The 288,358-nt window shown below is 46.8% G+C and overlaps 1 protein-coding gene across 7 annotated transcripts; it reads right to left on the reverse strand.

Annotated features, from left to right (window-relative positions):
* Nucleotides 1-1,745: 1,745 nt before the first annotated feature.
* PTK2 (protein tyrosine kinase 2) lies at nucleotides 1,746-237,434 on the reverse strand. Of its 7 annotated transcripts, XM_057735050.1 has the most exons (34): nucleotides 237,265-237,390; nucleotides 205,777-205,873; nucleotides 183,338-183,476; nucleotides 154,790-155,016; nucleotides 146,569-146,735; nucleotides 133,950-134,037; nucleotides 121,442-121,521; nucleotides 119,466-119,528; nucleotides 104,577-104,631; nucleotides 100,127-100,267; nucleotides 99,519-99,596; nucleotides 95,700-95,807; nucleotides 93,941-94,058; nucleotides 89,697-89,727; nucleotides 86,190-86,242; nucleotides 66,291-66,347; nucleotides 64,916-64,936; nucleotides 63,822-63,919; nucleotides 62,095-62,179; nucleotides 57,740-57,840; nucleotides 55,977-56,092; nucleotides 54,997-55,097; nucleotides 52,100-52,189; nucleotides 49,409-49,613; nucleotides 36,859-36,970; nucleotides 31,532-31,618; nucleotides 29,927-30,064; nucleotides 29,087-29,218; nucleotides 17,078-17,140; nucleotides 12,276-12,315; nucleotides 11,842-11,948; nucleotides 7,649-7,804; nucleotides 5,760-5,840; nucleotides 1,746-2,992 (listed from the first exon to the last, which is right to left on the reverse strand). In XM_057735050.1, exons 4-34 carry the CDS (start codon nucleotides 154,982-154,984, stop codon nucleotides 2,780-2,782), a joined length of 3,180 nt encoding a protein of 1,059 aa, XP_057591033.1. In that variant the 5' UTR covers nucleotides 154,985-155,016; nucleotides 183,338-183,476; nucleotides 205,777-205,873; nucleotides 237,265-237,390; the 3' UTR covers nucleotides 1,746-2,779. The 7 variants fall into 7 exon arrangements, with proteins under 7 accessions (XP_057591033.1, XP_057591034.1, XP_057591032.1 ...); XM_057735051.1 differs by lacking the exon at nucleotides 64,916-64,936; XM_057735049.1 differs by lacking the exon at nucleotides 64,916-64,936 and having other exon boundaries at nucleotides 28,997-29,218.
* Nucleotides 237,435-288,358: the final 50,924 nt, after the last annotated feature.

Here is a 288,358-nt window from a genome sequence, read left to right on the forward strand (position 1 = left end):
AAAGACGCTCAGTATCATGAACATTAAGAAACACAATTAAAATGACATGGAACACATATCTACTAGAAAGTCTAAAATTATAGTAAAAGACTGACCAAGCAATTACTGGTGAGAACACGGAGCAGCAGGCAGGCTTATGTGTTGCTGGCTGGAGTGTAAGATGGTATAGCTACATTGGAAAACAGTTTGGTGGTTCTTCATAAAGCTGAACACTTACCATAAGTTCCAGAAACTGTGCTCACAGCTGTCTGCCCTCGAGAAGCAGGAACACATGCATTTGCACATAAGTGTCCATGGCGGCTTCATTCACAATAACCAGGATGAAACAAACTCAGATGTCCCATCCACCAACAGGTGACAGGTGAACCGGCTGTGGCACGGTCAGACCACGGAGTATCATCAGAAATAAAGAAAGACAAACCCTGATGATGCAACAACACGGATATTCCAAAACATCACTGAGTGAAAGACCAGATCTATGGTGCGAGACCAGGCCAGCAGCTGCCTCGGTGCGCGTGGGGACCCACGGGGAGCGGGAGGTACACATCTGAGGAAAGTCACCCAGCTCTTCCTTCAGCGGGTCCTCACTGTGTGAATTACACCTCAGTGATGTTGATAAAAGGAAAGGAGGACTTCCGGGGTGCGGGTGCTGTCCTGTTTCTGAGTCTCAGTGTCAGTGACGTGGATGTATTCCTTTGTGAAAAGTTCAGTAAGCTCAATATCTATGTGCACCTTCCTCTATATAAATTACTCTTTAATTAAAATACGTTAAAAATACACACAGTTGGAGAAAGATAGAAGGTGAGGTTGCAAGCAGGCTCATATTTACTTTCTTTACTGTTTCTCCTGCCCAACGTGGACCGGTGTCAAATGCTGCGCACGGTCTGCCTCGTTAGGGCGCTGCTGTCTGAAGAGCGATGAGGCTGAGTCACGGGATGGCCCTCCCGACGGCCCCGGGGGCCAGAGAGCCAGCCTCCACCCGTCCTCACGGCCTGAATGGATTTCCTTTGGACTCACAGGACGTGTCGAGACTCACCTGCAGTTCCGGGTCCTCGAGGGAAAGTGAGATCATGAGGCAGAGGACGCGCGCTGAGGCCACGGCCCACAGCCCCGCCGCCGCACCCGAGAGCATGCGGAGCGCGTCACCGCTCACCCGGCTCGTTTCATTCACCCTCACGGTCACCATCTTAACAGATGAAGACGCGGAGACTCAAGGGCCTGAGAGAAACTGAGAAGGGCGACATCCTGACCGTCCTTCCAGATGAAGAGGACGCCACCTCCCTGAGGGGAGGGACCCTGCACACACAGGGATGTGCGTCTACCTGCAGACATTCCCGCGAGTCCCTCCACTGGGGGCGGGGCCCCAGCCCCTCTCCTTCAGGGTCCCCAACGCTGTAGACCCCAGCCCTGCGGCCCAGGGCCTCTAGCGAGATATGGTGGGTCTGGGGTCTGGCATGTGGACAGTCCCCTTGAGAGGGCGGGTCCCCGAGGCTGGGCGGGTGGCCGTGACACCGAGCCTGCGCAAGGAAGCCCTCCGGGCCGCGTGTCATGCTGGTGCGGTTTCTGCACTTAACTGTGAACTGCGACGGAAAGGGTAACTTATGCTGGGCTGTCCTTCTGAGCAGTGTCCTTGCCTTGTGGAGAAAACAAAGAACCGGTCCATTATTTTATCTGACTAATCACCTGAGAAGTTTTCAAAGGATCTGAGGGAACAGAACCAAAAGAAAGGATATTACACCAAGCACTTTACTGGTAACACCTTTTTAATAGGCCAAAGTAACTGTACAGTTCATTACATTCTTCCTGAGAATAATTTATATCCCCCAACAAACTAAAGGGAGGGCATATTTTTCAAAATTATTTAACAGACTGGATGGTAAAACTGGACACCCAAAAGGAAACCAAATCTCTGTTTTGCCCAATTCTCTCCTGGGAAGACAGACACAAGGAAGGGTTAGCTAACTCCAGTGGCTGTAAAATAGTCAACATGGCTTTAATCTTTCTTTATAAATTATATAAAAATGGAAAACAGGGATGGTTCCAGAACGTCTTCTCAATGCAGTTTGGAGGTGCTCTGGTACAAAGCATTTCTGCTTCCAAGAGAAATAACATCGCTACAAAAAACTGGCACATTATTCTGGTGAAAAAAGACAAAAGTTTTTAGTGTGTTCTACAGCTAGTTTCCAACCAAATGCTTCACATACCCACATGAAAGTAAAAGGCAGGAAAGACGAGAGGGGTGTAGTTTTTTTTTCTGAAATTACTCAAGTCTTCAAAATATAGCTTTTATATTCTTCCTTCGTAAAGTGGTATTAGCATATCGCGACTGAAGAGTGTTCTAACAACAAAAATTCCAGTCTGGATAGTAAGCCTGCAGTTGGCAAAGGAATTCTCAGCCCCTTGGGTTTCCTGGAAGCCTCCACTTCCTCCTCTCTTCTTCCAAAGCGCAGCCTGGCCAGTTCAGGAATCACCGCACCCCTGCCTTGGCCACTTCCACGAAAGCATATCCTGATGTGAACAAAATCTGTTCTTCATGATTTGTTAAAAGCTTCTCACGTACAATTTTTATTCTCAGAAAAATGCCACACTTTGGATCCCGGACTTCTCTGAACACCGTGATTAAAGAACCAAGACAGAAACAACCCAAATCAAAATGCGGTTAAACTTATGTGAGATTTTCAACCAGCTGTCAGTCAGAACGCTGGCGCCGTGAGCGCCGGCACCCGGCCGGGCAGAGCCTTGCTGCTGGTGGGGACAGGGCAGAGGGCAGGCCCCGCGTTCAGTGTGGCCTCGTCTGCCCCAGCGCCTTCAGTCTGGCCTGGTCGATGACATCCAGCAGGTTCTTGGCGTCCACGGCCAGGGCGTGCGCGGCCGTCAGCATCTGCTTCTTGTACTCCTGCTGCAGGCTGGTCATGACGTACTGCTGGGCCAGCTTCATCTTGTTGATGAGCTCCCCCAGGTCAGAGTTCAGCAGCTTCTGGGCCATTTCAATCTGCAAGGACAAGAGGGTCAGGAGAGCCGCCGGCAGCTAGCACTGGGGGCGGGCGTTCTTAGGTGCTTTTCCTAGGTGCCTCCAGGAGAAGAAACTTTCTTTCTTCCCCTTAAACAAGACAGCACCTGGTCTTCACTCGAGGCCCACACGCTTTCTACTGCATCTGCGCCAAGACCTTCCTTTGCTACACACGAGATGGTTCAAGGATTTCATGAGACACTCGCCCCACTTTGATGTAAACCCTAGACCCTTGCAAACGGATCAGAGGTGGGAAGTGGGGGCGGCGGTGGCGGAAGGAACCACAGGGTTAGAGAGCTCTCCTTGAAGGTGTCTCGTGATCCCTCTGACCTGTATATTCAACCAGCGATGATCTATCCACTTGCTCTTTAAACAATCAGTGAGCACTTACAAGGCCCTCGGAGTTGTGGACACAAGAATAGCCCAGACATGTCTGTGCTCAGTCTAGTGTGGGAGAAGCATACCACACACTGGAAAATCATGCCACAGAAATGGCCCTGGAGAGGAGCTGTTCACTCTTTGAGACGTGCAGAGAGACTCCACAGAGGAGAACTTGCCTGCATCTGGCCGAGACTGCATGAGCTGGCTGGCTTCCACCCGGAAGGCCACCCACGCTCACCTTGGTCCTGCTGAATGTGCAACAGGGAGGCCTAAGGGATTTTAGGAAGAGGAATAACATAACCTAGAGAGGGCGCTGGTGGCAGTGCCGAAGGCGCACGGGAGGGCGGGGAGAGCCCAGAGGCAGAGTGTGCAGTTGAGAGGCTGCTGTGATACCTCAGGGAAGAGGGCACGTGGTCGTGAGGATGGAGGAGCAGGGCCCTACATGAGGCCTGCGGGGGACATAGGCTGTCTGCACGTGTGTGCGTGCATGTGGGGCTCGTGCCGGGCAGGGTGGTGAGTGCACACTGGCCCTGCCAGCAGAATGCACTACAGTGGCAGACGTCCCGCAGAGAGCTGGTGCCCTGCACAGAGGGCGGGGGCCTCAAACATCTGGAGCTACGGGCGTGGGGAGGCCCGCCAAGGAGAACAGGCATCTGTAAAACACAAGTGGGGGCAGCAGAGAAGACCTGGGGGGTGGGGCGGGCGAGGCCACCAGGAGAGAGGCTCTGAAACTCCAGGGGTCTCGCCAAGGGGTCAGGACTTGGGGGGCGGGGGAATGGCCTCCGGGGACCCCTGGGCGGGTGCAGGAGAGAGCTGAGGGACAGCTGGAGCCGGAGGGTGGGAGGAGGAACAGGAGCACAGGAAGGAGCGCACTGTGTGCAGAGGAGCCAGGGACACAGAGCAGTCCTTTCAGGCTCACCTGCTAAAGTAGGAAGTTAGAAATGGTCCTGCCACAATATCCTTCCGTTAGGGCACCATTTACTTGCCTCTGGCACCTGGAGCTTCTTCACTTTGGGACAAAGTCCTTGCCCACCGTGGAAAACCCATGACATTTCTATTAAAGCAGATAAGCTAGCTAATGCCCTAACAAGAGAAATATAAAGTTACATGGTGACAAGAGTCAAAGGCATCTTCCAAGATGACTTCAGTGGTGTCGTGCAGGTGAACTGATGCCACTTACAGGAGACCAGCCGCGGGAGCCGTGCCCGACTGCCCCGCACATCCAGACACCCTGCTGGACGTGCTGCCCTCAGACGTGACCGCCCAAGAAGGACGGAGCATCACTGCAGAAGTGAAACCTCAGCCTGAGCGGGAGCAGGCGTGAGAATGCGCTTTTACAGAACATCCCTCAGCTCTGTGCCAGGGAGGCGCGGCAACACAGCGGGCCTACGCTCTGTCACGGAGGACAGCGAGGGGCTGAGGAGCTGTCCCAGGAGAGAGGCGCACAGACGCACCATGCGGTGCCAGGGGCCACGTGAGCCCTAGGCTGTCTCCAACCAGAGGGAGAAGCACTCCTGGGGCGACTGGGGAACCCAGCATACGACCTGCCGACCAGATGAGCATGCTGTCCAGTGTTATGTTCCAGGGCATGGTAACCGTGAAGAGGAAGAGAACAGCCCCGTTATTAGAAAACACAAGTGGAGATACTAAAAGTAAGAGGGCGTGAAATGCACAACCTGCTCCCAGGTGGTTCCGGGGAAGTAAATGTGCGTGCAGACAGAAAACGCAAACGTGGTCAAGTGGTCAAGGCAGTAAAACTGGGGTAAGGGTACGTGGAAATGCTTGGTGCTGTTCTCAAAACTTTTCTGTCAGTTTCAAATCATTTCAAAATGAAAACTAAGAAAACAAAAACAAACAGTGCCTGCCGCACTGAAGGACAGACCACACGCCCTGAGAGAGGAAGCAGAAGAGTGGACACGGGAGCTGGAGGGGGTGAGGCGGGGGACGAGAGCAGGGCTGGGTACAGACCCCGATGCTAAACCTATTTACTAGTTGAAAGGAATTTTTATATCGCTACTGTAAATGGAAAACCAGGGTCACTTACAAACTCACATTTTTCCAGAGGAACTCGAGGAAGGAGGGCAGGATCCCTCTCTCGGTGCATTTCTGCTGCCTCCGTCCTCACTCTGGGGGACTCCAAGGCAGCAGCAGCCCCTCACCTGTGCTCCCCACCCATCCTCACGGACGCCTGTCCTTCAGGCCAGGACCCCACACAGCGACACGGTGGCTGGCCGCTCCACGTGGCCCCTAAGATGAACGGCCGATCCCCAGAGTCCCCGACCCGGGGCCTGGCCGGAAGGTCACGCCCTGCAGAGTGGTCTCCGTGGCCCCCCACGTCCGCCCCACTGCCCTCTGGATGAGGCCCTACCTCTCGGTGGGTGCTGGCGGGCAGGACAGGGATGGTCTCATCCACGGTGGCCAGCAGCGTCCTCAGGGCCAGGCCGACTTCCTAACAGACAGGACCACAGCCAGTGTTAGGATGCACGTCAAGAAGTTTCACGCCAGCAGTGACAGTGTTTTCTTCCAGTTACATGATTTTTCATTTCCTTTTCACCACTTTAGGGAAAATTTCTTTTCTTTTCTTTTTTAAAGGAAAATTTTTGTATTTCTTTTTCACACTGCTGAGCCTGGTCTTGTTAAGTTATGAGGCGATCTCCCCCAGATTCAAATCTCTGAATACTCACTGCCCTGCTGCCCGAGGAACAGGGGAATGGAGGCTCATGTTAGAAAAGCTGGGGCTTCCTAGGTGGCGCAGTGGTTAAGAATCCGCCTGCCAATGCAGAGGTCACGGGTTCGATCCCTGCTCCAGGAAGATCCCACATGCCGCGGAGCAACTAAGCCCGTGTGCCACAAAAAAAAAAAAAAAAAAAAGAAAAAAAAAAGAAAAGCTGCGCAGACACCTGGGGAAGGCAGTGCTGGGCCACATGTGCTCCCTGACTCTCTTCTCTCCCCAGTGCTTTCCAAAGCCTCGCAGGGCCGCCGGAAAGGATACTAACGCTGCCACCCGTGGGAACACCAGGTGGCAGCCTGTGTGGAGGCCATTCTGACCCTGGGCCTTTGTCCACTGTGTACACAGAGCACAACAGCCCTCCCCTTGCCACCTGGAGCTTAAAGGGACCAACTGTGATTAAAAACGGTATGACGTTAGAGCTGAAATGTTTATCACTGTGGCTCTTACAGGTCACCTATGTGATGACTTAGGTGCAGTATGAATAAGACCACTAAGGACATGCCAGTTACCAACACTGGGTCAACAGACAAAAAGAGTGTCATTTTGCCAAAGCAATACAGTTAAAAAAGCAGCTTCTATATAATGACCATAAAAAAGTCTTATTGTGTACAAAATCCTGACTGCTTTTGCATATTGCTGAGTTTATTAGTACACTTTAAAAACCTGTCTGTGGTTCATGCAAATTCACCCTTAAGAACTTCAGTTATAACTGTTACAGGATTAAAGTCTAAAAAGTAAACCAGAGTGGATTAACTGTGCTTTCCACAAAACATCACAATTTCCAAGCCGCTATTTCACACTTATGGTTTAGAAGAAGCTGTCCTAGAGACTGCTAGTTGGTACACTAAAAAGGGTGTTCAACTCTGCAACTCAACTACAAAAAACCAAACAACACTATTAAAAAATGGATGAAGGACTTGAACAGACATTTCTGCAAAGAAGATACACAACTGGCCAACACACAAAAAGCACACGAAGAGATTTTCAGCCTCACCAATCGGCAGGGAAATGCAAATCAAAACCACAGTGAGATGCCACCTCACACACATTAGGATGGCTACTACCGAAAAACAAACAAAACAGAAAATAGCAAGTGTTAGTGAGGATGGAGAGAAACTAGAACCCTTGTGCACTGCTGGTGGGAATGTAAATTGATGCAGACACTGTGGAAACAGTATGCTGTGCCCTCCAAGAATGAGGAGTAGGACTACCGTACGGTTCAGCAGCTCCACTTCTCAGTAAACGCCCAACTGAAGCGAGAGCAGGGTCTCTAGGCGCCATCTGTCTTGGCGCTTTACCACCACAGCTATCTCCCCTAAGTCATCACAGCATCAGACTGCAAGTGTTCTTCTGCACAGATCGCACGTACGGGCAGTAGTTACTGACAGACTCTGTTGCCCAGGACATTCCAGGGTCAAGGTCGGGACCGCCAGTGGTCCCCGTGTGCGGCAGGCCCTCTGAAGCGTCAGGTCGGACCTGAGGGGCACGGGAACATCTCTCGCTGCACGCGACAGGGCTGCACTCACCTTTACCATGGGGACGTACTCCTCCGGCGGGGCTGGCTGGATCTTGCTGGACATCTCGATGACCGCTCTCACCAGGCCCGTCACGTTCTCGTACACCCTGTCATTGGACCGGTCCAGGTTGGCAGTGGGAGGGGGGCTGATTTCCTGGGGCTGAAGCTGCCAACACAGAAGCCGGTTATCTCTGTATCCTCCAGTAGGTGGTGGCATAGCACTGCAGCTTGGTTAGAAAGGGTCTTTAGAAGAGATCAAAGCACATCACAGACCTGACCTTGTCTTAGGGGACATGATTCAGTTTGAGGATGACAGTAAAGCAATTCATCCAACTGATAAATAAATAAGGCACATTTTTTTTCTAACTTTGAGCCCAGTTAAAGGAAATGAGATGGAATCACACACATCACACTGAGCCCCAGGTTCATTGAGAGAAGTGATTCACCATGCCCCCAAAATCATTCACCAAGGAGGAAGAATCCAGATGTTTTACGTCTCTCTGAGGACTTGGAGACGTCTGGCTAAGGGGCAAAGTGCTCTACGTGGAGACTAAAAATTCCCGTTTAGTGTGAATTTTGCAGTAAAACCTGTGTGGCTCAGCTTAGTGCCTTCAAACCTCCTAATGGAAACGTGTTCCTCTTATGACTATAAAAAGTGAACAAATGCAAGTCTTCTTTAAACAGACACCATCTGCGTGCAGAACGCTGCTGAAGTGGGGGCCGTGCGGGCGCTGCTGGGTGGGGGGGGGGGGCTGCTCCCTCACTCGCAGGTGCAATGGAGGCAAAACGAAGGAACATATGTAAAAGTGCCCATCCAGGGTCCGGGCACAGAGGGACTTCCACAACTGATATCCAAGACAACCTGAGCCCTGAAGGCTGCAGCAGTGCCTCTGGGGAGCCTTCAGTGTGTTTGAATTGGCCACCCTAGGCACAGAAAGGACAGTGCATGTCTACTCTGAGAAGACTAATGACAGCACCCAGTAGTTGCCATTCACGGACCTGCTGCCAGTGCTCAGGCTCAAATTCTAGGTGCCCATCTCTGAGCCCTGAGACAGAAAGGGATGGGAGCATTCCATCGCTGCAAAGATGTTCACGTCTCACTCTTGGGCAAATACAAACGCTGCCTTTGGTGACGAACCAAGCAAAAGCGCCCTCCCCAGGCTTCCCGATTCCTGGTCCAGAGTGGCATGCAGAGCGGGGTGTGATAGAGAGCTGGACAGACACACAGATACCATGTGCTTACCCTCCACGGCTATTGTCGAACGGAAGGTGAGGACAAGTTAAAGAAATTTATCAGAGAAAGGGAAAAAAGAAAAACAATATTAATAAAGGCAGCAGACAAAACCCCCATAAAAACACATGAGCAGAATGAGAGGAGCGAGTTTCTGCCTGTTGGCTCAGTTCGTGGGCCATCAAAGCGTAGCTGCTGGGCCGTCTGTTCAGGGCACCACGTACTCAGGAGGGGTCTGCCATGCACCATGCTAGTTTTCACGAATAAATGAGGAAAACAACATGCAAAGCCCGAGAAGGACAATCTGGCAGCCGTGCAAGAATCCAAAGAATCAGGGGTCTTTAAAAAGAAAGAAGGCATATCTACACTCGTATCCACAGAAAACTGCCCACTGGACTTCTGAGCGACTCAGGAGAAACTGCACACCCTCACTCCCTGGGCCTGGCCCCAACACCCAACATCCTTGGAAAATGGCCTTCGACCTCGCCGTCTTGCTGTGATAAAGATGCCTGGCTCAGGGGTGTGTTTAAAGACACCAGGAGCTTATTTTAAAGACTAAAACATAGAGCCCTTCATCTGAACCACTTCTTATGGTTGCGTTCCTTTACTTTAAACTTGAAATTTTCTTTAATGTTTTTTTCTCTACAGCTTAAACCAAGGCTATTCCACTGTAACATAATAGGCAAAGTTAACTGCGAGAAATATGGATTTCTTGACCTTTCCTTAGAATTGTCTGAAAAAAGTACACCCTTTGGTACAGAAGTTTAGCAGAATCCTAAATTCTGAGGTCCAGCCCTCCACACCGTATTTTCTGTGCACTAGAAAGAGGGAGCTTATTCAAAACAGCATCACTTCCAAGAGAAGACACGTCTGCATTTTGTTTTTTGCACTGAGACCCTGAACATGGCAGGAGGGCCAGTTCAAAGTGGATCAGTGGAACAGGCCAGGTTTCCTCAGGAGGTGTGGCAGCCGGGGCTCCATCAAGAAGAACAATTCTACACTCCAGGAGGTGAGGGCGGTTTGTTCTAACCTGTTCAAAGCCTCTGTTCTTTTGTATTCACCCTTTGCCCAATTCTTGCCACAGAAACACTGTCACGACACCTCCAGGGGCCATTCACAAGGACCCTCCCAAAGCACCAGCTCGGTGTGCGGAGATGGCTGCCACCGGTTCCCTATTTTCTGGAGCTTGACCACTTGGAGGCCCCTTGGTAGGCCGTTAGGACACAGCCAATCCCAACCACGTGGGGGGCCCTTAAAGACTGATAATTCAGAGCCAAAATGTAAAGCCACCAAGGAGAAACTGAGACTGATCTCTGGCTATGATCTGGATGAATTACTTCAGTTACACCCAGGTAAAGGTAAGCATTTCTGTGTTAGAAGAGGACTGTTCTTTCGGGCTGGATTTGACAACCTCTACCAAATAGATGGGTCATGAAGAAGTGGCAACATATACTTCACACTTACTCATTATGAAAAAGTTTTAACTGAGTGTATTTTAAGTAAGCATGCTCTTTCCATAAAGATTTCTACTTGCTCAATACCCTATTAACATGGGTATTTCCCAGTTACACTTACTCATGTGTAAAAAATGAATATAGGTCAGAATTCTCAGCTGGTATCTGATCCACTTTTAAAGTTGGCTTTTCACTGCGATACAAGCCATTTTGAAAGTTTCTTCTTTTGCTTATTAAAAATGAAAAAAGTTCATTAACCCAATTTCTCTTTCCTCTGAAAATGTGTGTCTAGAAACCACATTAGGAAGGCGTGTGTCCTCCTTTGCTCCTCTGCGGTGCTAGCAGAGTTGCAGGGAGGCTTCCCTGGGCCTGCAGGCCTGGGAGCTGGGGGAGCCAAGCCCCAGGCAGCCCCCCAGGACTAGCGCCCTGGTTTCCAGGAGCTGATGACCCAGCCCTCGGAGCAGGGGCGCCTCTGGCCCCATGGCACTGGTGCTAAGCCCACAGGGAGCAGACTGGTCCCAGACAATGCCAGCTGCGTCACTCCCGGTCACTGCCCTCCCAGACTTGCACCTGGAGATGACGTTTTCTCTGCCTGCAACAGCAACACACCTGCTTCTATCCAAGAATCAGTCCCTTGACTTTGGGGGTAAACAGAGCAGCAGCACATGACGTGTGTGGAAAGCCAGGTCTGCTACTAAATGCTGGTTCAGCTATGGGGAGGCCATAACCTTGAATGTGCCCTTTAACCTCTGGGAGCCGTGGCCGTCTCATGCAGCAGGTGGGAAAAAAAATAAAATCACTAATTCCGTGAGGCTGATGTGAGGATTTAAAATACATGGGGCAGGTTCTGCCACAGCAGTTGGCACTCAATAAAAGGTGGTTATTAGTGAAACAAAGCTTATCTGAACAGACCCCATAGCTACTGGATTCTAAGATGTACCTTTTTTTATGCACCACTAAGGAAAAAAATGCCAATTAAATGAACACACCATCTTGCTTTTAGAGACATTAAAATGTGAAGACAAAATATACCACTATTGAGAAGCAGGCTACGTACTGAGAGACAAGGGACCTAACGGAAAACAGAGTGTGCCCCTCTCCTTAAATGGGCACACGGAGGCGGTGGCTGCGGGCCCCAGCACGTGCTGCCTCACGCGTGCGCGCCCGCTAGGCCACACTGACAGAGCTGGAGACCCTGAGCCTACAGAAGGCCTCGCTTTCCCCACGCGTCCTGGTTTCATTCATTTGTAAAACCAGAAGCCACCCCAGCACTTTGTATTTCAAAGAAACGTTCTGTCTGATAAGAGGAAAACATCTATAGAAAGTCAGGATCAGACTGAGGCCCTGGAATCTATCACGTGAGAGAAAAACAGAGTTTTCCAGCAAAGTCTGTCCTGACCCAGAGAGGAGTCTAGAACCGACCAAGGAGCCCACCAATCCCACCAAGCCCTGACCCCTCTGCTTATCGCAGGGTCATCGCCTGGAGCAAAAGGGCTGCGCACAGGCTCAGGCGCTCACCTTGACACCCTCGTTGTAACTGTCCCCGGGGCTGCCGAGGCTGGCGAGGCTGCCCAGGTGCCCGGGGGCTCCGGGACGCGGTGGTTTCTTTGGTGGAGCTGTAGGATCTGGTAAAGGAATGCGTCCCATTAAGTAATGTAGGTTAATGGAAAGAATGGAAACTTCTCCCAAACACACACGGATTCATGTTGTTACAAGAGACGCTTATCTCGGAGAGGGCGCCCTACAGAGGCATTTCTGACGCATTAGCGCAATAGTTTGTTTTCCAACACGCTAGTCGTGGGCTGAATTGGGTAAACATCACGCCTGCTAAGGTCTGCAGGAGGAAAAGTGTTAACACACGATGAGGTTTCCCAAAGCTAAGAAACTGCGCATCACACCCCTCCCTCCAAATCACGCACATTTTGTGACACTCGACTCATGTCTTCATTTACCTGGTTTCCCCACAGGCTGGTATACGTGCTGGTTTCCAGTCTGTGGGACAAGAAAAAGCTGGGTCAGTGCAGCAGGCGCATAACAGGGTAGCAGCCTCCTCCTCCCACCCTTTCCACCCACCCCCTTGACACCTGTGCTAAATGCTGGGGTCCAAGGCCAATAAGACAGGGGAGGGGCCTGCCTTCAAGGCCTCAGATGGGGGTGGCGGATTAGGCTAAAAAGCAAATGATGGCAACAGGGCATGGGATAAGGGCTGCAAGAGAAGGAATCACTATGGGAACAGGTCAGGGTGGTCACTCCAATTTCAAATTTTCTGCAAAGAAATGATGCCCATGTTGGTTTGCAGTTCGGCTTCAGGAGTGTAAAATTTGTCTCCTGTGTCTGGAAACTCCCGCCCACCCCCCGCCCCTCTGATCACAAGAAGGGGTGCCGTCAGGGACAACGATGATGAGGTGTCCCAGCACAGGGATGTCTATGTTGTCACTGTCACCTGAAGGACCTGGTGTGACACCTCAGTTTTGGACAAGTCCAAAAAATAAATAAATAAATAAATAAAATTTATTTTATTAAAAAAAAAATGAACACACTGCAAACTTGCATATTATTTTGAAAATCCAAATAGTTTTTGTTTTTACTCTTTTTGTTTTAGTTTATTTTTTTTTGGCTGCGTTGGGTCTTCATTGCTGCAAGTGGGCTTTCTGTAGTTGCAGAGAGCAGGGGCGACGCTTTGTTGTGGTGCTCAGGCTTCTCATCATGGCGGCTTCTTTTGTTGTGGAGCACAGACTCTAGGCGCGTGGCTTCAGTGGTTGTGGCATGTGGGCTCAGCGGTTATGGCTCATGGGCTTACTTAGTTGCTCTGTGGCATGTGGGATCTTCCTGCACCAGGGGTTGAACCTGTGTCCCCTGCATTGGCAGGAGGATTCTTAACCCCTGCACCACCACGGAAGCCCTACTCTTTATGCACACAGATGGGATCCATTTCCACGAGGCAGTGACTAGTTTTATTAACTAGCTCAGACCTACTGACAGTCTACACTGCTTTCCAGCCAAACGCTTCTCCCTGAAACTGGGGGCCATTTTCAAAAGTGTTAAGTTGGAGCCCTCTGAGAAGAGGGTCACACCAAACAGTTATCTCAGCAAAGGAAAGACTGATAATTCAGTCTTCCTTTTCCCTCAGGGGAGGGAAAGCTGAGTAGTGTCCACTGTACAGACACCACAGCCTCTTCACCACTCATCTGGGGATGAGCACCTGGGTGCGTCCGTGTCTTGGCAATTATAAATAACGCAGCTATGAACACTGGGGTGCATGTATCTTTTCAAATTAATGTTTCTGGGTTTTTTTTTTTCTTCAGATATATGTCCAGGAGTGGGATTGCTGGATCATATGGTAGTTCTATTTTTAGTTTTTTGAGAAACCTTTATACTGTTTTCCACAGTGGCTGTACCCATTTACACTCCCACCACCGTACAGGGGTTCCCCTTTCTCCACGTCTTCACCAACATTTGTGTTCTTTGTGTGTGTGTGTGTGTGTGTGTGTGTGTGTGTTTTTGGGGGGCGATCTTTTTGATGACAGCCATTCTGACCAGCATGGGGTGATATCTCACTGTGCTTTTAATTTGCATTTCTCTGATTCGCCATATTGAGCATCTTTTCATGTGTCTGTTGGCCATCTGCATTTCCTCTTTGGCAAAATGTCTATTCAGGTTTTCTGCCCATTTTTTAATTGGGCTGTTTGTTTTTTTGTCATTGAGTTGTATGAGCTGTTTATATATTTTGTATATTAACCCCATATCCGTCATGTCATTTGCAAATATTTCCTCCCACTCAGTAGGCTGTCTTTTCATTTTGTCGATGGTTTCCTTTGCCGTGCAAAAGCTTTTACATTTAATTTGCTTCCATTTATTTACATTTGCTTTTATTTCCTTTGCTTTAGGTGATAGAGCAAAAAAATGTTGCTATGATTTATGACCAAGAGTGTTCTGCTTATGCTTTCCTCTAGGAGTTTTATGGTTTCTGGTCTTACATCTAGGCCTTTTAAAAATCTTAAAAAAATTTTTTTTTAGGTTTCCTTTTGATTCTGATCTTACATTTAAGTCTTTAATCCATTTTGAGTTTATTTTTGTATATGGTGCTGGAGAATGTTCTACTTCATTCTTTCACAGGTAGATTCCAGTTTTCTCGGCACCACTTATTGATGAGACTGTCTTTTCTCCACTGTATATTCTTGCCTCCTCTGCTGTAGATTAACCGATCATAAGTGTGTGGGTTTATTTCTGGGCTTTCTATCCTGTTCCACTGATCTATATTTCTGTTTTTGTGCCAGAACCTTACTGTTTGGACTACTACAGCTTTGTAGTATAGTCTAAAGTCAGTGATTCCTTCAGCTCTGTTCTTTCTCAAGATTGTTTTGGCTATTCAGTCTTTTATGTTTCCATACATATTTTAAGATCATTTATTCTTGTTCTGTAAAAAATGCCATTAGTAATTTGATAGGGATTGCACTGAATCTGTAGATTGCCGTGGGCAGTATGGTCATTTTAACAATGTTACTTCTTCCAATCCAAGAACACAGTATATCTTTCCATCTGTTTGTGTCTTCTTCAATTTCTTTCATCAGCATCTTATAGTTTTCTGAAAACAGGCCTTTTACTTCTTTAGGCAGGTTTATTCCTAGGTATCATTCTTTTTGATGCGATGGTAAATGGGATTGCTTCCTTAATTTCTCTGATAGTTCATTCTTAGTGTATAGAAATGTGACAGATTTCTGTATGTTAATTTTGTATCCTGTAACTTTACCAAATTCATTAAGGAGCTCTGGTAGTTTTCTGGTGGCCTCTTTAGAATCTTCTATGTATAGTATCATGTCATCTGCAGACAGTGACAGTCTTACTTCTTCCTTTTCAATTTGGATTCCTTTTATTTCTTTTTCTTATCTGATTGCTGTGGCCTGGACTTCCTAAACTATGTTGAATAAAAGTGATGGGAGTCAGTATCCTTGTCTTGTTCCTGATCTAAAAGGAAAATGCTTTCAGCTACATGTCATCTCTCCAATATAAGGAAGAAGCACCATGTGCAGAGATGTTAAATGGGGAATGGTGTGGTTTTGCACTTGCAGACTAAGGAGTGTCCAACACTCTGTCTGTAGCGCCCACTGTGCCAGCATATCTGATGGGAAATGCCAAACCTTTTTTTTTTTTTTTTCAAATTTTGCCTTTTTATTTTCTTTACAGTGTCTTTACAAGAGTTGAAGTTCTTTAATTTTGTTGATGAACAATGTATCAATATTGTCCTTTGTGGTTTATGCTTTGGTGTCCCTTTTCAGAAATCTTTGCCTAACTCTAGCCATGAATATTTTCCTATGTTTTCCTTTTTAAAATTTCATAGTTTAGCTTTTACATTGTTCTAGTTGTCTATTTCTGCATAACAAAACATACCACAATTTAGTGGCTTTGAACAACAACAATATTCATTTGGCTCACGAACCTGCAGTTTGAACCAAGCCTGGTGAGAATCACTATGTCTGCTCTACTCAGTGTCAGTTGGGGTAGCTGGAAGGCCAGGGCTGAAAATCATCGAAAGTTTCATTCACTCACATGCCTGGTGGTTTATACTGTCTATCAGTTTGAATCATAGCTGGGGTTATTGACCAGAACAATTACATGTGGCCTGGACTTCCTCACAATATGGTGGCTGGCTTCAAATAGCAACATGAACAAAAGGGCCAGAAAGAAGACATCACACATCTCATGACCCTGACTCAGAAGTCAGGCAGTCACCTACATTCTCTTCTTAAAGTAAGTTACTAAGGTTAGTCATACTCAAAACTGGCCTATATTCAAGAAGACAGCATTTTGAAGGAGATTAACTTCACAGAGGTATTTAAAACCACTATACTTTCAGGTACAGCTCCATTCTGAGTTTTGTTTGTTTGTTTGTTTGTTTTTGTTTTTAGTATAGTACAAAGTAAGAGGAAACGCCAAACCTTTACATGCTGGTGACTGAACACATCTTCTAGAGGCCAGATCTTAGGGGCAGCTGGATTTTATAGCACAGACTAGGGAAAACTATGCATCTCAGAGCTGGATGACGACTCAGTCTCATGTATACATGTAGGTATGTACGCATGCATGCATGTGTGTCTAGAAATGAAATGGCTTATTTCTATCCAGAAGCTTTATTAGGGTGGAGATTTAGCTCCCTAAATCCGTTACCTGGCAAGTGCAGATTTCTCTTTTTTACTGGGAATTTCTTTAAGTTTTAAAGAAGTCTGCATTTACTTTAACCAGATATCCGCTGATGGAAATCCTAACAAAACAAAATTTTAACTACTCTCTCCTGAAGACCAGGGAATAGTTCTAGTATGCTTTAAATATATTTGGAATAATAATAAACTAGGTCTTTAAAGAGAATTTCAGGCATTTCCCCCCATAACACTCAGAAGAAAAAATTCTTGCTTGAACAAGTTTTCTGTGACTGTGGAAACTTTTATAAAACATGAAACAAGAGTATAAAAATTTGGCAAATGACAACTTGTAGCAACAGTTAATGTGTGTACATACTTCTTTAGGACAGAGAGTTCAGCTTATTTTTGAAAAAAGTGTTTTAGTAACAGGGTATAAATTTCTCTAGCTGAATCTGCATGCTGCACTGTGTGCCGTAAGTTTTAATAATATTGGCTAAAACATTGACTTTAGTTACAGAATGAATCACTGTGTTCCACACAACAAATACTAGTAAGCCTGGGATACCCCAGGACACAAAGTGGTCCAGATCCTGATGAGAATGCAGGCAGCTGCTTACCGGGCCCTGAGGACCTCCATCCTCCCTGTCCACACTGCCTCGAGAGAGCCGCACGTCAGGTTTCTAGAGAAAGGAAAGCAAACCAAACAGTTTCATAACCACGGACATAGTTCTGTACTGTTTCTTCCTTTTGTACCACAATTGTCCTCTGAGTAAGAAGAGTTGAACGTTCCCCAGTTTCAGAAATATTCTCAAAACCCAGTGGTGACAAGCCCAGGTCAGCGGCCCCAGCAAAGCCCCTTTCTCTGCACACGTGCACAGCTAACAGGACTGGCATCCGTACCCTGGCCCCATAAGACACATAAAGATGTGCACTTCACCTCTCTTCCTAGCAGCAAAGCGACTCTTCTTCACTGAGAAAATCCCCACCCAGGAGGCACCAGCGCCTGCTTCCTGGCAGAGTGAAGCTTATATGCACTTGGCTGTCTTGCCAAAGCAGCAGATGGTCCAATGACAAGTTCCCCCCGCCAGAGTGCACCCAGAATACAGAAACCAAACAGAGAAATCCCGACTTAATATAAATAAGAGTAAATGAATTTCACTAACATAAGACTAAACAAAGTAGGCCACGTGCTTGGAGTTTGGTAGGTTTTCTCCTTATGAAAGTAACGTTGTGAGGTGGCCCCAGCCTGCCCAACAATGGCACAGATTTCATGGACCCCCAGGCAGTCACGCCAACTCCTACCCCCACCCCCACCAGGCACACTGGCCAAAGCCCTTCTCGGGGTCCGTTTCCCTTGTCCTCTCCAGGCTGACCTTAGTCATTTCTTAGTCTCTGCCAATCTACTGTATCTTAGAGAGACCCACTATTTGGCAGAGATCATGCAGTAACAACCTCCCTTGTTAGACAACATCTTGACGTCTGATTTGTTGCCCTTTCTACACCTGAGGAGGGCCTGGCACTGAGGACACCATCCATAAGCACCTGTTGTGATGGTGATGGAGAAACGAGCCTTGTCTCTCCCTCCTTTTAAATGTCTGTTCTCAAAAGTGAAACCATGCTGTATAATTTCATAACCTTCATATAACATTATACAGTGGAAACTGGTAAAAATGTTAAAATACTGCACAATGTTCCAGAGCATGAATGTTGTCTGTCATACACAGAGAAAGGTAGAAGCAGCCTGGACACTGGCCCCAGCCATCAGGGCTCGGCCAGGCTCCCACCATTTCAAGCTGTGTGACCCAGGCCTCAACTTCTTCATCTCTAAGATGGGGCGATAAAAGCTCCCACTGTGCACTACTCCAATCCTTGTTAGGATTAAACGAGTTAATATTGGCAAAGTACTGAGTCATTGCCATGTACGTGTCAAGTAATGCAAACTGTTCTCCTGCTGTCTGTTGAACGTTTGGGCCATGTCCAAAATTTCAGCTGTATAAACAGGCTGTGAATGAACACTTCTGTATACAAATTCTTGACTGAGTTCCTGATTAGTTCCTGGGGACAGATTCCTAAGAACTGAGTTACTGAGCCGCAGGGTTTAAACATTTGGAAAACTGAGCTGCCAGGCCGCTCCCGCCTCTATCCGTGATGCGCTGGCCCCCAGCACTGCTGGGCTTCACTTGAGACTTGTGGCCCATCGATAAACAGAAGGCCGCCTGTTGTAATCTGCCCCTCCCCCTTCCCTACGCAGCAGAAACTCTCTGCTTCCTCTCACTACACAGATGCTAAGCTGCCTTCCACAAAGGACTTCACCTCTCCAAACCCATTTCCTCACCCATACGGTTATTATAAGGACTAAACAAGTGCCTGGCATGGAAATGTGCACATATGAGATGCTTAGTAAATATGTGCGGAGGGAATGCATTAATAAAAACGCAAAGGAGAAAAAACTTCACAGAGGGGGAACGTGGAGCTTAGGAAGGCAGAACTGGTTGTCAGAGGCGACATGAGCTGGATTCAGTCAGGCAACAAACATTTAGTGAGTATCTTCTATGTGCAGAAAATACTTCATTTACTGTTTTACATAAACAAAAGCAGTTCATATCTACTGTTTGCTTACAGAGTAAGGTGCTGGATTTCATGTATTTACCTGAATTATCTACTTTTACTTTCATATAAAATACATGGAATGACTTACTTTTCTTTACGCACAATAATTCCCGTGTTACACTTCTCCAAAGACAGAGTTTCAATCTTAAACGAGGCCTATCTATATAAAGTCCACTTGCATTTCATGAATAGAAATACTTAAGCATTTTCCTCATATAGCCGACACAGCCTGTCTGAATAAAAGTGTCGAGTTGGGAATTAAAGAGCAATCTAGCCAAAGACAGCCTGTCAAAAAGAAGAGATTCTATTATTGCTTCTGCTACTGGGTGAAACTAAATTCTCCTATTTTCCCTGTACAGAGTATTCTAGATCTCTAGCCCTCTGGGTCCCCCAGCCAGGCCCAAGAGTAGCCTGGCAATAGCCCCGTGCCCCTCTGGGACTCACAGCCAGCCGCCCCAGGACCCGGCCCCTCCTATCAGCAGGCCAGCAGCCACTGCACAAGGCAGGACCAGGCAGCCAACAGGGCAGGACCAGCCACACCCACCAGCTGCCCACAGTAGCTGGCCCAGCCCCAACAGAAGGACCCATACAACTGACACATGGGACAGAAGCATACAGCTCTGGTGGCCAAGGGGGAGGGGCTGCCAGGTTCCGTGGGACACCTCTTACATAAGGTCACTTCTCCAAGACTGAAAAATGTAACTGACCTTCCTAATACATAGAAATAAACACAGAGAATTAGACAAAATGAGGAGACAGAAGAATTCAAAGTAAAAGAATAAGACAAAACCCCAGAAGAAGAAGTAAGCAAAGTGGAGATATGCAATCTACCAAACAAAGAGTCCAAGGTAATGACCATGAAGATGCCCCGCAAACTTGGGAGAAGAATGGGTGCACACAGTGAGAGTCTCACAGGGCTGAAGACTATAATAACTGAAATAAAAAGTACACTAGAAGGAATCAGCAGTAGATTAGATATAGAGGAATGGGGAATGGATCAGTGACCTGGAAGAAAGAGCAGTGGAAATCACCCAAGCTGAACGGAAAAAAGAAAAAAAAAAACAAAAAAAACAAAAGAGGAATACTACCAACTATAAAATAGATAGCTAGTGGGAAGTTGCTGTATAACAAAGGGAGATCAACTCGATGATGGATGGTCTTAGAGGACCAGGACAGGGAGGGTGGTAGGGAGTCACGGGAGGGAGGGGATATGGGGATATATGTACAAATACAGCTGATTCACTTTGGTGTACCTCAAAAACTGGTACAAGAGTGTAAAGCAATTATATTCAAATAAAGAGCTAAAAAAAGAAAAAAAAGAGAGGATAGTCTGAGACCTCTGGGACAACATCAAGCTTACTAACATTCAAATGTTAGGGGTCCCAGAAGGAGAAGAGAGAGAGAAAGGGGCAGAGACCTTATTTGAAAAAATTATAGCTGAAAATTTCCCTAACACCGGGAGGGAAACAGACACCCAAGTCTAAGTACAGAGCAGCCCACACAGGGTGAACCCAAAGAGGTTCACACCAGACACATTATAATTAAAATGGCAAAAACTAAAGATAAAGAGAGAATCTTAAAAAAGCAGTAAGAGAAAAGCAACTAGGTATCTACAGGAGAACTGCCATAAGACTATCAGTTGATTTTCAACAGAAACTTTGCAGGTCAGAAGAAGTGGAACTATATATTCAAAATAATGAAAGGAAAAAACCTACAACAAAGAATACTCTCTCTGCCCAGCAAGGCTATCATTCAGCTTTGAAGGACAGATAAAAAGTTTAACAGACAAGCAAGAGGTATAAGAGTTCAGCACCATAAAACTGGCTTTACAAGAAATGTTAAAGGGACTTCTCTAAGTGAAAAAGAAAAGACCATAACTAGAAATATAAAAATTATGAAAGGAAAAATCCATTGGTAAAGGCAGACATACAGTAAAGTTAGTAGATCAACCACTTATAAGGCAAGTAAGAAGGCTAAAAGACAAAAGTAAGAAAATAATCTAATCCACAATAAGTAGCTAAGGGATACACAAAACAAAAAGATGTAAAATATGTTAACAACATTAAATGTGGAGGTGGGGAGTGAAAATGCAGGATTGTTAGAATGCATTCAAACTTCAAAGAAAACCAATGTATATATATATATCATATATATGTATATGACCACATATATATATATGTTGTTTAATAGGAGTTTCATGAGAACTACAAACCAAAAGTCTATAGTAGGTACACACACACACACAGAGAAAGGAATCCAAACATAACACTAAAGATAGTCACCAAATCACAAGGGAAGAAAGTAAAAGAAACAAGGAAAAACAACAATAAAACCCTACAAAAACAACCAGAAAACCGAACAAAACTGCTAGTATGTAGTAAGTACATACTATCAATAATTATTTTACATATAAATGGACTAAATGCTCCAATTAAAAGACAGAGTGGCTGAATGATAAAACAAACAAACAAACAAGACCCATATAAATGCTGCCTATGAGAGACTCACTTCAGTCTTCAGACTCCCTGCCTTCAGAATGACTATACTGCAAAGCTACAGTCATCAAAACACTATAATACTGGCACAAAAACAGACACATAGATCAGTGGAACAGAACAGAGAGCCCAGAAATCAACCCAACTTACATCATCAATTACATGATGGCAAAGAAGGCAAGAGCATACAATGGTTGAAAAGACAGCCTCCTTAATAAATGGAGTTAGGAACACCAGGCAGCTACATGCAAAAGAATCAAACTGGACTACTGTCTCACACCATATACAAAACAAACTCAGGATGGATGTAACACCTGAAACCATAAAACTCCCAGAAGAAAACATACACGGTACGCTCTTTGACAATATCTTAGCAGTATTTTTTTGGATCTGTCTCCTCAAGCAAGGGAAACAAAAGCAAAAATAAACAAATAGGACTACTTCAAACTAAAAAGCTTTTGCATAGCAAAAAGAACTGTCAACAAAACAAAAAAGGCCGCCTACTGACTGGGAAAAGATATTTGCAAATCATATATATGTTAAGGAGTTAATACCCAAAATATATAAAAAGACCTCATACAACTTATCATTTAAAAAAAAAATACAAACAAGCCGATTAAAAATGGTCAGAGGACCTGAACAGACAGTTTTCCAAAGAAGACATGCAGATGGCCAATAGGCACACAGAAAGATGCTCAACATCACCAATCATCAGGGAAATGCAAATCAAAAGCACAATGAGATATTACCTCACACCCGTCAGAATGGCTATTATCAAAAAGACAACAAATCATGTGTTGGAGAGGATGTGGAGGAAAGGGAACCCTTGTGCACTGTTGGGAATGTAAATTGGTGCAGCCACTATGGAAAACAATGCGGAGGTTCCTCACAAGTTAAAAATAGAGCTACCACACAATCCAGCAATTCCAGTCCTGGGTATTTTTCTGAAGAAAATCAAAAACTAATTTGAAAAGATATACGCACCCCTATGTTCACTGCAGCATTATGTACAATAGCCAAGATATGGAAGCAACCTAAGTGCCCATTTATAGAGAAATGGAAAAGGAAGACGTGGTATATATACACAATGGAATATTAGCTGGAATAAAAAAAGAATGAAATCTTGCCATTTGCAGCAACATAGAGGGTATTATGCAAAGTGAAATAAGTCAGCTGGAGAAGACAAATACTGTATGGTTTCACTTATACACAGAATCTAAAAAAAAAACCCCAAAAGCAAAAACCAAATGAACAAACAAAACAGAAACGGACTCACAGACACAGAGAATAGGTGGCTGCCAGAGGGGAGGGGTGGGGGGATGAGTGAAGTAGGTGAGGGAGATGAGGAGGTACAAACTTCTAGTCATAAAATAAATAAGCCAGTGAGATAACATACAGTGTGGGGACGGACTACAGTGGCTACAACTATAGCACTTCTGTATGGTGACACATGTAACTAGACTTACACCATCTTGTGATCACCGTTTTGTGATCAACATTGAATCACTATCTTGTACACCTGAGACCAACAGTATTCTAAGTCAATTATACTTCAAAATAAAGTATTCTGGACCTGAAGGCAGTAATACTAAAGACAAAAATGAGGCAATTTCTATTTAAAAGCTTACACAAACGGATCGTAGACATAAAGAATGTCTGGGGCTATCTGATTATCTTCCCCATCAAGTACGCATTTTCTTCCTTTTTTTCAAATTTAGGTATAATTTCTATACAACAAAGCCCACAGATCTTAAGTGTAAAGGTCAGCACCCTTCCCAACACGCCACTCCGATCAAGACACAGAGCAGGTAACCTGGCAGGCTCCTGCAAACCGCTGCCCAGGGGAGACCCGCCTCCAGCCTGCCAAAGGGCCCACTCCCCTGACTTCCAGCCCAGGTGACTGTTTCTGAATTGCATACAAATGGGTCCTCTGTGTCTGGCATCTTTTGTGAACATCCACCCCAGTGGTTGTGTGTAGTGGTTTATCGTTTTTGTTGTTGTGCAGCATGCCCTTGTTGCATCCACTCTGCTGTTAACGGGCAGGCAGGTTATCCCCAGTTCGTTCCGTGCAGGCATGTGTATTCCCTTTTCTTAGGCAGGAGGTGGGAGCTGAAGGCACTGCTTTCAGTTCTGGGGACACAGAGGGCAACCGCTCAGGCTTAGAGTCTAGTCCCATGTTGCTTTCGCTCTAGAAAACTTCAAACCTAAGGCTTTCAACTCAAAGTCCTTTCCCCTTGCACTACACTGTCTTCAAATCTGGACCATGAAGACACATGGGAGGGATGTGGCCTAGCTGAGAGCAGAGTCCCCGTCTTGGACTCTCTGACCCCGTCCTGACGTTCATCTTTCATTCCCACTGACTGGCTCTGCTGCGAAAGGGAAAAACAGCTCAAACACTCATTTCCTTTCTCAGGACACAAAGCAGGCTTTATATACTCAAAACTGTCTCATTTTAAAATTAAAATCCTATCTTCAGCACAGCCCTGTATTAGAAAATGACTGTAAGCACAGCAATAAAAATAAACAAGTAACACAGTTACTCTCTCTTTAAGCAGCACCCAATAGCAAAGAAAGTCCTCTCAAAGGACTGAGGTTCTAGTCAAGGCTGCTGGCTCTCTCTGGCCAGTTTGCAAGAGAGCTTTTACAGCCGTGGATTCCCAGGCACAGAGCCGCCTCAAAAACCATTCGGGCTGCACTGAGATCAGAGAAGGGGGTGCGGACACCACAAAGACCCCGCGCCCTAGGTCACGGCTGTGCACCCCAGGGGTAAGAACCTGCTGTATGTGTGCCGATGGAGGGGTGTTTGTTATCTGCCGGATGCTCGACTCTCCAAAGTGCTGGATAAAAGTGACCTCACACAAGGACGTAAGTCCTAAGACAGGAGGCTTCAATAAGCAGCTGTTGATTCTGATCTATTAGAAAAAAATCTGGGAAGCGCTACTGACAAAGCAACTTTTATTTTTCAAATAAGAACATGACTCTTTCACCCACGTGCAAGCTGACCTCACGGAAGGGAGCGGCAGGGCTGCTCCCAGCACAGTCAGAGGACCAGGGCAGGTCAGGAATGATTTGTTGTTACCAGGTCATAACGAGACAGAAAAAGGGGATGAGCATCTTTAGAAATTTCTGGAGCAATCTGAAATAGTAACTTTCAGGGCTGTTGGAGCTCATAATAAAAGTTTGTATACCTTTTCAGAAATTTCCTTTTCTAGTAACTGCTTTAGGAAAAAAAATAGAAACAGGTCCTCCTTCACTGATAGCTTGGGAAGCCTGCACGGGGAAGCACCTCGGCCTAAAAGGCTGCATGTCCTGTGCACAGATTCTGCTTCCTTGGAAAAAGGAAGCAGACACAGTCAGGGCCTTGTTGGCCAGCTGCTAAAAATAACCTACTTACTGGAGCGCTAACAACAGCAAAAACGAATTAAGGTTCATGGGTAACAAACCAACCCCGCTCCTGTGTGGTGCCTGTGATGCTCCTTTGCAGAATGCCCCTGCAAGCGACTAAAATCTCTCACCCCATCTATCACTCTCGTCTTCTGTTGGGAGTGGCCTGAAGGTGTTCTGGGCGAGGTATACGATCTAGGATTCTAGACTCTCATAAACGCAGAGCTCACAGCTGCTACAGAGAACAAACTGAGCGATAAAAGCCCTTGGAAAAATTAATGGTGTATTCTTTACCCTCTCCACTGTTTACACGTTACACATTCAATCCCTATAGAAAAGTATACTCGCATTTTACGGAGGAAATTATAATTATTTTACAGTTTAGCAAATTACAGCATAAAGATGTTAAACAATTTACGTAGGGCCACAGGAACTAGGATGTTACATTCTTCTCTGGCTGACTCCAAAGTCTAGGCTCCTGCACTTGGTGCCCCCTTGCCCCAAAATGTTCTTCAGCTGCTCAGCCTGCCCTGACGGCCCTGCATGCTGGGCCTCCCCTGTGCTTCGTCCTCTCTGTCACAATCGGGGCTGACCTGGGGGGCTGGGCCTCAAGGACAGGAAGGATAGAGGGCCCCAGAAGGTCATCCTGTGGTGGCCACTGGCCGATTTTAAGTCAGAGAAGGACAGGATCAGATCCGAATTTTAGAAATATCATTGCGGCTGTGGCATGAAACACAGCCTGGACAGGAGAGGATTTCAGAGAGACTCCAGGTTAAAAGGGTGTGCTTGCTCTCAGCCCTCCACCTAACCAGCTACCTGACAAACCGCCAGGTCAGATGGGGCAGGGATTACTCAACTTCCGACATCAACAGTGTTTTGATCGTGAAACTATTAACAATGACAATAATAACTGTTCCTGTGTATGAACATCGATAGGAAATTCTAATAAAACATCACAAACAAAACACACCAGGACCTCAGAAGGATGATCAACCGCCACCCACGCCATCTCCTCTGGAACGTGGTTCCAGCACAAAACCAAGCAAAATGCTTCACATAATTCATCATGTGAAACCTTCTCAAAGGTTTGAAAAGTTATTTTTAAATATAGAGCCGACATTATACTTAATGGAGAAAACTATTATAGACGTCATCTTTAAAAATAAAATCAGGAAAAGCAGACAAGAACCAATGTAGTACAAAAGTTGGTAAGAGATGCTTCAGGGGCAACACGGGACACCTAACTGAAAATGAAGAAAAAATGTCTTTAAAAAGTGGCAACTGTGCATTCAGAAAATCCAAGGCAATCAGTCAGGAAAATCCCATGTGATAAATGCTATTATATACAAGATAATGCCTAAAAATCAGCAGCGTATGCATACACTGAAAAAGTTCACTGAAAATGGGACAGCATCACCAGTGATGGGAAGCTCTAAATGAATGGGTACTAATTTAATAAGGGAAGATACAGACTCAGAGAAAATTATAAAGCTAACATGGGAGAAATAAAGGGGTCAGGAACAAGCGGAAATGTCCTGAGCTGAGGAGACAGGCACACTGAGGCTGTCACAGGACACAGCACTGACTGGAACCCCTGCGGGGTATCTTACACGACCTCACTAATGAATTCTGAACATGGTCTGGAAGCTACTGGGAGTGACAGAAATGTTCCACGTACACGGACTTCTGCATGTGTGAAAACTCACCGAACTGCACACTTAAGACCTGTGCAGCCCACTGTATGTAAACTACCTCAATTAAAAGGAACAACCCCAACAGCTGACAAGCTGGCAGAGTCTCCAGCCTTTGATTCAGAATACCTGACCTCACCTGGAGCCCGGGCTCGGGCCAATTATCTTCCCCCCAGCAAGCTCTCCCCAAGGCCTGGGCATACTTTCTGAGCCTGTCTGCCTCACAAATTCCAATCCAGCTCCAGCCTGGGCACCAACGTCATCCTGACTCCGAGGAGCACCCCCAGGCTCCCCTCCTGCTCTCGCTGCTGGCTGGGCTCCGTCAGAGCAGCTCGCGGCCTTCCTCAACACTCAGGGGCAATTGAAAACCAGACACCAGTGCTTAAGTATGAAGAGTTTGTAACATTTACTTTTTAAAACACAAACTGATGCGGGAAAGTAGGCTATCCGGACAAAAGGTTTAAAATGTAGGGCTAGGGAACAGCAGTTGTGTTCGTGGAACTGATTCAATATCCACTACCTGTGGTTCACTCAGATTAGTAAAGTAATAACCAATTTTTGCTGCTTGCCTTATCATCTCAAGATACGCTTTAATTTAAATACCCAGTGACATTCCGGCATTTCGTGTGCGTCACAGTGAACGCATGTGCAGAAGAGCACTCGGCTGTGGGGCCCAGCACAGCTGGCAGAGCGGCTGGCACCACGGACCCCGGCTTGGCCAACACTCTCCGGCGGCCCCGGGCAACTCCCTCATCTCTAAAACGAGGGTGATAATGGGCACGGGCAGATTCCTTTATCCTTGTTTCCAAAACCTAAAATGCACTGAAGACTGCTAAGTTTGTTTTTTTAAGTTTGAAGGAAAAAACTAATTCGTGGCAAAACCTGAACTGATGTGGGGGGGCTGTCTTTACACCTGGTAATATGAACACCTGTGTTTTGCAGTAAGCATGTTGGTGCTTTTAACTCTATACTATTGGAATGTTTATATAATATACGGCATGTGCGTCATATTTCATTAAGTTTCTTCCTTCCTTCCTTTCTGGACACACAGCGTGGCTTGCAGGATCTTAGTTCCCTGACCAGGGACTGAACCCGGGCCCCAGCAGCAAAAGTGCTGAGGCCTAACCACTGGACTGCCAGGAAACTCCCTACATTAACTCTCTCAAGCAAAAAAATAGTGAAGCACATAGAACCCTCAAGAGTTTCGGATAAAATATCCTGGACCTGTCTCTTCCCCACAGGTGGTTATAAAGACTGAATGACTTTGTACATGAGAAATACATAGGATGGTGACTGACACGTGACAAGTGCTTTGTATTATCTTCACTGCTAAGCCGAGACCGGGGGTGGGGGTGGGGGTGGGGGGTGCGTTAGTCCTCTCTGGCAGTTAACTGAGCGTGGAGTGTGTGTGATATCTGCAGGCCTAAATTAAAAAAAAAAAAAGAAAAGAAAGTGAGAGCGTGTTTCTACCTCATGTGCTCTCCTCCCGCACCCCCCCCAGCGAGGGCACTGGCCACCCGATGGGTTAAAACGTGCTTCACCAATCCTGTGTGCAGTTTGCTTTGTTTAATTTGAAACTACAGTTTTCAAAAAGAAAGCCCCGTCTAAAGAATGACATTAGGATCACAGGTGATGAGCCGCTGTCTTGTGAAACCTCGGGTTGTTGACTTCCTGTTTCTGTGCCTGCAGGCCTCCCAGAGATTCACAAACAGGGCTATACCCCCCCGCACTGGAGTCTGGTCCCTCAGCACAGAAGGTGACACAGAGGTGGCCTCAGGGGATGCTTATGGCCAAAGCCTGAGGGACCAGCCGGGCACGGGCTCTGTGGAAGCACTCCACCCAGGCTCTGTCCAGCCATCCTTCTCTTCAGGCTGCTTTGGGAAGGCTGAAATAGCTGTGCAGGGTGACAGGGGAGTGGTCCTGAGGCGGAGGGCCACGTGACACACAGAGCCCACTCTGTCTCTGCTCCTCTGTCCCCAGGGACTTCTGAGGGACTGCTGACAAGAGCTGTCCCAGGAAGACATTTGCTGCCCGTAACCCCAGAGGCACGTGGCAGGAGGTCCGCGTCTCTCAGACCTCGAACAAGAGGAGCCCAGGATGGCAAGCCCGGGGCCCCGGGCTGTCTAGTCACGTGCCCTGCAGTAGCAAAAGGTAATGTCTTCTGTGCAAGCTGACACTTCAGTGGGAATTGTTTCTGTGTAAACGTGGCAGTAATGCAAAACGACAGAAACAGCACTACATCTGAGCCCATAATGCTACTACTGACATCCTAGAAATGTATCCTGAAGAAGTAACTCAAGAAAAGTGAACGACCCACTACTCCAAGTCTTAGGAAGCAGAGAGAAAACAAACGCTCCTCTTTGGAAAAGATGAGCTCTACCATCTTCTGCAGCACGGCAGGCTCCCAAGGGCTTACAGAGCGGAAGGACACCCTGAGACTGGTTACCAGAAACCTCTCCTCCTTCTCCAGCCAGCGCTGATCCTCCTCCATCTCCTGCTGCTGCCGCATCAGCCGCTCTTCCATCAGGTGGGCTGGCAGCACCGGCCCGATGCCGCGCAGGTCCAGAGCCGCGGCGTCCTGGGGAGGGGTTGGAAGGTCCACTCTCAGTAGTCGACGTGTGATACTCTTACTTTTTTTCCATGGGTCTTTCCAAAAAATTAACCAAAATAGCAAGGGTGGTGGAAACAGGGTCTCATACTCTGTTTGTGGGAGCAACTTTCATGAGGGTCATATTTCACGTTCATGTGTGTGAAACAGCTTTAAAAAGGATACAACTGTTCACTTGCAGGGACCTATTCTAAAGGAGCAATCCAAGGTATGTGCAAAGAACGCATCATTAGTTAGAGCAAAAAACTGGAAACAATCTGGGAGTAAAATAATGGCAGGAGGATTACGACACATACACACCAGGGAGTGTGAAGCACGTTTACTCCAAGGAGAGGAAAATGAACAGCAGACAACCACGGATGCTCTTGCATTCAAAGAAGTGATTTTTAACATTATAGGAGTGGTTCTTGGTTTTACCAGAAAAATTTAGTAAAAATTATAATGGTCTGCAGAGTTGAGGCTCTGTTCCTTGGCCTCATGTAGGGCTCTGCTTTTCAAATGAATGGGCTAATGATGGTAGCATCTCTCCATCTTTTAGTGAAAAAGATTCACAGACCCAGAGAGCATTTTATCTTAGAATTAGGACATCTAAATCGAGAAATCTTAGGATTTAGAAATCCTGTGCCTTGGGTACAGCCTCATCAGGTAACAAAGCAAAGCCAAAAACATCTAATTTACCTCCACGTTGGGCTGCCACATCGATATCTCCTGTGGTCTGTGATTCCAGGAATCTGTTTGGTCTAAAAGAGATGCCTGACCCGGGTAGATGCTGCCAGCCATGGCTGTGATTCCATGTGAAGCAGGGTAGCCAGAGACCTGCGGATGAGTGAAGGGGCCAGGTCACGTGCTGACACAGTACGACGTCTGCACAGTCCTGCTTTCCACGTGACGGAATTAACTAAGATTCCAGAGAACAACGTGGTAGCAGAATAACGGCTCCTCAAAGACGTCCGTGTCCTAATCCCTGGAACCTGTGAATACGGTGGCCCACATGGCAAAGGGACTATGCAGATGTGATCATAGATTAGGACTCCTGAGATGGGGGCTTACCCCGGATTATCTGGATGGACCCTACATGATCATAAGGGTCCCTATGTCATCAAAACGCAAGAGGGAAGCAGAAGGGAGAGAAAGGAGGGTGTGACTACTGAAGAACGGTCAGGGATGCCTGGGCTTTGAGTGGAGACAGGGGTTATGAGTGGAGGAACGCAGGTGCCCCTAGAGGCTGGGAAAGGCAAGGAAACGGACTCTCAACTGCAGCTTCAAGAAAGGTCACCTGTTATGGCCACGTTAGATAACTAATGCAAATAGACACTAGGAAACCAGAAATTCTTTACTTTGGAATTTTACACTTTTTATAATGCTGAGAGTAGACCATCTTTGGATGTAAAAGCAACAGGCCGTGAACACAGCTAAGCCATCGCTCTGCAAGTCTCCTTCCTGCCCAACTCACTACTACTCCACCAGCAAAGAACAGACAAAGCCCCCAAGTGCTTGTCCTCTAGTGAACCAGGGCGGATGGTGAGAGAAGGGAGGCCTTCACGGTCTAATGAAGATGACTAAGGCAGAGAAAAGACAGTGGGACATGGAGAAAAATTTCAAGGCAGAAGGAAAGTGAGAGGAGTTTCTTTACATGATTCTCCCTCAACTGAGAGAGAGAGAGGAATCTATATGTGTCTCCCTAACTCACTAGACTGTACCGGGCAGCCAGAGTTGCCAGCTACTTTTTACATGAGGTGAAGCACAGACAAATCTGTACTTCCAAACACCCTTCAACAACGATTCCGTACATGTGTCAGCTCTCTAGGCAATGATTTATACCAAAAATCCATACTGACAATACACAATTTCTGAACTTTCAAAAAGATGTACAGATAGTTCGCACAGTTTATTTGAATGAAAATATTTTAATAAAAATTCTACTAAATATAAAATGCTATATCAACTACTATTTTTGGTCAGAAGGGATATATTACTGCCAGATAACATTTAGGAATTTTCACAACAAAGAGATTTCGAGTTACCTAAGGTAGTTTTCTATATGACACCAGCCACGTGAAAGGATCAAAAGAGCATTTCAAGCTGAAAAGGCCTATAGGAAATGCTCTACAGCTGGTCTTATTTACAAGGCAAGGAAACGTAGGGCTTGGGAGAGAATCACTCATTTGTTTGATTAAAAAAAAAAGAATGTTTTAATTTATAAATATGTGCAATGTACCTCCCCACCCCCAAATGTGCTGAAGAATAAAATAACACATTTTATCACTGTTATGAATGGTATACCTGATAGTGATTGGTTTGTACCATGTGCTGTGGGCTGGGATAAAATCCTTCGCTGGACCTCGGACTAGGATAACCAGGTCTGCTGGGCTGTGAACAAATCAACAGAGCATCATATGAATAAGTATTCTGATTAGTTTGGTAAATCTGCATTTTATTAAAAAGAACAGAAAAAGATAATTTTCTATAAGAGCTTAGTTGGAAAGAATGATAAAGTGTGTGAAGACATTTCCATGAGGGTAACAATCTTTTCAACGAATAATGCTGGGACAACAGGATATCCACATGTGAAATATGAAGCTGGACCCCTTCCTTACAACATACCCAGAAATTAGGGACTTCCCTGGTGGCACAGTGGTTAAGAATCCTCCTGCCAATGCAGGGGACACAGGTTCGATCCCTGGTCCAGGAAGATCCCACATGCCACAGAGCAACTAAGCCTGTGTGCCACAACTACTGAAACTGATGCGCCTAGAGCCCGTGCTCTGCAACAAGAGAAGCCATTGTAATGCGAAGCCTGTGCAACCACAACAAAGAGTAGCCCCCGCTCACCGCAATTAGAGAAAGCCTGCAAGCAGCAATGAAGACCCAACACAGCCAATGAATGAATGAATAAATAAATAAATTTATTTTAAAAAATTAAAAAAAAAACATACACAGAAATTAATTCTCAATGGATCATATTTCTAAACGTAAGAGCTAAAACTAATACTCTTAGAAGAAAACACAGGAGTAGATCTTTGTGACCTTGAGTTAGGCAATGGTTTCTTAGATAGGACACCATCAAGAAAGTGAAAAGATAACACATGAATGGAACAAAGTATTTGCACAGCACCTATCTGATAAGATTCATATCTAGAATATAGAAAGAACTCTTACAACTCAACAATAAAAGGACAAATAATCTAAGTAAACAGTGGGCAAAAGATGTGAGTAGACCCAAAGAAGCTATACCAGCAGCCAATAAGCACATGAGAAGATGCTCGACACCACTCAGCACTGAGGCAACATGAATCTGGAGGCTGCCCTCTCCGCTACTCACTGGTGTGAGCACGTGGGACACCAGCCGGCTTCTGTTTCCTCATCTATAAAACTGGAGTTGACCTGGAGGAACTCTGAAGTCACTTCAAGCTCTAAACTTTTCATTCTGTTTGACACATGAATGTAAAGTTCAGAGCAAAAAGAAAGATTTAGTCTCAGATGGAAGATAAGTCAATAAAGTCTTCTCAACCTGAGGGATTTAACAAAGTGGGAACTCAGGGCTCTCCAGACAAAGAAAGATGAGAAATCACAGCAAAGAGCCCTGGGGCCCAGCAAGCCCAGGGGAGGAAGGAAGACGCCTCAGTGCCGGTGTCTCCTTCCTGTGGACACACATGGTCCCAGAGCAACACATGCTTTGCTTTAGTTAAGGTCTGAGTGAGTCTGAGTCTCTAAACAGTGTCATTCCTCCTCGGCCTGGAGTATGTCCTGCCTCCACCAGGGACCACTGACTGTCCTGAGTCTCCCCATGTCACATGCCCCTCTTGATCCGGAAGCACACTGCCCGCTCTCCTCCGACACGTGGACCGCAGCTGCCTCTGCACACGCTCCCGGCCTGCTGCACGGGCCTGTTAAGTCTCTTGAGGGCGGGAAAGGCTGCCTCACCCCTTTAGCCCTGTTGCATTTCAGTGCTCCAGGTGCAGCCTGCTCCAATCTTAACCGCGAGGACGGATCCCCAAGACCCCCTGAAACAGGAAAGGGCATGAAGGGGGACTCATGGGCTTTACCTGTGTGTCAGGGTGGCAGTTTCCAAAGTGTGCTCCATGAAGCCCTAGGGACTATCCTTTAGATTTATATTTTTAAACATTTCATCTGAACAAGTGGTTACACTGACATTTCATTGGCAACAATCGTTTTAAAGGTGTGTGCTAATATGTTTGCATTACAACAGCCGTGTGGCAAAGGCTTCCAGGAGTCCAAGCACAGGAGGGTGCAGACCCAGGAATCAGGACAGTATTCAGAGCTGTCTGATAGGTGGACACGTGTCTGCTGGCTTACACTTTGGAGGTGGCAGGTATGTAACACAGGCAAAAATAAAACTTTTCACTCAATGTGTCCTCCATGTAGAACTAGGTGCTATACGTATAATCTGATAATTCTGAGAGCAATGCTACAAAGCAGTATCATCGCCCCATTTTACAGAGGCTGCAGAGCTGGCAACGCCCGACTCCACAGCCCACTGCGCTGCGCTGCTGCCCTCCCTACGGCAAGCACACTGGGACTCACCGAATCAAAAGGGGATTACAAAAGGACCATCATGGAACGGCAGGATCTCCACAGAACACACTACGGTGGCTCAAATACTTACATGGGTAGCACACGGTAACACTTATAAGGTTCCATTCCAAAATGAAGGTAACATGAAAAGATGAAAACGTGTTTTACAGCAGATGAAACTACTGTGCCAAGAATACCACAAAATGGAATTTTGTTAGCCACCTGCTGTGGAGAGCAGGGACATACTGCTAACAGTTCTGCTTTCTTTCTAGACAAGTGCGGACTCAGCGTGCCGGTCAAGAGGGCAGGCTGGGAGAGGCCAGCATCTGGTCGGGACCACTCGCCCCCTGCGCCTCCACACCCTCCACAAGGACGTGGGGACAGGGCTGCCATGCAGATCAAACAAGCTAAGCTGGGATGAGGGCTTCGAGCAGACCACCACGTATGCTTCCAGAAGGCCACCTGCTACGAAGTGCAAGACTTAGCAGGGTCACTGCATCTCCTCCTCAGAGACAGAAACTGGGATTTTCACGAAGCAAACTATGGAGCTGGGGCAGCTTCTGTCCAAAGCTTCCCGAGTGAGGAGGAAGAGAAAGGAAAATATTCTCAGAAATTACTGAGGACTCCATGAGCCTCTGCTTATCTGGAATATATCTACTGACATTTACATGATTAGAAATTAGAACACCCAGCATCTGCATGTATATACACTAATGTAGGTGACTTTCTACCCATTAAATTTTTTATTTTTTTGGCTGCACCCTGCAGCTTGTGGGATCTTAGTCCCCGACCAGAGATTGACCCTGGGCCCTTGGCAGTGAAAGCGATGAGTCCTAACCACTGGACTGCCAGGGAGTTCCCTTTACCCATTAAGATTTTAATCTGGGGGCTGCCAACCTTTTAATTTGGGGATCAAAGAGTATATATTTTATTTTTTTTGGTCACACCAAGTAGCCTCTGGGGTCTTAGTTCCCTGACCAGGGATTGAACCCACACACTTGTCAGTGAAAGCGCCAAGTCGTAACCACTGGACAGCCAGGGAGTTCCCAAAGAGTCAATATTTTAATCTCTTTGAGCCACAATGCAACTGGACCACTCAAGTCCGTCTGCGAAGGGGGACCCAGCCACGGACAATACACAAGCCAAGGGGCCAGTTCACGCAATAAAGCGTTCATCAACAGAGACACGTAGTGGGTATAGTCTGCTGACCCATTTTAAAGGATAGAACCATCTCTGATTACAGAAAAGAGCCTCAAAATATGCACTTTGAAACCATCCTAAGGAAAGAAACGTGAGGATTTTTAAAAATTTAAGCAGAACTCACCTTTGTTCTGTAAAACAAAGAAGCATAACCACCTCCACCTCTGCTCATGAACTTAGTATCATAGCTTTCAAAACTCAGCCACGTGAAAATTATTAAAAATCATACAGATTGAGAGAGGCAATCACATTTAGATGGAAAAGCTTCTTTCATTCTGTGAGTTTTAGGGGAATGCTGCATCATCTGTGCTAATTCATCACCAACTGTGTAGAGCTCCTTACACTCTTGTGACTAAAAACAGAGCTATGAACGCATTATCTCATTTGGTCTTCATGACACCCTAAGAGGTGGGGAACACCGGTACCCTCACTTCACAGACGAGGAGAGTGAGGCTGGGAACCGGTAGGTACCCCGCCTGGTCATCAGAGCTGCCGGTGAGCAGATCTACTTGGTTTCCAGGACTGAGGAAGTAACTTCAAGGGTCTTCAGTACTGAGCCATTCCACAGCTGCTACTGAGTGAGGAAGCAGGCAGACCTGTGTGTACAAGGCGGAGGCCTGAGATGCTGGGGTTCAGAGCTTTTCGGGGGGTAACTAGGGACTTTGTTGTTGTTAAAATGAGGAGACACAGAGCAGTGTTCCGGTCTCATCACTAACTGGCTCAGAGTTAACACCCACAGAACAAAGCACATGGCCCTCCTCCTGCGGGCCTCAGTTTTCCCACTGGTGGAGGAAGCTAGACTACAGAACCCTTCACCGCTAAAATTCTGAAGAACTGGGTCACTCACCTGTGTTCACTTTCAATGCGTAATAACACTCAGTGTTATAAAGTTTAAAACAATGGCCAAGAAGACAGATTTCAGGCATCATGATAAAAAAAATGGGTACAATACTTAAACAGCACTTTGTGTGAACAGATTTCAGAACAGTTTTTAAAAAGAAAACAAAGTAAAAGAACTGTCAGAGTTCCTTTAATATATTTTTAGCTAATCAAATATCAAATAGCAAGGTAACTACTAACTGCAAAAAAGCCTATTATCTATTTACTGTCCAGAAAACGGTCTGAACTAGAAACGGTCTGAACTAGATTATTTACGGCAAGTAGGCCAGTGTGTGAAAATACCATCCTGTCAAAAGCAAAAAGAGAACAAAGAATCCTAATCTGAGGGGAGTATTTAAGGGCCAACTGGGTCCAGCCCCAGCCCAGCTGAGCCAGAGGGGAGGCTGGGAGGCTGGGAGGCTGGAGGGCAGGGCTGGGCAGCCCTCAGCGAGCAAATGCAACATGCTGCCTGCTTCCACACTGACAACCCAGCACCAGCCACAGATGAGAAAAGGCAGAAGATGTGCACCAGGTTCTCAGCAAAACAAAACCAAACCCAAAAGAACCAAACCCAAAAGGAACAGGGTCGGGTGGACATTGACTCCTTTCACAATAAAGGGAAATGTAAAGTGTTCGCGGCTTGGTGACACTCTATGTGGTCATCAGGAAGGTCCCAGACACCTCGCAGAGAGAAGCCTCCCCGAGCAGTGCTCACTTAAGTCTGACCAGGGGGGCAGGGAGGGGGATGGGACGATCACACTGAATCCAGTCACTCATGGCTTCAAAGAGCCCACAGCTGAAATGCACATTAGTGCCCAGGAGGGTGCTAGGCAGGGGCACAAACCAGAGACAAGAAACAGAAACAAAAGCTGCAGTGATTACTCTTAGAATAAATCCGCTATTTGGTTTTCTCCCCACAGATAGCAGCTGCCTACACCATAAACATCAAACGTTAGCAGCAGTGATGCCAAAGATGGGGTGGGGGCCTTTGCTACCTTGGGCGGCGCTTCATCGGACCCTCCGGAGTCCCAGGACACTGTGACCTGTCTTCTGGACTCCATCCTCATCCGTTCTTCTTGCTGGACCTTCTCTTCCTCCAGGATTGTGCTAGAGAGACAACACAGGGCGTAAGGCGAGCTGACACAGGAGAGGGTTCGCACACACCAGACCCCGCCCAGATGTTTCCAAGGAGCCCCAGCGGGCTGGCGGTAGATACCAGTGAAGAGAGGGAAAGAGGACGGGGTTTCTAACTTCACAGAAGGGTTCCAGAAGAGCCGTGATGCACAGGGCACAGCCTCCGGTAAGGGAGAGACAGCGGGCAAGACAAGAAGCTGGAGACCAAAGAGGAGCCAGCCTGGGCGCCAGTTTCCTTTAAGCAGGAAGCAGCTTCCCTGAGCCACCCGGAGTCACGCTCTACAGAGCACAGCCCCAGCCCCACAGTGTCACCACAGCAGCACACTGACCGACAACGCAGCCCCCCAGCCACACCCTCCCCAAACTGCTCACCACGACCCTCCTCCCGGCTTCCACTTTAACCAGTGCTCTGTCGCATCAGGACGAAAGGAAACGCAACAGTATTTACAAGCGCCTCGGAAACGTCCGCGGGCTTGAAAGCGGCTACTCACCCGCCGGGCTCAGGGCGCCGCAGCCGGGCTCTGCGCCATGGCAGGGGCGCCCGCCGCCCGGCCCGCGGGGACCTCGGTCCTCCAGCGGCAGACAGCGCCCGCCCGCCCGCCCGCAGCCCGCAGCCCGCAGCCGCGTAATGAGGCTCCTTCCCAGTCCCAGCCTCCTGGCAGAAGGCAGCAGAGAACCTCCCAGAGCCGCGCGTGAGAGAGTGAGGTCAGCTGCCCCAGAGCCTTCCTTTCTAATCTGGGAATCCGCTCGAATGTTTCCAGGAGACATTCCTGCTGCCTGCAGGCGAGGGCAGGCTGTTTCTCACGCAGCTGCACTCATGCGACTTAACAGCAGAAGACACGTAGAATTCACTCATAAGTGCCCTGAGTCAGCAAGCCCTTACTACAGACAAGAGGCTTTTTTTTTTTTTAAGGAAAGGGAATGTTTTCCTCAATGATCACATCAGCACTTCAAAGAATTTAGTCAAAAGATCCCACCTCCTCTTCGAAATATGGTTTGTTTTCTCTTCTCACTCCACCTAGTCGGTCACGGCTGAGAAAACAACGTGAAACCTTAGCAGCAGCGCGGGATCGGGCAGCACCCCTGGGGCCGGCCGGGTGCGCTGTCGGGGACCTGGCCCTGGACGCGCCGCGAACGCCTGTGTGCTTGGCTTTTGCCTCCGCTGGGCTGAGAGCCGCCCCTTCCCCCGTGCCCGGAACTAGCAAAGACCCTGGATCACAGATCACGGTGTGCCGTCGTGCTGACAGCAGAATGAAGCCACCACCCGCCGAGCACAGGCGCTGGCTGGGGAGGACAACCGGTGGCCACCTCCCTGTGCCTCACTGGGGACGGGTGCAGGCCCCAGGAGAGTCTGCTGCCGGAGCAGGGGTCCACATGGACCCCTGGCCTGAGAGGGGGACCACCTCCGACGAGGAGCTTTCCAGCGCCCTACTCTCCATCAGCTGACCCTCAAAGTAAATAACAGACTCCAAATAAGAATTTCCAAAAATTCTGTAGTTTTCAACAATTGAAAAGTCCACAAAAATCAAGAAAAAAATCAAGTAAAAAAAACTGTCCTTATTTCGAACTTCTTCAGATCATTAAAATAAAGGCAAGCTCTGAGAAGGCCAAGTGTGGCATATTCTTCAAGACAATGGGAACTCTACCGTAAATAGGTCTCATGAAGGCAATTTATTTCACATGGGCTGTTTTGTGAACTGGGCCACCCTGACCTGAAGGTTACTGCTTGCCACAGACACCTCCAAATAGGTCATGAGAGGGCGCCCGCCACAGGGGGACCCTCTCAGGCTCCACCTGCCCTGATCCTTCGCCCACACTCGCTGCGCCCCGTTCTCTGACCCGCTGACTCACTGCCTGAATCCTCCCTCCCGGCCCTTCATCACCTGCTACCACTGAACAGGGATGCAGGAGGAACCGGGAAGCAAGTTGCTTCAGTCTCATACCAAAAGTAACATGTCGAAATGCTCTGGAGAAACCATAATTTGTTGCTCAGAGTAGTCCGGAATATAAATAACTTGTAAAGTATCTGTTTACAACGGGGAGGCTCTTCCATAGATGGAGTAAGGGCGCCCATGCAGAGAGTTCTGAACTTCCCTCTTTACAGCTGCTGAGGAACCCAGAGCAAAAAACTGGAATGCGCAGAGTGTCAAGGAGGTCAAATTTAAACATATTTTCCCAAACTACAAGTATTTTTAGTAGCAATACATTGTGTTTGAAAGCTTTTAGCTGCCTAATGTGAACTGGCAATGAGCCCTCATGCTTCTTCCTGGGATGCTGGTTTCTAAGTCTCAAACTGGCCAAGAGACAAAACAATAAAAGCTAGTAAGACTTTTCATTAACAAACATCAGAACACGTGAGAACCATTCCTTGTTTATCCACGAGCCCCATCTAGGAAGAGAACTGGGAAGAGGGGAAAGGAGTATTTATTCAACGTTAGTTTTATTTTTTATCAGTGCTTCCCTCCCTTTAGGAGAAAAAGTCATCAAAGAAAATCACTTCAGAGTAACAACGTGTAAGCACTCTCTGACACTCCCCGCCTGTGGCGCCCCCGTGGAACCTGGTCCCCAGGTTCTGCAAGCTGGTGTGGAGAGGCCGCGTTACATTTCCGTTCTGAGCAACAAGATGTGATTTTATGTTTAAGGTATTTTCACGGAGAGCAAGAAAGTGGCCTAACAGCTTCTCCATTTCCAGTACCGAGCTAAGATTCAAACGCAAACCTCCAACAGAGACAAGCTTTAGAGTGGACAGGGGCGATCGGTCTGAGTGGGCGACCACCAGCTGTTCCTGCCGACCCAGCAGAAAGGGCACCAGCTGTGAGCTGCGCCTCCTGTCCTGTGAACGGTTGGGATGGAGAAATAAAGCAGGTGAAAAAAACCCAGTAAGACTTTTAAGGAAATGCCATTTAGTTCTGTACTTTCACCTGCCTTAGTTTTTAAAAATCTATTTAATTTCTGTAGCATTTTTCCTGAGTCTGATTATACTACTACTCTTTTCTTTGAAACTACATTTCCTCTATGCTTGAAAAACTTTAAAGAAAAAGACTGTACTTTGATCACCTAAACATAATAATTTTATGATGACATCACAAAATTAGCTTTGGACAGAAAATCAGTCTGGATTCACAGCTACTTAGGCTAATTTGGAAAACACCCAGAGAAAGAGCAGCAAGAAACTGGTTGAAAAAAAAAAAGGCCAAGAGGGAAATGGCTTGTTTTGGCAAGTTCATGGGAATGCCAGTTTTGAAACATGATCTCTTATAATTACCCAACATTGCCTCACCACAAAGGAATGGAATTGACCTTTCAACAAACCCCCCCTTGGTATCTTTGCAGAAAACAAGTCTGGAGGCTTGAGGCAAAGCTGGGACAGCGTCTCTGCAGCCGGCAGTAACCAGTACTAAAGCATGTGCCTCTCGCCTTCTCTTATAAACACGCACAGCAGATTGAACACCTCATTTCACAAATACACCAAAACTGCATTTCTCTCTTTACTTATTAGGTACCTCAAACTGCAGGAAACAACGTATTTTTGTTTGGTTACGGTGTTACACATCTCAAAATTATTTTAAAAAGTGGTTTCTACTAAAATCTTACTTTACAATGGTGACCTCTTTGTATACTTGCCAAGTTCGAGACGCTCCTACTTGACCAATCCTCTTGCAGAGAGCAACTATGGATGAGGACAGGGGAAACGACCCTGTGACAGCACGAAGCTGTTAGGCTCTGGAGGGAGCTGCCACAAGGAGGAAGGGAACAACAGTGGGTGAGTCCCTACTTCAACGGCTACTAGCCAGAAAGCTGGCCCCAGTCTTAATGGTTTGAAGAACCAGAGGACTGAGCTGGTGGAACGTGAGGAGGGAAATCCCAGGAAGGAGAGAGCCAGGGAGAGGGTACCTTAAATTCTGAGTATAAATTCTGCCTGAACCACTAGCTGACCCCTGTACCACGCACATATAGGGCAGGCTCCAGGAAGCCCAGCTGAGGCTGAACTCAGCAGAATCAAGATTGGAGATCACAGAAAGGAGAGAGTTTGCAGTGTGAGACCTGCCAAGTTAAGTTGACTGCTAAAACCAACCAACCGACCCACCAACTAACCCAACCACTCTTCAGAGAAATAATACTGAATGCAGAGTTTCTGCAACCTATCACTCACAATGTCCAGGACATAATCTAAAATCACTCGATATACAAATAAACATTAAAATGTAATCTACTCTCAGGAGGAAAAGAAATCTAAAGGAAGCTGATGCCAACAGTGACTCAGAAGTTAGAATTAGCAAGCAAGGACTTTAAAGAGCTATTATACTCAAGGACATAAAGGAGAATTTGGTCATAGTTACTGAGAAGATAGGAAATGTCAGCAGAGAAATAGAAGCTATAAAAAAGAGTCAGATAAAAATGCCACAATGAAAAATAAAACATCTGAAATAAAATCTCCACAGGATTGGATGATCAGGGTGGAGATGAGGGAAGAGTCAGGGAAACTGAAAATAAATCAATAAAAATTATCCAATTTGAAGAACTTAGAGAAAAAAGATTGGGGGAAAACAGAAAAAGAATAGAGCCCCTGGGACCTGAAGGACACTATCAAAAGATTTAACATAGGTAGAAATGGAGTTTCAGAAGAGAGAAAATGGAGCAGAAAAAATACCTGAAGAAACAACGGTCAATGACATGTATTTACAGATTAAAGAGGATCAGTGAAGCCCAAATATGATCAATTCAACAAAATCCACACCCAAGCACACCCCAGTTACAAACTGCCAGAACCAAGACAGAACTGTGGCAGCAGCCAGAAAAAAAGGGCACATCACATGCAGAAGAGTAATAATTTGAAAGGCTAGTGACTTCTCATTAGAAATAACAGAGGTCAGTAGGCAAAAGAAGAAAGCTTTAAGGTGCTGAAAGGGAAAAAAAGAAAAAAGAAAAATGCTGTCAACTCAGAGTTCTATACCCAGTGAAATGACGTTCAATTCATTTTCAGATTAAAAATAAAAACAACCCCAAACTAATCAACAGGCCCACACCACAAGAAATGCTAAAGAAGTTCTTCAGACAGATAGGAAAACCAAATGGAAGGAAGATCTTTAGGAAAGAATAAAGAGCAATGGTTATGGGCTTAAATACAAAAGAGTTTCCCCCTTACTTTACTTAAAATACTATTAAAAATACAAAGTGTAATCTTATTTTATGAGGTTACCAACATATATGAATATAATATATACAAAGGCTAGAGCAGAAAGGGCTGAAGGGGTGGTCAACGAAGCTTCCACATTTTAAGTGAAATACACTTATTAACTCTAAGTAGATGGTGAAAATCTAAGGGGTTAAGAGAGAGGAAAAGGTGCAGAAGGCAAGCCAGTGGCTTCTCAGCACCAAACCCTCTTCACTGAGAACCGGCCCGCTGCCACGGGGGCCGCCGCATCCTCCCACCTAAGCTCAGGTGCGCGAGGACTGGGACCGGCGGAGCCAGCGAGGCCCCACTCCTTGCCTCACCTCCCTGTCTCTGTGTGACCTGAAGAGGGAGGGGCCACCCAGAGCCGCGGGGCCTTCACTGGCCAGAGCGGGGGACAGACACTCACGTCTGCTCCGCTCCTGCCCATGCTTTAGGGGATAGACATCCTGGAGGCGAAATTCAGGGAAGGGGGGCTAAGAACAACTAGAGAGAGAAGGAAAATGGTGCCAGAAACAGGACTGAAGGAAAGGAGTCAGAGCAGCTACCGGGCGAGTCTGAGGCTTTCACATGGGTCCTAAGGGCGACCTTCAGATGGTGCACAGTAAACACGCGGACGACAGCTGAAGCGTGAACTTCATCCAACGTCCTCTCTCACAAATAGGACGAGGGAGCGGGCAGTGAACAGAGCATGGAGACGCACAGGGGGTGGGGGCAGCAGTGACCCGTTCTGTGGGGAGGGGCCACACGGTGGTGAAGGGACAAAGAAGGACAGCGGTCCTGGACTCAGGAGAAAAGGGCCCAGGGTCTTAGAGCCATCCTTTGTTAGCTGCGCGATCCGGGCACGTCGCAGGGTTTTTCTGAGCCTCAGGTTCCTTAAGTGAAAAGGGCAACAATAGCTCATCCTTAAGAATTACTGTGACATCAGTGAGGTAATCACGAGAAAATGATCTGTGAAGCCATGCAGGATTTACAAAGGGCTAATTTTTATGAAATATAAGTTTAAATCTCACCAGAAATTTGTTTACTTCACAGAAAACCAAACTGTGGAGGTGACGCTAAAGTAGAGACACACCTGTAAAGATCTGGACATGCGTGTATGTATGTGCGCGTGTGTGTCGGGGGGTCCAATGACGGGCAAGGGCCACCCACAGCTAAGGAACAGTTATGACATGATTTTTAGTGGAAACAATTTAAATTTTACATTACATTCCTATTAAATTTAGATTTACTATTTACTTTTTATTATTGGGAAGGCTAAGGTTCAAAACCAAACAAACTTTAAGATGTAAACACAGGGAAAACTGAGAAACAGGGTACTCTTCCAGATAATACGGAAACACAGCAGGACAGCAGTGAGAAGGAGAATGCCGACATGGTGACTAAGGAGGAATTCGGACACCACCCTGGAAAGGAATTGGGGAGTAGATACAAAACCACTTTAAAAACACAGCGAAGAAGCACAAGTAACCTCATGTTGTTAATCAAACCTAGAGTTTTTAATCTAGAGTTCACATTGTAGGATAAGTGAAGAATTGAAAAGGACTTTAAAAAAAACCTGTAGTAGATGTCCATAAGACATCTACAAAATGTCAAAAAGATGTGCCTTGAATTTTGGTATCTGGATAATAATAGCTACCACTTTTAAATCTGAATAATCATTTTTTTTAAAATAGTAACTGATCATTTTCTGTACCTAAGACCTCCAGGTCTCTGTGGATCTTCAGAAAAAGCTGTTTTTACTACTGCTACTAGAGCAGCTACCAGCCGTGTGTGCTCACCATGAGCATGAAGACTAAATGCATTTTAGATGATTTTATTTAATCCTGAAAACTAGAGTACAGGTAGGATTTGCGATTCCGCTCTTCCAGGGAGGCGAAGTCACTCGCCCAAGGGCAACTTAGGTCAAACAGACTGGTCAAGGGCCAGCTTGGTATGACAAAGTTAAGACGCAAGCATGACTATATCAAGTTATAATAACAGACAAACAACATCCACCACTCCCCCCAGGCCCAAGCTGGAGACAAGCTATGTGTTACGGGTACAGGGCAAGCACAGCAGGCACGTGCGGACTCTGCCACTGTGCACCGGCGTGGCTCGCCTCTAGCTGCCTCAAGTACCCCTGGAGAGACTCAGCCTCACCGAAAACTTCCGAAGCTGCTTGTCACTAACTCTGGGGTTACAGAGGGCCACAGCAGCCACACTCAAGATGTGACAGCAAAACAGTGATAACACAGGGAAACCATGTCCCCCTTCAAAGCCCTTGGGTGGGGGGCCTCTGTGCCTAAGCCAGAAAGGCTGCCATTCTTTTGGGGACTTTCTCTGCTTGACATTCAAGCAAATGTAAGAAAACCAGCTGCAGGAATTTCTTGGACTAGAGTGTTTTTATTCCCTTTTCTTTCTTCTTTTTCCTTTCTAGCTAAACAAGATTAACGACTTGCCTACTAGTATTCATAATCAGAGCACTTACTAAGGTCTGGCCACATCTCAAGTCAAAGTGTGGAGCATGACAGTCGACAGCTTGTGCCCTGGACACAGGTGGACTTGCCGTGAATCCCAGCTCTGCGACCACAGCTCAAGCGCCTAACCTCAGTTTCCGCTTCCTCATTCACAAGCTGGTGACGACAACACTAGCTACACCTCCCAGGACTGGGAGGGTTCTGATAAAGTAACATGTGGAAGTTCACGGCACGGCAGGGCCACAGGAGCTCTCAGTCAGTGTCAGTTTTCAGTGCTGTGATTTCTGAGGTTGACGGCAGAGGGTGGACACTGGCTCTCAGTGGACATGGTCTTGGTTTAAAGGGCCTCCTGAAGCGCTCGGGGCGGAGGGCCTTCCAAGGAGACACTTGCTAAGTCAGTGTTCTTTAGAATAGAAAAGCTCAGGGAAACTGTTTACACACCACTTACTTTTTTTTTTTTTTAACCTACCCTTCACGTGTGAAAATGGCATGCTTAGAAACAAGGATCAACTTCCAAAGGTTTTAAAAAAGCTATGGTTGGAGCAACAGGAGCTGGGGACACGGCACTGGTGCACCCACTCTGGAAAATAGGCACTATCAAGTACACAAAGCTAAAGCCGTGCACGCCCACGGACGCCTGAACAGATGCGCCCACCAGACCTTCTTATACACGTGCTCACCCAAAGACACTTCTGATGTCTCTAGTCTCTACAGCAGCAGTCTTGATAGCCCCACGATGGAACGTGTGTAAACTTCCACCAATAGTAGAAGGGATGAACTATGGTATACTCACAAGTGGGACACATACAGCACCGAGAATGAAGTACAGCTACATGAACACGGGGGATCTCAACCTAAATGCTGAGCAATATAAACCGTAAACAAAAAGGCACACGCTGAACAACAGCATGCACATAAAGCTCAAACCAGGCAGAACCAGTCTATGGTGCGTGGCTACCCCTCGAGGGGAACAGTAATTGGAAAGGGGCCTCTGGTGGGTTTCTGGGGTGCAGGCAGTGGTTTTCTTGTTCTGGATGCTGGCTACAGGAGTGGGCCCAATTTGTGAAAATTCAATGAGCTGTTTACTTCCTGGCATGTTTGTATGTTTACATCTTTGCATGTTAATCGAAACTACAAAAAAATTTGCTTTAAAAAAATACAAAAATTAGGGTGCAAAATTTAAACTGATAATTTTATTTATTAGCCTCACTGTCTAAATGGGATTTAAGAAGTCCCACATTAACTGAAAATGCTTCCCTGAGATAAAACTGACAATCGTTTCCTATAATGGCACAAAAACCCTGATCACGCAGAGCACTCTGGGAAACACTGTCTTTGAACATAAACTCCGAAGGGGTAAAAATTCAAGAGATTTATTGTGGTTTCCTTGGCACAGTATCTACCAAAGAATGAACTGAACTAGCTAGGGATTAAATGATTTTTTTCATGCAAAAACTATTTAGTACACTCTTATAACCTGTCAGTCACGCAGCACAAAATGCTGGAGGACACATTATGAGAACCTGGAAATTTCTTACACTTGCTAATAGGCTGCCCAGAGGTTCATCTCATTCTCTCCAATGAGGCACATGTATGAATAAGGACACAGGATGGAAGGAGGACAGGTCCTGTGGTCACAGAGACTGACCCGTCCCAGTACAACCCTCTTCCTAACAAGAGTCAACCAGGAGCCTCTTTTCTTAACTTAAAATATAGTAAAAACACGACGGGGTCCAGCCAAAGATGAGTGGAGCCCACAATACTCTGAGTCTACTTGCAGTGTTTTCTCTTACAACAGACGAGGAGAATGGGATTTGGGAATGTTTTTTAAGTGCCCTGGGTTAAGGGTTATCCAAAATGTATTTGTTAGACTCCTGGATATAATAAAAATCTTGAAAAACGCAATAAAAGAACCTATTTAATTATTTGTGATATACTGTTACTTTACAGAAGTCCAAGCAAGCTATTATATTATAAAGTTACATTTTATTTGGCTTATTTGGTAGCCATATTCTACACGTCCCAAATGCAAAGTTAAATTCCACTTCTAATAGAAAACAAATGGAATAAATTAATACTCAATAACCTGTGCTAATTGTTCACAAGAAAACACCTTTAAATAGGTACACGATGTTTTTATGTATGTATGTGTGTGTATAAAATAATTATATTTAGTTCTAAGACTTGGTCTGGGACAGTTTTTGGCGCTACTCCACCTTAACGCAGCACCCCTCCAGCCAGTGTCAGCGTGAGCTTGCGTGTGCTAAGCATGAACCCAGCAGCGGTCTGGTCCTCCCCGGGTCCAGCTCCTGGCCGGGGGTGTGGGCGACACCCAGGAGAGTATGACGATCCCTGTCCTCAAGGAGCTTCAGTCTAGTAGGGGATGAGACGTACTAGACTGTGAGCTCCTCGAGGGCAGGAAAAGTGTGTGGTCCTCTTGCCCAGTGACCAGCACCAGGCCCCGCTACGTGGTGCTCAGTGTCTGTGGAGCGGCCGGGACGGGGATGCTGCCGTCTGTGGCCCCCAGGGCGAGCACGGCCAGAAGAAGCAAGAGCTCTGCACAGCCCGTGGGCGGAGCAGGGGAAGAGGCCGAGGAGGACAGGAGGGCTGACTTCAGCAGGTGCAGGAGGAAGCCTTCCTGGAGGAGGCGTGGGGGTAGTTTGACCACAGTGTGAGGAGGAGGTGGAAAGTCACTGGCTGTAACTCAAGGAGCCTTAAATGCTCCCCTGGAAGCCTCTACCTCACACAGGAGGGTGTGTGTGTGTGGGGGGGGGAAGGTGGCAGGAACCCACTGAAAGTTGTCCTGAGCAAGGGAGTTCCTCTCCCACTGCGATGTTTTAGTAAGACTGACTGAGCAGGTATGCAGGAGGGGGCGGGAGCAGAGCTGCGAGGAGCGAGTGGGTCCCAAGATGCTGAGGCGAGGATTCTCCAGCCGCTCAGCTGACACGGGGGGCGAAGAGTTCCTGAGACTCCCAGATGCAGGTGGAGACAGAGGCCCCACTGTAACCCACACAAGCTGAGGGGCGAGAGCCAGGCCAGAGGCGACGGTAACGGTAACGGCTTTGCTTTAGGATAAACACGACGTCCCGCAACTGAAAACGCAGGTCTGGGGCTTGTAAGGAAAGGCAGCACCGACGCTAACGACCGACGGGGGTGGGAGCCAAGCCACGGCAACGGTGAAGACAAGCGACCGAGGAGAAGGCCTGAGGGCAGGGGAGGAGGCCGCGGAGAGGCGCGGGGTGGACACCCGGAGAGACGGGGACGAGCGTGCTGGGGCGGCGGGGGCGCTGCCAGGACTGAAGCCGTCCCACTCTGAGGAAAGCTCAAGGAGGACCAAAAAAATGTATGCACAAAACAGGAAGTAAAGCATGTTCGAAGACCAGCCCCAACAGGGACAGGACGTACAACTGAGCCGTATGAGGATTCAGACCCTGGAGCTTCGGCCCGAAGAAAGCTGTCCTGGAAGACCGCAGCGGCCGTCCCGTCACGGGGGAGGCCCCGGAAGCAGGACCGGAGGTGGGGAGCGCCGGGGGCGCCACTGCGCGGCCCACGACGCCGGCCCCGCCTCCGCGGCCGGCCCCGCCTCCCCGGCCGGCCCCCAGCGTCCGGGGCAGAACTGTGACTGCGCGCTGCTGGACCCACAGCTGCTGGAACCGCTGCTCGGAACCAAGGAGACACCTGGCAAGGCGGCTGCCGCCGCACGACTCTCTCCCACTCCTCACTAAGGCTCTGCTCCTTCCCGGAAACATGCTCCTTGGAGGAAACCTGTCCGCCGAGCAGGTGGAACTGCCTGAGGTGAGGTGAGGCTGCAGGTTTCAAGCACCGGGGTAAGAGGGGGCTACAGGAGCTGCCAGGGGCTTTTGGACCCTGACACTTGGTAATTTTTACGGAAAAAGATGAAAATACAGCAGATAAAAAAACTCACACAAAATCGAGAGAGCACCCCAAATGGGAAACGTGCCTCAGCACGTTAAACCACGGCACTGGCCGGGGGCGATGTACTATGTGAAAATACCCTGTTGATGAAAGCACTAAGCCTCGGCGTGGACGTTAGTTCAACAAGCGCGTCCTGAGTGCTGCCCCGGTGCTGGTCCCGAGCCCCGCCCCAGGGCGGCAGAAGTGAGCCGGGCCCACGGCAGGGCAGCTCTGCGCAGACCCTCCGGGGGGCTCAGCGCGTGAAGAATCCCCGTGCGTTCCTTCCAGGGGGCTGGGGGCTGGGGGCTGCTGGCGGCCCGCGTCTAACGGCGTGGGGCACAAAGCAGGGGCCACCGAACGGCCGCCGACCAGGGACGGGGATGCCGGAGCTCGGCGAACGGCCGCGCGGACCAGGCGCCGGGAGCGGGGCCGTCTGGTGGGGGCGGCGCCACGAGGGAGGCTTCCTGAAGGCGGCAGCCCCCGGGCTGGGCCCTGGAGACCGAAGCGGGGCGCCCGGGGCCCACCGGGGCGGGGGAGGCAAGGGCCTCAGCTGTGCGGCAGGGAGCAGCAGGCTGTGGCTGGGGGGAAGCCGCGGGAGCGGAGGGGAGCGGTGGCGCGAGGCGAGCGGGGACCAGACCACGACGGGGCCCTGCGCCGCACCACGTCCGTCAGCAGCCAGGGCAGAGCGTGGACCGCAGTGTGACTTTCGTTAAGACTTTAAGACACGACTTTCTTAAGGCTCTCACAAGGTGTAAGTAAACACGAATCAGTAAAGAAACAATGACGTTTGCCCAGGAAACAGGTTTGCCTCCGACGTACTGATAAGGGACCTGCGAGGGAGAAGCGGCGGAGGCCCGCCCCTACCTGAGCTGAGCTTTGAGCTCAGTGAAGCGGGGCCGCCGGCTGGGGTCGTAGGCCCAGCACTTGGTCATGAGGCTGTAGAGGGTGGGAGGGCAGTTCGGCGGCATGGGCAGCCTCTCCCCGTTCTCAATGCGGCCGATCACGTCGTTGTTCTTCACGCCTTGAAAGGGCTTCACGCCGAGCATCAGGATCTCCCACATGCACACACCTGTGAAGCCGGGACGAGAACAAGCTGTGAACTTGGCAGCAGGAGCGCGTGTGATTCCCACGCCTCAGGAATGACGTCACAGTTGGCACGGGAGAGCCAGCTGTGGGGTTTGGGGCACATCAGCCTAACAAAGCAGCATCCGGTCAGCTCTGTTACCAAGTAAGAACAGGAGCACTGATTTAGTATGATGTGAATAATGAAATGGTGTTATCAAGAAAAAACCCATAATTTTTCTAAGAGGTTTATTTCTCCAAAAAAAACCTACATGAGAAACTGGCCCAGCAGCGATAGCGATAGTTCACAGCGCGGCCTAGTGAGCTAATCTAGAAACAGCTGAATGGATTTTAGGTCTCCCTCCACTTTAGTCCAACCTGCTTGTGATCGCAGCAGTGGGCTTGAGGCCTAACCAAGAAAGCCCTGCAATTTTAGTCCTACGCTTTCAGATACTCAGACTCCCATCACATGGCACTTCCGCCACTCACACCTGCCCCCAAGCACACCCCTCCATGCCTTTGCTTGTGCTGATTCTAGATTCGAAGCCTTTCATTTTCTTCTCCACCAGTTCTCTCCTTCCAGGTAGGTCCCTTTGCATTGTGAGTTTCCTGCCCTGCCAGCCCCGCCCCCTGGGACGCTCCTGTCCACCCCACCACGAGGAGCCCTGTACACCTGGTCCTGGAGGCAGAGGGGATGTGACTGTCTTTTTGTATCTTCAGCAGCTAAGATGGTGTGTGCCTCAGAGGAGGAAGGCACATCATCACATCAGTGTGAGTCAGATCTGAAATCAGCCAAAAGTCCAACAATTTCAAAGTAAAGAGTACATGACAAAAATAATGCCTTAGTTCTGCTCTTCTCACCAGAAATTATGAGATCACTAGTAATAACGACACCAGGTATCATTTCCTGAGACCTCAATACATCTCTGGCACCTTTCCTTGAAATCTACGTCATCCTTAATTCTCACACCTTGCATTTCTTTAAGAACTGTATTTTATCAAATCTAAGATGCCACTGATTTATAAGATACACTGTTATTTTATACTACCAAAAAAGGGGGGAATATGCTGCCAACTAAATTATAATGTGATCCTTTGTTATCTCTTAGAACTATTTTATTCTTACCAAAGAGCACTTTTAAACTCATTCAGACAAGAAAGTAGCACCCATATAAACAAAATGAAGTCTGTACAAGTGCAGGCGAGTAGCCACATGAAACACACCCCCAACTAACACTAACTGTGAAATGCCACCGATGTGTGACAAATCCTAGTTCCAGAAATGTGAAAAAACATGCATCTTATTAGACTCTTAGAAATGTGAAATCCCCTTGAGAGGATAAGCAACCTGCTCTATGGGTCACAGAGCTGACAGGTGAGGTCTTGGGATCTGAAGCCAACTGGACTCCAGAGCCTTCTCCAATCATGTCACACTGCTTCCTGTTTTATTGAATTCCTTCCTTCACCTAATATCGGTTAGGGCACTAAATGGTCACTGAAAGTCAACAGCAAGGAAGCAGAAGAAAAAATGAGAACACATACTTCATGTATATAAAGTTATTTTTATTTATAGGAAAAAAAAGGTGCACAACTTAACAGGGCATCTCCTGGGAAGTAATTGTAGTTTAAAATCTGGCAGAGAAAATATGCACACAAGACTATTCACAAGATCTACGTGGAGTCTCGATAGAGACAGCAAGTGCAGGGAAAGCAGAGAAAGGGAGTCTATGTCTGGAGGGCACAGATGCTACAAAGGGCTTCCTGGAAGAGGGGACATTTCAGGTGAATGAAGAAATTCTTTCTAACCTCTTTCTGAAGAGTTTCAATTGGAGGAGAGGGTGTCAGGATGAGGTGTCCAGAAAGAAGGAGTAACACCAGGAAAGTGGGGTGGGGATGGGGTGTCACCCACACCAAAAAGGTGAGTAGTTTAAGAATCCAGGTGAGGTGGTGGGAGTCTGTACTGCAGAATGAGTGACAGCCACACTCCTGCACTACGGGCGGCTTTGCAAGAACAGCAGGATGACGACAGGGACAGACTCGGAGCAGGAAGGGGCAGACAGAGCAGACACCGAAGCAGCAGCAGCTACAGGACGCGAAGGCTCACGCTCTCTCCCTTTCAAGGGGCCAGATTCCAGGACAGAGACGAAGGGCAATCTCAGACATGCCGGATTTGGAGGCGGTCACAGAACCTCGTGGGCAGGGTAACCGTTTACGTCACTCACATAAGAGGAACACCTGAGGTGGCAGAGAGAGGCGAGAAGGGAGGACACAGCACCTCCCTGTGCGGGCGGAAGGCAGAGCGAGGAGGGGCCTCACCTGGGCGCACCTCAGTGCCCACATCAGAGGAGCCAAGGAGGGCGCGGGCACGTGACGAGGGAGGGCCACGCAAGGGAAGGCAAACCGACCTACAGACTCTGGCAACAGACAGTGCTAAGTTTATGGCGTAGAACATATGAACCATGATTTTAACCACAAAAGTTTTCCAGTACTCACCAAACATCCACACGTCACTAGCTGAGGTAAAACGTCGAAAATTGATTGACTCTGGAGCCATCCATTTAATAGGCAATTTTCCTTTGGAAGCTAGAAGATTAATTTTAGAAAGTAAACCTTCCCTGTTACCTGCTTAGGAATCCAACAGTCAGAGCCAGCTGAGATTTTTAGTGTCACAATCTTTGGAGAACTGCCTTTCACCTCCTGATGTTGGGTCATGTGGGGGTTACAGCGGAGAGGCAGGGAGGAGGGAGCCCGGATACCGGGCGCATACACTCACAGCGCAGTTATGCAGCTTCAGCCCCAGGCTGGAGGCCTGGCTCTAGAAACAGCCTGCTAGCAACACACAGCCAGTTCTCATTCAGGTAGTTACAACACTCTGTAACACTGAGCCAGTGCTCCCAGGAGAAACGTGTACAGATATATTCATACCTCACACAGACTATAACCTTCAATCCTAAAAACTTGCCCTAGTACGTTCTGACTTCTTTGGAAAATGAGGTATGGATGTGCTGGGGACCTGCCTGAGGCCGCCCCACGCACAGGAGCCAGAGCTGGGCTTCCAACTTGCCCGACTGGCCCAGAGCCAGAAGTGCCAGCACCGCATGGTGCTGCCCCTCCCCTCGCTGTCCACCAGCCCAAATGGACACTTTGTCACCGCCCCGAGCAAGCCACAGGTGAATAAGGACTCGAGAGTGTGGATTCAGGAAGTTACAAGTCTTAGCAAGCAGACGAATGTGCAAAAACAGAATCCAGAAAAAACGAGGGCGGGCTGTACCATCACCAGGATGTGGAGAGCGGGAGGGGCGACGGAACGAAAAAGATACCCTTAGGGAAGCCTGAAACTGGCCCTCTTTCGAGGCCTAAAAGCAGTCCTCTGTGCCACCTCCTTCAACATTCCTTCACCAGATTCCAGTCCTCAAGGAATTCTAGTTCCAAAAGGCAGAAACAGTTTCTCAAATACAGCGCGGCAGTAACAGAGATCCTGGACCCAGGCCGCATGCCTGCAGGTGAGAGGGTGCCGTGCGGGAGGGGCTGCAGACGCCAGGCAGGGAGCAGGGCGCAGTGCTCTGCAGTGTTGTCAGGGGCTGGGCTTCCTTCTAGAAGCGAGGGTGCCTCTCAAGACTTCTAATCAGAAGACAGTTACGTCTGTTTCATTGCTTTTCTTCCATTTAACTTCATGCACCTTCATGACAACTGAGATCAAAGCCTTCGATTCCCTCACAACAAACGACTCTCCAGCTGTGCTCAGGACGCAGAACCCCTAAATCCCGAGGAGATGTTCTCCTGAGGCCTGGCGGGGTCTAGATCTCCTGATCTCTCTGAGGTAACAGTGTGTGAGCGCGTCAGCTTCCACTTTAAGTGCTGTCTAGATGACGTGGCGTCGCGGCCACCATGCTGTTTGGAGTTTAGCCCTTTGGTGGAATTCTAGGGCTTGGACTAGTCAGGATGTGAGGTGAATATGAAATGTATTTTACAACAGTGGAAAGGTGACTTGGTCGTTTTTAAATTAAATGACTGCATAACCAAAATGAATAAGCAGCCAGATTTTCCCTTCCACGTAACAAAGGATCAGGCTGTTGTATACAGAAAGCATTTGGACAGAGAACAGTCATCAGCTGCAGTATAAAATGAAAAACACTAGTTTTGTATGTAAGATTTGGGCTCATTTTGCCACAATATAAAAATCAAACAAACTGGCCTTTGTAAAATGGTAGTAATAACTAGAACATATACTAAAAGCATAATATGGACTTATAATCCAAACCTTAGCTGAAGTACTAGCAATATGAAAATTAATAATAATTTGAAGAACCAAGTCAATCTGATTCCAAGATCGGCAACATTAAAGAAAAAATTGCATCAGCTAGATTTCAGCTCCAGAACTAAAGGGTCAAAGTCTCTGGAGTCAGCAGACTGCAGGTTTGTGAGTCGGGCGCCCGCCCCTCTGCTGGGAGGTAGCTAGCTGTGTCTACTAGGTGGAGGGCATCTGGGCTAATTCCAGCTTTCGGCTGCTAGAAACAGAGCTGCAATGAAGAAAAACCAGTTTTGTGTAAAGGTGAGCTTTCGTTTCTCTGGGAGAAATGCCTAGGTGCGTAACAGCTGGTTCATATGGTAGTTGCATGCTTAGCTTTTTAAGCACCTGCAAGACTCTTTTCCAGAATGGCTGTGCCCATTTACATCCTCATGTGTCTGCTGTCAACTGCTGCTACCATTACCATCATGCTACCACCCTGACAGGTGTGCAGGACACCACCCCGTGGGCTCAGTCTGCACTTCCCTGGTGGGTAACGTCTTACGGGTCACCTGGACGCCCCTGCAGAGGAATCTTTCCTCATATCTTTTGCCTGTTTTCTATCTGTATTCTTTCATTTTCTACTGCCGAGCTTTGGGAGTTCTTCCTGTAGTTGAGATACTAGTCCTTGGCTGGATATGTGGTTGGCAAAGATTTCCTCCCACTCGGAGGTCTGTGTTCTCAGCCTTCTGCCTGGGTCTTTTGCAGAACAAAAAATTTTTAATTCTGATGAGGAACAAGCTATCAATTTTTCCCTTTTATGTATGTTTTTGGTGTCAAGTCTAAGGACTCTTTGCCTGGCCCTAGATCCAAAAGACTTACTTCTATGTTTTTTCCTGTAAGTCTTATAGTTTTATGTCTTGTAATAAAGTCTATGATCTGCGTGAGTTAATGGGGAGTGAGCTTGGGTTGCGGGTGGTTTCTTGCCCGGGGATGACCAACTGCTCCAGCACCTTTGCTGAGAAGGCTGTCCTTCCTCCGCGGACCTGACTGTACACCTCTGTCAAAAACTCAGCTGAGCACATGAGAGTGTACCTTTTAAAGAATTAAAAATCATTAAAGATCCTGAGCCTATTTCTTATTTATTGCTCTGATTTCTTACCTTTGTAGTAAGTACTGTCTTCCATATATCGGGATAATCCAAAGTCTCCTAGTTTTACACAATCATTTGAGGACACCAGAACATTCCGAGCAGCAATATCCCTGATAAGGAAGGATTTGGGACAATAAATTTTAACACAAGGGAAAAGCCCCCAGACAGATGTTATATAAAGACATGCAGGTACTTCTGAAAGAGCTCATATACAACACAGAGAGGGGCTTTCCTGTGCACTGAAAAAGATACTTTTACTATATTTTACTTCAAATATCTTCCTTTTGGCAGATATTTATGCATGAACATGGTGACTGGTATTTTGAATGATGGTGAAGAATATCCTCAAATAATGAAACTGCTTATTACTTTTTTTAAAAAAACATTATCAGGTTCTTTCTTCTCACTCATTACTTTTCACACAATCACTCTGCCAGCTGCATTAGCTGACAGCACACACGACTGGCGTGTGTAACCCTACCGTCACTAGCGAGTCTCACTGTAAGTGAGATGACCTTCGAAACACTTATAAACATCTTGCTGACGCTGGGTAACAAAACTCTTAACACGATACTAGCCAGATAAATTGTGAGGGCTCTCATGCGTACTCAAACGAGAGACCCAGATTACGGACAGAAATTCTGCAGAAGGCCAACATACGTCACTCCTGATGCTATGGTGACCTGGGAAGTCCCAGGACAATATCTGTTTTAGGTCCACAGTGCCACGTAGAGGCTGTCAGTAGTATGTGTAGAAGGAAAAATGGACTTGTTTCAAACTCCACGCGAGGAAAATCCCTCAAATACACGTGTTCCCATGACAGGGCACCACACTCGGCTGGGATACACACAGCAGGACATCTAGTGCCATCCGTGTGTGAGAGGAGAGAGGAACAAAGGGTCTCAGCGCACAGTGAGAACCTCTCCCCTACCCCCCCACCCCCCCACCCCTCTCAGAGGCAGCTCACCAGCCTCACGCCTGGGTCTCACCTGTGCACAAATCTTTTGCTCTCTAGATACGCAAGGGCTGTGCTAAGCTGATAGGCATAGAGGATCAGAGATGCTAGATCCAAACTGTATTTCCTTACTTGCAGAAATGACCTCAGCTTTTTGAACAGTGACCAAAAGAAAAAAGAAAAAGAATTAGTGTCAGAGACTAAAAATCAATAGCAGAAGAGCTACATTCAACAATGATAATCATTTCTAAATGCATTTTCATGAGAAAGGTTTCAACTCTACCCTAATAAAAAAAAAAGCATAATGAAACATATCAGCTCAGAAATTATGGCTAATCATTCTTTACTTGAGATCCAATTGCAAAATTGGAATTGTCATGATTATAGACACATTTCTGTAAAATTACAGAAAGATGCTTTCAGGGAATGACTAAAGGCATAGTATAAAATACTGCCAGACAATGAGAGACAAAAAGATCTAGTTACTGTTCAAACAAGCCTCCTCCACACCATGGTCAGTCCACGTCCCCCAGAGTCCCCAAACCCCAGGCAGACCTGAGCACAAGGGGATGAAGAGGAAGGGGAGGCAAGAGGTTCTCCCTCTGCCCCCAGGAAGGTCTGCGTGAAGACGGGCAAAACGGTCATGTGGTGGGTATTTACGCACTAGGCTTACTGGTCCTGACTACCACTATCGTGACTAATCCAGCTAAAGGCTAATATAGCAAAGGTGGCAGATGAATTTAACACTCCAATCCTACAAAATCTCCTACATGAAGGAGAAATATTAACGACTTAAGCCAGAAGAATTAGCAAATTATCCAAAAATAAAAGCAGAAAAATAATGTGAACAAAAAAATATGTAAACAATCCACTTTATTTGCAAAGGTGCGGTAGAGGAAGAAGAGACATTGTAGAGGCCTTAAAATATTTCATTCACTAAACTGTTATCAAAGCTGAAGAAGAAAAACGACAAAAAAAAAAAAAAAAAAAAAAAAGCTGAAGAGGAGAGCAGTGAGAGACACCAGTGCCCTGTCCATGGAAGGCAGGCTGACGCCATCACAAAGAGGAGAATGGACCCAAACCACCCTTTGGTTCCTGGTAACTGAAAACCCCAATTCTCATTAAAAGCAAAACTTGGTGTCCTTCAAAAGAGAAGTAATGTGTATAATGTGTTAGAAGGTGAAACTACCAGATTTCAGCACCACAAAGTCACGTGTGCACATCCGGAAAGTCGCCATGTTTACCCCAAGCAGGGAGGGCCACAGAGCCACCTGGGGACAAGGACAGAGGGCAGGGCCCAGGTCTGCTTGCCCTCCTATGACTCAGCAGGCCTGGGTGGGCCCAGCAACCAGGTGGTGCTAATACAATGACTCTCCGGAGAAAGTCAATAAGGACATCTGCCCACACTCTGTTACGTTTTAAAAAGAAACGGTGACTAACATTAGTTGGTCTGAAACACACTGCAAGGTGAATTCCCAGAAAGGTGAAGCAACTGTTCTGATTTACCTAAACGCACCATTAACTCCACTAACACCACTTCTTTCACTCTCAAATCGCTGGGCTTGTTCTTTAGGCAAGAGCAGCAGAGAGGGAAAAGAACCACTCGGTCACCTGCTGCTTCCAGTCCTGACAGATCTGTCGGGGGTGGGGAGGCACTGCCTTAGGGCTGTCTGACTTCGGGGTTACTTGGGAAGCTAATGATGAAGATGCACACTCATGTTCCCGAGGCTGCGCGTCACACACCTCCCGCGGGCGCGAGCGCGGGTGTGGAGGGAGCGGGCAGGAGGGGGCAGGTACCTCTCCCAGCGTGCACAGCTCCATGATGATCCACACGGGGTTCTCCGTGATGACTCCAATCAGCTTCACGATGTGAGGGTGGTCAAACTGACGCATCGTCACTGGGGAGAAACAGTTGTCCACAGTCATTTCCTTTGAAAAGCTTTCAGTTTCCTGAAGACTAGTGCAATTAAGACTCAAGGCTGGGGCTTCCTAGGTGGCACAGTGGTTAAGAATCTGCCTGCCAGTGCAGGCGACACGGGTTCAATCCCTGCTCCAGGAAGATCCCACGTGCTGCGGAGCAACTAAGCCTGTGCGCCACAACTACTGAGCCTACGCTTTAGAGCCGGTGAGCCACCACTATTGAGCCCATGTACCTGCAACTACTGAAGCCCATGTGCCTAGAGCCCGTGCTCTGCAACAAGAGAAGCCACGGCAATGAGGAGCCCGCACACCACAGCAAAGTAGTAGCCCCCGCTCACTGCAACTAGAGAAAGTCCATGTGCAGCAACGAAGACCCAACACAGCCAATAAACAAATAAATAATTAATTTAAAGAAAAAGAAAAGACTCAAGGCTAATGGGGAATTCCTGGCAGTCCAGTGGTTAGGACTCAGCACTTTCACTGCCAGGGCCCAGGTTCAATCCCTGGTTGGGGAACTAAGATTGTGCAAGCTGTGTGGCGTAGCCAAAAAAACAAAAATAAAAACCCCTTGAGGCTAGAGACGTGGAAACTGGGAATTCAATTCCATTGGTCAGGCCAGCTCACATATGGCCATAAAATGTCACAAAAAAGCACACCATGTGAAGCACAAGATGCCACTGCAGTGAACTCGTGAGCAACCTCACAGGGGGCATACTGTGAGCAAAGGTTTTCTTAACCTCCTCTTCTTTTCCACGAACAAATCTGACCTGGGGCTAACTTTCTAGGATTTTTGCTGGAAATCTGATGAAGTTGGAATTCTGTGATTCATTTTCTAAGCAATACCCTTCATGGTAAAAACTACCCCTGATTGGTAAATTGCTGATGGGGTAGCAGGAGCTTCCCTGAGTGGGGGTGTGGCTGGGTGTCCCCTGCAGGGCCTTGGAGCCCATGCCAACGGGTTTGCGAGGACTTCTACTTTGGACCTGAGTGGCTCCTGAGTCCACCATCAGAGCCTCATCACCTCGCAGTACCTGATCGCTGTTAGGGCTAATAAAAATCCAGTTTCTGGACTGCTATGAGGACTTCCCCACAGGAGAAATACTGGCCTGCTGTTTCCAGTCCTGTACCCCTCTCAAAGAAAGTTTGATGCCAGATATGGCCTGTGGCCATCACGTGAGTTTGACCACCTCACTGAGCCCAAGATGACCAAGAGGGCCCTGCACATATACGCACATACCTATGTGTGGGTATCTATTTTTAAGTGTGTATACATTTCTAATTTCTAATATCAGGGCTAAGGAGGTCACACCTGTGCAGTATACTGACTAGGATTAGAGACGCAGGACAATCTTCACAGAACTACAGAACCTCAAAACTGGAAGTGACTTTACAGGTGACGTAGTGCAGTGGTCCCCCCCAAAGCACCTGCGTTTCATAGACTACTGAAATGAAAAAACATTTTTTTAATTTGGGGGATCAATACAGGGTTGATCTATATGATGCTAAGCAAGGACATCAAAATCACAGCAGGAGCAAGCATCTTTCAGTATCCACTTTAGTAAGGAGCCCAGTGTGGACCACAACTCTGCACTGGCTATGTCTGGAGTAGACCTCTCACTGTCTTCACTCTGGACACCACCAGCTGTCCCTCAGTATCCACAGGTGCGTGGTTCCAGGACCCCGGGGGGGAAACCAAAATCTATGGATGCTCAAGTCCTTCTAAAAAATGGCAGAATATTTGCATGTAACCTACGCATATCCTCTGTACACTTTAATCATCTCTAGATTACCTGTAATACCTAATAAGATGTAAACACTACATAAATAGATGTCAGAGTACACCAAAGTCAAGTTTTGCTTTTTGGAACTTTCTGGAATTTCTGAATATTTTCAATCTGCAGTTGGTTGCAGAACTCGTGGATGCGGAGGACTGTATATCCTACCAATGCACCCGAGGATCACACTGGCTCCTTGCAAAGTCACCTCGCCCTCACTCGAGAAGTCAAACCCCTTAAGGTATTTTCCCCCCTCAATTTTTCCTACTATTCCAAGAATAGGACCCGGTGGTTAAAATAAAACAAACGGGCAAACAACCCCCCTACAAAAACACCGAGTGCAAAATCCAAAATGTATCACTGAATTGCATCTTCTCAATACAGTTTATCACTTAAGTACACTGTGATTCTTTGGATACACATTCAGAAACCTAGTATATTTACTCTTATTTTCAACTGACTTACCACCATTTTTGGTTTTAAGTTACCCTTAACAGAAGTAATTATTAAAAATACTACACAGTGCAGGGCTAAGAGGAGAATCTTGTGGTCACTAGGAAATTCTATCCCTGCTAACCTAAAACCCAACAGGTGTAGTAGTTTGGCTTGTAATTCATTCACCTGGGGCAGGGAACACAGGCCACGGCGGCTGCCTGCTTCCACAAACTAAGTTTCACTGGAACACAGTCTTGCTCTACCCTCTATGTGTTGTCTGTGGCTCTTTCACACTCTAATGGCAGAGCTGAGCAGTTGTGACAGAGGCCATCTGACCTGCAGAGCCTAAGATATTTACTATATGGTCCTTTATAGAAAAAGTTTAATTACCTCTGATCTAGGCCATACTTGCCCTCTTACGCATAGAGCCTGTCAAAGCCCTACAGGATTTTAGGCATACTACATCTATCATGTTTCTCTGAAGTAACAGCCTTTCAAAAAGAAAACAAGGTTAATTTGACCTGACTATGCCTATAAAATGCTAAAACTGATTTCTGTAATGATGATTCCAAAGTCCCACAAAAATCACAATAACTATTCATTAAAAATTTTAGGGACTTCCTAGGTGGCACAGTGGTTAAGAATCCGCCTGCCAATGCAGGGGACACGGGTTCGATCCCTGCTCAGGAAGATCCCACATGCCGCAGAGCAACTAAGCCAGTGTGCCACAACTATTGAGCCCGTGTGCCCAGAGCCTGTGCTCTGCAACAAGAGCAGCCACCGCAATGAGGAGCCCACCCACCACAATGAAGAGTAGCCCCGGCTCGCTGCAACTAGAGAAAGCTCGTGTGCAGCAACAAAGACCCAACACAGCCAATAAACAAACAAAATAAATACATAAAATTTTAGAGAAAGATAAGCAATTATAAAAAAGTGCATTTTCAAAAATATATAATGCACTTTACCACTAAAGGTAAGCAAATAGGCTGTTAGGTAATGATGACTGATAAATATTCTGTGTTTTCTTGGCCTAGACACCCTGAAGAAATAAACTAGTTGAGACAAAAGTCATCACCAGGCCTTGTCTTGTACTTAAGTCAAAGATCCAGGAACAGGATTAGGATTTGCTTTGACTTAACTCATGAAGTTACAATATGATTTACTCCAACATTTATTACTTATTGGACTGTTGGGTGGTAAATGTTTATTGAAATTCAAGGTACGTGTGATGAAGGACACCAAGATTCACTCACACGGCCAGTGGCTACTGGGTGCCTTCAATGACTTAAGCCCTGTGCTGGCTCTGGGTCTGAGTGGTGAGCAGAACAGACACAGTCTTTGTCCCCACTGAGACTTAAAGTCTAGAGGGAGAGAGAGACACTAATAACTTCTAAACAACGTATGTTTTACTATGGATACTTAGGAAGGGAAAGAGCAGGGTCCTGTGCCAAAGCCTCCTAAGAAGAGGCCATTTAAGTATGCGGTCAGGAGGGACAAGCCAAACGGAAGTGGGAAGACAACCCAGCTTGAGGGCAGGTGGGAAAGCCCTGAGGCGTGCACACGGGCAGCACAAGACCCTGGCTCTCCGAGGGCCTGAACTCAGGAGAGAGAACCCGTCACACATGACTCTCCAGGGCAGCCCCTTGGGGTGGGCAGGGTCCCTGCTCCCTCATTCAGCCGCGGGCTCCATCCCGCAGGGGCTGTGTCTGTCCCGCTCACCCCCAACTCCAGGGCCTGCTGGCACCTCTACATCCACCCAGTTCCAGTGTGAAGATGGCTATGGTACAAGGTACCGGAGGATGAAGGGACAGTAAATCAATCTGCCTTTAACACCTCAAACTCAATGGCTGACCTGGAAAACTCTGTAGACACAAGCCTCTACAAATACAGATAATTAAATGCAAGGCAAGATAATAAATGTAGTTGTCTTGTAAAAGTCAGAATGTTATTTTTCTTACTTCTCCTGAGACAGTCTGGATTTCACAGATAGAAAGTCAAATGGAGAGAAATTTCTAAACTTACAGGCTTCTTGAAGGAACTTCTCTCTCACGCTGTCCGAAGTACAGTTTTTACATGTTTTAATTGCAACCGCCAACGCTGGATTCTCCTGTGACGGGGACACAAGCAACAAGAGGGTCTCTGTGTTAATCAGCGGGTGTGCTGAGGAAAGGCTGTCTGTTCTGCAGCCCTGTGGATTCCGCACCAGGCCGACACAGGCTACCACATGGATGAACCTGACAACGTTATGCTCATGGAGAGAAACCAACTGCACAGGTGCACATACTATATGATTTCACTTATGTGAAATGTCCACAACAGGCAGATCCAGAGGAAGAGAAAGCAAATAGGTGATTGTCAAGGGCTGGGGAGAGGGTGGAATGGAAGTAACTGCTAACGGGTACGGGGCAGCTTTTGTCTTTTCTTTCTTTTAAACTGAAGTCTAGTTGACTTACAATATGATATTGGTTTCAGATGTACAACAGTGATTCAAGATTTTTATAGATTATATGCCATGTAGAGTTATCATAAAGAAGGTACCATAAAATACTGACGATACTCCCTGTGCTATACAACACATTCTTGCTGTTTGTTTGTTTCATACACAGCAGTCTGTGCCTCTCAGTCCCATACCCAGCTGCCCTTCCCTCATCCTCCTTCCCCACTCGTAACCACTAGTTTGTTTTCAATGCCTACGAGTCTGTTTCTATTTTGCTATATTGGTTCATTTCTTTTATGTTTTAGAGTCCACATGTAAGTGATAACATAACAGTATTTGTCTTTCTCTGTTTGACTTATTTCACTAAGCCTAATACCCTTCAGGTCCATCCACAGTGTTGCAAACGGTAAAATTTCATCCTTTTTTAGGGCCGAGTAATATTCCATTGTGTACATACACATAGCACAGCTTCTCTATCCATTCATCTGTTGATGGACACTCAGGCTGCTTCCATGTCTTGGCTATGGCAAATAATGCTACTGTGAACACTGTGGTGCATGTATCTTTTCAAATTAGTGTTTTTGTTTTCTTTGGATACATACCCAGGAGTGGAACTGCTGGACCATATGGTAGTTCTATTTTCACTTTTTTGAAGAACCTCCACACTGTTTTCTACAGTGCCTGCCCCAATTTATACTCCCACCATCAGTGTACAAGGCTTCCCTCTTTTTCACATCCTCGCCAAGGTATGGGGTTTCTTTTTGAGGTAAAGAAAATGTTCCAAAATTGACCATGGTGATGGCTGCACAACTCTGTGAATATATACTAAAAAACCACTGAATTGTGCACTTTAACAGTGAATTTTATAGTAGGCAAACTATATCTCAATGAGATGATTATTAAATAAACAATTAAAAAAACTCACTGATCTCTTTTGGAGGGCAATTTGGGGCAAATTAATATTCTTTTCTTGAAAAGGCGGGTGAGTGGGAATACTCGCTAACTGCTATTGACTTTGCATCTGTCTGTCACCTATTTGTCAGTTCTACCCAAGGAACAATCATCTATGGAATCTATTACTGATGACACAGGCTGAATGAAAGATTGGAATGAATAAAAGACAGACCCAGCTCTCAGGAGCTAATTTTGCCAGTTTTCAGTTTCTGAATACACCAAGTGAGGGGACATACATGATAAGCTTTATAAAGGACAACTGCAAATACCCTGAAGAACTAAGGACTCAGGAAGACAAACAGGCAGTTCACACGTAAGCAGTAAAGGCACAGGTTGCTGGCTGGCTGAGGGGACTCACCGGGCTCGTGTAAGCACCTTGGTGCACGTCTCCAAACTGGCCCTCTCCAATGCACCGTCCAAGTTCTATTCTTTCTCTCTGAATCTCGTAGTCCCTGGCTGCAAAACATGATCCACACACCAGAAGATACTTGAGTGAAACATCCCCAATGTAGAAAACACTTGACACATTTCATTTCATCATCAGCCATGAGTAAAAATTTCACTGGTGTCACATCATTCTATGAAAATGCTTTAAGGAGAGTGGAATTCTCTTAAACAGTATTTTTAAAGGAATTTATGTAACTGTTACAGCACCACTTGAATTACCAAAATGATGAGTTTTATACAAGGTAGATTTTTTTCATATTTTTGAATGTTTGATTTAGTTGATTATCTATTTGATAGCTTTTGAAATAATTGCTCCAAGTTTATATATGCTTAATTAAAATGTGCTATTAGTTCTGGTATTAATACATGAGGGCTAAAAAACAGTTATTTAAAGCAATTATTTTACTAGTAACTAAAGTTTGTATACATGGAGGGAACAAAAAATTGTGTCATAAGTAACTTTATGTTTTAAGTTTAAGAGTTTTCCACTTTATTATAATCCTATCTATATTATTCACGGAGCTAAAAGAGTTTAAAGAGGTAGCTTCTAAAAACTAATTTCAAAATCACATGACTTAGAATCAAGGTTGAATGTATCACATAATAAATTATGAGTATTTTATATTTTTGAGAGCATTTGCCTCAAATTAATGTATTAAATTATTATGATTTATACAGAACCAATTATTTAGCAAGCTGTTGAGGCACATGGAAAGAAAATACCCACTAGGAACCTATTTGATGATTCTAATCCGATAAACTACTTGGTATTTTGGTTTCTTCTAATTTGTCAAATTATAAATCATACAGAAAATTTAACCCAAATTTTAGATGGTCATTTTCCTCTTTAAAATCACTTTAGCTAGTAGTTCCATTGATTTAACAGCATGAGTAAACCAATGAAAAAATTTAAAAATAAAAGTTAACTGAAAACTGAAACATCCCATATCATTCCATGGGTTGCAATTGCAAGCAAATGCAGTTATTTTAAAGGAATCCTGTTACCTTCATCTATTCCATAGCTTTCTGTATTGCAATTAAGAGAGAAAAAAATTGAAGACCTTGCTTAGAAATAGCTAACAGCAATCAGGTTAACAACAACAAACTCGGAGAGTACATTTCAGTGTTCACTTTGTTAAATAGTCTGACTACCAACAGGGATCAAAAAAGAGGATCAAACATGAGGAACAACACAAGGAACACCCTCAAGTTAACTCGACGTGATATACAATGCTCTACATTTCTATCCCATCAATCCCTATATAACCCATTTTTGTGGGGTTTGGATAAAAGTTAGCCGTGTTGGACATTTACAACTCAACTATGAATGGTGTCCAAATAGAAATTTGGATGCTCTGCAGGAATGCATAAATGACTAAATGGCTAGCCAAAACTTTAAACCTGAATTTAAACATTTTTCCAAATTACTACTGCAAGTCAAAGTGAACACATTTAAGTTTCAGCTCTTGCCTCTGTTTCAAGTCACTGACCCGGGAGCTCTTGAAAGAAGGTTCAGGGGCCCACCCAGATAATGTGTGCCTGAGAGGGCTGGGCTGTTTCTCTTTATTTTGGTAACTCCCCTCAATGTATACAGTAGATTTATTGAGAACAAATTTTTAAATATTTACACAACAGGGTAAAGCATCTGAAACATTTATTTTACAAATATACAGAGTTCCACGGAAACCAGGACATCATACGCTGAATTATTAGACCTCTGAGGCTGTCAGGTGGGCTCCTAATTGAGCCTCTTTAAGAGGCAGGTTAACTTTTTTTTTTAATGTGAATGAAATTTCAAGGCTGTCTCCAGCTCAAGAGCTGGGACTCCCACACTCTTCTCACCAACAAGCTGCACAGCAGAGCGAAGCAAAGGGTGACACTGCTAGGCTACTGGGGGTCAGTGAAGAGTCATTCTCTCCCCACGCCTCCCACTTGCAGCTGGACGGGCTGGACATGGGACACTCTTGGTAACTGCTTAGTCAAGGGCAATAAAACTTCAAAGGGGAAGTGCAATTCATTAAAAGTGTATATTCAAAGAACTATACAGTCTGTGTATACATATATTAAACTTTAAATACTAATTTCCTACAGAGAGGAAATGCACTAGTGATCAGAGGTTACACTATCACAGAGCCACAACACAAGATTACAAAATCCCATAACTGAACTGACTGATTACAGACACTGGAGTGTCAGGCTTCTGACCTGGCGGTGGCATACACAACACAAAGTTCTAAAGGCTGAGAAGAATATGTCTGTTATGAACTCAACAAGGTCTTAAACGTAGTTCTACAAGGAAATATCAATACCTAAAACGTTTAAACGCGAGATATTTACAAGCTGCAAATCTGAACGCGAACCCAGTCGGGTGTCTACTCACTCGAGGGCATGGTGTAGGTGTCTTCTTCGTCTATAATCTCGGCATAATCATCTGTTTCTGCAGGAAAGGAAACAGATGTGCTGGATGAGGTTGAATACTCAACGCCTGGCCTTTAACACAATTTGAAAAGGCAAAATGATCCGCCTGGACCCCCTACCATGCTGACATATTCTTAAAGCACCATCACTCAATTTTTGCTCACACATGAGTCATTTATGGAAATAGAAGTGACATCATGGTCCAACATGTCATAATACACAGACTTGTTCCTCAGAGAGCAAGCAGACTAACACAGAAAGCCCTTGTGGAAAACAGAGACATGAAACAACTGTGTACATGATTCAAATCCACCAAGCGGTGCTGACTGCAAAGCTCTCCCTCACCTACACCAAACACACGTTTAAACCCACACTGCTGTGTGCTGGCATTCCTCCAGATGAGACCAGGCCTCAGGAACACAGCCTAGACCTCACTCACAGCTAGGCTCCAAGGCACGTCTTGGGTGTCCGTTCTCCTTGAGAAAACGGAAGGCAGGCTGACTTCCGAGGAGAGTCACTGGGCTAACTCACTTCATTTATTCAGTGTGAAAGCAAGCCAGGAATTTCTCTCTTGTAACTTTTCACGCAGATATTTGAATAGTATACATTAATGTCAAAATGGTAAAAGATGTGCCAAAAAGAATAAAATCACAATAGCATATTAATGGGGGGGAACCTCTCATGAAGAAAACACCCACTCACTTGGATACCAATTACGCTGAAAACCCACTCAGGTCTTGTCTGTTCTTCTCTTTCTGGAGAGAGCAAAACCTTTAGTAGCTCTATGCACAAGGGTTTAAGCTACCGGGCCAGGAAAGGAGAGGCAGTACTTCCTGAATTCTCATTTGAAGAGAGATCACTTTCAAAATTCAACGCTAGAGAAACTAAAAGCTAAAAACGATTTCAACTGTTCCATATACTGCTACGATAACAACCGAGATCAAATCTAAGAAGAGTAATTGGAAGAATTCATTCCTTAGTTTGTAATCATCATTAAAAGTGGTTAAAGTAAAAACAAATTCAACTGGCAGAATGTAAAGTCAATACATCGGTTCTCCTTTAGACATGTAGCAAATGTGACCTATCTGTAACTCCTGTGTGACAGGTGGATAATTTACATTACTCTTACATGTTTGTAAATAATACTACCTTCAGGATTAGAGAAGAAAATTGCTTAATCTACCCCGACCCTTACACGCGTACATTCCTACATATCTCCCTCTTGCCCTGTCCTCAGTGAACACCAGGAAGACAGAGTGACGGTTTCTAGGCCCGGAGCCTTGCTTTCGTGTAAGGTGGCTGAGCGAAAACTGTGAAATGAAATTTGGGGACGGGGGTGCTGCTAAGGCAGGGGTAAGGCAAAGGACTCTGGAGAACATGTCGGGGCTAAGGTCCCACGGGTGGACAGCCAGCACCCACTCGGTATGCAGCCTGACGAGCTCCCCTCACGCCCCTCCCCCAGAGCGCATGCAACTAAGGCTCCGTTTCCTGCAACCACAGACCCACCTGTGCTGCCCACGTTCACACACAGCACACACCCTTAGAGGCAGAACATGTCAGCTGACCCCGAGGGGCCGGATTCTGGCAGTAAGGCTGCCCAGCTCTCTTGCCTCTGCCGCCCTTCCCCCAGCCGCCCTGTCACCAGAACTGCTCTGGAACCCTCGACACCCCTGCACCTGGCCCTCAGCTCTAGCAGGAGAAACAGGACTCGTCGCCTGCATGGGCACCGACGCATCCCAAGGCTGTTGGGGTCACTGCCCGCCTGTCCTTCCTTCTCCGTGGGTAATGGCGTCTGCCGCCTGAGTGTCACCTGTTCAGAGACCCCTCCTCACCCCATCACTCTTGATCACGCTGCCTGACGTATACTGCTCAGGGCCCATCACCAGCAACCCTCTGACAGTCCTCTGGTTCCTTGTCAGCTGTCTGCCCCCTCGAGAGCAGAGCCCTGCTGCACGCATCTTGTTAACTGCCGTGTTCTCAGCATCTAAACCAGGGTCGGCTCAGGCGAGGTGCCCAGTAAATACTTCTGAACAGAAAGGAGCAGGAGTGCCCTTCAACAATGCAGGCGGGACCCTGTCTCCCTGAGACCCTGAGGTGAGGAAGCCAGGCCAGGGCAGAGCAGCTCACGCAGGCTGGCCACGCGCCAGGGTAGCTGCTCTACCCCAGAAGCCGCTGCACCTGTCTGTGTTTCAGCGGTGTCCTCATGTGTCAAATAAGAATATGTCCGCCTGGTGGGGTTGTCATGAGGATTAAGGAGATGCGTGTAAAGTTGCGGTGTGGCCCTGCACATGACAGGTGACCAAGAAGTGGGAACCCCTTGTTTCCCTGCTTCTGAGGCCTCTCTGGAAGGAGCCTTCCTGGTGAGACTGCCTGGTGAGGCTTCCAGGACTGCCTCTTTCAATAAAACCCTCAGCAGAGATGCCAAGCTGGGGACTGGCTCTCAAGGAGGAAGAATCTATCAGGTTAACACGCAACACTGACTCGGGAAACGCCAAGCCGCATATACATCCATCAATTCACGCCATCACGAGAAAGAGCCTGCAGTTTTTTTCTTTTGGTGCTATGTGAATTCTACAAAAAAACTTTGGAATTATCCAGACTCCCTGGGTGTTACTCGTGATGACACGCAGGTGTGGCTAAGGGCATGGTGGCATCATGTGAACAGAGAACCTGTGCTGCTGTGCCCTTCTCGAGCTGGTTCTTACGCAGAGGGCCAACACTGCTGAAGGCATGTGGACCTGCACAGGTGTCACCGTAACCTTCTACACAGGGCTCTTCAGTGGGAATACCTGGCAGAGTTCTCTAAGAATTCTTGATACTGATTTGGTTCTATTTTCTATTTTTCTTTGCTGGATTTTAGCATTATGGGAGAGTATGACACTGATATAAGAGGTACTTTTATATATGCAAGGGCCCCTGAAAAACTGAAGTCCTCCCTGAAATTGCCTGGCCCCCCAAATAATGGCCTAATAGAAGGAAGATGTGGAGGAACAGGAACCAGGTTCTAAGATCTAGGCAGAGGTAAAGAAAAGCAGCTCTGCATCCTCCCCTTGACCACGGCGATAACAAACGGCGCGCTCCCCACGTGCCAGACGCCGCCAGGAACCACCACACACGTGGCCACTTGGCTCTCAGAAAAGTCGTGCATGGCGGCACTGTCAGGCACCCCGTTCCCCACGCAGGAGGCTGAGCACCCAGAGGCGTCTAGGCGTCTCACGGTCCCAAGCCACGGGAGCCGCACTCCGGGCTCCCTTCTTTATCTCCCACAATGTTTCTGGGGCTTTCATTTGTGAGGCCGGACACATGATGCTTTGAAACCTCGCAGTGTTCCCCTAAGGATGTTCTGGGACTTCACCCTCTACATGGGCAGAGTTTTGCTCCTGAGATGCTTCAGGAACGCTTATCTGGGCCTGTGCACTTGGGAGACAATTTTAGGACCATGACAAACATTTCAAAGTAAACATTTTGAAAAATGGATGGAGACCCGTGAAACCTTGAATAACAGTGTAATTTGAAAGGTTTGGTAACATTATGTGGTAAAATAAAGATGAGGGGAAGACATGTTAAAAGGACAGAAACAGACAGCTCAGAAATGAGGAGAGAAGAGAAAAAAGTTCTTTTAAAACAAGGTAAAAGAGACCTAGTAAAGTCACTGTTGAAACGATCAGCACACAAGCGTGTCGTGCTCTGTCATGTAAAGAGCCTGAAGCCTCTGCAGTCACCTGAAGGGGTCAGTTTGGAGTCAGGGAGGGACAGGGCAGTGGAGACTTGGCTGTAAATAAAAGGAACTACACCAGAGCCTGCAGGCCCACAAAGCTCTCAGGTGCCCACAACCACTCTCTTCCTCACGTGGGGAAGAGGGGCTGGCGGCTCGATTCTGCCTCCACCTCCTCCAACCTGCTGGTGCCAGGCCTGACACCGCAGTTCTGACCATGAGCTCTGGCTGGCACCCTGCTGCCCTCAGGGGGCCTGACGAGTCACCACCCCCAGAGCAACACATGCACAGCGACTGGATTACTCAGCATTCACAGCTTCTCACCCAGCCTGCACATGTGAGCCTGCCGCCGGCCCTGGAAGCGGGGCGGGGGGGCAGGGGGAAGCCAGGAAGGGCCCACTTTGCTGTGACCTGCACCAGGGCCAGCAAACTTTTTCTGCAAAAGGTCAGACAATACATATTTTAGACTTCACTGGTCACAGTCTCCCCTGCAACCACTTAACTCTGCTGTCCAGATTGCAGGGGTGAGCAGACACGTCATGAGTGCACACGTGACTACATTCCAATAAAACTTCACTGATGGACACAGAAATCTGAATGTCACATAGGTTTGATGCCACAGATACAATTCTCGGATTTCTCCCCCCCCCAACCATTAAAAAATGTAATAATCATTCTTAGCTCAAGGAGCAGTATGAAGACAGGGGTGAGCCGTATTTGGCCCACGGACCTTAGCTGGTGGATCTCTGACTTAGTGATTAAACCCTTACAGCTCAGCTTACTCACCTGTAAAATGGGGATAATACTTACCCTGATTCATAGTATTGGGAAATTCAAATGTGGGGAAAAAGCACAATGCTTTCTTTAGATAAACAGTGTGGTAATAACCACTTGTTTACACACATTTGTTTACATTTTTATGCTTCCACAGTAACCCTCACAACCACCACCGAGGCCTTTTACAGACAAAGACTCCAGAGGCGAAGTGCTTTGCTCAAGGTCACCCACTGGCCAGCTGGTGACAGGATGGGGCAAGGCTGGAGTCTGGGACCTGACCGCTCACCCAGCAGCTCTGGACTGGTCAGTCTCTCAACCCTCTGGTCACCAGTTTCCTCACCCGCACGACAGTGAGGACAACACCCAATCGTGTTCTGCATCCCTGCCGGGCGCCTCGGGAGTCACACTAGTAAAGGGCACGCACACGGGGCCCTCCACGTGCAGGAGCTGCCAGCTAGCTACTACCAAGGAGTCAGCTTGGAACTGAAGCCCAGAGCTTCTGGCTGCAAGTCCCAGGAGGCAGAGGCACCTTCCAAGTCACGGTTACTTCAGACCTTTCACTGCAAGCACTTTGCTCAGGATGTTCAAGTCATCAACCAGACACACACACGAGCACAGATGGAATCTGCTGTGAAAGTATCCTTTCATTTAATGGTTGAGGAAAAATGCAACCCCCCTTAATTTTAGTTTATAAATCTTACTCATTTACATAAAAGAATACAAATCTTCATGCAGGCAGTACACAAAGGAAATGGAAAACAAGACACTACATGGGACTTTTAAATTTCTAGTTTATGACGTGATATCCTCAGCTGCCTGGAAACTCATTATCACTCCTGCTGATAGTCTGCTAATTATTTTAGTCTGCGTGACTCTTAACAATCACTTTTCCTTCTTTCCTTCCCACTACCTCCCTCCCAAACTAAAAATTACTATGTACATATGTGGGAAAGAGCGTATGAATCTCTCCCATTTACTGCTGAATGATACCAATTTTGACAATTTTTCTTCACCTCTAAAGTTTTAATAATGAAACCTCTAAAATTTGCTATGAACATATACAACTTGAATTTACCACTGAGAGGTGGTAAAGAAACTGACAGTCATCCTTCCCATGTCAAAGCCCTAAACAATTCTGAAGAGCTCACTGGCTCACACCATCATTTTCTCATACATGTTTTGTTGGATCGAAGTCACATTTTGCCTTTCATTAAATACTGAATGATATTTATATCCATAAGTAATTAGCTCATATATTAGTAACACAAATGTGAAAATAAATATTACCGTCCCCACTAATTTCATCTGCAGATCCGGGTGGCATGCAAAGAAAGGGGGAGGAGGGGAGAGGGGAGGGGGGCGGGGGAGAGAGGGGCAGGGGAGAGAGGGGCGGGGAGAGAGGGGCGGGGAGAGAGGGAAAACACTATTAAAATGACAAGCAAATCAAAGTGTAAGGAAAACACAAAAATTACCGACGTCCCCCCCCAGTCTAATTCAAAGATAAAAGAGACTGTAGGAGTAAGCACGTTGACTTGGCGTACAAGCATCAACACGAGTTTTAAGCGGTCCCCACATTACCCCAAGTGAATAGCAGTTTCAGTGCGTTTCCGCAACATTAAGCAAAACTAATTTGATTGCCTCTCACGCTTTAATGTTAAAAATGACTCTACTTTCCTCAAAAGGAATTTGTATCCTCTTGGGTATGAAAACGATGGGTCATTCATGTGTACCCTACACAATAAGCAGGGAACAGACCTCAGCGTGCCTCCTCCAGGGAGCCCCCGGGATTCCAGCTCCACAGAAGCTGTAAGTATAGCACCTAAGGCTCTGCTGACGAGCTTCCATTTACATTTATACAGTGTTTGCAGAAATTACTGTTCCAATTGTTACAAATAATCTTCCTTTTCCTAGAAAACTCTCCTGGTGGCCTGGCTGCCTCTACTCTGCAGCCTCCCTGAATATCTGCCCCTGGGGTCACCCGGACCACCTCCTTCATCAGTCGCATGCCATGTGAGGAAATCCACGAGGCAAAAGCACCTGCCGGCCCCTCTGGTAAAACACTAAGATCCCACAAGGGAAACCAGGAAGCGACTTCTTGACCTGTCATGCATTTAAAAACCAGCAAACAGGTAAACAAAGAGTCACTGTGAACCCTGGCCCACAGTACCACTGCCAGGCAGCGGACAGCACTACACTGACCCCCAATACACACACACCCGCTTAGGACAATCTACAAGCATCTGGTTAGGCTGCTGCCTGGGGCAATGCGGTTAATAAGAGTCTGTGCAAAGATGAGTGCAGTACCCGCAGAAGGAGGTTCGTGGGAACAGAAGACCAAAGGGAGAAAGCGCCTAGCTTTCTTAACTTTATGTTGGCAGTGACTGACTCCTTTATAAAGAGGCAGGGGGAGGAAAGAGAAAAACAGAAACATATTATTTTAATACAAGAGAAAACTTACATTACATTTTAAGGCATATCTATAAAAACAAATACAAAATTGCAATGCTTTTATGTGACTACTGACACACTTGATTTCTTAATATAATTGACTTGAGTTTTAAAAAACATATTAATATTTTAAAATGCAATTTTCCCTCTTAGGAAAGATTAGCACTAGATACAGAAACTTTTAGCAAAACACAGAGTCGGCCAGCTCCACAAAGCCAGCCAAGTAAAGGCACAGATACCTTTACAAATAACAAAACTGAAACAAAATGAAGTAAGATAAACAACAAAGACCAATAAATAATTCAAGATTCTTGTGAACATCCAACATTCAACCACAAAGAAAAAGTTGCAGAAAACTAGCAGACTTGATTTGTGAAAGAGCTTTATGAGCAATTTCCCCCAAATCATCAGCAAACACAGACCTTAAGTGTACACCTTAAATAAACGGCCTTAACATAAAAAACTGGCGAAAAGGATACCTGAATACACAGGTTGCAAAGCCCCCCACCTACCAGCATCCTTTATTCAATCATTCTCATTCACGTACTGAAAACTCAGTTGAAAGTCAACTCTCTCTATAAGAGGTACCTGCTAGATGAACAAGCACCCAGGACAGCAGAACAGAGAAGAAACAACTGCACTTCAGTAAGGGCAACAGCGGACAAGTCAAAGTGGAGTCAAAACAAGGGAGGTACAACCCTTTAAAATGCAGCGGTGACACACCATGTGACAGCTGGCATGCACAATTTAACTGCAGATCCAGCAAGAAAGGTAAGGACTCCAGGTGCGGGTGCAGGGCGCGCAGGGGTCAGGATGAAGACCGCAACTCACGGCCATCAGTTAGGAGTGGCAATGAGAAGAACTGAGACAGACGACTCGGTCACGTTTCCACAGGGTGTGCCGCTATCCCAACAGTGTGCACTGTTCCATCTTCCTCCCTCAGCACACAACGTCCTGTGTGATGACTCCGGCGGGCAGCTCCCTGCGTTTTATCAGCTAAGAAAGTGAGAGGAGAGGGCCCTGTGCCAGGTGGGATGGAAGTCTGGATGGGGCGAGGGCAACACCACAGGGGACACTGAGGTGAAATAAGAACACGAACGGCGGGCGAGACAAGAGCGTTCCAGCAGCATCAGATTCTCTGGGTTTGGTAATGACACTGTGACTGCCTACGAGGATGTCCTTGGTCTTAGGAAACACACGCTGAAACACTGGTAAGTGAAGGGGCACACCATGCCTGCAACTTGCTTTCAAACGTTTCAAAAGAAAAAAAAAAAAGGAAGACATACAAATGGCCAACAGGCACATGAAAAGGTGCTCAATATTGCTAATTACTAGAGAAATGCAAATCAAAACTACAATGAGGTATGCTACCTCACACTGGCCAGAAAGACCATCACCAGAAAGTCTATAAAGAATAAATAGTGGAGAGGGTGTGGAGAAAAAGGAACCCTCCTATACTGTTGGTGGGAATGTAAACTGGTGTAGCCACTAAGGAAAATAGTATGGAGGTTCCTTAAAAAAATAAAATATTTTTATTACCATATGATCCAGGAATCCCACTCCTGGGCATATACCTGGAGAAAACTCTAATGCAAGAAGATACATGCACCCCCAATGTTCACAGCTGCACTATTTACAACAGCCAATACATGGCGGCAACCTAAATGTCCATCAACCAGAGGAATGGATAAAGAAGATATACAATGGACGTTTACTCAACCATAAAAAAAGAATGAAATAATGCCACTGCGGCACCAGGGATGGACCTAGAGATTATCATACCACATGAAGTGAGTCAGACAGAGAAAGACAAATGTTATATATATCACTTATACGTGGGATCTAAAAAATAATACAAATGAATCTATTTACAAAACAAACAGGATCACAGACACAGAAAACAAACTTAATGGTTATCAAAGGGGGAATGAGGGGGGAGGGATAAATTAGGAGTATGGGATTAACAGATACACACTACTATACATAAAATAGCTAAGCAACAAGGATTTACTGTATAACACAGGAAACTATATTCAATTATTTTGTAACAACCTATAATGGAAAATAGCCTGAAAAAAAAAAAAAACCCAAGAACAAAAAACAAACCTGAATCACTTTACACCTGAAACTAACACAATACGTAAATCAAGTGTACTTCAATCTAAAAAATGAAAGAAAAAAAAAATACAGGGGAAGGATAAAACAAGTGGGCCAAAACACAGACACAGTGAATCTGAGTAAAGAGTATGAGACTCCACGTTACTATTCTTACAACCATCCGCTATGTGGGAAATTATGGAAAAATAAAATACACAAAAAGTCTCTATTTGGATTCAGAATCTGCCTCCACCACTCACTCCCTGACCTTGGAAAAACCACCCGGCTTCTGCTTCTGTTTCCTGTTTGTAAAGGGAGGCAGCAGCAGACGCTTCCTCAAGTAAAGAAACACAGAGAGGAGCCCACGGATTGCCGGGGCACCTGGCACGGGCAACCACCCCACAAGTGCCAGCTACTCCTACCTCTCAGTCATTTATCTTGCTTCTAAACTAAGCTGAATACTCTTTATATTAACTTAAAAAGCAAATAATTTTTTAAAAATGTAAGCATAACTTCTCTTGAGTAATTACAATATCATCCACATCACAAAAAAAAGTGTCTGGACCCTTCTTTTATTTTATCCAAGATGATGCCTTTAATGATGCCTGCTGAGCACCTGCAATGAGCTAAGAGTGCACTGTGCAGGCGCCAGGGCTGCCGCAGTGAGATGGGCCCACACTCTCACCTTGCTGAGCTCATGCTCTGGGTTGGGGAGGAGAAGATGAAGGGAGCAAACTGCGTGATACACCGACGTGTAAGCGCCACGGAGAAAACACAGAGCGGGCGCAGGACAGGGAGTGTCCTCCTGAGGGGCTGCACCTCTAAATATGGAAGAAGTCATTTGCTAAAAGCTCTCCAGGAGCAGAGGTGAGCATGGGGCACTGGCTGAGCAGCAGCACGGAGGTGGGCAGGGGACAGAGAGATGTACTCAGGGACACAGCAGGCCTGGAGCCCACGGTCTGGGCTCTGGCTTTTATTCTGAGTGATGTCAGGAGTGAAGGGAGCTTCCAGGGGAGCAGGGCGAACCGCAGGGCTGTGGTGACGGTCCAGGTGGAGAGTGACGTGAACGTGAACACGGGCAGCTGCAAGGAGAGCTGGACCGTGAAGGGATCAGGGGGACTGAGCCAGTTAGGATTTGCCAATGGACCGGATATGAGAGGAGAAGAGTAACTCTGAAGGTTGTGGGTCTGTTCCCCCAGAAAGGAGGACCTGCCAATCACTGAGAGAAGCACACGTGGTGGGAGGACCAGGAGCTCCGACTCCAATGTAAGAAGCCTGAGGTGCCTATCAGACATCGTGACATGGCGAGGAGGCAGCTGGCTGCAGGAGTCTGGAAGGATCTGGGATTGTGACAACTCGGGAGTTGCCAGCATAACTGAGGCATGAAACACAGCGAGGTCCCGAGGGGTGACTGTGGCAGGCGGGGAAGAGGCCGGTGGGCTGAGAGAGAGCAGTGGGGGCTGACAGGTGGGGGGGCAGAAACCGGAAGGGTGGGGCCTGGAAGTGAGGGCAGGGACAGCGTGCAGGATGAGGACACCTGCACAGCAACAGCTCCTGCGGACAGTTCTCTGTAAGGGGGCCCATGAGGGGTCAGCTCGGAGGGGGCTTCCAGGGTGGGGCAACCACCGTATGTGATGTGCTGACGGAAAGATCTGGAAAAGGAAGAAAACCCCGACAGCAGGAGGGCAGGGAAGATCCCCAAGTAGTGACGGGACCTGGGTTGGCGGGACGGTCCGGGCACCACGCGACCCAGGTGGGCAGGGGCTCCAGCTGAACGTAAGGACGAGGCAAGCGGGTGGGGACGACACGCAAGAGGCAGCACCAGGCTCCCCTGAGGTGTGTGGCCAGGGTTCAGAGAGAGACCAAAGCACAGCGGCTGTGTCCTTGCCATCGAGGTTCAGCTGCGCTGAAGCAGACCTAGAACACAGAGATCTGGGTTTTGCCAAATAAGCGACGGAAGAGCAGGCCCAGGTGACGGGGGTGAACAGCAGGCCTTTGGGCTGAGGAGTCGGACGGAGGGGTGCGCTAGAAGGACCGGCAAGGGGGCAGGGGATGAGGTCCCGCTGACTCAGAGGGTGTGGGAGCCGAGTCCCGCAGGGGACAAGCTAGGCAGCACGGGAGGGCACGGCCAGGGAGGCCACGGCCAGGGAGGGCACGGCCAGGGAGGGCCTGCAGGTGCTGCGGGGGCAGGCGGGCGGCCGGGAGAGCCGAGGGCCAGGTGAGGGGGACCGTCCACGACCAACAGTGAAACCGTCCAGGACCAGGAGGAGGGCGGCCGGAGAGGGACAGTGACTGGGCGCTTGGAACTCTGGGGGAGGCAGGAGGCTCACAGCTGGGGCTTCTGAGGGAGAGGAGTCTGGAAAGGCAATGAGAAGCGAAGGCGCTCAGCCTCCTGTCCTAGTGCTGGCACGGCTCTGAGAGAAGTCATGGCTGCAAGGGTGAGGGCAGCAGCGCCCTCAGGGCACGGGAGGTGCCGGGCAGGAGGGGAAGACAGAAGTGGGGGCGTGCAGAGGGACGGCGGCGACACCGGGGTGAACGGCACTGAGGGCACAGGCTGGTCGAGGGCATCGGGGCTCCGCTTTCCAGCTTTCCTTACACTCGTAAAGCAACGTTTCCCTTCAACCACCCCTCAGTTCTGCTCCTTTCTTCCATGTTATGGTTTAATGTTGACAACACAGACCTTCCCCTGGGCCCTGTGTTCTGGGAAAAGTCCTTCAGGTAAACCATCAGGGAAGCCCCCTGCCGCCAACAACATTAAAAACACACGAATTCATAATGACGCTCAAACGAGAAAACCCCACAGAACAGCAGCAGCATCTGGCTAGGGGGGCAATCATTATTTTAAAACCTGGTAAATAGAAGGAAACAGTAAGACAGTTTTCTCGTCTTTCCCGAAGGAATCACCCCTCAGGGTAACAACCGCTGACGAGGGAGGGTTCTCTTCAGAAACATAACAGCTACATAAACCGAGATGACGCGGACGCACCCGCTGCTGTGCTGTGGCCCTGAATGAAATCCAAGTGGGGACACCAGCAGCTGCCAGAGCCCCGAGGTGAATGCAGACTCTCTGAGCCTACCGATCAGCTTAACGTCACAGAGACAGCAGCCGCATGTTACGACGTCACCTGTGCGTACAGCGTCTGAGCCCGACTCTGACCAAACGCCTCTGAATCCTAACGACCAGCTTGTAGGAGAGTCAGGAATACAGGGGCCCGCTCAACACAGCATCTCGGAGCTGCACTCGACCAGACCCAAAGTGTGGGCGCACAGCGTAAGGGATACGACTCCTCAACAGACAAGCTGCAATCAAGAAAAAAAGAAAAAAGGGGGGGTGGGGGGGGGGATGCAGCGCACAGAGACAAGAGGAGACAGGAGACACAGCCAAGTGCACCCAGCACTGCCCGTCTGACCCCAGGCTGGAGGACACCGAGGGTGAAATGCCTTAACCAGGGAATCTGAACGCTGACCGGACAGTTGGTCATGAGGAATTACTGTTAACTTTCTTATATAATAACATTGTTTTTTAAAAAGCCTCTATCTTTTAGAAATATTTATAGAGGAATATGCCTTAGAGGTGCTTTAAGACAATCTGTGGGGAGTGTGTGTCCGTGTAAGTGGGTGGAGGCGAGGTGAGACATGACTGGTTTTAGCTACTGCAGTTGGGAGATGCACCAGGGGACCATTATACAATTCTACTCTCTCTACTTCTGTGCATGTTTGGAATTTCCCATGATAAAAAGAGTTAAAAAGCTAAAAATTCAAAAGCATTGACAATATCCATTCATTCACATGGTCTCTGGCTTGTAAAAATATCAAATACATTTTTTTTTTTTTTTGGGCACACGGGCTTAGTTGCTCCGTGGCATGTGGGATCCTCCTGGAGCTGGGATCGAACCCGTGACCTCTGAATTGGCAGGCAGATTCTTAACCACTGCGCCACCTAGGAAGCCCCTCAAATACATTTTATCTTGACTCATGCAGTTTGATTCTAATAAAGGCCATAATTATGATACAGTCATGACATGCTACGAGAAAGCCGTGAGGTCAAATTCCAGAATTTGTATTTTAAAAAGTTTCAAGCCTTCCTTCAAATTTTTTCTCTCTGAAAGAAAAAAACAAAAACACAAACAAAAAAAACATAGGTCTTTGGATGTCAGCAATATCTGTTTTTTATATTTAACAAGATGATACTTGGGCTTCCTGTAATAAATTTTAAGAACATTATTAAAGTTGATTCATTATTGTGTTAATAAGTTCAGCGAGGAGATTAAGATGGTTCATCAGCCAAATAAACCCAAACACTGGCCCTCGCGAAGCACACTCCACGCAGACAAAGACGCGCTGTCGCTCCAAGTGCTCTCGCGAAGGTAGCACCACACAGGCCCTTGCCACGCAGAGGCGACCAGGGAGAGGGCAGGCACTCTCTACTCTGCACACTAGGTTCACAGGTCTGTGTGGCCTGGCGAGAGCTGACAGAAGTAAATAACCTCTTCATATTTCTGTTGTCCTCATGATTGCTCCGATCTCGTTTGGGCTCTTTGTCATCTGGAAGTGTCTCAGGCTACTCCCCACTGGGGGTCCTACAAGTGTCTGCTGGCCTCCAGGCCAGCAGCTGAGAGCTTCAGTCCAATTCCAGGGTGAGGAGCAGGAAGCCAGCCTGGCTCCGGGTCCTTCCTGGGTGTTACTCTTCAACATGACAGATATTTTGGTACCCATGTGAAATGGGTATTCTTCTCAACTCCTTTAGAAGCCAGAGAGGAGAGGGACGAGATCAAGTAGCACCCTCAAATTTCAAGAGGCAAAGACAGCTCAGATGCTGTAACAACAGTGGGAGAAGAGGGGCAGGAGGAAGGAGGCAGCATGGGCAGCGGGGGTGTATTTTCATCATCACCTCCTTGTTACGTACAACACAACCAGCCTCCCTGCCCCTACCTGGTCAGAGATGGCTAAACATCTCTCCTAATGCCAGACTGACCACAGAACTCTAGTTGTGACTGCTGGAATGAGAAGAATTTCCAGTAAGCCAGGTACTATGAACATGTCAGACCCCCAATACTTACCACTTGGTGCACATACAAATCATTAGCAGCATTAATTCGATTAAATTATGTCATAAAGCAAGTAATTTACAAAAATTAACTTCACATGTACCAGGTGACAATACTCTAAATTAGGGAACTTAAAATTCCTAAAAGCTTTCATTTAAATCAAGCTTTCAGCACAGACAGAAACTACCTTCTAAATCACTGTTATCAAAAGTGAAACTAGGATGTAAACCAGACAGAAACTCTTTCAAACTTGAATACAGGGCAGACTTTTGGGTTCCAAAACAACAGTCAGAAATGAGTCAGGACTATGCTATTCCTGATAAATGGGAGAAAAACTACCCTGAAATCAGACTCAGACTCTTCCCAAACCACTCCTCCCTCCCACACACGAACATTTCAAGCTTTGCAATGACTTGGTGTGGTCCAATGGAAAGGCGATGGGTTTGGAGCCCAGATCTGGGTTTCCATCAGCCTCTCTGCCACTGCAAGCTACGTGAGCCAGGCCTCGCCACCTCAACTCATCTGTACAGTGGAAATACGAGGAGGACTGCCCTGAGGTTCAAACAAGACAGTGCTTGTGAATATGCCAGGCAAATCTCTGAGCCTCACTCATATGCAAATAACTGCCAGCACTCATATTTACAAAGCAGTGGCAGAGCAATGAATGAATAACAGACCTACTGTTTCGGAGACTGTGAGAAAAAAAGGAGAGGGAAAAAAGCAAATATTATGGACTATACACATACCATCTGACATTTCACAGAACTTCACAGTTTACAAACTACTTTTGCATGTCTAAAGTAACCACTTTAGAATTTGTAATAGGCAGCTTAACGCAAATAACATGTATTTTGTTAAGCTTATTTTAGTTTAGAATAATTTTTAGTCACTAACTTGAGAAACCTAAAGGTCATCTTAAATAACTGGAATGATGTTGCATGATTAACAACTAAACCAGAAGAATCTGTTACAAAGTAAAAAAAAAAAAAAAAAAAAATTTTTAAATTTATCATAAATACTGAAAAAGTATCATCACCGAGTGATGCACCTGTTCATCACCAAGGGCTCAGCAGAGGCGACGGACCCAAACACTCCTAACAAAAGGAAAAGGCCAGTGCAGCGGCGGTCACGACACACACAGGAGAGAGGAAACCACTCTCTGATCTCTGCCCCTTCGCTATGATGCAGACCAGAACCGCACGCACAGTGCAGCGGCGGTCACACGCTACCTGCGTTTCTGTCACACTTCAGGTCTTACTGCCCGATGAAGGGCGTGGTTATTAAAAACAACAAAACAGAGCCCTGAAACATAAAAACCAAAGTTTACACCTTTGAAATACTTAAAATTCGGCTTTATTCACCGACTTTCCTCAGAAACACCTATGTTCCTGGGGAATCTTCACCCTCCCAAATGTTGCTCCAGCTCTCCCCACCACCCCCAATCCAGGCACCACTCTCTCTGACCACCTACAGACCCCTTAATACAAGCAACCGCTTCTCCACTGTAGTTCTACCTGAGCTTCAGAATAAGCACGTTTCCTAAAAACTTATACTCAGGCTAAAAAAATTACTCTAGGCCCTCAGGGAAATGTGCCCAAGGAAATGCACTATTCTGCTAGGTATTTTTGTAAGTCTGTTCATCTTTTTTTTAGAACTTTTATTGAGATATAATTGACATACAATAAACTGCATATATTTAAAGTGTACAATTTGATATATTTTCTTATTAGTAATGTATATATGGCAATCCCAATCTCCCAATTCATCCCTCCCCAAGCTATACTTATTTTTATAGAGAAACTGTGTCTAGATTTCGGAGATAAACTCTGCACATATTCAACATCGACTGTAACTGTGCCCCTACTGGAGATGACCTGAGACCTACGCGTCCTCGCAATGAGATATGAAGGAGGGCCTGGTACCCCATCATCACGAGCTAAGAACTGTCTGAAGGCATCTACACCCCCATTCTTCCTGCTCGCTGGCCTCCATGCCCCTTGCCCAAAACCGCCTCCAAGTGCGTCCAGAACAGTTCACAGTGACCAGCTCACAGGGAGTGTCTGAGAGTCCAGCAACGCTTAAGGTTACTGTTCGACCTGAGCGTCCTGCCTTTTGTCCTCCTGTTCTCGTGCGTGGAGCGCATTCCTCCAAGTCCCAGCACCTCTCCGTACCTTGCTCAGGCACCCTATTCATTTAAAAACAATCACTAAGCACTATGTCCCAGACAATAAATGACAAATAGAACATATCTTTGCCTATGATGGGGTCACGGTCTAGTGGACAAGAAGGTTTCTAAAATCATTACATTTATTTAAAGACTACCCACAACAGTGAGATGTATGGTGGGCTAGAGAACTCTGAGGAAGAAGAGTCCTGGAGTAGCCAGGGAAGGCTTGTAGGAGGTGACGGCATCTGAAGCCAGCCTTGAAGATCAGGTAAGAACTTTTCAGTTATGGATGTAAACAGGGGAATCAGACAAGTCTCACTTTCTCCATCTTTCCAAGGGATTCTTCATCTGCACTTGGGGTAATCTCCCTTAAATTGCTACTGAAGGGCAATACAGCCTAGAGGGCAATGAGGACCTGAGTTCAGTCCTAGCTCCATCGTTTTCAAGTTGTGGGACACTGACCAAGCTTGTTCACCTCTCCAAATTTCTTTCCTCATATCTGTGACATGGGGAGACAACAAAGACCTCGTGAGGTCGTCGCTGGGGTCAACAAGATAACATCTACTGCTGTGCACAGCACACTGAGCACCTAACAGAAACAGGCCTGTCACCTCTTGGCTGTGTGTCAGCTCGCCTGCCCTGCCAAGGCATCCCCGAGCCCTCTGCCCTGCTCTCCGCCACCCCGGCTAGTGTCGGGTTTGCCAAGCTCCTGCTTCAGGGCCTGGTGCTCGCTGTCCCACAATGTTTGTAGATCCCAGCTCTCACTGTGTTCAGCCACCTGCTCAGAGAGACTTTTCTTGACCGTAACTTGAAAGAACCCCCATCCCTCGCTCTCCATTTGCCTGCTTTCATTCAGTGTCTGTCTGTCTCCTCCACAGAGCGTCAGCTCCCCAAGGGGAGGGACCTGGCTGTGTTCACTACTGCACTCCAGCATCTGAACAGTCTGGCACACAGCAGGCACTCAGAAGTATTTGCTGACTGAATTAATATAAAGTGGGAAATGTAAAACTGGAGTACCATCCACCTGGTAGGGTTTGCTGGGGTCAAACGAGATGGACCACGACAGAAAAGCACACAGCGAGACTGAGCCTCAGTCACCACCCCCAGCCTGGAGGCGGAGCAGCTCGCAGCGGGGCGAGCAGACCTGGAGCTCCGCAGGGCCCGGGGGGGACTGCGCTCCCCTCGCTGTCAGCACTACACCCACGGGGTGCCGGGTTTCCAGGCTGCGAGGTAAGGAAGAACCTCAGGGTTTAGCAACCGTACTGGCTTTCTAGATGTCAACTTAATAATAGCTTACGGGCTAAGTGCAGGGCACAGCTCCTGGCTGGCTGGCTGGTAAGATGTTACTCTACAGTCTCTGTGGAAGACACAAAGCACACTGTGAGTCCACTTCCACAGAAGGGAGCAAGCCGTAGGCGGGATGACAAAGGGTCAACAGGAATCTAAGAAGTGAGCCTCATCACTGAACATCCACGGGACGCTGAGCCTTCTTCTCGGCCGGTGTCAGTGAACCGACAAAGTGGTGGTCGCAGGGGACACAGTGTCACTGACTCTGAAGGTCAGAAAGACTGTGACATGTGACAATGAAAGGGACGTGCTGGCCGGTGGGAGAGCTCGAGCAGAACCACAGAGGGAGGAGGTGGGCAGAGAAGCTCGGCGCCCGTCTTTACCTGGCTGAAAAACAATGTGTGCGCTGCAAGGAAGGATGGAGAGGCAGGTCTCTGGGGGCTGAACTAAGGAGCCGAAACTTCACCTGATGGATTGTAGGTTATTCCTGAAAGCTTCTGCCCAGGAAGTTGCCTGTAGAAACTCAGTAAAGGAGGCAGCAGTCAAGGAGCCACTACAGAGAAGGGGCCGGAGCAGGAACTTCTAGTCAAGGGACGACCAGGGAGAAACAAGGAAGGCGGACTCAGAAAGGAGGGTTGGCTGGGAGGTCAACCTGCAGGTGCCATGAGGGTCAGCTGTGAAGAAACTCTGAGGTCCGGGAAAAACTCTGAGGACAGCAGGAAATGGAAGGAACAAGACCCAAAGCTTCCGTGAGGCCTGCTGTATCTCATCACTAGCTGGCGTCGCGATGCACCCAGCCGGGCGTCAGCTCCGCGACACGCGGAGCGGCTGGGGAGCACGCGTGCGACGGCCACCAGTGCCTCCCGGCTTCACACCCAAGCCTGCTTCCAGTCCGGCAAGGAGAGGACCAGAGCACTTAAGAATTCCTCAGCGCTGTCTCCATCTCGCCTCTTCCAGGAACCATGCCACAGACCATCCTTTGATGCCCAGCGAAGGACAGAGTTCTTCCCCCCCTCGCCACTCTGGCACGTGGTGGCCCTTCTCACGCCAACCAGGTTAGAGCCCCCAGAGGGCCTGCTCCACGTCTGCTCAATCACTCGTTCCCGCCACAGACCGGAGTGCTGAGCGCCCTCCGCTTAGCACCTCCCGCCACTGCGGGGGTCAGGAGAGCCCAGTGGAGACGGCGTGCGGGCCGGCAACGCTGCAGCCTGCCAGGCGTCTGGCACCCCCCCCAGCAGCACGCGCTCCGGCACCTGATACTCCTCTCACCCCCATCAGTTAGGGGCCGACTTCCTGAGCTGCGGGACTCCGTCCCACACACGCCTGCCCCACGTGGCTCATCACTAGCGCGTCTCCGCTGAACATAGGAACACGAGCACAAATGTTTCTTGAGAAGGGAGTTGTGGGACGTTTGTGGACAATAAAATAATAAGCAATTACAATTATACACTAAAAAATAATTCAGTCTTCAACTAGGCAAAAGCACAAAACAGGAATTAGATTTCTTCTGAGTCAGACTGTCAGATACTAGAATTTTAGGAAGCTATTTTTTAGAAATGTGACATATATGAGAACATATTATATGTGTGTGTACAGATATACATGTATACACATACATAATATATATATATATACATGTATACATACGTATTTTAAGATACCAAACCTGAGTCTATAGAAAATGCTTCTTGCCACCTTTCCTCTATTTTCCACATTTTTAAATGGGGAAAAAAGACATGTATTTTGAAAACATATCAAGGAAAGCACATCACACTCATCACACCAGCAAATAGTTAAGATAATGCTTGTGTCAATATCTTAACTATATTTTTTTAAAAAGCAATATTCAAACACCATTTTATGTTCATTGTGAAAGACAAAAGCTGTTTAAAAACGTTTCACATCTCCTGAATTTCAAACAGTAACTATACAAAGACTATTTTGTTAATTTTTTGCTGAATTGCAAAGATAAATTATAATGGCAGATTCAAAAATAAAAAATTTCACTCTAAATATAATTAACATAGCATTAAAACTGAAAAATAACTTGGAATTATATATAATCTTGTGAGTAATAGGGTATTATACACGTCTCATCTAAAAAAAAATCAGTGAGTCATATTTGAACCTTTTCATGATGGTAAAATTATGCAAAATTTAAAGCTATTTTTAATTTTCAAAATAATTTTAACTTTTAATGTTGAATTTTTATATGCTATTCTAGAAAGAAGTAATCCTAATAAAAATGAGCAGACATCTAACACACGGCGATCTTCTACCACAACCGCAGGCACCTCTGCTTGTTGCTGCAGGGCCTCTTACCTGACACGGAGACCGCGTGGGTCCGCACGCCCTGCTTCTCGCTGTTGGCCAGCCTGGAACAAAGATGGAAAGTCGTGAGTGCCACGCTCTTCAGACCACACCACCAGCGTTCATTCAAACCGCGAGCTTCCCAGAATCAGGACGACTGTGCTGTTCCCCAGCAAGTCTAGAGGGGTGATTTTGTAAGATACTGGATTCTACCACCCGAGGCCCTTTCAGTCACCTGACTGCTTGAATGTTTTAAAGGCCAGAAATTAAGACAGACAAGGGAAGGAACGCTGAACTACAACGCCACTGAACATGCTACACGTGGCTTAGATTAATTTAGACACTGGACTGCAAGCGAGTGCCTGAGGTTATACCACAGAGAGAACAAGGCCTGGGGCTGAGATGTGCTCTGGAAAGCAGAATGTGGAACACTTACACGACTGGCCCTGCTTCAATTTAGAGCACATCCAAGAGCAGACAGTACACTGACGTATACTGTCATTATTTACGGACTGAAACAAGGTAAGTTTAACGCATCTGGTTGTTTCATGAAATAGCTCAACGTTAGTGTTTTACATACATACCCACATAAAATAACATTTTGGCCAAAGGTTTTAGTGACATTTTAAAAAATCCAAGTACAGTTCAGTTTAAAATTTCTGGAAAAGCATGAAACACAGAGAAAAAGTTACTTTGCTCTTTTTATAAAAGAGCGCTTTTTCCTGATACATAAGCATTTACTCTAGAAGTACTGAACAGGAACTTTTCCTAGCATACAGAATTTGCATTAGGGAATACTGGAGCTTAAAATAGTATATCCCTTTTGAGAACTAGAAATACTCAATATGCAACTGCATAACCTCTGTAATTAAGGATTATAGCACAAAGCTGTAGACTTGAGTTCCTTTTATTGAATTCTCCTAAGATGTGAAATGGTATCTCTATTATAAAAGTTTAATCGAAGTTGCTTTCTAACAAATCACCAGCTCCTCTTCCACTGCAGCGCCATGACTGCAGTTACCAGGAGGTTACAGGTGCAAATTACGTCATCTGCCTCCATAGCCTGTTGCCAGGACACCGGTGTTTTCCTTTGCTGTGGGTTGGGATGCTCTTTCGAACTAACTTACAACTGCAGGGGTTCCACCGCTTCTCTGATCAGCAGCAGTAACAGGTCTGCTGCTCTAATTTGTGGAAATTCTGCTCTTGGAATTGGGAGTTCAAGGAAGTTTGCTTTGGGACTTCCCTGGTGGCACAGTGCTTAAGGCTCCACACTCCCAATGCAGGGGGCCCAGGTTCAATCCCTGGTCAGGGAACTAGATCCCATATGCATGCCGCAACTAAGAGTTCGCATGCTACAACCAAGGAGCCAGCGAGCCACGACTAAGACCTGGTGCAACTAAATAAATAAATACGTTATAAAAGTAAAGTTTATTTGTTCAGTTTTTCTAGTATCTGTTGGCACTTCTAACCTACTCCCCTCTTCCTTGCTTTTATATCTCTGTTTATGATTCCCGTGTGTTTTAATCCTCAGAGTCATCTCTTAAAGACTTTCCACAATTGAAGATACTGTGGGCACTAGTTCCTTGCCTATGTGGGACACTGATAAATACTGGGTAGGCCAAAAAAGTTCATTCAGGTTTTTCCATAACATCCTATGGAAAATCCTGAAAGAACCTTTTGGCCCACGCAATGTCTAGTAAATATTATTGAGTTTGTGAAACACATGTCCTAAAAGCTAAGAGAAAGCTGGTCTCGCCCATCCCTCCTCCACCTGCCTGCCCAGCTACTGTGCACCTACTGTGTGCCAGACAACTGCCCCGTGTCAGGTCTACCCCATCACGTGAGCGAGGCCACAGGGTGTTTCATGTAAGATAAGTCACGGGAAAACACACAGGGCTGCTCCTGGGACTGGGGCAGTGGGAGGTTTCCCGAGGAAGGGATGCAGGATGAGACGTCAGCAGGGCCCTGCTGAGGACAAGGCTGGAGGGAAAGAAGGACAGTGGACTCCAGGAACCAGAGGAAATTCAACGTGGCTGAAGAGTGAGCATGACTGCGGGAAGAGCCGGCAGGGACCGTCGGGCAGCTTCCTGCCAGCTGGCTGAACGACGTGGGCCTGCATCTAAGAGCAGCAGCAGTCACGCAAGGGGTCAAGAGGAAGGCTCCCTCCCACTGTTGTAGAGAATGGATGGAACGGTAGGCAAAAGGGGACAGAAGCGATGGGCAGGAGTGCAGAAAAATGGGAGGCCAGAGGCCCAAGACAGCCACCCTTCAAGGCAGGCCCTCGGCTGGTGTTTAGGAGGGCCGCACCATCCCCAAACTGATCTGATAAGGGCGGTTCGCTGTGCTCAGACTGTTCGTACAAATACCATGGTTCATGCTGAACTCCCGACTTCCTCTCGGGAGTCTGGAATTTGGGGGCACGCCAAGCAGAGTGTGCGCACACGGCCAGGTCCCCGTCAAAGCCGGGGCACCGAGTCTCTCACGAGCCCTCCTGCTCGACAACACTCCACGCCGTCACAGCTCATTCCCGAGGAGCAGGTGGGTCCCGCCCGAGTCCCTGGGAGAGGGCGTGAGCGGCTGCCCCGGATTGCTCTGGACATCACGCCATCTCCCTCTCCCAGGCCGTTTTGCTTTGCAGTCCGTGGCTGCCACACCTCACAGCCGAGAGTGCGACTGATTAGGCACTGAGTCCTGGGAGTTCTCTCTAAAGAATCTGACCGGGATGGTCTTGGGGACCCTGACACAGGAATCTACTGGAGGAGCCCAGATGGGTGACAACAGCTAAAAACCAGGGAGGGACGGTGGGAAGGTAAAGTGGATGGATCTGACAGGAAGCAGAAAGGAAGGAACTGGAGGTGGACCGGCGATGGAGGAGAGAGAGTGACAGGACAGAGCTGAAGCCCAGGTTCTACCCTCTTTATCCCTACATGCAGTGGCCTCTCAGGTGATTCTGCATTCTCTGCAGATGTCTTGGGATCCTCTTCAAATCTCTCTCTGAGTGCTCAGCACACAGCTGTAATTGTTTATTTACCTGTATGTCTGAATGTGCAGACTGTAACTTTGTTTGGTCCCCAATCCCTAGCACACTGGCTGAGAACAGAGACGTTTTGGCATTCTTTTACAGGTTAAAACACCTACTATGAAATTCATGATATAAATTTAAAAATTAACATGGATTACATATCTTTAATTTTCTCACTTGTAAAATACCCAGAATGGTACCTATTTTCAGGTTCTCATAAAGATTGTTGCCAACTATAAAGGCACTCCCTCACACTATCACCACTGTTCTTGAGCTCCCCACTGAACTCAAGGGGAAAATTCATGTTACACTCTTGATTAAACCTAAATACATAACATCATTTACAGCTGATCTGATTTCTTTCTGGAAATGTATATTTTCTAGTTTCCTGATCATATACGTAGAAATCTGATTACTCAGGCAAGTGGATAATAAGCCTAGTGATTTCCTCCCAGTTTCTAATGCAACAGAGTAATATGACACAACGCAGTACTTACTTTGGTATCGATGGCAAAGCCCGTTCACCTTCTGGGGAAAAAAAGGAAAGAGAGAGATGAGATTCTTTGTATTCCTTTTGAAAAGATTATAAGTAGAAATCAGAGAAAGAAGATGAGTTCTATTCTAGAATTTTAGCAGTAACCCTTCAAACAAAAATGCTATACTGCCTAACTTAGGTGTCCATGGCTTTGCTTTCAGTATTCATGACATACACTGTCTGCAGGTGCAGACCATATAAAAGGTACTGCCCATCAAAACCAAGTGCTAACGGATAAACTGATGAAAGATGTTCTTCCCAGGAGACTCTAGAAGATGAAGAATTTCTCTTAATCAAAGCCAACATTCTTTACCAAAGACTGAACATACTGCGGCAACATCAAACCTGTGCAGGGAACACACAGAAATCCCAAGGAAACAAACCCACAGGCTGTGTAGCTGCCAGAGGAACCGGGACACCAGGGCAGCCAAGGGGCCCAGTGGCCTCAGAGCCGTAGCCCCCACGATGGTGGCCGACTCCCCCGTGACGGCTGGGCTCCAGCCAGCGCATCACAAGGAAGCTCAGGACTCTGCTCAGTGGCTGGGGAGACACGCCCCCCACCCCTGTGTTAGTGAACCAGGAAGCACAGAGGCCCCTGGCTTAATCTCTTATCTGAACGAATCTGGTGGTGAACCCGTCCCACCAGTCCCCTCGCTCCCCAGGCCACAGGTTACCCTTGTCTGGGTCTCCCGTCCCCTCTCCTGGTCCCGTGAGACTGCCTGCTGTATGGCCCCGAACTTAGCACGATGCCTTCACACTTTCCATCCCTTGAAAGATGCTCCTCCTTCCAGCGGAAGTACCATCCCTCAACCTTTGAAAGCTCAGTTCAAGCTCAGCCTCCTCAAAGAAGCCCTTCCTGGAACACCCCGAGTGGCCCTGGATGGCCCTCCTGTGCTGCTGCTGCTTTAACAGAGCGATTGCCACGTACCAGACGACTCTGAAGGTCAGACTCTACCCACCCACAGGCTGCTCCCCACCCCTGCCCCGCAGAGGACCTGGCACTCAGAAGGCTCTCAGACCACGACTTGTAAATGAAGAACTAAATCAGCCTTGGACCCCAAGTGAGAAACGTTCTGAACTGCTGTTTATTCACCTATAAAACAGAGATCATCACGCCTGACTTGTAGGGAGAGCTGTGAGGCTTAAATAACACAGATTATGCACATAGCCACTGCATGATACCCAACACATCGCAGAAACTTCATCCAAATTTCCTCAATTTCAAGCAAAATAATCACATTATACCATGAAGACCAAACTTACAATTATTGGAAAATTCTATGTGTAGTTGATTACCCCATGAATGCTACCACCACCATCTTACCCACACTTACAATACTGTCAATCATATGGACTTTCAAATGACATGTCAGTGTGATTTCTAGCTGCCTTACACTCTCTGTTGAAATTTCTACTTCCTTGGAGAGGAAAAGGAACCAGATTATGAAATATTTGGTTAAGACAGCCTTCATAAGAAGCTGGGTAGGAGTAGGAAGAAGGCGGAAAACGAGGTGATTAACAACTGCAGGAGCTTAGCGAGTGAATCTTCAGGAAGCAAGAAAGTAAGAGAATACCGAGGAAAACGGCCACGGCCACTCTGAGCAGCAGCACCGTGAAACCCCTCGATACTCATTAGCTAAAATGCCCAACTCGAGCAGCTGATTTTTGACGTTGCTTTACTGTAAGGTGAATGAATAACAAGCTTTCTCGTGCCATTCATGTGGTCTCTTACTTCTCTGAATAAACTCCTTAGGAATAAGCATGCATCTTTGTATTAACCCACATTTTGGTAAATTAGGATGAAATTAAAAAAATATTTACTAAAAAAGCAGACGGGCAACATGGCACACGTAACATTTTCCACAGGATACTATATGTGAGGCAACTTCCCCAAAGCGCCCAGTGATAAGGGCTAAAGGTCACACAGTGACTCTGGTGGAACCTGGTTCAGGGCGCTGGATTTGCGACTTAGTTTTCCGCCCCAACAATACCACCTTTAAAAGCACTTTCTAAATTCAAAGTAATTGTGGATCCCAGAGCTAAAAAAGCATGCCCAGGCACAGCAGGCCTCACGTGGAGAACTTCCGCATCACTTAGAACAGTTACACTCACAAACACATAAAAGTTCCTTACCACTAAGCAGTTTCTAGTCTAGAGCGGACAGGTGGGTGCATATGTAATTGTTAAAGTATGTATCAGGAAAACAGTATATTAGAGTTGTAGAAACAATGTTTTATTTGAAATTTAAAAAAAACTAAAACATGCATATGTGCTCTCGTCCAAGTATTTCCGATTACGATCCTTAAAAAACATCTGACTTAAAATATTTCAATCAGGCAACATCACTTCACTTCAGGTACCTATTATAAAACAGTCATGTAATAAATACATATGCTGAGATTTAGAATAATGTAAAGAAATCATCAGGCTTAATTAACTCTATAAAGACAACATAAAATTAGTAACAACCAATGCCCCACTAGGTTTTTATGAGAAGCATTTTCATTTATGCTGTTTTCATATGAATGAAGAATTTAATGCATCTCATTTCATGAGATTTGATATCAAAATGTTTCTCCCTAGAGGGGAAAAAAAAAATCAATTAACAACCAACACAGGAAGACGTTAAAGCTTCAAGCATTTAATGTCTAATGTCTGAATGTTACTGTTTTGTTTACCAACAAATTGATGGAGAACATTTTTGTAAATTAGGATGAAATAAAAAGTATTTACGAAAAAGCAGACAGCCGATGTGGCACGTGTAACATTTTTCATAGAATACTGTATGTGAAGCAACTTTCCCAAAACATTTGAATAATGCTTGAAAGGTATATATACCCCCATTTAAAGCACAGAATGAAAACTCAAGAGCTCATGGATGCAAAAATTTTAACTGGAAGTAGCCTTTAGATTTATCTAAAAGCAACTTCATTAGTATATTTCACATAAAGAAAGCTATGATAAATACTATATTTTAGGAAAAAAAATAAATGAATAGGCTTTACTGGTCTGATCATAGTGAGAAAACATTTTTGCTAGGTTATCCACGTCCTGGAATTCATGCACTTCCTGGTCTTTTGGCTCACAGCTTTAGATACTGTTTTCGGAGTACAACATCCTGACACTAAGTTTTAAACAGAGGTTCCAGTGATGGCTCCACTCTCCACCCCCACCTGCTGTGAGAGCTGAACACTCAAGCGCTAGGCAGCCAGGGCTCTCTGCTGTGTCTACACTAGGGCTTCAGGGCTTTGTCATCTGCTTCTCTTGTCTCCACGTCTGCTTTACCACTCGCACATCTCTCAATCTCCCCAACTCCCTCCTCTGATCGTCCTTCCCACAGAGGGGAGTGCTGGCGGGGTCCTGTGTCTATCTGCTGTGAGCTGGCTGCCTGATAGGGACCACACTACAAAGCAGGGACCATTCTTCTTTTACGGACGAGGGGTCTCCAAGCCAGGGCTCATCCAGGCTACCAAGATCACCATGAAACTAGCAGCAGCATTGAAATAGCAACACAAGTCTGTGACACTGTACGTGCCAGCACAGCCCTGCGCCACCGACACACATGAGGCCACCCCCTCTCCCAACACACACACAGAAGACAGGTACCCCTCTTCGTGCCTTACGGGGTAGAACTGAGGCACAGAAAGTTAAGTACTTTGCAGATGGCATGCACTCATGATTTGAACCCCATACAATTCCAAAGCCCAGCTGTCTCCTGCTTTATTTCAGAAATCCAAATCCTCTGAAACACCCCATCTTACTGCCTTGCAAACGGAGGAAGAGACACAGCCCTGCTCCCATTAGGCAGCCAGCCCCATCACGCTTAGACTAAGCTTGTTCTCTGATTGCTCTAAGCTTTTGAGATCTATAAGAAAAAAGAGGAGACTTTATTTATCATGAGTTACAGGGACTTTTTAAAAAACCCAGAACCTAATCCCAAAAGTTTATTTAAAAATACTAATGGTAACCTAGAAAACTGTAAGTATGTTGCTCAAAACACAAGGGTCTAAACACAAACCAGTTTTCTTTAAGCTCTGTCCAAGGCCAGCTCTGAGGCTGTGAGCTGGATCACTCCCCCAGATTCACTGGGCTGAACGATTCGTTCACTCTTCACTTTCACAGAGGGGTGGAAAAGGAGGACTACAGGCCATGGGGGTGAGCTCGGCTGACGACTCAGAGGGAGCACTGGGACAGAGGAGAGCTCACCTTTCTGGGGCCTGATGATGAAAGAGTGCGTGGCCCCGTGCACCAGCCGGCAGTAGCCGTCTATCAGGTCGGCCATATTCTCGGCGATGGTCAGGGACGGTGCCGTCACCGTCAGAGGCTGGATAGGGGAGAAGACCCAGAAAGAGCCGTTATTGTTCTTTCCAATAATCAAAGGGACAGCTGCGCTATGACATCAGATCTCTAGATACACTTGAACACAGAGAAGAGTGGGAGCGAGACAAGATTTGTCATAAGGTTTGAGTGAAAAAGGAAGTCTGATATTTAAGGATGTTATTCCTAGAATATGTGACAGAAGGCAAACCCAGACAAAAAAAGAAGTCACTTAAACCGAGACTCACTTTCTAGAACAAAAAGAGGTAAAAAACACTTTCTTTCAGAATGTCTGGTCCCTTAGGCACACTCTAATTAAGAAAGGAATTTAGAAAATTAGTAAGTTGAAGTATGGCTTATTTTAGAAACTAGATAAATGTGGAGTAAATTTTTATCAACCATCAATCATAATTTTTCTAACAGTAAAGAAAATTAGTGGAATTTCATTATTTTGAGCATGCATAGCATATTCTGCCTAAGCGTTTAGAAACCACTCTTTTCGATGTAAAATATACAATTATGATAAATTTCCTAACGCTTATCATTAAATGTTACCCAGGAGATAATCAAAGCTGTATTTTACTCATGTAGTCTTCATAACCTCCTTCTAGAAGAACGACTTATCTCACCTGAGTTATCCTAAGTATGATTTGGGGGTAGCAAACAGAAAGGAGGACAGCCTGAAAATCATGGTGCAAACAAGAAATCACTGAGATATTGTCAGGAAATTTCAATTTGCAATACAGTTTCAGTATTTCAGGGCATCGTTAGTTTAATTCTGAGACTCAAATGCACTGCCTAGAGCCTAAAAATGCCATGATCCTCAGGCAGTAGCAGCAAGAACACATAAGGCGCACCAAAAACAAACCACCTCGGCAGGCGCTGCAGCAGAGCAGAGCCCAGGTGTGCGTGGGGGACCAGCTGAGCTCCTGGAACGGGCTTCACCCATGAGCAAATCTGCGTGCCGCCAGGTTGTGCAGACTCTTCAGTGTGTGCGTATTCTCTGTCCGGCTTTTGGAACAGTCCTCTTGTGCCGTATTTGCCAAGTGTCCCTTTCTTGCGCCAGGCCTGCCTCTACCTTCCCACCACGTGCTCATTAGGAACAGGCTCTGGGACTGCCCGGGATGAACTCCACCGCTACCAGCTACTAGGGCCGTGGCCGCCATCCTGTGCTCGGTTCCCTCAGCTACAGGCTGGGGAAAACCGAGGTATCTCACAGGGCCTCGTCCGCCGGCTTCTGGGTTAAGGGTCGGATGGTGGGCGACACATGTGGCAGAAAGGATCGGCTGCTGTGGCTGTGGCTGTCGTCCTAATTATCACCCCCAGAGAACGTCACAGACAACTCAGGCTGGGAGACAACACAGTAACAGAGTTTATAGGATTTACACAATCCTAAGAGGCTGATTTCCTTAGTAACTCATGACAGCCTTCCAGCACCCGCACAATAAGGCTCCATTGACTTCTGAACCTGTTTCCTGTTCCTAAGGGCATTCGATCAGTGTGATTTGTAACGTACCGCGTATGACGTAGGAGAAAGCTGTGATTCTGCAGACCCTTGAAACCTCGCCTGCACCCTGAAACAACCGCCACCTCTAACACGGCGCTTTCCTGCCGCTTTCCCGGCATGATGCACGTGAGCCCTCCCTACCTCGGGCGCTCCTGCGATCTTCAGCTGCAGCGTCCCTTTCCTGTCCTTGTCTTCGCTGTTTGAATACTGGATGGTCTGCACTTGATTGAAGTCAGCCAGGTGTGTAGGCTTTGGGAAGAAAAGGCAAACACTCTGGACCACGGATGCAAGACTCATGTGAACTATTCTGTACAGTCCTAAGGGTCCCAACCCCACCCATCCTCCTGAGGATGGCTCCCTGGACGGGGTGTCTGGAGAAGACCCAGGGGCCCTTTCTCCCTCTGAGAAGCCGTTGTGGACCTTCATGGTCAGGGATGTGTCTGCTCTCTGCACTCCTGACAGCTGAGGGGCACTCCATCCGCAGGAGCTGCAGGAGTGGTCACCAGGCCCATGGAGTGAAAACACAGGACAGAGAAAGGACAAAGGCAGTCCCTGACCCGACTCACCCGCTGGCCTGGGGGGGGAGGCGTGTGAAATTCTTGCTCTAAGGGAACATCCTGCTCTGCTTCTCAGAGAGACAGACCTGCACCCACTCCCAAGGCACCCTGGGCTAGAACAAGTCTCGGAGGCCTTTTGAAGTTCCAGCGTGTGACGGCGCTAGGGAGACGGCAGGCATCTGAAGGACCCTTCCCACACACACAGGCCATGAGAGACGGTTCCTGTTCCCAAGAGGATAAGCCCTTTTTCTTAAGCAGACAAGATACGCCCACCTGGCTTTCATCCTCGAGGATTTCATGACAGCCATCAGTCTGCATGCGACGATTCCTACACATTTACCCAAAACAATCGACCTGGTTTGGGCCTCTTTCTCTTAGACCCTCACGGGTGTCAGCCTCTCCCTGCCGACTGCCCCGCTCAGCAGATTCGGCCACTGGGACCGAGCCGGAATTACGGTTCAGAAAGTGACTCCCACTCTGCTCCCCTGCACAGGTAAACATCCCTGAAGCACTGCTCTCAGGCTCAGGTGTGCTCTGACAGGCCCTTCTGCCTCCACATGGGACGCCCACAGGCAGTCCTCCATCCTCTGGGCAGCACGCAGCATGGCCCCCACACCGGGTCTCCTCTTGGCCTCTGCCTTCATGGGGTTTCCTCCTCCCTCCCTGGCTATCTTTCCTTTTCCTGGCTTCTCCCCTACTCAACCCACAAAACATTCAAATACCACAGGCCTCTGTGCTGGGCCCTGTTCTTCTGTCCAGCTGTGCACAGCATGCTGGGCAAACAAACACTGTCCAGTCCTGTGGCACAAGTACCATCTCCAGCCCTGAGCTTGGACTCCAATATCCAACTCTCTACGTAACATCCCCATGTGGACGTCGGGGAGAGACCACACACCCAACACAGTCACAGGGACCCCCCTCAAAACACCCCCTCCCCCCAGTCTTCCTCACTTCAGCCACAGCATCACCATGCAACCTCGTTCCTGAGTGGAAATATGAAGGTGTGATTACTGACTCCTCCTCCTCCCCCTCCCCCACAGCCAGCCCAGCTCCCAACACCCGGAATCCGTGTGTTTTCCCTCCACCCCCACGGCCACCACTCCAGCACAAGCCACCGTCTCACATGGTGCTCAGAATCCGTCCTGCACCTGTTCCCACCCAGTGTCCCTTCCCCCATGTTTGTCCTCCTACACAGAAGCCAGGGAGGTGCTTTAAAATGTAAATCTGGTCCTATTACATCCCCTGTGAGAAAGGTACCATGCCGGCCAAAAGGAAACAAACAGCCACCTGATCTGACCTCCGCCTGCCTCTCTGACCTAATTCCCCACCAGGGCTCGTCTTGATGGGATGCGCTCTGGTCTCACTGGGGCAGGGCCATTCCCTGGGGGTTGTTTTCACCTGACCACAGAATGAGGGACAAGAATGAGGACCAGGGCTGCGAGAAGCCATGTAATGGCAGGAAATTCCCACACTGAAAACCTGTCCTGCGTCCTGAATGGCTTTCAAATGTCCTGGTGTTTATTCATATGGGTGAAAAATCTGATTCCAGAACCCAAATCTATTTTAAAACACAAAGTATGTCTTGTGTGGAACCTTCTAGGAACGCAACTTAGGTGTAATGCAGGGAATACTGCACTTTGCCATCTTTGGAACGTTACTGTGAGCTGCTCACCATTTGGGGAAAGGACATCACCGAGGGTGATGCTAGTCTGGTATCTGAACTGCTGGCACAAGGTACACACATGTCACAGAGGAGGCCTGAGGCTCCTTCTAATACACTGGGGACTAAGTGCCATTAAGTCGGTCGTGACACATGAAATGAGAAATACCTCCATTAGTTTCAGTAAATGGTTGTATTAAAATATTTCCATTACTGCCATCTTATAAATTAAAAAAATTTCCAAAGCACAGTAAGAAAGCTGAGTCATGGAAATTATTATATGTAACTTATTTTTTATTTCTTTTTTTAACCCACTGTTTTTCTGCCTCATTCTGACATTATCCCTCAAGGTCGGCCACATAACAAGAATAAATTGTAAAGAAGTACTTAAAGGGAACAGCAGAAGAAAAGGTTAAAAATAACCAAAAAATATTAGAAAAAGAAAATCCGTGAAGATAAAAACAGAAATTAATGAAGATGAAGAGATTAATGCTATAACCCTAATCTCTAACTTTGTCCTTCAAAAACAGCTGAAATAAATAAACCCTTTGCAAATCTATAAAGAAGAGACAAATGCAAACAGACAAGCTTAGGGACTTCCCTGGTGTACAGTGGATAAAACTCTGCACTCCCAATGCAGGGGGCCCGGGTTCGATCCCTGGTTGGAGAACTAGGTCCCACATGCATGCCACAGCTAAGAGCCCACATGCCACAACTAAGAAGCCTGTGTGCTGCAACTAAGACCCACTGCACACTTAGCACCAACTTAATTCTCCTACCACCCCTCTTAGGTAGTTGTAATTATTATTGCCATTGTGCTAATGACGAAACACAAGACGGCTTGTGAAGAAATGGACTCAAAGTCGCAAGGCCAGCACAAGCATGACCCACTGGGAACCCCAGCCGCACACTCCAGAGCCCATCCTCCAGACACGCCACAGGCCCCACCTTGACTCTGCTCTCCTGAGGAAGCTAGGTGGATATTGCCACCTTGTACCATACACGACACTCCACATGGGTCAAGTGTAAAAGGACAAAGAAAACCTTGCAAGAATATGTAAGAGGCTACAAATCAAAGAGAAGACAGATAACGTCACAGAGCTTTCTGAAGAGGTTGTGCCACTTTATACTCTCAGAGTGTATGGAAGGCCCAGCTGTCCCACATGCCTGTCAACACCTGGAATTCAGGTGTTTTTCATCTCAGCCATCCTGGTAGATGTGTAACAGCACCACACTGTGCATTATCTGATGACTCTGAGACTGAACACCTTTTCACCTGTGTTGACTACTTGGATATCCTTTATTGGGTTGGCTGCCCTTTTCTTAGTGATTTGCTGTCATTTTTCATCCTGGAAAGAGCCAGAAGCAGCTGTTTCAAAGGACATGGTGCAAGTATAAACATACTTAAATCAGATGTAGAACTGCACGAAGAAATGAGTACCTAAAACTTCTCCAGGTAAACTGTAACAACCCCATTCAGATCTCACCAACATGTGTGCAAACTGTGTGATTCCCCTCCTTCCCGACTAAAGAATTTCAAAAATTTCAACAGGTCCTAGAGCGCCTCTTCCTTCCATCCCCCAAGCAGTAAACGTGGGGAAATGGCAAAGCTTCACTGCAGAACCACGTCTTCCCCACGAGCACGCACACGTCCTTGCTGGGGCTCCCCTCTGCCCACAGTCCAGCCCAAAAGGAGGCGAGTCCCGCCCAGGCCGCACCTTAGACTTGGCCAAGCACACTTACATTGCAGCCCTTGTCTGTGAGGTAACTGATTCCTTCTTCGGGGCCAATCGCCAGCTCCACTGAAATAATCCAGCTTGACTTGAAGGCGAAACAGGTGATGGCAAAGGTACCAGAAGGAAAAAGAGAGATTTTAGATAAAGAGCAATGGACACACTGAAAGACCAAAGAGGGGTTGGACTAGCTTGCTGCTAGCCTATGTAACCAAACAATACAAAATATTTACAACTTCATGGTGCAGTATCTGCTCAGCCAAAGCCGAGACAGACAGACTGTGCTCGTTCCAGTGGGTCTCAAGTCAATGGTTTCTTTGAAGAGATTATCTGAATAGGTAAACTAGCCCTTTGAGAACAGTTAATCAATGAATCACCGGGCTGGAATTAAAAAAAAAAATCCAATTATGAATATAGGTATGCTATTAAAAAAGGATGGTTTTAGTCTCAGGCTGACACTTTTTTTTGTATTTTTCCCACTGTAAAATGATAAAGTATTCTCAGGTTGTTAAAAATGTGACAAATCAGATTTCAATCACAAATTTAGATATACATGGATAAGAGAAAGCAAAAGAAATCACAGCTAGTCCCCCCCTACTTCCAAGTCCCCATACTTACACCAAGGGCACACTTGAAGCATTCTTTATCAAATCTGTACACTGGGGAGAGGATCTCAAAGAATTTCAAAATACTTTCTTCTCTATTAAGGTTGGCAAACTGTCTAAATGTTTGTTGGATCAATTTTCGTAGTGTTTTGGCCTGCATGATAAAATTACAAACATCTTTTTAGAGTCAACAATGAGTAAAGACTGCAGCAATGATAGCCCACACCAAGGAACATTTCTTCCCCAGCCACCACTTAATACCACCTACGTTCACCAAATATCATATTTACCAGAGCTTTGTTTCTTTTTTTAAAAAAAAAGAGAATTATAGTAAAATACACATAAAATATACCATCTTAACCATTTTAAAGAATACAGTTCAGTGGTACCGAGCTTTATTTCTTAAACATAAACTGGTAAAGCAGTAACTGGCTTATCAGAACATGTGATAATCAGTGAGGCATTAAAAATATAAATGCTCTATTCACGTGTGACCTGGAGTCGGCACAGGGAAGTCGACACACCCTTTCTGAAGGCAATTTGGCAACAGAAACCAAAAACCTTAAAACCACAACCTTTGAGAAACTATTCTTTAGGAATGATGAAAGAACTATGCAAAGAGCCAGCAACAAGGAGGTTCAGTGCAAAAGTGTGTAGAGCACCCTACAATGGGTCACACACACTGCGGTGCGTCTGCTGCCCAATGTTCTAAGACTGCTGTGTGCGTCCCATTTACTGACCTGAAAATCCGTATCACAGTGCTACATGAAAAAACAAGACGAAGCAATCTGTTGTAGTGTAGATGCCTTTAAAAGGAGAGCAAAGAAGACAGGCTCACACTGGCAGGCACGAGCACCAACGCACAAAGACGACCAACCAGCCACGCCTCTCCTCCCTGTGAAGGGAGAGCACAGGCTATCTCTGGTCCCTTTCTGCTCATCTGAGTTTTCTATTTATACACTACGAGCACTTGGATGGAGGAGGGCAACAACCCCACAGTCCACGGTGTGTCAGAGAGAGGAGTGTGGCCTGAGGAGGCCCGCAGGCAAAGGACGTGTGTGGATGGGGTCTAGGGGAGAGGGCTAGAGGATGCAGGCCACGGGAAGCACTCGGGTCCACCCTAGTGAGATGCAAGGACTCGAGTGGCCTGGAGCAGAAATATCATGATCCGATACAGGTTTTAACAAGGATACTCGGGCCGCTGTGCTGTGAACAGTATGAAAGGAGCAGGAGAGACCCAGTAAGATGCCACCAATATAATCCAGGCAAGAAGTGATGGGATCTAGGCACCACTGCACAAGTGTAGAAGCAGAAAGGAGTGAGAAGTAGCCAGATTTCAGATTTATCTTGAAAACATAACCAACAGGATGTACTGACAGGTAAGAGTTACCACTGAACTGAAACGGCCAAGACCGGGAGAAGCAAGGCGGAGGCGGGGTCTTAGAAAATCCGGGGGCCGCCTGAGCCCCGGCGTGAGACACACACAGACAGAAGCAAGGAGGCTGGAGACAGGACCTGGGCTGCTAATCTCAGCAGGTCGGGGGGTGGGGAGCAGGTAAACCAGGAGGGGGCGGCACACTTTGGTGGGTCAGGGCAGGGACAGCCTGCCCGGAGAGGTCTGAAGGTGCCAGTGCCGTCAAAGGATTACTGGGTCTGGGAAACCGCAGTGTCCACAGTCACAGAGGGGCTGCAGTCACTGGAGATGAAGACCAGGGCGGGAGATGAAGACCAGGGCGGGAGATGGCGCAGGCCCAGGTGACCTAGGGACAATGACTTTTATTTCAAAAGCTGGCTCTGCGCCTGCACAGAGAAGGTGTGGAGGAGGGGGAGAACAGAAGCAGAAGGACCAGCCAGACTCGAGCAGCACCCGTGAGCCGCCTGGATGATCCTTGGGATGGTAGGAAAAGCGGGAAATTGACACGACTGAGTTCTGGGGGGAGTACGTGGGCCAACAGAAGGGGCGGGCTCAGTGAAGGTAAGGTCACGTTAATTCTGAACGTGCCTGGGACCCGCAAGTCTCCCGACCTGAACCACTGAGCAGAAAGCTGGATACAGACCCAAGCTCAGGAGGCAGCAGGGCTGGGTCAGAACGTCGCGGTCTTCAGCCGACGTAACTACAGGCACAGGGCCGGATGGCTCCCGCAAGTAAAGTGGCCACAGGAGAGAAGTGTGGGCCAAAGCCTGCACGGCAGGCCAGCAGCTGGTTTTAACCAGGGCTGGGTGCTGACAGGTGAGCCAACTGTGGAACGACAAGCGATCTGAAGAGAATCAGTTATGGTTTTAGATCACAGAAACTAAACTGAGGAGAAGCAAAATGGGTTTAAGCGCAGCAAGGCTTACCTATCAGATATTACCCAGAACGTGAGTGGTCAGCCTTGGATGCTATGTAAATAAAAGTCTGGGAAGCATGGTTTGGGGAAGACCCATCCAAGCACGCGTCCAGGGGCTGAAAAAGGCCACTCCCCACGGCGGAGATGGCATTGAACAGCTGTTCTGACAACAGGCCTGGCTAACACTCTCTGACTCCTGAGCATCAGACCCACACACCTGCACTCACCCACCTGAGCTTTCCAGCTGGATTCCCCAGACATCTGAAACCTGACCACCAAGAGAACCTGTGACTTTCCTCCAAGGCTGTTCTTCCTCATCTCAGCAAATCTCCCAGCTGCTTAGAGACAGAAAGCTAGGTGGTGACCTTGACCTCTCTCGCCCACCTCTCAAAACCCACTGAGCTGCCACATCCTGTAAGTGCTTTTCCAAAAGCCGTGTTCTTTTGTCTAAGCTTCCCACGTACCAGCCCCACTCCTGCTTTGATTTCTGTGATGGTCTCCTGTGGATACAAAATTCTGGTAGAAGAGAGTCTAGTGACAAAAAAGGACATGGAAACATCTGTGATGTGACCCTTACGTGTAGCTAGTTCTTTATTAGGTGTGTGGACATAACTCACACGTAGCAGGTAAATACGCGTATGTGTGAAAATGAAATGCAACACCTCCTGGTCCCTGCGGACCCGCACTCTCCTACCGACCCCTGCCCACAGCGGCTCCCGGCTCCGCTTCTCCTTCCCTCGCGGCTGTCCCCCGACCCCAGCACCCGTGGAATGGGTGTGCATGGGGTCAACTAAACGGCACACCTGACCACTGAACCTGCTGGAAAATTTCTGAGTAAACTGCGTAAATATTTGAAAATAATAACTATGCAGTGTTAGCAGACAGTCTGAGCCACAGCTTTACGTATGTGTCAGCCAGCTGAGTCTGGGGAAACGTGCCAGTCTTCTGCTTGCTGCCCTGCCTGGCCCTCTCCTGGGTTTTACACGTCCCCAGGCTAAGACGCAGGAAGTCACAGTGATGAGCAGCAGCTGCAGGAGCTGCAGGAGGGATCGTATCCATTCCAGGCCAGCGTCCTAGGCACACAGGGTCACGCCCCAGCTCCCCGCCCACCAAGAGCAGGCGCCTGGCCGCAGTGAGTGGCTGAGCTTTCTCGGGTATCTGCTTCAATGTGGCCACCCAGGAGGGCTGAGAGATCCGGCCTGCAGCACCCAGTGCTGGGCACGAACTAGAGAATCCTCGCTGTCTGCGAAGCGCCCCATATTTGCTAAGAAGGATGCCTCAGAAAGCATCCTCAGTTCTTTCCTCCTTTCTCAGTAAGGAAAACATTCCATAAAATCTGACTTCCTAGAATCTCTTGATATTAACCAATACGCTTCCCTGTTTATAGGGTTTCAATATCCACTTTGTGTTTGCCCAGATTAGGAAACAAGGCATCTATCAATGAATGCTAGTTAATTTTAAACCAATTCACACACAGAGAGAAAACTACTCAAAATGAGGCAGTATTACTATGATGAATCATCAGAAACTGCTGCTACTCAACCTTCTGAACCACAAAAATAATTTCAAGTGGCTCTTAAACTTATTCATCCATTTTTTCACTTAAGTAAGATTTACTGAATGTTTCTGTGTGCTTGGGGTTATGCCAAACACAGGGTTTAGAGCAGAGAACGCAGCAGATGTTATCTTTGTCCTCATGGATCTTAAAATACGGTGGAAGCAGGCAGACAAAATGCAAACAGGTAAACATCTATGTAATTAAAATCTGAGAAAGTAAAATTAAAAATTAAGCTCCTGAGCAGCACCCTAAGGAACAGAACGTTCCCGCACGCCCCCTCAGGGAAGCGAGGAGTCTGCGCTGGGAGGAGGCCGAGGCAGAGCTCCAGGAGCGCCGGCCATGGGGACCTCCCGAGGGTCTTCGCACCTTGGCTACACTTACAGCACACACAACCGAGAACTGAAACCATGGTTTTCTGGGAGAAAGCTACACCTTTAAAAACCAAAACCTCCTCACCATCAGGATGACTAGAATAACTGTCAGCTTTACATATGACAACTTTTACACGTAAGGGAGAAAACCTCATACCATGGCTAACACGGTCATCTGAGGACGAGAAAGCAGGCTCTAATTACCTTGACTGAATCCAGTAAACTCCTAGGAAAAAATCGCTTCAAACCAACATCTTTTCTGAAATATAAAAAGAAGTGTATTAACAAATAAAACAATGACATTGTTGCAAGAACACAAAAGCAGTTTTAATCATTTACCCTTTCACACATTGTTCTAAAAGGAAGTAAGTATAATAAAGCTGCAATTTACCAGTAGTCATGGAACAGGTGGGACTTTTCTCTACATCTGTGCAGAAAACATTGATACAAGCTGGTTTAGGTAGATAACCCTTACTGTAAGCAAACTGTACTTTTTCGAACATTGAAGGTTAGCCTTATAAACCTCGATTCCAGCTGGGTAATGCTGCATTTGTATAGAAAGTAGACTGGCCTGATTAGGAAAAGATTTGGGATATACTAGGGAAGTTTAAATATCTTAGATTAATCCTAAAAGTTGACTGTTTTTAAAAATAAACTTTTTAATTAACATTAACCAATGTTTATAATCTCAGTTTCACAGGAGAAACAAAACAAAAAGAGAAATTAAGTAACTGGCCTAAGATCAAAAAGCTGAATGGGTGGAAACATTGGAAATTCCAGTGATTTTCTTTAGATCAAGCTACAAAATCAATCACTAATAACAAGAGCCTCAAAGCATTCTGGCTGAGAAGACAGATGGAAAGAATGGTTCATTCTTATTTCCTACTTTAGGGCTTTGGGTACTAAGCGAGCCAGGCTTTGGGCCACTAGAGGGCAATCGTACGCTAGTAAGATGAAGCCCACAGACCTGAACGATTATCACCAGACTCGTGCAAGGTATAGAAGGAGCAAGAAAGACAAAAGCGATATCTTTTCAGGATTACATAAAAAATAAAACGAATATGAGATATACACAATAAAGCAGGTATGACTTCTTCACCCATAACTATAAGTTGGCAGGCATTACAAATAAAACCATAGGAGACATGTCAGAGTCTATATGGTTGACTCTGTGTCCAAACGCTACAATCCCCTATGCTGTACCCTACTTGTTAGTACCCAAACCCACCACCAACGAAGCCCCCGCCAGCCCTGGCCTCAGCCCTCACTCTCTTCCTCGCGCCGTGGCGATGATGCCCACCACACCTGTACTCACTCCCGCTTCAGCTCCCACGACGTGCTGTTTTCTGGTTTTACTCACCAGCAAGTCCACGTGGCTCCTGGCTTTCCCTTCATTTTCCTAACCCCTTCTGTGTATAACTTCCCTTCCTTATCTTTTTCAGATATGAACAAGAAAAAGTGTCCACCCAAGTCCTTCCACTTCTCACTGCCTCCTAAAAAGACAGGAACTCCACATCTTAAGGGTCTGGGTGCTGACCACCACGGGAAGGAGCAAAACAAGCACATAAAAGATAAACCAACACCTAGAATGTGAGGGGCATCCTTTCTGAGCATTTTCTTCCCAATTTTCCTTTCCAGGCTACCATTTTTATACAGAGAGTCTGCACTGGAACCCTGGCTCTGCCCTAGGATGGATCTGGCTTGACTTAATGCCTGCCAACCACAGGTGACCTACGTGTAACATGCGGATGCTAATTCCTGCTGCAAACAGTGGTGCTGAGGAGGAAACAAGAAGGTGTCCCGTCCCTAGAACTCTAAGGGGGTAGCCTCCCTTCCTCTGTCTGTTGAGTCTGGTCTACACGCCTGACTAGCCGCTGTCGTGAGCAGGGGAGGGTGTGGCCTGCTGTTGCCACGAGAGGAATATGCTGGGGCGGGGGGCAGGTGGGGGGAGGCCCTTCCGGGGCCCGAATCTGAAGTGACAAGGGAAGGATGAGGCACCAGGAAGGGGAAGGCCGGGGGCCTCGGGGGCCTCCCAGGACCTCTGTTTCAGACAAGGAGCCGGAACAGGGCGCATGAGACCTCCTGGTGCGGATCTCTAGGAGGTGGATGGCCACGGAAGTCTCTGAACGGGGGGTGGAGAGACCAGGGCCAGGGATGGCCTCTCCCCCACGGTGAGGCCATCAGCCACCCTTACACAACGCCACTCCACACCCATGTTTCTTAGAGTCAAGTGGAAAGTAGAGAATTTTTCTTTGTGAAAATAAAGCCTATTACTAGGTGTTGCTTTTACTTCCAAGGTGAGGACAACTCCATTTGGGGGGGGGATGGGGGAGCTAAGGCCAGCTAATGTTTAGCAAGTATGCAGCTTAGTTTTTCCAACTACTTTTGAGTCATGAGTTTGTAACATCTGCCCATATGTTAGAACCCTTTAAAATGGGACACATGGCAAGTGAGAAAATAAAAGTGAGGCTGCAGCACACAAAAATCACTGGAAAAATTCCACTCCACCATCACCACCCTCTATACATTTTAATTCTACCAAGAAGCCAGTCTACTAGGCTTGGTAGTGGAGGACGCTGGGAAGCACCTCAGGCTCACGGTTTTAGGGAGAGAGAAGACATCTAGATTCGAGCCCTGTCCAGGAAACCTGGCAAGGCCACGCAGGCTGTCCCACCTTACTCTGAGCCGTGTCGGGCACGGGCTTATGATGAGCTCTCTGATGGGCAGTAGGCTAGCTTTCAGCTTTGTGTGGCATAAACTCACTCGAGCCCAAAGTCTACATAACCGCGAGGTAATATGAACAAAACATTAAACACTACTGATGTACGATAAATAAAATAAAATTACTGGCCTTTATAAATGAGGCAATTCTTTTTTTAAAAAAATTAATTTATTGGCTGCATTTGGGTCTTCGTTGCTACACACAGGCTTTCTCTAGCTGTGGTGAGCAGGGGCTACTCTTCATTGTGGTGCGCGGGCTCCTCATTGTGGTGGCTTTTCTTTTTGCAGAGCACGGGCTCTAGGTGCATGGGCTTCAGTAGTTGCAGCACACGGGCTCAACAGTGGTGGTCCACAGGCTCTAGAGCGCAGGCTCAATAGTTGTGGCACATGGGCTTAGTTGCTCCACGGCATGTGGGATCTTCCTGGACCAGGGCTCAAACCTGTGACCCCTGCATTGGCAGGTGGATTCTTAGCCACTGCGCCACTTAGGAAGTCCTGGCAATTCTTTGCTATATAAATAATTATCAAAGAGTAGATCCTAAATGCACGTAAACTCATTTGACAAAAAACTAGCTTTCCTGAAACACTTCGAATACGGCCAACCTGCAATTCCCAAACCCCAGCATTAGGTTGTCCGATTTCCCAAGTGAACTCAAAGAAACCTTCTTAACCCACGCACAGCTAAGGAGATATTAGCACCAGCTGAGAATGTAGTGTCCACAACAGTAGCCACATGAAGCTACCGACACTTAAATTAGCTAAAATTCAGTTAACAGGCTAGTTCCCAGTTGCAGTGGCTCCACTTCAGATGTTCAGGAGCCCCGGGGGCTAAGGGCCCCCGCACTGGCCGAGCGGACAGGACACTTCACCGCCGAGGAAGCTGCGACAGCAGTGCGAGTTGGCTCCCCAGGGCTTCTCGGGGAGGGTGGTGGGCCCGGCCGCACAGCCCCATGGGGACAACCACAACCGCCCGTGGCTCCCGGTCCGCTCAGCAGCACTACGGATCCTGCAGGAGGGAGCGCAGGGTCAGCCGTGAGCCTGGGCTGCGGCTGCCAGTGCACGGGGAGCAGGCGCGCCTGAATAACTCTCCCTCCGACTCTTCTCTAAGAGACAAATCACTCTGATTTGAAGCTTCAAAGAAAGCAAGCCTGTACTCCGCCACGCCCCACACTTGGCACCACCTTATATACCAGGGGAAGGTCACCGCCCCACGGGCCCTTCCTCGGGTGAGACACCGACAAGACCAGCTGTGCGAGCGCATGACCAGCACCATCAGACAGCACGCCCTCAGAGCCCAGGAATTTACTCACTGAGATGTGAGGTGTCTGGGGCTTAAACTGTACTTGTGACCCATTTTAAGCCAGAATTTTCTTCATTAGTGTTGAACTTACCTCTGTCCATCTAATGAAATGTTCAGTCCCCTGCTGGCTCATGAGGCCGTCCTGCTCTTTCCTGTTAAGCCTCAGAGCTCTGCCTTCCCTCCACGACTGCGTGGTCCTCCTGCTCCCCTCTCACCACGCTCGCCTCGGATGGTCCAGGCAGCAGGAGCTGCTCCCCACGCCGGGGGGAGGAGGCGCCCACCCAGCGGTCCCACCGCCCGCACCAGCTCCCCAATGACCTCTCCAGAGCGCACTCAGGTCCCGCCTTGCTACCCCCAGCCTGCAGCCGTGTCCTGCACACGTGCATTCATGCCCACAAACTCATGACACAGCAGGCTTTGGGAAGCCCAAGGCTAGAATAGCTTTATTTACACATATTAAGCGTATTATCAGCGAATTCTTAGATCAAGGATAAATATGTTTCTCCTTCGGTTCTACTACTGAGAAGATTCAGACCTTGTCTGTTGACTTTAATTAATATTGGGTGGGCCAAAAATTCCTTCCGTTTTTAAGTGAAAATAAAAGACGCATTTTTCATTTCCACCAAGAACTTTATTGAACAACATATTCACTGTTTTGTTCCACTACCTTCCACCATTTCTCAGGCAACTTCATAATTCCATCTTCCGAAAACTTTTTACGTTTTTGAGCTAAGAACTGTACCAGGTGCCTTTTACAGTCTTCCAGGGACTTGGAATTTTTTCCATTAAGAGAATTTTGTAAAGACCAAAATAAATGAAAATCCAAAGGTGCAATGTTTGGTGAATATGGCGGATGAATCAGAACTTCCCAGCCCAGCCGTAACCACAGTTTTTGCCTGGTCATCAAAGAAACATGTGGTCTTGCGTTATCGTGATGGAAGATTATGCACTTTCTTTTGACTAATTCTGGGTGCTTTTCATCAAGTACTGCTTTCAGTTTGTTCTAACAGGGAGCAGTACTTGTTGGAATTGTTTGGTTTTCTGGAAGGAGCTTATGACAGAGGACTCCCTTCCAATCCCACCATATACACATCACCTTCTTTGGATGAAGACTAGCCTTTGATGTGGTTGGTGGTGCTTCATTTCACTTGCCCCACCATGTTTTCTGTTCCATATTATTGTACAGTATACACTTTTCATTGCTTGTCACAATTTGTTTCAAAAATCAGAATGTTTCCTTTATGTTTAAGTAGAGAATCGCATGTGGAAATACGGTCAAGAAGGTTTTTTTCCTTTAACTCATGTGGAACCCAAACATCAAAGCGATTAACATAACCAAGCTGGTGCAAATGATTTTCAGTGCTTGATTTGGATATTCTGAGTACGTCAGCTATCTCCCACATGGCATAATGCTGACTGTTCTCAATTAATGTCTCCGTTTGATCGCTATCAACCTCAACTGGTCTGCCCAGGCGGGGCATCATCCAGCGAGAAACCGCCAGCACGAAACTTCACAAACCACTTCTGACACATCCGGTCAGTCACAGCACCTTCTCCATACACTACACAAATCCTTTTTTGCGTTTCATTTGTATTTTTGCCTTCCTTGAAATAATAAAGCATAATATGCCGAAATGCTGCTTTTTTCCTTCCATCTTCAATATTAAAATGGCTACACAAAAATTCACCAATTTTGATAAGTTTTTTTTTAATGCACGCTATGACAACTGTCACAATCAATCTCACAAAATGGTTTCAAATGAAGTTGAAGACAACGAAGTGCTACTAGAGAAAACCTTATGGAGAAAATCGAACGAACTTTTTGGGCAACCCAATGCTCTGTGGACATGACTCCTCATAGATTTAAAGCCCAGGCAAAAAAGCAACCAAAAACAACTTTAAAATAAAACTATAATGCACGTTTTCATACAGTATCCCTATCTTATCCTCGCCCCCCAAACTCTCAAGAATTGAGTATCATTAAGAATATCACTGAGGTCCTTTAACTTCTAAAATGACACCACGGGGGGGAGAAGGGGAAGCTGGGACAAAGTGAGAGAGTGGCATCGACGTATATACACTACCACATGTAAAATATATAGGGAAGCTGCTGCATAACACAGGGAGATCAACTCGATGATGGGTGATGACTTAGAGGGCCGGGACAGGGAGGGTGGGAAGGAGTCACAGGAAGGAGGGGATATGCTGATATAAGCATAAATACAGCTGATTCACTTTGTTGTACAGCAAAAACCGGCACAACAGTGTAAAACAATTATATTCCAATCAAGAGCTTAAAAAAAAATGACACCTTAAGCCTCTTAAAATAAAAGTTAAAATTCTCTATTTTAATGGAAATTGATGTTTGCTTCTCAATGATCCTCTCCTGCATCCTCAGTAATGAGAAGTTGTCTTCTGGCCAGGTACACCAGGTGATGCTGCCTTCCTCTCCTGGAGCCAGGTGTGGTCACGTGACAGTGTTTCAGGCACTGTCTCTCTCAGGGAAAACACTACCTCCACATGTGTGTCCTTAAAGGGGCTTGGGAGAGAGAGAAAACATCCATCTCTTCCCCCTTGTGACAGGGTAAGGTAGCCCAGCCATCCTAGGCTACCAGGTGGCATCTACGGGTGATGGGTGGCAAGATTCAAGGGGCCTGGCACCCTGGTGATGGGGAACACTGATGGTCTAGCACTTGCTCTGTATGAAAGAGAAATTAGCTTCTATCTTAGTTAAGCCACTGTCAATCAATTCATGCCAAGTCTGTGAGCACCCCCTTCACTGATATATTATTATAGGCAGCTAAAGAAAACACTGGATTATTATTGACACGAAAGACAATTAAAAAATGAAATGAAAACAATGCACAATTAGAATTAACCTCAGGTAATTTTAAATCACAAATTTATTCACTAAAGAAGTATCAATGGAAGACCTAATAAACATCAGCCACTTTGCTAAGTGCTGGAAATACCAGGAGGTCCCTACATCTATACAGCTTACTCTGGTAGAGAAGAGACAGTTACACAAACTACAGTGAAATACATTCAATGCAAAGATGATTAAAAATGAATTTCTGAAAAAAGCAAACCACTTAATAAGGAAATGAGCAGAACTGAAAATTTTGTGATTTATTTAGAGTAATCTCACAGCACAATTCTGCACTTTGCAGAAGAACCACAGTACATAAGACTCTTCCTTCTACAGTGCACATCAGGGACCACAGTTTTAATGCTGTCGTATTAGCTAATTTTGGTTTCATTTGTCATTGCCAGCGATGCAGCTTTTAAGCTTGATAACAAGACATTCTTCTTAACACATCCCATCTGACCCCTGCCTCTGATTTACAGAGACGCTCTTTTAAGCCACCCAAGTGCACTCCAGAGTGCGCCCTGCAGTGTGAGACCCCAGGAGGCCACCTTCCAGGCTGCGGGGCGGCTAGGGATAGGGATTCACTGCCCCGCGTGCTTCCCCTCTGCCTACAGAAAGGGTGCCTTGGTTCTACCAGGGTTGGAAAGACAGAGAAAAAAAAGAATGATTAACTAGAGTTGGTTTAAAGAAAAAATGCAAAAGCTTTTAGATCGTGCTTTTCCCACGCTCCAAAGTTGGGCCTGATTACTTTTTGCAAAATTGAAGATAGTTATTTTGAGATGTGGTAAAGTTGAAGGAGTTTTCTTCAGTACATTATAAATTACAGAGATTGTCCATAAATTTTCTGGTGAAACTGAGCAACTATACGGACTATTGCACAGCTTTTCTCCTTATCAGCAAGGAAAAGCAGAACCCTAAATTGGACTAACAAGGAACAAGTAATATTCTGCATTCATGTATAATTCGTTTCCATACTGAGGAAACATGTACACTTCTAAGTGGCTCTAGGCCACTAGCAAAAACCAGCAGGAAAGGGCAATGCTGAGCCCCAACCCTGGAGACTCTGGCTGCCAGGTCCGGGGGGACGGCTCAGTGTGCTCGGAGCACCACCTCCCAGCCACATCTCGTCCCAGCCCTGGGTGGGCCTCTTCAACAGCTGCAGTGGAAGACAGAACCCAGGAAACAGCACCAAGAAAATATCACGATTAAACTAGAATTGTTAAGGAATGAAGCTACCTTTCAAGAACAAGGTGAAATAAAGAAAATTACAAGGTGACAAAAGCAGAATTTTACCACCAAACATGCATATGAAAGAATTTCTAAATAATATACTCTAAGAAAAAGGGAACTGCTATCAGAAGACAGGCTGAGCTACAACAAAGAATGTTTAACCAACACATCAATACACAAGTAGGTCTACAAGACCCCACCCAACACACCCAAAGTGCTAGAGGTGAAGAGGGCTGACCCGACGCCGCCCACAGGTGGGGATGCTGAGCCTGGACTGAGCCCAGACCTGAGGGAGGCCGAGTTGTGCCATTCACTCCTTGGCTCTTGTCAGATGCCCCCTAGAGCCCCGCTCAGCAGTCTTGGGCCACCAGGCTCTGATTCGAGCCACTTGGGAGTTTCAGTAAGTCAGAGGAACAGCAGACTGAGACAGCCAGCACCCCTAGTCAGTGTCAGATACAGAACACAAAACAGCTGGCATGAAAAGCTTGAAGAAATAAACAGCACAATCACATATGTGAGCAACGGAGGTTACCAGGAATGAAGAGCAGATTACATCACAGGAAATAGAATTTCTGGAAGTGAAAAAATAAGTGGTGAAGTGAAAAACCAAATGGACAGGTTATATCAAGAAGACATTGCTTAAAAGGGAATTAAGAATTTAGAAGTCAAATGTAAAGAAATCACACACAAACTGCCACAAGAGAGAAAAAGAAATGAAAAATACGAAAGATGCTGAGATATAAAGGCTGAAAAAATATCTAGTTGACAATTAAAGGCATAATGGCACATATTTTCCCGATGAAAAACATGGATCCACAGAGTCAGGAAGCACACCTTGTTCCGAGCTGGGCTTAGAACAAGAACCCAAGCCTACGACATGCTGAAGCTAGAAAAGACCAAAAATAAGGAGGTTCTTCAACTTTCTGTACGTTTGAAATTTCTTCATAATAAATGACTGGAGAAAAATGATCTTACACTAGTCCACACAGAAAGCCTCAACAAAAGCCAGAAAAGCTCTTGTCCCAGAGGCCGTACTCTCTGATCATAACACAATTAAGCTAAAAGTTAACTTTAAAAAGTCAAAAAAATCCACACATTTGGAAATGTAAAAATAGAAATAAATCCACAAAACTTTTAGAACAAACATTAGGTCTTGAAACTCAAAACCCCAAAATGAAAATAACTGACAGATTTTACTATGTTAAAAAAGAAAAACTTCTGTATGATGAAAAGCTACATAATCATAGTTAAAAAGACAAATTGGGAGAGAATATATAGAACGAGTATTACAAACCATGGTTTAATATGACAAAGATCTCTTAATATTAATAAGAAAAAAACAAAATAACAGAAAACAGATGAAAAGCACAATTTACAAAAGGAATATAAAATGGCCCCCAAAGGGGAAGGTGTTTAATGTCAATACTAATCAAACTAATGTAAATTTAAAAAGTCATTATTTGTTTATCTGACGGGCAAAAACAAACAAAAAATGGTGACATTGCCTTATATTGCTATTAACTGAATGTCTGCCATTAGGTGGCTCGTTAAATGTAATTTTACACAGTGATTTGAATAATATCCTAATATGTATTTATATTTAGTCACATGGAAACATCTTTTCAACACAATGTTACATAAAAAAGCGGGCTGTGTGTACAGCATCATTAGTCTTGTACTAAACTAGGTACTGCATCGTGCACACGTAAGACTGTGAAGGTGATAACACTGGCTGATAGGGTTTGAGGATATTTTCCCCCATCTGACTGTGTCATTTCAGTTTCCTCCAGCTATAATGTATTACCTTTGTAAACAAATAAATTAAAAAACATTTTAAAAGGGCTTAAAATTAACAGGTGACCTCTGACATTCTTTGATTTTGTTCTTGGTAATGCGCTGATAAAAACTCTACAGGTTGGGCTTCCTAGGTGGCGCAGTGGTTGAGAATCCGCCTGCCAATGCAGGGGACCCAGGTTCGATCCCTGCTCCAGGAAGATCCCCAGGAAGATCCCACATGCCGTGGAGCATCTAAGCCCGTGCGCCACAGCTGCTGAGCCTGCGCTTTAGAGCTCATGAGCCACAACCATTGAGCCCATGTGCTGTAACTACTGAAGCCCATGCGCCTAAAGCCCATGCTCTGCAACAAGAAGCCACGGCAATGAGGAGCCCACACACCACAATGAAGAGTAGCCCCCACTCACCGCAACTAAAAGAAAAGCCCACGCACAGCAAAAAAGACTCAACACAGCCAATAAAATAAATTAATTAATTAAAAAAAAAACAAAAAAAAACTCTACAGGCTGGTTTTAATCCTCACCGACATCACGCTCTCCTCTGGATAAGGATCTTGATGGTAAGGTTACTCAGGGGCAACGTTTACCCAGTGCCGGGCTCCTGATGTGGATTCTCTCTCTTAACCTCCCACATCAACCCAGTATGTAGGGAGGTATCACCACGGTCCCTATTTTACCGATTTGGAAACAGACACCCAGGGCTTTACTGATCCAAGGACAGGAAGTGGAAGAGCCAGCCGTCCCACTTCTCACACTGAGACGGGGTAGTGAATTCACACAGCTGAACGAAGAATCCCTATGGCTAGGCAAGAGCAGAGGAATTCAGAAAGAAGGTTCAGAAAATCAGCACAGTAATATCCGGGAGCTGGAGGTCTCTCATACTGCCTCTTCTTCTCCTTAACCATCATGTTTACTTAAATATCTTACATACATAACTAATACAAAGCAGCCATTTCTAAATTACAGATAATTCCATTTTTTACCAAGATCACGCGGCACTGCTTTGTTCTGTTCGCAGGTGGCAATAGTCACTGGCCTAATACACGTACGGTGATTTCCACACCCTCCATGTCACTGACCCCACGGACACTGAAGTTCTGGAGGCAATGATTAATACTCCAGTAGGCGCTCGTCTACGTGTCTATTCTCCTGCCGCCTCGATTTCTGTAGTTTTTAGAAATAAGCCAATTCACACCAACTGTAATGCAATTTTCAATTCCCATTTCAAATGAATGTTGAACTTAACACGCCTCTCTCCAAATGTACCATCCACCACTTGCCCATGATGGATACCTGCATCTTCATTTTCTTTCTTTTAATTGACTTTTCCTGTGGCTAAAAACATGCAAATGTATTATCCACGGCGATCTCCCCCAGGCACCTGTTCTCTTCACTTCCGTGACACCTCTGGCTCTCATCCAGCCACCCAGGCCTCTCACAGAGACAGGCTGGGACACAGTCCACATCACAGTGGCCCTGAGGACAACCCTCTGATGGCTGGGGGTGCTAAAATCCAAGCCACTGACCTGGACCTCATTCTCCAACTTCACACTATGATTCACCTTTTTAGATTATCTCTAACTATCTGCTGGCTCTTTCCTCTTCAATTCTTTTTCTTTTTTTTGTTTTAAGAAATGGAGAATTTTATTTGAGCCAAATTGAAGGATTATAACCCAGGAAGAGCATCTCAGAAAGCTTTGAGAATGGTGCCCAAGAGAAACTTTTTATTTTAGAACAGTTTTAGAGAAAAGTTACAAAGATGGCCCAGAGTAGCCCACACCCGGCTTTTGCTTGTATTACAATGCACGCCGGTCACAACTAGGATGTGGGTTCACTACTGAGGAACCCTGCACTCAGTCCAACCCCCTCGGTGTTTTCCCCAAGGTCATTTTTCTGTTTCACAGGATCCAATTTAATCATCACATCTCCTTACGTTCCTCTTGGCTTGTGTCAGTTTCCCAGACTTTCCTTGTTTTTGAAGATCTTCATGGTTTTGAGTAGTCCTGACTTGGTAAGTTGTAAAACGTCTCTCCACGGAGAATGACCTGTTTTTCACAAGTTTGGATTGGGGTTTTAGGTTTTCAGGAGGCAGACCACAGAGATGAAGTGTCATTCTCAACAGATCACACCAAGGGTACACATACCATCAACACGACTGTCCGTGTCGATGCCCACCTTGACTACCTGGCTGAGGTGGCACCTGCCAGATGGCTCCATGGCAGCTTACTTTCACACCCTTCCACACTGTACTCTTCAGACACATCACCAAGCAGAACCCACACTGCAGGGTGGGACTTTATGATCTGCCTCCTCAGGCTGTGTCTGTATAAATTATTTGGAATTCTTCCCTGTGGAAGATTTGTCACTTCTCCATAGATTTATTTATCCTATTATTTATATTCATATAAGCCCATGGATATTTATTTCATACTCTGGGCTGTAACCTAAAACTAGGTCATTCACTGTTGCCCAGCTGCCCTACCATTGGTCACTGGGACTCCAATTTGATGCTCTGACAGAGCCCCACTACCTGCTCTCCCGAGCACTTCCTACTTCGCGGCTCTGCACGATGCCCTAGGCTCATCGTACATCTCTCCCCCACCCCCGCCCCCGAATCAGGAGTCCTGCTTCCTTTCACTGAAGAATGATATTAGAAACCAAGATCTAGGCATTGGGTACCATCAGAGATTTTTTAAGCTGTGGTTTTAGTGATTTTGTAACATAGAAAATAAAGAAACATTTCTGTTTCCCTTTTCATTTAAATAACACAAATGTTCCCTCAGAACTAAAAGTCAACATGCCCCAATCAACATATCCTCTTTCCCTTCAAACATGAAACTCTTTCTGTGACTGACATGCCCCCTGGCCCAGGACAGAAAAACCGAGAGTCTCCAGATGCCCCCTTGGCCTTCTTCACCCCAATCCAAGCAGGCTGCCAGTCGTCAGACCCTGACTCTGGTAACCTCCGCCTCCACTGCTCCCACTACGGAGTCCATGTCAGAGCCTCATTCTTTCTCCAGGGAAAAGGAAAGATGCAGTAGCTTCTTGGTCCCCTGCTTCCATTTTCAACTTTCTTTAATAACATCCCAACTGAGGAGTGTGGAATTCTCAACCACAAAGCTCCTCGTGTCACTGTCCTGCTTATTAAGACGGTCCAATGAGTCAGCACAGCTCAGGACCGAGTCCGCTGGAGACACGTCAGAAGGCACGAAGCTGTTAAGACCTCAGCACACACCCCCACCCTCCTCCACGGGCAAGGTGTCTACCCGCAGTGAGCTGACGGCCACGTTTCTGCGCCTTCGCAAACGCTGCGCTCTCCCTGGACTGGCTCAGTCCTGGGCGGCAGCCCCCGCTGCCCACACTCCTTCTCCACCACTCAGGCTCAACATCTCCCCCCCGCAGACATCAGACATCTACTACCACCCCACACACCCCCTAGAAGCTTCTACTTCAGTTCCTACTATATTATTTTACAACTCCACTTACTGTCTGAGGGTCTCCCTTTCAGCTGTAAGCTTCCTGAGGGTGAAAACTTTGGATTATCCATTTCTGAGTCTCAACACTTAGCTGCCAAGGAATCAGTAGATACTCAATAATGTTTGTTAAATGAGAGAATAAAGGAAGAAACAAACGGATAAAGGAATGGATAATCAACCGGATAACCAAACGGGGGAACCTAGTCCTATTTTTCATAAACTCCATTTGAAATGAGAATAAACCTAGCATTAATCTGAGACAAGACCTTCAATGATTCCTCTGATTCTGGTAATTTGTATTTTAAGCAGTAGGAACAGTCTTTCAAGGCTAAAAAAGGTGGGAATTTTAAACAAAAACCTAAACCACAGTGAATGTTAGTTTTTTTTGGTAGTGGTGTTGTTTTAATGTTATTAAAGGTATTGTTGCTTCCATGCCATCAACTGAAGAGCAGGGAAAATTCTACTTAAAATAATTCTGCCCACTAAGATATTCTGGTTGATCTCTAAAATTTTTCATTCAACTCCAAACTACTCCGTTTTTTGTCCTTATTTAATCTGTTAAGAGGCACAACATATGTGACGGATGTGTTCGTAAATACACAACCTCAAATATTTAGTGAGTGCCTTATAGGCTGCACACCGTCATGAACCTTACACTATACATTAGGTTCAGAAATCAAGTGATGAATTCGCACCAAAACGAGACAGACTGTTCAGGGTGCTAACTGACTCGTCACAACTGGCACAAAGTGTAATTGCAAAAATAACTATCATATCTACCACCAGTTATTATTTCAAGTGGCTGGACCTCCTTCGTAATTAATTCCCCCAAATATCTACTTCTACTTTTATTTTTAAATGACCACACCTCCCCTGTAAAATCTTGTTTTCAAAATGGTGGATATTATACTTTCACAGTGTGATAGCAGTTGGGCTGACCTGAAAATCCCAATAAAATCCAAAGCCATGTCAAGTCTCTATTATCACAGAGTACTTAAGCACAACCTTTTACTTCACTGTAGTAACATTTTCCAAATAGCACAAGAATTTCAGTAATAACAGGACCAGAAAAAGTGTTGGCAAGAAGTTGTATCATCACTAATAAAAATAAAACTGGAAATAACAAATATCAATGATTTTTTGCTGAATTAATTATCAACAGATAAAGCACAGAACTTTCAGCCTCCCAAGACATAAGCCCCATGCTGTCTTATATGCATTTTTAAATAATCTAATCTAATGGTATAACGCCCATTAGTTTCACTATTGGAAAAATGTTCAGTTATCCTAAATTTTCTGATACATGAGAAATAATATAACTCCCATATTCTCACTTTTTTTAACTAAGGGAAAAAACCTTAATAAACTTGAGAATATAAATAATAACAATTCTATAGTTCAAATTTTAAATTAGAAGTGAAACCCCATCCCAATATGACTACATTCACAGAGACAGAAAAGTGTTACTTCTGTGTTAACATGCCAAAGACCATTAGCCTCCAGACACTTATCAACAAATTTGTTTGCTAACACAATGTCACCAAGAATTCTTTTCTTAATAAAACTTTCTTCTTCCAGATATAAAAGTTTTAGAAACAGTAGTGTTTCAGATTTAATATTAACTTTCAAGTAAAGGTACCTAGAGTCTGAAAAATGACTTAGTTCTGAATACTTGCAGACAGAGGCTGGACATGCCGTACTTACTCTAATACTTCATAGTTAGACTTCTTTTCCAGAGCGTTGCCCCGCATCTCCCAGTACGATCTCCTGAAAGCAGAGAAGATACATACACTCAGATCTGTATTGGGAATATCCACAAAGCTACATGATTAAAAACTGTGCAGAGGCGACCTCAGCCACAAACACTCTGATGGACCACGAATAAAGAACACATCTGATTCGCAGCATTATTGCTACATCCTAATGCAGCATAAAGCAATGAGCACAGGCCATATCTCTACGGAACAATCGCACCTTCCCTCTTGAGGTGAAGCAGGTCTGGTTCTTTGCGAAATGAGAAACCAGATTCCAGCTACATTCGCTATTTGTACACTGTTCCTTCAAGCAACAGTGCCAGGGACCCCAGGCTGCCTCTGTGGCCAGTGCGCACCCCACCTGCTCCTGGGGAGGCCCACAGTTACTAAGGAAACGGTATGGGATCCGCGACAGAATCATCACAGTGCCAGTCCAGGACACAGGCACCAGGCTCTGCGGAAGAGTGCTGCCTGTCTCTCTGAGCGTTCACAGTCTGAGTTTGACCCCTTATTCCAAGTTACACGTTCAAGCAAGTTCAGGTCTTACCGGAACCAAGTCCCCTTTCTCTACAAAACCTGCCTCAAGTGGGTGGGACTCCCTGCATGCACACAGTTCTCTCACAAGGGAGAAGGTCTAGCCTGGACTGCTTTGGAATACACAGATATTACAAATCATCTGAAGTAATTTCCCAGGAGAATGTGTAATCAACAAGATTCTGTTTCAAACTTGTCTGTAATAACATGAATACTGATCTTGCTTTTTAAATTTCTTCAACTTTTTCTTTGGCCTACTAAAAATCCAAAGTACTAGATTTCAATGAAAAATTTTAAAGGGCCCAAAAGGATCACTTTTGTTCTGTTTTCTATTCACGTGGGGGATGAGTTTGGGAGGGGCAACCGGAGGGGTGACTATTTTGTCAACTTTTTCCTTCAGAGTTCAAAACTCAGTGACATGGAACAGGGGAGAGGGATAAACGAAACATGGAGAGGCCAGAGCGGGAGGGCAACCCAGAGAGGTACAAATGCCATTCACGTAGAGCGAATGCTTTCAGACTCCCTTTGCAGGGAATATATCGCAGCATTGCAGGAAGGAAAGAGTGTCCAAGTTTGCTTTCCAAGCAGAAACTGTAAAGGACAAAAATGGGAAGAGGCCAATGAAAGATGGCTTTTTTTTTAAACTGGGATATATAATTAAGGTTGAAAACAAATTTTAATGAAGAGTTGAGAGTTATACCTAATGATCTTTGGGTCCTTGTAGGAACTGTTATTTAATAGCCTCATATAATATAAAAAAGTGATCTTTTGGGAAAATTATCACTAACTGCTTTGAGTATACATAATCAAATTTTAGCTAATTTAACCTATGTACCTTAAACTAGCAGCCCAGGGTAAATTCAATTAAAATTGTAACTGACAAAAGTTGAACATTATTTTATTCAAAGCTTAAAATTTTGGCACAGAATATAGGATAAAGGGTGACAAATGTTATCAGAAATAAGAAATACATTCTCAGTTTCCCATCCCCCGTAACGGCAGCCATCAGACACATGTGGCCATTTATGTTCCCACTCAAACCGCGCTGCACATCTGAGCACTGGGTGTGCACCTCAGCTCGCAGCCGGCACGTGGGGCCTCACAACACTGAACGTGTCCTTCATCACATAAGGTTGTGTTGGGGAGCTCAGCCTTAGACGTGCTTACATACTTGTACTCTAACAAACCATTCCATTCTAAATATAATGAAATATCATTATAAAAGATTCTAAAATTAGGAATGTCAATCTAATTCAGAATATTCTCAAATTTTACTCGAGTTTTATTCAGTATTTTTTTGATAATCTTTATGAGGAAAAGGAAAATACCTAGAAAAAAAAATAATGGAAAACACTGTTGAATAAAGACCTCACTGTCTAGTTATCCCCTTACCGTATTTCTAGACAACCCAACTTCAGAGCAATGTCCTGGTCCACTTGATCAGCGATCTCTAACATATAATCGCTCTTCACCTGCAGTAAAAAGGAATGGGTAAAATGATGTTGCTGTAAGAGACTATGTTTTAGACTTAGGCATTCAGTAAATGTTTACTGGGTGCCGTTTACATACTTTACACACACTGTGTCAATAATTACACTAGATGCTGGGTATAAAATGAGTTAACACCGAAGAACAGTTAAACAGTCGAACCATCTTCCTTTATGAAGAACTTATATAATCTATGAGCACTTACACATTATCTGAATCACAATAACATCAAGCTGCTTTCTACTCTCCCATGTTGTCAAAGGAAAAATAAGAAGGGAGATCTCCATTTCCAGGCAAATATGCAGTGGCTATATTTTCTGAACTCAAACTACAGTCCCAGCAGCAGTTTTTGGACCTCAATGCAAGGGCAAAAAAAACTGACATTATTTCAAAATCCGTTTAACCCTGCAACTGACATGCTTCCACCTAACCATCGACTATAAGTGATTAATTTGCAAAGTGACAACATGCTTGAAGTGTGATATAAAGAAATGGATCTAACAGAATACTACAAATGCCTTCTAAGCAATGACTGTGCAGGGCTAATATCAGTATCTGAGAGCACTTATCAGTGTCAAGGTATTTGCAAAGATGAAATATGTAAAATCTCACAGCTCAACATCAAGAGATCAACATCTCCAAGTGATTTTTTTTTAAATAATATAAATCTATTTATTTATTATTTATTTATTTTATTGGCTGCATTGGGTCTTTGTTGCTGCACAAGGGCTTTCTCTAGTTGATGCGAGTGGGGGCTACTCTTTGTTGTGGTGCGCGGGCTCCTCATTGCCGTGGCTTCTCTTATTGCAGAGCACGGGCTCTAGGTGCGTGGGCGTCAAGTTGCGGCACATGGGCTCAATAGTTGTGGCTCATGGGCTCTAGAGCACAGGCTCAATAGTCATGGCACACGGGCTTAGCTGCTCCATGGCATGTAGGATCTTCCTGGAGCAGGGACCCATGTCCCCTGCATTGGCAGAGAGATCCTTAGCCACTGCGCCACCTAGGATGTCCTGCAAGTGATTTTGATGACAGGGAGCACTCATTCTGAACCTCAATGAAATGAAATTTACTCCTCCCCCAAAAAGGAACTGCATTCTTCTCATTAGTAGACCTGTATACAAGAAACTGCACTCAATTATTATATGAGGAATTTCACCAAAACTCCATGGAAATCTGTCTTGTCTTTTGTTATATAAGTATTTCATAATCCCCTCCATTTGGCTTCTTGATCCTCAACCCTAAACTATTTACTCTCTGGTCCTTCACAGAAAAAGTGTGTTGACCTCTGCCCGAGGAAAAATCCCAAAGATGCTGTTCTTCAACTACTGCTACCTAGCCTGTCAGTTTACTTGCTCAAAAGATTTCTAGTCCCCAGCTAACTACTTTGTTCACCTTATAGTAATAGTTCATCATTACAACTTCCCTTGAAAAGACCCCCAACCCCCAATCTCCCTCTTCCCTTTTTCCTGGCAAGACCAACAAATACTGAAACCAACCCACCTCCTTCTCCACACTTATTGCTGAGCAACTGGAGAAAACTCTGGTATATGCTTTGCTTTAAATTCATGACGACAAACCTCAAATGGTCACCTGAAACTGCTTGCAAATGCAGCGATGCCTGCCTGGGAAGCTTGGCAACACACTAATTCACACTTTCTCCAGTCAACCACCCATGTCTCTTTCTTACAGAGAAAATAAAAGTGTTCAGACGGGAACGCCCTCTTTAATGTACTAGAGCCTATAGCCTGAGGGGCACGTGGGCTCACCTACTCACTCCTCTCAGGACAGGAGCGATGCCCGCTCAGCCAGCAGTGGACAGCCACCTATTTCTGATCTAAACACCATTTCCTCTGAAACCTCTGCTCTGTTTTCTGCATTAGCACCTACACCCAGGTGGTCCATAACACTGACTGCCTGAAGAGTGAGCAAATGAATGAAAGAATAAAGTCATCAGACTGGGGTTTGGATACCTCCATGTGTAAATGTTATTTTCCATATAAGAGTTACAAGCAACAGTAATTTCTATTCCTTAAACTTAGTAGGCATTTAAGACTGATTCAATAGAACTGAATTATTCAACCCACTACATTAAGTAAAAAGCTTTGATTCTAGAATCACTGTTTACACTTCATTGGCTCATTCTCTCCTACAGCCAAAAATAAACCCAAATTTTAAAACTAACTTTTTTACATCGTAAGTAAGCATTCAGTGGATCTTAGTTTATGGTTTGGTGCAGACTTTGAAGCACCACAGCAGGATATCAATTACATGTTGAGGAAAATGCACCATTACAAAACTATCTTAAGATTAATTACTATAATTTTTAATCACTATTCAAAGGTGGAAAAATGTAATCACATGCTTTATCAAAACCAAATTCATATTAGTTGCAAAAGTGAAAAAAAGAGAAAATTAACAATCGTTTATGGAAAATCCCTTTACTTATGAACACAACTTAAAAGTTCTGAGAGTTGTTTTTCTCACAGCGACAATCTACCACTCCCGACTCAGAGCTGTGTGACCATGGCTGTGTGCGGTGGTCCTTGTTTTCCGCCGAGCGTGCTGACCACGAAGGAAGCAGCCACCTCAGCAGACCCCCTCCCCTCCCCCTTACCAGCCCTGCAGCAGCTGGCCTCCATGTGGACAGAGGACAACCCCTCCGGAGGTCCCTGTCACCCAGGCTCCAGAGGGGGTGTTCTCCAAACCACTGTGCACAACACGTCCTGATGTTATGCTCACGCAATTTTCTTCAAGATGTAGGACTTTTAATACTCAGTGTTCATTCCTTTATAAAACATTTCTTAACTAATTTTCATGCTTTCACTTGTGAAACAAATGCAATTTATTGAACATTTAAGTGTGTGTATATATAGCTATATAGTTGCTTAGAGTAAATATACTCATTGCCACGCCATACAGATTTATACATAACTCTCATTTAACTCTCATTAGAGCCTTAGACAGAACCTAAAAAGAATGAAGATGATAGCAGAGGAACTACTTATTGTTTCAGGGGCTAGGTATTATGCTGCTTTAGATACATTATTTATAGTCTATACAATAACTCTTCAAGATAGGTTTTAGTCCCATTTTATACCTAAAAATCAGAAAGCTTAATTACTCAAAATTAATGTACTCAAGGTCACATAGCAAGCGTTAAAGTTAAAACTCCCATCCACTGACCCCCACAACTCAAGCTCCAGTGTGTATCTACACCTTCTGGTGAACTCTTGAAAGTGAAGACACTGTCCACTAGAAGGAAGATTAATGACCGGTGAGGACCACAACTCATCACCCCGGTAGGCCCAAGGCCTAACATGATGGCTTCACGTGCATCTCCTGGTTTGTTTCACCACCGGCACTGTGTTGTATTCTCTTTTTATATCATGGATTACTACTGTTTACTAACTCCACATCCAACAAATTTCCAAGTCTTTCAAGCAAAGGTCTCTGAATGCTGTTCCTTGTTTTATTAAATTACTTGTTTCCATGCTGACGTCAATCTCCTACTTAAAAAATTGGATGTATCTGGACTTCCGTCTGTGGGCAATATCATTTACATTCATGAGTTTTTTCATCTTATTCTGCAATAGAATTAAAGCACAGGTTTTAATATAAAAACCAAAAAGTACTGATCCTAAATTACCCCATAATTTATTCCATGTGCCAAGTCAGTGCTCTGGCTACCACATGAGATCTTTTGTCTTGTTTTGGTCTCTTCTGAATATTTTGTCAGCTACATGAATTTATCAACTAGACCTCCAAGTCCTCAGGAGTGTGTGTAAAGAAAATGGGGCTGAGGGCAAACAGACATGTATATACCATTCATATCATGTACCCCTTAGTGGTTCAAGGCGGCCAGCCAAGTTGTCTCAACGGTCGGATCACAGAGCGGAGTGTCTGTAAGCAGAAGGCGCTCGATGGCAATTCTCAATTAAAACAAACACCTTGATTTTTCTAGTATACGTGTAAGCTATGAAAATATATAAGTTGAAGAATTATGCTACCTTACTGAGTCAAAGGCTTTTTTCACAACTCAGTAAGTCATTTAACATCGCATTTAACAGATATTCATTCAAGAAATATTTACTGAATGCCTACCGTGTGCCAAGATGCAGCAGTGAATTAAACTTGTATATGGAACTTACAGTGGCATAATGGTGGGTACGTTTTGATGTGAAAAGGACTGCTCTGGATGTTATGTTGAGAACAGACTATAAAAGAAGATGACCAAAGTGAGAAGACCTATATGACAAGAGTGTTACCATTGTTTCTTTTTTCTTGTCCGTTTATAATGGAAAAGTAACGACAAATATGCTAGAGGTACTTGAAGAATCATATCAATTTTTAAAAAGAAGACCTAATGCTGAGTGTACGCATGTGAGCACACCCCTTCCCGACCCCCCACCCCCGCCATCTGAGGTCTCCAATTCCAAAAGCATACAGTTCCTTTGTTTCTTGGGGTTTATGACATCTTCTAATAAATCTCATCCAAATTTTTGAACGTCAGGGCATTAGCACTGAAACTCAATCATCACTAAGAAGTCACTGGAGAGAATCCATTAGGCACCTAAAATCCATGTCTTACTGTGTCGTGGACACAACGGTGAAGACTCACTGAACACACACCCTGTTGGTGGGGAAAACAGACAGTAACAGTGAACAGACCCGAGACCACCAGGGGTCAGGGGAGGGGGATGATGTGACCAAAAAGCAACAGGGAGTTTCTCTGTATTGGTGAGACAGCTCTGAGTCTTCATCACAGTGGTAGTCACATGCACCTGAACCTACGATAAAACTACAGAGAACTGCACACACACTCTTATACACAAACACAGCACATGTAAAAACTGGTGAAATCTGAACATGACCTGTAGTCTACTTGGTGGCACTGTGCCAACGTCAATTTCCCTGTTTTTATACTGCACTGTATCACAATTGCAATGCAAACTGCTTGACTACACACATCTGCCAGAACTCACTCATCTGTACACTGAAAGTGGGGATTCTTATTGTATGTAAAATTATACCTCAGAAAAACTAATTTTAAAATATTTAAAAAATAGTATGTTATATGAGAAATATACAGGTGTCATGGAAAGCTCTACACAGAAAACACCACTTAAAATTAAGAGTTAATCACATACATAGAAAACAATCTTATGGTTACCAAAGGGGAAAGGGAGCAGGGGAGGCATAAACTAGGCATCTGGGATTAGCAGATACAAACTACTATTCACAAAACAGATAAACAACAAGGTCCTACTGTAGAGCACAGGGAACCATATTCAACATCCTGTGATAAATCACAATGGAAAGGAAAATGGAGTATGAAAAAGTGAATCACTTCACTGTACACCAGAAACAAACACAGCACCGTAAATCCACTATACTGCAATTCTTTTAAAAAAGAGTTCCTGAATGAATAGAAATGATCTAAGCCCAGGAAAGGAAAGGGGAGTCATGCAGAAAAATGTCAACCCAGCAGGCCGGGGATGCTCAAACCCTACACGCTCCCAAGACATGGCTGGCTCTTGGCCTCCTGGAACCTGCACTCTGGGAGGTGCTGAAATGCTCCGATAAGAGGGCCTTTGCTGACCTGAAGGCTCAGGCCACACCGCACCACTCTGACTGGAGAATTTATGTGAGCAATGTGATTATGATGAACACCTGCTTCCTTCCTGGGGCCTGAAGCCTGCCTGAGGTCACACAGGTGTTGTACACCCAGAGACGGAGCCTGATAAAGCCGTCAATGCCCAAGTTCTGTGGGGTCCCAGCGGGTGAACCTCTGCACGTGCTGTCACACATCGCGTGCTGCCCCACGGGCCTCCCCTGGGAGGGACCAGGAAAGTGTCCGCTTAGCTTCCTCTGGACGCCATGCCACACACCCCTTCCCTTTGCTGCCTTTCCTCTGTATCCTTCTGCTATAATAAACTCAAACCAGAAATACAACCACCTCTGAGTCCTGTAAGTCCTTCTGATGAATGACTGAGCTTGAGGGTGGTGTTGGGGACCCTGAGACAGCAGCATTCCTCCCAAGGAAAGAGTCCGTCCAAGGCCCGGAGGTGGACTAAAGGCAAATTTAAAACAGCAGTGGGGAAGAGTAGCTGTGAGAAAATGACCATTTCTGCTTCCCATCTCTAAAGTCTTTTATAGAGAAGGATGGACAAAAAACTATGGGTTGAACAGTGTACATATGACACAATCTACCTAAGTCCTCAATAACCATACAACTTTTTGAATCACCAAAACCATTCAGGAGTAGAAAAGGAGGGGAAAAATGTACATTATTAAATCTGTTAAAGTAGTACAGAAAATATATCTTCTCATGAGTCAGACTTAGACCTATATTTAATTTTAACTTCTTTCTGGAAAAGGACAGCTGATAATTCGCACATTGAAAATGTCAGGTTTTAAACTAAACTTTCCCACTTGGAGCTGCCATTTCCAAATGTTTTAACTGACAGAAAGCTTTACAGCCAAGAAAATACAGTGAAAGAAATCATTTCTGATAATTATCTGAATAAAAAGGCATAAAAATAAAAAATTGGAGTAAAAATAACAGAAATATTGACCAACAAAATGTAAGTGTGCCCTGGCCCCTCACACATCTCTGCAGTTGAGGTTCCAAACCATAAAGTTGGGGTTCTGGACGGTGTCTTCTTCAGCTTCCCACTGGAACTTTTTGTCAAACCACAAATTATGTGACAGTTAATGTTTTTTAAGAGCAAATATACTCATTTTAAATCTTAATATATTTATAGGAGTAAATGACCACCTCATGTCAGACACAGGCATCTCAGAAGCTGAAAATGTCAGTGGTGCCAAATGGGTCCTACATAAGCTCAGTATCATCGATGCACATTTAGTTAACATGATAAATTCTTGACAAGACAGGGACAGAGCACTTCAAACTAACAGCCACCACTATTTGCAGAAGACTGCCAATCAAATACGCCTTTAACAAATCAGAGAGAGAAAGGAGAATAAAAGGTTACAAAGCAAAGAAAAACTCCGCTTCAAGGCAAAACATACTTCTCTTACTTTATAACAAGCCATTAGCTTTGGCATCAAAAATTATTTTTTTAGACTCCTGCTCTACAGTGAATACGGTTATAACAAGATTCTAGTTTATTTTTAGATGGTGCTGATTAATATCTTTCAGAATATTCTAAAATGGGTCAAAAACATTCAGTCCATCATTTGTGACATGTCCCACTGGTAGTCACACTTAGGACATCTCTAAATGGAACTCTGTGTGTCCACAGAGCAATCTCCCACCAGGAGCCCCACACTCCATATGTCCACTGACAGGCTGTTCCCCTCACGACTCCATCCAAAACAAAGGCATGACGAGTAGTGGGCTTGGGTGAAATTTCAAAATAAGGAATAATAAAATTAAGGTAGGTTATTTTAAGTTTTCTTTCTCTTTCATGGGATGGAAGTGGTATAGAGGAAATCTAAACATAGTTCTTTTATTTCTATCCTGATAAAAGAACCAAAATAATAAAAATAGTGATTCTTGTAAAACAGAAATAACAGGTAACAGTCAGGAGTGTTCACTATTACCAATGTAGATCCTCAAGATTCCCACACATGAAGTTCAACAAAATGCTAGGTTCATAGCAAACATGCAAGAAAACACAGCACTGAATAAGAGTCACCACAGGACACCACCAACAGCTGTAAAAGCCCACGGTCTCCAGGTATTACAATTCGGATTCAGAATAGAGACATTAACCCCACTGGAAATGATTGAAAAAAAAAAGGCAGAAAAATTAGTAAATAATAAGGGCCATAAAAGATGGCCTGGCAGACTGAAAAACAGGGGGGAGGATAAAACTTTAAAGGAAAAAAAAATCCAACAAATGCACTAGACCCCAAATTGGCCACAGCTCAGGAGGGTTGGTGATCTGAGTCTAGACCTCGGGGAGACAGGAGTTGAGAACAAGAAAGAGGAGTCAATAGCTACAGTCTGAGAAGTTCTGATGGACATCTCAACTGAAATCTCAGGAGGAGTAACTGAGAAGGGAGAAAAGGCAACACCTGAGCAGACACCAACGAAGACATCTCCAGGGCTGATGAAAACCACAGGAACCCAAAGGTCCTGGCCGCACGACACAGACCAAGCAGGAAAAATAAGTGGGAATCCACACCGAGTTTGTAATAAAACTGCAAATCACTGAGGACAAGTAATGGTCTTGAAGCCGCCCAGAGAGAGAAGACAGATGACCTACAAAATAGACCATGACGTCTGGCTCCTCAACAGCAGCCACAGGAATCACACATAGCAGAGACCACCACCCAAGTTCTGAGGGAGAACAACTCCTGCGCGGTTCCGAAGCAGAACTGCGGTTCTCCCAGCAGCACTATATCCCTCAAGCAGGAAGAGAGGACAGAGACGCAGGAGACGTGAGAGCACAGTGAACCAGCTCAAGCTGACGGGAACCTACCAGGCGCCCTGCACAGCCAGAGGAGACACGTCCACTCAGGCAAAACTGCACCCTGGCAACATCTCAACATGCAAGATGATGACACAAGTCCCAACAAAGTCTGAACAAACTAGTTCAAATGAACCGCAGTCTCTAACCATAATGCAAACTATTGTAGAAATGAACCAAAAGGGACAGAATTTTAAAGCCCGGTGTGATCACTTTCCTTTCTACCAACACAGTGGACCCAATATCCTGGCCACTGTGCTCACTGCAAACAACTAAAAATGCTGAATAAAATGTTTTTTAAAGTCTTCTGGAAAGTTTCTATGAGCTAGATAACAAATGAAGAAAACTGAACCAAAAATCCTCAGACTAATGATGGAATGCAGAGGGCTCGGGGAAAACTAGGGTCAGCTTCTATCCTCAGGCCAGAACTGAAACATGAACACGTACACTGTAAAACAGGACAGCCAGCAAACAGTAAGTAAGAGGATGATAAACACACCATTTGGGACCATGGCTCTCTGCCTGGAGTGAAGGGCCTGGGACAGGGGGTATCACAGGGACATGGGGCCAGGAAATGTCAAGCATGTTCTCTTCCTCTAGGCAGCAGGGTCAGAGGTATTCATTTTATTATCAAGTATTACACCTTACAAAAGAACACATGTATCGAAGTTACAGAATTTAAACAATTAAAAAGAATCAATGTCATCAAAACCTGAGCCCCTTAAAAGCTAAAGATCGATTCAGCTTGGAATTCAGTGAAAATATATGCATGCATATGTGTGTCCATCTCAACATATCTGTGTCAAATCTTTAGAGTAAAAGAATGGGTGTCATCAAATTCTGAGGTCCTTATAAAATAATTTCTCTCAGAATTCGGTGAAAATTTCCACACACAAGTTCTTACAGATATTTCAGCTGCATTCTCAGTTCAAAAAGACTTCGGCTAGAAATAGCTGAAGGGCCGATTTTTTATTTACTTTTTTTTTTTTTTTGGCATGTTTGTTTACATAGGAGGAAGTTCTGAATTCCTAACTGATATTTCAACACTGAAATTAAATCTGCTCCAAATTGGGTACTGCCTGTGTAGGATAACGTATGGATGATACTCTAATAGCTCTAGAAATAAATAAATAAATTCTAGTTCTAGAATTTCCACGCAAGGACCAGGATAGACTCTGCACTGAAAGATTATCACAAGAAGTCAAATCAATATACAATTACTTGCCAAAGCAGCAATGCAAAAATCATACTATTTCTAAAACTTTGTGAGATGAGGGTAAAATTAAAATGTATACTTTTTTTTTTCACATAAATGGAACTATATTACACATTTTATTTTATATGTGGCCTGTTTTAAACAGTAGCATCTAACATGGCAACTTCCACGCCAGTGAACGGAGCTGCAGCTCACTAGCTCCAGGCCTGGAGAAGCAGTAACGCAGCAACCAGCACAGGAAGGAGGCATCTCTACACCCACACATCTTCTGTTTCCTCTAAATTACAGGTGCTTGGTAGGATATTATAAAAGCATACACAACAGGAAAGTAATTGTTAGGAGAGAGATCATTTAAGTGATGTCTTAGAAAATTTTCTGGACTTCCCAAAACTGTACCATAAGATTTAACAGTTTTTAAAAATGTAAAAGGGGATAGGCTGAAGAACAGAAACTCCAGTAACAGATGGAAGCAGAGGGTGGGTGGAGGGCTGGAAGGTTTGCGCACAGAACACAGGGGAAGGGAGGGACGTGTCCCATTCCCAGTGTGCAGCCCACACCTGTATCGAGACACATAAGTAGAACTGCTGAATCCTCAAACACCTGGTACCGTCTACAGACTGAAATTCTAGGCGTATACAGAATACCTGGGCACGTATATGCCGGACAATCGTACTTCATTTAATCCACATGAAGCGGTGTTATGAGGGAGGTGTTATATACCCACCTGCGACGACACTCAGGGAGGCACCTGGAGTCACAGAGCTGTGAGATGCAGAGCAGGCACAGTACGCAGGCTCATGACACCACACACCTCTTGGGCTTTACAGAGACCACGCACCTGAATCACAGACTGCAGTAAGATACATCCTATAGGTAAGAGAGAATGTGGGATACACTGGTATGTGTGCTAGCTTTTAATCATGTACACAGAAGCAAGGTCTTCCGGAAAGAAAAACTAGGACAACCTAGTAACAGCACGAAAGGAACAAGAAAGTTGCCGACTTTTAGGTTAGCCTAGAAATTATAAAAGGAATAACTGTGAGCTATTTAGGCCTGCCTCACGCATCCTGGAAATCAATGTCAGTAAAGGAGTCACAGACATCCTTTGTGGGTGGATTTTTTTCAAAGAAATGACACCAAATCATCTACAAGAGAGAATACAATAAAAATATGTCACCTCCTTTCCCGAAACACAAAGCTCAGCAGACAGCTAGAGGATGAGCTGTAGTAAGGTACAGGAGAGGCAGCCTGTAAACTGGAAATCACTGGGTAATGAGCAGACCTCCCACACGCTCAGCTGGAATCGAAACAGTTATATTTGTGAACCTAACTCCCTCTCCCTTTCAACACAGTAGTATTATCGTAAATCTTGGAAAGTGCCCACAAGTGCCTCACCTAACACCTTACACTTCCTATGTGACTTCTACTTCACAGACAAGAAAACATCCCGAGAGCTGGACGCTGCCCTCAGTATGGATCTTATGAGCAGGGAAATGAAACCATCCACGCTGCCCCCTCTTTCTGAACCCCAGCCACCTTTCCTCTTTCCTGACACCAGGTGCCTCTTGCTTCTGCGTTTCATGCTCCAGTCCGTCCAGGCTCTAGTCCTATCACACCCATCCACTACTTCACGTACTCCCACACCAGTTATACCCTCCAGCTTTCCAACTTCTCGCCTAAATGGCTGAAGAGCCCCCAACTTCCTTGAAGCCTTTTTGAGACCCAATCCATCCTCAGTACTGCCATCACATCGAATGGTCTTATTAAAAAATAAAAAAAAATTCTGAGCACAACATTCGCTAATTAAATTCTTTAAATGCTCCCAATAATCTGCAGGAGAAAACCTAAAACCATCTCTTTACAGGATGTGGTCCCATCTCTCTCTCCCGTTTCCTTCCAAACCATTTTAGCTCAGACTTAAATGCACCATGTTTTCTAAAGTACATCTCTTCCTCACCTACAAAGGCGGCCTCTCCTTGAACGATGCTTTGTAGGGGACTCCAAACCTCCCGGTGTTACCACCCCTCCCAGCAGGGTCACACCATGTGTGCTGACAAACAGCACAGGACTGAACGTAAAGCAGCTGTTTACAGGAAATCCACTAGATTGAGGAATTCAGAAGGGCAGATGATGTCATTGATTTCTACATTCTTGACCCAGAGTGGACACTTACTGACTACTTTTAGTAAAATAAAAGTTACCCAGTGTGTTTACTCGCAACACTGTATGTACACATCTCACTGATATTCATTAGGCTTTTTGTGAACTCTTCACAAATACCTACAAGTAACACTTATTTGATTGGAAAACTGTTTTGGTTCTTCTATGTCACATGTATTTATTGTCTAATATCTTACAGGGTGAAAAGAAAGCTCCTTTTAGTGTAAAAAAGTCAATTCTGCTTTGTTATGCAAAATGCTATTGAGATTATATAATTATATGGGTATAGTTGGCTCCGAATAAACATCTGAAATTTGTTGATATTCAGGCATGATAATTATATTTGAATTAAAGACAGAACAACAGTTGTATCACTTCGGACTTACTATCTCTACTTAAAAGAACGATCTTTTAAGATTTGCCCAGGCATACAAAAATTCAGTGTCAACAATTTACGATTTCTTACTAATCTGCCATCCAGTGACAAATTTATATTCTCCCAAATGTCAGGCTTATCTAATTCTAAAATAAAACTGTGAAATAAATAGGATTCAAAGAAACAAAGCAAAAAGAGTATTAAAGCATCCTTCTATACCTGCTGATAGAAGAAATTCAAAGTTGGCTTGTCTTCAGTAAACTGGTTTAGAAATCCTTTTGGCAAATAACGAATTCTCAATTCGTATCTAAAAAATAATTAACAAAATAAAACAATTAGAAATAAGTCATTTTCTCAATTCACAGTCTACAGTATTATTTTGAATATGGCATTGCCAATTACTCTGAAACATTATTTTAAAAATAAGTTAAAATATAACCAGTTAATCTGTAAATGTAAATGTTTTCTTTTTCAGCAAAAATATGTGCGTGTGGGTGTGGTACAGCTCGAGGATTCTGCAGGAGACAGAGCGGGATAAGAAGCCCAGAGGGCACCAGGCAGTCCCTCCAGCCCCATGGCCGGGGCAGCACCACCCTGCACTCTGAAGGTGAGCTCTGCAAGCCTGGAGTCACACAGGATGCACCCTCGTGGCTTCTTTCAGTCACCAACATGCCTGTGAGATTCCTCCCTACAGAGTAAGTGTAGCTGCTCAGAGCTGAGCCCTGCGCCGTAGGACAGACCACAGTTATTTGCCCACATTACCACAATGGCCGTTTGAGTAGTCTCCCCCTGGGGGCTATCGGGAATAATGCTATGAACACGCTTTATCTTCCTCTTAAAAAGTCATTTTGCTCCAGAAGCCAAACTTCAAGAAGGGTCAAAACAAACGAATTTCACCAGAATGCCCTCTCTGTGCCTCATTCTGCATGTGTGTGTGTCCACCCATGTGAACACACGCGTGCATGCCTTTTGGTGAACACAGGCACACACTTCTGCTGGGTGTGCACCAGGAGACGCATCACTGGATCATAATGAACACACGCATTAGCCAGAGCAGAGGTTCCCACCCGGCAAACTGCAAAGCTGCACCCACGTGCACTCCCACGCCGCACGGCTGTTCTGGCTCCATGGCTCCTTACCTCTCTTTGGGATTTCTAACCTTTTCATTTTCATCACTCTGACACTTACTGCAAGAGTACACAGCGGTTTTAATTAGTACTTCCTTAATAAATACCACAAATGGGAACGTCTTCATTTGGTAACTGGCCATTCTGGTTATCTTCTTTTGTGACGTGTCTGGTAAAGCTTTTGTCCTTTTTCCTACTGAGTTGTCTGTGCCCCCCCCCCCCCCCCCCCCCACTGATCTGTAGGTATTCTTTACATATTCTGGACGTGAGGCCTTTGTTAGATTTAGTGAATACCCTCTCCCACTCTATGGCTTGCCTTTCACTATTTTAATGGTACCTTTTAAAAATTATGTTTTAAATCTTTTTATTTTAATGGTATCTTTTGAGGAAGAAAGTTTGTAACTTTTTTGCAGTCCTACTTATTCTTTTTCTTTTCAGTAAATTCTTTTACTGTTTTGTTTATAAAATATTTGCCTAGACAAATGTTACAAAAGATATGAATTTTTTCCCAAAAGCTTCACAAATTGATTTTTTAACATTCCATTAGGCTCACAAGGAAAATACTGCAAAGTAATCAATACAATTCTTTTGATTCAATTAAGCGTGGAAAAAATGCAAGATACACATACACAAGTTCCGCTGAGATTTTAAAGTATCCATCTGATTAAAATATACAACTGCCAAACAATTATACTTTTACTCTAAGAAGGGGTTTAAGAACTTACCGCAGACATTCTACATTGGGTAATTATTTACAGAAGCACAACAGATGTCATTTATTTTGAGTTTAGGACTTACCAGGCACCTTACATGCACCATTTCTCTTAACATAATAATCAGAGAACAGAGTGTAATTGCTGATGCTCAGCAGACTAGGAGAACAGTGCTCGGCGAGAGCAAGCAACCAGCTCTAAGGCTGGATCTCTGGGACCCAAAAGGCCGCAGGGGGCTTCGGTATTCACGTCACCCCATTTCAATAATTAAAAAAAAATTAGTCCAGAAGTCAAACATTTGGTGGCCTGGCTCCACATCCCGGCTCTTAACATCCAGCATCGAATGCTTAGAGACTACTCAGGCAGGATATGACAGCAACTGTGATAAGCATTTAACCAGATGACACTGCTTCATCAGCAGCAACCCCATGAGAAGCAGAAAGAACACGGGCTCTGGATCAAGACCGCCTGCACCTGAATCCTGGCTCCATCACTTGCCTGCTATCTGCCATCACCTCTCTGCGCCTCCATCTCCTCATCAGGACACACATCATCACAACCATCTCGACGGTTCGCCCACCACAGTAGTCACTACGCAACTAAGATTTACTCAGCACCAATCATCTACAGGACAATCCGAGAGGCTGGGAAGACATTCGTGAATAAAACAGGCACAAAGTACCAGCCTTCGTAAAGTTTCTATTTTTGCGGTGGAAGGCAGACAGCAAAAACATAAAAATCTGTGAGATGGTAGGTAATGTGACAAAGACAAATAAGCAAAGTAAGTGGAGTAACAAATGATGAAGTACTATTTTATAAAGGGAGTCAGTGAAGGATACTCTGACTCAGTGATGCTTGAGTGAAGGTCTAAAGGAAGTAAGGAAGGGAGTTATGAGCAGGGAGAATGTGTAAAGGCCCTGGGGTCAGAGGGTGCTTGGGGGGGCGACTGCAGCTCCAGCCCACTGAGGAGGGGGTGAGTAAAGAGCTGCAGGGAGAGGTGGATCAGGAGCTGGCAGAGCGCACAGTCGGGATGGTGGGGCGCGTCCCGGCGAGAAAGGAAGCCCCAGGAGCACTGTGGCCGGACCAGCAACATCGCGTTCCTGAGGCCTCGCTGGGCGGGCCTACGCAGAGCAGACAACAGGGGCCAAACCAAGGCCAGGAGGGGGCTGGCCAGAAATAGCCACCAGGTTACTATTCCACCCTGTCTTCACAGATGAGGGAGAAAAGAATTTTAGGGAATTAGGCAATTTCACCAAGGTCCCACAGCTACGAAGAGGCAGACCCAGTTCCACTTCAGCAGGAACATGTCTGAAGGCCCAGAGTCGAAATGAAACTAAGAGAAGGCACCGGTGCTTAGACACAGAGAGGAAGCTGATCTTGCTCGTGGGGGTGGGAAAGGTCTTTGGATCGTGTAAGGGTTCTGGTCCCTGCTGCAAGCCACTACAGTCTAGCACAGTCTCCCCCGCTTCACAGCCCTACGGAAACTCTGCTCAGGGTCTCCCAATTTACTTCCAGTCCAATCACCTCACCGCAGGCCTTAAACCACAGCACCTGACGCCTACGGCCTGCAGGCCCCGGAGACTCACCATTTTCCTCATATTTCCGCTACTCTTCTAAGAGCCTGGCTACAGCCTGACATAGGTTTCCACGTCTCTGCTCCAGGCCACTCGGTGGATTTCTGAGCAGCAGCTCACTACAGCATGCCCCAATACACCATCCTCTGCTTCTGCTCCCAAGTAACAGAGTAACATTAAGGCCACCGACATCTAACTTCCTCAGTCTTACCTCCAACTATGAGCACCAAGACACCCACAAGCTAATGAGCTAACGATGGGGCGGAGTAGGAAACAAAGCTGGGGCGGATGAAGATTCTGATAACCCTGAGACTGAGAAGGATTAGCTAGCCAGACAGTGAGTAGTGAGAGAAAAAGTACAATTTCACAAAACTACACAGATGACCCTCGTAATCAATGTGGCATGCACAGCTCTTTCTTGCAGCAGACTTCCAATTTTAAAACCTAGAAGGAAGGACAGGAATAAAAATTCATCATTTGGCAAAAATCACAGTAACGAATACTGCATAAAAGAATCACCAATGATGCTGAGGTTAGTGGGTGAAAATACGAGAAACAGTATCTGCAGTCTCTGTATTTCCCCAGAAGATATTACTTAATTACAGAGGGGAAAATAATAACTTTATAGCAGAGAAACCTGGCCACCACCTTAAATCAGAGGATCCAAGTTAAAGCCACCAGTAAAATGAGTCATAGCCTCACCAAAGACTTCCTGCTAAAATGCAATGAGAAAATCAACACCTTGACTGTGGTGCTCTTCCCCAGATGTATCAGCTCAATATAATCACGAAAACAAAGATAACACCAAACCCAAATTGAGGAACACCGTACAAACAACCAGCCAGTGTTCTCCAAAAGGGTCAAGGTCATGAAGGACAAAGACAGCCTGAGGACCTGTCCCAGATTAGAGAAGACCCAAGGCAACAGGACACTGAGGCACGTGATGCTCTGATCTGGATCCTGGGCCGGAGGAGGGACAACTATGAAATGTGATGACATCTGTAGATTAGTTAATAGCACTGTATCCATCGATTTTAACATTTAGGGGAGCTGGCTGAAGGGCACGCAGAATTTCTGTGTACTATTTTTGCAACTTTTGATACATACTAAGAATAAAAACAAATTCTCACATACCTAAGACTGACTATTCTGTAGCTGTGGTGACAAATAACCACTAGAACTAGTTTTAAACTAGCCTGGTCAATAAACATCAGTTTTGTGTAGACACAGACCAGCCAGAAATCTGTTCATCTTTGTGCTGTCACTGTCTGGTGCAGAAGCATCCAATAAATGTTTAATTAATCAGCAAATTCGGAAGTCCATCCTGTTTTATAATACTGTCACTTCCAAACTTGTCAGAACATCCCTCTATTTACTGTCTTACTGCTTTAAATCTTCTAAAGAACTCTTGTGGAATTCAGTGCTATAATGAAAGACTAGCTTTTCAAATTGAGGTATATGCACACGGAATGTTGCTTCAAGATAACATAGAAAACTATCAAAATACAATCTAAAACTTCCTAAGCTATCATTAGTCATTTTCTTTTGTCATCTTTGAAAAGGGACACCTTTCCTCTATATAAAAGACTTTTTTTCTCCTGCAAAGGTCTGGGAAAAAAAAAAAAGAAATATTCTTTTTGCAGAGTGAGGAGCTGTTCAACAGCTGTGAGCAGGAGAATGTGAACCACATCTGATAACAATGAAAAGGACTTTCTTTTTCACTTGTTCTGCAGAAGCCCCACAATTCCCCCTCAAATGCTATAAGAAAGCCTCTTCTCAGACCTGGCTTTCAAAGCCCTGAATCCTGCACCAAAAGGACTGGGCCACTTATACCTGATTAACCTGCTCAGAAGTCAGACCACTCCATGTAGGTGATTCCAGACAACCAAAATTTAGTTAGCAAAATTTAATTAACTAGAATTTAATTATCTAGGTGCAAAACTTTAAATCTGTTTGGTGGAAATCTCTCAAAACTGCATAACATTTTTTGCTACCCTATAAACTAGGTACGGCATGGTAATTCAAACTTTTTTGGCTGACTCAAGTTCCTAGCAAACACCACCTACTTAGCCTGCAACCCCCAGGACCCCAGGGACAGGGGAGCAGGCGCCTGCCCTCTGACAAAGTGGGAAGGAAGCAGGGCCCGTGCGTGCGGGTGCGGGCTCGGCCTCAGGACCCCGAGGGTTCCGCACAAGTCCCTGAGAGCCCTTATGGGGCCGGGAGCGAGCAGGGTGCTCTCCCTGCAGAGGCTCTAGACCATCTCCCCCTGACCCTTTATTTACATGCTCCATATTGTCACCCATCTGATGCACTGACAATATTCTTTTATGTTTATTTTGCTTTTAACTTTGTAAAAGTATATCATGCTGTATGTCATCTTCTGGGACTTTTTGTTTTTTAACTAAGGTAAAATTCACATAAAAAGTAACCATTTTAGGGAATTCCCTGGTTTCCCTGTGGTTAGGACTCCAGGCTTTTACCACCCCAGGGAGCTAAGATCCTGCAAGCCCCACCCCCAGCATCCCTGGTAAAGTGTGCAATTCAATGGTGTTGCTATTGAGTGCATTCACAACGCTACCCACGGACTGCCTTTTGTCACACAATATTATCCAAGATTCATCCATACTGTTGCAAGTCCCGATACTTCATTCATTTTGACTTGTGTAACATTTCACTGTGAATATTCCGCAAATGACTTGCCCACCACTGGCTATTCTATGAATGTTCTTGGGTCTCCATCCTAGTACTGAAATGCAAGTCTCTTGAGGACAGAACTTGAAGTGGAACAGCAGGACTGTAGGGCACGTCATGATGACGCTAAGCCATTTCCCCACACGGCTTTACCGACTTACATTCTCCCCAGCTGTGCGGGCAAGATCCTGTCAGATCCACAACCTCTCCTGCTATTCATAGTGTCCAACAACTTACTTTCGGCCAACCAGATAGTGTAAGATGGAACCTAAGGGCCTAGATTCACACCTTCCTGAGCACTAGGAAGCTGACAGTGTCCTCCTGTGATTACCGGTCAAACCTGTCTCCTCTCTGACGAAAACAGCTTCACGTTTCTTCCCCACGTACTGAGTGGTTTACGATCCTCACACTGATCAGTGGACGAACACCTGACACTGTCTTTTGTCAGCTACTCAAGCTGCAAGTATCTCCTACTAGTTGCAACTCGTTTCCGCACTTTTTTTCTTGGCTGTGCCACACAGCTTGCGGGATCTCAGTTCCCCCACCAAGCACTGAACCCTCGCCCTCAGCGGTGAAAGCGTCGAGTCCGAACCACAGGATGGCCAGGGAATTCCTGTTTCGGCACTTTTTAAAATACATCGTTTGATAAACAGAATGTTTTCTTCTCTAATTAAAGTCAAATCTGTTATTCTCGTCTGTTAGAGTGAACGTTTTTGGGGTATTAAGGAAACCTTCCTACTCTAGGGCCAAAGACACATTCAACTATATTTCCCATTAAACTTTTTTTTTTCTTTTTAAAAATATTTATTTATTTACTTATTGGTTGTGTTGGGTCTTTGTTGCTGTGCACAGGCTTTCTCTAGTTGCAGAGAGTGGGGGCTAATCTTCATTGCGGTGCGCAGGCTTCTCATTGCAGTGGCTTCGCTTGTTGCAGGGCACGGGCTTCAGTAGTTGTGGTACATGAGCTCAATAGTCGTGGCTCTTGGGCTCTGGAGCACATCCTCAGTAGTTGTGGCACACGGGCTTAGCTGCTCCACAGCACGTGGGATCTTCCTGGACCAGGGCTCGAACCCGTGTCCCCTGCATTGGCAGGTGGATTCTTAACCACTGTGCCACCAGGGAAGCCCCCCCCCCCTTTTTTTTTTTGGGAAATTGATCCATCTCAGGTGGATTCTGTATATTGTTCCAGGTATGATCTAATTTTGTTATTCTTTCTATGAGGATAGCCATTTATCAAACCTGCCCTTCCTTTCCCCAATGACACATCATGACATCTCTGTAAGGCCATCCTACCTGAGACAGTTATAACCAAATGTGTGTGCTACAGCTGCTTACTGAAGCATCTGAAGAACGGAAGACTCAATTAAACAAGTTTAGATCTCAGGTTTATTTAACAATATGAATAAATACTATAGAAGATAGTGTGAAAAAGAAAAATCTATGTTCAAAACCTTCATAGGAATGGAAACTAATATCCAATTATTCTGATGAGTCTTGGCACTTTCACTTAAATATTAACATCCTACTTCTCAGAACTAAAGCCAGAGCTGCAGGTGCCCTCACACGCCCACCCATGAACTGAGAGAGGAGGTCTCAATGTTCTGTTTTTTTTTTTTCTTTTATTTTTATTGGAGCACAGTTGATTTACAATGCTGTGTTAGTTTCAGGTGTACAGCAAATTGTCAATGCTGTGATTCTTGTAGTCACATACCTAATATAGGAGTAGAGAAGAAAGAGCTGGTGCATGGACCTAGTTTCCACTCTCCCACCCATTTAAGCTGTGTGACCGCGGGCAGGTTATCAAGTCTCTCATGCAATGTCTGACACACAATAAGCATATGTTACTATGAGAAGATTGTTACTAACATAAACTAGTCCTGTTCATTTCCTAGTTGATAATTTCATTATCACTGATTCAACCTGCACTTAAAATATTTTTCACTGGGTGTCAACTATATACCAGGCATGCCCAGAACCCAGCAGTGGAGCAGTGAATACGACAGAGTCCCTGAGGGAGAAAGACGGCACCAGGAGGGCAGGGGGCTCTGTAGACAGAAAGGCTGGAAAAGGCCCTGGGGAGGAGGTGACAGCGGAGCACCTGCCCTAATGAAGGGAGGTCCCAGCCAGGCCGGAAATGGCAGAGAAGTACACACAAGAGTTGAGCATCAAGTTCAAAGGCACTAGGAACAATCCGCTTGGTTTGTTCAAGAGCCAGTAAGAGCACCAGTGTGGCCAAGGTCAAGCAACTGAAAAAGTGGAAACGATAAAGGCAAAAAGAGAAGTGAGATGTAGGACTATTCTATTCAACAAGCAAGAAGGCAGCAACAGAGAAGGGACCATCAAATGAGACCCCACCCTGAGTACCCATGAGAACAGAAAATTGAAATTTCAAGCGACCGGAGTTGTTCGAGTGGAGGAAGGGGAGGAGCAGCAGATGCAGACGAGGAACAAGAGGTAATCACAGACTTGGAGGGGGCTCCATGTGTGACGGGGGCTCCTGGAAGTTTCTGAGCGGGGATGATCTACACATTTCCTCGGATGTTCACATTTTAAAAGATTTGTCAGCAAATTCTGTGAGCTCTACCTTAAAATATATCTCAGTACAGCTGCTTCTCGCTCCTTCCAGTACTACTCCCCCCCATCCATCATCTTCTGTGACTTTTTCCTGGGTTATTGCAATAACCTGTCCTTTGGTTTCTTGCATTTATCCAATTAAAGTGTGAATTTAATGCCAAAGGCAGGTCTAGGGAGGGTAGAAAGAGGAGAAGAAGTCACTGGAGCAGCCCCAAACATCAAGGCTAAGCAAGAGAAGACAGACTGTGAACGGTCAGTAAAGCTGAAGGAAAACCTTCACCAGAAGAGCATCTGGTATCCAGGAGGCTATGTGAAGAAAGTTCACTCGGTATCCACAGGGGAACTGTTCCAGGACCCCCGCAGACACCAAAATCCAGGATGCTCACGTAAAATGGCATGGTCTGTGCATGTACACTGTGCACACCCTCTCCTGTACTTGAAAGCATCGCTAGATCACTTATAATAATACATTATATAACATAAATGCTATGTAAATAGATGCTGGCACAGCATTTTGCTTTTTGGAACTTTCTGGAATTCCCCCCCCCACCCCCAGAATTTGGGATCAGCAATTGGTTGAATCCATGGCTGCAGAACCAGGGAACCCTCAGATGCTGAGGGCCAGATGTATTTAGACAGGAGGAAATGACTGTGGCCGTGAGCTGCTGCAGAGAGGGGACTGAGTGGCGAAAGGGCAGAGCCTGTCAAAGCCAGGCCCACAGCAGGCTGGGCCTTCTCCTCTGAACTATAAATTATTTAGAGACATGCTTTTAAATTGCTTAATACGCTGCTGTGCACAGGATCCTGTATTTCTACATTAGTTAGATACATAATTTTAAAACTATTGTTTACTTACTGTTTGTGTACTCCCTTTTAATTTCAGGAGAGGTAAGTTTTATTTAATACTAGTTTTGCTTTATACATTCTGAGGAATGTCTAGGAATTTATAAATTTAAGAGTTATATTTATTTCTATACTTATTAAATTCTTGGTGAAATGGGCCTTTTATTGTTATGTAGCTGCCCTCTACATCCATAATAATGCTTGTTTGCCTGAAAAATTTCTTTCACAGGATATTAACAGCACAATACTAATCTTTTTTTTTTTTCCTGGTTATTATCTACCTGGTATATCAGGACTCATTAGTAGGCAGGAAAATTCTTTTTACTTTGTATTTATTAATTTATTTTACTGAAATAGAACAAAACAGAATGACATTGAAGAGAAAACCTTTAGACTTTAGTGTAAATAATAAGGCCGAGTATGTTTTGTGAAATACGTAAGTTCATCATATATAAACAGCTCTGAGATATACAAACAGGTATACGTGCACTAGATCTCAAGGCAAAATACATTTCTTCCTGTAAATCAAAGAAAAATGTTTGAACATCACTGTTTTGGATACAGCCTATAGACAGCAGACATCTGGAATGTATTTTTTAATCACACTCTAATAAGCTCTGACCATTCACAATTAGTACACTTGCATCTTACCTGAGGTTTCTATTTATCCTGTTTCCCCACACTTTTTCTCTATTTCTTTCCTTCTTTTTGATCCCTACATTTCTCTAAATCCTACTTACCCAGCTACTGTGTAAGTCACGTTCCTAACATCTGAGCTGCTGCCCTCGTATTTAGCTGACAAAGCTTTGCATGCTGACTGCCTCCCTTCCAACATGCATCCAGTACTGAGCTCTACTTTTTTAATATTAAAAAATCCGTTATAAAAAAAAATCTGTCATCATTAGTTTTGTTTCATGGAGCCGATGCGTACTGATCTGTTTGTGGGTAATTTAACCATGCAAACCAATAAAGGCTGCCAGTTACGTTTTCTCACCACTTTGAACACATTATCCCACCATTTTCTTGGCATCAGTGATGCTGTGAGAAGTCTGAATTTTTCTCTGCCTGCTCTTAACGTCCTCTTTCTTTTCTAGAGCACTATTTTACTATATTCTGCCAAAGTATGCATTTAGTTTTCTTTATCCTGTCTGAGATTTTTTTGTTAATCCTGCATTTAAGGACTCATGTCACTCATTGATTCTAGAAAGTTCTCAGCTCTCTTCTCTTAGGATTATTCCCTCTTCCTCATTCTTTTTATTCTCTTCTTCAGAGTTCCTGTTAGAAAAGGGTAGACCTTCTCACTCTTCGTGTTATATAAACCTGCTTTCATAATTTCCATCTGTTCATCTCTGTGCTATGTTTTGGGCACATTTTCTCAGATCCACCTTCTTGTTTACTAATTTTTCAGCTATGTCTAATCTGCTGCTTTATCTACCCAATGATTTCCGGAACTTCTGTTTTGTTCTTTTTCAAATCTGCTAGGTTATTTTAACAGCCTCCTATTCCCCACTGACACTTTAGAACAACCTGTATTAACCCTCACACTCTTGAAGGTACCACACATGTATCAACCGTATCTCTAATAACATTTTCTTCTTTCATCGCCCCTACTGACGACCCACGCATCTTCACTCATCTCATAAGCTACACTCTCAGAATTTCAAAGATCACGTTATTCCCATTGAGACAGGCATGTTGATTTAAAAAACCCATACTATGAAGTCAGATAGCTAAATCCAAATCAAAACTGTATCACAAACTATCTATGCGAATGCAACTTAAATCAATTCTGTTGTGCCTCTGTTTTCATCTGTAAAGTAAGGATAACAAGTCTTTACCTCCTAGGCTTTGGGTAAATGAAATATATAGTTTACAAATTATAAATATACAAATTACACATAGCACATAGCTGGCACAGTGCCCAGCTCTTAACAGCCACCTGGCGACAGGAACGCATCCTCTTCACCACTCAGCAGCAGCAGCTTCATCACCCTTCATTCCAGGAGGGTCAGCCAAATTCTCCTTGCTTTTAAGGATCCAGGCTCCACTAAATAAAATAGTCTACTCAATTTTACTTGAGATTAGGTAAAATAAGTTGGCTTAAAAGAAGAAACACAAAGCTGGTATACACAGGTATCTACATTCAACACTTTACTGAGCACTAAACTACGGCCACAGTGAAGGCTGCCTCTGACATGCCTGCCTAAATTCAGAAGGTGACAAAACTGTGTTAATTAAAAGTATTTTGAGGTATTTTCAAGTAACTTTCAGACGTTCTTAGTTTTTAAACAATTATTTAATCAGTTGACCAAATAGATGGAGGTCAAATTTTTGCTAGCCATTGATGAAAAGTAACCAAACTATATATTCTCACAGACTATTTTGTTAGCTTGGTTCCAGCTATTTGATAAATTTGAAAATACAACTATATTTCTTTGATAATCTGTAACTGGGACAAGATTTTATTCAACTGAAGAGTTACTCACCCAAACATCTTTGTTTTTCTTTTAAGTGTCTAATCTTAACGCCTTAGATCCTTGAGCTGAAAGTTACTGACATCTGAATGCCCTCTTCACTCTATAACCATCTTTATTTCTGCACCATTTTCTATAAAAACGGGGGACCTCTGTGGAAGAACCCCATTTACAAGTTATACTGCTCTCAAACGTGTTTTAGATGTACAATTTCCTACAAATCTCTTGGTTTACTTAAAAGTGAAAAAAATTATTAGGAGAGAACCAGGGAAAGGACAATTTACAGGGAATTCTTTTAACTGACCTTGAAAGACTTTAGTTTCCTTATGGTCAGCGTGACTCACTAAGAGATCACTTCCTAATTTCAATGTTGTATGTGAATACCCACTAGGTGAGCTGTGGATTACTGTACTGGGCACAGTAAAGCGAGCTCTGCGGCCCAGAAGTACGGTAATTAGGTGTGGTCGCCTCCAGGCACAGGGATCCCGCTGCACAAAAGGATACCAGCAGAACAGGAAGTAAAAGTCCTAGGGCTTGAGTCCTACTCAGAGCAGCGGCCGGACAGAGCAGCACTGACAAGAGACGTGTGAGGAGCAAAGGACCATCACAAAAGAATGGAATCAATCAGATGGCTCAAGCAAGTCTAGGTCAGCGGTGCCCACAGACAGACTGCACGGAAGTGTAGAAGAGATCACTAGTTAACAGTTACCAGCCAGCTCTATGTACACAAGCGTCCCAGTGACAATCAGTGCGAGAATTAAGCATAATCACCCTCTTGGGCACGCTTCTCATATGCAAAACAAATTAGTCCGAGTCACCCCAAAGTAGGTTTGTAATCTTACTTCCACTCCTCTGGTGGGTGTGCAAGTTCATACTTCTCCCTCACATTGGAGACACCCATATCCAAATGGAGCCAGTGAACCTCCTCTGACCGCAGGTGACTGAGGCGGAATCCATAGCAGGCCACGTGCTTTACTTTGTGACTGTCCACTATCTTCTGAATGATGCCCTAAAACATACCCCCCACAAAAACGACTGTTATAAACAAAAAACTGCAGGCTAACAAGTAATGTAACGTTCATTTCTTTAGTTAATTATCAGAAATCTTTGGTAAGAGTATCAATTTAAGTAAATCAATTTTACTTAGGAAAAAAGTATTTTTATGAACAAAGAAAAGTTTTTTAAAAACCACAAAAAGAGGCACTTTCCCTTTCTTTATTGATTTCTGCAGCTCCACCTCCGCACCACCCCAACTCATCAGGCACACTGGCCACCCCTCCGGTGGCTTCCTAAGAATGAGACCTGTGCAGGGTTATACTTTCTGAACCAACAATATTGTTGAGAACAGACTGTAACCTTAATATCATTTTTTAAAAACACACATTTAGGAACATATAATTAAGGCCATGTTTCTGATGGTACTGATGACATATGAAAAGCTACTTAAAGTTGGGCCTAGCCATCTGCTCCTTGCTCTCTATAGGTTAATATGCAGCAATTCACAACAGCCCCAAACTAACTTTTCTAACACGTGTGCCCCACGAGTTCAGGGGACGTGAAGGCAACCTCTGAAGCAGGGCATCAGGGAAGGCTCCCTAGAGAAGGTGGCGTTTATCCCGGGGCTGTGGAAAGGAAAGTGTTAGAACTGGGTCTTGCCCTTCCCCGCACAGATGTCTGTAAATGGGCCACATCCGTGGAAGAAGCCTCGGGAGTATGCTGGAAACCATCTGCCACCCTTACGTGAGGCTGGGCTAGTCACAACCACAGCAATCTTCTCAACCCTTTAGGCCGTGAATAAGGCTTTTCTTTAAATGATGCTGACACTGACATGAAAGTGTCTAGTCAGGAAAATCAGAACTGTACTAGAGAAGAAACATCACTGGTTTTTAAAAATTAGCAATTAACTGAAGCGAACATATAACTTGTAATGTAAGACACACCTTCAAAGTTCAGCACACACTAAGTATGTCTCCATCACGGCACAACGCTGTTGATAATACCACTAAGGATATTCCCAGCCCTATGCACGAGAACAGACATATAATAACATGTACTATATTCAAAACCTGTCTAGGACCCAGGGATCCACGCCACAGGCAGGATGTGTGCCACGCTCCCGTAGCTGCACATGCCAAGCAGCCCTCCAGATGCCTCAATCCCCAGGACAAGGCTGTGCATTGAGTCCAGGAGTGTTGGGGGCAGAGGGGATGGTACTGGGATGAGCATAAAACACTCTTTTTGGCTTCCGGCCTCGAGACCTGGACTTTCTAACCAGGCCGCCGTGAAGGACACTGCAGGCTGAGCACCACCCAATGGCATCCTGCCAGGGGCCAGTAGGGGACCCAGATCCAGCCCCAAGCTCGCCTGCAAATCTGGTGCTCTGGGGTGCGGGACCTGCCTACAGGAAGGGACATCTTTTTCTGCTAATTCTCTGAAAGGAGACGTGTGCAGTTTCTCCTCGCCAACCTCCAAATCCCTGGGCTGCAGAGGACAGGAGCTGGCGCCTCTTTCACTCTCCAGCAGACGCGCCTTTGTCTCGCGTCCCCGCTCTGCCAGCTCACTCCCGGGAGCTCACAGACTCTAGTTACGCTGCTTGTCTCCCCCAACCCCACACCACCCCAGCTGCGACGGACCCAGAGCAGCCCTGTCCCTGTCAGGGCTACACGTCAGGCACACCTGTCCTCCCAGCCTCTGTGTCTTCACTCTCGGCCCGGCCACGCCCCCGCGCCCAGGTGTAGCGCGTAAGGAGGGCACAGGCCACTCCCTCTGCTTGTATTTCTCGTTAACACCCCCTGAGAAACCCCACCTCCTCTGGGCGCCTGCCCTGGTGACCCCTCGTGCAGCACAGGGGACCCTCATGTCCTCTGACTTGCGGGCACACACGGGGGCCCACCTGCAGAGAAGCAGTACCAGCTAAAGGAGCTTAGTCCAAACACATGGTGCTGATTGGGGAAAGCAGGTTCCTAGCCTTGAAGTCTCGTGGAGGAGACAGAGTTTTAGTCAGTTCACTTGATCGCACTGCCAGAAGACACTGGTATAATTTCGAGTCTGGGTTTGCGTAACCAGAGTCCCAAACTGTAGGACCTGGTACTTAAACCAGGTTTCAATTTCACCCTCCACTAAAAAAAATTAAGCAATAAACATACAGCCATTTCCCTTTGCTTCACTTTTTGCTTTTCCGTGATGCTTCCCTACTAAGTCCCGTCCTCTTCTCATCCTCCAACACGCTCATAAATTGCCACTTTTGACTCAGTCTGGATAGCAGCCAAAATTATGGGTAGACGAGGTGCTTAAATATTTGACGCTAAATGTACATAAGGACTCAGTAACGAGTTATTCTGAGAACCAACTATTTGGTTCTGGATAACTGAACGAGAACTAAATATTTAGTGAGAAATGCACACTCAACACTACCACATGGAAACACTACCATTTCCATACAACACACACACACTGGTCTAGGCGGCATTGTTTCTGGAATAAGTACATTTAGAAAAGTGACTGACTGTCTCTAGGGAGCTAACAGGACAGGGGTTTATAATATGCCACTAATAATATGCAAGTCAAATTTAGATTTCTCATCCTGGCTTTGAAGGCTCACGACAATCTAGTCCTACAATACACAAAGCAATATTTAGCTACTCTGAAATCTCCGTTTATTCATTTATATCACAGCCCAGGCCTTGGAAATAGACATTTTTCCTGATTAAATTCTCATGTTAGATATTCACAGTAAAGGATTCTTCTCAAAGTTGAAAATGAAAGAAGCCAGTGTCTGCATCGTGCCTGTAGATCACCAGGAACATAGCAATTCGGCCATTTTACTGCTGGGAGTTATTTTCCTTTCTTTCCTTGTTTTGGGGGAGAGGGAGGTTGAAGTGAAGCAACCCTGCCACAAGCACCCTTCCAGACGTTGTCCTGCATATGCACAGCACTGCTCGGAAACAGACATGCTGGGACACTGTGACAAGTGCAGCCAAACTGTGCACCAACAAACCTACACCAATTGCACTTGACACATAACGTGACAGGCTGTCCCTCATCCCATACCAATAATGGATAAAATCAATCTTAAAACATTTCTCAATGTGATGGACTAAATGGTGGGGGGGGGGTTGCTGTTAAAATTTACATTTCCCTGATTACTAACTAGTGAGATGAGGCTGTAATTTTGTTTGTTTCTAAAAGTTCTTGTTATGATTTTGCTTGGTTCAACTTGGCCACTTATCTTTTAGACAGCACTTTGAAAAGAAGTGACCTTCTCCACAGGTAGAGAGAACTGAGCAGCCCTGTCCTTACGTCGGTTCATTCATGAATGTGTGCCCCTCATTCGTTCAGCAACCACCTAAAGGCCCACTGCACGCCTGCTGCCAGAGACCCAGTAACGATGAGGTGTGATCCTGACCCTGAAAGGTCTCAGAGCCGAGCAAGAGGAGCAGTGGCAACGCAAGCCCTCAAGGAGAGCAATCCGTCTGCGGGGACGGTGAGGCAGGGACAAGGTTAAAAGGGATATTTCATATTTCTAGCTCTCTCCTCACAGGTAATTTGCAACATTTCTCCACTTGTTACGAGAGGAGATATCTGAGGCCACACAGTTCATCTCTCTACTTCCTCCTAAGAATCACCAAGTACACTCATCAGTACTGATTTACTTTCACTATGTCCAGGCGTTACTGTGCTCAGCGTGCTCTCTTCACATAACTCCTCACATTTAGGAACCCACGGGTCCCTACCATTCTTCTCGCACCTGTACAGGTAGGAGCCTATCATCATTTGGTTACCAAAACAAGATGCAGAAACCCAATCCTGCTCTCCAACAGCCAGCGCATCTCCTGCCCTCGGTTCAGCAGCAGACTAGCGGCCCTCCTATCGGTCCTCAAGACAAAGCATGCACTTTTGTCTCAGTGATCTAGTCACTCATAGCCCCTCACTGCTACTGAGACAAATGACCACAAACTTAGGGGCTTAAAATAACACAAACGTGTGCCTTTCTAGTTATGTAGATCACAAGTCTGAAAACGGGTATGTATCACTGGGCTAAAGTAAAGGCGTCAGCAAGGAAGTGCTGCCTTCTGGAAGCTCAGGATGGGTAACAAGGAGCCAGGTCCCGTAGATCCTTGTGGGCCACGGAGGAATGTGGCTTTTCTCTGAGAGAAAGGGGAGCTACTGGAGGTTTTGAGCAAATTACTGATTATAAGACCAGCATGTTAGAGAAACAGCCCAGGAAGCAGAAAGTAAAAGTGGGTGACCGGTAGGACAGAAAGTCACAGGGCATGACGGGGAGAGGAGTGGGCTAGGGGCTCCTGAAGGACTTGAATGTTCACTCCAGACAGGAAGGTGCTGGAAAGTTCCAAGTAGAGGAGTGATGTGCTCTGGTGCTCATGTTAACAGGACTGCTCTGGCTGCTGGGTTGTGACGTCAGTTAGGAGACCACTTGGCTCCAAGAAAGGTCCTAGGAGGTGGGAGGTTCCAGGTACATTCTGAAGACAATGTGGACGGGATTAGCCAATGTAGTGGATGCAGGGTGTAAGCAGAAGGAGTAAAAGATATCGCCACGGGACCTACTTAACTAGAAGGGGAAACCCTTCGTCTGAAGCACTGATGGTTCTTTTGCAGAAAGAAAGGTAAAGACAGAGAAGAGAGGTACAGACACAGCTGGGTGGCATCAGGTCTTAAACTGAGAATGAGACCAATCAGAACAGCGTACAGGTGTGGACTCGGCAGAGCAAGGGATTAAACCACAGCCACGGCTTTAAGAGCCTCTGAAGACATAAGAGGCCAGCAAGGGAGCCAGCTTCTCACACCTCCCTACAGTGCTCCCGTCCAGGGCCACGCTTCGTGCTCCATTAGGTCATCTAGTTGTGGTTTCAAAGAAAGCCCACGGTATGAATGTCTACACCTTAACTTCTCTGCAGATACCCTCACTCTGCACTGCTGTGACTGATCATGCGTCTGCCGAGGCTCCAGAGGCACAAGCTGTTCCCCAGAGCCTCTGAGGACACTGCGCCAATGCTACCCTGCATCCAGCAGCGGCGATGAAAGTCTGACGTGAGTGTAGCTCTTCTTCCCAAGTAGGCGACTCCTCTGGTAGAATCTGGATCTCCTCTGTACCCTTATTATTCTGAAGCATCACTACACCGTTTCTAGATGACAAATCTTACTGAGTATTGTCCAGCAGGGGTTACTCCTGGCTCTTCTGCACGGACCCCACACCTATCTCCAGAGCAGCCTAGAGCTGGTACTGACCCTCGGCTATGGCCATGATAAGTGATCTCTGCAACCATGCGCTACTGATTATTTGGGGGCAGGAAATACCAGCCTGCACTACTGTGTAGTAATCCTAACTGGATTTCCGACACACGCCTGATTTTGGTGGCACCTGGGCAGTTATGCAGGGCGAGACTGGTTACAGGGATGGGACCTGCCTATGTTGTCTATCTCACAGATCCCACCATAAAGAGGCCTTAGCCCTCCTCACATCCAGGTGCTGCACACACGGCCAGTGATGGCTGGGAGCATCCAAGGCCACGAGGCCTACGCCTGAGATGTCCAGAGCCCTTCAATAAGTACCATGTTTCTACTGCCACTGCTCTGCACACTCTACCTGTTGCCAGTGGAGTCCTATGAAGCCTTTCAGCAACCACTATACAACTGACATATAATTAGCACATATATGTAACAGGAGTGAAATCTGTTAATTAAAGCATGAGAAATAAAACCTGTGTAATGAATTATAACAAGAATCCACATTTTTCCTGGTGAAAATAAACCCTTCAACTCCTCCAAAGGTTTTGGTTCTTCTCAGTCAAGCAGTCTCTCAAATAATTACTTTCTATAGAGCACAGCTGTCCAGCAGAAATATGCAAGCCACATATATTTTTTAAAAATTTCTAGGAGACATTAAAAAAGCGTAAAAGAAACAGGTGAATTCAATTTTAATGATATATTTTCTTTAACCTAGTATGCCAAGGACAAAATTGTAACAAATTATTGATGAGATATCTTACATTCTTCTTTCACACTAAATCTCCGAAATCTAGTTGTATTTTTACACTTACAAAACGTCAGTTCACACTAGCTACATTCATGTACTCAGTAGCTGCACACGGCTACCACGTCGAGTGGGGCAGCAACAGAGTCTGAGACTCAACCTAATTATTCAGCAACTCTGGATAACAGTAAGCTACCTCCTCTCAGAAAACGGTTGATTTTTAGATCTGTCCATTAATTAATTTACATAAAAATCCTGCATTTTCAAGTCTCACAGCAGTAGGTGGAAGTGGGTTACGAATAATGCCCACCTGCCATCACAGCAACCCAACACCACGTGGATCTCATGCTATTCCAGGAGAGGGCTGGGGTCAATCGATGCCAATCAAGGTTTCTCTGCCTCATGTTGAAAATCAATCATCAACTATTCAGATTCGCTCAATTTCAAACATTTATCAATTACTGTGAAATAAAGCAGCTCACTCTTTGGCCACACAGGTTTGCTCATAATGATCTTCATAAAAGTTGGACAAATACGCTCCCATAACCTGTGCGATGTATCTGGTTTAAGTTTTTCTTCACAGTATGAATGTTGTGATGTCTGATAAGCGTTTAGCACTGGCTGAAGGCTGGTGGGTTCTCTCTGCGGTATAATTCCTCTCATGTGCAGTATGTATGACGCTAAAACCACAGCACATCTGTCACAGAGTCTTTCCAAGGTGAAATTTCTGATATAACTTCTGAACATTTGCTAAATGTCTTGTCAAACTCATAATCTTTGAAAGGCTCCCCTCCTGCACAAATGCTCTGTAGTTTATTAAGGCTGGCACAATGGTTTAAAGAATTTCCTCTCTCACCGTATCTGAAATTTACAAAAACTAGAACATACCCTAACAGTCTTCCCATAAAGGTTACCTTTACAAGGTTTCTCTCCAGTGACTGTGTTTATAAGATTAAATATAAAATAGAACTATAGAAAAACTAGAAAAAGCCAGCAAGCTTCATAAAAAGCTTGTAAAAAGAGACTACTATATTTCAAATAGAGCACGTGGATAGGTACTAACATGTTTCAACCCTGAGTGAGTGATTCTCCTTTTAACAATCCGCCCATCTGAACAGTCAGTGTGACAGTGCCACAGAGGTGCCAGAATGTTATACATAATTCATATGGGAAACGCAGCCCTAAACGTAGGCTCTACCAATCCCCTTACTGTACTTAAAAATAAAGGCACGTAAGTTAGGGTACAAATTCGTTTCTTTAGCACTGGAAGCAGGGGAGATATATGTGATGGTCCCACTCCCTGGACACTTATACTCCTTGAAGATGAACAGGGCCTGCGTGGAGGAGCAGGAAGGAGGAGGGGGTTCTTCGACACTCCCTCAAAGTAAGCACTGTGAGCCCCGCGTCCCGAGTTCACGGTGCTCACGCCTCGCTCCCGGCGACCTCTGCCCACGCTGCGCTGCCCCCCAGTCCTCTACTGCCCACTCCATCAGTGCCTGGAGGACAGCCTGCCCAGCCACTGCGCACACTAACACGAAGCGACACCCCCGCAGGCCCTCGCCATCGGGAACACCCTGGGAAGCACAGTCTGCACCTCACTGCAACGAAGGCTACGGGTGTCTCGTCCTCAACAGACTGGAAGCTGTATGACCAGGACCTCTTCTATTCCCAGAACCTTGCCAAGTATCTGGTATATAGAAGATATATATATTTTTTTAAGAATCTATCCTATCTGAGGTCATGCAAATACCTTCAAAATTATACTTCCTAGAAAATAATTTATTTCAACATTAGAGGCTCTTTTAATTGCTAGGTTTCCTTGTATACTTCAAAGAATTTTTTTAAAAACAGGAGAGAAAAAGAAGTCAATACATTATATGAGGAATATGATGCAGTTATTTTTCTAAGAAATTGTACATAAATTAAAACTCTGGTCAGTCACATATTAACTCAATAAGTACTGCAGAGAAAAGGTAAGATCTCTGAACTATGGCAATAAAAATCATTACTCTGCGCCACGAACATTTCACCTGAACGCACGCTGAGGCTGTCTTCCAGGAACACATACTTACCCTGACATCAGTGGCATCTCCATGCCTGATAATACTCGCCCAAGTGGTTGGCTCACTGTTGCTTTCAAAATAGTGAAAGACCTTTAATACTCGCTCCATGGCCCCGGGAGAACGTTCCACACCGGTACCGAGGTGAGTCTTGGTACTTGAATTAGGTGTGTGATTCAAGTTTGGGTCAAGGTAAGCAGCTGCCATTATTTTGCTAGATGCTAGGTATCTGTCATATTCTGTGAAAGGAAAAAAACCTTTTTCAGCGTACAATATTTGAAATCTACTGAATAAAGCGTGTTTTGGTGATAATGACATAACAACACTGTCCTTCATTCTCTCCCTGTTGTGTTACATATAGAAGGTGAGCCTGAGAAGAAGTGGGACCTAACCTACCAAGATAATCACTGTATCCCGCCTCCCCCTGCCTCCGCCACCCCTGGACGCAGAGCAGTACCAATTCATGGTAGAATAATAAATATTGGTTAAGCAAATTATTAAAAGGCCAGGACCCTATCTCAGCTCCATCAAAAATCACTGCACTACCTATAAACAACGTACTTTAACACCACCCCCCTTTTAAATCACAGCCTTTAAATGTTAGACAATCTCACTGTAGAGCCAAATATGTTAATTTTGCCACCTACTTTTGAAAACTTTTATGTAAAACACAAGTTCTTTCTTCATATAACGAAAATCCAGTGAGTAGTCACTACATATACTTGGCACCAGCGATGAAAAAACTGTAATTAAAACGAGGTCCTCCCGCTTAGTCAGTCACTTTGCAGAACAGTCAGAGAGGTCACAATCGAAAACAAAACAAAACCAACAAGCACATATGACTAAGTTTTTAGCGTGTGATAAGAGGACGTCCATTTGAATGTGAGGGCATAGCCTGGACACTCCACAACTCCCACTGAGAAAACTCAGAGAAGCCAGATTGGAAAACAATCCAGATGTGTGGAGCCTGAGACACTAGGAGGTGACACAGATGAAGACGGAAGAGGTCCTCAACAGCTGCCTCTCCCCAAAGGGCATTTGCAAATTCTGGGCCTTCAAGACCCTGAAGAGTTAAGGAAAAGGCAGAAACGCAAAAGGAACCAGCAGAGCTCTGGGCAGTGAGAGACCAAACTGTGACTGCAGGGGCCTGGGATTCTGGTGAGAAAACACACACACACACACACACACACACACACACACAGTGCTATCTGTCCCTTGATGACAGTCACCAGTCCTGAAACCAAGCCAAGTGGGAGCCTCCAAGAGCAGAGCGGACGAGGGGCACAGCTGATTACAGACAGCCTCCGACCCTCTGGCAGCAGGCAGATGACCCGAAGCATGATTAACCAACGATCTAACTGACACACAATACACTGCACCCAATGGCAACTCATCTTTGCACGTGAAATATTTACTAAAACTGACCATGTGCTGGGTGAAAGCACAAGATTCAATAAATATCAAAGGACTAGAATTACTGACAGCATGCTCTGTGTTGTGTCTAGCATTAAGCTGGACACCAACAAAAAGATAACTAGAAAATTCCCAATTGTCTGGAAATTAAGCAACGTATTTCAAGTACCTCATTAAAAATACTTTGAGTTCCTTTTTGGCTAATGATACAATAAAAAGAAACAGCAAAACCAGATCCAAATAGAGTTATGCTTAGATTTAAATCTATACTTTTGAATGCATATATCAGAAATGAAGATTGGAAATCAATGATATAAACATCCATATCTAAAAGTACAACTTAGGGACTTCCCTGGTGGTGCAGTGGTTAAGAATCCACCTGCCAATGCAGGGGACACGGGTTCAAGCCCTGGTCCAGGAGGACCCCACATGCCACAGAGCAACTAAACCTGTGCACCACAACTACTGAGGCCTGCACGCCTAGAGCCCGTGCTCCACAAGAGAAGCCACCACAATGAGAAGCCTACACACTACAACGAAGCGTAGCCCCCCACTCATCGCAACTAGAGAAGGCCTGTGCATAGCAACAAAGGCCCAACACAGCCAATAAAAATAAATGAATACGTTTATTTTTAAAAATAAATTATAAAAATAAAAGTACAATTTAGAAGCTGAACAAAATCAAGTCATTTTGCAACTGACAGACCTCTAGCAAGACTAATCAAGGGGGAAAAAGAGAGAAACCAAACACTTGCAATACCAAGGATGAAGGAGAAAAGAGAATAAAAAGATTAATAAGACAATGTTATGAACAACTTTATGCCAATGGATGTGAAAATTTAGATGCGTCCACGATTCCCTGTGAAATACAACTCTCCAAAACTGAAACAAGAAATGTAAACTCTTAACTAAACCTATTCTATTAAAAACAGTCAATTTGTAATCAAATTCCCACAAAGGAATATTTGAATTCTCCCATCAATTTAAGGAATAAACAACATTACTCTTACAGAAATTCTTCTAGAGAACAAACAGGGAACATTTCCCAACTTGTTTTATGAGACCAGCAAAACAATGATACAAAACTTGACAACAATTTGAGAAAGGGCACAAAACAATCTTTCTTAGAAGTACAGATGCAAGAATCAATATCTAATCAGGCAATATTTAAAAAGAATAATATATTATGACCAAGAGGAGTTTATTCAAGGAATGCAAAGGTGATTAAACATTCAAAAAACAACCAACATTTACAAAGCTTTGCGCGTAACTGCCAAAAACTCAGAGGCAACCAAGATGTCCCTTCAGCAGGTGAATGGATAAACTACAGTATATGCAGACAATGCAATATTATTCATTGCTAAAAAGAAATGAGCTATCAAGCCATGAAAAGACTTGGAGGAACCTTAAATGCATATTACTAAGGAAAAGAAGTCAATCTGAAAAGGCTACCTAGTGTATGATTCCAACTATATGACATTCTGCAAAAGGCAAAACCACAGAGACAGTAAAAATCTCAATGAACTCAGAGGTGGAGGGAGGCAGGAATGAACAGGCAAGGCACAGAGGGTTTTTAGGGCCCTGAAAATAATCTGTATCTCACTATAATGATGGGTATAGGTCATTATACACTTGTCCACACCCACCGAAAGGGAACCACAACGTGCACGATGGACTTTGGGTGATTAAGACGCATCATGACAGACTCGGCTGTAACAAAGGCACCACTCTGACGGGCGATGCCAGTGATGGGGCAGGCTGGGCCTGCACTGGAGCAGGAGGTACACAGGAAACCTCTGTCCTGTCCCCTGAAGTCTGCTGCGAACTGAGAACTGCTTTAGAAAAAATAGTCTTAATTTAGAAAAAGCAATCCATGTAATTCACCATATTTTCAGAAAGGAGAACCATAGTTATCTTAATATATGCAGAAAAAGCATCTGATAAAGTTTACCAAACATTCATAATAAACACTCTTAGCAAAGTAAAATAGGAAGCTATTTCCTTAATCTAATGAAAGTATCTACATCAAACTTAAATTAAATACTGATGGAAAAAGAGTCCCTCCCCTGCCCCCCAAGACTGGGAAGAAGGCCAGGATGCCCAGCACTACTATCTCTCATTTGACAGTGTTCTAGAAGTCTCAGCCAGGTTCCACAGGCAAAAAAGGGAGGTAAAACATAGAGCAGGAAGGAGAGAATAAAACCATCATTATTCACAGACTACATGACTACGTATGAAGAAAATCTGTAAGAATCTACAGCTAAACGAATGGAATTAATAAATGAATTTAATTAGCAAGGTTGCTGGATCATAACAAAATCAACTATACTTCTGATCATTTCAGCGATCTCTTTCGCTCCCCAAATTAGAGCTAAGGAGGAAGAAATATAGTATCAATTGCTTCCTGAAAAGAAACACTCCATCTCCAAAGTGGTCAGAAGAAATGATATACTAGTGATGAAGTGATGGAAAATCACTACAGTTGACCCTTTAACAACACAGGTGTGAACTGCCCAGGTCTACTTATACGCAGATTTTTTCCAATAGTAAATAAACACTACAGTACCACACAATCCCTGGTTGGCTGAATCCCCAGAAGCGGAACCGCAGACACAGAGGAACGCTTACAGAGGGGGCTAACCACAAGCTAGACGTGGGTTTTCAACTGCGCGGAGGGCTGGCACCCTAAGCCCCATGCTACTCAAGGGTCAGCAGGACACATAATGGTGAGCGTGTCAAGGGAGGAGCTAAACCAAACACACAACCAGACACACACCTGTGCCTTCACAAACTCTCAAAACGTAGGCCTAAACATTTTTTACAAGATAAACCATTGTTTTGATGTTACCAGAGCGAAGCAGTTTTCCATAATAGAATGGGATTCTACTTTCACTTGTTTGTCAAAATCCAATTTATGGTATGAATTCTCAAACAGGCAACATCTCCACCATCAAGCCTGCCCTGACCTTCTGGACGGCTCCGTGTGGGGGTCTGTTCACCACTACCCACTCCCCAGGTGTTGGCGTTCCTGTCTGTCTTTATGTTGGGCTTGAGGATTCTGAGAGCCTGGCATCTGGGTCACAAAACCAGTTTGTGGGATGGTTCCCACTACAGAATGAGAAGTCCCAAGCACTGCTCTCTGCTACACTAACTATTCTGTTTCCAAACAATTAACAGAATTCTCTGTTGTTTGTTGGTTCTGTTTTGTTGTTGTTGTTGTTGTTGTTTTATAAATTTATTTATTTATTTATTTTATTGGCTGTGTTGGGTCTTTTCTGCTGTGCGCGGGCTTTCTTTTAGTTGCAGTGAGTGGGGGCTACTCTTCGTTCTGGTGTGCAGGCTCCTAATTGCTGTGGCTTCTCTTGTTGCGGAGCACGGGCCCTAGGTGCGTGGGCTTCAGTAGTTGAAGCACATGGGCTCAACAGTTGTGGCTCACGGGCTCTAAAGCGCAGGCTCAATAGTTGTGGCACACGGGCTTAGTTGCTCCGTGGCATGTGGGATCTTCCTGGAGCAGGGATCGAACCCGTGTCCCCTGCATTGGCGGGCAGATTCTTAACCACTGCGCCACCTAGGAAGCCCTCTCTATTTGTTTTTGACCCATGGCTACAGTTGTACTATCGGGGCTGCCAACTCTCTGAGTGAGACACGCCCTTCCTCCCTCCTTTACCAGAGAGGTAGGCTTTTATAGGATTTTGTCATTGTAGCCCTCTGCAATCTGTGGCCAGCTGTATTTTTTAGAACTTTTCAAGATTAACCAGCCATAGGCATCGGCTACTTATGCATACTACAGAATATCTTTTCCAAAAAACTATCAAATAAGTGGAAATGAAGAGATTTTTTAAGTTGGCTTATACACGTGGTTTAGACCACCCACCCTTCAAACTACCTGTGGTAAAGGACCAGTTTTGTTTTAATCTCCAACTTGTCACAGACCAATACTTACGTAAAATAAAGAGGAATTTCTAGAAAAATGAAATTTCAAAATAAAAGCATACAAAAACCAAGCTGATAACTTCTATCGTCAGAGTCAATGAACATAAAATTACTGCAAGTTGCTATAAAGGTTTCTAGATGCTTAGATCAAATTCTACCCTTCCTTTGCCCTACACTGTTAACAGTTCCAGCACCAACCCTTGTCTGCTGGCTACAGCTGGCCAAGTTCCAGCTTGGGCACCAGGCTGCGTGGTGCAACAAGAGGCCACGCTCACTGGACTGCCAAGTGGGAAAGCGGATGGCCTGGCAGTGGTTGGTAGTCACTGACCTTCCAGCTTCAGGTCACATACTAACTTCACATTCACATACTAACGGGCGGTCCCAAGGCAGGTGTGAGGAAACAGTACTGACAAACCCAGGCACTGACTCCGAGGCTCAGCCCAGAATCCCACAATGCTCCATAAAGCAGCATGCAGAAGAGGGAGGAGAGCACCAGGTCCGCAGCAAGCATCTTACTCCAGAGCTGCCTTGTGTATACTCGCTGTACACACTGAGATGCCACCAGGACAGTAACCTCATTGCGCCTGAAATAAGCTGGCCATTTAATAAAACTTGAGATGCTTGCCAGGATATAAGAGAAGAAACAAAGAATGCAAATTGATACAGTTAAGTTTTTTGAAAATTAAGATACCAACAGGTTTGAAGAGTTTTTAAGAATTTGATAATGATCCTAAAGTAAATTCTTAAACCAGACTAGTGTAAGTTTTCTTCTCCTTAATTTTGTTCTTTTACACAAGATTTGGGTTTATTTTCTCATAAAATGTCTACTTTGAATGATTTTACTAGACAGAGAAGCTAACTTTAAATTACTTAAATGTTGAATATTATAATAGCAACGTGTGGCTGTTTATATTTTCCAAACTCTCCCATTCCCAATTCCTTCCTTCCAGTGTGACTATGATACTCCTTTCAAGAGGCAGAGTCTACGTTCCTTCCCCTTGAATCTGGGTGGGCTTCAGAATAGGCTAACATACATCCTAAGTGAAGTCATAAAAGGGAACACCAGAAGAAAGGAAGAAACAAACAAAGAAAGCAAGAAAGAAAGAGAGAGAGAGAGAGAGAGAAAGAAAGAAAGAAAGAAAAGAGAAAGAAAGAAAGAAAGAAAGAAAGAAAGAAAGAAAGAAAGAAAGAAAGAAAGAAAGAAAGAAAGAAAGAGAGAGAGAAAGAAAGAGAAAGAGAGAAAGAAAGAGGAGAGGAGAGGAGAGGAGAGGAACCTAGGTTCCCATGGTGCTCTTGGGATGCTCACTCACAAACTCAGCTTGTACCATGCTGTACAAGCAACCCAAGAAGATCTGAGCTCCAAGAACCGCAGCCTAAGCTGAGCTTTCCGCTGATGGGCAACATCAACTTTCAAGCCCTGTGACAGAGCCACCTTGAGAGCAGACCCACTAGCTCCCAGCTGTGCTGCCCCAGCCAACACCACATGAGAAAGAGATGAGCTGTCCCTGTTGAGCCCTGCCCAGATTGCAGATGTGAGCAAAATGGATAACTCCTGTCATTTGAACCCATTAAGTATTGGGATGACTAGTTTTCAGCAACAGACAACTGATAGAGCGTATGGTCAACTAACGTGAGCAGAGGTGGTCCTCGCTTCACGTGGGAGTGTGGGACATAAAATGACTACCAAAAGCCGTTTGAACAATGCTTACCTTCCTCTCATTGTAAAACTAAAGATACAGAGTGAGCATCTTTTCAATGCCTTGACAAAACGTCACAGTCCTTCCTAAGTGTGGGGCACCTTCGTTTTACATTTTATCCTTCGTACTTCCAATGTCATGAAATATTACCGAGATATGAAATATCTCCAAGACACAAACTTTCGCTATGTCACTTCTTCAGTGACATCTTTTTTTGGTCACAACTATTTTCTTCATTTATGTCAATAAGATCACCTTTACTAAGTTCTTTTGGCTGCACATCTAGAATGTCTGGCTCAACAGCAAAGTCAGCATTCCTAGGGTCGGCTATTGTTTTCTGTAACTCCATTTACGTTCAATTAGAATCCTGAAGTTATTTCCACAGTGTACTAAAAGTTTCTGCCATACTGCACACCTATCACACTCTGTTACTTCCTGCCACGATGCCTGAATTTTTTCAGTTGCTCAGTCTCCAACTGTAACATTAACAGTCTGCCCAAAGTCTGTCTATAGGCTTTAAAAGCTGAAACAAGTCCTTGGTCCGTTGGCTGAATAATGAGATTACAGTTGCTGTTTGACCCCACAGCTCCTTACACACCTACGCCCTCTCGGCTCATTCTGTTACACAGTTACCATCTTACTAACAATATTTTCAAATCTTCACTTACAAGCAGTTTTACTTCCAGCGTTTTCACTTTTTGTTTCAATTCTGTATTTCATCTTTGTTGGCCAATTTCCTCCTTTGATTATCTATTTTTGTAAAATGTCACATGGATTCACGACTGGCAAACAAGGAGGCAACACAACTACACACTCTGCTGTCTGTGTATAAACTGAACAAGAGACGCACGCTGACCAGTCACCAATAGATTTTGAAAGAAGTGACGTGACTGGTCACAGATTACAATTCATATCTGTTACTTATGTAGTCATTTGTAAAATGGGTTTGTACTTTAAGCAATTACTCATAGTTCATATATGTGGTAACTAAACTCCTAATAGTTCTGTTGAGGGACTGGTATTTTTAACTAAACCACAGGGACTGAAATGTGTGCATATTGGAACTACACAAAACACAGACCACCTGTATAACAATTCAACTAAAATCTTTACAGAAAATATTGTTTTCTTCATTTCAGATAATATGACAATTATGTAAACAAGCATTTACTTCATGTGAAGTAGCACCAAAATCCTTAATGTTACATTCCTGACAACAGTCAACATGAGTCTTTAACGTCAGCCTTAATTTCCAACATCCCTAATTAACACTGAGACCTTAAAAGTCATTGGGGAGTAATTTCTGGAGACTTAAAGTCCTAAGGAAATCAGGAATTGCAAGCTATGACATATTTATTCTATATAAATCCCAAATTAATATAATGCTGGTAAGATAAATGTATTTCAAATTGAAAGTTAAGAGCATTCAGAGTACCATAAAACCTACTTGTGTATATTTAAACTCAGCACATCACACACACTCACCCATGGGTAACTGAAGCTGCCTTTGCTGACAGTCATGTGCTCTAAGGCAAACAGTGATAAATCACAACAAATCAACCAGAGGTCACGTTAAAACACAAATGTAAAGATGATACGTAATAATTTCCATCTTCTCTATTCGACAGAACAATAACATTCAGTAATAGAATGCATAAACAAAATGTGGCACCTCCATACAATAGGACAGAATAGTATTCAGCCATAAAAAGGGATGAAGGACTGACAACGCCATTGATACAACACGGATGAACCCTGAACACATCATGCTCAGTGAAAGAAGCCATACTAGAAGACCACATGTTGTATGATTCCATTTACATGAGAAGTCCAGAACAGGTAAATCCAGAGAGACAGGAAGAGGGTTAAGTGGTTGCCAGAGGCTGGGGGAAGGGAGTAGGGGAGTGACTGGGAGCAAGTACAAGGTTTCTTTTCGGGGTGATGGAGCTGAAGAGAGGTGATGGTTGCACAAACTTGTGTATACAGTTGCCCACTGAACAACGAGGGGACTGGAGCACCAGCCCCCTGCATAGCTGAATACGCATGTATAACTTCTGACTCCCCTAAACCCTAAACAGTCCCTGCTGAGTAGACTTACAGATAACACAAACAACACATATTTTATATGTTACATATATATCTACATATAGTTTATACATTTGTGACATACCTTTTTCATAATTTTTTCAATATTTCTAGGCTGCAGAATTCATCTGTGAATTTTTTCAAATTGTCACAAAACTCCAAAAAAATTTTCCAATAAATTTACTGAAAAAATTTCACGTGTATGTGGACCTGCACAGTTCAAACCAGTGTTGTTCAAGGTCAACTGTAAACTTAAAACCACCAAACGGTACACTCCAAAACAGTAAAATTTCTCGATTTTTAAAACTGATTTTTTTTTTTCAAAGTGCATTTCTCCATGGCTCCAAATTTTTAAAAACCAATGCTGCTAACCGTTGGCAATGGTGTGGAAAAACCTAGAGCTCTGATACAACTGCCGGCGGGGGGTGATGTGGCACAGGCATTCTGGGAAGCTGTTTCTGCTGCAGCTTGAAGAGGTGCACAGAGCATGACAGGCATTCCACTTTTATGTATATGCCAAAGAGACACACACACATGTCCACCAAAACACACATGCAATATTCATGGCAGCATATTCATAATAGCTCAAAACTGGAAAAACCCACACAGCCATCAATAAAATAAACTATGGTGTAATCTTAAATGGAAAACCACACAGCAATGACACAGGATAAGTTACGTACTAAGTAAGTACTATGTGCAACAGCACAAATGACCCTCACAGACCTTACGATGGGCAAAAGAACACACAAAATTCACTTTGCAAAACTGATTCATGGTGATAGAAATCAACTCTGTATACTTTTCTGGGGATACAGACTGCAAGGAGCAGGGAGGGAGACTGCTGGGAGCTGGTAACATTGTAAACACTGACATGCAAGATGGCAGCAAAAACTGCACCAGGCTATATACGAATTGTGCACTTCAGGGTATGGATGTTATACCTCAATTATACATCTTGAAGACTCTTATTCAACAACTGACCAAAAGCAAAATGCAATGCCAAAGCGCACTGGCTAAAATTAATCGCCTGAGCCACAGTCACAAATCCAGCAAAGAAGCAATTCACATGGGCACATTTTATAAACACCAACCGTTCTTGATTTTTGCTTTTCTGCCTCTGCCGCTCTTTTAATCACACATGCAAGTGCTATTCTGCAAAATGAGTAAAATGTGTGATGCCTGTAAATACAAAGTTACTATTCATTTACCAACTTCTATGAAAGTTCTTAACTGCATTTATGACATACCGACATACATATGCACATGTATGCATCCTGATGACAGACACCTTTAAGAATCTATTGAAAAATATTAGACTTCCTAGGTGGTGCAGTGGTTAAGAATCTGCCTGCCAATGCAGGGGACACAGGTTCGAGCCCTGCTCCAGGAAGATCCCACATGCTACAGAGCAACTAAGCCCATGAGCCACAACTATTGAGCCCATGTGCAGCAACTACTGAAGCCCACGTGCCTAGAACCCGTGCTCCCCAATAAGAGAAGCTACCACAAAGAAGAGGAGCCCCTGCTCACCACAACTAGAGAAAGCCCATGTGCAGCAAGACCCAATGCAGCCAATAAATAAATATTTAAAAGTTATTCATTAAACAAAAAAAACTATTGAAAATATGGAATTTCCTCCAGAAAATACAAAGACATTAACAAGCACAAATTTTTGTATATAACTGAAAAGTTTATTTTCCCCTAAAACTCATACATGGACCCCAGCTCTAAGATCAACAGTCCAGCCAGTACCAATATTCATTACACATAACTAAAATTGCCACTTATTGAGTGGCTCTACATGCAGGGCACAAACATACATTATCTCATTTCATTCCATTTTCACCACGACTGTTAGAGGTGGGTGGTACTAGCTCCGTTACACAGGTATAAAAGTCTAAGATGAAAGACACCCTATATTTCAGGTTGGGTTGTGACTGAGAGAGACTGAAGCTCTGAAAAACTCTTTCAGTCCAGGTACAATGTACATCTTAAACACTAAGGAGCCCATCAAGTCCAGCCTAACAATGTTCTCTGCCCCTAAAATCCTAAAGCTCAGTGAAGCAGTCCATTTTCTCAGCATCCATGCACACATACACAGGACTGCTCACCATGGCAGTCCCAACAACACTAGCAAGCACTAAATGTATACGATGGATAAATGAAAGAAAGGAAGAACGCTGTCTAAAGCAGACACCACTCCTGTGCAGGGAATCTCAGGGAGAAAGCTTGTGGATCTACCACATCTTGTTACGGATACTTCATCTGCAACTTCTCTGGAGCTGACTGGCCATGGGTAGAGTCACATGATAGGAGGAAGGCTATTTCCCTATCATTCCTGGTGGTGTCATTCAATAAGCAGCTCCTATGATGAAAAAGAATGGATGGCAGTGTGGCTGGATGGAATGCTGGATGGAATGGGTGCCTGGGTGAACCTGGGTCACATGACACAACCCCCCACAGGTCTCCTGGGACTGGCAACACTAAGGACTGTCTCCCTGGAGCCAGGGTGACTCCTAATTACTACTGAACTTGTCAATCATGAGACTTTCCCAAACAGTTCTGTTACTAATTGTATCAATAAATCCCCCAGATGAAGGAAACATGGTTAAAATATTTTTCTGTAACATTATTTTATAATTACATTAAATATTTAAAGATGTAAATTAAAATAGAATTTCTCAAAGCAGATGTTCAAAATCAACGTAGAAAACCTACACTAAATAATTTCTTCAGCACTTTAGTGTTTCTAAGTTTATGTACCACATACAGCATCAAAAAGATCTGCTTATTTAGGAAGAGACTACGTCAAGAGGAGTCCTTCAAACAGTAGGAGAGCCATGGCACTCTGATGGTTCCACCCACTCATCTGACTCATCTCATCTACACAGCAACCCTACTCGGTAGGTCCCATTAGTCACCTCATTTACACATGTGGACACTGAGGCACTGAGAGGTTAGGCAACTGCGCCAGACCACACAGCTGCAAGTCTGCAAGTTCACTTCCACACCAGATACTTGCCAGTCCAAGGATGAGCCACAGACCCACAGCACAGCACCACTGGGAGTGTGCGAGCCCCAGCACAAATCTACCCAACCCCCACCAACACCACCGCATGAACCCTATGCAAGTTTAGTCTGGTAGGGTACCTGCATCAAAACTACCAAGCTATATTATAATTTTCTTTAGTATATCATTTACTTTCCACCTACTAATTCAACCTTCCCCAACCCCCAAGTGTATTAGAGTAGACTAGGTATAAGGCATTCTCCCAGGCAATCAGGACACATTGATAGCAGGTCCTCATGAGAAAAGCCACCACAGACAAGTGCACTGAGAACACAGTGCTGGGGGGAGGCCGGGGAAAGAAAAGGTCCAGCTCAGCTCGGGGCATGGTCAGGGTTCCTACATGAGGTGAGTTTCAAGCTGGGATCCTGAGAATGGGTATCAAAACTTACACCCAACAAAAAATAAGGTCCCTGGTGTAGGCAAGAGTGCTCCAGGGAGTCAATGCAAAGGCCAACGTGCCTTTAAGTCCATTGTCAGGGAAGCAGGACAAGGCCCAGCTGTAGAGACAGGTTCAGAGCCCAACTGGTGTTAGGATATGCGTCTGGGCAGCAATTCAGCCCATTCAGACCAATCAGAAGGCTTCTGTTATAATCCAGACAGGACTAACTACGGCCTGAGAAGAAGAAAGATTTGAAAGCTATAAAAAAATCCAAGAGGACAGGACTGATCAAATTGCATCTGTAAGATTAAAGGAGAGAGTCGGCAGCCACTTTTCTGGCTTGGGCTGCTAAGCAGGAAAGTGACACCATTCTATGGGGATAAGGAAAACAAGGGGGCGGACGCTGCTTGTTGGTGGAAGGGGGATGGGCAGGAACTAGAAGGATCAATTCAGTCTGGTATTTGTTACCGGGAACAACTCAGGTCTGAATGCCTGCATTCAGGAGGAGGGGAGGCTGGGAGCCCTGACTCCTGAACGCTTACTCTGGAAAGGGAGTAAGCCTTGGGCCGCCACAGCTGCTCTCAGGCTGGGGATGGGAGGGGGCGGGCACGACACACATGACTGCCATGTTGATCTGGGTTCTCTGAAGCCTTTTAAAGTACGTATATAATTTCTCGGCTACAACTGAATCTTTGTACTCCTAAGGAATCCACCTTTAGGAAAATGCTCCCACTGGTGCTCTTCTAGGGGGCGGTGGGGGGGGGGGCACACTGTGCAAGATCAGAACAGCATGATGGCAAGGATTCCCAATGTGGAGTTAAACTGCTATGCATAAAAAAAAGGGTGATTTTCCTAATATGCAGAGATTGATCTGGACTGTCTGATTTGGAACTCATTATTGTAAAGGCCACTCATGAGACAGGAAGGTATGAATTAGACCAGGGGCTCACAGATGCTTAGTTAAATAATTGAAGATTCAAGCAGCATTTGCCATGCCAGGACTGTTCTAAGCATTTAAAAATAAAACCATTTAATCCTCATAATAACCTTATTTTCCCCACTTTCCAGATGTGGGAAGAGAGATGCGACTTGCCCAGGGCCACAGGCCTAGCGCGCAGGCCTCAGGCAGGCAGGGGAGCTGCAGAGGCCACGCCCCTGCTCCGTAAGCCCTGCTGCCCCGGTTTGCCGTCACTAGCGGGCTGCACCCCTGCACAGCAACACTGGCAACACATACGGCCAAGCGGCCATGCTCTCCCGTGCTCGCAGTTGCCACCGTGCTGTCCCGGCTCAGCCGAGAGCCAGGTGCAAGGTGCTGCAACTGCTGGCGGCTCTTTCACAGCCAGCCAGCCAGCCAGCCAGCCAGCCAGCCAGCCAGCCAGCCTCCTCCACTTGTTCACGCCTGTGTCCTGCAGGCCACACCTCCCTTAGAGTAATTAATTCTAAAAACATTTATTGAGCCAACTACTAGTGTGGATTAAAAAGGTATAATCCCAGCCTGAAGAGCGTTCAGCCTAGTTAGGAGAGCTACATATACACACATACTTTCACACATGTGATTATTTAATTACAACAGTAACAAGTGCTGTTTAAAAATTACAATTAGAGTAAGAGCTGTAAAGAAAAAGCCCCAAATCATCACACAAGTATTACATCACAGCAGCAGCTTGTGCTGTGCCGGGCTGAAAAAGTCCACTGCAGCGCTGGTAGGCGCAGGGTGGCCCAAAAGGTAGCCCCAGGGACGGGCTGCAACGTGTGGGAAGCGTCAATCCAGAAACCCTGTCCTTTGGTTCATAAAATGTTCTTGCATCATCTCTTTGATGATTTTACCCTCTTCTCTTTCTGCAGCTTCTACTATTTGGACACTGACCCTCCTGATTTCATCACCCCACTTTCTTTCTTTTCACTCCCATTTGTCCTTCCACGTTGAGAGACCTTCCACATGACTTCCCAATGCTTTCACTGAGTTTATTTCTGCTTTCTTACTTTTAATTTTGTTCTTGAACGTACTTTCTGTTTGTCTTTCAAAGAGGCAACATCTCCTCTTAGTACTCTGGAAACCTGACGCTGAGACGTAAATGTTTTTTTCTTAATTTTATATTTATTTATTTATTTATTTAGGCTGCATCGGGTCTTAGTTAAAGCACACTGGATCTTTTAGTTGCAGCATTCAGACTTCTAGTTGTGGCATGCTGACTCTTAGCTGCAGCATGTGGACTTCTTAGTTGCAGCATGTGGGATCTAGTTCCCTGATAAGGGATCAAACCTGGGCCGCCTGCATTGGGAGCATGGAGTCTTAACCACTGGGCCACCAGAGAAGTGCCTGAGACTTAAATTTTTTATGGTGTTCTTTCAGCCTCTTGCTGTTTCATCTTTGTAAACTGCTTTCTGCTTGTTTCCCAGTTTTGGTCTCCCATCTTGAAAGCAGAGGCTGTCTTCAAATACCTGGCTGTCTGTCAGGAACCCTGTGGTGACCAGGGAAGCAGCCGCTGGGCTAGAGGTCCCCGAAGGTCAGGACCTGCTCCTCCCTTAGACCAACCTCCCCAGAAAGGAACGTTTCCACCTCCTGACAGGATTCCGGGAAGCAAGGAAAAAGAAAGCATGCCAAGTCGCACTTAATCCCCAGTTTTGAGTATAAGAATACATTCAACGTACTATGTTTGACCAGAAATTTTCCACAGTAAAGTTTTTAAAACTATACATGTAGAAGATGGCCCACACGGGGAGAAGAAATTATGACAACAGCCCTGCAGCAGCGATGGCTGTGGAGACCTGCCCTCAGACTGTTCACCCATTTTCTATGGGCAAGGCTCCCTGCAGACTACAGGACGACTGAAACGTCACCTAAGCTGCACAAACAAACCTTTAAAAGAAGAAGCCCACATAATCTCAGGGCTGTGAGTGGACTCCAACAGAAGACGCTCGTCTCAGGGAAGGGTTTAGGCAGCGACCTCTCGGCAAGATGCTGATGCAGGGGCAGCACGTGCCGCCTGGCGAGGCAAGGACAGGAGCCCGCCCACAGCTCTGTGGCTCTGAGTCACGCCAGCCTCCTCGCCTGTGACGTGGGTGGCGACGAGAAGCACGAGGTGCTCGGCAAGACGCACAAGCCCCAGGCGCACTCGGCAGGCGACAGCTGCTCCAGAATGAGAGCTCTGAGCCGGACTGCTCTCTAGGGGAAACCCTGTAAGGCCCTCCCGCTTAACTCATACTTCAAAAGTCCCGTCTCAGCCCCCAGTCAGCATCGTTCCTGTTCCTAGGGGTCCACACTGCTGCATGGCCGCACACGGCTTTATGAATCCTTGCCAAAAAAGCAAATAACAAATTGCCATTCTTACCATGATCATAGCTGGTATATCTGAAGTGTATTGTTAAATCCAATAACCAAATTAAGCACAGTGTTGTTTTAGAGTTTTCCCCTAAACTTTGTCCTACAAAAAAAACTACGCATCTTTTACACTGAAAACATCATATACCATTGTGAACTTACACAAAAGCTGAAACAAGAATAGTCAGCAGTTCAAGACTATTATCTTCTTGATGAAATCCTATCAACTTTACAAAGCAATAAGATTTTCACAGCAAAAAATTAATATTAACGTATGATATTCTGGCAGTATTTTGTTTCTCTTTAAAAAAAAAAAGTTAACAAAACAGACCTTGGGGAAGATCAACACGCTGGCCTCACCCTGGTTAACAGATCCTGTGTTTGTCCCTTGGTTTTCTCAGTGAGACAGACTGCACACATCTTTCAATACAGTATTTTTCTGGCTGTGTTGTTTATCATACAAACGGACGCATAAGAGAACACTTTCTAACTTGCTTTATGAGAACTTTGATAAGAAAAACTGACAAAAAGATGACAAGAAAAAAAAAATTACAGACTGATGTCCCGCACGAAAACGGACACAATACCCTAAACAGAATACTGCATCCTCAATCTCGCAATGTATAAACAGGGTAACGGAAAACCCATCACCATCAGGCGAGATCATCTTACGATGCAAAGTCAGTTTAACAATCAAAACACAACTCATACTGTCACGTCAACAAATACAGAAAAAGTGCTTGACAAAATTCAACACCCTCTAATCATTTAAAAAAAATAACAACTCTCAGAGAAGCAGGAATTAAAATGAACGTTTTTTAATTTAATAAAGGATATCTTAAAAATAAAGAAGACAAAAGTGAGCTAAATCATATTAACACTGAGTACTTTCTTCTTAAGGTTGGAACAAGACCGGGGCATCCATCCTTGCCATTTCTACTCAACTCGGGGACGAAGGTCAGAGTCGAGGTAGGCAAAAAGGTAGGACAAAGAAATAAAAAGTATCAAGATTGAAAAGAAAAATAGTTTATTTTCAGATTACATGATTACAGTTTCTCTGCAGTGTCTACTTGCATAAATAAACCACCAGAACTAATAAGTGAATTTACAGGAAGACCACAAGACAAGCTAATAAGATAATCTATTGTAATTTGTACATATTAGGCCAAGAACTGAAAAATGAAACTTAAAAATCAAATAGCATCCAAAAAGTCCAGACCTTCACACTAACATCTGCTACACACTGCTAAGAAACACTAAAGAAAAGCTATGATGTGGATAGATACACCAGAAATCCCAATACTGGTCACAGGTCATTCTCCCAAATTGATCTATAGCTTCAGCACAGCCCCATTAAAACAGAACAGAAAAAAAGTAAAAAGAAAAGAAAAAAAAATCAATTCCAAAAACTGCTGTAACTGGTAAAACTTCCTAACCATAAGCCTGCAAATTCAACTGAATGCCGGGGTAACAGGCAAAAAAACAAAAAAACAAAAAAATTTGCCAACATCTATGAGAATAAGAACACAAAAAAATGAACCAAAACTACATGAACCACATAATAAACCAGGGTTTGTCTTTTTACTCAAAGAAAAAATTCACTGCCATTGGTTTCTTTTCAACAAATTCCTATAAAATACTTAATATATGACAATGTATACAACCTTTCAGGAAGAAAGGTATAAAAACATAAATGTACATAATCTAAAGAAGTTAAAGACAATAATACATATATGCCTAATCATAAACCTAAATTATGTGAGCTACATGTCATTAATATTATAAGATTTACATAATTACTTAAATGTAAAAGAAAAATATTCAGTGATAATTATTTTAATGCTAGCTTTTTCCTTTAACTGAAAACTGAGGAAGTTACGAAATATAGAAAACTGTTGAATTTATAATAAATTCCTTACAGTTTAAACAATTCAGATGAATGTGACATTAAAGATTTGCGAATACTATTTTTAAAAATCAGTGTCACTAACCATTAAAGCACTCATCAGCTTCCAGCGACTTAGACCTCTGTTGCAGCAGGCAGACAAAATGATGCACTCCATTAAGGCGTTCATCTGCTCACAACCGCAGTCTGCAGAGCACAAGGCTCTGGATGCAGTAGTGAGCAGCGCACACGTGTTGCTTGCCTCCTAGGTGTGCACTCACTGCAGGTGAGCAAGCCAGCCAACCAGGTGAACCACAGACAGCACGTGCGCTGGTGAGGAGCGCAGCAGAGAAGGAGGAGCAGAGGGGCGGGGGGATGGAGGTGGCAGGAGGAGGGTCCCATTTCACACAGGGCGGTCAAGGAGGACACATTCATGTAACTTATTGTCCAAACCAGGAGACCTGGCGGGGGGGATGGGTGGTGAGTGTTAGACGGATAAACTGGGACACATACTTTCCCTGCCTTGCTGAGAAGGGCACACCTGAGCAAAAACCCCATGTCCAACTAAAGCTCTAGAACCATGTATGGAGAGAACCCTGGGGAGAACTAGCGGCCTCTTCCCCAAATACAAGGAGGACAAGTGAAAGAATCAGAGAGAAAGCGATCTGAATCCCAGTGTACCGGCTCTGCAGGTGAGGGAACCCATGCTAATAAGATTCCAAATAGGAGCGAAAGGGGAGGCAACCCCACACACCCAGCTGCTCTCCTTATCTCATTCAAGCTGCTGCCTAACCATCCCCTCCCCTCCCTTCCCTCTCTGCAGCGACAGAGACACCTGTGACTTTCACAGTCTTGATTTCTCACAAACTCAGGTACTCGATACACCTGCTCCATGCAGGGGATACAAACACACAGCACTACATTTACACGGTTAACTCACTATGAAGTGAGGAAAGGATCAGCACCACAAGGAGATAATTAAGAAATCTGAGCCAGAGTGGCTGGAGGCTCACTGTGACAGCAAAGAGGTGTCCCAGGTGGAGGGGAAAGCATCCACCACCCGAAGAAGAGTTCAAGGAACTGACAGATGACAGCAAGAGGCAGACAAGGCGTGCATCCCGTGGGGCGGGCGAGGCTCGTAGGGAGAGGGAGGACAATGCCAAGTCAGGGAATGGGGGCTGACGAGGCCTCGGACGCAGCCGGGGCGCCCCGATATTCAGAGGCAGGCAGAGGCTTAGGAATAAGAGCCCACCCCTAGGCCTCGAAGAAACGGGGTGGAGGGCAAGGCCTCCCCACCCACCGCTTTCCAGTGGCCTTAAAGCAGCTCAAACTGCAATCAGTGGAAAAGCCCACATTCTCCCGAACACGCCAACATCTTCATGTCTCAGTGCCTTCGTGTGCAGAATTCCTACAGCACAGAGTACCCTCCCCACCCTCTCTGCCTGAGTCAAACTTGCCCCAGACTCTACCAATTCAGACTTCTTTTTCACTCAGCAAACAAGTACTGAGTGCTGTTAATGTGTCCGACCATAGAGAATCAAAAGGTAGTAAGACCTGAACCTGGCCTGCAAGAAGCTTACAACCAGGTAACAGGAGACAAGCAAGTAAGCAGAGCTGAGTGAGTCACCAGCTACGCCAGCGTGTGCAGGGCCCAGCCCCGCGGGCCGGTGAGAGACAAAGGGCCACGCGTGCAGCGGAGTCCTGAAGGCTTCCCGTGTAAAGAAGGAAAGTTCCACGCAGGAGCAGCAAAGCATGAGGGGCAGGCGAGGCACAGCCCAGGAGGGTCCTCTCAGAAAGCTAAGTGCGCGCAGAGCTGAGAGGCTGCAGCCTGTAGAACCTGGGGAGGGGAGAGAGGACGGAGGAGGGCGGGCAGTGCCTCAGGGCACCACTGCAGCATCAAGGCAGATGGAGGGTGGACAGGAACTCAGCTCACCGTTTTCCGAGGGCCTGCTATGTGGAGGCACTCACAAAACTCAGTCACTCCTCTGGAAAGCGTTTGATTTCTTTTACTGTAAATTTACAGGTATCTAGACAGTTACAGACATATAACCATAAAGTGTTTATATACTTACACAAAAATGTATTTTTGATCTGTCTCCCCCATGAGTCAATTAGCTCCTCAAGCTGTCAGACCGGATGGCCACGATCCCACAGGCATGGCAGAGGACCAGGAGGTAATTCCCAGGGCAGCCATCAGACCCTGGGAACCCGACCCAGACCCATCTGTTGACACAACTATAATGTAGCACGTGTGCTGCTACAGACAGAAACTCAAAGACCAATTCACTGCCTTTGTTGAGTAATTTTTAAGGCATGTGGATTAGCTAACTCTATATAGACTCTGTTCATTCATTAGGTAATATTTATTTATGCCAATTACTTGTCAAACAGAAGAAAACCTGACATAATCCCTGACTGTGTTAAGTTTACCATCTAGCAAAGAAGAGATCCAACAAGTGCAATATACCATGATCAACAACAGTAAATGCTGTGCAAGACAAAGAGAAGGCTCAAGGAAGGAACATCTGAGAAAAACTGCTTTAGCTGAGGCCTAAAGGTAGGCAGGAGTCAGCTGGGCAGAGAAAGGATAGAAGAGGCAACTGCAGGTGCAGAAGGCCTGAAACGAAAGACTTTGGGTGTTCCGGGTGCTGCAAAGTCAAAATGAACCAGAGGCCAGTGGCCCGACGCTGGAGACTCCCGGCAGAAGCCAGATCAGGTGAAGCCCTGCAGGCCCTGTTAAGGATTTGCAAATTCCATCCGATTCTAATGAGAAGCCACTGGAGAGGTTTTAAAAGAATAACATCAGATTTATGTTTTTACAAAATCACTCCAGCATGTGTGTGAAGGATGAACATGTGAGGAAACAGGAAGAGCAACAGGAAGCAACTCCCACAGCCTGGCGGGGAGAGGAGGTGAGGAATTCAAGACCTTGTCCTTTGGAGACAGAATCATCAGGATAAAAAGATGGATTCCTTACACGTGGGAGGAGGCATCAAGGAGGCATCCTGGGTCTGTGGCATGAACAACTGAGTGGATGGGGGTCCGACATGTCTATTAAGACAGAGAATCTGGGGAGGAACCGATTTAACAGGAGCAACAATCAAGAGGCTCCTCTCTGGCTGGTATCAGAGGCTCACGAAAAATACAAACATAGGTATCAAGAGGCAGCTGACCCCTGAAGTCTGAGACACAGAAGGGAAGAGGGGCTATCCACAGAGATGGATGGACGGATAGATGGACGGATGGATGGACGGATGGATGGATGGATGGATGGAAGGATGGATGCATGGATGCAGTTTAAAACAGTGATACAGAAAAAGCATGACTTCAATCACAGGATCCAGAATCACATAAGTGAACTATCAATAGTATATTCAATCTCAATCTACCACTGAAATACACAGGAAAAAAATCAACAACACATTTATTCCTAACAACCAAATCTGACACCTCTCGGTCCTTCCCAGTCTTTCAAAAAGATGAAGCAAACAATGCACATACTAACATAATCAAAGAATTTTCCAAGCAGGGCTTTCTGCACTTAGTAGCCTTGCAGCCAATTACACAGCACTTTAAACATATACACTTACTTCAGAACTCTGAATTAAAACTGTCTTTAAGCCTAGGAAATTGTGATACAGTTGAAAACAATTTGTAACAAAGTCCTCTTAAATATGTTAAAATACAATCTTTGGCAGGTGGAATCTAAGGTGGGGTCTTTAAACTAAATTAATAAGTATAATAAACTTTACTAGAGAGAAGACTCCAGAGTGTTTTACGGGTAAAGGTTTCAGTTCAAAGTACACAAATATAGGTCTGTTTTATTATTTTTAGCCTGTTCTAGTAAGTATTTTACATGTCTTCTTAAATTGGGCCACGGCTGTTTTTTGAGGTTAACGTGACTGATAAAATCAAATGTGAGGTTTAGGATGTCTAACTGCAAATAGAGATTTGGGTATACATCCTTTGGATTTGAGCTTTTTACTTTGTCTCTATCTAAAAGCAGAAATTTTATACTTTAAAATAACCAATTCAGCCAACTCCTGTACAGCAACATCTTTGTCTTTATCACACAGCAAAAATTAATCAGGATAAACAGCTAACAGCAAGAGAGTAAGCGGAGAAGCCAGAGGGGACCTGTCCTGAGACAGTGCCTGTGCACTCACAGGGCCGTGGGCTCGGCCGCAGAAGGGGACGGGGCACGAGCTCCCCAGCGTTGTCAGAACCTGCTCCTGAAAGATCCACCTGAGGAGACAGCCTGTTCCAGCCACACACGCAGACTGACTGACCTTGACACCATCCCTACCTTTTCCCTCTTCTACACATGTGAGCTCTGCCCTCGTGCCCAAGCCCCACCTCTATCAAAATGATATTTCAGTTAAAAACGCCTCTACTTATTTGCTCTGCAGTCAGCAAACATAACGGAAAAATAAGGGGCTTCAATCGATGGTTTTAGGACGAACAAAAACACTACAATCTCTCTTTCAAAGCTCACAGTTCTAAAGTCACTTTGAATTTTTTAAAAACTTAGCAGCTGATTATCTAATATTGCCACTGGATTCACGGATCTTGGATCTAGCCTTGACGTTGTTAGTGAAATCAGAGCCTTATGTTGAGGATCAGTGCTAACAAAGAGCTATCACTCACTTTCACACAATGCATGTGGCATTATATAAATGAATCCCAGCAAGTCTAGGAAAAGACCAAAATTTTCAACAGGTAAAGAACTCTACCTCTGAGCACTGATCATACTCGGTTACAGTATACAGTCCTGAGGTAAAAAACGGCAATGTAGAAAGGTTCCCAAACCCAACGTCCTTTAAAACTCAAGAGTTTGAATTAACTGCAAGATCTTTATTCTGCATATCTAATCACATAATAAAATGACAAAGCCTTTGTTCAGATAGTAACATGTTAAAGGATTCTAATAACACATTTTGAATGTTGAAAACCCCAGGAAAGAATTAATAGATAGTGACCACAAACAAAAACCAGTTTAACTCTGCGCTGGCACATCCGTATCTGGGGCCACAGTTTCTATCCCAAACACTAAATTTAATCCGTCTGAAGCTTTACCTGTAATATTGCAGCTCTTTACCCAGTGCAGATTCCTCCTTTTAAAAATCTTTGCTAAGCGGAGTAAGGTGATGTTTAAATATATTTTTAATAATAAATATTTTTATTAAATTCTTCATTAAGGACTTTATTCCCGAGGTTAAATATTCACTACTATTTTAAGCAAAGCAGCCTACCTGTTTGGTCTTACTCGTACATGAATTATATGGCATTTTTAACTTCTAAACATGCTCCCCAAATACCGTCTTGAGTGTTACAATGAAATGCTATATTTTATATTTTTATTTTTATATAACTAAAACCCCTAACAACACTACAGTGGAAAACTGTTTATTCACAGCATTGCTGACCCTTGGTAATAAGCCCACCTTACAATAACAAGGAGTTTCCAATTAAATATACAGTCTTTACAGTGAGTAAAGGAAACCAATTTTTAAATAAGAAAATCTATGTTATTCCTTTTTCCTACAGTCCTATTTAAGCTAAAATTAGTCTCTTTATTCTTTAAAAACTTCTACATCACAGAATGGATAAGGACATCTTGATTAAAACTCAAAACATACAACTTTAAGAGCCATAGGACAAAGCATTAAAAAACAGTTTACTCATTTAAATGCATTTCCATAAAAATAATTTTATTTACTATTTGAAATGCTCTCTAATTGCTTTTATTCAGTAGTTGCAAACCATACCACATAATTTCCATTTTTCCTTAAATTTAATTGTAAATCTACCCGAGATAAATTCTGACAAACTCTTATCCACCTTCTTAAGTGCAAACGCATGAATCTAAATAAAATTTAAACCGAACAGATTTTTAAGTTATTTATACCTTCAGCCCAGCACACTGGAAACGGACTACAGCCGCTCTTCTCCATACAGACAGCACCTGCGGGTCCCAGGGCCCCTCGGCCCGCCACTTCCAACAACATAAACTCAGTCCTAGGAATACCAAGCCAGGAATCCGCACACCAAGTCCCCGTTCATTGCTCCCACAGGATGTGCTTCGATCCACAAGCAAGACTAAGCTTCCCCTCTGCGCTCCTGTTTTCAGAGCTTGAAACAAAATTTGGGAGGTGTTCGTTCTGTAATATTTTCCAGCAGCGTGAAGAATGCCTCTGAGTTATAGAATCTTCTCAAGCTTCCGCAACCTGAAACACAGACTGTCCTGGCCAGACTAAGCTACCGAACAGAAAGAAACTGGCAAGTAACATAACCCCAAGGGCCTGTGTTCCTAGATTCATTCAGGGAAGGAGAGCGAGAGGGAGGGGAAGGAGGGGCAGAGGGAGGAGGAAAAGGCGGGGTAGCCAGCACCTTATTAACATGCTAATCTCACCCTTCTGTTCAGTTCATCTGGCAGACCTCTGTTTACAAAACTGACAGGTGACTCTAAAACTGGGTAAGCTGCAAATCAAGTCTGACCCAGATCATGTCTGTAGGTCCTGCTCAAACCATTTTTGTTCTCAAAGTCGTGCTTTTGGCATTTTACCAGCCTAATTCTGACCTTAGAGTTAAAATAATTACCCTGATGAGCTAAGAATAACTTTGTAAATAAAATCCTAATGAACACTAAAAACAAATCTAAAAAAATATGTCCATAGGAACTCAAATATTTTTGAGGTAAAATATTTTTCCAGATTGATAGCTGAAGTTTGTAAATTTATAGAAACTATCTAGAAAATACATAAAAACAAGAATTTGAGGTCGCCAGATACTTTCAAAATTAGCTTTAGGGAATACTGAGGGATCCAAGATGCCTTCCTTTTTATAGCTTCAAAATATAAGTGAAAAATAAACCCACACTGAAGAAAGAGAGAAAAATAGTAATCTGTACTAGTAACTTTCTTTAAAACTGCAAAGCTACTAAAAACAAAAGCAAACAAAAAACTGCAAAGCTACTTATTTTCTCCATTCAAACTGAGAGATAATCAAGGTCATCTAAAAAATTCAGCTATCTGAACACATTCCACATTTATTATCTTAGCAGTAAGATAGTAAGTAACTAGGCTCCTGGAGCCTTTGTCTGAGCAGTTTAGCCCTTCTAATATGTGGTGATTTTGTTAGTAGTAAATCCCATAAGCTAATAAAAAAGCAAGTACTTTACTTAACTGTGAATACGGTGTTATGAATTCACTAACTTCTGAAAACAAGAGCTGAACAAAGGCCGTGTCCAGTGGCGCCTCAGGGCAGGGTGTTCGTGTCTAGCAGCTCCCCTAGATTTGTCTGCAGGCTTTACCTTCAGGCTCCTAATTGCAGGCAGAGCTCAAGTGACCCCTCATATGCCCCAGTGAAAACACATCCTTCACCACAGAGAACTCTGACCTCAGGCAACACTGAAGAGAAGGGGGGCTCCAGAAAACACAAGCAAGCAAGCCAGAAAAAGAACAGAAGAAACAAGCAGACAGACCCCGGAGAATTCATGAAAACCACCCCAGCGTCTCCCATGACTGAGGAGAGCCCAGGACAGAAAGGCCACTGCCAGTAAGGGAAGCATCAGAGCACACACGGGTGGGCAAGTCTGCTCTCTGGTTCAGCCCATGACAACGGCTTGGGCTTAAGCTGAACCATCAACTAACAGACTGTACAAACAACCCAAGCAAACTGTGAGCCTCTCTTGGAACCTAAGACTCTCAAAAATTAAAACAATCAGAGCTACCTTTACTTGTCACCAACCATATTCTACACACCAGATACAGACTGCATCTCATTTTCACATCTCCTAAGCAGAATCAGTACCACCACATCTCTGAAAGATGAGTAGGGCTATTCAACCAGGTAGAGGCACAGGGTCACCGAGCACCCCCCACCCACCGCCCCCATTATCCAGGAAGCCAGAGGCCGCAGCAGCAGCTGTGCAGAAAAGCAAGGGGGGTGGAGAGTGTGGGGACTGGAGCTGCTGCAGGGCTGTGGAAGTGGGGACGAGGGGCAAACGGGGAGCTTTTCAGGATGGAGAAAGTGAGCAGGGGGAGAAGCCCAGTCTCCAGTGGACGGCAGCTTTCTCTCCCATCCGCCAAGCTAATTTATATTTTATTTCAATATCCAAACGTCACCTCCTGGTGTGCGAGGTCCTGAGGGTCTGAAAGCTGGAAAGACACAGAGAAGCATAAACTTCTCCAGGACACGGGGAACAGTGGCTGCCTGACGAAGCAGAGCCCAAATGGAAGCAGCAGCTACAAGAAAGTTAAGAACCACTGTGGCCACTGAAAAGAAAGAGCAGGAGAGGATGCAGGTGCCCTGTGAACAACAGAAAAGCACCTGCAAACCAGCACTGTGCCAGGTGCCTTCACACGTAAAACAACTGAGTTTAATCCTTTACACAGTCCCAACAAAGCACTTCCTTCCCTATTTCTACAGAAGAGGAGCCTGAGGGTCAGAGGTGGAACGACCTACCTCAGGCTGAAGAGCTGAAAAATTACCAAGTACTGGCCAGTGTGGTGATGTCACTACTTCCATTTTCTTTTTGCTAAATATTAAAACACCTTATGCTTTTAAATTCCCAATCCAGTGACATCTTGAAAAGAATGGGAATAGCCTACAGTGAACGGCAACACAAGTGAAAAAAGCAATCCCTTTATGCCCTGATTCATTACGTTAATATAAATTCTATACGTTAATATAAAAAGCTCTTTGACGTTTAGAACAACCTCTGTATAGCATCAGTCTAGCTACGAGCAACTCTGGTAAGTCCCACTTAACAAGCAGACTCAGTTAAAATTTACCAGAAAGATGACTGTTTGCTCAGGCCCCAAGCCGTCATCACTCCTGACTCCTCTCTGTGTCTCTCTCTCTCAGATCAAAGCAACCCATCAGCAAAATCCATCATCCCTGCCTGGAAACGATACCTAGGGCGTGACTTCTCCCCTGCCCGCTACCCTATGTTTGCTGCCATCTCGCACCCAGGCTGCAGCCACAGGCCTCCCCTCCCACTCCCCACCCCCCGCTCCACATTCCACTCTCAACCCAGTAGCTGCAACTGATCCTTCCTTTCAAAACATCAATCGCACCATTTCACTCCTTTGCTAAAACTCACCAAACGCTCCCCAACTACCCTGAACAGCTGACCTGCGCACCGAGCACGGTCTGCAAGCCCCTCAGCCAGGAGGCCCCCCTCCCGACTACACCCTCATCTCTTCACCTTCCCTCCTGGGCTTTCACAGCTCCAATCACACTGACCTCCCTTGCTGCCCTCTGCCCACACGAGGTAGGCGGGACACTCTTGCCCCAGGTAACCACAAGGCTCTCTCCCTTTCCTCCGAGTCTCTGCTCAACTGTCATTTACTCCACGGGGCCCATCCTAACCGCCATGTCTGAAGTTGCACGGCCCATGCCCCTAACCCAGCTTCACCTTCCCCAGGGCACCAGCACTTTCTAAAACACCACGTGACTTATTCTTGCCCCTCGTCCACTGCCCGGCTGCCCCACCACAATGCACTCTCCACAGCGGGGAACATGTCGGCGGTTCTGCACACTGTCTCCAGGGCCTCATTGCTAGAATGGTTAGTAAAATGGGCTGGCCGTATTCAACACATGCTTCTGTCCCCTGTAGGTAATGAGGAGATGGCAGAGGGAAATTCTATTTTAGTTTAGCGGCCACAACCACAGTGAAGGCATCAGAGGTTCTAGGCATCAGGACCTGACACTAAGCTCTGTGACAGCGAGGCCTGCCTGGGTCTCGGGCACTGCTTCACCTCCAAGCCCCAGCACAGGCGCTTGACCAACATTTACCGCGTGAATACATGAAGTACACGTGTAGCAAGCCTGCTTTCCTTCCCCATAAGAATGGAAAAAGAAAAAGTGATATAAATTCCAGGAAAACCATGTGTCCTTCCCCATCCCACATAAAAAATAAATTACACAACTGTAGTATCCTGATACTCCATCAGAACTTCCACTGCAGATTTTAGTAGTGTGAAAATGAAACTAGTGTGTGAGATGAGATAAAAATCATTAGGAGGCTAGCAAATAATGCCATAAGCAAGACCAGCGAGCAGGAAAATCCTTCATACACTGTATAATTTTGTCCAATCTGGCTTCCCTAGAGAAACCTGGTCTTAAATAAGAAAGTCACTGGGAAAGAACTATTAAGAAACTGCTTATAAACGTCACAAAAGCAGCTCACAAAGATACAACTCTGACTTGCACAGTTCTCACACAGGTATCAAGGTTTTGTCTGCCTTGAGTTAGTACCAAAGACTTCGGGCAGTGCTTCTTAGAAGAGTAAAGCACTGCTAGAGGCTTTTACATCAACCAGCAGGAGGAATGCAAAAGAGAACCATAACTCACATGATGCACACACGATTAAATTTATCTTCATTAATCCAAAGCTACAGACTGAAATGAAGTCAGCACTTTCACAAGATGGCAGCTCCATCAGCAGCGGATAGCTGCAACATCCCCCAGCTGCCGCAGTAGGGTATCCCGCTCTAAGCTTACTTCCAGGAAGACTCACAGAACTACCATTCCTATGTCACTGTGTCTCACTGTTTCCACCACAAACACAGAAAAAAATTTTCTAAAAATTTTAGCATCAATAAAAATTATGACTTGCTAAGTGCTAAAGAAATTTAGGCTTAATAATGGCTATAATCACCTTCTGAAGACAAACAGACAACAGGTCTTAAAACAAAACATACTCTGAAAGGTGAGAGTATTGGTATTACTTGCCTCCCCTGCCAAGTTTCATAGCAAATACCATACCTCCCTTCCGTTACTCCGGAGGACTCTGAGGAACTGAGGAAGGCACTGAATTTGCACCTGGAAGACGCAGAGGAGGCCCAGTTCTACCGGTGAGACAAAGAAAGAATCATTTCTCCATCCTGAACCTCAGTCTGTTCACCTGTAAAACAGGGACAATGACAATACCTATCACTTATTGAACAGTGATGACACATCAGTCACAAAACAGCAGCAGAGCAACACCAATAATAACGAAAATATAATGAATAATGATAACAATGGTGCCAAGTTAATGCTTACTACGCACCAAGCCCTATTCCAAATACTTTGAAAATATTGACTTATTTAGTTATTGAAAACCAATCCCATGAGGCAGACTCTACTACCCTCACTGCACAGATGAAGACATTGGGGCACAGAGAGATAACCTCTTCCAGGTCACAGAGCTTCTGAGAAGCAAAGCTGGAAATCAAACTCAGCTGCCAGGCTCCACAGTCTGTGTTCCTCACCAATCTGCTAAGTGCTTTACACCTATTTTCTTAATTAGTACTTACAACAGCCAATAAGGGAGGTGCTGTATCCCACATGTGACATGTGAACAAACTGAGGAGCAGAGAAGGTGAGTAACACACCTAACATTGAGCGAGCCGGTCAGCAGTGGAGCTGGAATATGCACGGGTACTCAGACGCCAGCCAGGCCACACATTTCAACCAGCGCCTGCGGTGATGCCACCTGCAGAGGCTGCAACACTCTCCAGAAAGTCGGGACGCAGGCCCCACCTGGCCTGCAGATGACTGAGTCACACTGAGGACCTAAGGGACAAAAGGAAGACAAGAAACATGCCCACAGAAAGAACACGAGACAGGCCACTCTCTCCCCTACACAGCACCCCATGACAGTCCCTGGTGTCAGCACTCCTGCCCAGAACAAAGTCAGATAAGGTGCTGGACACGCGGCTGGTAGGTGAGAGACGCATCAGAACCACGCAGAGATAAACACACCCCGGGATGAAGCCACACTGAGAAAGATGAAACAGGAAAAGGCCTTCTAAAAAGGCAAGGAATGCTGAACCTATCGTCAATCTAACTGAACTAGAGTTATTTCCAGAGACACTAATTCATGGCCATGTCTAGCTCATTTTGCCATATAAAAGATCAGAGCTAAATTCCAGGTTTAGAAACTGCTGGGAGGTTATTCGCCATTAAGTTTAAGAGGGGGAAAAAGGGTCCTGAAAAGTGTAGGAAGAATGCTGCTTTAGTTTTTCAGGTATAGTGAGTGGTAGACGTATAGTAACATAGGATGGGACGAGAAACTCACCAAAATTTTCACCCTAACTATATAGGTTATAAAGTAGAGAGGTTTTTTGTTTATATTGACCAAAACTAGACAGATATCAAAAGGCAATCAAGTAGTTACTTATTTTAATGTTACAACTGCTCAAACCACCTTTGAAACTTTCACTGTATTGGACGTGCGTACAGACATCCACCTTAACTCAGCATTTCCTCCCTGTACATTCCACAGTCTGGCCACTCAGCTTATTCAGCAAACAGCGACAGGATCGAAGGCCTGGCTCCCGAATCGGGTAACCAGGTAACCAAACTGAGACACCCTCTGGGGAAGGTTAGAAACCAGGCCCTGTGGCTGCAGGCTGCAAGCCCACATCTGCAGCTGAAGGGGCGCTGGTGCCAAGGGGGGCCCCTGGTGGTGAATGCGTCTCTTCTACAACCTACATGCCTCAGCTATAAAGAGGGAGACACCAACCACCTACACTTTAAATTACCCCTCGCTGTGGCCGGGAAAAGGGAAGTGTTTCTATACTGTGACTCCATACTCTGTTTTTGAGAAACACCAGAAGCATCCTGGATGGATCCAGTCCTTTTAAGTCCTATTCTGAATAAGAGGCACAAATAAGATGGCTTCTCTTTCCAAACACAGCTGCGTAGTGGTTGGCTTTCTTTGTCAATCTGCCTCTTCCAGGATTTTGCTCTTGCCACACTGATATCAACAGACATTATTCTAACTCAGTAAGAAATTTATGGAGTCACTTTTCCAATTCTACCTAAAAATTTTTATCATTAAAAAAACTCATTAAACTCAGCAATAAAAAAAGAATGAAAGAATGCCATTTGCAGCAACATGGATACAACTAGAGATGATCATATTAAGTGAAATAAGTCAGAAAGAGAAAGACAAATACCATACATATGGTATCGCTTACATGTAGAATCTAAAATATGACACAAATGAACCTATCTACGAAACAGAAACAGACTCAGAGACATAGAGAAGAGACTTGGGGCTGCCAAGGGGGAAGGGGAGAGGGAGAGGGACAGACTGGGAGCTTGGGGTTGGTAGATGCAAACTACTACATCTAGAATGGATAAACAGCAAGGTCCTACTGCAGACCACAGGAAACTATATTCAATATCCTGCTGTAAACCATAATGGAAAAGAACAGTTAAAAAATAATGTATATAATGTGTATAACTGAATGACTTTGCTATACAGCAGAGATTGGCACAACAATGTAAATCAACTATACTTCAATTTTAAAAAGTTATTAAGGGACTTCTCTGGTGGTGCAGTGGTTAAGAATCTGCCTGCCAATGTAGGGGACATGGGTTCAAGCCCCGGTCCGGGAAGATCCCACATGCCACAGAGCAACTAACCCCATGTGCCGCAACTACTGAAGCCCATACACCTAGAGCCCGTGCTCCACAACAAGAGAAGCCACTGCAATGAGAAGCCCGCGCACTGCAACAAAGACCCAACGCAGCCAAAAATTAAAAAAAAAAAAAAAAAAAGTTATTAAAACCAACCTCACCCCTATTAGGATGATAACTATTTTTTTAAAAAATATGAAAATAAGTGTTGGCGAAGATGTGGAGCAACTGGAACCCTTGCGCACCACTGGTGGGAAAGTAAAATGGGACAACTGCTATAGAAAGGACTCTGGAGCTTCCTCAAAAAAATCAAAACCAGAACTACCATGTGATCCAGCAATTCCACTTTGGCAATTCCATACCCAAAAGAACTGAAAGCAGGGTCTTGAAGAGATTTGCACACCTATGTTCACAGCAATTATTCACAACAGTCAAGAAGCGGAAGCAACCCAAGTGTTTGCCGATGGCTGAGTGGAGACGTAAAATGGGTATATATTACAGTGGGATATTATTCTGACTTTGAAAGTAAGGAAATCCTGTCACATGAAATAAGCACAAATACTGTATGATTCACTTATTTGAGGCATCTGAAGTAGTAAAGCTCACGGAAACAGAAAGCAGAACAGTGGCTACCAGGAGCTGGGGAGAAGGGAAAAGGGGGTACAGAGTTTCAGATTTGCAAGATGAGCCCTAGAGATCTGTTTCACAATGAAGTGAATACACTTAACACCACTGACCTGCACACTTAAGAACAGCTAAGATGGTAACTTTTATGTTCTGTGTTTTCTATCTATACCAATAAAAAAAACTTTTTAAAATGTTAAAACCACTTTAAAAGAGTGAATCCATCCTACACTTTAAAACAAATCTGGAAATATGATACAATTATGTCTACTTTTACACAGGAGGCAGAAAGCCTTGAGACATCAGAACAAGCCCAAAGCGCAAGAGGCAGGAAAGAGACAATAACCAGTCCTCGACTAGGCTGGATACTGGCTCAGCACTGGACAAGGGGGCTTGATGTGTCTTAAAAAAATTAATCTCCTAGAAAACTTTGAGATATTTACTTTATCACCATTTTCAAGAGAAAGGAAACAGGCTTAGAGAGGCAAAGGACTTGGGATAAGATCAGGCTGTGTAAAACTCAAAGCCACATGTGATTCCAAAGCCCAAATCATTTCATCTTTTCCACCCCCTGAAGCCTGAAAGCCCAATGTTGTCCATTCAGTTTATTTCAAATATTCCCTGAATCCGAATCCTGCCACACAGTAGATATGTGACCTGGGGCACTTTTCTTTTTAACCTCTCTCTGACTTGGTTTTTTCATCAATCGAAGGAAGTTTAAAATGGCATCTACAGTTCACAGTAGAGTTAAATCTCACAACACACAGGGCTTTGAGAGTACAGCATTATTTGGTGCATTACTGTGCATCTTCCGTGCTGGCGCAGTGACTTAAGCACCAGGGGTCCAAAAATAACTGGGACAGAGCCTGGGCCACTGAGGAGTTCAGAGCTCACAAGAGGACAAGCACGTAAGTGCCAGCACCTACAGCTCCTGCTCCTCATAGACTGGTCTAAGAAACCCCCAGTAAATCTCCTGTACGGTTTGAGGCTGAAATGATTCATGTTTATTTGCAACACTGAAAAACTGGGAACATGTTCAAAAGAAGGGAAATGAGCAAATAAAGTTTGGAACATCAAAATGAGTGACTATACAAGCATTAAAAAATAGTGTTTGCTGAAAATCCTTCATTGATTCTGGAAAATACTCATTAATGGAAAAAAAGCAACATGTACTATAAAGAGTTAAGGCAACTCCCAGTCCTAAAATGCAAGGATTTTCAAGATATATATTTTAAGTAATAAAAAAAAAAGATATAGAGGAGTATGTAGAATGTGATATCTTGGTATAAAGCAAAAGAAAGATCTGTGCACATGCACTTCCTTGTACACACAGAGAGCACCTGTGGGTGGTTATGCAAGCGGGAACTGTGAGTCATGGAGAGAGAGAGTTAGGATTCACTTCACACCAATCTGAATTTTGTACCATGTATATCTTGGTTCAAAATAAGAAATGAACATAAAAAATAACTATTTTAAAGAACTGATATCTAGTACAGTTCCCAATATTTAGCAAGTAAACAATCCTTTCTAAATAACACACAAAGGAGAAACTGAGAAAATGTTCAGAACAGTATGATAAATAAAAACAGAATATCAAAATTTTTAGAATGCAGCTAAAAGAGTACTGGGTACTTACAGGGAATTTTTTAATTTAAGCACTTATATTTAAAAGGTAAAAACATGAGTTTTCCATGTTTTTACCTTGAGAAATAAGAAAAACATCAGCAAATTAAACCCAAAGTTAAGAAGTCAAGAGAGAACAAGGAACAGCACTGGGGCAAAAGGAAAAATGATTAATAATGATCCTGTCTTCATTTAAAAGTTTGCTATCATCCAACATAGATTTTTTGCATTAACACGACTTTTAAAAATACCACATTAAACTATTACTTACCCTGATTACTGAGATTTTGGGGGTCCCTGAGAAATGCCTCACTGGAGTCCTGCCCACACATAGCCATTCCCACACTTCACTTCCTCCCACTGGCCCCATCTACCTCAGCCCCAAGGCTCCCCATGCTCAGGGCATATCACCTAGGGCGTTTGTGAAACTAGAAACATTTCTGCCCAAGGCATGTTAAATACAGTCACTCAATTTTAAAAGTTCCCTTCTGAGAACAATGAAGGTATTTAACACTTCTTTTTAAGGACCAGAATCACAGTAACGAAACTCAAAGCATATCTAGTTTACTTGACACAGCTGCATTGCATGTTTTACACTGGACCAGCAAACTCCTGAATTCCTAAATGTCTGACCTTAAATGAGGGAGGCAAGCCCTAAAAATGTGTGAGCAACTTCCATGCTTGATTATGGCTATTTGCACTTCCTATGACAGCAGAAATCCTTCTTATTCTAGTCCAAAGATCCAGAGTAACAGCAGCAATGGCTCAAATCCACAAGCCACACAGGCAGGGCAGGGCATGGCGGCTAAAGAAGAGGAGAGTTTGTAAATAGCTAATTTACTCAAAAAGTCCTCCTTCCCCCTTTTGTGAGATTTCTGAATCCAAGGCAGATGCAACAATGGGCAGTAGAACAGCATTTCCTTCTAGAAAAACAGGAAAAGTGGATAAAATATAAGCAGAGAGCTGCTAGGGCAATGAGAACATCTAGAGGGGCTAAGACTTCAGAGCATGAAGAACCACAAAGCTGGGCTGATCTCCTGCAGCTACTTTGCACTTTGGTATTTAATTGCCAATCCTGCAAACAAGAAGGAGGCTGAGAACCCGGGCTCAGCATCCACAGAAAACTGCTGCCAGAGGAGAGGGTTTTTGCTAAAAACCTAAAAGTAGGGCTTCCCTGGTGGCACAGTGGTTTAAGAATTCACCTGTCAATGCAAGGGACATGGGTTCAATCCCTGGTCCAGGACGATCCCACATGCCACGGAGCAACTAAGCCCCATAACTACTGAGCCTGTGCTCTAGAGCCCATGAGCCACAACTATTGAGCCCCTGTGCCGCAACTACTGAAGCCCATGTGCCTACAGCCTGTGCTCCGCAACAAGAGAACCCACCGCAATGAGAAGCCCACGCACGGCAAGGAAGAGTAGTCCCCGCTCTCTGCAACTACAGAAAGCCCGTGTGCAGTAATGAAGACCCAATGCAGCCAATAAATAAATAAATAAATTTAAAAAAAATAAAAATAAATGAATATCATATTTAAAAAAAAAACAACTAAAAGCAAATGTAGTATATTTCCTGCCCAACATTACTCAGCAATAAAAGGAAGGATACTGACACAGGCTACAACATGGATGAAACCTGAAAACATTATGCTAAGTGAAAGAACCCCAACACAAAAGTATTTAATATATATATTAAACACTATATAAAATATTCAACCTAAATCCCACAAAAGTTCTAAAAAATTACCTTTACCTACAGCTCTTCAATCCATTTAGGTAGAAGATATTCCACAGAACAACATTTTTTAAAAACTTCCTAGAAAGATAATCTTTTAGGGAAAAAACTTCTTTCAGTTAATTAAATAAAGCCATTATACGGACTGTTGCTCTCTGGGGACATGGCCTCTGCATGCATCTTTAACTAATAAAGTTGTTCATTCAAAACCAGAAAACTAAACATCAAAAACAGATGAAAAGGTAACTAACAAGAACAACTGAAAACATTCAAATTCTGACTCTAGGGGAAAAAAAACAAGATCTAATTACAAAACATAGCAACATGGACCTCCTATAATACAGGAGTTACTTAAAATATACATACCTAATTTGCACATTTTTAAAAAATCTATTTTACTTCCCATTATGTGATTGGGAGGAAAAGAGCCAAGAATCTGCAAAAATACTCTGAAGTATTTAAATGTTCTTTTTTTAATCATTATTGCATACTTTTATAGTTATTTCCTGGGGAAATTGTAATTTATTTCAGCTGTGGCTTTAAAATCTCCAAATCTGATTTTGCTGAAAATAAAGTTATGAAATGAATGTGTCTGTATAAAATGCATTTAAATTACTTATGAGAGAATGTACGTTTATTTTTTGCTATAAATACATGTAACAGTCTGGATATAATTACAGGTGGCTTAAAGCATACTCCTTTCATTGGCATCCTTGAATTATCACCTAAGAACTACCTTTGAGTATAGGAATTTCCTTCCTAATTTCTATTTCCCAAGCTTTTTATGGAAATCAAATATTATCTAAGTGAACAATAGAAACGTGAATTAATCCAACAAGAATAAAAGAGAACACAAAAATAACATCATTACCACCTGCAGTGTTTCCTGTAAAATGTAACTACACGTTCCTAGTCCCAAAATATACCAAGTACATTTACAGCTGTTTCCATGTGACCTCAAAGGTACAATCTATACTTACTACAATATGCTCTTTCCATACAGCAGTTGACTGAAATTATTTCTTCTTTTGAAAACTATACTCAGGACAATCTCATTCCTAATATCCTCAACTTGGCTCCACCTCATTCTAACAGTTATCTAAGAGACAGAATACACTCTCCTCTCTGTGTACATCTATTCATAATCTAGAGTAAATCCGTTTTTTTGTCTCCCTTACAGAGTCAGGCACTACAAAAAAAAGGCCCCATCACTAAGTCTGCTGCTGCAGCTAAGGAAACAACTCTGCTCCGCACTGCCATTTGGGAAAATTCCTGACAGCAGCCACAGTGTGTCCTAGAATAAAAACAGCCATCATGATTATTGTGTAAATGCCACGCAAACATTTGACCATGCTTTTTATCCTCTTCCAGATAAAATCCGCTTATGAACTGAGTCCATTTTCATAATTAGAATATTTTGCATGAAAAGCTACACCCCACCCTTTTCCCTATCTTCTTACCTGAATAAAAGTAAGGTGGGAGAAAAAGATGGGGTTTGGGAGCAAAGAGAAAGGAGGATACATTTTCTTTAACCTTCCAGAAGTATGCACCACACAGAAAATTCTCTTCAGTGTCTAATAAATACAAGTCTATCCTGACCTTTACAGCTAAAGATTTACTCTAAAGATTAAGTCAGACTCAAGAGAACCAATACATTTTTAGTAATTAAAAATATCTTTTATATATTCACTAATTCAAAATTTTTCATTCAAGAAATTTATAACAGAAATTATGACAAAATTAAGCACACAAGTGAGCAAAGATTTCACAAATACACCCCTGCTACTGACATATGTACGATGCAGTAAAGTTCAGCTCTGAACAGTGAAAATTCAGCTCCAAGACTGACCCAGGCTCATCTGCCCTCAGGCCACCAAAACAGGGGAAATTTAGGGTTGACAGTTTCCATATAAACACAACAGACAGCCTTCATCAACACTGTAGGTCCAGAACAAAACTATCATTTGAGGACACCCAAATCTTTCCCATTTAGTTCTTAAGAACCAGTCTGGCCATGGTGCCTAAAAGTCACATTCACCCCTGGTTCTAGGGTATGTCCTAACCTATGTCATACAGAGGTTATGAGCAAATGTCATACACACACCCAAACACCATTATTCTACCAGGCTCTTGTATTTCAAAGCAGTCACTTCACTAAGGCTTACATAATGAAAAATTACTTTAATACTTACCCTGCAGTAACTATTCATCTCAATTTCACAAATTAACAGAGATTTTTTTTAAAGGGAGAGACTAAGTTATTAAAATGTACATCAAAAACTAGAAGAAGAGCCAAAAGTGATTCCCAATCTCCAACCAATCATCTGCAAGATGAGAGGGAGAACCTGACCTTCAGCAGTGCCGAGCAGAGGGTGGGGTCTCGGCAGGCTTCGGCAATGTGCCCACCAACAAATAAGCCCTCGGGCACCTCCCTTCTACTCACGCTCACCCAGCAGGCCCCACGCCACCTGCTGCTCACCACACTAACACATCACTGACGCGTGGGCAAGTGACCATAAGAAAACGACCTCTGCTTGAAGGAGCTGGGGTTAACATTTGTATTTATGACAACCCAGCATTTGGTAAGCCAGCCAAGAAATGCTACTTTGCATTAAACACAGTGAAGAATAAACCAAATATCTTACGTCAGTATAACAACAAACTGAAATGAAAGTTTTGCCAAAAGAAAATAGGCTTCCCTCTGTCAAAATGGAAATAACGAGATTTTGTAGACAGTAAAATCAGCAGCTAAGGTAATATTAAAACAAGTACAATTTTACCATATTATTTTCCAGAAAATTTAGAAGGACAGCACATGAGCTGTGTGCCATGAAAAGGCACTGATGCAGGGATGTCTACTTCAGCCAGGAAGGGATAACTAGTATGGAAAATGCCCTCCCAAGGTAAACACGTGGAAAAATGGACAAAATCCAGGAAACAGCTTCTTTCAGATCTTGAGACAACAGGCAAGGCAGGCCTTGTGATCCCCACCGTCCCCGCCTCTGTCTGGCTGGAGGCACCCCTGGACAACGGTATAGGAAGGGGAATCCAAGCAGAGCACAGCAGCTTCAGGAAGCTGAGAAAATTTCAAGTCTGGGGAAGCTGAGTGAGCTGACATTTGCAAGGCAGAGTATCGGAGATGAAAAGTTATAGAAAATAAGTTTCAAAAATCTGCACGATGAGCGAGAGGGCCACGTGGGACAACATGTTTAGCAGCAAGTGTCAACCCAGAACTCTATACCCAGAGAAACTTCCTCAAAATGAAGGTGTTTATCGAGAATGGACAGACAAGACATGGTAGACTCATAGAATGAAACACTACTGAGCAATGAAAAGGAACACAACAACACAGATGAGTTTCAACTCTACCCTGCTAAAAGAAACACCTTACACAGTCATATATACTGCTGACGTGAAATCCTGGAAGAGACAAAACTGATCTGAGGTGGAAGAAAAACAGCAGTTGTCTCAGGTGTGGGGGGATGGGTTGGGACAAGGACTGTGAGCATGAAGGAACTTTCTGGGGCCCTCTTGGGTACAAAAGCCTTTCTGTACCCCCCACTTCTTGTTTGTAGGAAAAAGGTTTCAGCCTCCTAGACCTTCCCTGAGTTCCAAAGGGCAGATTCAACAATTACTAACTAGAGGGGTGAGGGAATGCAGAAACAGAGGAGCAGTCAAGCAACAACAGTGCAGCCTTAAAGCAGGGTTCTGCTTCCTCCTCCAGGGGCATATGTAACAATCTGATACAGGTCTCCAGTCCTACAGGGACTAAGGGCCCCACCCAGGTGGGGGATGTTAACTTCAGGCTGAGCAGAAGCATGTGGACCCCAGACTGGTTAGAAGCAGAAGACTGATGATTGAGATTCCTTGAACACCACCCGGTTACCTACCCTTCCACCAACCAATCAGAGGATGGTCACACACCCTGAAGCCCTACCCACCCACCCCCCCGCCCCCAAATTTTACCTATAACAACTCTTCCTCAAGAACCATCAGGGAGTTCAGGTCTTTTGAGCACCAGCCACCCATCTGTGCTCCCTGCTGAGTCCTGCAATAGCTTCTCTCCTTCAAATCCCAATATTTTGGTTTGTCTGGCCTCACTGTGCATTGGGCACACAAACTTGGGCTCAACAACAAAATGAAAATGGTCTATATTTTGATAATTTTGGGTTGCAAAAGCAATGTTAAACTTTGTAAATCTGATAATTATATGAATTATATCACAGTCATATTGTTCTTAGCACACACTCACTGAAGTATTTAAGGGGGTAAAGGGCATGATGGCTGCAACCTACTCTCAAAGGCCTTGGTAAAAATTAAACATATGTGTGTATATGTGCACATATATATACATGGGGGGACAGAGAGAGGACAGGGATGGAGGGAGAGGGAGAGAACAGGAAAACAGGGATGGGGTAGGGATGGCAGGCAGGCAAATGCAACAAAGTGTTCATTTAGCATTTGGTGAATCTAGGTGAAGTGGGGTTTTTGGGAGTTCCCTATACTAGGTCTTACAACTTTTCCATAAAAGAAAAAAAATTTTTTATTAAAAAAAAACAAAACATGCTATACACCACAAACATTGTAAAGTAACTATACTTCAATCTAAAAACACTGAAAAAGAACTTCCCTGGTGGTCTAGTGGTTGACAGTCCGCCTTCCAATGCAGGAGATGCAGGTTCGATCCCTGGTCAGGGAACTAAGATCCCACATGTGGTGGGGCAACTAAGCCCACATGCTGCAACTAATGAGCCAGAGGAGACCACACACCACAACTACAGAGAAGCCCACGCCCTGCAACTAGAGAAACCCACGTGCCACAACTAAGACCCAATGCACCCAAATAAATAAATATCTAAAATAAATAAATAAATATAAATGTAAATCTTACTAGAAAAAAATATAAAAATTAAAAATATTAAAAAACATAAAACAAAACAAGGAGCAGCAAACCAGAAAGGGTGCTGGATGGGGTTTCAGAGGCACCAACCCAGTGGTCTGATATTGACAAAAAAAGGCAAAAGTTGTGTTATCGCATGCTGAAATTGACAAGTGTTTGCAGTGCAGCAGATCCCAAGTCACCCAGGAAAGCTAAAACTGAATTTAATGTCTTTTAGTACATTTTGCTTAATATCTGTTAAGTATCCTTTTGAAAAATACAAGAAAATGAATATGGTTACGTATTTTCTCAGCGTACGCTCCACTGTTTTTTTCCTATTCTGCACATACACAGTGAGTCACACTGAAACCTCTTGGAAGACAGTGTACATGGCAGCTACACTCAACACGTGTGGTACAGCAACAACACACACCGGGGTCAGCACCCCGCAAAGCGCTCTCCCGAGTCCATGCAACTGGACCGCTGACAGCACCCGGAAATGCCGTCAACTGTAAGAAGCAACCCAGTCCTCTTCTCAGCCTTCAGAACCAGGGTTACGTTAATGCAGATTCCAGAGATAAACACAGGGATGGAGCCACACAACAAAATGTAAGCAGAACAATTCCAATCTCTCTTCTGTTCCTCAATATGCCGTCAAGGAGGCTACTGGCAGATCTTCTGCAACTGCTCCCCATACAAAGGATGGCAGGCGGGGCTGTGGTGAGCAGGTCTGGGCACAGGGTGGTTTACATCTCCAGGGGAGAGTAAGGTGTGCCTCAAACACAGAGGGGCACATGCAATAAAGGAATAGAAACCAGCCTCATTTTATCACTGATTCTATTATAAGCACACAGAGGAGTATCCTCCCACCATAAAATCACAAAAAGCTCATCATTTAGAATAGCAGCCTTCTCATATTCTAAAGTCAAATTTTGATTTTTAAATAAAAATTAAAACACACACACACACACACACACACACACAACTTTCCATTTCAACTTCCCTCCCTGCTCTATACAAGCCTTTCCTAAACAACAGCTTACTGGGAAAAAACGCTAAATAAACTGCTCTGAAGGACATCAAAAGACACCACAAAGTAATAACAAGCAACTCTCTTGCATACTTTTAAGAAACTATATTTACAATCACAATTAAGTCTTACGTTCAGTGAAGCTAACGTATTATTTTCTGTATACGTCTTGTTATTTCTAGCAGTGTAAAATATAACTGCACCCTACAATTATAGCTGACTAAACAGAAGAGCTGAAGACTGCATAATTAAATTTGTCTCATTAATCAGAGAAAACATTTTTTATTAATATTTAAGGCTAGAAAACTATTTTTCTCCACAGCTAGAATAGCTTGCAAAACATGGAAGGAATCCTAAAATAATTTAACTTTTAAAACATCTTTTACTTATGTTAATTACATGACATCTGTAATATACTATCATATTGTACAAAGACATACCACATCATAAAGCCTTTGGAGGTCATGAATAAATAAGCAGACAAAAATCAGCCAAAGACTTCAAGGTTATGTGTTTTCAGAAGCAGTGTCTATGCTAAAATCTATTTCACTTAAACTTCCACGATACCTCATCCAGAAAAATAAAATGTAAGCCAGCTTGAAAGAAAAGCTGAGCTCGTGTGTGCAATATCTGTGTGTATATACACAGGAGTCACTTATTTTGTCTGTCTGTTTTGTTTTTAAGTTTGGTGTACAATTTCCATACAGAAAAGCCTCCAGTTCAGTGAGTTCTGACGAACATCCTCAGTTGCATGGCCATCGCCATACGGAAGACACGGCCTCTTTCCATCACTCCGAGAAGTGCTCTCATGCCCTTCTGTTCACAGGTCTCTCCTACCCTCAGCCCTAGGCAACCACTCACCAAACTTCTATTCTCAGAGCTCTGCCTTAACCAAAATGTTATATGAAAGGAATCATAGTTATATTCGCATTTCGTGTTCTCAGTTGGTAGAGTGCTCTGGCGATTCACCCATTTTACTGCCCATGTCAGCAGTTAATTCCTTCCTATTGCTGAATGCGATTCCACTGTAGGGGTGGACCACAATCTGCCCACCCACTTACCAGCTGATTGGGTATTTGAGGTGTTCTCCATTTGAAATGATTATGAGTAAAGCTGCTATAAACATTCATATATATGGACATGAATTTTCATTTCTCTTGGGTAAATACCTCCAAGGAGGATTACTGGATTATATATCCAACTTTATAAGAAACTGCCAAATTGTCTTCCAACATGGTTATCACACGTTGCATTCCCACCAGCAAAGCAAGAGAGTTCTGTTTCACATCTCTGTCACTGGGCACTGTCACCCCGTGTTGCCTTATTTTGTTTTGATGTTCGCCATGCTAACAGGGCTGCAATGGCATCCCAGGGCGGCTGTCATCCGCATGGCCCTGATGATGAATGATGCTGAGCACCCTTCCGTGTGCTTACTCTTCTCCATACGAAAAGGATGAACTGCCTGCTCAAACCTTTGGGTCATTTTTTAACTGAAATGTTTACTGACACTTCTTTTTTAATTTAGTATGGTTGCTGTACAGTATTACATAAGTTACAGGTGCACAATATAGTGACTCAGTTTGTAAAGCTTGTCCTCCACTTACAGTTATTATAAAACACTGGCTATATTCCCCGTGTCGGACAGTATCTCCCTGTAGCGTATTCTATACCTGATAGTTTGTACCTCTTACTCCCCTACCCCTGTAGTACCCCTCCCCAGGCCCCTCCCCATTGGTAACCACCAGTTTGTTCTCTGTATCAGTGGGTCTGCTTTTTGCTGTTGCTGTTATACTCACTAGTTTGTTGTATTTTTCTAGGCTCCACATGTAAGTGATATCATACAGTATTTGTATTTCTCTGTCGGACTTATTTCACTTAGCATAACACCCTCCAAGTCCATCCACACTGCTGCAAATGGCAAAGTTTTGGTCTTTTTAAAGAGACATCTATCCTTTTTAACAGAGAGTTAAAGAAGAAATGCTGAAAAGCTTGTATATTTGATAAGCCACTTAGAAGTCATGAGGAAGAGACAAGAGTCTGAAACGCTTCCTTACCAGCCCAGTGCCCAACACCCTACTGCCCCCCGCCAAAAAAACCTATGATATGTCAGGACTGGTAGAAAGAAAAAAAACTCCCTCCCTCCTCTCCTTACTCTGAATGTAAAAACCACAGGAAAAGTTGTCTCCCTACTTCTAGGGGCAGGAATGGACTGATTTCCCTATTTTTACAAGTATTTGCTGAAACTACATTCCTTCCTCAGTATGAGCCAGGAACACCTGAACGGGAACTACCTGCAGAGCTCGGCAGGTACAGTGATGACGCAGGGCAGCACGGGCAACACGCACGCCCTGAATACAGGCATCATGGTTGATGGACACAGCCCACGGCATCAAAAGGAAGCGCAGCCCTGAGGGAAGGGTCCGCACGCACGACCCACACGCAGGAGCACCAGGGCTAAGACTTACTGGAAAGGAACCTGAAAACTTGACAACCACCATACGAAACCTTGAGCAAGTTTCTTAACACCTCTAAGCCCACTTTCTCGTCCATAAAATGGGAGTAGTAATGCTACCTTACCGAATTACTATAAAAAGGTAAATAATACCCTAACTCGCATCACCACACAGGAATGGCAGCTATCGTGATAGTGACCATCACCTTCGCCCGATGTGAGACTGGGAAGATAAAGACGTGCTCTTCACAGAGCCGAGTGTGAAACTGAGGCCTCACACAGCAGGCAACGTGCACACACGGGCCACGGAACCAAGCGCAGGGGCCCGACCGCACAGGAGAGCTGCCAGGCGTTTACGTGCGAGGCGCCCTGGAGCTGGCGATCATGGGTCCTTGCGCACCTTACTTTTTACGACCTTGCCTCAGCATTTCAAATGCAGTGACACTTCTTTTCCAAAGGATCCAGTCTAACCACCCTTGGCCTCGTGCGACCTCGTCACGAATGGCTTACTTTCCTCCAGGATGCTAAGCCATACAGATGAGACTGTGCTGACACAACTCAGTGACATTTTCCAACCCCTATGCCTGCCACGTCCCCAACAGAGTCACACATGGGGCGGCTTCTTCATGCCCCGTTCTTGCCTAATAGCCGGAGCAGGGCTTCCGCACAGTCTGGCACCAATGATTGGTCTGGCCCGCCAGATGCCAATTTTATTAAGTTTTTGTGACAGGTGTTCTACAAGGATTTTTTTCCATGAATCCATACATGAAATCAACAGTTCAAGATTATCACTTGGATTCAAGTGTCCTGCTATCTCCTACACTCAGGTTTTAGGACAACATTAAAAATTTACGACTGATGTTTAACAATGTCATGTTTCCCATGTAAACCTGTTTAAACCTCTGAAGGGTCGAGTCTGTAACTAAGGTAATAGGCACAGTCTCTGTACAATCTAAGTCCATCTCTGGGCTTATTCCTGCACTTCCTCTTCCCGCAACGCCCTTCCCCAGCTGCAGCCAGGCCTTCTTATTTTTCCCTGCAGGCTCCCCAAGGAAGACAGTCTCCCCTCCCACTGAACTTCCCACTACACTTTCTCAGTTGGCGTTTCTACCTTGTCTCCCTGCTCCCACCCCACCTGCCCGATGTTCCTCAACCCTGGCACTCGTTCCCAGCAGACGGGAGGAGCATCTATCCAGAAGACGCAGGGAAAAGGCGGATGTGCCCAGGGTGAGACAGAATTAAAATACTTGATCAGCCTTACTTACATAGCCTGTAGAGAAGGGAGAACTCTTAGCCAGACTTAAGAATATTAAGCAAACAGGAAAAAATGTGGCGATTATAAGTCTAAGAAAGCAGGAAAACAGAAAGTTGAACAAGAAAGGAAACACAGTCACACTGCATAAACTGGCTCAGCAGCGGGCAATGTTTACGAAAATCAAAAACAAAACTAAAATATGGGCTAAACAAAAATTGCGATTTAACCATAGAGTGAAGTTGAAAATGCAACTTTTTCTAAAACTGATACATCAATGACTCCTGACTAGTACACAAATATCACTAGGAAACACAGATACAAATGCTAAAAGAAAGGCTAGAGCAGAGGCTTCCAGGTGCCTGGGGGAGGCGGGGGCAAGGGCAGGATGGGAGGCTGCTTGAAACTGTCGGCACTGTGTGACTTCTGAACCATGTACATGTACCACCCTTTGACAGAGTCAAATGTCTAATTAAGAAAAAAAAAGGAATCTCTGATAATAAACATTTCAAGTGGTACACAAGCCTTTTCCTAGAACTCTGAAATCATATGATCTCTTCCCTTCTTTTAAACCTCTTGGGGAATCAAGGGCAGGGTCCACTGCACGCCCACCTCCCCTCTCTCAGGAGGCAGAGCAGCGGGTTGGGGGACCTGACCTGAGTCCTAGCTCTAACGCCGGCCAGCTATGTACTCTTGAGAAAGTGGCTTTCACCTCTGAGCCTTAGTTTTCTCATCTGCAAAACGGAAGTAATACCACTGACCTTACCCACCTTACCCGGTTGGGCTGCGGAACTGGAACAAGCCCTGGGTGATGGTGGCAACTCCAGCTTCAGAGCCGAGCCACCCACACGCAGCCTCCGTTCTCACTGCTTTCTTCCTACTCCAAATCATCGTTCAGTCAGGATTTCATTCTTACACTCTCCCAAAACTGCTCTCAACACCACCAAAATGCCCTCCAAGTTGTTAAATCCAACGGTCACACCTCCATCCTCACCCTGACTTTCATACCGTACGTGAGGTTTGAGCACAGGACCAGGAGCCTTAGCCCAGAGCTCACAGTGGAGGAGGGCGCAGGGGAGGCGGAGACAACGCGGTGAACCTGGGCGCGTGGTGTGCTGCAGGCAACATAAGGGTGGGGGTGAAGGCACACGTGCGTGCAGGACCAAGGCCATCAGCCCCAGATCTCCCTCACCAGCAGGTCCTCATGTAACCCAGCATTCACCCCCAGATTCAACAAAATCCCCACAGGCATTTCTCCAAAAACAGAAAGCCAAGGCGGTGGGCATGCATGCTGACACGCTGAGAGCAAACCCCTCCTCGCTTTGCTTTTCAGGACCCAGAGTTTAGAAGCCCTCAGAAGCAAAGCACCCCAGTTCTGAATCCATCCAGGGAACAGACCCAACTCAGACAAGGAGCTGGTCCTTGTTTATTATTTAGTTACAGACAACCACGGATCGCCAGACATGCAAGGAATAGCACCACCTGTAAGAGAAAACATGACCTTGGAAAAAAGAGCTAAGTTGGGGAAGCTGAAGGAAACCCACACAAACCAGTAAAAATGCTCTAAGCACACCTGGAAAGGTTTGGAAACCTTAAGGCAAGAACAGGTTCTTGGACTTCCCTAGTGGCGCAGTGCTTGAGAATTCGCCTGCCAATGCAGGGCACACGGGTTCAATCCCTGCTCCAGGAAGATCCCACATGCCAAGGAGCAACTAAGCCCGTGGGTCACAACTATTGAGCCTGTGTGTTGCAACTACTGAAGCCCACGCACCTAGAGCCCATGCTCCGCAACGAGAAGCCACCACAGTGAGAACTCCGCGTACCACAGTGAAGAATAGCCCCTGCTCACAACTAGAGAAAGCCTGTGTGCAGCAATGAAGACCCAAAGCAACCAATAAGTAAATAAATTTGTTTTTTTTAAAAAAGAACAGGTTCTTTTGAAAAAGGGACCCAGAATAACAAAACCATTCCTACAATTAAAAACAAAAAACTTGATTTTGAACTTTTAGAGTTCAACCCACAAACTGCCCCCAGAACACTTGGTTGGGGTTGCAGATAGAATGCAAGTGTGAAAACCCTTACAATGTAGAAGTAATGACAAAAACATACAAGTATGACAAAGGACAGAGAGACACGTGGGAACTAGAAGGGAATAGCCAATATCTGAGGCATTTCCATCTTTAACTCACAAACAAGAGTCAAGGTACTGACAAAAATTGATGACCAAAGGATATTACTGAAATTACAACAGAAGAACATTTACACACACACACAATCCCACAACGAGAGACACAGGGACAGATACAGGGAACGATACTACTAGGCTCCGTCCTCACATCCCAAATTATCCAGCTCAATATCAAAAAAACAAGCAACCCAATAAAAAAATGGGCAGAAGACCTACACAGGCATTTCTCCAAAGACGACATACAGATGGCCAAGAGGCACATGAAAAGCTGCTCAACATCACTAATTATTAGAGAAATGCAAATCAGAACAACAATGAGGTATCACCTCACACCCGTCAGAATGGGCATCATCAGAAAATCTACAAACAGTAAATGCTGGAGAGGGTGTGGAGAAAAGGGAACGCTCTTGCACTGCTGGTGGGAATGTAAATTGATACAGCCACTGTGGAGAACAGCATGGAGGTTCCTTGCAAAACTAAAAATAGAGTTACCATATGACCCAGCAACCCCACTGCTGGGCATATACCCAGAGAACAGCATAATTCAAAAAGACACGTGCACTCCAATGTTCATGGCAGCACTATTTACAATAGCCAGGACATGGAAGCAACCTAAATGTCCATCAACAGATGAATGGGTAAAGAAGGTGTGGTACATATATACAATGGAATATTACTCAGCTGTAAAAAGCAAGGAAACTGGGACATTTCTAGAGACATGGATGGACTTGGAGACTGTCATACAGAGTGAAGTGAGTCAGAAAGAGAAAAACAAATATCGTATATTAACACATGTATGTGGACTATAGAAAAATGGTACAAATCAACTGGTTTGCAAGGCGGAAATAGAGACACAGATGTAGAGAACAAACATATGGACACCAAGTGGGGAAAGCGGGGAGGGTTGGGGGGGAATGAATTGGGAGATTGGGATACCAAATTGTACGCTCTAAATATATGCAGTTTATTGTCTGTTAACTGTATCTCAATAAAAGTTCTAAAAAATAAAAAATCAACAAATCATCTAAAACTGAAGTCACAAATGACACGGTTTAACATGGACTACGGTGCTGGGAGGTACTTTTCAGAACATCCAAGATGGAAGACAGCTACAGAGGACAACGATGTGGAGCAGAACTGGGGGTGGGGAGGCTGGAAAATCACTGCTTTCCATCAGCATCTCATCTATTCCACCTAACTTGATTTTTAAGTACATAAGTTAATAAAAATCCACCCTTGAGTCCTTCCCCACTCCCCTCAGCATAAAGCACAGGCTCCTTACCAGGGTTTCACAAACCCCTTCATAATCAGGCCGCTGACTACCCTCTAGCTTGGCGTGCAAACACTTTCCCCCACCTTGCAATCACTGCTCTAAGTAAAAGTAAGCTACATTCAAATATCGCCAAACACCAAGCTTTCTTGCCTCTGAGCCTTAGCGTGTGACGTTCCGTCGGCCTCAAACACTTCCTTCCTTGAACTCCCGTGCACCAGGCCAGTGCGTGCTCATGCTTCAGGGGTCAATGTCGGCACCGCGGCCCCTGGGAAGCTTGTGCTGACCACGCTGGCCCCGGGCCCTGTGAGCACTCCCAAGGCAGTGTGCACACGGTCTCCCCATGGCAGATGTCAGGCAGTCTAGTACCCTCTTGTACTCTGAGAACTCCACATCGTATGAGAACGTGAACCACGTCCACCTTGCTCAGCACCTAGGAAAGTCTCAGCACCCGGGACAACACCTGGAATTCCAGACACTAAAAAATACATTTTTTGAGTAAACAATCCAGGACCTCAGAGTCCCATCTATCTCAGCTCTAGTCAGCTGCCCTGATGCTTAAGATATTTCTTTATTCACAAAATGGGGGTCTCCAGAGGGTCTCAAGGCAGCCTTCTTTTCTGTCTGCCATCTTCCCACAAATCGTTAACCCTGAAAATGACCTCCACACATATCTCAGAAACGCGGCTCCTCCAAAACTCTGCTTTGCTTTCCTAGAATTACGGTTGTAAAACACCTCCATCCCAAGTTTCTGCCTTCTAACCCAACACCCCAAAACAGAGCAAGAATCAAGAACCAACTCTGGCAAAGCAGCTTCAGGAGGAGAGCCATTCTGCAGGGGCTCAGGTGGGCCAGGGGCCTGGATCTCAGCACCACAGCTCTAGCTTCACTTTGGGGGAGGCCAGACTTACTCATGTGGTCTGACCATTTGTCTGAAGCTGGGGGAAACAATTACAGGAACACTGGTTAGAAGAGTATTTTCCTGGGCTTATATATTTTCAAATACTGGAAAAAAGAAAAAAAAAAAAAAAGGAGCAAAAGCAGAATCAGGAGATTATGTCCTAGTGCAAAAAGCTCCAAGGAGCTGGGAAACAGGCTCTTGATGCATCAGGAGTTGGCCTGTCATCTCACCACCCTCCCATCAGGCTTTTCTTGACTGCACATTATATCAAGAAGAAAAATTCTGAGTAACTTCTACTAAATATTGCTCCTTCATGTAACCATCTTGTGCCATACCAAGATGAGATATTTTTAAGCACTACTGCTGAAAAGCTAACTTGATATTCTGCCTCTTGTTTGGCTCTAGTAAGAGAATTTATTTTGTGGCAAACATTAAACATTCCTTCGTTCAGCGCTAAGTGAAAACCACCTATGGGTCAAGCAGAAAAGACGCAGAGATGAAATAAAATCTTTTTTATTTCAAAGACTCTCAGAGATTTGCACCCAAATAAAGGTGACAGTTAGAGGAAGAAACATATCATCTGGACCTGGAGGGGGGAACGAAACAAGGCTGTAACCTCATGACGTGCGACATAATCACACCTGGCACAGCCACGCAGAACAGGCTCCTCTTGCAGCCAGTAAAGAGCAGGGGGAGTTGGAAAAGCAGGAGTAAGTCTTCCAGGCCTTGCTAGGAAATTGAAACGGCATGACATAATTTCCTTTCCCTAATACCTGGCCTCTGCAGAGACAGAAGTGGCTTGGGGAGAAAGAGAACAAAGGAGGAAAGTGAGCTGACCCTCAGAAGGAAATGGAAAAACAACCAGGGCCCTGCTTGGCCAAAGTGAAATTTGACACAGTTATAAACTGTCATGAATTCTGAATCCATGAAGTCCAAGTTCATGAGGCTTTTACCCACACAACATATCGATACAACAAAGTGCTTACCAATGCCAATACCCCAGGAGAGATGTATGAATCCTCTACCAGCTGCCTGTCCTCGATTTACCACTAGACTTACCAGAAAGAGCAGTCTTTGGAAATGACAAACTGGGAGAGAATCTCGATTCTACAACTTCCCAGCTGTGGAACATGAAACAAATTCCAAAGTTACAAATTAACAAATTACAAAGAGCCCAGTCTCTCTGGCCCTTTCTTCCTTTCCTTAAAATGGGCAAACTCCCATGGAATGATAACTGCTAACACCTGTGAGTGCTGAGTACCTGACACACCTCTCCCCACCCTGGGAGGTGCAATCACAACAGCCTCTGCTGGATCCGAAAGCTAGGTTTAGGTAGCTGGTAAAGGGTCAGTAAGTAGCTAAGCTGCCAACGGAATCCAGAGCCCACAAGAATCAGACACCAGAGCAAAGGGCACAAGCTCTGAACCAGCCTGAGTTTGAATCCCAGCTTTGCATTTGCTAACCTGGTGACCTTTAACCTCTCTGTTCTTATACAAACATTCACACAACCGTGAAAGAGGGGAGAGGAGTGGCCGCGCTCACCGGGTTATGGTAAGGACCCATCAGCAGCCGTAACTTGGCGTTTATCAAGTACCAGGCACTATCCTAAAGCCTGCAACGCTAGTGTAATAATAATGCTTGAGGACAACACCTCAGCAAAAATATACACAAAGTATCTGCACAGAGAAGGTACTAAATAACTTCTATTTTTTCTCTTAACATACTCTGCAAAATTTTGTTTGTTTCTACTGTGTGTCAAAGAAACCCTAAGAGAGGGGAAAGAAAAATCAAAACAAAACAAAAAACCAAGACCCAAGTGTAGCAAGAGAATCAGACTCACAGTTTAGAAGGCCTCCATAACTCTGTGAGGAAGTCAAACGATGATTTACAAATACTCCTAGTTTCCCTTTCCTCTTCCCACAGCAGTCAGAGAGGACCTGACGAGAAAAGACAACATGCACTTATAAAACCACCTTCTCCACCACCTTTTCCAAGCTCTACCGTGTTCACCCCCTCACAGTCAGCATCACTACCCGCCACGCACGCCATGCCAGACCTGGAATGATGGATACAAATGTGTTATCAAGTCCCTGTCTTCAAACCTACATTCCAGTTAAGAAAATGCACGTGAAAAACTGAAAACTATTAAAACATATCCACAGGCACACATTAACACGGCACAAAGTTAGCAAACAAGTTCAGGGTAAGATCACCAACAGTAATATACATCTATTCCATCCTCTCCCACTGAAATTACACTGAAGAGATGTAAAAAATTTTAAAAACAAAACAGCTCAGGCAGAACTGAAAGGAGAAAAAGGAAGAGAATTCCGGAAGCTGTGAGAAAAGCATCTCACATGGAAGAAAAAGACCAAAACAAATAGGAAAAAAGAAGAAAAGAAACTTGGAGGAAACAGAAACGATGAAAGATTGGAAGCATAGTACACGACTCAGCAGGCCAAGAAAGCCAGATCCTAAGCCAGCAGTGGGAAAAACTAAGACCCAATTCCACTTCCACAGCAGCTCCCAGAAGGCTCAGAACTGGCAGCACCAGCGCAGACAGCTCGGGGCAAGGAAGGTGGAGGCCTAAACACAGAGGAGCAGGTGAGGCTGCTTAAGCCACAGCCAGAACCTCAACACCAGGCGTCCCTGCACTGCCCTGTCTCTGACACAGACTGGACAGTCACTCCCTGGGAAAAGCAGAGCGTCTCTGGACTGAGGTCCCCCTGCCCAGCTATACTAAACACAGGCGGCCCTAATCTCCGTACATAGCTCAACCGTGGATGCTCCCGCTTCCCACCCACCCCCCCACCCAGCCCCCAGAATCCTGTAGTCAGAATTCTACAGGAAAGAGACTGCAGAATATTCTTGAGGAATCTGATTAGCCCAAGGAGAAAGACCTAAAGATACACAGGGGATTCCCCAACAAATGGCCCACCCAAAATATCCTGATGTAAAAGTCAAAAGGCCCCACCCAGGGCAGACAGAAGAAAGGGAGTGGAAGGGTGGGAGGGAGGGAAGCAAGGAAGGAAACAACTTGAAAGAAACAGAAACTGTAACCCTGCAGATAACCTAGCAATAAGAAGACACTGAAACTCATGAACAAAAATAGGATGCTCTTTTAAAAGAACAAAAAAAGAGCTCTTGGATATTAAAGAATCTGAACACAGAAATAGAAAACTAAAGAAGGTGAAGTCAAATTGCAGACAGCTGCCTGAAAGCAGAATAAGAAAGGAGGGAGGGAGGGAGAGTATACTGGGGTGAAAGTAGAAGAAAATCACAGAACTTGTCTGCGACAGCCCAGCTGTAGATAACAAGACTTCCAGAAAGACATAACAAGGAAAAAGAAGGGAGAAAATCTTCAGCACAATAACTTGAAAAATTTTTCTCAGAACTGAGGAACAGAAGTTACCAGAATGAAGATCCCCACTAAATAAGCAGAACAATAGATGAGAAGAGACCCATACATCATGACATTTGAAAAGACTTGGACAAATTTTTTACTTCCTACAAGCTTCTAAAGATGGGAGGGAAAAAAGTTACATACGAAGAATAAGAAATTAGAATACGCTTCTGAACTGAAAACCAGTAACACGGAGCACAGGAGGCAATGCAGCACTGCCACACCACCAACCACCTTCTCCATCGCGCCCACTCCCACATTTTCTGCCTCTTAAGATGCTACCTCAGGAAGCCACTGGAGAAAGTCCTCCACCAAAATGTGAGCATAACAAAGTAGGAGGACGTCGTCAAGGGAAAACATGAGCTTCGATGAAGAGATGAGGGCGTCTCCAGGATGACGGTGCAGGGAGATTCTGGAAGAGGAGCTGTGCACCAGGCAAGGACAGTCGGAGCAGTGTGGCTCACGAGAAGGCGACGTGGAAGGCTGCCTCGCCTGCCCAGGGACACCCGACCATCTCTCTAAAGTGGTTCACCTCTGGATGGTGTGCTCCACCAAAATGAAGAAGTCAGTCAACAAAGACAAACACAAGCGATACCACAAACACAAGACTCAACTCTGGAGAAAAACCAAAGGAACACCCAGGGGCAACACCAAAGGAAAAGATGTAAGGAGCAACCAGCTTAGAAAAGAACAGAACAGAGATCTCCAGGAAATCGTATCCCAGAGAGAGAATGTGAAGAGTCTATGTGGCTGACCTGGTGGAAGACTTACTAAAAGGCCATCGCAAAGTACGGGGAAAACAAGCAGCAAGTATAAAAAGAACTAAGAACACGGGACCGAGCATTCAAAGGACAGTGGCTATCCATCACACTACCCTGTGCATCTCTCTACCAGGCACTCACCCACTGTCCCATCACCAGTGACTTGCTTCTCGTGCCCCTCGCTCTCCTGGAGACCTAGTGAAGGCCCATTTCTCAGCGACCACTTTCCAGAACCCAGTATAATGCTTGCTACAACAGTGCACATGAGAGCAAAGGTTTTTTTGCATTTATTCACGTACTGAGTAGCTACTCTACATACCTGGCATTCTTCTAGGGAACTAGAAGTCAAAGACATACAGACTTTGCTTGTCCTTCAAGAGTTTAAACTATTTTTACTCCTGAGAAAGCAAATATTTATTCTATATCCTCATCTTCCTCAAAGGATGACAAATTCACCAACGGCTTACAGAATCTCAATAGGCCAGTTATTACTAATGGATTGCGGTCCTGAGACACGACGATGCTTTCTCACATGGTGTGCACTATGTAATATGAAAAGTGCCAGCCTGGGCGTTAGCGAACCTGGCTTCCTGTACGTTATGACCTGAGGCCCTTACTGATCAAGCCCAGTCTAACCCTCCAGAGTCTTAACATCTCTCAACATGTCTCCTACAAATCCTACACTCCAGCAAAGTTAAACTACTTCCAGTTTACAGAACACATGTGCCCTCCCTCACACCGCTATGCCACTTGCGGGTCCCTCCACCTGGATCTTCCTGCCCTGGCTAAACCGGATGCACACCTGGAGGGAGCCACGTCCCTCTCTCCTGCATTCCCCCAGCATCACTCAGCAGAAGGACCTCTGGAGTGACTGACAGATGCCATGCATGGTACCAGCACTGCAATGCACATCAGTCAACAGGAGAGACAGGGCCCTGCCCTCAAGGACCCTTGTGGTGTAGCTTCTGGCATAACACACTTACTAGAGTGGATGTTAAATCCGACCCAATCTGTCAGCCTCTCCCTCCACCCAAACAGCAAGATTCCAGGGACAATGGCAGCCTCTTTCAGTTCTGCAGCCTCAGGACCTATACACTATTAAATGAAACAAAAGAAGGTCAAAAAAACTCCAGTTAGTTGCAGGAGGTAAGTAAGATGTGTTTTTTAAAGGCCCTCTGCCTTTATTCTTTTTTTTTTTTTTTTTTTTTGGCCTCTTTTCTATCAGAGGAATGCAAACCTGAAAACATCATTTATTGAAATGCAAGCTCTTGCAACTGGCTTTCTTCTTGATGTGAAAGGCAAAACACCACAGTTACTTCCCAGGTCTGGTTTTTGTTCACCACTACATATCCAATAGTATACACTGTATCAAACACCTAGAGCATTTAATCAGTAAACACACACTTGATGCATGAGTGACAACGCATGAATAAATGAATGGATACACTGCTTTTGAATGCCTTATCACTGCTCTTTGCTTCGTAGTATATTTTAAGGAGAATTCAAGCAAGCAACAACACTCCACTCTATCAACAGAAGGCCTGCTCGTTTGCCGTGTCAGCAGTGGGTGACTCCAGTGCATGCTGTGTTCCAGCACTATCCCATGAGCCAATCTATCTTTATTAAGAACATGAGAGACTTCCCTGGTGGTGCAGTGGTTAAGAATCCTCCTGCCAATGCAGAAGACACAGGTTCCAGCCCTGGTCCAGGAAGATCCCACATGCAGTGGAGCAACTAAGCCCATGCACCACAACTACTGAGCCCGTGAGCCACAACTACTGAGCCCACATGCCACATCTACTGAAGCCCGTGCACCTAGAGCTTGTGCTCCGCAAGAAGAGAAGCCACTGCAATGGGAAGCCCGTGCACTGCCATGGAGAGTAGCCCCAACTCACCACAACTAGAGAAAGCCCATCAGCAGCAACAAAGACCCAATGCAGCCAAAAAATAAATAAAATTTAAAAAACAAATGAAGCTATGCATTTCAACTACAAAACTGATAAAATACACTCATACAAACTTGAACTAGTTCAAATAGAGCAGAAAACTAGATGTTTCCCAAACTGTATAATTAAAATGAATAAATAAAATCTTTTGCTCCAGAGAGACAAAAAGAAACTAAACTTGTCTCACTATACAATGAAATATACTGCCAGATCCCTGAAGATATTTCTAAGATGGATACACTCTACCTTTCTGGCATGAATGGGTGTGTTTTATGATGGGTAAAAATAGACACCTGGGCTGTTCTGAACCCCTTTCTCTTTTTAACATGCAAACTAAAATTTCCCAGCAGTTACTCACTCTAAATCTGTGTTTCATTAATAGGTAAAATAGTTCCTTGCATCACCTTGCTTACAGTGTTCTCATTTCAATGCAGGATCCAACTTGGCCAGCTTTCCAACATCCATCTAGAGGTCTTAACAACAATCCTAACCATCACACACCGACAGCCTTTCTCCTAAGTGCTTTACAAGCGCTAGCTCCTCACTGCCCTGACTGGTTACTATTAGGTGTTCCCATTTTAAACATAAGAAAGCTAAGTCTTAAAGAAATTAAGAAACTTTCAAGATCACATAGCAAGCAAGGGAGAGATTAGGGATTCACACACTAGCTTAACAGCACTCTTAAAATCATGATGCTATTCCAGTTTCCCAAATTAACCAGATAATATTATGGTTAAAACAATGAACGTGATCTGGGCTTTCCAAAGCAAGCACAACAGAAAAACTCTTCCTAAAGCTGAGTAACACTCAACATGACACACTGACAAGTCATAAGATATTTGGCTCAAATTAAGCATGCAGGCTGAACCCCAGAAGAAGAATTGGTCTGTTTGATGCTAACTGGTAAATAAGGCCCAAACCCATTATTTCTTTATCCACAACATCGTAACAATTTAAGTTAACTGTATGTCCAAAATATACAACCATTTCACATAGGCTGCCCTTCCTCTAAACTCAGTCTACCAATAGTTTCACAGTTATACAAGCTGCAACCTGTATTCTAAAAAAAGTTAGGTCAGAAGTAACCTTCTGAAAAACCAAAAATATATAAAGAATGTGAATATGATTATGAAAATCACCTGGGCAAACAGAAGCTTCTTTATGCTTCAAGATAATTTTCTAGCCAAAAACGTTCTAATACTCGACTGTGGCGCTGCTCACGAGTGGGGATGCAGTGTCTCAGGCATCTCTGTGCCAGGGCTTGGTACAGGGTGTGCCATCCACCTGGTACTGAGCTACTGACTAACCGAATACATTAAGAAGAAAGAAGAGGTAAGGTAGAAAGAAGAGGTAAGGTAACTAAATTCTGAAAAACCAATATTAACAATACTAATAACAGATTGCCTACTATGTCTGCAGCGTAAATGATGAATATAAACTGCCTTCCAGTTCTTAGAGAAACTGATCAAACTAAATTGGGGAATGATTAAGATTTGCCTTCAAATTCCCACATTGTTAGAAACTTTATTTGTTGAAAATCAGGTTGATTCCTTCCTAAAAAGTAAGTTTTTAATTATTTATATCACTAGCCACGTACCATGTTATACCACATTTTAAAAAGTGTTATGATAATCTCTATTTAACAGGTGAGAAAATAAAATTGGCGCAGTGATTAAGAATCCACCTGCCAATGCAGGGGACACAGGTTCGATCCCCAAGCCGGGAAGATCCCACATACCTCGGAGCAACTAAGCCCATGCACCACAACTACTGAGCCTGCACTCTAGAGCCCAAGAGCTGCATCTACTGAGCCCATGTGCTGCAACTACTGAAGCCTGAACACCTAGAGCCTGTGCTCCACAACAAGAGAAGCCACGCAATGAGAAGCCCACACACCACAATGAAGAGTAGCCCACGCTCTCAGCAACTAGAGAAAGCCCGCGTGCAGCAATGAAGACCCAACACAGCCAATAAATAAATAAATAAATAAATAAGTAGAAAACAAAATTAGAGTTTAAGCAACCTGGTCGCCATGACACAGGAGTAAAGATCAGATCTGAGATTCAAAGTAAAATCTGTGCAAAGTCCATGCTTAACCACTGCTCTATTTTGCACTGTAAATAACATTCCCAGAAAATTCTACTGTGAAAAAGGCTTAAAAATATTAACAAAACACTATTCTACTCAAATTAATTAATAGGCACAGTTAATATATTCAAGACAAGGCAACCTTTCAATCATACTCAAAAGAACTAATGACTATTACAGTATGTCTAGGGGTCATTTTGTCTACCTGAGAGAGACTCCAAAAGAAGGACCTATGAACCAAATTCAAGAAGTAATTAGGGGCTTCCCTGGTGGCAGAGTGGTTAAGAATCTGCCTGACAATGCAGGGGACACAGGTTCGAGCCCTGGTCCAGGAAGATCCCACATGCCACAGGGCAACTAAGCCCATGTGCCACAACTACTGAGCCCACGAGCTGCAGCTACTGAAGCCCGAGGGCCTAAAGCCTGTGCTCCATAAGAGAAGCCACTGCAATGGGAAGCCCGTGCACTGCCATGAAGAATAGCCCCTGCTCTCCGCAACGAGAGAAAGCCCGCGTGCAGGAAAATAAAATAAATTTATTAAAAAAAAAAAAAAAGAATTAGAAGGAGCATCTCCTATGAGGACTGGGAGAGGTAACTGATCAAGGGACACAGTCATTTGGACATTAATGTCCCAGCTGAAACCAGAGACCATCATTACTTGGGCAATGGAAGCAGTTTGAAAGTGCAGGGTCCCGGGTCTAGGTAAGGAAGAGTAAAGCATACTCCATCCTGTCTTTCCTGGAGATGGCAAAGTAAACCTGGATGGAGTAACTGCAGAAGCTATTTAATGAAAAGTACACAGCAGCAGGAGAATTAGGAAAGGAGACTGGAATTCAAACCACCACCAAATTAGCAGACTTAAATATAAGAAAGAGCCCCTAACATAAGATCCTAAATATGGAGGGTACGCTCCAAATGTATTCGGCATAGGAAGAACCAGGTACACTTTGATTCCCACGGGAAAAGAAAATCAAGGTAAGTCAATACTGAGATGAAATAAGTGTTAGAATTAGCCCACGAAGCCTTTAAAGCAGCTATTATACAAATAACCCTATAAACGAGCACACACACAATATACTCGATATTACAGATTCTTTTTCTCTCTTAAACCCTCTGGCTTTGGCCCCCACCACTCCACAGAAACTTCTCTATCCAAGATCACCAATAATGTCCAACCTGCTCCATCCCCTGACCTTTCGCAGCAACTGACAAGAGCCGATTACTTCCTCTCCCCTGCTCTTGGCTCCCAGGATGCCATCTTCCCTGGCTTTCTTCTCAGCTCACAGGTGCCTCCTCCTCTCTCTAACCAGTCAATTCTAGAGCCCCCAAGGCTCTGTCTTTTCTCCTCCTAGCCATGCTTACCTCCCAGGCAAGCTCACTTCGAATGTTGTCTCCTGATAACAACTCTAATGTGTGTCTCTAGTTCAGACCCACTGCCCAGCTACTGTCCTGGACTGACTGCTGTCAACTCTGCATCGCAGCCACCACCTCCCACCTTCTCCCTTGCATCACAGAGGAGAAGCCAGAACTGCATTTCCCAAAACCCCCTCCTGCCATGATTCAGGGCTGGAGGTAACTAACAAGAGGCACTTGTGCAAAACTATTAAGATGAAAGAGAAAAGTACTCTCCGGAGGCAGTTGTGGACAGAAGCACAGTTGCAGCTCAATGCACAGGAAGAAAAAAGAATTCACTAATTTTGGCAGCTAAGACCTAGAATGGCTTCCATGGAGAACTCCCAGGGGCCCCAGAGAGAGACCTAGGAACCACCTGCTTCAACCACTGAGATCAGCAGCAGCGGCTCCAACTGCCCAGATCACTGTTGATTCCAGATGAGCTACTGGGACACACTCAGTGTAATGGCTGCTTCCTTGACCTTCAACCCTGCCAGCCCCTCCAAAAGAAGAGACGGATTCTAATCCCTGTATTGAAAAGACGTCTAGAGTGGCTTCTGTTTTCCTGACCAAACCCTGATGGATATACACTGTATGCTGGGACCAGCTGCTAGCCTGCGCAGAGAAGTGAAACATCGCCAAGAAGAATGGTGTAATATGCCTAACAGACCTCTCAAAGCTCAGGCATGATCTTCTGTCATGAACCTTCTGTACACAGTCCTCTCTGTTTATGAGAACCCCTCCTTCCAACCGCTGAGGCCACAAACCACGGATGTCATCCCTGACTCTTCCTCCCACGCTCCCCACCCAATCTTGTCGGCTTTTCTTGCAAAACATGCCCAGAAACTGCCCATGGTGTCACGTCCACCAGCACCATGCTGACCTGAGCCGCCATCACACTCACCCAGATGACGGCAGCAGCCACGGAGCACAGGCCTCCCAGCTCCTGCCCTGGCCGCCCCAGTGCCTGTTCCCAACACAGCACATGACTCGGAACCTCAATCAGACGCACTACTTCTCCACTCAACATCCTAGATGGTCCCTCAGTTTACACGGATGTCTGCACGGCCAAGGAACAGCTGCTCACAGAGCTGAGAACATGGTTAACAACATCAATAATCAATTAAAGAACACGGCAAATGGTTCTGGGTGGCCTTCCTTAGCTGTTGATGAGTCAACAGATGTTACCCCCACAGCGCGGCTATTTATTCAAGAAGTCAGTGGTACTGAGGAACTGGCCTCCAAGAATTGCGTATGTGGAAATACAGGTGAGAATATTTTCAAAGAACTAGAGAAAAAACTAACTTAGCGCAACCTGAAGTGGAATACAAATGATGACAGTAAAAATACATGGGGAGGGACTTCCCCTGGCAGTCCAGTGGCTAAGACTCTGCACTACCGACGCAGGGGGCCCGAGTTCAATCCCTGCTCGGGGAACTAGATCTCACATGCATGCCACAACTAAGAGTTCACATGCCACAACTAAAGATCCTGCACACAGCAACGAAGATCTCATGTGCCACAACTAAGACCTGGCGCAGTCAAATAAATAAATAAATAAATATTTTTTAAAATATACGGGGAGCAGAAAAAGGGTTGGCTGAACAAATTTACAAAGACTATGAAAATGAAAACTGTTTAAAGCTTTTAAGCATGGTTATTGTAAACTCCGGTCGTTCACTGCGTTCATCAGCACATGCTCTGCGCAGGTGTTGTCATCTGGCTTGTTACTGAACCAGCAGCAGCTGCAGACGTCACTGAAATATCCTGACATCCTCCCACACGGCAGGTTCATGGTCTGGGGTAGGTTTCGTTGTGACCTGTTGACCTCAGAGCCATGACTGAAATCTTTCTGAAAAAGACCCTCCTTCAATTATCACTATAATCAAACACTGTACTCAATGAAATTAGCTTTTGCTAAAAACTTCATCATGTTTCTTACTGAATTCAACCTAAAGTGACCAGGCACAACAGTGCTTACATGAGAGACTTCTACTGCAGTAGTCACTTCAATAACAGCCAACGTGTGAATCACAAGTAACACCACGCTTCTTTACAAACTCCCTGTGCTATCAAAAGTTACAAGAAGCGAGATTTCCATTCCCACGCAAATTCACAGCAGATATATTTTGAGTTTAAGCTACAGTTGCAGCAGCATTTTTTGAACGTTGATGCAAGTATAATGAAAATTTACATACTTCAAAATCCATTTCACTATGCAGTGGAGGCCCCCCTCTAACCATCCACTGGAAGTGATTAATCTGCAATGTAACGACACGCTAAAAGGCAAACATCAAGAACCTAAAAGACTTCTATAAATGCCTTCCAAGCAATGAATGTGCTCGATTAAATGATACACTCCTGCACTGGAGTCAGGACCCGAGAGTGCCTATGGGCACAAAGACATTTTCAAAGATGAAACACATCAGACTTCCTTGGCAGGTCAACCTTAAGAGATGGACATTTGTAACTGACTCTGGTGACAGAGAACACTATATTTTAAAACTCCATTAAGAAAAGTGTTATCTCCTTCCACCCCCAAAAGAGAATTCCATTCTTCTCATTAGTGGACCTGTATCATAAAAAAATTATACGCATCTCACTGACAAACTGCTGCAAGAAGTGATCAAAATTTAATTTCCAGGTCGTTAATAATTTGGTAAAGGGAGAAAAATTCAATTTTTTTTAAAAAAAGGTAAAATGCTTCATTTTATTAAAAATAGCAAACTATATGAAGATAAACTCTTTCACTTTACATTTCTATAAATACATCTTCCAAATAAATGTTTTTTAAGAAGAAAAAAAAAAATTATACTCGGACGTTCCTGGTGGTCCAGTGCTTAGGCCTAGGCACTTTCAGTGCAGGGGGCACGGGTTCGATCCCTGGTCAAGGAGGTTCCACATGCCTTGTGTTGCAGCCAAAAAAGCTGATGGGATGTGTATTAAGAAATAAACTTAAAAAAAAAAAAAAAAAAAGCCCGGAAAGTGTTGTGGAAAAAAAAAATTGTACTCACTTATACTTCGAATTCTGTCCATGAAAAATTTGTAGAAATTCTGTGTTCTCTCTTGTTATAGAGTATTTACATAATATCCTTGATTTTGCCTATTAGTCTGAAAAATGTAAAATATTTCCCAGGTGCCCCTTTACAGAAATGTTTGACAATCCCTGTTTTAGTTAACGAAGCCCCGCTTCTGCACACAGGTACAGTTAAGATATATTTCACTCACCTTCAACTTTCTCAGTTGATTTTTCTTTTTGATTTAAGTCTGCCATTTTACATTTATCCCTAATAAATTTTAATTTTATCTTATTGATTTTAGCATTTCATTACAACCTGTCAAAATATTTTAAAATTCTGATTCTAAAATTCAGCTGTCTCCCAGCATGACTCCTGATCTTTATTCAAGTTCCTTATAAAAACATTAGGACAGGTGTCAAGGATGACACACTTCTGGAGACATCTTCACTTTGGTGTAGAAATTCTGATTTTTGTGGTAAATTATACTGCATGGGGTTGCAACGTACATTTTCTATCTAAAAGCAATAATTTCTTAAACTCCCTAGTAATGACAGAAATAATAATAAACTTCCCTAGGTCTCCCACAGTAAAGGATGAACCTTGCCCAGGGAAAGGTCTTGCCTGTATGCAGATCCTGGGAAGTCACCTCTGAGCCCTTGGAACCTCCTGCCTGATTAGGCTGCCTTAGTTTAGTTACACATTCCTAGGAAGGAACTACACTCATTTTTGGTGCTGCCAAATCCTACCTAAAAGTGACACCTGTCCATCTCTCACAGCCACATGACTATTAAGAGATGCCTAACAGTATGTAAACGTCAGCTCTAACGTACAATAACATGTTGAAAACATTCCATGCCCATTGGAGTCCCACACACCTGGCCAGCCTCTATGTACCAATAATGTGTCTTGGTTTGCCTCTGGAGGGGAGGAGAGGCGGGGGAAATGTTTTAATTGCCGGTTGACACAGTTCCACTTAGGAGGAGCTGCATATGTTTGGGGTTTACCTGGCAGTTTGGGATGTATCACATTAAAGGTAAAACCGGGAACGTCCCTGGTGGTCCAGCGGTTAAAAGTCTGCACTCCCAAAGCAGGGGACTCAGGTTCAATCCCTGGTTAGGGAACGAGATCCCACAAGCCGCAACTAAGAGTCTGCATGCCACAACTGAAGATCTCCCATGCTACAACTAAGACCTGGCACAGCCAAATAAATAAATAAATATTTTTTAAAAATAAATAAAGTAAAATCCCTGTGGGACTTCCCTGGCAGTCCAGTGGTTAGGACTTCGCCTTCCAACGCAGGGGGTGCAGGTTCCATCCCTGGCTGGGGAGCTAAGATCCCACATGCCTCAAGGCCAAAAAAACCAAAAAACATAAAACAGAAGCAATATTGTAACAAATTCAATAAAGACGTTAAAAATGGTTCACATCAAAAAAATCTTTAAAAAAAAAAAAAAAAAGTAACACGCCTGTGATCTGGATGACTTAGCCTAACCCCTCGCAGAGCACCAGCTGCACACAACCTAACAACAGGAGCGCTCCCCCCACCCCGGGGGCGGGGCTCCTTTCAGCAATCCAATGAGAGCCCCCGAGCTCTCTCCCCAGGGCAAAGCAACTCACATTCACACACAGTTCTTTCACAACTTAATTTCTGGGGCTCAGGGACCTAGGAAAGAAGGTTTCCTCCTCAAAGCAGCTGTGATCCCTAGTAACCACAAGAGCAAACAGAGCTTTAGGAACTCGTCACCCCAGGAGAAATCTGGGCGCCATCCCGGAGTTACCCTAGACCCCTCTCCCGGCCCTGCGGCGTCACTTGCGGGGTCTGGGCCTGGAGATTAACTCAGAAACAGGCTTCAAATCATCCATTTCTCTCCAGTTATTTGTACAACATGATTATATGATTAAAAGAACGCAAGCTGTGAAAGCGGACCATCTGAATTCTGCCGGTCACTTTACCAGCGAGTGACAGCGGGTAGCCACTTCCTGAGTGACAAAACGTTTGCTTCCTCCCCCTTCTGCGCTGCTTTACTGCAATGCCCCTGCGCCAACCCAGTCCACACCGCCTCCCACCCTGCAAACCTGTCCTATATCAGAATCAAGTACAAACTGCTTCAATCCTGCCTGTGACACCAACTTCACCTCCTTCTCCACCCGACCCATTCTGTACTCCAGATGTGACAGACACATTCAGCTCCACAAACCCCGGCCCCTCAGCCCGCCACAGCTTTGCACAGGACAGGTCCTGTCCTGAAGGCCCTTCTGGCTTCCCATTTTCTACTGAACTCCTACAGATCCTTTCAGTTAGAACCTGCAGAAGCCGCTGCAAGTAGTCCACAGTCAGTTTTTGTATGGTTCCTGAGCTAAGAATGTTTTTTACCTTTGTAAAGGGTTACAGAGGAAAAAGGAAAAAAAAAATGTGACAGGCCATAAGTGGCCCACAAAGCCTGAAGTGTTCACTGTCTGATCTTTAACAGAGAAAGTATGCCAACACTGAGGCTTGACCATCACTGGGGACATGCCCTCCGGTTCTCCGAGCACCTGCTGTGACACAGCCACTGACCTGGACCAGTCCCACTCCCACCTCCTCTGTACCACCAGGGCTTAATACTGTATAAGGCACAAGACAAGTGTTTAATAAATGCTGAAAAAATAAATGAACTGACCAGACCAGCTCAAGAACAAATCAGGGAAACACATAAGTGGAAAAGACTGAGGTATTAGTAGTAAAACACTACCTAAGTATGGCAAAGATTCTGATCCTAGCACCTCACATTTGTCTACACTTTAGACAGTAGCTGCACACACACCCTCAACGGCTGAGATTATAGATACTAGACTTTACAGATAAGGACACTGAGACTCACAGAAACTAGACAACTTGTCAAAAATCACATGACAGCGTCTTCCCTAGTGGAGGAGTGGTTAAGAATCCGCCTGACAATGCAGGGGACACAGGTTCAAGCCCTGGTCTGGGAATATCCCACATGCCGTAGAGCAACTAAGCCCGTGCACCACAACTACTGAGCCTGTGCGCTAGAGCCCAAAAGCAACAACTACTGAGCCTGTGAGCCACAACTACTGAAGCCCATGCTCCACAACAAGAGAAGCCACCTCAATGAGAGGTGCGCACGCACCGCAATGAAGAGCAGCCCTCGCTCACAACTAGAGAAAGCCTGAGCACAGCAACAAAGACCCAATGCAGCCAATACATAAATAAATTTATTTAAAAACAAAAAAGGTCACATAACAAAAGGAAACGAGGCAATATTTGAACCCAGTTCTTCTGCTTCCCAGATGAGATGCTCTTTCTGTTAAAAAGACCTGCCTCTGCACACAGACCACGATGCCCAGGCCTCTTCAATTACCAATACCTGAGACGTTAGGGAAGGGATAAAATTTAATTTCTGACTCGTTTAATTTTGATAAGTTTTCAAGGCCAATGTTACCTTTTGTAAAACAAAACAAAAATGAAAGGGATACCCAAAATAAGCAGTAGGCTAAAAGACCTTGGTATAACCACAAACTAAAATTTTCTTTCTTTCCTTTTCTTCAAGCAGTCCTTGAGAAAGTAAAATTAAACAGCTTAATTAATAAATGCCACTGAAAGGAAGCAGCTGCAGGCACAGCATGAACCCCTGCCCATCGGCTACACTGAAGCAAGCTGGCAGTGGAGGCAGTCACCTGTCCTCAAGCTTCAGCTTGGGCAGAACAGAGTCCAAGAGCTGAAAACATATATTAACACCTCAAGTTCAGGTGGGAAATAAAACAAGTGTCTCCAGAGGCAGAAATGAAATACAAGAAACTCTATTAACCAAAAAAATTTAGTCTAATCTATTAATCTAATCTTTTTGCATAACCAAGGTATAAATTATGCATAGCTGGGATTCAAGTAGCTAGCTGCCCAGAAGTTCCTGAGTCAGGACCAAGATGTAGCCAAACTGAGCCAGGACGGGTCTATTAAAGGTTACATTAATTTCAAAGAAGTGGTTCCATACAGAACACATTTTCTTAATACATTCCCATCTTAGAAACATCACAACAAGGTACATCAAAAAAAATCCATTCATTTCGAATTTATCAAACAGCAAAATAAATCATGAGTCATCAAAGGAATCTTAATGAAAATTAAAAAATACGTATAGAGAATTCCCTGGCTGTCCAGTGGTTAGGACTCTGCACTTTCACTGCCGAGGGCCTAGGTTCAATCCCTGGCTGGGGAACTAACATCCCACAAGGCACACGGTATAGCCAAAAAAAAAAGAAAGAGAAGAGAAGAGATGGGGAGGGGAGGGGAGGGGAGGGAAGGAACCTAAATACTGAACATATTTACTGAATGGAACAATAAATATTTTATGAATAAATAATAAAAATATCTCACATCAAATTGTAGCCCTTGGATAAAGAAAGATTCCTCATATGAGACTAAAAAAAAAAAATGATACTAATCATAAAGAAAAAGACTGATAAAGTCAGCGACATTAAAATTAAGAACTTTAGTTCCAAGACACCTCAAAAGTAAGAAGACAAATCACAAACTGGAAAATACTCACAACTTATCAAGACAAAGGACAGTAATCCACACATAGAAAGAACAGCTACAAGTCAACAAGAAAAACATAAAAAGAAAATTAGGCCAATGTTTTCACAGGTCCTTCATAGAAGAGAGAAGAGGTATGACCAATATATTAAGAGTATCAATGTAATTAGTAAGAAGAGAAACAATTTAAAGCCACAAACAGATACTATTACATAACCACCAGAATGGCAAAACTGAAACAGACAGACAAAATAAACTCCTGGCAAGGATGCAGAGCAACCAGGAGTCCTTCTTCCTTATGCAGTGGGATGTAAACCCACAGCGCTCCTCTGAAAGCAACCTGGCAGCAAGCAGTCATGCTGACGGCTGGCCAGCCCAGAACCGGCATCACACTCCCACGTGGGCAGGCAGGACACGTCCACGCACGTGGGCAGCAGCCAGGCTGGAAACAACCCAAATGCCCATCAACTGGAGCCCAGGTTACACAACAGTGAAAGAGAAACACTGACCATGTACGGCACCTCCGAGGGGTCTAATCGCAGTGCTGAGTGGGAAAAGGCAAGTCATGTAAAAACACATGTAGTGTGATTCCCTAACAGAAAGTCCAACACAGACAAAACTGGCACAAAGGTAAGAACTGATAAACACAGTCTTCATCCAGTGACCACTGTTATAAATGCTGGGGATACAGCAGTGGACAGTCTGCTCTCAGACTTTCTGTCACAGCCAAGCGACAAAGAAAATAAAAGTAACATACAAATCATATCAGGGCTTGAAGAAGGAGGTGACAGCTAAGGGGGCTGAGGGGAGGCTGGCTATGCAGGCCTCACGATGATGGGGGGGTCCGCAGTGGGGAGCAGACAGGCCTTCAGGGTGGGGATGCTCCTGTTCCAGCTGGGCCGGGGGTGCCCGCTTGCTTTGTTCTTCTCTACACCAGGGTGGCCCCTTCGCCTGTTTTTGTACAGCCCATGAGCTAAGCATATGATTAAAGAAATTATTTAAAGAATAATAACATTTCATTGCATGTGAAATTACATGAAATTCAAATTTCAGGGTCCAGACATAAAATTGTATTGGAACACAGACAATTCATTCCTTTACCTACAGGCCAGGTGCTTTTGCGCCAGAATGGCAGGGCTGAGTACTGGGGACAGAAGCCGTAGGGGGCCGGCAGAGCCCAAATGTTTCCTGTCTGGGCCTCTATGAGGAAGCTGACTCAGGTACCTTCCCCTGGGAGATCAGAGAACTTCTGATCTACACCTTACACACATCTTACATAAGTTCTTTGGTATCTCTTCAATGTTTAATAAAATCATTTTCTGAAAAAGACTAACATACTAAGCACATTTCTCTAATGAACCTTGTTCTAGTAAAACTTCAAGTTGCTTCTGCATCCTAATGACTACGTTTTAAAAAAAAAAAAGATCTGTACTGCCATCAGGAACATTAAACCAAGACAGCAAAGCAAAGCAAGCTACTGTTTATTTTGACTCAAGTACACGAAAGAGAGAAAGGGAGGGAGGAGGGAGGGCCTCTTCCACTGCAGGTTCCGAGGCGGCGGAGAGACCCACGGCCTTGCTTAGCACCAAGCTCATTAGGGCTGTTAGATGCCTCTGTGCATCACTGACTTGAAAAAGCTGTACAGTTACACCTGATCCCTTCCCGTCTTCTGAAAGAAATGTGTCATGAATTGCTATGTCACATTTTAGCAAGGGCCGCAATATCTGGCCAACATTAGCATATATGTTCCCAAAGCAAGAGGCTTCACTTCTCTTAAATATAAACCAGTATCTCTGATTAGAGTTAACAATATTAATTGATGATACCCATTAAAGGTGGAGATGAATACAGAGCGCTCATTACAATATCCTGCTTTTGCATATGTCTGAAAATTTCCACAAGGTTTTAAAATAAAATTGAAGATTCATATTTTAACTTTAATTATTAAGTATAATACCCATGTAAGAGAAACTCACACAACCGCTATTTATGCATGTTTCAAAACCCTTAGTATAAAATGGTTTTCCATCACCCTTACTACTGGCAACTTAAAATCCGCCTGCCAAAGCATGGGACACAGGTTCGATCCCTGGTCTGGGAAGATTCCACATGCCACGGAGCAACTAAGCCCGTGTGCCACAACTACTGAAGCCTGTGCACCTAGAGCCCGTGCTCCGCAACAAGAGAAGCCACCATAATGAGAAGCCCACAGACCGCAACAAAGAGTAGCCCCTGCTCACCACAACTAGAGAAAGCCCATGTGCAGCAAAGAAGACCCAACACAGCAATAATTAAATGAATAAATAAATCTTAAGAAAAAAAAAAAAATCTACGTGAAGACACAGTATTGCACCTTCTGATCCTAAAAGAAAAGGAAGAGGCTGACAGCAATGAACTGAGAAAGTCAGACATTAACCTACAGGAAACAAGCTGTGTCAGCTGTGCTTCCATCTCCTGTGTGTATAGAGCAGTAAATGAAGGAAATACCCTCATTCTCTTTGAGCTGCAATTTTACAAAATGGCAAAGATGGAGGGAAGATGGAGAACTTTGAAAACTGGCAAACTTTTAATGTAAATGTTTACTTTTAATAGTTACTACCATTTGTGAAACATTTCAAAAGGCCAGGCACTAGTGAACACCAGAACCTTACATGTCACACATTGTTTCATCCTCTCATCAGCCTATGGTTCTATTATTTGGCTGATTTAACTAACAAGGAAACAGAGCTTCAAGAAGTTAACAAACTAGCCCAAGACCACAGAGTCAGATTCTGACTCCAAGGCCATGCCCTTCACCACTGCAATGCCAGTGGTTATTCAATGTTCCAACAAAGTGAGGCAATGCCATCTTAGGACCCATACTTCAAAAAACAATACTCTGCTACTCAAAGTGGGGCCCAGGGGTCACCAACACTGGCATCACCGGGGAGCCTGCTTGAAATGCAAGATCTGATGCCCCACCCAGACAGACTGAATTAGAGCCTAAAATTTAGCGAGATCCCTGGATGTTGTGTGCACCTGTTCAAGTTTCAGAAGCCCTGACACAGAGCACACACATGGGGCATTCTGAGGCAGTTTACCAGTTTAAATACATACCCTGGTACAGTTAAACTGAGCTTTCACCTCTTCTGCTTGTTCTCTGATCCCAAAATGAAGCAGACGAGTGCAGGCAGGTGAATCCCCAGGTGGCCATGAAGAGGGTTGACAAGACCAGCCCACGTCTGTGGCCCCAAACCTCTCCCCTCCCCACCCTCAGTCCCACTTGTCATCCTATCTTTCGGACAGAGCCCGAGAGCCAGTCCTCACTTACTGAGCCGGCTGAACCCTTCCTCCCAGAGTAACAGGCTGCAGACAACAGCTACGTCCACGTGCCCCTGGTTCCTTGAATCACGCCCTGGAACCGGGCTGCCCTGCAGCAGAAAGGGGCAGCAGGGGCTACTGCAGCGCATGCTCTGATCCTAATGCTCTGTGAGCTACAGAGAGCTTCCAACACAGCCCGGCACTAATAATCCTCTTACCAATTCACAGTAAATACTGAGTGAATGGATGGAATACCCACGTGTGACATTTTCTTAAATCTGTGGTTTCTGCCACCCCTCTCGATGCTAGAATCTAACGTAAGGTGCAGTAAGCCAAATTCTGCATGTTCCCACCAACATCTAACTTTGCCCGAGCTTTCCTTCCACCTAGAACATTCTCCCCCTCCTCCACCCCCTCTCCACCAGGCTCTATTGACTCCTCTGGAGCAGGTGGCAGTGTCCTGAAGTCCCCCGCAGTCCCCACAGCTCTGCACAGCACTTGCTAAACATGGCACTGCCATGGCCTGGTCCCTGAACTACGGTCCGCTCAGGGCAAGGACTCAGCTCAGCACGTGATGGACGTCCTCACTAAATCCCAGTTTCACCAGCAGATGTGAGTTGAATAGCAGCACTGAGCAGCTTTCTACTAATCACCCCACAGCCTCCCCCTCCCCGGCCACACCCTGCACCCACGGCCTGTGCCCCCACGCCCACCCCATGGAGAGCTTTCCCAAGAAGACTTTAAGGGGCTCAGTCATCTGTTTTGGCTGCAGGCAGATTCCAGAACAAGTGCAACCTTAAGCAGCAAGGACAGCTCCATCACCAGTTTTCCAATGCAGACCCCACACCACTGCAAAGTTCTAGATGGAGCCAGCACTGCCCAATAGGACTTCCTGCGACCGTGAAAATGTTCTCCCACCTTTCACCTTCTGAGGTGGGAGCCACTAGTCACATGTGGGTACGAAGCCCTGAAAATGGGGCTAGTGTGGCTGTGGAACAGAACTTGTCATTTTATTCCATTTTAACTTAAATGCGTGGCTAGTGGCTATTGCAGGTGACAGGGAGTCCAGGTTTAGACTCTAGACACTGGAATGAAATGAAAAAGAACTTTCCTTGGCTCCTTAACTGCAGGCTATGTTATTCGGTCCAATCTTCCCCTGAGAAAGGCTTAAAAAAGATGGGTAGAATACTTTAAAAATCTTAAAAGCAACCAGAAACTGACAGGACGATAAGGAAATACCAGGCCAAAATTAAAGTGAAATCAAGAACCCGGAGAAAAACAAGCAGAGAAACCTCCTCTGCCCTGAAATCATTTGCCAGTTCTGAAATTTTCAACTTTCCCTTTCAAAACAGTGCAGGGAAAGAGGGACAGGAATCAAGGACCAGGTCCCCAGAGTGTCTAACCCTACCTCCATAAGCAGGACCCAAAGGCTACAAGCTCAGGATGAGAAGGAGCCAGAAGGGAAGGAGCTCACCAAGAGAATGACAGCTCTGTGTGGTCCAGAAAACCCCAAACCCTGGACTGGGTTTAAGGTGATCCCAGACTGGCTGAAGCAATAACAAATGCTCTCTGGAGGGAGCTACCTTCATTTTCGGCCTCAAAAGAGTCCTCCAAGTAATCTGCATCCATATCCCACACCACAAACAAAAATTATCTCAAAATGAGTCACAGACCTGAACGTAAAACTAAAACTATGAAGATTCTAGACACAGTGGCGGGGTGGGGGGAACCTTAGTGACCTAGGATTAGGCAACAATTTCTTCTTTTTTTAAAATTTATTTACTTATTTATTTATTTAATTTGTTGCTGTGTGCGGGCTTTCTTTTTAGTTGCGGTGAGTGGGGGCTACTCTTCGTTGTGGTGCGCGGGCTCCTCATTGCCGTGGCTTCTCCTGTTGTAGAGCATGGGCTCTAGGCGCGTGGGCTTAAGTAGTTGCAGCACATGGGCTCAGCAGTTGTGGCTCACGGGCTCTAAAGCACAGGCTCAATAGTTGTGGCACACGGGCTTAGTTGCTCCACAGCATGTGGGATCTTCCCGGAGCAGGGAGGGAACCCAGATCCCCTGCACTGGCAGGCGGATTCTTAACCACTGCGCCATCTAGGAAGCCCCTAGGCAACAATTTCTTAATTGTGACACCAAAAAACCACAACCCATAAAACAAACTGATACATGGGACATCAAAATGTGTAACTTCTGCTCTTCAAGACACCTGTTAAGAGAATGAAGAAAACAAGCCACAGTATGGAGGAAAGCACAGAAAGTATCTCACAAAGCACTTGTATCCAGAATATATAAAGAATCCACCAGTAAGAAAAAAAGTTTTTTTAATGGGCAAAAATTTCAACACCAAAGAAGATATATGGGTGACAAGGAGGCATATAAAAAGATATTCAATGTTATTAAGGCATTTGGGAAATGTAAATTAAAACCACAATGACATATGGACACCAAGTGGGGAAAGCAGGGGTGGGATGAATTGGGAGATTGGGATTGCCATATACTAATAAGAAAAAAATATCAAATTGTACACTTTAAATATATGCAGTTTATTGTATGTCAATTGTATCTCAATAAAAGTTCTTAAAAAAAAAACACAATGAAATACCATTACACACCTATTAGAATGGCAAAAACTTAAAAGACTAACCATCGTGTTGCCCTGATGACACAGAGCAACTGGAACCCTCAAACACTGCTGGCAGGAATGTAAAATGGTACAGCCGCTCTAGAACACAGCTGGGCACTTTCTTAAAAACCTACACAGACTCCTACCATGTGATCCACCCATTACAGTCCTAAACACAACCATGCCCAGGAGAAATAAAAGCCTGGGTCCACAAAAAGACTTGTAGAAAAATACTCATAGGGCTTCCTAGGTGGCGCAGTGGTTGAGAACCCGCTTGCCAACGCAGGGGACACGGGTTCGACCCATGCTCTGGGAAGATCCAACGCAGGGCAACTAAGCCCGTGAGCTACAACTATTGAGCCTGCACTTTAGAGCCCGTGAGCCACAACTATCGAGCCCATGTGCTACAACTACTGAAGCCCAAGCGCCTAGAGCCCGTGCTCCACAACAAGAGAAGCCACACCAATGAGGAGCCTGCACACCACAACAGAGTGGCCCCAATCACCGCAACTAAAGAAAGCCCGCACACAGCAAAAAGGACCCAACACAGCCAATAAAATAAATTAATTAATTTAAAAAAAGGAAAAAAAAATATTCATAGACTTTACCTGTAATAACCCAAATCCAGAATCGATTCTCTACACATTGATCTACACATTCAATGTCATCCCAAACAACAACCAGAAGAATTTTTTTGGAAGTTTCTGAATGATTCTAAAACATATACAGATCTGCAAAGGGTCAAGGACAGCCAAAGCACACTTGAAGGAGAACCAAGTGAGGAGAGGTCCACAAGGAGATAGACATAAAGCTTCAGTAACGTAGGCAGCTTAGTACCAGTGGGATGGAATAGGGTCCAAAGCAGACACACATATACATGGACCTTTTATGTTCAACAAAGGTGTCACCACAGAGCATTGAGGGAAAAGATGCTCTTTTCAATAAATGGTGTTAGGACAACTAGATGTCCACATGTTAACGCAATTGGATGTCTTCTTCACACTACACGCCAAAACCAATTCCAAGAGAATTATAAAGGAAAAAGACTGATAAACTGCATTCCATTGAACTTAAGAACTTCTCGGGAATTCCCCAGCAGTCCAGTGGTTGGGACTGTGCGCTTTCACTGCAGAGAGCCCGGGTTCCATCCCTGGTCGGAGAACTAAGATCCCACAAGCCTTTTGGTGCAGCCAAAAAAAAAAAAAAAAAACTTCTCTTCACCCAAAAAAAAAAAAACACAACACACTGAGTCAGAGAAACTGAATGACAAAGTTGGAAGAGACAGCGGCAAAATATATAACCAACAAAGGACCTGTGTTCTGAATATATAGTCTACAAATAAATTTTTTAAAAACTAATATAAAAATATGAGCGCTTCAAAAAACAGTGAATCCAAATGGCCAATAAATATATAAAAAGATGTGCAACCTCACTGTAACCATGAAAGGCTACTTATAACTACAAGGCAGTGATACTACGGAAACCACCAGAAGGGGCGGGGACAGGAGACTGCCAGGGCGGAGCTGAAGCTGTCATCAGACAGAGGCTGGTCAGGGGCTGGACCTGATGGTTAGCGAGGGGTCCCAGGAGAACCGTCCACTGACATCCGCTGAGAAGCTGCTCTGCGCCAGGCACACTCAAGTGCAGTCGGCCCTCTGTTTCCTCCAGTTCCACATCTGAGGCTGAAAATGTTGGGGGGAAATGCCAGAAAAGTTCCAAACAGAGAAACTGAACTTGCTGCACTGGCAATTATTTACATAGCATTACACTGTGTTTGGTACTGTAAGTAATCTACAACAATTTAAAGTATACAGGAGGGGACTTCCCTGGTGGCGCAGGGGTTAAGAATCCGCCTGCCAATGCAGGGGACACGGGTTCGATCCCTGGTCCGGGAAGATCCCACATGCCATGGAGCAACTAAGCCCGCAAGCCACAACTACTAAGCTGTCACACGTCATAGCTATGAAGCCTGCACCTAGAGCCCATGCTCGGCAACAAGAGAAGCGCCTGCTCGCCACAACCAGAGAAAACCCGTGCGCAGCAAGAAGACCCAATGAAGCCAATAAAAATAAATAAATTTTAAAAATAATAATAATAGGGCTTCCTAGGTTGCGCAGTGGTTAAGAATCTGCCTGCCAATGCAGGGGACACAGGTTCGGTCCCTGCTCCAGGAAGATCCCACATGCCACGGAGCAACTAAGCCCGTGTGCCAAAAAAAAAAAATAATAATAATAATAATAAAGTATACAGGAGGGTGTGCATAGGTTGTATATAAATACAAACCCATTTTATATAAGGGACTTGAGCCTCCAAGGAACTTGGTATCCAAGAAGGGTCCTGGAACCAGTCGCCCATGGATACCAAGGTGGACAGCTATACATTTAATGGGAGTCACATTAATGGGAGACTATGAACTAGAACTTTAATTTCACCTGACCAACTTTAAGGAGAAAGAGATTGTTCCAAATAGCTCTTTCCACCAGCTCATTTCTATCATTTTTGCCTTCAGGGAGCTGCACAGTTGACTGAAAGCTTGACCATGGTTGTGGGGAGTGGGGGAAATTCACATGGAAACAACCTTCTCACTGTTCTGAGACTGTATTACTCTTAATTCCATCTGTCTTGGAAGAATTCTTCTCTACCTTTGTAACAACTTTCATATACCTAAAGATTCCTGACCACTAAGCCCCCACAACAGTCATTTGCTTCAGTCTCTGTAATTGACTCCTTTCAGTACCTCAGCAGGAGAGACTTCCTCAATCATCCAACAATTACTGACCATCTGCTATCCTAGCACGAGGAAAGGACAATACCAAATCCTTGTCCCTGAGCTTACAGTATACTATTTACCAACAGATGTTATCTAATTCTGCACAAGGCACATCACCAATTCCACCTTGTACTCAACTTTTATTTAGCCACCTTCTACACAATATTTTTAATATTTATTTATTTATTTATTATTTTCTTTATTTTGGCTGTGCTGGCCCTTAGTTGCAGCATGCATGTGGGACCTAGTTCCCTGACCAGGGATCAAACCCAGGCCCCCTGCACTGGGAGCATGGAGTCTTACCCACTGGACCACCTTGGAAGTCCCTAATTGCCTTCTTAAGAAAAGAAAAAGGAAAAGGACAAAAGGCAAAAAAAAACAAATTTGCTGAATTTAAATATGACTGCAATGGTAAGCACAAAATCAATTCACACGATGCTGCTTCATTAGTCACCCAAGACTTAGCAATCACCCTGACTCTAGTGTAAGTAGCCAATTTTTCAGCACCAAAACAAAACCACCAGGGAACGTGTGTCTTAAGCACTCACATGTACACACTCTCCTGCTATTTGCCAAAAGTCCAGGAGTCATTCAAACTGCTCCTCCAACATAAGTGTTCATTTAAAATCCACACCAAGATTCAAAAGAATTAAGTGGTCTCGGCAGAAAACATTCAAAATCTCTAAACAAAAGGAGTTGCAAGGTCTTCTCAAGACTCTAAAAACCTTTAAAAACATATTTAAGAGTCCTGACATGAAGTGGTCAAAAAACAGACCACACACATACCTCTTCCATTTACGACTGTTTGGCTACTACAACTTGCATCTCTTTTAAAACACTCAAAAGCAGTGGTTCACAAACACTGGCGTGCACAAGCTCCCAGCAGCAAGCTGAAACTGACCGCGGGCCCTGCCCGGAGTCAGACTGGGTAGGTCAGAAGTGGGGCTGGAGCATCTGCACTTCTAATCTGTGACAACTGTGAGAATCACTACAAACAACCTGGAGCTTCCTGACTCCGTGAGTGTGCCTGTTTCCCCCCACGGTATAGCAAGACTAAGGGGCTGAGGAAGAACAAACTGCTCTTTTTTACCCAAATGCTGACTTTCCCCCTAAGGAAAGGTAAGTGACCTGTCACAGCAAGGGACAGTTGGCATACTGTATGACTGGCACTGCAGCAACAGGGAAATGGGTTTTTAAAAATGGTTTCAGGGCATAATGTAAAACTCTTGTAAAGCAGCCAATGAATCAGGCTGATTAGTACAAGACACATTAGCGCTTCTGGACCAGTGATCAAAAAGCTTATAAAAAAAGTCCCGCTCGTTTTGTGTCACCTTGAACAATTTTATACATCTGCAGAACTCAGGATGAGTCCTAACAAACACAAGATCAATTAATACAGCATCGTTTTCTAGGAAAAAAGAACACTGTAAAATTGTAAAGAGGCAGAGCAATACTTTTCCCTGCCCAAGTGTGATGAGAGCAGTAATCTAAAATAAAGCAGACAGAGGGGGAAACACAGATGATCCAATTCCTCCCTGGTAGCAAGTCCTATGTGGTTTTAAAGTTTTGTTTACCAACAAAACAGCAGACAGCTGACTGATGTAACAGCTGTTCTCCAATAATTAATAAGCTGGGTTCTTCTACTCAATAAATATTGTGTCAGAGGCTGAAGATGCAAAAGTGTGTAAAACAAAGTTTCTGCCCTCACGGTGCTTAAATTCTCATGAGAAGACACACAAGCCCACTAAAAATGTGTAAAATCGTTTAAGCTCTTCCTTTAGGCTGGCAAAGAAAAATGCACGGTGCTTTGGTCACCAGTAGACAAGACGAGCACCCTGGACTTTCCACATGGAATAAGGGGCAGAAGGCAGATCCCTGGCACACACAGTCCTCAGAAACGACTGTTCAGGCTCTTCTCAGCCTTGGTTTTGGTTCACTGGCCCCAAATAAAGGAGCAGGGTATATGCCGACTCAAAAACGGAATGGAAAATTCTAAGTCGGTGCAAATGAGCACATTCATTTCAGAAACATTCACAGACAGAAACGTGTCAGAGGTTATAAATACTAGGATTACTAGAAGGGGCTCATACCTGTGTGAGAAATGTGCAATTTGTTTTTCCCTTACATATTCCTTGCTTCCCACAAAACTGCCTTCAAACAACATCAACACCCCCGCCCCCCGCCAAAAAAAGCTGCCACTAAAACCCTGTAAACGTGGAGGTTACGAAAGCACATTCTTTGACAAATAAGAAGCATCAATCACTCTCATGCATCACACATTTTACCTAATTCTAAATTAATTTCAAATAATTAAACAATTCTGGTATATTCATTAAAATGGTTACTGGGAGTTCCCTGGAGGTCCAGTGGTTTGGATTTGGCGCTTTCACTGCCAAGGGCACGGGTTCAATCCCTGGTTGGGGAACTAAGATCCTACAAGCCACACAGTTTTACCTAAACTATGTTGGCCAGATCAGAACGTCATGATCTGAACGCATCAGATTCAAATAGAAAATATAATTATCTGAACTTTCCCAGACATGATCATTACAGTAGCACACTATTTACTCCTACTGCAGAAGACTGGATTAAGGTTTTACAGACTGTTGCTTTTCCAGCCTGGAGGCCACACACACGTGTGCTGTTAGGAGTTTGCACTGCAGATCCCCTCAGGTCCGGCCAAGACCGTCCACCACTGTGGGCTGAAGACCAGGGCGCGCTACTCTAACTCTACACCTCCAGTGTTCCACCTACAAAAGGAGGATACAGACAGCAGGACAACTCAGTGGTTCTCGTGAGGAATAAAGGAGATAGAGCACTACAGCGCCCAGCTCAGGGCTGGCACACAGTGTTTAATGCAATCTACAGGACAGAGACTCTCCCGCATTTAATTCATCTGTAAAAAGGTAATAACACCTAGCAACAATAGGTGGTACCCACACATGTACCCAGTAATGTTCTTCCCCTATCACTGGATAATATTTTAACGTGTAACTTCAGTCAGTCTTCTTGATCTGAAAAATGAGTTTACAGTTAATAGCAATGTACATAAATAAGATTTAGGTAGGATGATTTTAATTAAATACAAAGTTTGTAAGGAAACACCCTTGTATCCTTAAAAACAGGCAAACTTTCGGGCTTTCCTAGGTGGCACAGTGTTTGAGACTCCGCCTGCCAATGCAGGGTACACGGGTTCGATCCCTGCTCTGGGAAGATCCCACATGCCACAGAGCAACTAAGCCCATGAGCCACAACTATTGAGCCTGCACTTTAGAGCCCTGAGCCACAACTATGGAGCCCATGGGCTGCAACTACTGAAGCCCACGCACCTAGAGCCCGTGCTCGGCAACAAGAGAAGCCACAGCAATGAGGAGCCCACACACCACAAAGAAGAGTAGCCCCCACTCACGGCAACTAAAGAAAGCCCGCGCACAGCAAAAAGGAGACCCAACACAGCCAATAAAATAAATAAATAAATAAACTTAATTTAAAACAAAAAAACAAAAACAGGCAAACTTTGCGGTGATGCTACTGGTATTTTTCTCTGAGGCTTCCAACTGTCAAAGAGTGGGAACAGCGTCACTTAGGGGGGAAATATTTATTTCCTACTTTTGTCTATAAGTCATTTCATTAGTGTTTATGTAAATCAGACTGTAATTAACAGTTTTTACTAAAATTTCCATTTAAACTGTAAGTTTATATTGGCGTATCTGAATTTCATTTCCATCACAGAGCCTAGTTAAAAAAAAATACAATTGTTATAGATAGAAACGTAGGGGGTTCCTCTGCTGATGTACAATCAGAAACATATTTGTGCAGTTCTGAATAAGATTTGGCACAATTCCTAGAAATTAATGCCGGACACTGGTAGATACGAATTATATTTCTCTTGCACTGGGTTGCCTTTTGGTACTCATGAAATGAAGAAAAAAAAATTCTGCCAAAATGTCAGTAGAGAGAAAAAGCAATAAAAGGCTCAAATAATCCACTAATAAACACCGTTTTACAGAAGAGAAGGAAAAAAAACATAACTTCTGAATGTAGCTGGGTGAGTTAGAGAAACACAAGTGCACCCAAGGTGAGCTGGAACTGCTCTCCATCCTTTTCCATTCCAAGGATCTTTCTAAAGGTTGAAAATCAGCATAACATCTGAACGCTTATGTGCATCATAAACTTCTTGGAGTTTATTACTATTGATTCAAATAAGGTCATTTACTTTGCCCAAATTTTTTTAAGTTAACATTTTAAATAATTCACACAGACATCAATGAAAATTCTCAAAGATCCCTCCAGTAATTTTTTGGTAATTATTTAAGGGATTTCAGTAAGGGGAAACTAATGAAAATATGTTCTTAAACTAGAGCTTTAAAGCAAAATAAAGTACTTCAGAAACTAAATTTTTCTGATTTACTAGCCAAAAAAAAAAAAAACCCACCTCATTTCACAAATATGATAAAAATAACAGAACTTTTCACCAGTGGTATTTTTTGCAGATCTAGAACAACAACAACAAATCTAAAAATGTGTATGAAAACACAAAAGACCCTGAATAGCCAAACCCATCTTGACAAAGAAAAACAGAATTGGTATCAGGCTCCCTGACTTCAGACTATAATATAAAGCTACAGTAATCAAAAATAATGGAACTTTTAATGCCACTGAAATTTAAAACCAGATTTATTCTATCTGAAAATATGTCTAAACTGAAAATGTTTAATTTAAAAAGTTAAAGATTTACATACTGTATTAACAATTTGAATTGCATCTTTTGTTACCCTTAAGACAATTATTTTTCTCAAAATTAAGACACATTAAAATACAGGGGAAAAAAAGTTTTCCATTAAACCTTTAGGGATATGAACTAAGATTCCACCTCACTAACTCAAAATAACATGCAAAGATAGTAAATTTCAAAATTATCTTTTACTACACATAACACTTTATTACACTGTAGACTATATACGCATATGCAAAATATAAGAGAATAATTTCTTCTTAGGGAACTTATCAGCATTTCATTAAAGGGGAAGGCTTTAACAATACAATTTTTTAATTTAAGACAATTTCTCCAACTTCCTAGTAAGAAAAGTTATCTAGCTGAAGAACCCAGTTTTGAGAACTGGAGCATTAATTTCTGTGCTTTCCAACAAAGGGCATGGAGTGTTACAGAAACGAGTTTAGTTTAAAATGTTTTTTGTGGGTTTTTTTAAATACAAATTTATTTATTTATTTATTTATTGGCTGCGTTGGGTCTTTGTTGCTGCTCACGGGCTTTTTCTAGTTGCAGCGAGCAGGGGCTACTCTTCACTGTGGTGGGCAGGCTTCTCATTGTGGTGGCTTCTCTTGTTGCGGAGCACCGGCTCTAGGCATGAGCACTTGGGCTCAGCAGTTGTGGCTCGAGGGCTTAGCTGCAACGTGGCATGTGGGATCCTCCCATAGCAGGGCTCGAACCCGTGTCCCCTGCACTGGCAGGCGGATTCTTAACCACTGCGCCACCAGGGAAGTCCCTAAAAACGTTTTAATGATCCTTACTGCCACTCCTAACTCCCGCTTTCTCCAGACACTTTGTGACCGCTGCACTAGTGGCACTTCACTCCTGAGCTAACATTTCCTACTCACTTTCAGTGACGCACAGCCTCAGAAGATCTCCTGCAGGAGTCCCAGCATTCTTTGCCCCACACCATAAATACTAAGTTTTGGATTCAATGTCTTTATTTATCCAAGTGCTTGCTTCTCGATGCACCACTCTGAAAGATGTATAGGTCCTTCTATTCGGTCCTCCCCTAAACTCTTACGTGTGGGAGCCTTTAAAAGGGAACATGTGTTTTAGACAATATTTCCCAGTGCTCCTTATTAAACTGGATTATTTGATAATAACCTGAAAGAAATTCTTGAAAGAAGCTATGATATTTGATCCTGCTGTTTCCGCAACACTTAGTACACAAGTGCTCGGAAGACACCAATGGTAAACTCAACTAGTTTTTCCCCTCCAAAGACAGCCCAAAATATAAAACAATATACTCATAAAGATACTGAGACACAGTATCTTTATGAGTTGAAAGTTGAAACACAAACTTCCTTTAAAAATTACAAGATTTTAAAAATTAACTCAATAGTACAAATGGACCAAAATATTATCTACCCTGAGGCTCAACAAAGTAAGGCGAATGCTCATTTACTGTGAATCTTTAACGCTTCATCCACATACTTTCCTCCCACTTCTCGGAGGTTGTCCAAGACAGGACAACTAACCTGAAGGCTTGGTTGTGTCTCATCAAAGAAGAGACTATTTTCATTACCCGTTTTACAAATAAAGGATTAAGGGTGAGGCTCTGGTATTTCATTTGGAACAGCAACGGCCTGGTTTTTCAAGCACGAAGATGTTTACATTCTGAGTAAGAATCCCAATGACGATCCTCTTAAGTACAGACCCCCACACTCTCACACAGCCTTCAACTTGACCGTATTTCAACCAGTTCCCATCATCACCACAAAATCACCACTACCTTCGTCTCACTGCCGAAAACCCAGCTGCCGGCTAAGCAAGGCTCAAAGCCTTCACCCCCCGCGCGCACGCCCGCACACCCCGCCTCCTCTGAGAATGAACGGGGCGCCAGGAAAGGACCCAGAGAGAGAGACACGGAGACAGAGAGGGGGGCAGCACGCGGCGCGCCCACCTCCGGGCGGGCGCCGCGGGGCTGGGGCTGCGGCAAGGAGGGCAGGAAACTTGGGAGGCGCGACGCAGCCGGCCGGGGCTCCAGGGCGCCGCCGAGAGAACCTGCGCCGCACGAAACTTGAGCGCGGGCCGCCGGGCACGCAGCCGGCCCGCCGCCCCGCACGCGGGCTCGAGGCCCACCCTTCCCTCGTCCCCTCCTACCTCTCGCTCCCCTTTTGTTTTGGAGGCACCCGGCCCGCTCGGGCAGAGGCCGGCCGGCCTCCCCGCGCCCCCCGGCCTCCATACCCCCGGCCTCTCCGAGCCCCCGGCCTCCAGGCCCTCGGACTCTCAGAGTCCTCGGCGTCCCCGCGCCCCCCGGCCTCCAGAGCCCCGGCCTCCCCGCGCCCCCCGGCCTCCAGACCCCAGGCCTCTCCGAGCCCCCGGCCTCCAGACCCTCGGCCTCTCCGAGCCCTCGGCCTCCCCGCGGCCCCCGGCCTCCACAGCCCCGGCCTCCCCGCGGCCCCCAGCCTCCAGACCCTCGAACTCTCCGAGTCCTCGGCGTCCCCGCGCCCCCCGGCCTCCAGAGCCCCGGCCTCCAGACCGCCGGCCTCTCCGAGCCCCCGGCCTCCAGACCCTCGGACTCTCCGAGCCCCCGGCCTCCCCGAGCGCCGCGGCCTCCCTCGCGCCCCCGGCCTCCCCGCGCCCCCGCCGCCTGGGGCCGCATCCGCCGCCGGGACGGCCCGCTCCGGCCCCGCTCGGCCCTCCACCCTCGGGCCGCGGCCCTGCCAGCCGGCAGTTCCGGGAGTCGGCCCCGACCCCGGCCCCGCACTCACTCGCGCAGCGCTGGCGCCGGCAGGCGAAGGCAGACGACGACCGGGCGGCGCCGCGCCTCACGGGCCGCGCTCCCTCCCACGCCTCACGCCGCGGGCGCACGGCGCTCCCGGCCCGGCGGCGGCGGCGGCGGCGGGCTCGCGCCCTCGGGGCCGTGCTGCGTCGGCGCCGGCCCCCCTCCCGCGGCGCGCGCCCGGCCGCGTCCCCGTCCCGAGCTTCCGCCTCCCGGGAGCACCGGGCATGCGCGCCGCGGCCCGCGCATGCCCAGCTCGGCTCCGGGCCGCGCTCCCGGGAGCGCGCCGCGGACGCCCGGCCGGGCTGCGGGCGGGGGCGGCGCGCCGCTGAGCCGACGGCCGGGGCTGCCGCGGGCCTCCCTGCGGGCCGGCGGGGTGGGACGGACCCCGGGGAAGCCCTCGCGCCCCTCGCCCGCCCCTCGCCCCAGACGCCGCTCGTCGGCAGCCCCGCCCGGCGTGGGAAGCGCGGGGCGTCACGCCCACCCTGAGGCGTCCGGGACCCTTCTGCAGAGGGGCGCCGGCTCGTGCTGGGCGCCGCCGAGGCTAGGTCTCGGAGGGTGGTGTGGAGAGAGCTTTGCGGCGGCCTGGGGGCGGACACGTCTCCCGCGCGCGCGCCGGCGGGGCGAGGAGGCCCGGGCAGAGGGCGGAGCGGGGCGAGCCGGGCGCGGCCGCAGCGGGGGGGGGGTGGGGGCGCTGGGGGAGGGCGCGGGCGGCCGGGGCCTCGGAGGTCGTGCCCGGCGCCGGGCGCTCACGCTCTAAGCGGCGGGGAGCCTTCGGAGGGTTTTCAGCGGAAGTGAAATCCGATTTGTTCTTCAAAAAGAAAAAAAATCACGGGCAGCCTTGCGGTAGGAAATGAAACCAGCCCCAGAGCAACTTTCATTTTTCGTGGTGTCGCTTTGATCCGCACCACAGGGCGAGAGGCAGGATCGTGAACTCCCTGACGCGCAGGGAGCGGACCCTCCGTTCCCTTCTCAGGAGCTGTGATTCAGTTATAACACAATCGGATAAAATAAAATGCCTTAGCTTAGCAAGAGTTTTACCATTTTTAAATGTTTGATTGTTCTTTCATGAAAGATACTTTTTTAAAAAACTGCTTTTAAGATTGTAAGGAATTGTGTCTCTCCGTGTCAGCCCCAGGGCCTTTGCACTGGCTGTTTGCCCTACCTGGAAATCTTCGCCTCTGCTTGGACTTTCTTACTCCCTCACTTCCTTCAGGCTCAGATGTCACCTCATTAGATGTCAGCTGATCACTCTGTATGTAATAGAAACCGCTCTCCACCCTTTCACACACACTCCCCACCCCCTCATCTGCTCTGTTGTTGTCCAAAGCTCGCATTGTCCACACACTGCCTGCTTGTTTATTTCTGCATTGTCTGCTCCCTCCACTAGAATATTAGATTCACTAGAGCAGGGACTTTGTTTTGTTCACTTCTGGGTCCGTGGCACATAATAAAATATTTGTTGAGTGAGTGAATGAAGCTTTGGGTGATGTGAAGTAAGGACTTATTATTAAAAGTATAAGAAGGGAATGGGAGTCAGTAGAGAAGAGTGAAGGAACAGAAGGGATTGTATTAAGGATGTCTTTGGGGGAGGGGTTGTGTTTAGTGTGGTAGACTGAAAATGGGCACCAAGTCTTTGACACGCCTCCCAACAAGAGATAGAATCTACTTTTTCACCTGTCATATTTGGACAGATCTTGTAACTTGCTTTGACCAATAAAATGTGTCACAAGTGACGTATGACTTCAGAGTTGAAGCCTTAAGAGGCTGAGCGATTTTCTCCATCTTAAACAAGCCCAAACTAGCCTAGTGAGTGGCCACTGAGGCATCCTGGCCAACAGGCTGCCAACTGCCAGGCAGGTGAGTGAGGCTGCACTTGGACCACTTAGCCGCAGTCAAGCCTTCCACCCACTGTAGCCACCTGCGACCCAAAGAAACCAGCAGAAAGAACTGTCCAGCTGCACCCAGCCCAAACTGCCAAACGCGAGAGTTATGAGCAAATAAAAGCTGTGGTTGTAAGCCTCTCATTTGGGGGGTAGTTTGTTACACAGCCATAGATAACTGAACTGATACCTTATTTCTTCAGCTTTACCATGATATGTTTGAACTTGATGCTCTTGAAGGGCAGCTTTGATTATTCCTTTGCTTAATAAAGGAAGAAAATAGGGAAAGGGTGAAAGGAAGAAGTGATGCAAATAAGAAGGGCAAACAGATACAAAAGGAGAAAAGTGGACGGTGAGGAGCACGTTGTCTAACAAGACCGCACTTATCCCTGGAGTGTACCTGTGGTGCCTAAGTGCTCAGCCTCAGGAGATGGAAGAACAATGGAGCTGACCCAGGTTCAAGTGCAGCCGACCCAGGCTCAAGTTCACCAGTGTGTGATGCTGGGCAGGTTGCATAACATCTCTGAGCCTCATTCCTCATCTGTAAAATGGGGCTTATAAAAGATGGGGAGGAAATGGACCATCCTATAAAACACGCAGCGAAGTGCTTGGCATAGTAGCCCCGTGATAAGTTTTTGATTAGCTGCAGCTTTACTGTACAGATTACCAATCATCTTGATCATGGAGGGGATACTCAAAGGACCCCTCCCCCCAGCAGAGCATAGTGTCACTGAAGGCTGAGTGTACTCCAGCTCTGTGGGTCAGAGCCTGTAGACTGTCTCTAAACCTCATAGCAACCCTGCCTCACAGACACTGATCATCATCCCCATTTTATTGACGTGAAAACCATGGCTCAGAAAAAACAAAGCAGTAAAACAGACAGAATGGCTGGAATTCAAAGCCACAATCTGTCCAACTGCGAAGACGGTGCTCCTCCCTCTCCCCGTGAGCCTCTGCTGCACTCGGCCCCCATACAAAGAACAAAACACAGAACACCATTTGGCTTCTCCCTTCCTGTGCTGCGCCAGATGGGCCCAGCGCTGACCTTGTGTGGGAAGCTTTCGGGAAGGGCTTCCTGTGTGTTATCAAAGCAGCTGCACAGACCCTGGAAGCATGTCCCCCTTGAGAAGCCCCCTGCCCGCCTTGTCTAGAGAGAGCTTGCCCCCAGGAGGGACTTGCTTACTGTGGGGAAGCAGAAACACACATTCAAGGCCGGGGGGTAGGTGCACAGTAATGAAGGCATGGAAGCTAACGACTGAGGCTCGGGCTACTGCCCAGGTACCACGGACCAGCCTGCCATCCGCCTACAGAAGCTGCAGTGAGAGAAAGTAGGACCCAGGAAACAGGTGCCTGGGCCACCTCTAGGTCCAGTGAAAAGTGTTCCTGGGAGCTGTGGGCCTGGCACGTCGCCCAGGGGTACTGGCCCCCGAGTATTAAGAATCAGAGACTACTCAAGGCCCAGGAAACAGGGAGCAGGGGAATGAGAAAGGAAGCCAAGAGACCTGAGTTCAAATCCCAGCTCCTCCACATGACAACTCAGTGGCCTTAAGCAGCCACTCAGCCTCTGAGCCTCAACCTCATCATCTGTAAAATGGGGAGCGGGGGGCCGACTGCAAGGGAAGGGGTCGGGGATGCCCCTAGGGAAGATGCCCAAAGGGGAAGCAGGCCAAAGGAGGGACAATATGAGTGATCGGAAGGCAGACTCCCTCCTTCACGTTCTGGGCCAAGTGAAGACCAGATGGGCCACAACCACAGTGTGCAGCTTTCCCGGGAGGGAACATTCTGGGCTCACAGGATAACTAGACAGTTTATGCAGGTTTTACTACATGTTTGAAATTTCACTTTCTGTGGAATTTAACGTAGGGATATAGGAATTGGGGCTATGAACACTTACAAGGGTGGGAGGAAGGGTCACACCCACCAGCAGTGCCTGGTGGACACATCTCTATGTGGGGACATGGGAGCAGTTCACCCCAGGTGGGGGAGCATCCCCAGCCCCTCCTGCTCACACAGATCATCCCCTCCCCCACCCCCCCAGTGTGGTCCAGGTCCCTCTAATACACGCAGCACTAGCCAGACCTCTCCCAGGCCCCACCTCCACTCCATGCCCCGCAGCCTTTCCCATGAGTGAAAGCGAGTGGATGTTACCTCCAGCAGTGGACACAGGACCGCACCTGTGGGGCTGTCCCAGGGATTCTGCTCCTGGTCTGGGCCCCATGTTCAGTTCCCAGCCCCAACCCCCACCACACACACACACACAGACACACACACACACACAAGGGACACCCTTCCCCTGTACAGTGCTGAACAGGTTCAGGACAGGGACAACCCCCCACCCCTCCTGACCTGAGATACCCCTTTAGTCCAGAACTTGCAGCAAGGGCTCAAATCAGAGTCCATGCAGGGCCCCCGCGTACCCTGCACCAGCCTCCAGCGACGAAAAGGGCCATGTTTCCTGGGAAGTTTTGCCCCAAACTATTTATTATCTCATTTAATTTTCACAACCACCTCGGATACATCCTAATAAGTGAATTTTGTAGATGGGTAAACTGAGGCCAGAAGGTGATGGCTACCCAGCTCAAGTCTACCCAGCAAGGAGGCAGCAGAGGCAGGACTGTGTGGCTGCCTCTTGTGTGGCTCCGGACGAAGCTGTGCTCACAGCCACTGAGCTCCTTTGCCTCCCAAGGCTGTGTGTCCTTGTGTCTGACGTGAGGGCCACCAGGGTGAGTCCACTTGAGGCCCACACAACGTCTCCCTGCAGTCAACAGTTAGTACATCCCCATTTAGAGAAGACCCCACAGTGGAAGGGTCTCCACTGGACCTGTTCCAGTTGTGGAATTGCTGAAATTCACCTTCTTGATCATCTTCGTTGCTTTGATCAGTAGTAAATCCACACTAAAGCTGTGTCCTCTTTGCAGATTTTGTGGGGTCATGCTCAGCTTTCCTTGTTCGCAGTTTCTAAAATTTAAGCAAACTGGCATTTTGGAGATTTCTCATGTCTTTCATCCTCTCAGCTTTTTTTTCCTTTTCTGAGCTCCATTCTCTTATTTTCCACTTTCATCATGATTGTAACTTGTACTAACTCTCAATGATCCAGGGCAGTGCTCCCCCAACTACCTGTAGTGAGAGACCGGAGCTTTTTTCTTCCGATCCATGTGGATTGATACTTTTGTAAAATGCAACAAAAATAAATTATTAGAAATAAGTGAAATTTTTAAAAGCAATGACATACAAAATTCAAGCTCCAATTTGTTATTATTAGACTCAAAAAACATAAAACAACTCTGTCAAGGTGCTTTGAGAGTTTCTAAAACTCCTAACTCCTGTACTTATCTACCCGTGAACTGGTAAGAGTGGGCAGACCAGCTCTGGTTCCACACACCGTGCTGTCAGCAGCACTGGTATAAGAGATTAAAAAATAAAATGTGATTGTGGAACTTCACTGGTGGCACAGTGGTTAAGAATCCACCTGCCAGCACTATTTACAACAGCCAGGACATGGAAGCAACCTAAATGTCCATCAACAGAAGAATGGATAAAGAAGATGTGGTACATATATACAATGGAATATTACTCAGCTGTAAAAAGGAATGAAACTGGGACATTTGTAGAGACATGGATGGACCTAGAAACTGTCATACAGAGTGAAGTGAGTCAGAAAGAGAAAAACAAATATTGTATATTAATACATATATGCGGAATTTAGAAAAATGGTACAAATCAACTGGTTTGCAAGGCAGAAATAGAGACGCAGATGTAGAGAACAAACATGCCCTGGAGCAGCAAAACCTGTGCGCTACGACTGCTGACCTTGTGTGTCACAACTACTGAAGCCCGTGCACATAGAAGCCCGTGTTCCACAACAAGAGAGGCCACCACAATGAGAAGCCCACACACCACAATGAAGAGTAGCCCCGGCTCACCACAACTAGAGAAAGCCCACACAGCAACAAAGACCCAACACAGCCAACAAATAAATAAATAAATTTATTAAAAAGTAAATGAAACATGATGGCATTCAACTTTACACAGTGAAATATGCTTTCACCAATAAATTATACATTAACATCAATGTAAAAAATAAAAATTAATAGTTTCATGTATGTTTATAAAAGAATCATTTTTTTCTGTTTTTTTTTAATTTCTATTCTAAAAGTTTTATCAAATAAAAGTTAAATACGAACTGTAGTTGGATGGACCTAGAGATTATCATACTGGGTGAAGTAAATCAGACAGAGAAAGACAAATATTAGATGATGTTACTTATATGTGGAATCTAAAATAAAAATGATACAAATGAACTTATTTACAAAACAGGAATAGACTCACAGGCACAGAAAACAAACTTAAGGTTACCAAAGGGGAAAGGACGGGGGGAGGGCTAAATGAAGAGTTTGGGATTAACAGATAAATACTACTGTATATAAAATAAACAACAAGGACCTACGGGATGGCACAGGGAACTGTATTCAATATCTTACAGTAACCTATAATGGAAAAGAATTTGAAAACATATATATTTATTCCCTATTCTCCCAGTCACCAATATTAACAATGTGTCTCTCTTCACACGTGTTGCTTCTGCATCTGCACAACATGTACGATTTCTGAATATATACACATCTGCACATTTAGAGTAACAGGAATCGCGGAATATTGTAAAATAGTCTTCAACTGCCATATACAACCATTGTGAATAGAATGCTGAAATAAGGGTGATGATTGCACAACTTTGTGAATACACTAAAAACCACTGATTTGTACTTTTTTACCAAAAAAAAAAAAAAGAGGAACCCGATTCACTTCAGATTCTGAAACTTCAGTTTCAGACTGATGTGGCCTATCTCCACCTTGTAGCACCAGGGTCTGGTCTCACACAGTTTTTCCCTTGTGATGGCAAAGCGGCCCCGTCCTGTCCCCTCAACAAACTCTGGAGAAGAGTGGGCCCCTTTTCCTCCAGTTTCAACTGAAGTCTCAGTGGCTCCGGCTGGCCAGGCTTAGCCGGGTCCCATGTCCACCACGGAACTGAGGGTAAGTCAGCCTCCCCAAACCAAACCTACAGGTGGTGGGAAGGGCAGGGCTGGTGAGCAGGCAAAATAGCAGCTGTCCCCTCCTCTCCCCTTTCCTCTGGTAATAGGACCCACTTTCCCCTCAGGACATGCCCTGCCCGCATTTCACATGGTCCCCTCCTTCCTGGCAGGTGGCTGTCTCCCTGAATGTAACCCTGGCGTCCAACAGAGAGGGAAGCAGCCCCAGCTGACCTGACTGTCTTTCCTCTTTCGGTTCTGGGGCTGTGCTTCATCTGCCCCTTGCTGGCTTCCCATCCGTGAGCCAGAGTGGGCGTGTAAAATGATGGGCACACAGTAAGCCCTCTATCAATAATAGATATTAATATTATTATTTCTTCCCAAAGTGTCTTGGGACATTATTTCTTCTTTTTAATAGACTTGATTTTTAGAGCAGTTTTAGGTTTTACAGAACAGTCAAGACAATCGTACAGAGTTCCCGTATACCCTGCACCCAGTTCCTCTTATTACTGGCATCTCACATTAGTATGATATATTTGTTGTAATTAATTAACCAACACTGATACACTGAAGTCCATAATTTATTCCAATTTCCTTTATTTTTTACCTAATGTCCTTTCTCTCTTCCTGGGTCCCATGTAGGAACCCACATTGTATTTAGCTGTCAAGTCTCCTGATGCCACATTGGAAGCTTGAAATCGGCCGTGGTGGGAATATTTACACTGTGGAAATTGGCAAACACGACACGTGGAGGTTCTCCCCCTTCCTGGGAGCCTGTTGCTGAACACTTACCAGCACACCACTCTCTGTGGTGCTGTTTCATTTGATGAGATAACTTAATCAGGAGTTGGAAACAAACAAGACAGGAACATTTTTTTCATCTTCATTGGAGTATAATTGTTTTATAGTATTGTGTTAGTTTCTGCTGTACAACAAAGTGAATCAGCTACATGTATGCATATATCCCCCATATCCCCTTCCTCTTCAGGTTCCCTCCCACCCTCCCTGTCCCACCCCTTTATGTCATCACAAAGCATCGAGTTGATCTCCCTGTGCTCTGCAGCCGTTTCCCTCTAGCTATCTATTTCACATTTAAGACAGGGACATTTAAAACAAAGCTTCAGGGAAATCCCTGGTGGCACAGTGGTTAAGACTCCATGCTCCCAATGCAGGGGGCCAGCGTTTGATCCCTGGTCAGGGAACTAGATCCCTCATGCATGCTGCAATGAAGAGTTCACATGCCACAACTAAGGAGACCATGTGCCGCAACAAAGACCCGGTGTGACCAAATAAATAAATATTCAAATAAAACAAAATTTAAAAAGCTGCATTTTAGTCCAACAAAATGAAATTCATTCTAAGGACCTATCAATTCTGTACCTATTTTTTGCCTTATTTTTTGTGACTCAATGATCATGGCTATAATTTTTGAGCGTCTATTAGATGCTAGGCCTATGAATCCACACTCTCTTATCATCACTTTCAACTTAGATGTTATTGTTATCCCAGTTTATGGATGAGAAAACAGGCACAAGAGAGGTTAAGAGACCGCCCAGGTCTAATCTTTTGTTCTCTGCCACAGGGCCTCCTGCCTGGCTTGGTGTGTATCTGCCTCTTTCTAACCTGAAACAATCCAGAAGCCAACAATTAAGTCATTGGACATGTTGCCACTTTAAATTACAATTGGTCTTCATACCTACCGGTTCTGCGTTTCCTGAAATGTCATTTATTTTCTGGCTTGAGCTATTTTCCTTTTCATCTTCTCCTGCTCTGTGCTGTTGCATTTAACTGTGACGGTGATAAAGGGCTTTTCTTTAAAGTTATCGAGCCAAAGTCAGTGGTATTCTCTAACCTTCACCAGATAATGAATGTATGTGACAACCCACAGGCACTGCGCACGCTTCAGCAGCGGGGTGGGGAGGGGTCCACAAGCACCAGAGCGAAAATTAAGTTGCAGGAGAAAGGCCGGCACCCACCCTGGAAGACAACCTCCACGGGTGGCATCTCCTTGCTCTTACGACATCCTTGTCAACAGTATTGGTAGTTAGCGTGATCACAGTGAGCAGAAGCTGAGGCCTGGCAAGGTCAGTGGCCCACTGGGGGCATCAGCATATTAGCCCCAGAGGCACGTGGGAAACAGGAGCTGTGGGCAAAACCCAACGGAGAATGGGGATCGTCTCACACTGAATCCAGTGTTTGTTGAATGACTGAGTGAAGGTCTCCCTGACGACTCCCTTCTCCCTGTGATTGTGGACACAGGGTGGTACCTTTGGTGCTCTGACGTTGCCTTCCTCAATTTGCCTACGCTGTAAACTCCTTAGGAGAAGACACAGGGTGACTTGAGCTCCCTGATGTCAAGTTCCTCTGTCTGTATAACGGAGATCATTGTCATAGCTGCCTCCTAGGGCTGTCATTACTGTTTTTTTTAATTGGAATACAATTGATTTACAATGTTGTATTAGTTTCTGCTGTACAGCAAAGTAAATCAGTTATGCACATACATACATCCACTCTTTCTTAGATTCTTTTCCCATGTAGGTCATTACAGAGTACTGAGTAGAGTTCCCTGTGCTATACAGTCGGTCCTTATTAGTTATCTATTTTACATATAGTAGTGTGTGCATGTCAATCCCAATCTCTCAAGTTATCTCTCCCTGGCCTCCCCTTCCACCCTGGTAACCATAAGCTTTTTTTCTATGTCTGTGACTCTATTTCTGTTTTGTAAATAAGTTCATTTGTATATATATTTTTAGATTCCACATATAAGCGACATTGCAGGGTGGTTGTAAGGAGTAGACATATCTGTATGGGAAAGAGCTGGCAGCTTCCTCGTGGTAAATCTCCGGTGCACGACACTCCCCTGACTTGAGGCACATAAAATACCTGTTGGTAGGACGCAGGAATGCACAGTGTTAACCAGCCTCATTCTTACTTTAACGCGTCCGTAGTCTGTAATCCACCCACAGCGTCCAGGACTCTGACCACATCCTACAAATGGGCTCTGAGGATACACAACTACACAGAGAGACTTGTTTCTAAATTGGCAGCCTGGAGCTGCTTCCACAAGGGGCTAAGGAACTCTGGGCTCGCCTGGGTTGGTAATTACCATCTCCACCTGGAAAAAACCCTGGTGACTCAGATGGGTGGAAATGCCACCTATGCCTCGGGGACAAGAAAAGAGCGCTCCGGCTCCCCGCAGGATGTCAGCGTGGGTTCTCATGTGCCTCGCACGGAAGAGCACGCAGATGGGAGCCACCAGCTGCCTCTCCTGCCCGGCGGTCCCTCTGCCCCCCTCAGCCTCACACTCCTGGTCTGTCCAAGGACTTCCATGAGCTCCCAGGGGGCCCCTTTAGCTCTGAAATCCTATGAATTCACAAAAGGGTGACATTTAGTCTGCGACAGGCATTAGCAGTCCCCCACGGGGAGCTCTCCAAGGGCAAGGACAGCCTTGTTCTCACACAAATCACACAGCCAGCAAGGCGAGCTCCGTAAATAAGCCATTTTGCCTGCATGAAAACAATGCTTTACACAAATTCCCACACCTCCAATGGCCTGACGTGCAGCAGCGGGCAGATTTCGAGGACAAACAAACTGCAAGGCACTTGGCATTACGAACCAGCTGAGGTCTCATGCAGATTAGACCAGAGCCCCAAATCAGCCTGCGAGAAGGCAGCCTTGACAAGGGCAACTGGAACAAAGGATGCTGAATTAGGACTGTGGCGGGCCAAGGAGGCCGTGAATGAGGGATTGTGGGAAAGACTTTGATGTAAACCCAGCCAGAACTGGGTGTACTTGTCACCCAGGCAGTCCTCCCCCTTTGATGCAAGTGGGTGGCCTGGATTTAAATATGTGGATTTGTTTGTATTTCTCAAGAGAACATAGAATTTGAGAGCTGGAGAGATGTGAAATCCTGTATCTCCTTTCTATGCACTGATAGGCCAGGTCGAGGGTTCTCGCTCCGATAAGCACAGATGTTTGCCTTGAAGGTTCGGGAAGCAGAAACTGTGACTTAGGAGCACCCCACACACGACTGTGACACCGCCTTCTGTGTCCTCCTTGAGGACGCACGAGGCCTGTCAAACTTGGAGCGACTTCTGCATCCAGCTGTCTCCTTCCAATTGATAAATCGGGCTCCAAATACTCATTGAGCACCTACTGTGTGTGAGACACTAGGCCAAATGCCAGGGAAGGACAAGGAAGTCAGGCGCCAGCAGTGCCCAAGACCTGCTGTGCCCATCCTACTGGCGGGATGGGGTCGGGGCGCTGGGGGCATGGTCCCAGGCCCAGCTCCTCCCCCTTCATCCTGTGGTTCCTGCTGTCCTTGTGGATTCTCACTCCCCTCCACGACCGCCCTGGATGGGGACACCCACACTTGAACCTTGCCCAGGCTTTTGCCCAGAATTCCTAACCGGGGGTCCAACGGGCATATCAAACTCAATGTGCCCCAGAAGGAAACCCTCCCCTCGCACCAGGTGGTCCTTGCACCTGGAACAGCCTCCCTTCCCAGCCCCTGCCCCCCATCCCCGACTCCTCCCTCTGCCCCAATTCCCTCCACCCAACCTGTTACAAGTCCCTGTCGCTTTCATCGCCCAAATCGTTGCTCATCCATCCTGCTGTTTTCATCCCTAGGTGTCGCCCCCCTGGATCCCCAGGGTCACTCCGATTCCTGGCCTGGGTCTTTGCATCTTCCCCTGACATGAGAGTTAATCTATGTCGGTCCAGGACATACCTTTTGTGCTAAAATCACCCAGAGTCTGTTTCTGTTGGTGTGCCCAAATGACCAGAACCGGCCCCCTCTCAGGCCCCCTGCCCCGTGCAGCACGGGTCCCCAACCCCTCACCTCCCACCCCCGCATGGCAGGTCCTTTCTACGCGTGGCCACCTGGTGCGTCACCGTGTCCCCTGGCAGATTCAGGGGTCCTTACTCTTTGCCTCGCCCTTCCTCCTGCTTCCACAGGACAGTGACAGTCACCCTGTGTCCAGGTCTCAGAGGAAGAAGGCTCCTGGGACTCGGTCTGGTGGGTGCAGTGGAGGGACTCTGCCTCTCGGGAGCCCAGCGGGACCCCACAGGATGCCCCTCCCCAGTCTGTGCCCAGACACGCCTAAGGCACGACAGCAGCAGATAAATACCGTCACCCCCACCCACGTCATGCCCCACAGAACACCAGTGCCAAAGCCTATGCTCCCGAAGGAAAGGGCCAGTCCTGACTGCCGGGCGCCGGGCCCTGGGTGTGAAGCCACTGCCTCCGCCCAGAACCACAGCTAACTGGCCCTTTACAGCTGTTGCGGTGGAGCCAGAGCCGACCTGGCAAAGGGGAAAGAGTGCATCTCGACTCCGTTGCGTCCTAACTGCGTGACCTTGGACAAGTCACCTAAGGTTTCTGCGTCCCAGTTGCTTTATCTGAGTTGTGAGGGGGAGCAATGAAACACATGTAAGGCGCACAGCGGGTGTTTGATGAATGACAGCCGTGAGTGGTCCTAGGGAAAACTCCCCCACCGTCCCCCTCCCACCCCTACCTTCCCTCCGGGCATTTGAATGAAAGGGCAGGGCAACGCTGGCCTCTCTGCACCCTTTCTCATCGAAGGGGGAGCAAGGAGACGGGGAGTCTGCACTGAGCAGGCTCGGTTCCCACCCTCCTTCGCTGCCTGGCCCACCCTGCCCTCTGGCCACAGCGTTGGTGGAGGAGTGGACTCAGGGTTACAGGACGGGCCTTGGCAAACCTGGGGCGGGGACTGAGTGTAATTTGCACTGCAGTGTATGAAGGTGGCTGTGAGTCAAGCCTTCTACTTAAGTTCAGCCTTATTCATAATAAAGCTATATTTGAATCTCCAAGTGTCTTCCTCATTTGGTCTTGAACTCGGGAGGGAAAGAAGAAGTGTCATTGATTTCGCAAATACTTGGATAGCATTTACATGTGCCAGGCCCTATGCTAAACACCTTACCAATCTTAACCCATTTACACCCCGAAACAGCCCTGTGAGGTAGTAACTACTATTACCCCCATTTTACAGATGAGGACACTGAGGGCTGGAGAGGGCAGCTAATAAGTGGCCAAGCCAGGGTTTGAACTCAGGTGGCCCAGCTCCTGAGTCCCCGATCTTCACCGCTGCTGCCTTGTTTGCAGTTTCTGTCGATGGCTTCTGTAACATGCATTCACTCCACCAAGCATTTTGACCTGTAACATATATTAGTCTTGTATCCTTATTTTAAGACAAAGCAGAGGCTGGGAGGAAATAGATAAGGAAGGAGTGCTTCCTGGAGCTGTGGGTCCAGCAGACGCTGCCGTCAGCGCGGGTCAGGGTAACTGAGCAGGAGACGGGTGGGGCCTGAAAGGGGTCTCAAGAGCCTGGTCTGCATGCCTGGAGGCGGAAATTACTAACCGGACATCAAGATACACGAGCCACTGCGAACAAATTTAATAAACACATGGAAACATACCAAGAGAGGTAAGGGGAAAAATGTGGCCACAAACCAAAGGCAGGCGGGCAGTGTGAGCCCTGGGACCGCGGTCAGCCTTGAAGGAAAGCACATCAGAAGTCCTAATGCACGTGGAGACACATTAGCTGTTCAGAAGCGTGCTCCTTTTCCTCTCGGATAATTAATGTGAATTTAGGGAACGGTGCATGTGGCCGGGGGAGGAACGCAGCAGCCTCTGCTCAAGAAGGAAGCTGTGCTGTGGCCTCACCAGCCAGGAAGGGGGAAGGGCCTGCAGGGCAGAGCTGTGCGGGTCTGACGGCTCTGCCGGCCCAGTCCGGCCGCACCCTGGCTGCGTGACCTGGAACCTCCGAACCCCAGGGTCTCCCGCGGGGGTGAAAGGCCTGCGGGAGCCGGGCTGCAGCGCTGGATCAACATCGGCTGTCATTGTGGCCTCATGCTGTTCCTTCAGGGCTGGAGGGTGCGGCCCAGAGGGGTGGTGCGAGGGGTGGGATGGAATCCGGTCAGACTGGGTGGGGGATAAGAGACGTATTTCCAACAGGGCCTCAGACTCCATGGTGGTTCCCCTGGAGTTGGGGTGGCCCAAGGAAACAGTGACCGCCCAGAGTGTGCTACACGAGCCCTCACAGAGACTGTTGTGAGCGACTCTGGGGACCGGCCGCTGGCCTGTGGCTGCCACCCTGACGAACAGGCAGGGCCACGGCCGCAGGAGCCAGGCGGCCAGTCCCAGACCCACTCTGTCTGGGCAGAAAGCTGGCTGGAGGGCTGGCTTCCTGGCATGTGACCGGCACAGAGAGCCCTGAGCTCACAGCGGGGACCTATGGCTAGAGTTCGATGCTCTGCAGTCACCATCTTGAAATCCTTAATAATTTTATCTTTGAATCTGTGTTTTGTGAGTGACGTCCAGGGACAGGGACCCTCACTCGAGGGGAGGAACTTGGAATGTCCACTTGCACATGGCCCCAGCCCCTGTCACCTCCTAGCCCCCTTGCCTCTTAGTGCCCTGGGCCCCACCCAGCCTCATCCCTCCTGCCCCTACCTGGGACAGCTGCTGCCCTCCACCCCCCTCCCAAGAGTGGGGCCTGGTGGTGGCTGTCCCTGCCCTCAGCTGGCAGTACCCCAGCATCCCCTCTGATTCAAGTACCAACACGTCCCAGTGCTGAGGGCGCATCCTATAGGGGTAGGGTGATGGCCCACGGGAAGGGGAGAGAGGCTTCCCACCTCGGGCTGGAGACCACATTTTCATTTTCCCTGGGCCCTGCAAATTATTTAGCTGCCCATTGTGACTGGGGCAAGACAGAGGGGCCACAACCTTAAAGGCTGCTCTGTGCTGTCCCCAGCAGGAAGGGAGGCTCGCCTGGCCCCTTGGTGCAGAGACTGCGTGGCTGATCCCAAGAAATCCTCAGCCTCGGCTTGGCACCACCATCGCTGCTGTCCATGTGCAGAAGGACGTTCCCTAGAGAATGTGCCGATGGTGTCAAGTCTACCAAGAAGAGCAGGGCCAGGCCAGGCCGAGAAAGGTGCTCTCTGGGCTGGAGGATCACTCGCTAAGATTCCGTCCTGGCATTTATGGGAGCGTGTGCTGGGCGGGACGAGAACTGAGGCTTCACGGCAGGGATGGGCCGCTGACGGGGTGGAGGAAGACAGAGCCAGACTGAGCAGCCTTGCACAAGAGCCACAGAAGTTTGGATTTTATCTTTTTGGCCAGTTCTCAAACTTTATCAGGCTGCCAAGAGCAGAGGCCAAAGCGGCTTTATTGAAGTTCCACAACATTTCCCGACAAACATGTGAATGGTATTGCATGAGAGAATCATGCTTCGTTTTATTATAGAAATATCTCTAAAGACATTCATTGAGGGATGGAGTGATGCAGATGTTCCAGGGGAAAAAACCTTCCTTTCCTCCAGGAAACGTTTCCTCCCGTGGGAGAAGCCCAGAGGAGGGCAGAGAGAGGGTGATGAATGAATAATCAATACGGCTGAGAACGGATAGTTCAGTGCAGTCATAAATAGGTGTTTTAAAATATGCATACAGATGCACAAAGGTGTACACGGCACAGTCCCTCCTTGAGACGTTGATATTCTATAGTAAAGGAACAATCCTGTGTGTGCTAATTGTATTCGTTTCCTCCAGCTACTATAAGAAAGAACCACACATTTAGTGGCTTAAAACAACACAGATTTATTTTCCTACACACCTGGAAGTCAGATGTCTGATATGAGTCCCAGGGGCTAAAATCAGGGTGTTGGTTCCTTCTAAAGGCTGCAGGGGAGAATCTGTTTTCTTGGCTTTCCATCTTCTAGAGGCCGCCTGCAGTTCTTGACCTGTGGCCCCTTCCTCCATCTTCCAAATGCATCCCTCCAACCTCTGCTTCTGTATCACATCTCCTTTGCTGATTGGCCCTCTTACCTCCCTCTTATAAAGACCCTTACGATGACATTGGGCCCACCTGGATAATCCAGGGTGATCTTCCCTTCTCGTGGTCCTTCACTTAATCGCATCTGCAAAGTCCCTTCTGCCATGTCAGGTCACATCTTCACAGGGCCCAGGGATTGGGACATGGATGTCCTTGGAGGATCATTACTGTCTACCACAGTCATGATGACAACAAGTCAAGTATCCAAGTGGGACAAAGGGATTTAGTGGTCCAAGGAGAGGTGACGTTTGACGGTGGTGATCTGGGAGGACTCCATGGAGGAGGTGGCCTCTGAGCTGACATGACAGAGTGGGGACCATTCTGGGCAGAAGGCCTCCCACGAAAAAAGGTGCAGCAGTGGGGAGGGCGAGGGTGCTGTGGAAGGTGAGGTGCTGACCGGAGCATCAGGTGAGCAGAGGGGACACACACACGGGTCCGTCATGGTGCCTGTACACCCTTGCCTTCTGAGGGAAAGCGTTGCAGGTGCCTGTCAAAGCCCGGCTGGCGAGATCAGGGCAAGGTGGGCGGCTCACGCTCGGGGACCAGCCTGTGGGCCAGCCGTGCCGCCAGCCTGGCTGCACCTAGAGCTGCCCAAGCAGGCCAGCCGGCCAGCCCAACCTTCCGAGGAATTTGGGCTGGAGATAAGGAGACAGTGCTGGCGCTGGTGGTGGAAGCAGAGTTGGAAGGCTCCACACAGCAGCGCTGAGGCAGGAGGGGCAGGACGGCCGAGGGAGACGAGCCGTGAGTAAGAGGCGGATACAGGAAACCCGGCATGAGAAGGAGGGGAGACAGAGGGACACTGCGTGCTGCGAGAGAGCGGGGGTCGCTGGAAGGCCCACTGCCCAGGGCAGGAGACAGCTCTGGAGAAGCCAGGCCCAAGGCCAAAGGTTTTGACCTTGCCTCGGCCTCCGGGCTCTCCGGTGTCCTGTCCCGGCCCCAGTCCCTGGGCAGCCAGGGGAAGGCCCCGGTCCTGGCAACCTGAGGCAGACCGGGCCAGGAGGGAGGGCAGGGAGCCCACAGGGCAGACCTCCCCCTGCCGGGCCCCCAGCTGCCCCACCACAGACAAGGCCCTCCCCACCACTCCCCACCCCCCCACGACCACCATCTCCCTCCTCGCTCACCCGTCTGGCTCCAGACCCTCCTCTGTCCCCGGGAGTGTGAGTGGTACCCCTGGAGCTGCGCAGCACTGGAGCCCAGATTCTCCAGACAAGGTGAGGGGACGCCGGGTGAGCACGTGCTATGCAGGGACCTCTGTGGATGCTTTAGAGCTGACCTCTCTGAATAAAAATTACACTCTCCCCATTTTACAGACTAGGAAATCAGAGGTGACTCTCCCAGGGTCACATGGCAGTAAATAAATCTCTCTCCAATGGACCTGCTTTGAAACCCTACCACATTCCAGAACATACCAATTCACTACTTCATTTATCCAATATTATTAGTGCCTATGATGAGCTAGTTATAGAGATACACACACGTTACAGAGGCACAACTTGTGCTTATGTAGACGGTTTCAGACACTACACAGTGCTGTAAGAAAACACAACAGGGCCTTGTAGTGGCAAAGGACTCTGGCGGGGGCAGATAGAGGGTCAGGAAAGGCCTCTCTCAAACGATAGCTCTTTTGAACAAAACCCAGAATATTGAGAGTGAGCCAGCCACGTAGAACTCGGTGAGGAGCGCATCGCAGGCAGCTTGTTAAATATTTATCCGTGTATTTATTAGAGGCACGTGTTACATCAGCCGTATTTAATTCCTGGGCTGCCTTTACAGTGACTTCGGGACAGTGGTAGGGAGTGGCTGTCGAAGGAGGGCAGCAGAAAACCACAGAAAAGGCCCTCCGTCTGACTCCCCCGCCCTGCCCGCCTGTGCGGCTGAGATCCCAGCATGCCTTGCAGCCACCCCTGCCCGACGCACCCTCAGTCTCCATCCTTCTCTCCTGGTTCAGAGACAGCCTAGGTATCAATGGCCCCACCTTCCTCAGCTCAGATCAACACACAGCTGCAGGCGCCCAGATCGACTTCCTCCTACACTCCACGCCTCCTTTCTTCTCTCTGCACATGGACTTCCCACCACCTGATTCCAAGGCTTTGGATGAGTGTTCCAGAAGCTGACGAGATGCACGACGGTCTCCCGCGCACACACAGACGCCATGGCAACGGCAACTCCGTGACAGCAGCAAAGGAAGCCAGGCTGGAAGTTGCCAACCCAGAGAGCAGACCATCTGTGAGGCCAAACCCCCCAAATGTTGCCCCATCTAAGCGCTCACGTCCATGGAACTTTTGCACACAGCAGAGGCGACATTTAAGTGGCATAAAATAAATACTGGGCGCATGTGAAATCCCTTGAAAGTGTGTCCCATTGGGACTGAGAAAAGGAAACAGGGCGAGATTTGTGCTAACGGGCAAGATAGGTGTTAGGGATGGGAAATTTGGATCACCCATAAGGAGAGGGATTCGCCGTATAAAAAATCGGTCCAGTTAGTTTATCTCCTTGATTCCATTTTCAAGCCCATCAATCTTCTACTTCCATCTACTTTCCATGGAGGCAGAAATCTGTGTATATTTGAATCAAAGGCCCCAATAAATTCAACCTCCTGGGGCTTGGGTTTCCATAGGCCTGACCTTCGTTCTAACAACAATAATAGTTTTCCTATGGAATGTGTAACGCATTAGGGACTCCGTTGAGCCCTTTGTGTGTACCATCTCACTTACTCTCTGCAACAAACTTACAAGGCACCACAATTATTTTCTTTTTGAAGATGAGGAAAGATGCTGAGAGATGTTAAATCCCCAGGCTCACCCAGCTGGGAGGAAAGGCAAGAAGGAACTGTGGCAGGCCCACCCTGTACCAGAGCGTGAACTCTTGACCTTCACTGAGGGGTCAAGGCAGCCTGATGGATGCACCGGTACAAACACACCCCTGAAGTTCTCTTGTGTGTCGTGAGGGCCTCTTGTACCAGGTGCTGTTGGGGGGCCCTTCCAGCCATCTTGGAATGTTGAAGTCCAGTCTAGCGGACCCCGAGGCTGCACGCCGTAGGGTTTGGAGCGGGAATTCTGGGGATGGCAGTTGACCGCACGGACGGCATAATTCCCAGCAGCCGCCGTTGCTCTGCTTCGTGTCAGCTGTGCTGACACACGTGGCTCTCCTGGAGCCCAAGGCCCAGCCCAGGACCTACTCGGGGTCCTTCCTGCTTGGAGCAGGACCTTCGCCTTTCTCCAAGCCTGAGTCCTGCTCCAGCTGCCAGAGCGAGATGAGACACAGGTCGGGGGGAGGTGCAGGCTCTGGGGCTCCGTTGGCTTCTTGTGCAAAATGGGTGAGAGAACATTGGAAATAGAACCCTACTCTTGTGTGTGACCCCAACCACTGGGAAACGTGGCCCCAGAGCAGAGGCGACCCAGACGTGAGAAGCACCTCGGAGGCCCCGTGTGCAGCACCTGGAAACTGATTGGATATCAAGGTTTGGAGCAGGGGATGGAGAATGACCCTGAACCTGGAGACCAAGGGCCTGGATGTGTCCAGATACCGCACCTGGGCCACCCCACCCAACCCAGAGACAGACTGGGGCCTTGGGTGTGGAGCTAGAAGAGGGTCCGGTGAGGACCATCTCTGGACGTCACGCGTGGGTGGGACAGCCAGCCAGAGTCTCCTGGGGGAACTGGGACCCAGCAGCCACGAGCCCGCGGCCGAGCCAAAACCCAGGAGTTAAAGGTCCGAACTCAGAACTTGTTGGAAACAGAAGAGAATAGGACAGCCCAGGAAGGATCGTTTCCTCTCCCCTGCTGCCTAAACCCCTAGGCTGTGAGGGGACAGCTTCTGGCTGTTGAAAGATTTGTTGAAAAGCTAACCCCAGGCACCTGTGAATGTGACCGTTTTTTGAAGATAGTGTAGTGTCTTTGCAGATGTAATCAAGTTACCCGACTAGGAACTTCTCTACGATGGCTGGTGTCCTTATAAGAAGAGGAGGAGGGGTACAGAGACACACAGGAAGAAGGTCATGTGACAACGGAGGCAGTGATTGGAGAGATGCAGCTGTAAAGCAAGGGACCCGGGGGGTCACATGGCTGCAACAGCCAGAAGCTGGGAGAGGCCTGGAAACACCCTCCCCTAGAGCCTTCAGAGGGAGGAAATTGCTCTCGTTTTAAGCAGCCAAGTTTGGGGTACTTTGCTATGGCAGCCACAGGAAACCAACACATTCCCTGGGAGCCCTCATACCTGTTTCCTTTCCCTACCCCAGGCTCCCTGCCCAGCCCAGCCCTTCTCTCTCTCTTTCCATCCTGCAGCACCTGCGGGCCAGGCAGGCTAAGTCACACACTGGTGCCCAAGGGCCTGGGGCTGTCCCACACCTTTGCCCATGCAGTTCCCTCTGCCTAAGCTGCCCCCCCAACCCCCATCAGCTGGTGAACTCCTACTCATCCTTAAAAACCCAGATTGGAAGTCATCTCCTTGGTGGGGCTGTCATGACTTCCAGGTAGAACAACCATTCCCTCCACAATTTCTCATCTTGGCCCATCTCTTTCTTCATGCTCTCATGCTGCAGCCTGTTTAATTGCTTCTAATTTTTCTCTGTATCCTCTCCCCTCGCCTGTAAGCATGAGCATTGAGAACAGGAATTACCCCAAGGCAGGGACTCAGTAACCCAGCTTGGGTGAAGGCATGGAGGGTGGTGGATGGGTGGTCAGATGACAGAAAACCCAGAGAAGCGTTTACACCGCTAGCTGTGTATTGTGTGCTGTGCCCTGGTGCCAGCAGGGAGGGAGCCAGGGTGTGTGGGACCTGATGCCTTTGGAAAAAAAATACAAAATCAGGTATAGGGCCTTAGAGGGGTCTTTGCCAGTGAGGGACCCTGAAGGTTAATCTTTGTTGGCAACGTGGCAAGTTCCGGTCTGCTGTGGCTCTGCTGGGAGAAGCGTAGTTGCAGGTTTAGGTGCAAAGAGACACGCCCCGAAGGGCTGTGAGGCCCGGGTCATCTTCCCGCTTCCTCCTTGCTCTGACCGCTGACCGCAGACAGCACTTTCACCGAGATTACTTCCCCACAAGATCGGCAGGTTTGAGGCAGCCGGGAAGCACGGGTCCCAGCTGGCAGCCTGGGCTCAGTGCTCACTGGGCTGCAGCTGCATCAGCCTCTGCCCAGCTTCTGTCAGTCTCCCATCCTCCTCTCCCAACCCTGTCCCCTGGCCACTGGGCTCCTGGTGATTTTCCCAGAGGCAGGACATGCAGGGAAGGGAGCAGAGAGTGAGGTCAAGGACAGCCGTGTTCCGCTAATGGCTTGCAGGCTGGTGACCCGGCAGTGGGCCTTGATGTCCATGGGGTATCTGTTTCCAAAGCTGCTACAAATTGCTACAGGCTGGGGGCTCAGGGGGAGGGAGTGTGCTCCCCCGCAGACCTGGAGGCCAGAATCCAAGACCAAGTGTGGGCAGCTGCGCGTGGGCTCAGGGGCTTGGGCTCCTGGCCTGCGTCACTCCAGCCTCTGCCCCCATCTTCACAGGCCTTCTTCCCTCTGTGTCTTCCCTCTTCCCGCAGGGACACCTATGGCTGGATCTAAGGCTCACCCAAACTCCAGGACATCTCATCTCACGATCCTTAACTTACACCTGCAAAGACTTTTTCCAAATAAGGTCGCGTTCACAGGGACTGGGGGTTAGGATTTGAACATATATTTGGGGGAGGACACAGTGCAGCCCACTACACGTGGGGACAGTGATCTGACCCAGCCTCATGGGTGGGCAGGGGGCAGGGGGCAGGGGCGGGAGGAGCGAGGCAGAGAAGCAGAAGGACGCCTATGGGGGTCGGGTGCGGGGTTCCGTCTCCCCCTCCAGGAAGCAGCCCCCCACCCCAAGGCCCACCACGCACCCTGCAGGGTTGCCTGCAGAGCTGCCCGCGCTGCAGGGTTGCCTGCAGAGCTGCCCACGCTGCAGGGCTGCCTGCCTCTCCTCACTCAGCAAGAAGGCCAGCTCCGGCGGGGGTGGGGAAGGAGGGGTAGGCTGTGCGGGAGCTCCAGCCCCCTCCCTGACCCTGCTCCCCCTTCCCTTGTAAGTTCCTGGGCTCCTCTGCCTCCTCTCTTCCTCGCTCCCCTGAGCTCTCCGGGCTCCTCTTCCCGGCCGCTCCCCTTTTCTCGCTCCAGACAGAGGGTGATGGCCATCTGCTGGACACCCCCTCGGGGGGGACCCCCACAGAGCATTGAGGGGTGGCAGGAAGGCACCCTTTCCTGAGCCTCTGGCCACAGCCACACACGGCCAGCAGGGTCTGGTGAGCCAGGGCCTGCCTCCTCCCCGACCTGGCCGGGGCGCCTCCTCCCTCAGTCTGTGCGTGTGTCCTGACCACCCCAGCCCCCCCAGCAGCTCACGGCCAGCTCAGCGGCCACCTCCTCCCGCCCCGGCCCCCACTCCAGATCTCAGCCCCCAACCCCTTTGGCTCTTCCTCACATCTGTTACCTAGGCAGCCTCTCCCCCTCCCCCTTCACGGTTCCATGGACACAAGCGACTCCACTGCCGGGATGCGACTCCTGCCCCCCTTCCCCCATCCCTGGGCCGCAGGACCCCAAGTCCACAGCCACCCTCCCTTCTGGCCCAGCCTGCCTGTGGCCCTGGGGCAGGGGTCTCCTTCTAGCTGGCTCCCTGGGGAAGGCTCTTCCAGGCTGGGGGCTGGGGAGGGCGCTGGGGGCTGGGAGGGGGTCAGCCCTTGCCCACAGACACCTTGCTCCTTCCTGGGTGGTTACCTTGAATGCAGGGGACGGAGCAAGGGCCCATCTGGTTCTGAGTCAGAACGTCCCCAACAGCGTCTCATTTCCACTTTCCAGCAGCAGAGCGGACGTGTGGGCCCCGTCCGCCTTCTGACTCAGGCGCTGACTTGCTGCAGAATGTGGAGAGGAGGCAGGGAGAGCAATTACCATCGCCCGGCCCCCCCACCATGTTGGGATTCACGGCTATTTCTTCTTATATCGCTGATTATTTTTGTCTGTTTTCCCCAGGGGAGCGATGAGGGCAGGCCTGGCTCTGGGCGGTTCGGGATCTCAGAGCCTAGATGCCCCGTGACCGCTGGGTGATGCCCCATCCTCTTTACCGGGAGGGAGCGCGCAGCCAGGGCTCCAGGCCACACAGCCCATGAATGGGGGACTGGGACGCAACGGCACGTCCCCCTGACCCTCACGTTCGGACGCTGACCTCCAGGATCAAAGAGTTAGTGCTTCATACAAGACGGGCCAGTCCTCCGTGGCCTGGGGAGGGGACTGCCCACCCTGGCCTTTGATGCCCAGGGCCAGGGGAGTTGGGTGTCCAGGAGGCCCCCCCTCCTGGCTGTCCCTCGCAGGCGCTTCGCCTGCTGGCCCTGGAGGAAGCCCTCCCGCCCCTGCCTTGGGTATCACTTCCTGCAGCGGAAGCCTACTTTGTCCGCAGAGGTGCAAATCCAGCTGCGGGGAGAGGCCTCTTGGGGGCTATTGTTTGGCACTTCCTTCTTGGCAAGGAGCCTGGATTCCAGGGCTGCACCCAGGCTCCCAGCCTCCTCTGCTGCCCTACTGCCCAGGGTCTGGGATCTCCCAGAGACCCCCAGGCTGGGACTATACTGCGGAAGCAGCCAGTCAATTAGTCAACAAATACTGGCTGGGGACCCTGATATAACTGGGGCTCCTGCCCCCACGGAGATAAGGGTGTGATGTAAGACCATGCGGAACCACCCAGAACCACCCAGGTGGCTCTTCCAGTGCCCACGCCCACAGAGACACCACACCCACAAACATCACTGTTGCTGCTGTTTTAATTGTGGTAAAGTACAAATAACGTAAAAGTTACCTTCTTAACCACTTTAAAGTGCACGGTGGCATTAAGTACACTCACACTGTCGAGCAGCCATCAGCACCCTCCTTCTCCAGAAGGTTTCCATCTTCCCAAACCGAAACTCTGTCCCCATTAAACACTCTCACCCTCCCCTCCAGTCCCCAGCCCCCACTGTCCTACTTTCTGTATCCATGGATTCATCTGCTCTAGGGACCTCAAAAAAGTGGGGTCGTACAGTATCTGTCCTGTTGTGACTGGCCTATGTCCCTGAGCAAAATGTCCTCAAGGTCCATCCATGCTGTAGCACGTGTCAGAATTGCCCTCCTTTGTTTGTTTGTTTGTTTATTTTTTCAAGGCTTAAAACAATAGGAATTTATTCTCTCATAGTTCTGCCCTCCTTTTAAAGGCTAGGTAATATTCCTCTGCTTGGAGGGACCACATTGGTTGATGCCTTCATCCGTCCGTGGGCACTTGGGTTGTTTCCACCACTTGGTTGTTGTGGATGACGCTGCTATGAACACAGAGATGCAAGAAACTTGGAGACTCTGCTTTCACTTCTTTCGAGTACGTACCCAGACGTGGTATGGCTGGAATGGAGGGAGAGGTGATGACAGGGACAAAGGTGAGAGAGACAGACAGACAGACAGATAAATAGATAGATGACGGCCTTCCTGCTGGTCTGGGAGGTGCTGGTGAGAGAATAATTTGAATATTAAAAATAGGCCTTGTTTGTACCTTAAGCTGGTAGAGTTAGTGGAACCTATTTAAGTAAGGAAGTAAGTCAGATGTGGACAGCATCACCACGCTGCCTGGCCCAAGAGGGCGCCCGACACACGTTTGTTTCTTTCCTTCCTTCCTTGGGCTTCCACCACCTTGGGCGTCTGGTCTGTGCTCCTGGGGCCAAGCCGGGGCCTGACACACAGTTGGTGCTCAAGCAATGTCTGCTGAGTGAACAGGCAGCCTGGATGCTGACCAGCTCCGAATCGTGATGGAGAGCGGCTGGGCCCCGGTGGCCCACCTGGAGCAGCCCTGAGCCAGGCCTGGCTTTCCAGCTCTTAGTGGGTGCCGGGTGCAGACAGAGAGAGAGGAGAGACAGGACGGATGGAAAGAGACAGAGACACAGAGAGAGAGGGAGGGAGAGGGAGGGGGAGAGAAGGTCCCTCTGCACGCCCCGGGCTGTGGGCCAGCGCACCTTCCTCCAAAACGCCTGTTAGGCGGCCTCGGTTAGAAGGTTGTTTTCCACTCCCTCGCTTGTTGAGCTCTGTAAAGACCTCCCCTGTGCCTTAGCGTAGGAAGCAGGGTGCCAAACACTAACATATAAGGTGATGACACCATGTTTGGCTCAGAGAAAACAACCTTAGAGAAACCTGGCTGGTCCTCAAACCAGCACCAAGTCACAGAGTGTGGACTGACTTGTGCTTAAGGTTGGTTTGGGCAGCTTCCAAGGGCAGTTCAAGTTGCTTTGGCTTAAGAGATGTGTTCATGCCTCTGTGTGTGTGTGTGTGTGTGTGTGTGTGTGTGTTCATGATAGGGTGAGCGTGCATGTGTGTGTTTATATGTGATGTGCGTGTGTTCAGAGTGAACATGTGTGATGTGTGTGTGTTCAGTGCTGTTGGTTCAGAGTGAACGACAGGGCTCTGATCCCACAACCCTTACATGGACGTTGACAATTTCCATTTGTACAGCAGTGCTTGTCTGTCTCCAGATCTTTCCATATTGATTACCTCATTTGAGCCTCACAACCCCCAGGAGATGGATATTATTATAGTTTTGTAGACGAAGAAACAGCTGCTTAAAGAGGGAACTTAAGGTCACAGCGCTGGGACACGGTGGCCAGGACTAGAGCACAAGCTCCAGGAGTCCGAGTCCTCCGCTCCTTCTTCCACACCCATGGAAACATCCCACCAGGCCCGAGGCTAAGAAATAAGGGGGATACCCATGGTGGCAAGATGGACCCTGCCCCTGGAAGTTTGCCTTTCCCTGTGGGTGGTGGACGGGTGCCCTGATTCTCTGGAGGGACAATGTGTGTTAACTTCGAGCAGGTAGGAGCCAACCCCGTGTGAGTAGGACACAGAGCCCCGGATGGAATCTGCCAGGGGAATCCAGGAAGGCTTGCTGGAGGAGGTGTCCCGTGAACTGTCTTTGTGCCAATTAAATTTTTCATCAGCTACACGTACTAGCAACTGACGATAGTGGCTTAACCAGCAGGGGTATATCTTTCTCACAAAACAAGAAGCCTGGAAGGAGGCAGGCCTGGGCTGGAGCAGCCCCCGGAGAGGGTGGTCACAGTTGAGGAGCCCCTTGCTTCCTGCTCTACCATCTTTAGAGCGTGGCATCTGTCCTCACATTTGCAAGAGGGAGGCTCTGTCTCTGGGCTTTGGATTTGCACTCCAGGAAGGAAGAAGGGGAAAGGTGAAAGTCAAAAAGCAAAAGGTCAGCCCAGGCGGCACCTCCTATCCGGAAGAAACGGTGTGCTCCTGAGCCCACGCAGTTGCCTGGCCAGCCGGCTGGTGGCCACACCTTGCTGCAAAGGAGTTTTTACCGAGCACGTGGTCCCCAGGAGGATGCCAGGGCTCTCGGTGAGGCAGAGGTGAGGAGGCGGGTAGGAGAGGGCACGCAGTGGGGTCTGCATACTTCCTGCTGGCTGGGGAGGAACTCAGCAGTCCGTGGGTGGGTGAGGGTGGAGTGTGTGCCGGTGAATCCCTGCACGTGGGAGGTGGTCCACTGCGGTCAGCAGATGGAGCATTTCTGTGTGCGGGCGGTGGGTGTGCGTGTGTCTGTGCATGTGGTCGGGCGGTGGGTGTGCGTGTGTCTGTGCATGTGGTCACACGCGAGTGTGTGAGTGTGCACACGTGTGTGTGCCTGTGAGGACGTGGTGCCCATGACAGGGAGTGGGGGTGAAAAACGAGCTCAGTCGTGGAGTCCTTGTGACGTTCAGATCAGTGCCATTTGGAGGGCCTCCGACCATTGGGGGAGTGACTGGTCGGAATCCCAGCAGCAGACTGGATGGGAGAGAAGAGCCTGGCGGCCAGGAGACAGGTGAGGGGGCCGTAAGGATGGGGCAGGTGAGAGCCACAAATCAAGTGCCAGTAATATTCCCAGCAATGTGGCCCCAGGCAGGAGCACCTGGGAACTTCTCTGCAGGTGGGCCGGGAGCAGGAGGCCCGCTGAGCTGGTGGCCAATCACTTCCTCACCTGTGCCTTGTTCTCTTTCTGTTCTCTAAGTAAAGCACACACAAGATAATAAAGAAGGGAGGGAGGGAGGAAGGAGGGAGGGAGAGGTAATGAAAATAGTAACAGACAAAGGTTAACCAGGCTTGATTATATTATCAACATTGGCCCTAAGAGAAAAGAGGGACGTTTCAGAATAATGCTAGGGTCATTCTGAGAGTAAGATGTAAAATCCTAAATCTGCATCCACCTGATAACATAGACTCAGACAACATAAAGCAACAGCTGACAACCTAATGGGTTAAAGCTGAGAATATAGGAGAGAGGCGTCAGCAACCAGTTGCTGCTGGGAAGTTAACAGAGGCTTCGCTGAGGCCGGAGGTATTTGAGCTGGGTCCTCAAGGGCGAGTAGGAATTTTCCAGGTGGACGTAGCAGCAGGAATAGTAAGAACTGCTGTTTCCTGATTCCTTTAGCTACACCACTTCACTCAGCTCCTAGCACAGTCCTGTGATGTGAGCTCGTTAAACCCCCAGCACCTTAGTGAGGATGCTGAGGCCGAAAGAGGTGAGGCGGTTTGACTAAGATGACGCAGCAAGTGAGTGATGAACCCCAGACGTGGACTCAGATCTGTCTGCTTCCGGCGTGCGGCGCTTTCCCCCTAGGCCGCCCTGTCTCACGTGCAGAGGCGTCGTGTGTGTTTTTCTTTTAGTCACGTGTCTGACTGGTGTCTGAATCATATATTTGAGGGAGGCAAGAAGTTGAGCAGCCTTGATCGGGTTATCAATTGTAACGTTCCCAATATATATATTTTTAAAGCTCTCGAAAGATGCGAACTTATAAATCTGTGGTAGGTGGCTTCTTACCTGAGACGTGGGCAAAACGCACACCTCCCAGAATACGGATAGGCCTACTGTTACCTAGTGGCAGCGTATACAATTGCAGGAAAGTGAGCAATTTTACCAAGTGTAGTGACCAAAAACCCAAATAAGTTGGCAGCAAACACTAGAACGTGACATCAAGTTGTTCAATAAATGTGAACAGGTCATTGCCACGTTGTCTGTTGCTGCTTTTGTTTCACCATCTCCGTGACTCCTTTTTCCTTATTTTAAAAGTAAAATTATTTTCTTTCACTCTTAGAAATTAAAGGAGGGGAAAAAAAGAAATAGCAGTTGTCCATGGTCTCAGTACTCAGTTTTCACAATTAATTCTGGTTAACTATCCTGATAAGTTTCCTTCCCATCTCTCTTTTTTAAGAAAAAAAAAAAAATCACATTAAAAGAATAAGTATCACCTGTTCATTGTAAAGAATTCAAAACACGCTGTAAATCCCAAAGATGGAAGTAAAAAACCAACCCACATCCCATCAGCCAAAAATGACCATTAGCAGGGACTTCCCTGGAGGTCCAGTGGTTAAGACCCCATGCTTCCACTGCAGGGGGCGCGGGTTCCATCCCACGTCGGGAACTAGGATCCTGTGTGCCGAGAGGCGTGGCCAAGTTAAAAAAACACCAAACCGTTAACATTAGGTGAACATCACTTGGGACAACTCAAAATACACAAAAACCAGAAGGATGAGTAAGGGACAGATGGGTAGAAACTATTTTATAAAACCAGCAGAATCACATGTTGGAGACTATTTTTAATCTAATTTCACTTGACTTTAACAGAAGAAAAAGGAAAGGGAGTGAATAGAATTGGTGAATTCATATTAATATTTCTCCTATGGAAGAGATATTTTCCCTAAAATATCCCTCTAAATTTAAGAAAGGAAACGGTGGGGTTATTAAAAGGTTGACGTCACTATGACTTTTTTCAAGGACATATTTTTATTTTTGTTTATAGACTCACTCCTTGATGTGCAAGTTACTTGGTGCAGCCACAAGGGCACGGGCACGCAGTTCTGAAGACACTGAAGTCCTCTGTGCCGGTTGGTAAATATCGGCAGTGGACTCCCTCCCCAGTGCTCTGCCTCTGTCCTGGCTACCCCAGTTCCACCCCCAGGGCCAGCCCCCGGCCCCATCTCCCCAGGATCCAGAGGTACAGGGCAAACGGGACTCTGCACCCTTCTCCCAGCCCCCCTTCAACACCCCCACCTCAACCCAACTAGTTCAGTTTCCACTGTTTTCATCTGTTTCAAGGGGGTTGCAAACAGTCGGAAGACCGCTCCTCCAGGTTAGCCTTGCCGCTTTGCAGGATCCCTGAGTTTCAGAGAGTAGACACCTTTCTGCCTAAGCCCATGTAGCTCATTAAGAAGTGGAAGTGCACGTCTGTAATCACGATGTAATTACCTTGCCTCCTAATTGGCAGCAGACGCAGGCCTGCGGGTATGCAAACTCCCACACGAGCTGGCTCCAAATAGGATGAGGCAGAAGGTGCTGGCGGCCAGGAGCATGTGGAGGCGGTGGGAGGGGAGCGAGCTTTGCTTGGGCTCCATTCCGCCCTCGGGGTGGTGCCCAGGTCCTCACACTCAAGATCTCCGATCCTGCGAGGGGTGTCCTCTCGCTTACAGACTAGGAAAGTGAGGCTCGGAGAAGTGCTCACCTGAGACCCTCCCACAAGTCGGTGGGGCAGCCTGGATGTAAACCCAGGTGTGTCTCATACCGGAGTCTGCTCCTCCCGCCCCAGGCATCTGAGGGCACCTGGAGCTCATGGTGGGCGGAGGGAAGAGGTCAGGAGCGGCTGCAGGTGGGACCGGGAGCCAGGAGCTCAGACACAACTTTCTGCCACTTTTGAAAGACAAACACCCCTAAACGTGACTTAGCATCTTTGCACCCTGAATGCAGGAGGATGGAGCACTGGAAGGTGGCCAGTGGATGGGTAAGGGGGCTTTGGAGAGACTGAGCCCTGACGGATGCTAGCAGAGAGGCATGTGGCCCAATAGCAGGGGACCGCCTTGCAGTCAGAGTGACGCGGGTTCGAGTCCCCACTCTGCCCCTCATCCCTGGGGCCTCAGGCAGATCACCGTCCTCTGGGAGCCTTGGTTTCCCCTCCATGACATGGCAGCAGTTAAGGGGTGCGCCCTGAACCCCCAGCAGGGACTGAACCAATGGCAATGGTCATTTCTGGAGTTTGGAAACGTGGTAAGTAGGGCTTCTATTTACCTTTTGTTCCCAAAGCTGTGTGCGCGCACGTGTGTGTGTGTGTTGGGGTGTGGAGGGGGTGCCAACCCCCCCAGATCAGCCACGAGCGAGGACGCAGCCAGAGAAGCAGGCCCTACTAGGATGGACAGAGAGAAATGTGAGACGCACTCGCACACAGCACACACGCGCACATGGGATGGCTCACAGGGGCTGGCCTCCCACAGCAGGGGGAAGACGGCACGATGGAGAGTCGGGGAGGGATGATGGGTGAGAGGCAGACAAGACTAGAACAAGCCAGACCCCTAAGGATGAGCTGGAGCTCTCAGGGTCAGGAGGTGGGAGGACCTCGGTGGTGCGCGTGCCCTGCAGAACCTGGGGCCCGGGAGTCAGACATGAGATCAGAGGGCGGGTGGCAGCCTGGCTGTGCCTCACACCAAGGTGGCCAGCAGCTCAGTGACCACACAGGTGAGCTCTGAAATCATTCCATCCTCCACCCGCCCTGGAAAGGCCTTTGGGGCCCCTCCTGCAGAAGCACTCAAGGACACGGGCTCTGGGAGATGTAGGGCAGCACAGCCCCGCTGACACATTTCAGAGCCACCCAGAGCTGCACAGGTGGGCCTGGGGCAGGCGGAACTCTGGGCAGACACCTGCCACACATCCAGACTAATAAAGGATGCTCTGGAGGTGCTGAGGGACACAGAACCTACGAGCACAGTGATGTGTGCTGCAGCCACCTGTCCCTGCCCTGCTCCTGACCCGAGTGCTGGAATCAGGGCCATCCCAGCAGTGGGATGGCAATCTTGGTGTTCCATCAGAACCAGCCGGGAGCTTTTCAACCCTGGCCCATGCATCAGAACCCAGAGCCAAAAGTCGTGCCCTTGGTGAGCAAGCCCAAAGTCATCAGCCCAAAGGAACACCTGTAAGCCCCTTGCTCGGCATCCAGGCACTTTGTGATTTTGTTTTCACCCCCGATCAGCCTGATCTCCTGACCCCCTCACCCCCACACCCACATTTCATCCACCCCAAGCTCCCCCTGGCACCAGGGTCACATACCACATTGGTGCTCAGCAGTTTTCTTGCTGCTGGCAAAATCTCCCCACATGCTTTCCATCTAACAAACTCCTACTCACTCTCCAAGGCCCCACTCAAAGGTCACCTCCTCTGTGAAGCCCTCCTTGACTGCTTCCACTGCCATGTTCCCATACCACATACTTCCTCAGTACCAATCGCTTTGTTTTGTGGTGTGTGGTCCTTGTGCCTGTCTCCCCATTAGACCAGTGGCTTTTGGGGGACAGGGCCTAACACAGAGTAGTGAAAGTACGAATGAGAGAAGGAACGAACGCACGGCCCCCTTTGGGTCCGGGGCCTAGCTTGCGGCATGCGTTTCCAAGGTAGGTTGAAGGCTGGCAGAAGGCAGGGTCTCTGGGGCTTTGTCATGACTGTCTTGAGGTGCAGAAGGTTTCAGGGAAGGCAGATACATCGGAATCGTCGGATGTTCATTTTCTTCTCATGAAAAAAACCACATAATACAGGCCGTTGGTAAAATTCAGAAGATCATAGAACTGTGCAAAGTGGGCAGGGCTGCACAACGGTCCTTCCCTACCCTCCCAGGCCCCACTCTGGCTTCAGGGGCCACCCCTGCTGGACATACCTGTCTTCACCGGAAGGGTTCGGGAGCCTGACGGGTGTGACCAGGTTTTCTCCCTACTTGAGCTGGGGCCCGGCTTGCAGGAGGGGCTGCTGAGGGGCTGCCTAAATGCCCTTTGCCACGGCCACGTGCCCTCCAGCGCCCAGGTCCCGCTCAGCGCTGCCTGTGCCCTAGAGGCCGGCCCGAGGGGGAGGGCTTCTGGACATAGCCTGCTCCTCTGCGTCCAGGTGGCCGGCGCAGGGTCTGCCTGCGGCCAGTGACTTTGCCTCCCTGACCCTCAGTCTCCTCACCTGTGACTCCTCAAACTAGCCTCCAGGGTGGTCGTGGGGGCTCACTGAGGCACTGGGTATAAACACCCAGCTGAGACCTTGATCAAGGTTCATCTTTTACTCCCTTTGCCCACCTCTAGCGCACCTGTGACCCGTGACAGGCTTGGAAGCAGCAGACCGGCTTGTGCCCCAAGTCCTGAGGAAGGTCGGTGAATGGGCGCCTTTAGAACCCAGGGAGAGCCGGTCACCTGCTTATTCCTCCCCTCCTCCCCCGTCCTGAGCACCTACTCTGGACCTCAGAGAACAGAGCCGAGGGAGCCGGGACCAGGCAGGAGCCCGTCACAGGCCAGGAACCAGACAGCCCACAGAGGGATGAGGTCTGTGTCAGGCAGTGTGGGGTCGAGGGGAGGCTGGGTACAGTTGGACTGTGGGAGGAGAACCCGGTGGACTTACATCGCATCACCTCCCCGTCCCCTGCCCTCCTGTCTCCTCCCTCCCTCCCTCCCTTCTGTATTCACTGAGCATCTGCCTGGCCCTGGGGACACAGGGATAAAAAGGCAAAATTTGAAATTTTTATCCCCAAGGCCACCCAGCCCCACGAGAACATCAGGCCCACGGACAATCCCAATTGCAACAAGAAAATGTCTGTGATGGAGGAGGTATGGAATGCAGGGGGAGCCCCTGAGATGCAGGGAAGGTTTCCCAGTGGACTGAAGCCGGAGCTGGTCCCCGAAGGAGGAGGAAAGGGCGTTCCAGGTAGAGGGAACTACATGTGCCAAGGCACAGTGGCAGGAAAGAACCTGCCCACAGCTCTCCCCTGTGGGCAGGTGATGGGGAGACTTTGGTCCAGGAAGTGGTCCCAGGCTGGGCTGGGGTCCCGTGACTCACTTCCTGGACCCTCTGCTTCCTTGACCTCCTTTGCTCCCTGGCTGCTTCAGGAGGAAGTAGCCGAGGCCTCAGCTGGCAAAAGGAGGCTTTGATGTTGGAGAAAGGGGGTGAGGAAGGAGGGGCGCTGGTGTGTATTTTTGGATGTGTCTCAGGAATCCGCTCCTCCTCCAACACCATGGCAACCAGACAGCAGCTGGGGGAGCTGCCTGCAAGGGTGGGAGCCTCTGGAGCTGCCTAGATGAGGGTGGGCTGGGTCGGGGGCGCAGACCTCTTGCTCTCATTCCAGGCCCGTCCAGCCCAGGGAGGGGAAGAGGGCAGCTCTGTGGGCTGGGTAAGCCGCTCCCACTCTCTGAGTCTCAGTTTTGGGGTCTGTATTATGGGAGTAATAATATAGTGTCCAGCCCAGGTCCTCCGGGAAACAGATGCCCTGGCAGGGTTTATTAGGGGAGCATCCTGGGTGGCCCTCCCTGCAATCTGAAGGTTCAGGGGTCATTGCCATCAGGGAGTCCTTGAGCCACGTGGCCCCTCAAAGGTGACTGGGGCTGCCCCAGCCTCCACACCGCCTGTGCTCAGTCGCTGACCAGGAGCCCAGGGGAGATGGGGCCGCAGTGTGAACGCAGGGCTGGGTTTCAGAGTGGACAGTCGGCCCGGTCAGCCACCCATAGCTGGAGGTCTGGGGGGGTTGTCTCATGGCTGCCCCACTGCAGAAACCCATCGCCCGGGCCAAAGTACCAGGGCTTGCTGTTTCCAGAACTCAGGCAAAGCAGCTGAGGAGATGGGAAAGGAGAGGGGTGAGCCCTGTGTCTGTGTCCTGGGGCTGCTGTAGGAATGACCAAAACTGGCTTGAAGAACCAGAAATTCATTCTCCCACAGCTCTGGAGGCCAGAATCGAAAATCAAGGTGCCAGCAGGGCCGTGGTCCCTCTGAGGCTCCGGGGGAGGGTCTTTCCTGCCTCTCCCGGCTCTGGTGGCTCCTCGCATCCCATGGCTGTGGCCCCATCTCTCAAGTCTCTGCCTCGGTCTCCACGCGGCCTCCCCCGTGTCTCTGCCCCTCCCCCCCCCACAAAGACCCCGGTCATTGGATTTGGCGCCCAGCCTAGTCCCGTCTGACCTCATCTTAACCAATGACATCTGCTGAGATTGTTTCCAAACACACTCACATTCTGGGGTTCCGGGGGTCATGAATTTGGGGGGCACCCTCTTCAACCCATTACAAGCCCCCTTTGGGCAGCCTGGGTGGGGGATCGAGGCCAGCGTTAAGTGAGGGTCCTGGGGTGGGGCCCTCGGGGGGGCAATCAGGGGTCCCAGAGGGTGGGCTGGGGTCTGTGTTTTCAGGGGGCTGTGGGTCAGGGTCCGGGTCGGGGGAGAACTGGCAGAGGAAGGTGGGACGGAGCCAGGAGCGTCCGTCCCCACTTCCGCACCTTGCCCCCCCAACACACACTCACATGCCCACCAGAGCCTGGGGCCTCCTCCCCCCATGCCAAGCCTCCCCTCTCCACTGGTGTCCCTGAGGCCCCCCCAGGCCCCAGCGCCTGCCCCATGACAGGCCCCCTGGGCCTCAGAAATGAGGGTGTGTCCCCTGGGCAGGGGGTGGGTGATGCGGGACGAGGCTCCGTCTTAGCTGTGTCCTCACCGAGCCACCCTCCTGGCGCCTCGGTGGCCTCCTCAGTGACGCGGGGTAGCACCAGGCTGCGAGGGGGTTGGAGCCTCTTGGGGGGGGGGACCCCAGTCCAGGAGCATCTACGGGGCGGGAGGCGGCGCTGCACCAGGAAGGATGAAGGATGCACGAAGAAAGCCTCGCCGCCCAGCTGCCGGCGCTCAGCGGGCAGAGCCCTGGGTGAGGCCCTCGCCCTGGGGGCCCCGGGGCCGCTCGGTGAGGCTGAGCTCGCGGGAAGCCGGCCTCCTGGTCCCTGCCAGCGCGATGCCACACTGTGTGCCCTGCACACACACATACACACTCATTCTCACTCACACACTCACCCACACATGTAGATGCTGTCTCACACTTATTTTCACACGCTCTCACACACGTCCTTACACACACAGCCACACACACAGGAGTCCTTCAACCGGACAGCCAGGCAGCAAGTGCAGAAACAGTCCCCCCCCCCGCGCCGCCCTCCCCCAGTCTGGACCTCACCCTCCCTCTCCCCTTCCTCCTGCCCCAGTTTCTGGGTCGTCCCAGTGGAACTCCGAGAACAGGCAGCCCCCGGCCCGCCCCACCGCCCCCCTCCCTCCTGCCCTTTCCAGGGAGGCCTGGGAGCCAGGCAGAGGGAGGCTAGGTAGGAACCCTGTGGCGCTGGGCAGAGATGGCCCGCTCCCAGTAGGACCACAGGGGTCCAGCTCCCTGCTGCCGGGCCCCTCCTGGGCCAAGTTCATTTGGGGAGGCCTAAGGGCACCCTAGGTTCTAACCTGGCTTCCCACGACCTCCCCGCACCCAGCGCCTCCTGCACAGAGCCTCTTCCCCTGGGCCAGGGTCCCTGTCACCTTTCAGTGGTAACGTGACAGCAGCCCCCAGCAGCGTCCACCATTCAGCCCTGGGCTCACTGCTGTCCCCATGTTGGTGGCATACCTTCTGGGTCCTGAGACACTCTCCTTTGTTACTTTTCAGGAAGGGGGTGGCCTGGGCAAGGGTGTCCTGTGAAATCCAGGCCTGGGTCCCACTCCTGCACCACCTCGAGCTCCACTCTCCTGGCAGGTGGGGGCTGTGTCTGGACCACATGGAACCCATGCCTGGCACAGGCAGATGGGATCTGGGGGGCTGGGGCACCCTTTAAATGCCTGCACAGGAGCCTGCGAGCACAGTCCAGTCCTGGACGCTGCCTCTCCTCACCCCGGGTGTCTCCCCAGAGGAGTCAGCTCAGAAACAGCAGCCCCAGAAGATAAAGGAAGGAGCTCACAGTGACTGAGGAAAAGGACCTGCTGAAATCCAGGTCTGGTGAATGTACAGGGAAGCGGCACATTGCATAGGAATCAACTTGTTTTGTTATTTGATTCAGACATCTGGGTCCCAGAGATGTCCCTGTCGTGTTGGTGGCCAGCCTCCATGGTGACCTCTGATGAGGCCCACGTCCTGGTACCCACACCCTGGAGTCTCCTCCCAGGTGGGCAGGCTGACCTAGGTAACCAACGCGATGTTGCAGAGATGACAGGTGTGACTTCGGTCGTAGCAGGCCTGTGGCCTCCCTCTTGCTCCCCCACACCACTGCTCTGGGGAGGCCGGCTGCCATGTGATGCGGACACTCAAGCGTCTCTATGGAGAGCCCCGCGTGGTGCGGAACTGAGGCCTCCTGCCAGCAGCCATTGGGGGGCCGCTTGGAAGAGGACCCTCCGGCCCCAGCTGACTGCCTTTGGATGGTGCAGCCCTGGCCACATGGCAGCAGCACGAGAGGCCCTGAGCCAGAAGCACCAGCTGAGTCGCTCCTGAATTCCTGACCCTCAGAAATAGGAGATAAGTGTTTAAATTTTTTTGTTTGTTTTTGTTTTTGGCCACTCCGTGAGCATGTGGGATCCTAGTTCCCCGACCAGGGCTGGAACCAGTGCCCCCTGCCGTGGAAGTGCAGTCTTAACCACTAGACCGCCCGGCAAGTCCCAGGAGATGTGTTTATTGTTGGGGAAGCTATTTTTCTTGTCTCCACTTTACTCTGATTTCAACTGGATCAAAATGGTGGCTCCGAGCCAAGGAGCCAGGAATACCTGGTTCAGGGGTGGCTGCTTTCTGGAGCCCGTGTGCTGTGCTGTCAACGTGAGGAAGCGCGGAGGCTGCTTTGTCGGGGTCACCCAAGGCAGGGCCTGAGCCACTGACCCTGGTGGGTGGTCCATCGGGCAGCTGATCTCAGGGGGCCCGGGTGGAGGAAGGACCAGTGCGCTGGTATTGGGTTGTCTGCTGCTGTGGGCACGTGGGCCTCCGTCCTTCAGCAGCTCCCCAGGGGCCTGCGAAGTGCGTCTCACACCTGGCTGTCTGAGGGCCACGGGGGGCAGCATTTATCCATCCGCTTCTCCCCCAGCTGAGAGGTCAAGGGTGGCCACACAGGCATGGCTGCCCTGAGCTTCTGGACTGGCACGCTTGGGTGTGGGGCTGGTCCCCCAGGGCTCCCACCTTGGGAGGAAGCAGGAGGTGCGTGGCCCAGGCCCAGGTGAGAGGCCATCAGATCACGCCTTCCGGTGGGCGCCTGCACAGAGCTGGTCACCCTGGCTGGAGTGAGAGAGGAGGGGCTGCGGAGACGTGGCATGGCGTCAAGAGGTGTCCAGTCCAGTCTCCGGCTGGCCACCACCTCCATGCTGCTGTGAAACACGTCCGGGCGAACAATCTCTAAGACACACAGGTTTGAACATCTTCCCCAAGGAGGTGCGTGGATATGGGTTCTCTGACTCTTGGCTGAAAGAACGTATTAAAATATTTTTATGGTAAAGAAAACTCTTTTCCCATGGGAAAAATAGCCCAGTGAATTTTTTTAACAGTTCAGATTAAGTGATTTCAAATGCCTACTATGGGGAAGGCACCTAAATTTCATCTTTTTTTTTTTTTTTCCTTTTTTTGGCCACACCGAGTGGTTTGTGGGATGTTGGTTCCCTGACCAGGGATTGAACCCGGGCCCCAGCAGGGAAAGTGCCAAGTCCTAACCACTGGGCTACCAGGGAATTCCTCTAAATTTCCCCTTGTGTACCCACTCTGACCTGTTGGTGATGGCTGCCTGGAAGAGTGGGTCAGAAGCCTTCTAGGGCTGTGTCCAGCCTCAGTGGGCAATGTGCCGCGGTCCATCCTACATGACGGCCGTGCATGAAGGCATGGGGGCCCCACGGCCATGCACACACTGGTAGGCTGGATAAAGGTCCCCAAGGATATCCAGGTCCTAACCCCTAAGACCTGTGACACAGGGGTGCACGTGCCAGATGGGCACCTGGCTCCCAGAAAAGCCTTCAGCACGTTGAGTCTGAGCTGACATTCAGGTCCCTCATTGCGCACGAGGGCTCTGAATGGAGATGCCCACGCAGCCTGTACATTTTCTAAAAATATATGAAAACATCCGTCGACGGCCGCATCTTTATACACAGAGTGAGGGCTGCTCCAGCCCCTGCTGAGCCTGGATGGCGTGTTTCCGGGGTGCTGCCTCTTTGTGGGCGCCCCAGCCCTGCTCTCACACCTGCCAACAGTTCCTCTGCAAAATCCTTCCAGAAAATTGGTTGCGCGTGCCATCTGTTTCCTGCTGGGACCGCGACGGATGCGGTTTAGAAAGGAGACAAGGAGAGCGGTGGGCCAGCCCAAGGTCCAGGGGACGCGGTCTGGAGGGGTGCTCTCTGCAGTCCCTGGTGGGCTGTTGTGGGGTGGGGGGGGGTGATGGTGAGATGGGGCTGGTGATGAGGGAGTGGGAAGCCCTCGGGGCAGGTGGGGCGCACACATGATCACCCCACCCCCTGTGAGGAGCAGCCGTGGTCCATTTACAGGCCAGGCCACTGCGTGCAGTACAGAGAGGGCACGTGGTCAGGCGGTGGGGGGCACGCAAGGCTGGAAATGGAACTCTGACCTGCCCGGCCATGCCTCCTTTGCCTGTGACTGCTGGATGAGTGCTCCCTCCCCTGCAGCCTTTGCTCTGATGGGCTACCCCCTGCCAGCCACCCCCCACCCCAGTGCAGACTCACCCTGTGATCACATCAATGAGCCCCGCCCTCGCGCTGCCTGCCTGGCCCCACCTGACAGCTGAGTGTGACCCTGCTGCAGCCACGGGAAACAGCACAGTTAGATTAAAATGCACCGTGTGTGCCTTGCCTAGCCATTAAAGGTTTAGAAATATGGGGGTTCTGGGTCAGAGCAGGCCTCGCCCTGGGCCCAGCAAGGGGACCCCCACCCTGGCATCTGGGCATCTGCTCTCTGTCCTGTCCTGTCCCTCCCAGGCGGTGACCTTGGCGAGGTGACTCTGTAGTGGGGTGGGGGCCTTGAGTGGAGAACCCCCATTCTTCTCCATCTGTGGTTTAGATGACGAGGGACCATTATTTATTCTGTGGCTTCCGCCTGCCCGCTTCTCTGGCAGATTTTTTTTTCTTTTTTTTTTTACCTTGGAAAGAAAATCGACTCGGGATTCTGCAAACTACCCCGCTGACGTCCTGTGTTAACTCGATGAGAGATGGCGCCCCAGCTGGGCTCACCCCTCCCGGCTGCCCCTGCCTCAAGGAGCCACAGTTCCAGGTGCAAGGAGAAGGGTCGCCTGTGGGGGAAGAAAGGGAGGAAGCGAGCAGGCGGAGAGGAGCAGGCCGGGCAGAAGGAAGGGTGCCCGCGACCTTCTACACCCTGATCTCAGCTTCGGGGGCCAGCTGCCTGGCTGCCCTTGGAGGTGCCCCTGCAGCCTCTCACCAACATCTGCCGCTGGTCACCAAGAGAGGCCTGGTTGGGGAGCCTGGTCACAGCAGCTGGAGGGGCCCGAGCCTTCTGCGGCTGCCTCCTGGAGACGGTGCTGGCCTTCTCACTGGTCTTCCTGTCTCCCCTGCGGCCCCCTCAGTCCCTCTCCACCCTGAGGTCACAGGGAAGGTTCCCAGCCCAGGAACCTCTTCACTCCCCTGAGTTCAGCCCTCCAGCTGTTCCCCTTGACAGGCTCCTGCCAGCCTCTGCACCCTCCTTTCTGCTCGTCTCCCCCGGGACAGCAATGCTGAACGACCTGCCCCTCTGCCCATGCTTTCATGCCTCTGGGCCTCTGTTCACGCAGTTCCTTCTGTTGGAATGCCCATCCTTTCCTTTTCACCCCCTTGTCCGTTATCACCACCTGGCCAAGAAGCCGAGGCAGCTCCTACTAGGTGTAAGGCAGGGCGGTAGGAGTGTAGGTGTTGCCACATAGCCTGGGTTCTCATCCCACCTCTGCCACTTACTGTGTGATCTCAGACAAGCTCCTAAACCTCTCTGTTTCTCGGTTTCCTCATGTGAGACATGGGAGGATGAAGTGAGTTGAGTGTGTGCCTGGGTGTGGGCAGCTCTGCAGAGCACCAGGTACCATTACCACCAGAGCCTGTGGCCCTGGGAGATGCCTCCTGGATGGTGACCCCCCCGGAGGAAACACTGGCCTCATCCAGGTCTGTCCCCAGGGCCTGGTCCCGAGGCCAGCTGTGTCCTGGAGCTCTGCTGGGGGCCCTGTCCACAAGTGGCAAGGCAGAACGGGCCTCCCAGGGCGGCTCAGTGACCACCTGACTGCAAAGCCACCTTTCAGCCTCCCATCCTCTCCCCACCCCCAAAAGGGAACCAGGTGCAGTTTCCACCCAGAGCTGCCCACCTGCCTCCAGTCTCTCCAGATGAAGCAGGGGATGGAGCCCCCTGCTGGCCAGCACCCATTACTGCAGAAGGGAGAGTCCTCACCAACGAGAACCAGGAACCTACCTGTCCTGGCACTGTCATCCCCACTTCACAGATAAGAGCCAGGCCTTAGAGCCTCCAGGTCACTTGGCTGGAAAGCAGCAGAGCCTGGATTTGGAATCAGGGCTGTCTCTCCAGTCGATATGCAAGGTCCCCATTTTCGCTTCCTCAGGAGGCTCTGAGTCCCTCTGTCCTCCCTTCCTCCTGCCACATGTGCCCATCTCCAAGGCCCCACCCACCCTTGAAAAGCTCCCTTGAGTCACAGATCTTGGCTGGGCATGGGGGCCTGGCTAGAGAGACGTGAGGTGCTCTCCTGCCTCTGGGGCCACATTCTGATGAACAAGTAAGTGCAAAATCACTCAAGGAATGCTTGTTGAATGAACACATGACTAAGTAAGTATTCTCAGCAACTGGCACAAAGCTGTCGCTTTTCCAACTGACATACTCTTACTCATCCTTCAAAGCCCTGTTCAGGGTCACCTCCTCCAGGAAGGAAGCCTCCTCTGAAACCCTTTAAGGATGTCACCTAGCACATTTCCCTCTAGGGCAAGACACCGGATACGAAACGCCATTGGATGTTGGACGTGGAGGCAGATACTTGCAGAAACCTCAGGGAAGGCTTCTTGGAGGAAGAGGAGTCGTGTGGGGATGGGGGGAATATTGGAGGGAAGTGATGCTGTGGATGGGACAGGGTAAGGGTGCTGGTCACCTAGGGCTGCCCAAAGTACCACAAACCAGGTGGCTTAGGACAACAGAAACTTATCCAGTCCAAAATCAAGGTGTTGGCATGTCTGTGCTCACTGAAGGCTCTGGGAGAGGGCCCTTCCTGGCCTCTTCCCAGCTTTTGGACCTTCCAGCACACCTTGGCGCTCCTTGCCTGGGAGCTGTTACTCCAATCTCCATCTCCATCTTGACTCTCCTTCTCCCGTGTGTGTCTGTGTCCAAATCCCCCCTTAGAAGGACAGCAGTCATTGGATTAGTGTCCACCCTGTTCCAGTCTGACCTCACCTTAACTTGATTATGTCTGCAAAGACCCTATTTCGAAAATAAGGTCACATTCACAGGTACCAGGGGTTAGGACTTGAATGTATCTTTTTTTTGGGGGGGGGGGACACAAGGTGTGGAGGTTGGGGAGACTGGTTCACATTTGGGAAGTGGTGAGTCAGGGTCAGTTTGGGGAGAGCCAAAGGAGGCGGAGCAGGTGAGTGAAGACACTGAAGATTTAAGGGGGTTGTCACCGAGGCGCCTGATGCCCTGGGGTTGGGGCATGGGGGGAGGGGGTCAGCGAGGAGTGTGGAGAGGTCAGATGGGGTCATACCAGCCCCAGGGCTTGAGCCCTGACTCAAGCACGGGCTTCACACTCATCATCGGTCACTGGCATCATCTCATCTAACCGTCATGACAGCCTCCTAGGGGGCTGCTGGTAACAGTTCCAGGTTATGAGTCAAGGAAAAGCTCAAGGGCCCACACTGGGATGTGCTGAGCTGCGTTCTGAACCAGCTGAACTGCCAGGCCTGTGTGCTGTGTTGTACAACTGCCTGGACAAGGTAAGGTTTCCATGTTTGATGTGAGGACCTGTAACCTTTCACAAGCTTCGCTTCTTCTTGGTTCACAGATCTCGAGATTGGGCTGGAGACAGTGGCCCTTTTAGTTCGTATCTCGGGACTTGGTTTACGCTCCCTTGGAGGGGTCCCACGTGGGCAGATGATTTTTCAAACATGCATCAGGGCCATTGGTTTGTCTCGCTGGCCGAATTTTGAAGGGGATTTCAACAAATTCAGCAATGGCACTGGTGCTTGACAGTGAGGGAGCTGGCCTGGCTGGGCACTCTGCTCACACCAGCTCGTTTAAACCTCCCAGAGCCACACAAGTTCAGAGAAACAGCCCCACGGAGCTCCTGGTACCAAGCGGCAGAGCAGGCTGTGCACCAGGGTCTGCTTGACACCCAAGTTCATGCTCATGGGTCCTCATTCCTACAGACGGTCTGTGACCGGCTGAGGCCAGCTGGGCAGAGAACTGTCCCCCTCCCCTCCTGTGAGTATCCAGGGAGAGCTGCCCTGTCTGGGAAGTCCGCCAGATCCCTGGGCGTTGCTATGGAAAGCAGTATGGGAATTTCTCAAAAAATTAAACATGGAACTACCGATCCCCCTTCTGAGAATATACCCAAAATAATTAAAAGCAGGGACTCAAACGGATGTTTGTACACCTGTCCATAACATCATTATTCACAATAACCTAAAGGTGGGAACAGCCCAAGTGTCCACGGACCAGTGAATGGATAAACAGACGTCGTCCATCCATACGAGGGGATACTATTTGACCTTAAAAAAGAGAGATGTTCTGACACGCGCTACAACATGGGTGAAACTTGAGGTCATTCTGCTCAGTGAGATCAGCCTGTCACAAAAGGACAAATACTGTATGATTCCACTTATATGTGGTACCTAGTGCAGTCTTGCTGATAGAGCTAGGAAGTAGGATGGTGGGGCCCGGGCTGGGAGGAGGGGGTGGGAAGTTAGTGTTTAATGGGGACAGAGTTTCAGTTTGGGAAGATGAAAAAGTTCTGGAGATGGGTAGTGATGAGGGTTGCACAACGATGTGAATATATAATTTTTTATAACAATGTGAATATACTTAATGCCACTGGATACTTTAAAGTGGTTAAAATAGTAAATTTTATGTTATATATATTTTACCACAATAATAATGAAAAAAGATCCTTGGGTTTCAAAAGCTCATCTCACGCTGACTTTTCCTGAGGCCGGCAACTGTGAACCCAGGCATCCCCAGCAGCAGTGTGAGAGGGTCCCAGGGGCCCACCTCTGAGGCTGTTGTTTGGAGCCCTGACCTTGGGCCAGCGACTGAGAGGTGGAGAACAAATGCCTCGTGTGTGTGGTGGGGAGGATGTAAGTTACCCCCACGGTTATGAGGCATCCCTCACCCTCCAGAGTCCCACGCAGGACCAGGCTTGGCCCCTCCGGCGACCTCACCCGAAAGCCCTCTGCCTGTCCTCTTCCCACCCCCATCCCTGGCCCCCACCCCCACGTGCCCAGGAATCACCGTCCAGGGAGCCCTGCTGGGGGCAGGAGCTAAGACCACTCAGCACAGCTGCCTCCACTTGCACGTCTGCGTGGTGTTCTGTTATTTCCGTTGTGCGGATCTGACTCTGCTTATTTATGTATGATAACCTTGTACGTGCATCGTCTCCATCATCTAGCCCAGGGTCCCCAACCCCCAGGATCCAGTGCCTGATGATCTGAGGTGGAGCTGATGTGATAATAACAGAAATAAAAGTGCGCAATAAATGTGATGCGCTTGAATCATCCCCAAACCACCCCCCTTGTCCCCGGTCCTTGGAAAAATTGTCTTCCACGAAAACGGTCCCTGGTGCCAAAAAGGTGGGGGACCACCGCCAACCTAGCCCACGTGCCTGTGGACACGTTTACAAGGAATTCCTAGACGGAGGACGGCAGGGTGACAGTGTGTGTGCATTTGTGACTGTGTAAGCTGTTGCTGTTTTACATCCGCAGAGGCTCAGAGGTTACTGCCCCAGAGAGGTTTGAGGAGAAAGACAGGAAAGGAGGGGGGGACCCAGCCCGGCCCCTTCTCCCCGCTCCCTCCAGGGGGCGCACACTCCCCCCTGTAGGAAGGGCAGGGCCGGGAATAGGGGAGCCAGCGCCTGGCTTCGCAGGGCTGGAGGAAGGCACTCGGCTTTCACTTGGGGGAGCTGGGCCAAGGGGAGGAGAAGGGACTTTCTGTTGGTCCTGTTCACACCCTCGCTTGAGATATGAGGTCTTGGGACACGGTGCCCAGTCCAAGTGCTGTCCCTGCTGCAACAGCCTCCCCGGCCCAGACCTCCGACCTGGTCTCCTGGTCAGGATGGGGGCCGAGTCCTCCCGCACCCCTGGGAGGGCAGAACTCAGGGTCTGGGGGCTCCGGGGGCCTCGCCCCATCCCTTTCATTCCTCCCGACTTGTCACAGTGTTTTAAATTTGCTATTTAGTGTCGATTCAAGTAAAGTAAAAAATTTACATCGTTAGTATTTTGAATAAATACCAGTAAAATGAATAACTAATAAAACAAATTAAACAAAATATTGAGGTTTGTGTTGTTCATTTTTGTGTTGTGTGATGCCACTTTTAAGTGCCAAGTATTTTGCTTGTAAGTGGACTCATCAAAATCACAGAATTTGTGTTTTGTAGTTTGTACGTGCAACTGTATTTTGTTCTCACCGGAAGAGTGGAAAGCAGAGAAAACTCACTCCACTGCTTTTGTGTCCCTCTTGGCAGGTGCAAGTTCTACTCACAGATGGACAGACGGGTGGATGGGTGGATGGATGATGGATGGGTGGGTAGGTGGTGGGTTCACCAGAATTCCGTGCTCAAGTGTTGTCTCAATCACCACATGCACGTGGGGCACAAGAAGCCGGAAAAGAGCGTTCTGCCAGGATCTCCCCTGCTCCCACGCTCCTTCCATTGTCCCATCAGACTCCACTTACGAAACATGACTTTAAAGGTAAAAGTATTGATAATTTCATGATGGTGACAGTAGAGCATTAAACCTAGTGTGGGGCTCTTCTAAATGTGGCCTGTGCGACATGACACATGGCACGTCTGTGAAATGGGCCCTGTCCCGAGATGCCCAGAAGCAGAAACTAAACACACCGTTAGGCAGAAGGTGCTGGGACTCAGGGGAAGAGTTTGGGTAGGGATACAAACGTGGGAGATGCTGACATGTGGATTCAGTGACAGACTCAGAGGAGAAGTAGGTGGAGTCTGGACTTGAAGTTGGACCCTTGCCAGCTCTGCCACTGGCAAGCTCTGAGTAGGCAGCTTAGACTCTCAGGGCCCACTCATCTACCACTCCATCTACCATGTCACCCATCCCCATCTACCCATCTATCCACCCATCAATCTACCTTCCATCTGCCCACCTGTTCACCCCCCCATCCACCCATCTACCCACTCATCCATCTACCCTCCATCCGCCCACCTGTTCACCCCTCCACATCCACCCATCTACCCACTCATCCATCTACCTTCTATCCGCCCACATGTTCACCCATCCACATCCACCCATCTACCCACTCGTCCATCTACCTTCCATCCGCCCACCTGTTCACCCCTCCACATCCACCCATCTACCCACTCATCCATCTACCTTCTATCCGCCCACATGTTCACCCATCCACATCCACCCATCTACCCACTCATCCATCTACCGTCCATCTGCCCACCTGTTCACCCCTCCACATCCACCCATCTACCCACTCATCCATCTACCTTCTATCCACCCACATGTTCACCCAACCGCATCCACCCATCTACCTACTCACCTATCCGTCCATCCATCCATCTACCTTTCTGTCCATCCGTCATCCATCGTCCATCCACTGATCCAACGGAAGTCTATTAGGGCCCAAACACTGTGGTGACCGTGTGATAGACTTGGTCTCCTCTGTAGGATGAGGATGACTTACTTGTAATGCTATTATAACCAGGTCATCCTGTAGGCTGTATGGCACAGAGCAGACACAGAGTAGGAGTTTAACACATAGATGGGCCCTAACTCTCCTAAGTTCTGCCTCACAGTAACTCTTTTCTCCCAAATCGCTAAGCAGTAAAACGGACGGACACTACCAAGATTCAAGCCTTTGTTTTCGGCTTTGGGAGAGAGGAGCAGAGCCTCAGCTTCCCTCAGGGCCAGCTCAGGGCCTGCCGGAAGGGGGATGAGGCTAGAAGGGCAGGGCAGCAGAGGCAGAGCTATCGGTTCCACGCAGGAGAGAAGGGCTGGAGACAGAGGGTCCTCTGGGCACAGTCACCTGTCGCAAGAGGGAGCCCCTTTAAGACCTCTGGGAGGTGGGCCCCGCGGTGTCCACTTTCAGAGGGTGCAGTGCCCTTAGTGGTGACAGAGCTGAGACCGGGCTGAGGGATCAAGCCGGTCCTTGGCGGAGGACCCTGGCTCACTGGGCTACTCGTCTCCTCCTGCTCTTAGGGTCAGCTTCAGGGATGGCCCTTTTCAGGTGCCAGCTGCTGCAGGGTCTGATCTTGCAGCCAGTAAACAAGCAGCAGCAAAGTCTTGCTTAACCCTGTGAGCAGCGGGGCAGGAAAAAGGGAAGGAAATGAGGCCGCCCCGAGGACAAGGTGAGTGCCAAGCCTGGGGAGGGCAGCCATCACTTCTCATAATAGCCCGAGGTCTGTACCTTCACTTCATTTTACAGATGAAAAAACCGAGGCACCTGGAGGTGAAATGAGCTGCCCTGGACCTCCGCATCCCTTGCACCCCTACAGCTCAACACCACCATGACCAGCTGCACCACCACCCCGTCTTCCTTCCTGAACTGAATGGTCCAACAATGTGATACCCAGAAAGGAAACTAGAGAGAGAGAAAAAAGAAAAGCCCCACCCCAGCTCCCCACTGCTTGGTTCTTTCCGGGCCCTGTCCACATCTTGGCCACATGTGGAGGTCACATTAGTCACTGTGACCCTAAGGGAGTTGCAGGGCTGCCTTCGGCCAAAAGCCCCTTCATTTCCCTGTGGCCACACCAGCTGTGCAGTTTTTGCAATAAGTGCGTTTTTTTCTCAGATTAGAGATTCTATATAATCATTGCAAAACTTTTTAAATCTTAAGCAAAAATAAAATCAACTATAATCCCACTGCCACCCAGTGGGATAAATCCTTTGTTCATTTATTTATTCATTCAGCACACATTTAGTGAGGACCTACTCTGTGCTGAGCATTGTCGGATGCAGGGGGTGACAATGGACAAAATGAAGATGCATTTACAGAGAGTAAATCACGGGGTGGTTGCCTGCGCTGGGGTATCTCAAAGGGGCACGCCCGCAGGCACCTCCTCGCGGGTGTCATTTAGACAGGTGTAGGGAGGGGTCCCACATGGCAGGTTTCTCTGCCACGTCCATCCAGCTGCAACCCCACATCTGACTGGGCGCGGAGGCCCAGCTGCCAGGGGAGTCTGTGGTGTGCAGGTGGCGCACCGGCCCCTCTGGGCCCCGGTTCCCCACCCTGGGGCACCCCCAACTTTGCCCATCGGAGGGTGCCTGCTTCTGCAGCAGGGCAGCTCATCTTCGCACACTGCGGGCTGCGTGGCACATGGCAGCGCGGCCCTCCACCCAGGCCTGCAGGGAGGGTGGGGACGGCCCTAGGCTCCCCTACAGATACCACAAGGCAGGAGGGAGAGGTCCAAGGCCTTTGCCCAGGAACGGGCCTGCGGTTATGATTATGCTGGGGCGGGGGAGGAACAGACGCAGCCCCAATCTTACAGCAACTTCCCAAGGGAGGTGTTTGGTCCTTTGCTTCACAGACGCAGAAGCAGAGCTGGGATCTGACTGTGTCCCAGCGACACTGTCTCCTCCCTCTGGGCTCAGGGTGCACCACCCAGGAGAAGGAAGGATGAACGAGTGAGTGAGCCGGCCCTCTGTGCACCCGGCTCCTGCGCCACAGCAGGAAGCCGACCGGCTGCAGGGTCCACGTGCCCCTGGGCAAGGCCCGCTCTGGGAGGGGCGGCTGCCGGGCCGGAAGGACGTCTGCTCTCCGTGACCCTGGTCACGTTATTCCACTTCCTCATCTGTCATGGCTCGTGGGTGAGGTTTTCTGGGTTCTCGGGGTGACTGAGTGAGACACCCCTGAGACCACGAGCACAGCACCCGGCGATCGGCGGGTGCCCCACAAATGCTCATCCACACCTGTCCCCGCTGTCGGGGGCTGTCCAGGCTGATGGAGAGCTTGTGAGATGCCCTCACCAGGCATGGTGGAGCCCAGAAAGGTGAAGGAGGTGCACAGCCTGCCTTGAGGGTCCAGGAGAGACCCCAGGCACAGGCAGGGTCACGGGGGAGCGTCCACAGCAGGGTCAATGCCAGCGCCGAGACTAAGTCCCCAAAACCAGCAAACCACCTTTCCAACACGTCCACGGACACATGTATGCACACACACACAGCCACACATGCACAGATGTACACACACAGACATACATACAGGCACACACACAGGCAGCCACATATGCACACACACAGACACACCTGCACACACACAAACACACCTGCACACACAGGCACACACACAGATGTATTTACATACATGTACCCACGTGGGCAGACATGTATGTATACACAGGCAGAGACACACAACATAACACACAGATACACTCCTCTCTCCTGCTCTACTCTTCTGCTCTGCACGAATCACCGTCTGACACACTGTTTATTCCACACGTTTATCATGGACTCTGGGTCCATGCTTCCCGGGTTCACAGGCTGGCTTAGCCACTGTCTCTGTCAGCTGTCTGCTCTGACTGCCACAGGCCCGGTGGCCTCAACAACGACATTTATTTCGCCCAGTCCTGGAGGCCTGCAGCCCAATGTCAGAGTGCCCGCGTGGCCGGGTTTGGTGAGGACCTCTTCCTGGTTTGCAGACTTCTTGTTCTGTCCTCACATGGTGGGCCAGCTCCTCTTCCTCTTCCACGGTGGAGGCTCCGCCTTCCTGACCTACAACCACCCCTAAGTCCCACGTCCTCATACCATGCCATGGGGGTTCGGGTTTCGGCATGGACTTCAGGAGCACACAGCAGGCAGGCCACAAGGACCATGTACCAGCTGCGCGAGCCCAGGCAGCTACCACACTTGCACCTCACCCCCGCCCCCAGCCACCGCGTGCAGACAGTAGAGCATCTCCAGCCCTGCACTAGGACAATCACAAGACTTCCTGTAAACACCGTCCCAGCTGTTAATGCTCTACTGACCCTCCCTGGTTGTCTGTCTCCCCCGTGAGGGCAGGGACCCTCCGCAGTCTGCTCTCCGCTCCCCTCCCCCAGGCAGTGCCCCCACATAGCTGACGCACATGCAGAATTTGCTGAATGAACGAACGAGCCACGCCTGGCAGCCTTCCTGGGCTTGAACCTAGAGTGTGAGGGTCCCAGGGAGCCCCAGGTCCCCTCCCTTCCTGCTGGAAATCAAACCTAGCTCAGGCTGGGAGTGTCAACAGCTGGCGCCCAGGGCCAGGCCAGACCCTGGGGAACCAGTTTGAGGGGTTAATTCCACGCCTGCTCCAGCTCCCTCCCTGGTCGCAGAGGCCACCTTGTCTTGGCCTCAGAGCCCCTGTGGCCTGTCCAGACCATATTGCCACATCTGGACCAGCCAGGATGCAGGGCTGGGTGGGGGGCATTCAGTGGACACGTCGGGGAAGCTGGGATCCCGTCGGGGAAGCTGGGATCCCGGCTCAGAGAATCCCCAGAACAGACCCCAGCGCCCCCATGTCCTTGCTGGGTGACCCAGGCGAGTCGCTGGGCTTCTTGATCTGTCGCAGAGACTAAGCCCATCCTTGTGTTTACATTAGTGGGCTTTCCAGTTCTGCAAACATTTCTCAGCAGCTGCTCCAACCTCCGTGCCGCGTGTGGCTCTAGGGCCGAGCGCCGCATGCGTGGTTTCTGCCCGGTGGGCTTTCCACAGGGCCTCTGGGGCCACAGCTCTGTCCCAGGCTCGGTCCCAGGTCCAGGCTGTGGGGTCTGCCTGGAGGTGGGAGTCTCATCTTCTGGGCTGACATCTGTGGAGGTGGCCCCTTTCCGGTCACCTCTGTGCATTGGTCCATATGGGGAACGGCCGTGTGCTCTGTGTCTGACGTCAAGACCCCTGTGGGCCTGCCCCTGGCTGTGCCACTCCTGGGCCCACGGGGACCCGCACTCTGTCATACTCAGAAGCAGAGCTGCCTTGGGCCTGGTGTGAAGGCTCAGTCCCCACCTCTGTCCTTGGTTTCTGGGGTTTTCTGGGGTGCTGTCACTGGGGACTCGGCTGGGGCCGGGGCGGGGCTGGCCTTCCCTCCTTGGAGCAGGCTGGGAGCGCGGTGGGCAGACACCTCACCCACACGTCCCTGCAGAGCCTGGAGGTGAGAAGCGGCCCTGATTCAGCTCTTCTGCTCCCTGTGAGTCATTCTGTCATTCCTGCTCCAGGTCAGAAGCTTTGAACACTCACCCCAGCTGTGGCCAGATCCGGGAAGGGCCGTGGGTGGCAGGAAGTCTGGGGAAACCCACAGTGGTTAATATTTCAAGACTATCAACCCATTTACAGCACTGACTCTGATGTGGCCAGAGAGACAAAGACAACGAGAGAGAGCCCGGCCCTGCTCCCCAGGGCCCGGATGCCCCACTGAGGGACTGGTCCCGCTCCTGTCGGGGGTGGGGAGCCCCTGGAGCGCTGTGGCCACTGCATGGATGTTGGACGGGGGGATGTGATTTGGTGGTCCTGGGAGAGAGGGTGCAGACCCTAACCTGGGCAGCGGCTGGTTGATGAGGTGTCTGGGAGCCGATTCAGCAGGTGGGGGCGGGGTGCCGCCCGGGCTACCGAATCAGGTGCCTCCCCTTCCCCCGTCCTGGCACGGTGCCCAGCGCATTGTAGGTACTTAGTAAGCGAGGGATGCCCGATGGCTCACTAGGTGTCGGGGTGGTGCCAGGTGCTTTCACAGCCCATGATGTCATCTCAGGAGGCAAACCCCACCTGGCCACACACCAGCTGAGGGCCCTTGGCAAGTCTCTCCTCCCCTGAGCCCGTCACGTGGTTTGATCACTCCCAGGGTTACCAGGAGGAATAAATGGAAGGATCATCTGAACGTGGCGAATACCTAGCTAGCAAAACCAAAAAAAGAACTGTATTTATGACAAGACTTGGCTAAAGACTTCCGCATGAACCCCAAATTACAGGTAGACGGGGATAATTCTAGGGTTTTCAGGTTCTACCCAGGAAAGGGGGCTCTGGTCCCTCTGATATCAGTTTACCTAAATCTATCTGGGGTTTCATCACCCCACCCTACCCCCACCTACAGGGTGGGACTCAGCCTGGGGGTGAGTAGGCCAGACCTTTCCAAAGGACCCAGACCTGCATGTCAGGTAGCTCCATCTGGATGGAAGGAAAAAGCAGGACACAACTGGGCAGCTGATGGACCTGGGAGCAGGTGAGCCCCAAATGGCCACAGGAATTCACCAACAGCATATGTAGCCAACTAGGGACAGAGCTGGAATTGCCAGGGGTCTCACCCATCCATCTAAAAGCAGGTGAGTGCAAGGGTCTGTGGGGAGGTGTGAGGGCTGGGCCCCCTGGAACCCTCAAAACTGCCAGGGCGCCCTCCAGGTCAGGGGCCACACTGTTAAGAAGCT

Source organism: Hippopotamus amphibius, chromosome 5 (assembly GCF_030028045.1).
Source record: "Hippopotamus amphibius kiboko isolate mHipAmp2 chromosome 5, mHipAmp2.hap2, whole genome shotgun sequence".
Lineage (NCBI taxonomy): Eukaryota > Metazoa > Chordata > Mammalia > Artiodactyla > Hippopotamidae > Hippopotamus > Hippopotamus amphibius.

What these genes read in the sequence shown, in the direction of transcription:
- PTK2 (XM_057735052.1), bottom strand. Translation starts at nt 154,984, where the DNA reads ATGGCAGCTGCTTACCTTGACCCAAACTTGAATCACACACCTAATTCA. An exon ending in GCTTTGCCATCGATACCAAA is followed by an intron (nt 86,243 to 89,696) that starts GTAAGTACTGCG and finishes TCTTTGTTCCAG; the next exon opens with GCTGGCCAACAGCGAGAAGC. An exon ending in CCACGCGGTCTCCGTGTCAG is followed by an intron (nt 66,348 to 86,189) that starts GTAAGAGGCCCT and finishes CCTTTCCTGCAG; the next exon opens with AAACAGATGATTATGCCGAG.